This window comes from Cervus elaphus, chromosome 17 (genome assembly GCF_910594005.1).
Source record: "Cervus elaphus chromosome 17, mCerEla1.1, whole genome shotgun sequence".
Lineage (NCBI taxonomy): Eukaryota > Metazoa > Chordata > Mammalia > Artiodactyla > Cervidae > Cervus > Cervus elaphus.
Window position 1 is genome coordinate 60,409,834 of NC_057831.1, and position 288,358 is coordinate 60,698,191.

The 288,358-nt window shown below is 40.2% G+C and overlaps 2 protein-coding genes across 2 annotated transcripts; one reads left to right on the plus strand and one right to left on the minus strand.

The window, feature by feature from the left end:
- Nucleotides 1–77,837: 77,837 nt before the first annotated feature.
- GRXCR1 (glutaredoxin and cysteine rich domain containing 1) lies at nucleotides 77,838–195,536 on the plus strand. The gene is made up of 4 exons (XM_043871257.1): nucleotides 77,838–78,239; nucleotides 137,217–137,459; nucleotides 180,846–180,911; nucleotides 195,252–195,536. Exons 1-4 carry the CDS (start codon nucleotides 77,838–77,840, stop codon nucleotides 195,429–195,431), a joined length of 891 nt encoding a protein of 296 aa, XP_043727192.1. The 3' UTR covers nucleotides 195,432–195,536.
- Nucleotides 195,537–236,292: 40,756 nt separating this feature from the next.
- On the minus strand, nucleotides 236,293–237,990 carry LOC122673375 (zinc finger protein 329; the record flags this gene model as incomplete). The annotated part of the gene is made up of 1 exon (XM_043871102.1): nucleotides 236,293–237,990. A coding segment is annotated over one exon (900 nt), but the record flags the coding sequence as incomplete, so codon positions are not given.
- Between the last annotated feature and the right edge of the window lie 50,368 nt (nucleotides 237,991–288,358).

Genomic DNA, 288,358 nt, shown 5'->3' on the forward strand with positions numbered 1-288,358 from the left:
ACCAAGAATAAATCAGGGTTAAAAAAACACATGTTATGCTCGATTTGGTTGCAGTCTAGTTGTTCAAAGGATATTTTGAGACTTGAAAAGAGTAACTCATGGGTTTTGTGAAATGTGAAGCCCCTCTGAGAAACTAAGACTGACCTTTTTTGTTCACAACTCATTTTGTCATTGCGCACACAGATATAGATGCTGAATGTGAACATTTCCCCATTTAATGGCTTATACTTTTTGTAAGGTTATCCTTTAACTCTCTTATTTTCTATATCATTTTGAAACCATCGATTTCCATTTCAAGTTCTGGAGATCAATAATTGTGTACTCCAGGACCTGCAAATGGAAGACGTTTGGGGACATGATCGTCTTGCTTGTTCTTCTCTTCTTCATCCTAATCCTTTTAGACATCTGTGGTCCAGCTGTGACAGGAGGCAAAGTTGTGTGCTGTGACCTGATAAACACTTTCATTCCCATCGTTTGAGAGCTGCTATGATTGGGCACATTATTGGACAAGCCAGCTCTGGTGGGTACCCTCTACACAATGATGCTATACAAGGATGATGGTTGTAATGTAGCTCTGAGATAGCTTCCTCTCCACACTCTCCTTAAAGTTCAGTTCCTCCATTTCATTAACACAGGCGGAGGAAGAGGGAAAAGAGATCTTTATCTCTAACCTTCACTGTTCACTGGTGATGCCCTTCTTTTGCTGTTCTTTGACTAACGGTAACTTACAATCAATGCCCTCTCCGTGGTGAATGATCAAATACTGACTCCTCCTCCTAGGACACACATATAGGTTTGGGGGGAGGCTTTAGGGATGATACTGAACGTTTCTCTGCGGGTGAGGGCTAGTCTGGCCCTTCTCCTTCTTCTCCCCCTTGACTGTGGTCAAAATAAGCCTTCTTTTTGCCTCTTGTTGATGGAATTCTGTCACAGCTGAACTGAGCTCTTGAGTGGGGTCCTGCCAAGATAGGTCAAGTCCAGCTGCCTTCTCTGTTGGTCATGGGCTGTGGGAAACTCTGGTGTTGTTGCTAGAGCTGTGATGAATAACTCTGTCCGTGTCTTCAGGGACCTTATAAGAATTTCTTTTGGACATAATGGTGCAGTATTTCTGGGCCATATGGGATACATATTTATTGTGACTAGTGCCAAATTGCTCTTTAGGAAGTTTGCACTGGTCTATATTTTCACCAGCAATGGACAAAGTTTCATTTCTACCAACATCTCTGTCAGTAGTTAGCATTATCCAGATTTCCAATTTTTGCCAGCCTACAAGAACTTAATTTGTATTTCTGTAGTTGCCATTTGTTTTGATTTGTCATCTATTTGTCAGCATCTTGAGTTTATTCTGTATATTGGATATTCATATTTTCAATTCATTTTTCTATTTGGGTTGTTATCTTTCACTATAGAATTTTAAGTGTTCTTGTATATTCTAAACATTAGTCCCTAGTTGGTTTTATACTTTGAAAACATCTTCTTCCATTCTGTCAGCTGTATGTTAACTTTATCCATAATGTCTTTTATTGACCAGAAATTCTTCATTTTGATGTAGACAACTTAATCACTTCTCTCCTTGTTTGTGCTTTCAAAGTTTTGTTTAAACAAAAAAGTTTTGTTCAAATCTGTAGCTGTCCTGCATTTTATTCTACCAACTTTCTAGTTTTATCCTTCACCTTTAGATATTCACTGCTTCATAGTTTACTTTGGCATGTAAGATTAAATAGGGACTCACTTTTCCCAAACCTTTTTACTAAATAATTCATTGTTTCTCCATGAATTTGTGATGCTATCCTTATCGTATATAAAAATGTCCCATATAAATGGTATATCCTTGAGCTTTCTATTGTGTTTCATTGGTCGATATAATTGTTCTTGTGATAGTATCTTATTTTTTTTATATTACAATTTTAAAGTGTGTATTCATATCTGGTGGCTTGCCACTTAAAAAAAATCTTTTAAAACTTTGGCTTCCTATTAAATAATAGAATACATTTATTTAGCTGTTTAAAAATCCAACTGGAAGTAGGATGGGTATTACATTGAATTTATAAAATTAGGAAGAGTGAATATCTTTGTAATGTTAAGTCATCTTGTCGAAGAGAATAGAATGTCTATTTAATTTTATAAATCATCTAGTATGACCTTTACTAGAGTTTTTATGTTTTCTCCATGGAGTGTGTTCTTGGTTAATTTCTGGATATTTTATAGCTTTTCCCCCCTTTTCTTTCTTTTTTGTTTTTTGCTACTGTTGTATTTTCTCATTGGTTATTGATGGGGTAAGTTAGTGCTATTGATTTTCTAAGTTGTCATTCCCAGCTCAATTTCTTTTCTAGTCTTAGTCTTGGTTTGCTAAGATTTTTGAAAAAATGAACAGGTCTGGAACTTGATTAAAGTCTTTTTTCATCCTTTAAATAATATGATTTTTGCATCTACTAATGAGATAAATGGCATTGATGAATTTCATCAAACATAACTACAATAAATTTGCACTTCTAAGATTAACTTCATTTGAATATGATGTGGTAGAAATTGCCTATTGAAGTCATCTGGTTCTGAACTTCTGTTTGTTGGGAGTTTTAAAATTACTGATTCCATTTCAGTACAGGTAATTGATTTGTTCATATTTTCTATTTCTTCCTGATTCAGTTTTGGGAGACTGTGCCTTTCTGAGAATTTGTCCATTTCTTCTAGGTTGTCCATTTTATGGTGTATACTTGCTTGTAGTAGTTTCTTATGATCCTTTGTATTTCTGTAGTGTCAGCTGTAACTGTCCCTTTTCCATTTCTGATTTTATTGATTTGAGTCCTCTCCCTTTTTTTTCTTGATGAGCCTGGCTAAAAGTTTATCAACTTTATTTATCTTTTCAAAGAACTAGATTTTAGTTTTATTGATATTTTCTATTGTTTTTAAATCTCTATTTCATATTTCTGCTCTGATCTTTATGGTTTATTTCTTCTACCAACTTTTGGTTTTGTATTGCCTATATGGTGAGTTTAAGGACAATGAAGGGTATGGTCTCCAGGTACAAAACACTTGCTTGTATCACTCCCATTTGCTATCACTTCACCAAGCAACTCAGAGTTTCACCTTTAAGTTAACAGAGAGACATTATGCCAAATGAGATAAGTACAATGGTGTTATCAGGAGATGGTGGGAGGGATAGGACAGATGTTGTTTCAGAGTACAAACTTGTGAGTAGTAAGTCCTGGAGCTCTAACGCACAGTATAGCGAATCTAACAATGATGTTGTGCTGTAATCATCAAAATTACTAATAGACTAAGTCTTAATTATTCCAACCACTGAAAAGAAATGATAATCATGTCATGTGATAGAAGTGCTAATTACCACTATAGTGTCAATCATATTCCAGTATATAAATGTATCAAATTGTTGTACTTGTATAAATGTACACCTTACATTTATACAATGTTATCTGTCAAATATATTTCAATTAAAATATTAGATCTAAAAAATAAATATGATAAAAATATTAAAAATAGCAAAGCTTTAGCAGAACATTGTACCTTTTTAGGTTGGAAGCTAGCAATTTAGGGCTTGAGGGAAGAAGGGTTAGGAGGGGTAGGTTTCCAGTTTGTCCGGGCAGCTCACATATTTTCATCTACACTTCATTCAGCAGAGATTTTGCAATGCTCTCACCAGGGCAACTTGAAGTCATGTGGCTGATTTCTACAGTAGAAGGCCGGACTATAATCTCGCAGACTAATGTGGCAAGATGCAGGAGCCAGCCTGGAAGGTTTTCTTCTCTTATGACTGGTGCTGGCTGTCGCTGGCCCCAGGCTGCAGTCATCTTCTACCTCTCACACCCAATCCAGTTAGAAAAAGCGCTTGCTCCCCAGGGTTTCATGGGCATATGCACTTTGTATGTGCATTGGTTACTATAACTCACGCTCCCCTCTTGCTTCTATATCGGTCTCAGATCGAGCAGAGGAGCCCAGCAACCCAGGCTGTTTTGCCCTGTGTTCTGCAACTAGGACACCATGATTGTCCTCTCATTTCCTAATGTGCGGATTTGACTTAGTAGTCCTGACATGCCCTGGGAGCATTTAGACTCAGAGAAGAACTTTCCATCTTTGGCACATTCTCAATGCTGTGACAAAGGACACAGTCACAGCTGATTGCTCTGCTGGGCTTTGGCTGGGGCACTTGTTATTAACTAGGCTCAAATGAAATTTTAAAAGAAAAGGATATTTTTCACATTGGCATTTAAGAAATTGTGCTGCAGGAAGCGGTGTATACTTGTCCCTTCTCTTGACGGAGAACAAAAGGTACTTTGGATTGTTCCTAGCTCCCTCAATGCGCTTCAGCAAAAGAAAGGCTGAAATTTCAAATTTATGGCCAGTCCTAGAGAAGAGCTTACTAAGTTCTTCCCTCAGCTCAAGTGTAGCCCCTAAACTACCATTAATTATATTAGTTATATAGGTAGACTCTAAAGCGATCAGTTACTAAGTTAAATTAAGACATTCTTCTGGATTACTTTTATTCTGTTGTACTTGATTTAGACCTGATGGGTTTGTATAAAATACTGGCCATCAATAGCCACTCGCAGTTATCCAATGACACCAATGCGTTATTTCATAGAGGGTATCAGACCTTGCATTGAGGTATGTGTGGAAGTGTATAAACAAGCGTAAAACAAATGGTTGCATTTCCCACTGGCCTAGTTAATCTCTCTCAAGTACAGATATGAGTTTTGCCTCTAATAGAATCACTATAATTTTTGATGTCAAGGACTGCATTTCTTATTTTTGGTGTTTTTGGTTCTCTTTGTCACTGAAAGGGGAATGTGTCTATTGACAACAGTTGAGATTAGGCTTAGCAAACTCTCAGCTATGGATGGGCATCATTTCTGCCTACAGTTGTTACATGTGAAATTCAGTCACTTAAATGACTTATTCTCTCCAGTGGACACCCTCAGCAGATGACAAAAAGAACAACTAACTGGGTCTTCATCAAAGATGACATTAAAATCTTCTCTTAACCTAACTTAATAGCACAACAAATGTTATCTGAGCACCTACTATGTGTCAGGCAGTCTTCTAGACCCGAGGATGATACAAATGGAAGCAAGTTAAATTCTTCTTGCATTATTAACAAGGAGACAAAAATGAACAAAGCGTGCGGTAGCAGTGAGTTCTATAAACATATTAACAGGGTGAGATGACAGTGACTGGGGACCCACTTCAGCCTGGGGTGGTGAAGTAAAGCATGTGCAAAGTGGCGTCTGAGCGGACCCCAGAGTGATACGCAAAGATTTGGAGACAGAGCATCCCAGGTGGAAGGAGGAGCACGTACAGAAGCTCAGAGGGTTGCATTTTTACGATGAGAACCAGGATCAGTGTGGACTGAACTGAGTGATGGACGGGGAGAGCAGGATGGGATAAGATTGAAGAGGTGGATGGAAACCGTTTCATTCAGGGCTCTGGGGCCCTGACCAAGAGTTTAGACGCTATTCTAAGGATAACGGGGAGCACTTCCAACCCTTTAGCAGTCCTGCCATCTGCCTTTAAAATGTATTCAGAGTATGATGGCTGCTCACCCTTATACCAACACTTCTTCTTTTAATCAGAAAGTGTCAGGATCAAATGCAGCTAAAACCAAACAAACAGTTCGGTTGTGTACAGAATGGATTGTGGAGAGGTGAGTATAGAACAGAGCTATCAGTTAAGAGATTATTCTGTGGTCCAGATGGGAGGTAATAGGGACTTGGATAAAGGTGGCAGTGATGGAGGTGGTAAAAAAATGGCCATATCGAGGGTATATTTTGAAGGTGCAGTTTGACAGGGCTGTTGTTGGATTGGATACAGGACATGAGTGAAAGAAAGGAATAAAATATAACTCCTAGGTTTTGGAAAGAGCAGTTAGGTGAATGGTGGAACAGTTTACTGAGGTGGGAAGACTGGAGGAAGAACATGTTTGGGGTGGAGAGAGAGAGTTTTGTTCCGAGATACAAATCAAACATTCTGATGATGTTGTCAAGAAAGCACTTGGATATACAAGTCTGGACTCCACTGAGTTGAAAGCATATGCAGCCATCTGAATAAAAGATGTAATCCAGGTAGAGACTGTAGACAGGCTGGAGAGGATAGCCTGGCAACCAAGCCCTTGCTCGGGAACTCCAACATTTAAAACTTGAGCAGAAGAGGAGGGTCTTACAGAAGAAACTAAGAAGGAGCATCCAGTAGGTAAAGAAAATCAGAAGAATGTTATGACCCAGACCCTCAGAAAAGAAGGCATCTTAACAATAAGAGAATAGTCAACTATGCCAAAACCTTCTGAGAATTCAAACAAGTGATGACCCAGAAATGACCACTGAGTTTGGTAACAGGGAGAATATCCTTGACCTTGATAAGAGTAAATGGAGCAGAGAATGCAATGCAAGAAAGAGGTGTTAGCAACTGTAGAGAAGTCTCATGAGGAGTTTGCTGCAAGTGGAACATGTATTTAGGGGAGGGTTGTGTGTGTGTGTGTGTTTTCCTTTTAAAGGAAGGGAATAGCAGAGCATGTTTGAGGATGACCTGGCACAAAGAGATCATGGTTGTAGGACCGGGGTCTTTGAGAAGGCAATCCGGAAAGGGATTCAGAACAGCTGGCCTTGCTTCTGGCAGGAAGAGTTTGTTCACTATAACAAAAAGAAGGTAGAGTAGGTAGAGATGCAGGTAGCAGAGAGATTTTTTCGGGAACGAATGGAATTTCCTTCTGAATGAAGTCAAGGAAAGAGAGAGGATTATCAGACAGTGTTGAGTGTGCATTTAAGATCGGTAGTATTGGACTCTTCAGCGGATTCATCCAGCAAGCCCAGAACAAGTACTACACGCAGAGCAAATGGGAACTTGCCTTGGGGCCCACTCTTTAGAAGGCCCTGTTCTGGCTTTTCCTGGCTGTGATCCTTCACGAACCAAGGAGTCTGTAAGCTTGAGGGTACATGGCCACCAAGAGCCTGCACCTTCCCCTCTCGCTGTAGATTATGTCCTATATATTTGGGATCTTGGGACCTAAAGGACTCTGATCCCATTCCCAGAGACCCAAACGGGACTCTTCTCTGCCTTCTCCTTCCTTAGGGTGGGTTGTGCTACAATTGTGCCTACCCTCCTAGGCTCCTGCTTGCAGAGCTGTGATGGAACCTGGATGCATAGACTGGGGTGTCTGTGTGTGCGTGGAAGGCTCATCACAGTGTCAGAGCGGCTGTGAGTGAGATGAGAAGGGCCTGGGATGTAGACCAGGGACTCTCCACGTGCCGTCACGCTTCTATCTCTGTGGGACTCGGTGTCTGAGAATTCTAAATTTGCAATTCCAGGTAATTATGAGTATATTTGTCAAAGTAGGGGGAAAGGACATAATTGTATTTAACAGCTTTAATTGACCTTGAATAAATATTTAGGCACACGGTACGCGTCTATCCTGCCTCAGTCTCTCCTGTGGCCAGCGCTCCTGAACGTGGAGCCTGAGGAGGGACTCTGTTGGCCAGTAGAACTGTGTGCAATCGTGGACAAGTTTCTATTCTGTCCGAATCAGGAGTCTCAGGAGTCCCAGGCTGTGTGTGGCTCCTGAGGACTGGAAATGCGGTGAGTGAGACTGAGAAAATGAACTCTGCGTTCCATCTGATGTTAATTAATTTACATTTAAATAGTCACATGGGCCTTGGTGGCTGCCCTTTGGATGGCTTGTTTCGGCTCCATGCAGCTTTCTGGAGTGGGAGACCAGTTGGGTTCAGTTCTCTCTGAAGAGTGATTCTATTTCTCTCTACCTGGTCCCCCAAGACTGGTCAGGTTTGAAGGATCTACTGGCCCCTGCCACAGGGACAGCACTTTCTTTTAGTCCATCTTGCAATCCTTTCTTAGACCAGATAACCTCATTTGATGCCCCCAGAGGTTGGGTGATTTCAGGTCCTATTCTATTTCACATATTTTTATTGCATCAGTTGCACACTACTCCCCCTAGAACCTTCCCTTTTGACGTTCAAGTGTTTTTTTTTTTTCATCTTAACAAATTAAACTCTTGAAAATTAGTGGCTTTGACTTTCAAAACTATTGCTTCTGATGAGGACTTCAAGAACTTATTTTTTGAGTTTCAAAAATAAACCCCAAAACTCAACCCCCAAACACGATTTATTTCTCTTTGCTTCCCTGTTATAACAGCTCTCACTGTCCTCAAGGTGGTAAGAATTTATCTCACCATCTCCACAAAGATTCACAATGTACTTTCTGAAAGGTATAAAAGTTAATGTTACAAGATAAATTATTTTAAAGGGAAGGACTAGAGCCGTCGTCGAGCTCTTTTCCAGGCCACCGCGTGCTGGGCGGTGCTTGGCCGCTCAGCTGTGGCCTCATCAGCTCTTTGTGACCTCATCGACTGCAGCCCTCCCAGGCTGCTCTGTCCATGGGGGTGCTCCAGGCAGGAATGATGGAGTGGGTCATCATGCCCTCCTCCAGGGATCTTCCCAATCTAGGAGTCGAGCACCTCTCCCACATTGCAGGCACATTCTTTACTGTCTGAGCCGCCAGGGAAGCCCAGGAAGCCTGGAGTGGGCAGCCTGTCTTTCCTCCAGGGAAATCTTTCCGACCCAGGAATCACACTGGGGTTTGCTGTACTGCGGGCGGATTCTTTACCAGCAGAGCTTCCCGGGAAGCTCCGAGGCCATCATGCTGCTCCTTTAAAGGTGCCCATTGCTGCGGTAGGAGAGGGAAGCCAAGGATACTCCAGCTAGAGATGGAAAGATGTGGGTGAGGTCACATGAGCCTCCAGGGTCAGAAGTCACTTTGGAAACGTGCTATGTCCCTGAGATGGCGCTTTGGAGCCCGCTGAAAATAGCATCATCTAAACAAAAGTATTATAGTGGCGTCGGGCTTTAACAGGGTCATATTCATGTTTCATAAAGATTACCCCGTGTGAAAAGAAGATTGAGGTGGTGGTGGGGGGCAGAGTGAAGGATATGACAGACTGCTTAGGAGATCACGAGGAAGAAAGCCAGAGAGGCTCCTGCATTGCACCGAGGCGCTGGCAGTAGAGATGGAAAGAACTGGACACATTCATGACATATTTAAGGGCAAAGCTTTAAAAATGAACCTTATTGACATTTTGAGCTAATGGAGATTTTGCCCTCCAAGGGATATTTGGCAAGGGATACCTGCTTTATCTGTAGATGTTCCTGGTTTTCATAGTGGGGATGGGGAGGAGGTAGAGAATACGGAGCACTGCGGGCAGATAAAGAGGCCTGGGATCCTGCTAAATATCCTACAGTGAACAAGGAGCCCCAACAAAGGATCCCATGGCTCAAAATGTCGATCATACGTTCAAGTGGTAGAGCTTAGAACGTAAGGGAATTCTCTCTGTAACTCAAGTTAAACCACTTACTCCAGACTCTAAGATTCTAATGGACACAGAAAAACGAATTAAACCAATTAACCTCCTGGAAGATCATTTAGACCAGCCACCTCTTGGCCCTCACCATAAAGTCGTAGGCCCTTCTTGATTTGAATGAAGATGACCTCTCAGAATGAAATACTCCGTGGTTCCCCGTGTTAGGGAACCGTTGACCGAAACCACCCACCCTGGCCAGACGCATGGATAGCCGTTTGCCTGAGCTGTCTCCCAACAGCAGAGCCTGATAAAAAAACCACAGTGCTGCCCCCCAAACAAGCAGGAGAGTCTCGGGGGCCAGAAGCTGGAGGGAAGAGACACAGGTCCTGCTAAGCTCCCAGAGACCCTTATGCTGAAATCATTTTGCCTGAGAAGTGTGCACGCCACCAGAAAGAACCCTGAGAATGACTGGCCAGAGACACACTAAAACCAACCCCATCACCATAAAACCCAAGTCTGTGAAACACGTGGAGAGCAGTTCTTCTGGGTTCCTTTACCCTGCCGCTCTCCACCCGGGCGCCCCTTCCCAAAAAATTCAGCATGTGTGTCTCCTTGGACGATTCATTTCTGAGAGTCAGGCTAGAACCCACTCGGGCCCTGAATGGGGTCCTTCTTGCTGCAGCACCTAAACGTGACTCTGCTGAAGCAGTGACTGTTTTGTCTCATCTTTTATTTTCTGTTTATTTATTAAATTTACTTGTGTATCTTTAAGGAAATCTCATAGACGAATAGGGGAACTGGTCTTGGCTCAGACAGGACAGGCTGACCTTGGAACGGAAAGAGCTACTGGGTTCTTGAACTGGCTTCTTGCCTCAAGTATCCTTTTTTGGACCAAGAGAAAATGTGTTTCCTGCTCCGGGCTCTAGGCTCCTGCTTGCCAGACCAGCTGTGAACACTTGTTGCGGCCACACAGAAGCTGGTCACAGCATGCCTGTGACTGGTTGGAGATTGCTTAGGAGAAACTGCCAGTGGCTTGCTTGACCTCACTCTCTCTGTTTTGATGATTCTGTCCTAATAATCCAACAACATCAATATTTGACCATGGTACCAGTCAAGGCCTCATCTATCTTGTCTTCTGGTTTTCTTCTTTATTAAATTGAAGTATTGTTGTTACAATATTGTGTTAGTTTCAAAGGTCCAGCAAAGTGATCCAGCTTTATATATATATAAATAAGATTACTTTTCATTATAGGTTATTATAAGTTACTGAATATTGTCCCTTGGGTGATACAGTAAATCCTCACTGCTTATCTGTTTTCTTCTTAAGATTTGAATGAATGACCTCTTTGTGTGTGTGTGGTGTGTGTGTATATAAATATATATGGTTGTGATCATGGTTTCACTGTGCCTCTTTGACACCCAAGACCTGTTATCACAAACTATAACCTTTGGCCATGTTTTGGAAGATGAATGAAAAGAAGTAGTTCAGAGTGAAAAAACGTTGTTCAAAGTTTTATCTGCACAGGTAAATTTATAGTGGTTCCTTTTTGCCCTACAATGTTCCTCATATAAGTTGGTTCCTTTTTAGTTTTCAGAGTGATGGCACAAATAAATTATAATTTCTATCTCAGCTGCCCTTTTGGCAAGAGTAAAGTTTCTTGTGTAAAGGTGAATAAAGAGGGAGGCAGGCACCCAGAGAGTAGAGAATGGGAGGTGTATTGTGCAATTTATCTATACACACTGGACACTACCCTCTTCATGTTAACAACAACAACAAAGGAAAAAAAGTGTTTCCAAGTGAACATGAAAAAACAACAGTTGTGCGTCTCAGATGTTAAAGTATGCAGTTGTCTGTTGTTTAGTTGCTAAATCACGTCAGCCTCTTTTGCAACCCCATGGAGTGTAGCCCATCAGACTCCTTTGTCCATGGGGTTTCCCAGGTAAGTATACTGGAGTGAGTTGCCATTCCTTCTTCAGGGGATCTTACCCGACCCAGGGATCAAAACCACGTCTCTTGCATGTCTTGCATCTCCTGCATTGGCGGGCGGATTCTTTACCACTGAGCCACCTGGGAAATGCCTACTTTTCACAAATACCTTTTCTGATCTAATGTCCTAAAGGAACCGTACTTTTGAGACACCTTAGGCTCTGTTCATACGTAAATGTAGCTGTGGGTTCCCAGAGATGAGACCTTTCCTTTGTTTTGCGCTCCCTGAAAGAAATTCCAGTTACAGGTTGGAGAAGGGACAGGCCAAATGGAGACGTATTTGAAGGCTATGGGGCAGGTGGAACTGGGAATTTCTCGTCTTGTTAGGTGAAAGCGTCTACATATTAATATGCTTTATGTTTATACATATATGTGTGTATGTGTCTATATGCATACACACAAGACTCTGCAGTTCCGTTCTAGATTTGTTGTTTAGTATTTAGGGACGTTGGTCTGATGGCAGCGCCGCTTGTCCCCCGCGTGGCCGTTTCTGGGTACTGCAGCTACAAGCCGGCAAACCGCACTCAGCTTCTCAGCCCAGCAGAGAGCATGTCTCATCTGGGGACTGAAACCCGGTGACACGTGAAAGGAGGTGTATGATATTTATAAAACTGAATGTTTAGAAAGCTCAGCGATGCCACATCAAATGTTTGGAGATACCCAAGGGGCAATGAGTGAAGCATGGTGCCAAATCCAATGCCGACCTTGCTTTCCTTGGGAACCGGAGCGTCACACCATGCTAAGCATTTTGCTATCTATGAAACCCACATTTGAATCAATCACGGGGAGCAGAGCCGGTTGGGCCATGTGGCTCTGTAAAGCCCAGCCGGGTGACGGACGATAATATTTTTTTGGAATGACTTAGGGAAACCCAGGGGACTGTTGACTAGCAGGGGATCCTGACATTATTAGATTCCTTCTGGAACGTCAGAGCTGCCAGTGAATTTTAGTATTCCCCAAGGTTCATTCGGATCTTGGAGAAAGCACCGAATAAGCTTCTGGACTGTCAAATTTGCAGTGAGTTCAACTGATATTTCCTTTTAAAACTTTAAAGGATCATAAATTATAACTGGCTTTTTGGGCTCAGTGCAGTCATAGCCCTCAGCTGTGGTGAATGTGTTCAGTAAATCTGTGTTTTGATGGACTAGACTTTTGTAACCAGCCCCCGCCTCCCCAGTTTTGGAAGGAATAAAAGGAAGCCTTATAGATGTAGTAAGATAAAGAATATGCTTTATAAAATCAAAATATGATTTATAAAAAAGTAAAACATTCCAATAGTTTGGGCTCAAGCTGGGACTTCTGTTTGAAAATGTTTTAAATTTCATAGTACTTTGATAGTGTTTTTGTAGAGTTTCACATGATGCTTAACATATACTAACATTCCATTTGATCTCCGCTTGCTCAGTGATAACATTTGATTGAAGTCCTGGAATTCTTGTCTCAACAGGTTTATTAACCTCAGAGTTTCAGGTCCTCTTATATGTTTCTGTAATTGTTGCTACTACCACTTTAGCTGTATTCCATCTTTGGTCACATTAAAAAAACGATCATGTGGTCAGAAAAGAATGTTAACGTTGGTTCTAAACAAACTATTTAAATTCTCAGTGGAGTAGTGGAAGGAACACTGGATAAGTTTGTAACATTCAGGGTTAAAGTGTGGATTCTCCTGCCACAAGCTAGAGGACCTCTGACAAAATTTTTCAGACCTCTTTGGTTCTCAGTTCCAACATCAGTGCGTTGGGGATAAACACACTAACTTTCTAGTGTGCTGTTGACTCAGTCCAGAAATTATTCAGTAGCAGTTCTGTGCTAGGCATTATTCTAAATGTTGGGATACATTGTTGAATGAGAGGTCCAGAAGCCCTATCCTCCTGAAGCTTGCCTTCTAGCTGGGGAAGACAAACAGTATAGAATTAAACGGTTCTGGTAGCCCTAAGTGTTATGTAGGATATCCATCAGGGCAGCGTGAGAAGAATGCCTTGGCTGATAGGGACAGCCCAGCCTCACACAAGGAGACTGGGGAAGCTTCTCTGAGGACTCGGCATTGGAGGTGACCTGATCGCAAAACAGCGCTGCTCTTGTGAGCGGTCAGGGGACGTGCATTCTGTGGACAGGGCGTGGAAATGCAAAGGCCTTAAAGTCGGTTAGAACAGGGAACTTTTTTGGTTTTGGCTGTTCTGTGTAGCATGTGGGACCCTAGTTCAGGGATCAGACCCGTAGTTCCTCCAGTGGAAGTGCAGTGGACCGCCAGGGAAGTCCAGAGTGTAGTAAGAGCAGACAGAAGACAGGTCTAGAGGAAGGCAGAGTTTGGATTACGATGTCGTTCATTTCAACCACAGTAAGGATTTGCATATTCTCCAAGGACGATGGAAATCATTGGAAACTTTTAAGAAATGTAATGACATGGTTTGATTTGTATTTCAAAAAGTTGAGTGCTGTGTAGAAAATGGACTGTGGGATAGATGCTATCTGTCTTTCAGGAAGAATAGTTAGAAAGCTATTCCTCTATTCTGGGTACCAGATGATGTTGCTGGAACTAGTGAAGTAATAATGGAAATGGTGATAAAAAGATGTGAATCCATCTTCACTGGATGAATACATCCAGGATGTATTTTAGAGGTAGATATGACAAAACTTGCCAATGGATTAAATTTGAGGGGTTTAATAAAGAGAGAAGTCTGGGATAAATCCTAAATTTTTGTTTGATGGGTGACTCATGATTCATAAATTGGGCAGCAGCCTCTTGCTTAGTCATATCTGACTCTTTGCAGGCTCCCCTGTCCATGGAATCCTCCAGGCAAGAATACTGGAGTTGGGTTGCCATTTCCTGCTCCAAGGGATCTTCCCAACCCAGGGGTTGAACCCAGGTATCCTGCATTGCAGGCAGATTCTTTATCATCTGAGCCACAAGGGAAGCCCCCTTTGATGGGTAGAACAATCAAACGGTGGGAGTCAAATTTGTGAGGAAACTGATTTGGGTAAGAAAATTGAGAGTTCCAGTTTTCATATGTTAATTTTAAGTTGTATTTTAGGATTCAAGTAGAGATATCACATAGGTATCTAAGAATAAGAAGTAGAATATGCAAGCTGGAGCTCTGGGCAGAGCTTTGGGCTGGAGAGGTATAAATTCGGGAACGAATAGTTTTGCTGATTTTAAAGCCACAGGCCCTGAAGAGATGGCTCAGAGAAAAAGAATGAGCAGAGATCAGGGGACCTGGGGCACGTCACATTCGAAAGAATCAGCTGAGGAGTTTGGAAAGCAGTAGCTTGCTGGTGGGTAAAAACAAGAAAATGTTCTGTGTCTGGGAAGGGGTTATTTGTGTCTGTTGCTGCTGAGAAGCATGAGTAAATGAGGATAGAGACATGGCCTTAAGGTTTGTTCACAGTGACTCAAAACAAGCGCACTTGCCCTGGAGAGACGGGGACAGGCGCCGGACTGGAGTGGATGGTTATGAGAATTGTAATCCCCCCGAGTCCAGTGTCTGGTACATAATGTGCTTGGCATGTGGTAGATATTACTGAGAGATTATAATTTGGGGGCAGGTTTTGTGGTTTGCTATAGCAGCCATTTCTCCTTGCCTCCCCCCCAACCCCCTGCTTCCTTTTTCAGGCAGACACCCCCCACAAAATTTGCTTACGTTTTCCACTCTCCCCTATGCCTCGGGACAAGCCATCTCTCATCTGCGTCATTCTTGGTGGTCTTGTTCCTCTCCTCAGGGACCATCAGTTCCGGCCAGGGGGATCTGAGACTGGTCTGGTGAAGTGAAACGGTTAGTTGCTCAGCCATGTCTGAGTCTTTGTGACCCGGTGGACTGCAGACCATCAGGCCCCTCTGTCCATGGAATTCAGGCAAAAATACTAAGGTGGGTAGCCATTCCCTTCTGCAGGGAGTCTCCAAACCCTCTCCAGCATTGCAGGCAGGTTCTCTCCCATCTGATCATCTTTTCCTTTGCCGATAGAAGGATGCTCATGGTCGGAAATGCCCCTCTCCTTCACTGAGTTACGTCTGTTGGGGAATCTGGGATTGCTGCAGTCATCTGCACACAGCAACTGCGGAAGACAGACGGTCAGTGTCGGCGTGGAAGTGTGAAAAGCCGTCTTTGTAGAAGTAGCTCTCAGTCTCACGGGAGTGCTAGGACAATCTTTAAATCAGTACTTTTCAGGATATGAATCCCACAAAGCTCTGTATGATGCTGGTTTTAGTTATAAATTTCCTAGTGCTAGATGTTGCTCTAAGTTTTCCTTACTATCTTAAAGATGAGTAAATTGAGATCAGGTGATGTTAAGTGGTTGTCCTGGAGGACAGAACATAGAGTGGGGATTCAAGCCGAGGTTCTCTCCCTGCCATGTGCCCGGTATCTCTGTAGCTCATAAGTAAGTAGCGCATCACTAGATGAAGAAGTATCTATTTGATATCTATATTTTAAATGATGGGTGGCTTTCCTGGTGGCTCAGATGGTAAAGAAACTGCCTGCAATGCAGGAGACCCAGGTTCGATCCCTGGGTTGGGAAGATCCCCTGGAGAAGGCTACCCACTCCAATATTCTTGCCTGGAGACTTCCAGGACAGAGAGTCCATAGAGTCACAAAGAGTGGGACATGACTGTGTGGCTAACACTTTCACTTTCATTTCAATAGAGGCAACTGGTTTGAGACTGTTTCTTCTTTTATTAACTCCTGGGCCCTGACCTGCAGAGGAGATGTGTCCCAGCAACCCTTGGTTGGCACATGCATTGGGTGACAGTGTTCTTGTCTGGAGGGACCAGAATCCAAGTTTCCAAAGAGTAACTTGGCACACATTAACTGCCAGGTTGTTTAATTGCTAATTTTAAAACAGATAAAAATGTGAAAACTACTAATAATTTAGGGCTTACTATATGATCTACCTTCTAGGCAGTGCTTTAAGTATTGTACACTGTGTCATTACATCTTCACTGAATCTTGAGCTCTAAGAAAATTTTATTTTCTGCATTTTTATGATTGAGATAAGGTCATGAAGAGTTTTAATGTGTATTGTTCCAAACTACTGAACTTTAGTCCAGGTTTGTCTCATTTCAAAGACCATGCTCTTAACTATCCAATGAATACATTAAATTTTAACTAAAATTAAAATTTAGCATAAATCTGGAGACCCCGTAGGACATTGAGGTAGCATTTGTCTCTCAAAGGGCTTGTGCACAGAAAACGTCTGAGAGCAAGTAGAATCAGATCAACAATAGTTTTTCTCGGTATTGGGGATAAGAGTTAATTTTTAATTCTCTCTGATAGATCACTGTTGCTAAAAGAAAAACTTATAAGTGATTTTTTTTTTTTAAAATCAGGATTTTTAGTTTATAGATCTGGCAACCAGATGTTAGACAGAGATGGATTTACCAAGATAACGTGGCACTATTTTGCCTCCAAACACCTGGCCAGCTGGGCAGCTGTCCCTTTCTTTTCGTCTTTCATTCTGACTTCCCCTGAAGTTACGAGGGAGGAGACGTTCACCTCCACTCCTCTCTTTGAGCATTAAACTCTTTCAGGCTTCTTTCTATAAATCACTAATGTCTTCTTTCCATCTCTCTGGGTATGACTGAGTAATCAGATTTTTCATACTCTAAAGACAAACAGAAACCAATGACCCAACTATTTATTTTGTGTTGGGTCAATTGGTACATTAAATAAGGGAAAACAGGACTTTCTTTCTTTCTTTTTTTAACCACCTGAAGATAAAAGAGCCTTGCTTGTTGAGTTGTCGGGGTTCCTTCTCTGTTAACTACCTAATGCTGTGTATTCAACCGCAGAGCAGTGGGTGATTACCCAGTGAGCAGCCCCAATCGCCTCTTAGATTTCTACTTCATCAATGTTTGTATAGCAAACAGAACCTTGATAAGACCCAGGTTGACTGCAAAATGAATTTCCTGTATATGTTGCCGACAAATCTTTTTCCTGACAGCCTAGTTATGTTTTGCAGGTTTACATGCTTTTTAGAATCTGCATTCTGCCACCTTCATATAAAACTTTTAACAATGTTTAAGGCATGCTGTTGATAGTAATGTTGTAAAATACAGGTGGCCAGGTTGGAACTGAAATAACTATGCCAAAAATTGAGGAGAAGATTTTATAACTTGGTATTTCAGCCAGGAATTGACAAGCCTTCTTGTGATAAGAACTGAAACACTGTCAAATTCAAGTGATTGTGTTATAAGAAGATATTAAAATTTCATGATATGTCCTGAAATTTGAGGGTCATATTATGACCCTCAAATAAAGTGAATATACCTCACTTTATAAATGTCAATGACACTGTCCTTACATTTATAAAATAAATAACCATGCCCTTCACTGCTGTCTATCCTTTAAATTTACTGTTTTGTTAAGTCCTTAAGTACATAAATCTTTTAGAGTTAAATTCAAGATGCACTAGCACATTGCATATTTTCCTTCATCAACCAGTTTTGCTCAATGTTCTGCTTTCCCCTCCTCTTTCAGTCTGTAGTATAAGCCACAGTGACTTTCTGAACCATGTGAGGAAAAGTACTATCTTTTCTCTTTTGCTTCCAGATTTTATGCCTAAACCATTCTCGAGGTGAAATGGTTACCAGAGAAATCTAAAAATTAGTTCTGTCTAAAGTGCTACCTCACTCAAAGGTGATGATCTGGTTCTTCATCCCTTCAGAGAAGAAGGGAAATCCCTGCCTATTAGCCTGCAGACAGTAGTGTGATGGTGTGTGTAAGGGAAAGTCTCAGAGTTCAACTCAAATATTTATGTAAATTCACTTCGCAACTTGAAGGTAGAGAAATGAGCTGTGATCCTGGGCACTGGTTGTAAGTATCAGAAATATTGCTGAACCTGTAGAAGGAAAAATGGATAGGCATATATCTGTGTTACACCAGCAACAAAATTTTCAGTACTTAAAATTTTAGGTACATTATCTTTCATAAATTTTTATGCATATCTATGTATTTAATTCAGAAATTTACTCTCTAAAATTTTTGTTTTCTTTTCCCTGCATGTAATACTACTTTATACATATCTGTATGTCTATATCAGTCTATATATCTATTTTTCAGTCATCTGTGTGAATCATGCATGTCACTTCAGTCGTGTCCGACTGTTTGCGACCTTATGGACTGTAGCCTGCCAGGCTCCTCTGTCCCTGGGATTCTCCAGGCAAGAATCCTGGAGTAGGTTTCCAGACCCTCCTTCAAGGATCTTCCTGACCCAGGGATTGAGCCCATGTCTCTTAAGTCTGCTGCATTAGCAGGGAGGTTCTTTACCACTAGCACCATCTGAAGCACTAGGTAAATACTGGTTATATTAGTACTTACTTGCTAGTGATGGGGTTCAGAACACACTACCCCACAATATGGCATGCTGACTATTTTGACCTGAAAGAATATGAGAAAACTGCAGGTCCCGGAAGAACTCTCTGACCTCCTCCTTCTCCCCCGAGCAGACTGTAAAGCCTTCTTGGGAGAGGTGCTCCCCTTATACTGGAGGAAATGAATACCCATATCCCGGAGAAGATTGACACTGATAGGGATGTGAACACACAGCCTTCTAAGTTCCCCATTTACTACTTTGGCTCATCCCCCTTTGTCCTATATATTTTCCCCATGACTTTCTTCATCAGACCTAATATAAAAATTCCTAGGTTTAACAATTTCTTTGGGTCTTCATTTCCTTATGAAGGCTCCATGTCAAGTAAAATTTATATTAAATAAACCTGTATGCTTTTCTCCTATTAATCTATCTTTTGCCCAGCCACTTGTAGATCCCCAGATGGAGAACCTAAGAGGCTAGTGGGAAAGGACTCTTTCCTTCCTGGTCATAGTAAAGGTAACATAGTTTCTTGTTTCTTGCACATTTGTGCTTCTTCTTTTGCAACTATCCTATTCATGGACTTACTTTCAGAAAATTCAGCCCAAAGATTCTCTACAATGTTCCTTTAAGATAGTATTGCAGTATTTTCTCTTTAGGAAGGAAGGGACAGAGACTGGGTATTGACTGAATCAGACTTAGTATTTGAATGAAACTCTTAAATCTAGAGAGTGCATTTAAGAAATACAATACTGGGACAGAATACCTTTGACTTCTGCAATCGATCTGTAGACCAGAGCAGGTATTGCCTTTGTAATTTAAAAAGAAAGACAATGGAAAAAGCCAAGTTTTGGTGTAAAAAGGAACACAACAAACACATTTCTTTATGGAGCTCAAAAGACTATGCAACCATATATTTAAAGTACAGAATCAATCTTGAGTTTGACATTTTGTGATGAGAACACTGAAATGTTGCAGCTAGTTTGGGGAGAAATGGGCTTAGTATATAATTAATGGAGACAAGCCATTACAGAGAACAAAAAAAAAATAAAATTAAATCAGATAAGTGCACATGTCAACTGCTGGAGGGGGGGAAGGTGGAATAAAGTATGAATCATTGTATTTTGAATTAAAATAGCATGTTTTGATAATTGTACTGTGGAGCTTTATATTCATTTTCCTGCCATGCTTAACATCCTCACTAAGTGAAAAAATACTAGCTGTGACATTGAAGCAATCAGTAGAATTAGCGTGAACCTACAGCCAGAACATTAAAGTAGGGAAAAAAAAGCGCACAGATTTGTAGGTCTGCAGAACGTTCATGAAAGTTTACAGGCTCACCAGATTCTGGTTCTAACTGGGTGTATGCACAAGTATATTGGACTCACAGCGGAGGAAAGCCAGGGAATGGGAAAGGGTAGCTAATCCAGGTGATGAACGACACTTAAGGCAAGAGCCAGCGCAGGTCCCTTTGCGTACAGCTCTTCATTTCCTCACCACAACCCGCAAGGGAGGGGTCAAGAACCTCACAACTGCCTTCAGCTATGAGACATTCTGAGTCTCTTCTCTTTCCAAAGCTCGTGTCCTTAGTGACCTGGAGATGCTGCCACAGCATCTCTTCCCTGGCCCCATTGTCTTTTGCTATTGTTTCCTCTGTCCCAACAAGCGATTCCGTCGTGCATAATATATCAACGAGCTACCAGATTCTTCACATGTGCCTTGCCCTGTACCGGACGACCTCAATGCAAGGAATTCGATGCCCGTTTCTCCCAATCATGGAATTTACAGCTGATCAGAGGAAACTGGGAATTATTAATCATCATCAAACAGCGTTAATTAAGACCCTCGAAAGTGCACTCACTGTCATTCTTGCATCTGTGCTTTATTTTGGTGTTATCACCTCCGTTGTGCAGGTAAAGAAACAGGCTCAGATACATTTGACAGTCGGTTATACTTCAGGGCTTACTTGGTAGCTCAGACAGTAAAGCGTCTGCCTGCAATGCGGGAGACCCGGGTTCGATCCCTGGGTCAGGAAGATTCCCCTGGAGAAGGAAATAGCAACCCACTCCAGTATTCATGCCTGGAAAATCCCATGGACCGAGGAGCCTGGGGGCTACAGTCCACGGGGTCGCAAAGAGTCGGACACGACTGAGCGACTTCACTCACTTATATTTCAGGTGGCTGTGAAGTGTCTGATCTGGGATTCCAGCCTCGGCCTGCTGGATGTTCCATTGTCTCTTCCTGACGTCACCCTGCCTCACTGCTGTGCCCCTCGATTCTTCAGTGAATTTCTCATCAGGAGCCTACGGCCCTGTGCCACCATCTTTTGCATTTCTTTTTGCCGATACCGTGTTGTTACTTTCCCTCTAAGTCCGTTCTCTTGTCAGCATCTCCCACAGATAGGATCATTTTTGCACAAAGTAATGTGTTCGAAGTAATGTGCTAATACTGTCTCTAATAGCCTCACCCCCACAAGAAACACACCTGCACATGCACACACACGTACACTTTAGCCTTAGGGACACGTGTTAAGTGAACTAATATTCCACACGATGGGCTTCCCTTGTGGCTCGCTGGTAAAGAATCCACCTGCAATATGGGAGACCTGGGTTCGGTCCCTGGGTTGGGAAGATCCCCTGGAGAAGGGAAAGGCTACCCACTCCAGTATTGCGGCCTGGAGAGTTCCATGGACTGCAGAGTCCATGGTGTCGCAAAGAGTTGGACATGACTGAGTGACTTCCACGTTCACATTAGGTTCAACATGATAATTAAACAGTTTCTGGAAAAGTCAGATTCTAGTAACTTTGCTTTTCAAGGCCGGCATAACGCAGATTCAAAGCAAGTTTCAACAGCAACAACATTGGCCATATTGTCTTTAAATCAGGATGCCTCATCATCTTTGGTGATGTGACTCGACTTAGACACATCTTCCCGAATCATTTCAACCACTCCTACAGAGGTGTCATAACCACATGTGAGCTCTCGCAAAGTGATGAGCCTCCCTCTGCGGTAAACTATATGCTCTGACTTGTAGGGTAATTGTCTCAGGAATACATGGGCTGTAGGAAGCAGCTCTCTCTTCATATACTGGGAGTTCTTTGAAGAACATTCAAAGATTTCAACATATAGTATCTTAAATAGGTAAGGCAAGTCCCTGAAGGGGCCCTATCTTGGAGTGTGGTTAACGAATACCCTGTCCAGCGGTCAGTATGGTTCCCCTGCTGCATGACATATGGCGAGTTTTCAATCCCTCTGTTAGTCCAAATTTGCTTCTTTTTAGAGTTGGGATAATAGCTATTGGGTGTCCCTGGCGGCTCAGCTGTTAAAGAATCTACATGCAATGTGGGAGCCCTGGGTTCGATCTCTGGGTTGGGAAGATCCCCCGGAGAAGGGAACAGTTACCCACTCCAGTATTCTGTCCTGGAGAATTTCATGGACTTATAGTCCACGGGGTTGCAAAGAGTCGGACACAACTGAATGACTTTCACTAATATCTACGGTGGCTTTAAAAGTGGCCCCAAATTCTATGACATACTTCCCACCAATAGGTTGAGGCTGTGTCCCCTCTCTGTGAAACGGAGGGGCTTGAGACTGCTTGACTGGTAGTATAAGTTGAGATGACACCCTATGTCTTCCAAGGCTAGGTCATAAAGGTCTTGCCATTTCGCTCGTGAAGCATCTGCTCTTGGAACCTGGTACTTCCACGTACATACTACAGTCTTATCTCATGACTCAGCACTGCAGGTGAGAGTCTCAAACGAGCACAGCCTTCCAGCCGTCTCCACTGAAGTTCTAGACACGAAAGCAAGGTTATCTTGGCTCCTCCAGATCAGCCCATTTGCCAGCCAAATAGCACTAAATGACCATCCTTGACGTGACGTAGAAATTTCACATCACATCTAATATGGTCACAAGCACACATGAAGTGCTTTGAGGCATAGGAGAGAAGTGTAAGATACACTGTTTCCTTGACAGTTTTGGGAGTGGCAGTCAGGAAGAATACATATGCAAAGATAATGTGCATACAGTCAGAGTAACAACTGCTATACTTGCTCTAAGAGTTCAAAGAAAGTGGTTCTTGAGATCAGAGGCCCCCACCTTCAGGGAGAAGAAGGAACATTTGTTCCAGAGACTGTGCCAGATAACTGATGTGATTTTAATTCATATTTCATAGACGAAACGACAAGAGAGGTAATGCATGTGTGTTGATCACCTCCTCTTCACCCTGCTGGTGATGGGGGCATTCCTGCCCTGGGGTTATGGGGAAGAGGGTGGCTGAACACAAGGCCCTGGACAGTGACAGAGGGGATCGCAGCAGTTTCATAGCCACGTGCGCTCCCGCGAGGGGAGGAGGACCCTGCATGCTGCTGCTCAGGGCCATACAGGTCTGTTCTCAAGAACAGAATGGACACCCAGGCACTGTGAGGCAGGCTTTACACTAACAGAATCAAGAGGGTGGCGTGACCCCTGGTTCCCAGGAGAGGGTGTGACTTGGTTTGAATATTTGTGAGGCCTTTCAGGGAACTGAAACTCAAATCTCAGAGATGGGTATTCTGTGCCTGGGCCCTCTCATGAAGAGCTTTGTCTGGGTTGGTGACCGTAGTCACGGGAACAGACTGGGATGGGGACTTGCTGTTAGGCCATCAGAAGCCCTCCCGGTTTTATACATAAGAAAGGAGCGTATGATAGTGAGCCTTCATTTTTGGCCTTAAACTCTTACATCATAATATGCTCAGGATGCCAGAGCCTGTGAACCATGGAGCTTGATTTTGAGCCTGGGTGTGTCAAGCTCAGCGACCTTCATGGGCTCCGAGTCTGTGCACTGGATTCAGGGGACAGAGAGGACAAGTTTGTGAGCATCCCTGGGCACGTGCTACCTCCTTCTTGTCATCCTCCTCTGTTTCGCTGAATTTACTCTCAAGGCACCGACACTCTAAGAATGCTCACGAGAGGTGGTATGTAACAGCAATGTCATAAAAATCCCTTGGATATGTGTGTATCCCATAATTCTACAGATTACATTAACCTTAGAATTTTTACATAGAAATACTAAAAAGCATTCATTCAGACTCAGGTCTCACACACCATGTAGCAGGAAAAATATCCTCAGACTGCTCCATTCAGCCTGGAGTTTATGTGACCTTTTCACATGTGCTCTGAACTCTGTCTTTCCAGACAGAGAATAGTATCAGAATATCCCACTGAGAGGAAGGGGGAAGGGAAGAATGCATTCTTGGAAATGGGAGCATTACCTGATCACTGCTGAAACACCTGTTCACAATAAACATGCTGCTGCTGCTAAGTCGCTTCAGTCGTGTCCGACTCTGTGCAGCCCCATAGACGGCAGCCCACCAGGCTCCCCCGTCCCTGGGATTCTCCAGGCAAGAACACTGGAGTGGGCTGCCATTTCCTTCTCCAATGCATGAAAGCGAAAGTGAAAGTGAAGCCGCTCAGTCGTGTCCGACTCTTCGAGACCCCACGGACTGCAGCCCACCAGGCTCCTCCGTCCAGGGGATTTTTCAGGCAAGGGCACTGGAGTGGGCTGCCATTGCCTCCTCCGCAATAAACATGCAGTGTCTTAGAAACACAATTGCCATTACTCTTACCACCAGGGGCTTCCCCGGTGGGGCTGTGGTCAAGAATCCACCAGCCAATGCAGGAGACGTGGGTTCCATCTCTGGGTGGGGAGATCCCCTGGAGGAGGGCATGGCGCCCGCTCCATTATTCTTGCCTGGAGAATCCCATGAATGGAGGAACCTGGCAGGTTACTACCCATAGGGTAACAAGGAGTCAGACACGACTGAGCGCGCACGCACGCGCGCACACACACACACAAACACACACACACTTTGCCACCGTGGATCTTACTTCTCCCTTGCTTCCCAATGACCTGTTGTACACTTTTCAACTTTATTTTACAGAGACATCATCCTACCCTATGTTTGGGGTCAGGCAGTGGTGGGGGCAGCTGGTGAGAGGAAGAATTAGGCAGAAACCAGGAGCAGGCAGCAGAGGGAGCTGGGTTGCAAGAAGTCAGGTGAAAACTGGAGAATGGTCAAATAACACGAAGGCCATAGAGCCCAAATGTTTAAACCAGCAACAGAGTGTCCTGAAAACAAAGAGCCCGGACCCGTCCGGGTGACACTTGGGAAGCAGGTAGAGGTTGTGATACCCTCACTCTTCCAACCTTTTCTCCTGCCCTCTCTGAATGCTCTTTTATTTTGGGCACCAATGTCCCTTCCAGGCCTGCAGTGTTCACGCTGCCTCACTGAGGCTGGTACTGTTCTGATCCCTTCCACTATAGAGCTTTCCTGCTCAGGGCTCTGAACCTTGAGGGGTTTGTTCTAGGTGATCTGGTGGCCAATGTATGCTGGAGGAGCAGTAGAAACAGGAATTTCAGGCAGAGAAGAAAAGAGACAGTTTAGGGGAATAATTTGCTCTTTCTTGACTCCAGAATTTTATCTCCCAAGAGGTCTTTCTAAAGTGTTCAGCATTCACAGGAGGGGTTTTCCTTAAAATCATAGAATGTTGTACGGCTAAGGAAGGATCAGTTCGGCCATTGTTTCCTGGTCTCCCGATGGCTCCCAGGACAGGTCTTTCGGTGGGGGCTTATATAATGCTTATTAATAAACAACGTTAACAGAGAAATAACAATCTCTGTCCTATATTGACATCTGTGGTCACTCTTTGTGACATGCAGAAAGTGCAGTGGGTGAAATCCATAACTGAAATATGAAGGCGACCTTACACAGATGTCTTGGGACTGGATTGTTAGAAGACAGTGGCCCTTCAATTGGTCTGTTTGATGCTAATGTAGAGCAGCCTCTGTCCGTGAATGGGAGAAGTAAATCGAGGACTTCAGGGATTTTCAGGCTGCTGAAAAAGCCCTCTGCCATCTGCTCCTTAAAATACCTCCCTTGCTTTCTGTTGCCTGAAATTCTGCAAATGGTTCTCCAGATTTTCCCTTCTGTTTCCTTTCCCATGAAAATTAAAATGACAAAATAAATTCACCTGGGGACATACTAGAAATGTCCCCATGCTTGGATCTGACCCCTAGAGTACCTGCTTTTATTAGTCTGGATTAGGGCCCAGATATTGAAATTGTTTTCAGAAGTCCCTGGGTAATTTTAATGTGCAGCCAGTGTCCGTAAACACGCATTGTCTACTTCACGATGCTTAGAGGCTAGGCTCCTTAGGATTAATGACGAACAGTGAAGACGAGACAGGCGGTAGCCTCCCCCATCACCACATTTAAGGAGCCAGCCTCAAGTAGGTCGGGGCTGGGGAATGGCATGCACACTAATTTGTAGGCGGCAAGAGGAGTTTTAAGAGGTTGCTGCTGCATTTGCTTCTGCCCTGCCAACCTATTGGGGAGCTGCATGATCTGTCTTTTGATTTGAAGTTCCAGATTAATGGGCCTGAAAATTGAATCAGCTCAGTGACTCCTCAGAGTTCATGCTGAAATGAAAACAAGTCAGAAGAGGAACTTCCTGTGGCTAAGTGCTACAGAATCTTTTCAGCTTAGCATTTTCAAGGTTGAGATGAATCTGAAATGGTAATACAACATGGGCAAAGCAAAGTTGGGGTTAGAGCGAAATGTTCTAGAATGTTCAAAATGTCATAAGCTGAACAACCAACACATCGATATGTTTTCCTCCTGGCTATAAATCGTTTGCTTGTCTTTGCCTGGATGCTCCTCAGGTTTTCAAAGCAACAAGACTAATCCAAGAAAAAAAGTAAATTAAAAGGGGCACATGTGGGAGGGAAGCTCAAGAGGGAGGGGATATAGGTATATTTATAGCTGATTCACACTGCTGGCAGAAACTAACAAGACACTGTAAAGCAATTATCTGTGAATTAAAAATAAAGCCTTATGATAAACCATAATGGAAAAGAATATTAGAAAAGAATGTGGATATACGTAAAATCGAATCACTTTGCTGTAAAATAGGAATTCAGTTCAGTTCAGTTGCTCAGTCGTGTCTACCTCTTTGCGACCCCATGAATCGCAGCACACCAGGCCTCCCTGTCCATCACCAACTCCTGGAGTTTACTGAAACCCATGCCCATCGAGTCGGTGATGCCATCCAGACATCTCATCCTCGGTCGTCCCCTTCTCCTCCTGCCCCCAATCCCTCCCAGCATCAGGGTCTTTTCCAGCGAGTCAGCTGTTCGCATCAGGTGGCCAAAGTATTGGAGTGTCAGCTTCAGTATCAGTCCTTCCAATGAACACCCAGGACTGATTTCCTTTAGGATGGACTGGTTGGATCTCCTTGCAGTTCAAGGGACTCTCAAGAGTCTTCTCCAACACCACAGTTCAAAATCATCAATTCTTCAGCGCTCAGCTTTCTTCACAGTCCAACTCTCACATCCATACATGACCACTGGAAAAACCATAGCCTTGACTAGACAGACCTTTGTTGGCAAAGTAATGTCTCTGCTTTTCAATATGCTATCTAGGTTGGTCATAACTTTCCTTCCAAGGAGTAAGCATCTTTTAATTTCATGGCTGCAGTCACCATCTGCAGTGATTTTGGAGCCCAGAAAAATAAAGTCTGACACTGTTTCCACTGTTTCCCCATCTATGTGCCATGAAGTGATGGGACCAGATGCCATGATCTTAGTTTTCTGAATGTTAAGCTTTAAGCCAACTTTTTCACTCTCCTCTTTCACTTTTATCAAGAGGCTTTTTAGTTCCTCTTCACTTTCTGCCATAAGGGTGGTGTCATCTGCATATCTGAGGTTATTGATATTTCTCCCAGCAATCTTGATTCCAGCTTGTGCTTCCTCCAGCCCAGCATTTCTCATGATGTACTCTGCATATAAGTTAAATAAGCAGGGTGACAATATACAGCCTTGACGTACTCCTTAATTAACAACAGTGTAATCAGCTGTGTGGTGTTTAGTTGCTCAGTCGTGTACGACTCTTTGCGGCTTCTCTGTCCATGCGGATTCTCCAGGCAAGAATAATGGAGTGGGTTGCCATGCCCTTCTCCAGGGGATCTTCCCAGCCCAGGGATCGAGCCCAGATCTCCCACATTGCAGGTGGATTTTTTTTTTTACCATCTGAGCCACCAGGGAAGCCCATTGTAAACAGCTATACGTCAATAAAAATAAATAAAAAGTTAAAAGCTCATAAAGGGAAGCATAAAGGTGGTCTTATAAGAAGTTAACTTATTCTTTTATAGTGCTTAAGAATCCTAGAAATATTTTCCCTCTTATCAAGAGAAGTGGAGGCTTCTGATTACGTTGGTTCCTGGCTTTGGGGAAGGGCCTCTGCAGAGGTGGGTTTTCTGTGAAGCCCCAGGGCCCCTCACGTGCACTAGCCCATCTCAGGCCCCGCAGAGAGGGACCCTAGCAGTGGCATCTAGTGGTCACAGTTTTGTAAAATTTGAAAAAAAAATACAGTATTTTAACAGCAATCAGCTAAGACTCCTTTCTCCACTCTAAATTTTCCTCTGGCACACTTTCTGTCATGGTGTGTAGCCTTGGAGAGACTCCATGCGTTTAGGGGATCTAGCTCAGGGATTCCTGAAATAAGTTACATAGTTTGTAGTCCCTTTGTTGTTCAGTTGCTAAGTCATCATATGACTCAGCATGATATGAACTTAGCAACAGTTCATGCGACCCCATGAACTGCAGCACACCAGGCTTCCCTGTCCGTCACCATCTCCCGGAGCTTGCTCAAACTCATGTCCATCGAGTCAGTGATGCCATCCAACCATCTCATCCTCTGTCACCACCCCCTTCTCCTCCTGCCCTCAATCTTTCCCAGCATCAGAGTCTTGTCCAATGAGTCAGCTCTTTCCATCAGCTGGCCAAAGAATTGGAGCTTCAGCTTCAGCACCAGTCCTTCCAGTGAATATTCAGGACTGATTCCCTTTAGGATTTACTGGTTTGATGTCACGTTCTGCTAGGAATTCTAGTGTTCATGCAGTTTACAGAGAAACTCACCTGTTCCCATTCAAAGTATGTGACTAGTAGTTCTCAATGAAACAATTTTTTTTCCCTTCAAATGTTATACATTTAAAAATAATTCTAGGTCTTTACACAGATAGGTACTTGAACGAGGTAGATAATATGTTATTGTAGTAAAGGTTCTGGTTTCTGGGAAAGCTGAAACTGAGTTAGAACGGTTTGAATAAGGCTTATTGCTGAATGTGCTTCATGAGTGTGCAGTGAGATGGAGGACTTAATAGGCAGGTTACAGACTTGAATTTTTTTCCAGACAGAAATTTAAAAAATTTATTTTAAACCTTTATGTAGTGGTGGTGAGGAGAAACTTTTTCCTAAGAAGTTATAACAGACAGAATCACATACAGGCATCGCTTGGACACACTGCAGGTTCAGTGCCAGACTACTATCATAGAGTGAATATTGTCTTAAAGTCAGTCACGTGAGTTTTTTTTTTGGTTTCCCAGTGCATGTCAGACTTATGTTTATAGCCTACTAAGTGTGCAGTAGCATTATGTCTAAAGACAATGAAGATACCTTAATTCAAAAAAATTACTTTATTGCTAACAGATGCTAACCATCATCTGACAATGCAGGGCTGCCACACACCTTCAGTTTGTAAAAAATGAAGTATCTGCAAAGCGTGATGAAAGGAGGTAGGCATTAATACTCTCTAAAATATGTGTCAAACTCTTTTCTATTTACCTAACTTTTATCTTTCCATTTTTCTGCTATCATTTTTAATTTGTAGATGTTATAGGGTTATAGAGTTTTGAGACAATGTCTTAGAAGTACATATTTTAAGTTTAATAAACTGAATTACTCATCCCCATAAGCAGATCTACATCTGGTTTTGTTTTTAGAACCTCAGCTCATTTTGCTGACACCTAACTCACTAAAATTTTGTAAGGGTAGGAGAAAAATTTTCAAAAGATAAAGTAGCAAGGAGATCATATTTGTGCTTATCAGAGGTTAGGCAGGAAGGTGAGGGTGAGGGGGCATTGGATGAAGGCGGTCAAAAGGCACAAACTTCTAATTTTAAGATAAGTAAGTACTAGGGATGTAATACATAGCATGATAAATTTAATTAACTTTGCCATATGTTATATATGAAAGTTTTTAAGAGTAAATCCTGAGTTCTCATCACAAGGAAAAATTTATTTTTTTTCTTTTATTTTGTATCTATATGAGATGTTCATTAAACTTACTGTGGAAGTCATTTCATGATGTATGTAAGTCAAATCATTATTTTGTATACCTTAAACTTACGTATTGATATATGTCAATTACATCTCAGTGAAACTGGAAGGAAAAAAGATAAAGGAGTACATTAAGGGGTGTTTGGAATTTTGACTTCATTCTACCTACTTTAATGGGAATGGGAGCAATTTACACTGTGTGAATTTACCCCAGTAATGCTTTATTATCCACTAGACATCCGTGTCCCAGGCAACCTCCTGGCTAATCTGCCTGTTGGTCCAGCTCAAGACAAAAGTTACTGATTTCATTTTTCATTGTGTAGATCTCTTCTTCTAAATTATGTTTCGCTTGGTTCTTATTTTAATCTCTGTTTACATTTTGCTGTTTTATTGTGTGTACTCTACCATAAGTCATATTAAATCTTTTGTGGAAAGTGATAAGGCATAAACTAAACAATATTTGCTGTTTCAATCTATCTTGCCTGTCATCTTTATTTTTGTCTCTTCCATCTACATCAAAGTGATCAGAATTTTGAGGAGATGGTGGCCTGACACATCCATTTGCAACTCTAATCCAACTATCAACTCTGTCTCTGTAGAGAAACAGGTGCTCAGACTTAGTGTGTGTGAACACTTTGACCTTTCTAGGGGCTGGATTTTTAGGATGATTCTCAGTTCTGGGCCTGGCAGTTGACCAGGAGGAGAATCTGAATTTTTTTTTTTTTTTTAGAACCTGAATTCTTTTGTTCCTGAAGAAGGATTGTACCTCTGAGTTCTGTGGATCCCCCAGAGGAAGAGTGTTATCCTTCCATTTATTGTCATTCTAGGAAGACCTGCTGACTGTCAAGGCCTTGTGAACCTCTTGATGTCCTGATTTGGAGATCAGCAGTCACACTTCTTCTCGTGTTTGTGGAAGGAACTAAAGGGTTTCCCACTTTATACCCCTGTCTGTGAAGAGCAATACTACCTACCACTTGTGGATTTCCATCACTCACAGGTGCTCTGTTAGCTTGGTATGTAAATAAACTCATGCGGATGCTAAAGAAATTGTAGTCTGAGGAGATCCAGCAGCAGTGTCTTTGAGATAAAACAAGAGGACAGAGAGGCAGGGTGAGTGAGAAAAAGAGAGAGAATGGATAAAAGGATAGGAAATCTTCTAGCATAGTAATAAAACTGTTAGAGGAGACAGGTGACTATTAGAATAACCACAACAAAATGTTTGAAAAGAAAGCTTAAGGGGATTCTATTATAGCTTCACAAAGACTTTCTGAAGTTTAAAAATCTGATAATTTTAAAATTTAAAATCTGAGTGGATGAATTGTGAAGAGATGGGCTTCCCTCGTGGCTCAGATGGTAAAAAAATCTACCTGCAATGTGAGAGACCCAGGTTTGATCCCTGGGTAGGGAAGATCCCCTGGAGAAGGGAATGGCTACCCACTCCAGTGTTCTTGCCTGGAAAATTCCATGGCCAGAGGAGCCTAGTGGGCTACAGTCCATGGGGTCACAAAGAGTCAGACATGACTGAGTGACTTTCACTTTAGTCACCGTAGAGATCGTCCTGGAGGGTCAAGTAGAAAAACATTGTAAAACAGCAAAAATACAAAGAGGATAAAATCATGAGGAAGAAGCTATGAGATTTTGAGGCATCATCAGGAGTTCTGAAGCATAAAAGCTAGAGATTCTTAAAAAAAGGAAAGAGGGATAGATAGAAGGAAACACAGCAATTGAAATAACTTGGAAAAACAGCCCTGGGTTGAAGAAAGACCTGTGTATTCAGATTGGAAGTGCCCAGGCGGGATCGGTTTCCAGAACTGGGAGCTGGAGATGAGAGAGAGAGAGAGAGAGAGAGAGAGAGAGAGAGAGTGCAAACAGGCTTTTGGATACTGACCTGGCTTTTCACTCTGCTCCCAGTGGTATCCCTTTGGGAAGTACATAAAGCTTTTCCCTTGTCATGTGATGGAGGAAACTTGATAATCTCTGATAACACCACATGGTCACACTTTATCACACTTTAAACTTCTCATGTGACGTATCAGCTCTTGTTCCACTGGCTTCCACATCAACCAGTATCATCTAGTGAGTGAAGAAATTATTGTGTGCAAGCACCACTGCCGTGTAGGACAGTAGCTCCTGTTATGTGGGCTCTTTTGTGCTGCTCTGCATGCTGCTGGGTTTGGGTGTACAAAATTGGCCTGAGAACTAGGTTTGGGTTGGGAAATGAGCAGAGTGAATTTCTCTGCAGTTAGGGAGAATTTGGCAAGTCAGAAACAGTCTAGAAACGAGGGGTGAGATTGCATGTGGCTGGGATTTGATATGGTGTAAAGTATCCAACAAAAACTCCCACAAGGAACTAATCCAAAGAAAATAGTAAAGAGTCCAGTGTCTGTTGCCTAATGCTCAGTTTGAAATTGTAGTTCTGTGCCCTAAGTTCTTCATGGCTCTGCCCTATCCCTCATATTCATTTAAATCTGCTGTAATTATGAGTACCACTCTAAGTATTAGAAGCAGAAAGAGGTTTCCTGCCCCCAAAATAGGTGCTTTGAAAATAATTGGAGAAGCTAAAGGAAGCGAGCTAGGTTGGGTTTTCAGAAATGTTTTTAGAAGACTGCATCACCGTCCATCCAGGCAAGCTGCTGTTTCTGAGCCCACTGGAAGCAAGAAGCGTCATCTCTTCCCCTCAGTCCATGGAGCCAGAGGGTGGGCACGGGTACGCCGGCCTTATATTTCCACGGCTTTCCTGACAGCAGCCGCAGCTGAGAGGCTCAGGAATGTGGTCCTTGCTGTATTTACGCCTTTGGATGCTTCGGAAAAGGGCTTTGACTTACACAACCTAATTTGCTTCCAGGCTATACCACCTGGCAGATGCTTGGTGCAGACGCAAGCCAGAAAAGGAAGCACAGAGCTGAGTTTCGAGGGCCAGTGATGTGGGGACAGAGAGATTGTCGGTACCGTTAGATAGCATGGAGGGAGACAATTCACAAACAAGAAATCAGGGAGAAGCACGATTTGAGGAAGAGAACAATCAGGACACCTCAGTCTTTAATTGAGCGCGTTAGTAATTCAGTGTACCTACTGACGAGAGTTGGCACTAACAGAGAAAGGAAACTTCCTTGCTCCCCTCCTTGTCAATACTCGTGAAACAAGCTTGAATAGTCCCACTTGCTGCCCATGACAGAGCTGTTATGTTTAAAACTTGATGACCAAAACCAGTGGACTGCACCCGGAGCTAGAGGTCATGTATTTTATTTTATTTTGTATTTATAAAATTGATCAGGAGACAGTGAAAATATATGTATGTGTATAGTTAGAAAGCAGCAAACAAGAACCAAAAGACGCTAGGTAAGGGAGGTGAGCATAAACTGGAGGGTCTACAACTGAACTATTGGTTGAATTGATTTGACTTTAGGACTTCTATTTGACTATTACATTATATTATTGTTCCATATTGTTGAGGTAAGTGTGCTAAATGAAAAGCACTTACATTTGCTTTCTTCATGTTTGTTTTCATAAGATGAAAACAATTTTCTTAGGACCATCAACAATATAGAATGATATAACTTTCCTAATGTAGCATATGTCTGCGAGGGGTTGAATGATGTCTCCCCCAAAATCATATGTCCTATCCCCAGTAGCTGAGAATGTGACCTTACTTGAAAATAGGGTCATTGCAAATGTAACTAGTTAAGCTGAAGTCCTTAGGTGGGCCCTAATCTAACGTGGCTGGTGTCCTCATAAAAGGGTAAATATGGGTACAGATACACACACAGGAAGAATACCATGTGACAGTGAAGGCAGAGATTGGGTGGCGCGTACACAAGCCAAGGGATGCCAATTATCACAGCATACCCCCGGAAGCCAGAGGACAGGCTTGGAGCAGATGCTCCTCGATAGCCCCGAGAGAGAATCAACTCTGTAACACCCTGATCTCAGACTTCTAGCTTCCAGAACTATGAGACAAAAAGCCTTTGTTATTTGTGCCACGCAGTTTGTAGAACTTTGATATGGCAGCCTTAGCAAACAAATACAAATGATAAGAATTTTAAAAAACACATAAAGAATATTGAGTTGATAAAGTGAAATTTAGAAAAATGAACATGATGGCATTATGTAAACTGTTGTGTACGCTTAGGGGTTAATCAGTACCTTTCCAGATGGTGGAAACTTTGACCATGAATTTCAACGTGACTGAACCAGCTGTAAGCAAATTCTATGCTGTTATAAATCACTTAATTAAAAAAAGATATTTAGTCTCTTAGGAGTGATATAAAATTTTTTGATTAGGAATGGAACATTTGGAAGCAATCTTTATGAAAAGAACATGAGGCAGTAAAGGAAGATGAATCAGAAATAGAAGGTTAGTGTCATTTCAAAAACTGTATGTGGGCATATTACTTCATCTCTGACCTAAAATGTCCCCTGTAGTATCATAATAAAAAAAGATAGTCAACTTTAGAAGAGTGTTAAAAATAGAAATTACCTGGACTTTTGACATTTAGATTTTTATCTGACATAGGACCTGCTTCCAAGTTGATATAAGAAATAGGCTTGTTAATAGATTGACTGGTGCATAAAATTCAGTGGTTTTTGCCCTAGAGAAGGTACAAAGAAGCCACATCTTTAATTCCTCCTCCAGGGGAACAAATGTTCAGTCTTCTTTCTTTCCATCTGTAACCAAGTCTTACACCCAGAGCCTACAGTATTTTGCAGCAAGTTTGAGATGTTTGATTCTAAATATAGGGGAAAGCATTTTTATTAATTTGTAAAACTTTAACAGTTATACTGAAATGTTTTTTTGTTTTCTTAATCTTGTCTTTCTGGAATCTCTGTATTTCTTTTTTAAAAATATTTTAATTTTATTGGAGCATATTTGATTTACAGTGTTGTGATGGTTTCAAGAGTATAGCAAAATGACTCAGTTATTCTTTTTTAGATTCTTTTCCCATATAGGTTATCACAGAATTTTGGGTAGGATTCCCTGTGCTGTACAGTAGATCTCCATAGGTCTTCTGTCTTATATAAAGTAATGTGTGGGTTTCATCCCAAACTCCTGACGTATCCCTCTCTGCATTTTCCCCTTTGGTAACAAGAACTTCATTTTTGATATCTGTGAGTCTGCTTCCATTAGTAAATAAGTTCATTTGTATCTTTTTTTTTTGACAATTAGATTCCACATATGAGTAGCATCACATGATATTTTTCTTTCTGTTTTATTTCACTTGTTACAATAATCTCTACATGCATCCATGTTGCTGCAGATGACATTCCTTCATTCTTTTCTATGACTAAGCAATATTCTGTTCTGTATATGTACCACAGCTTGTCTATTCATCTGTTGATGGACATTTAGATCGCTTCTATCAGAAAAAAAATTATTAAATTTTTATGGAAACACAAAAGACCCCGAGTAGCCAAATCAATCTTGACAAAGAAGGATGTAGCTTGAGGAATCACACTGTCTGACCTCAGACTACATTACAAAGCTACAGAAGTCAAAACAATATGGCACTGGGAAAAAACCAGACACAATCAGTGGAACAAAGTAGAAAGACCAGAAATAAACCCACGCACTTATGGGCAATTAATCTCTGACAAGGAGGCAAGAATATACAAAGGGGAAAAGACAATCTCTTTAATAAGTGGTACTGGGAAAACTGAACAGTCACATGTGAAAAATGAAATTAGAACACTCTCTAACACTATATACAAAAATAAGCTCAAAAGGGATTTAAGACCTAAATGTAAGACCAGGTACAAAAAACTCCTAGAGGAAAACATAGAACATTCTTTGACATAAATCACAGCAACATATTTTTGGATCTTTCTCTTAGAACATTGGAAAAACAAACAAACAAACAAACAAACAAAAACAAATGGTACCCTAATTAGACTTAAAAGCTTTTGCATAGCAAAGAAAATCACAAACAAAGTGAAAAGGCCGCCTATGGACTGGGAGGAAATATCAATATTTGCAATTGATGCTACAGATAAGGTATTAACTTTCAAAATATGCAAACAGCTCATATAACTTAATATTAAATGTTGGATTCTGGGAAAGATTGAAGGCAGGAGGAGAAGGGGATCACAGAATGCTAGATAGCTGGATGGCATCTCTGACTCAATGGACATGAGTTTGAGCAAGCTCTGGGAGATGGTGAAGGACAGGGAAGCCTGGCATGCTGCAGTCCATGGTGTTGCCAAGAGTCAGACGCGACTGAGAGACTGAACTACAAAACAAACAAACAAACAAACAACCTGATTAAAAAGTTGACAGAAAACCTAAATAGACATTTGTCCAAGGCAGGTGGCAGTTTTAGTAAGCAAGGGAGCTTTTACATGTGAAATTTTTATTGGCAGCCCCATGATCTCCACATCCACCCACCAGAATCTTAAAATTTTATGTAGAGGTTTTAACTGGTTCAGTTACATATACCATCTAGATGGTCTCAACAAAATACTACTATCTCAGATCTACATTTGAAATGACTCCAGCAGGGGAGACAGTGATGAGCCTCTGGTTGCCTAAGTTCAGCTTATCAGTCAACTGATAGTCATGTCCTCTTGATGACCTTCTCCAACAAGTTGATGAGTAGAAAATCACAACACATAAATGTGTGCAGTTTATAATATTATGGGCTTCCCCTGGTGGCTCAGATGGTAAAGAATCTTCCTGTAATGTGGGAGACCTGGGTTTGATTCCTGGGTTGGGAATATCCCTGGGAGAGGGAATTGGCCACCCACTTCAGTTTTCTTAATAATATTAAAAAATATTAAATTAATAATAATAAAAATCAGTTTTTAATTAGGTTTATATATGTGTTTACTAAAAAATGAGGTGTCAGCATAATCATTTTGAAATTTTTTCTAAGTTATTGATGTCCCAGTAGTTTATTCATTTTCTACTGCTGAATAGTTTTTCATTGTCTGAATAGAAGAATCAATTTTTATATCCATGTACTCAGTGATGGACATTTGGATTATTTCCAGTTTTTAGCTGTTACAAATAAAGCTGCTGTAAACATCCATCTGCACTTTTTTTTTTTTTTATGTACACATATTTGTATTTCTTTTGGGTGAATACCTAGGATTGGAATGACTGGGTTATCTAGCTGTTGTTATTCAGTCATTCAACTCAGTCATGTCTGACTCTTTGTGGCCCCATGGACTGCAGCACACCAGGCTTCCCTGTCCTTCACTGTCTCCTGGAGCTTGCTCAAACTCATGTTCATTGAGTTGGTGATGCCATCCAACCATCTCATCCTCTGTCATCCTCTTCTCCTGCCTTCCATCTTTCCCAGCATCAGGGTCTTTTCCAATGAGTAGATGTATGTTTAGCTTAAGAAACTATTAGATGGTTTTTCAAAGTAGCATCAGTTTATATTCCTATCAGCAACATGCATTCTCATATGTTCCAGTTATCCATACCCCCTAATACTTGTTATGACTTGATATGACCAGTCTTTTAAATGTAGACATTCTAATGGGTGTGTAGTAGTATCATGGTATGGCTTTTATTTGCGTTTCCCTAATGATGGATAATGTTGAGCATTGTTCATGTGCTTATCTGCTATCAGTAAATCTTGGGCAAAATGTTCAAATCATGTACTCTTTTTAATTGTTTTTTTTTTCCTTCTTATTATGGTCTGATATTTCTCTTTGTATTTGGATAAGTGTCCATTATCAGATATGAGATTTTCAAATATTTTCTCTCAGTTTATGGTTTGGTCTTTTTTGTTTTGCCATTTTTTTTTAATGGTGCCTTTTGGAGAATGGGGTCTTCCCCAATAGCTCAGTTGGTAAAGAATATGCCTGCAATGCAGGAGACCCTGGTTTGATTCCTGGGTTGGGAAGATCTGCTGAAGAAGGGATAGCCTACCCACTCCAGTATTATTGAGTTTCCCTTGTGGCTCAGCTGGTAAAGAATCTGCCTGCAATGTGAGAGACCTGGGTTTGATCCTGGGTTGGAAAGATTCCCTGGAGAAGGGACCAGCTACCCACTCCAGTATTCTGGCCTGGAGATTTCCATGTTCCATGGGGTCGCAAAGAGTCGGACACGATTGAATGACTTTCACTTCACTTCACTTCACTTTGGAGAACAGTGGCTCAGATAGTAAAGAATTCCCCTGTAATGCAGGAGACCCAGGTTCAACCCCTGGGTCAGGAAGATCCCTTGGAGAAGGGAACGACAACCCACTACAGTATTTTGCCTGGAGAATTGCATGGACAGAGGCTCCTGGTGGGCTATAGTCCACGGTGTCGCAAAAAGTCAGACATGACTGAATGACTAACACTTTTAAGAACAGAAATTCTTCATTTTGATGAAGTCCAGCTTATTAATATTTTATTTTATATATTGTGCTTTTGATACCTTATCTAAGAAATCTTGGCCTAAATAAAACACAGAAAATTTTCCTTACACTTTGCTTTTGAGGTTTTATAGCCTTATATTTTATATTTATATCTGTAATCCATTTCTGAGTTAATATTTGTATATGGCATAAAATTTGATTGAAGTTTATATATATACATATTAACATATGTATATGTATAGATATCTATGTTAAAAAGACTTTCCACGGAATTGTCTTTGAAGTTTTGTGGAAAATCAATTAACTATATGTGAATTGGTATATTTCTGTACTATCTGTTCTATTCCATAGATCAATCTGTCTATCTTGGAGCCAATACTTTTATGCTAAATTTTTAAGTAAGGTAGAAGAAATTTGTTCTTCTTTTCAAAGTTATTTGGCTACCTTAAATCCTGTGCATTTCCAAGTAAATTTTAGAATTACTTGTCAACTTCTACAAAGAAACTTCTGAGATTTTAATTGCAATCTAATTAGAATCTGTACATTCATTTTAGAAGATTGCCACCTTAGCTAAATTAAGTCTTGTGATCCATAAACATGACATATTTCTCCATCTAGTTAGATCTTGAATATCTCTTCTCAATATTTTATAGTTTTCAGTGTCCATATTTAACATATTTATTCCTGTGTGTTCAGTCACTCAGTTGTGTCCAACTCTTTGTGGCCCCGTGGACTGTAGCATTCCAGTCTCCTCTGTTCATGGAATTTTCCAGGCAAGAATACTGCAGGGTTGCCACTTTCTATTCCAGGGGATCTTCCTGACCCGGGGATCGAACCCGCATCTCCTGCATCTCCTAGATTGGCAGGCGACTCTCTGCCGCTAGTGCCGTCTGGGAGCCCCTCATCCAGAGTTCATGTGTTTATTGTAAAAATGTGTTTTATTGCAATTTCCAGTGGTTTTTAGTAGAAATACAATCAATAATTTTTGAACATTGATCTTTTATCCTGAAACCTTGAAAACTCATTTATTAGTTTTAGTAGCTACATAAATTTTCTGCATAGATAATCAGGGTATCTGTGAATGGCTAGTAATGTGTATGGGTAGTGGGATTATGGAGGAAATTTTCAATGACCGTTATATTTCTGACTTGATATCACTATCATTAATATGTATTAGAAATGTAAAATAATATTATGTTTCACAAGGACAAAAGTGATTAAATTTAATGCTAGATATTTTTAATTCTAAGGTCCCTTGAGAATTCCAATGGAAATGTTTATCTGTTCTTAGCAGGGCAATCAGGAATGAAAATATATATTTGGAAGTCATCACTATAGATGATGATCTGCTTTGTAGGGATATATAAAATAAAAATAAAATGCAGGATAAAATCAAGGATAGAACTGTTGGGGGGCATCATGTTTAGTTTAAGATGGAGAGACTTAGATATTTTCATGTGCTGAGACAAGAGAGAGGAAATTAGTTTAGAGGGACACTTTAATTTCCTTTTCCTTTGTGCTTTGTTCAGAATCACTAATATCTATTTAAATTCAAGAGAAAGTATATTGATCCCCACGTGGGGGTCATATCTCTGCCTCTGGGTTCTCTCTGGATTCAAGGTTCTTAAAAATAAGTTTGTTTCTCAGCCTTATGTTGCATTTTTGAAATTGTGAATCTGAGACAGATTCTGTGTGATTTTGAGTTCACAAATATGTCATAATTTTTTAAAAGGCTTTTAATAGAATAACTTCTTTTATAGTTATAGATATAATGCATATGAGTTAGAAAAAGTTAGAACACAAAATGAGCAAAATAAAAACAAACATTACATCCTCACTCCCTTAGGTATCAGCACCATGATTGCCTTAGGAAACATTAATTTTGTACATCCTGTTTTGTAAGCTGCTTTTCTTAGTCAATGATCCTTATCTTTCCTATCCAGTAAATTTTTATCTCATCTAATACCGAGATCATTTTCAAATTTTCAAAATTGGCTGCAAAATGTCCTTTAAGGTTGATTTGTCTACGTTAAGACCACACATTACTTTTGGTTATTGTGTCTCTTCAGTTCAGTTCAGTCACTCAGTTGTGTCCAACTGTTTGTGACCCTATGGTCTGGAGCATGCCAGGCTTCCCTGTCATCACCAACTCCTGGAGCTTGCTCAAACTCATGTCCATCAAGTTGGTGATGCCATCCAACCATCTCATCCTCTGTCATCCCCTTCTCCTCCTGCCCTCAATCCCTCCCAGCATCAAGGTCTTTTCCAATAAGCCAACTCTTCACATCAGGTGGCCAAAGTATTGGAGTTTCAGTTTCAGCATCAGGCCTTCCAATGAATATTCAGGACTGATTTCCAAGCCTAAGATTGTGTCTCTTAGGTTATTTTAATTTGGCCCAGTTGCTTTTTCTCATGATCCTGACTCATCAAAGAGACTGCCATATATCAAACCCTTAAATATTTCATTTCTACAAAGCAGACAGCCTACTTACATAGTGTTGTTCGTTGAAAAACTCTATCATAACAAAAATCAGTAATCTACTCATCACTTTACTAGTGTGTTGGTCCTTTAATGGACTGGAACCTGGTGGTTCAGAGTCGACGATGAGAACGTGAAAGAAGGAAAGAGGCTAATATTCCCTGGGTTACGCAGCTGGCTTTCACGCTCCAGGGAATCAGCCAGAAATATATATATATATATTATATATATATATATATATATATATATATATAGAGAGAGAGAGAGAGAGAGAGAGAGAAAGAAATAGAGAGAGAGAGAAAGAAATAGAGAGAGAGAGAGAGAGAAAGAAAGAAAGACAGAAAGAAAGAAAAAGAAAGACACAGGGCCCAAGCTCTGATGGAGCAAAGGTGTTTTAATCAACATGGTGTGGGCATATATACTGTCTTACAAGGTAGTTATTCTCAGCAAAGATAAAGATTAAAATTCCAGACTTACAAAACATAAGGTGATTCCTAGTAAAGAGAGAGAGTTGTAAACAATCACTTTTTACCGTAAGGTTCATAAGAAGGAAGAGGGTACTTATCACCGTACTGAAAAACTAACAAAGGAAATGCCTGGACTCCTCAGCCCCAGGAAAGGCGTGCCTCTCCTCTTAATTCCTGAATATTCAGGAATTAATAGGGACCAGAGGATTCCTGACGGATCCAAAACAGCACACAGGAAGCCTCCTGTTAAATGCTTCCTGACGCTAGTGCACCAGGAAGTACTTTGTCAAATCAGCCGTATTTTTATAAGATGCGGACAACAAGAGCAAGAAGTATGATGGAATAATTAGGACTGTTTCTGCGGATCACTGGGCTTGGAACAGCAAGACTTAGATTCCTCTTCCATCTCTCTCCATAATTCCAGCACATGCCTCCAACCTAGGCTTTTATAGCTCTGATGCCATAGTTTTTGATTCTTGTAATACCAACTCTTTCTCTTCTTCCTGACATAAAGATGGTAGCGACTTCCTCTGTCTGATGGTCTTTAAACATGTTCACAAATTATCTGACATTCTTCTCACTAAGAGGTGAGGGCTATATCTTTTGCTTTTATATCTAGACTAAACTTACTGACTAATCAAGCACAGAATATGGCAGATGGGACACTAAGTGATGTTTGAGGGTCGGTCATAAGGGGATATGTCTTCTAACCTTCCTCTTGGACTACTTGCCTTTGAAGCCTGGGCCACTTCAGGGAAGAAGTCTGACACTGTCAGGCTGTAAGGAAAGCCAGGCCATGTGTCTGAGTGCTCTGGCCAGCAGCCCTCACTAAGGTCCCAGTCAACAGCCAGCATCAACTATAACAGGTGAGCAAGTAAGATTTCACGGTGACCCCAACCTCCATCATCATCTGAATTGAGCCACCCCAGATCCCAGAACTGTGAAAGATGAGGATAAGAAATGATTGTTTTGAGCCCCTGAGGCTTGAGATACTCTGATATGCAAAAATCAAGAAACAGAACACTCAGCTACTCATTTCTGAGTTACCTCATCACCCCCAGTTTTCTTTCTGACCCCATCTACATCTGTGTAACCAATCCCCTCAATTAAACTTCTTCTCTGAAGAACCTAGAATTGTGTCTGTTTTCCTGACAAGAACCTTACTGATAACCCTTCCAGGCAGAGCCTACATAAAACAGCCAGAACAGATTGCAAAAAAAAATCAAGATCACATGTTGATCTTTTTTTTAGTTATATGCTTATGTTTGTTGCCAAGTGGTTTGTAAAACCAGTGTCCTAAAATTTTCCTGTTCTTTCAGAAACTATAAGTATAACCTTTTGAGCATATGTAGGGAACTATGCTGCATTTGAATAATTACAAGATAAGAATTTCAGAATTTGTTGAAGTTCTTAAAAAAATAAATGTGATTCCGTAGTAATATCTTTTTTTCCTTCACTACAGCAATCTGACATTTTTTTTTTTTCTGCCTGCCAACAAAAAGAGCTTTAAAAACAAACCAGGATCATCTTCGCTATACTTCCTCACATTACAGAGATGATTAATTTCCTAAGGAAAAGCCATTAAAATAAAAATAAAATTCTATGTGTGCTTTTAAAGCTCTCTGTTTTTGTGGGCAGGCAAGAAGAAGGCACCGGTCTCCTGCACCTTCTGTGTTGGCAGGTAGATCCTTTCCCTCTGTACTACCTGGGAATGCCTTGCTGCTCTCCAGAGCTGCCAGATGTTGTAGGGTGCTTAAGACTAGGAACTTAGGTTTATGGAAGCAGTGATTCCAAAACTGCACGGGAGTCTTCCTCTCAGGGTGTCAGGCTCTGCTGGATACTACAGGCAGTGAATCCAGAGTGAACCAGAGATAGTGACATTTTACAGCCTTGGAGCACGTGGGTCCTGAGCAGGTTAGAGTCCCGGAAGCTAGGCTGCTCAGTGCCTGCCTCATAGAGAAGGGAAATTCTCAGAGCAGGCTTAGGCACGTTTTCAAAGCCGCTTTTTTAGGGACATCAAGTCTGCTCTCACAGTCAGCGCTCAACACTAGGTCAGTGGCCGTGTTTCCTTTTGCCGCCAATTTCTCTGTCTCCTCTGAGCTCATTCTGCATGCCGCACGTGGCCTTGGCCAGCCTCGGCTTTCTCTAGCTCAGCTTTGGGAACTGAAGTCTAACTCATTTCTGGATTCAGTAGAGACTAAAGTAGGAGACTACAGTCTGTCAAGCAATAGAAGACAAGGCAAATTTTGCTGCCAAAAGCCACAACGTCGGGGCTAGCCCCACTCGGCAGGGAGCTGCTTGCAGCCTTGCCTTAGTATCTGCATTGTCGGTCCCTCCACACAGCTGGATTCCTACTGTCTCTGTTTCATTTTATCAGTTCTGCTGGATTGGCCCTTAGTTCTGAACCCTTACGTATTCTGATGGGTCTCTGACAACCTGCCCAGTTCTCACCTGGCTTTCTTTGCTGGCTCCCTCTTGACCATCCGTGGCCGAAAACTGTCTTGTATGTACTGGGTCTCATGATGGTGTTTGTTCCCAGAGGGCGGTGACTCACAAGCCTGGCCCAGCCCCGTTACTCCCCTCCCCTGGACACTGTGTTGAGAGTGACCCTCCCTGGACTCTGCTGCTGCCCCGCCCGCCTTCCCCGACACACACCACTGAACGGGTGTGAGTGCTGGGTGTAGTTGCTGGGTCGTATCTGACTCAGCCAATCCATGGACTGTAGCCCACCAGGCTTCTCTGTTCATGGGATTTTCCAAGCAAGAATACTGGGGTGGGTAGCCATTTTCTTCTCCAGGGGATGCCCCTGACCCGGGGGTCACACCCATATCTTTTGTGTCTCTTGCATCTCCGGCGCTGGCAGGCAGGTTCTTCACCACCACGCTACCTGGGAAGCCCATCAAATCCAGGCACTCATCCGAATGGAAGGGGAGTTTGCCACACTTCCCTGGATACTGATTTCTCCTCCTGGTCTGTCTTCTCCAACCCTGATGCTGTCCTTTCCGAGTGTCCTCTCTTCTCACTCCCACCCCTACCCTCAGTGGGCCCCTTGTTTGAGCCTGCCTCTTTTATAAGACTGTTCTTTGATCTTAACCTTTTCCCTGGCTTCTGTCCGGCTTCACTTCCATTCTTGTTGTTCCAAACAAAGGCACATAAAAAAGTTTGGCATCGAAATATGAGAGGGGAGAAAGATAAATGCTGAGGTAAGTTTGTCAAACCAGAGGTCATAGAGCCCAACAGGTGTGGAATAGAAGGGGAAATAATGGAGAAGCAGGTGATTAGCATTCACCAAGAGAAACTCATAGGAAAGAATATCCAAAACAATACTTATAGCCTCAAGTTGCTGTATATTTAACGATGTACACAGCATGGCAATAAAGAGAGTGAACTTAAAACTCGACCTGAGAGTGTGCATACGATCTCTTAGCCATTATTGAGACTTGGTAGCATGGAACAGTGGCCATGGAGCAATGTCCCCAGGGGAAGCCAGTCTTCATTGTGTGATGTCCCTATCTATCCAAGTGATCTCCCTGTTCTCTTCTTTAAAAACTGGTGAAATTGATGAAACTAAGCTTTATCTCTAAGTTTCTTTTTTAGTTCTGACATTCTATGAGCATGGACCACTGCCCATTCTCAAAATTGAGTCTGCATATTATGGGTTCAGCCAAATGCTCTTTTCAGGTTTTTTAGAGTTCCACATGTCCCAGGAACAGAAGTAAAATTATAGTTATTGGGAGATGATGGCATATGAAACCATCTACGTCAGTTGTAAAACATGTCAACTTTGTGCAGTATTTAATCTCTGATTTCATAAAAATCATAGCATTTTGACATCCAGGTCATGAAATATCTATCACTGGTCCAGTTTGTACTACCCTCTAGGGACCTTTTCTCCCCTACTTGATACTTCTAAAAGGTTCTTAAAAGTTATTTGAAACATTTCTACTGTGCAAAGGCTGTGAAGAGTACAGGTCATATACTGAAGAAACTTTAAGGAAAAGAAGCCTTTTGGTTTTCTGGGTGTAGATTCAGGAATCCCATTTCAGCCAGAAGTGTCAAAGAAAGGAGCATCAGTGAGGCGGTCTTTCAGTTCTGAGACCATGATGTCTATGATCTGGAATGCAAGGTTCAACCAGATATGCATTTGAATCCAAGCTCGGCCTTAATGACCAGGGCATTCAGGCTCTCTGAACCTCAGGTTTCTCAGTAAGATGGGGACAATATGGCATATTTCATAGTCGTATTTTTCAGGAATGAAAGAGGTAACCTATGGCACATTTTTTGGCACACAGGAAGCACTTAGTAAATGTTGCTTTATCATTGTTATTTATTATTTATGAAGCCTCCAAAATGGGGTCTGTTGTTGTTTAGTCATCAAGTTGTGTCTAACTCTTTGTGACCCCGTGGACTGCAGTGTGCTAGGCTTCCCTGTCCCTCCTCATCTCCTGAGTTTGCCCAAGTTCATGTCCATTGACTCAGTGATGCCATCCAACATCTCACCCTCTGTCTCCCTCTTCTGCTGCCCTCAGTCTTTCCCAGCATCAGGATCTTTTTCAGTGAGTCAGCTCTTTGCATCAGGTGGCCAAAGTGTTGGAGCTTTAGCTTCAGCATCAGTCCTTCCAAAGAGTATTCAGGGTTGATTTCCTTTACGATTGACAGGTTTGATCTCCTTGCTTTCCGAGGGACTCCCAAGAGTCTTTTCCAACACCACAGTTCAAAACCGCCAATTCTTCAGTGCTCTGCGTTCTTTATAGTCCAGCTCTCACATCCCTACATGACCACTGGAAAGACCATAGCCTTGACTAGACGGACCTTTGTCAGCAGAGTGACGACTTTGCTTTTTAACACACTGTCTATCCAGTAGGAATGGGTCTATCCAGTAGGAAACACACCAATAGAAGCTAAAACGAGTTTCTCACTTCAAATTGCACTTTCTAAATTTCTGAGTTCTTACCTTCAGTGAGATTTTACAATTTAAAAGGACAAAATTTGGTTTTTGAGAAATTAAGAAAAATGTAGCTCACACATGAAAAAGCAAGAATATTTTGGCATTAAACACAGTAAATGATTTAAACCAATTAAATAGACTATGAAAATAGAATAGTCTTTTATATCTCCCACGTATGAAAAGCAACTTCTCAGTTGTAAGTTCTAGTTATAATATTATTTGCAACATAGTAAAAGAATTTGCAGGAACGTTTCTATTTAAGGAACTAATTCTATTTTTTGAACAGTTACCACCAGGGAGCTTTTTGTTTGTCCTCTCCCTTTGTTTTATTTGTAAACTAAGTAACAGTCAGAAGAAATGGTGAAAGCATGTTTTCGGATAAATAGTGCTTTTGGATACCCATGCTAAGAACTGTATACACGTATATGTGTGTATGTGTGTGTGTGTATGTGTGTGTGTGTATATATGTGTGTGTGTGTGTGTATATATGTGTGTGTATGTATGTATATGTATATGGGTGTATGTGTGTATATATATGTGTATGTATGTATGTATATGTATATGTGTGTATGTGTGTGTATGTGTATATATGTGTGTATGTATGTATATGTATATGTGTGTATGTGTGTATATATGTATGTATATGTGCGTATGTATGTATGTGTGTGTGTGTATGTATGTATGTATATGTGTGTATGTGTGTGTATGTATGTGTGTATGGGTGTATATGTGTGTGTGTGTATCCTTTTTATAGAAAAGTGAGGACAACCAAGGTAGCATCTGTGGATTGTTAAGAACTCTTGAAAAGGAAATATTTGGATAGATTTTCTAATCTAAAGCCTAGTTTGGGAAAAATAATAAAAAAATGTTATTTTTTATAATAGTAAACATAAAATAATAATAATAATAATAAAATAATAAAAAATAAAAATTAGACTTTAGAATTATATGATACTTTATAGGTCTTCAATAAACTTGTATTTATAGGTTTTCTAAAAACTATGCTTTTGAATGAAAGGATTGCTATCCAGTTTTCTTTCCCCAGAGGATGAAATTAACTAAAGAAGTAATTCTTTTTTCTTTAAACGTGCAAGCAGTTATTTCTATTTGACTTTGTTGTGTAAAGGCTTTTCTTCAGCATTCTTGAGAACTGTAACAAGAATAAATGTTAGTAACGTTTTGCTGATGCTCCCTCTGAAGCTCTACGCTGAAGACTAAGCGTCTCTTCTGCCTACTTCCTCATTCCTCTGCACTTCATGTGTCTCTTCTGAGGTGCTTGTCAGATGGTACTGGAAATGCTTTAAGGGCAGGAGTTAAGAAGTTTTGAATCCCTGCCGTTTGACAGGACATGTGCTCGATCACATGGATGGAATGAACAGTTGAAAAATGAACAGAACGAGCATCTTGGGGAAGAAGCAGGGGTGGTATGCAAGTTTACAGACAAAATGCTGTTAATATCCTTGAGATCATGATTCCTGTTTAGAGGGGACTAGCTGGGAAGGGAGTTATCTGATAACTCTAGAGTATCAAGAAGGCCTGGGATAGGATTCAGCGCCTACTTCATTTATTTTCCAAATCCTCCTATAATAATGTGGTTTGGGAGAAAGAATATACATTAGTTCAGTGGTTCTTAGGAAGGAAAGTACTTCCCCCAGCAGGGGGGGGCATTCTGGAAATTGTGGAAGGGCATGTTTGGGTTGTTAAATACTTGGGAGGAGTCTTCATTGTCATTTAATAAAGTTGGGTCCAAGGATTCTAATTGTCTTGCCCTACACAAAAAATGTATACGTATCCTCTGCACATCTCAAACAATCTTAACCTGGAAATGAGCTCCAGCTGACGTGTGAACACACGTGCTTTTTATGTGGTTTTAATGTGCAGTTTATTTACTAGGAAGTACAACTGATGTGTAAATTGAGAAGAGTATGATATTTTGCTTTGTTTGAAAACTTCTCAAAAGTGATTCACCATTTCAAAAAATTATGAAGCTGTGTTGGTTGTGTGTTTGAGTGGTTGACGGGACCCCCTTCCACTTTCCGTGTGTGTCTTATTATACCAGTGACAGATGCTTCTGTGTTGTGTGGTGGGCACCAGACCACTTCAACACATCTCCTATAAGTCAGGTCTCAGCACTTACACAATGAGGTATGTGTGGTTTCTTACCAGTTAACATTTTTTAATTTCTTCTTCATGCGAGTGTTGAGTGTTAAATTGAGCTTTTGTGTGAAGGTTGGTTACATAGTTCCAAAAGCCACTTTCTGAATCTCTTAGCCAGAAGTGTTTTCAGTCTGCTTCAGATTTTAGAAAACCAACGAAGTACATACACCTGATAGCATGGAACACTCTTGGAGGAATATGGGAGGGCCCCCGTAACCAAACACATGGATCTTGTTGTTGCAAATATTCATAATAGGTGGGATAAATAGAATAAATTACTCTCATCAGTTCAGGTCAGGAGATGCAGCCATGTGAAGTTAGGTGCCAAAATTTGGTAAAAGTTTTTAGATTTCAGAGTTTATGGGTTTTAGAATTATGGAGAGGAAAACTGTGGAATGAATGCATTATTTATAAGTAGATGGATTATAGTGCTATGTATTTTATTCCAGGATAGTAAAAGGAGTATTAAAATGCTTGGTACAAAAAGAGATATGGGGTGTGATGCAGTTAAGGGTCACTGATGGAGTTGAAGAAACTCAGACTTCTGAATAATGATATGCAGTGAATCATTGACTGAGTTATAGCCTAGACTTGATTCTGAAGTAGTTCCCAGAGCCTAGAGTTCATTCATAAAATATTGAAATGTACAAGCCAGGTTATTTATCTTTATTTTCTTTCACAGCAGGAGATTGCACACAGGGCCACTGGTGCTTTGTTGATACAGAATGTTATTTACTCCTTTGAAAAGTGAAACATAAAGCAGCAATCAAAAAAGCCAGATGCTCTCTCCAGATTGTTAAAGAAGAAATTTTGTCCTTTTCCATTTCCCATAAACGTGCAGCTGTGCCTTCTAAAATTGGAACTGATTCATGTGCTCAGGTGCCAGGGCATAAAAGTCAAGAGCGGAGAAAGCTGAAACAAGATATTTCAGAATAGAAATAGGAAATGAGACTAGGGAAAGAGGTAACTGAAAAGAAAGTAAATGAAAAAGTAGAAAGGAAAGAAAAAATAGTGTGTGGAAACACTTTGATGGGGTAAAATGCACATGGAGTTTTATTAAAGAGTCAGTTTATTGGATAAGAAATAATCATTCATCCACCCAATTCTTTTAGTTAAGTTGGGGCCTTGCGTTTATCCATTCAAATTCTCTGGCTTGTATTTTTACTTTTTAAAAATACAGGATCCAAAGACAATGAGTAGAGAGGCTTAGAAGAAACCCAACCTTGCCAATTCTGAATGCAGTTTTCTTTTCACATTAGAACTTGAGCTTAAGTGAATACTCCTGAGAATCAGGAGAAAGGACAGACCTGAGATATATTTTGAAGGGGGCACAAGCAGTGCTTATGGCTCTGGTGACAGGGTGGAGAGAGACAAAGGAAGGGAAAAGGGTTGAGGAGAGCAGAAATCCACTAAACAGAGGAGCGCTATTGCCAGAAGTGGAGATGATTAGAAAGAGGAAGATGAGGAATAACCAAGTTCTAGTTGAGATATTTTACACTCAAGTAATAACCACATCTTGTTGAAAATGCCCAGTTGGCTTGTGAAAATAAAGGATAAGTCATCAAGTGACTTTATACCATTAGTACATTTTCATTCAAAGGCTCCATTTTCCTTAAGCCTGTTTGGATGCAGATCAGCTCCAGAGAGTTAAAGATTTTTGCATTTGGAATTTTGGATTCCAGGGGAGTGAGCACCTGGGAGTTTTTGCCTGGACAGTGCTTTGTAGTAATAAGAAAGAACCATTTTGGTGAAATTCCCCTGGTAACTTAAGGTTGTTGGTTTTAAGCAACATGTGTGCGTGTGTGCAGTCATGTCTGACTCTGTGACCCTGTGGACTGTAGCCCTCCAATTCCTCTGTGCATGGAGATTTCTGGGCAAGAATACTGGAGTGAGTTGCCATTTCATCCTCTCGGGGATTTTCCTGACTCAGGGATCAAACCCACGTCTCCTGCATTGGCAGGGGGATCCTTTGGCACTGTACCACCAGCCACACAAAGCTGTTTAAACCGGGCTCAGTAAACAGCTGGCTTAACTCGAGGCATGCATGGCAGGGCAGGCGTCGGGAGGAGGAGAGAGCTGGAAACCCCCAGGAATGCAGGGGGCCGCCTTCTCACCTTCTCTGCTGGGAGCTCTGCAACTGCAGTGTTCTGATTCCAAGTAGTGTGATTGGGCGAGGGACAGGGCTGTCTCAGCCCACTTGGGAGAGCTGCTGGAACAGACTGTGTAGGGGTGCGGCCAAGGCAGACCATTTGAAAATATCCCTTCTAAATGCCACTGGCCATGCCTTCCACTGAATATGTGGAGGGTGGTGGGTTCCGGGCAGGTTGGCAGAAACACACCAAGAAAACAAATTTGTGAAAGCATACTGCTTTGTTAGAATATGAAAATGTGTTAAGAAAAGACTAGGTATGGACTTAGTTGGTTAACTTTATTATAATTTCATCAGATAATTGAAATAAGTATCTCATTTCTTAATTTTAAAATTCACTGAAAAACATTTTGGAACACCTTCTAAGAGCCTTCCAGTCATTGTTTTAGATGATAGAGATAGAATTTATCAAAATTGTTTAAGTCTTTGTTTTAGAGCAGCTTACATGGAAAGGAGAGACCGTGAGAGAAAAACCATCATAAAACATGAAGACTAATAAAGCAGGCTAAGAAAACCAGTAACAGATTTTATCTAAGTTGTCAGGGAAGGCAGGGTGACTATATAATTTACTGTCTCTTTGAGTACCTAGAAAGCACTATTTAGTAATCCTGGGATAACAGACATCAGCTGGGACTGTCCTAGGCAACCTGGTCACCCTGCTGAGAGTGTGACATTTGAACAGACACCAAGAGAGATAGTGGAGCGGGTGATTATTTCAGGGGAAGTGGTTCAGGAGTAGGGAATGCGTGATTATCCCAAAGAGTTGGGTCATTGGGAACTTATAACTTCAGAATTTTTTTTTTTTAATTTTTATTTTTTTAATTAATTTATTTATTTTTTCAGTGGGTTTTGTCATACATTGACATGAATCAGCAATAGATTTACACGTATTCCCCATCCCGATCCCCCCTCCCCCCTCCCTCTCCACCCGATTCCTCTGGGTCTTCCCAGTGCACCAGGTTCGAGCACTTGTCTCATGCATCCCACCTGGGCTGGTGACCTGTTTCACCATAGATAATATACATGCTGTTCTTTCGCAACATCCCACCCTCACCTTCTCCCACAGAGTTCAAAAGTCTGTTCTGTACTTCTGTGTCTCTTTTTCTGTTTTGCATATAGGGTTGTCGTTACCATCTTTCTAAATTCCATATATATGTGTTAGTATGCTGTAATGTTCTTTATCTTTCTGGCTTACTTCACTCTGTATAATGGGCTCCAGTTTCATCCATCTCATTAGAACTGGTTCAAATGAATTCTTTTTAATGGCTGAGTAATATTCCATGGTGTATATGTACCACAGCTTCCTTATCCATTCATCTGCTGATGGGCATCTAGGTTGCTTCCATGTCCTGGCTATTATAAACAGTGCTGCGATGAACATTGGGGTGCACGTGTCTCTTTCAGATCTGGTTTCCTCAGTGTGTATGCCCAGGAGTGGTATTGCTGGGTCCTATGGCAGTTCTACTTCCAGTTTTTAAAGAAATCTCCACACTGTTCTCCATAGCGGCTGTACTAGTTTGCATTCCCACCAACAGTGTAAGAGGGTTCCTTTTTCTCCACACCCTCTCCAGCATTTATTGCTTGTAGACTTTTGGATAGCAGCCATCCTGACTGGCGTGTAATGGTACCTCATTGTGGTTTTGATTTGCATTTCTCTGATAATGAGTGATGTTGAGCATCTTTTCATGTGTTTGTTAACCATCTGTATGTCTTCTTTGGAGAAATGTCTGTTTAGTTCTTTGGCCCATTTTTTGATTGGGTCATTTATTTTTCTGGAATTGAGCTTCAAGAGTTGCTTGTATATTTTTGAGATTAATCCTTTGTCTGTTTCTTCATTTGCTATTAATTTCTCCCAATCTGAGGGCTGTCTTTTCACCTTACTTATAGTTTCCTTTGTAGTGCAAAAGCTTTTAAGTTTCATTAGGTCCCATTTGTTTAGTTTTGCTTTTATTTCCAATATTCTGGGAGGTGGGTCATAGAGGATCTTGCTGTGATTTATGTCGGAGAGTGTTTTGCCTATGTTCTCCTCTAGGAGTTTTATAGTTTCTGGTCTTACACTTAGATCTTTAATCCATTTTGAGCTTATTTTTGTGTATGGTGTTAGAAAGTGTTCTAGTTTCATTCTTTTACAAGTGGTTGACCAGCTTTCCCAGCACCACTTGTTAAAGAGGTTGTCTTTTTTCCATTGTGTATCCTTGCCTCTTTTGTCAAAGATAAGGTGTCCATAAGTTCGTGGATTTATCTCTGGGCTTTCTATTCTGTTCCATTGATCTATATTTCTGTCTTTGTGCCAGTACCATACTGTCTTGATGACTGTGGCTTTGTAGTATAGTCTGAAGTCAGGAAGGTTGATTCCTCCAGTTCCATTCTTCTTTCTCAAGATTACTTTGGCTATTTGAGGTTTTTTGTATTTCCATACAAATTGTGAAATTATTTGTTCTAGTTCTGTGAAAAATACCGTTGGTAGCTTGATAGGGATTGCATTGAATCTATAGATTGCTTTGGGTAGAATAGCCATTTTGACAATATTGATTCTTCCAATCCATGAGCATGGTATGTTTCTCCATCTGTTTGTGTCCTCTTTGATTTCTTTCATCAGTGTTTTATAGTTTTCTATGTATAGGTCTTTTGTTTCTTTAGGTAGATATATTCCTAAGTATTTTATTCTTTTTGTTGCAATGGTGAATGGTATTGTTTCCTTAATTTCTCTTTCTGTTTTTTCATTGTTAGTATATAGGAATGCAAGGGATTTTTGTGTGTTAATTTTATATCCTGCAACTTTACTATATTCATTGATAAGCTCTAGTAATTTTCTGGAAGAGTCTTTAGGGTTTTCTATGTAGAGGATCATGTCATCTGCAAACAGTGAGAGTTTCACTTCTTCTTTTCCTATCTGGATTCCTTTTACTTCTTTTTCTGCTCTGATTGCTGTGGCTAAAACTTCCAACACTATGTTGAATAGTAGTGGTGAGAGTGGGCACCCTTGTCTTGTTCCTGATTTCAGGGGAAATGCTTTCAATTTTTCACCATTGAGGGTGATACTTGCTGTGGGTTTGTCATATATAGCTTTTATTATGTTGAGGTATGTTCCTTCTATTCCTGCTTTCTGGAGAGTTTTAATCATGAATGGGTGTTGAATTTTGTCAAAGGCTTTCTCTGCATCTATTGAGATAATCATATGGTTTTTATCTTTCAATTTGTTAATGTGGGGTATTACATTGATTGATTTGCGGATATTGAAGAATCCTTGCATTCCTGGGATAAAGCCCACTTGGTCGTGGTGTATGATTTTTTTAATATGTTGTTGGATTCTGTTTGCTAGAATTTTGTTAAGGAGTTTTGCATCTATGTTCATCAGTGATATTGGCCTGTAGTTTTCTTTTTTTGTGGCATCTTTGTCTGGTTTTGGAATTAGGGTGATGGTGGCCTCATAGAATGAGTTTGGAAGTTTACCTTCCTCTGCAATTTTCTGGAAGAGTTTGAGTAAGATAGGTGTTAGCTCTTCTCTAAATAACTTCAGAATTTTTAAGATCAAGGGAAGAGTGGTGTTGCCCAACCCTGAGGATAAGCTGTGTGAGGACGGGCTGACCTGCCACTTTGGAGCCTGACCCGTGATACAGGCGACCATCAGTGTTGAAGCAGAAGCATTTTGAGATGGCAGAATCTCAAAATATCAAGATCTCAAAATCTTTCCACCCTGTGGTGCAGAAAGATGGTGTTCTAGAGAGGTTGCTTTGTAAAAGGCTGGGCTCGGTTTGTGGCTCTATGTCGAGAAGTCCTTTCTGTCTGGAGGCTTGGCTCAATCAAAGCCTGACGACTGCTGCAGGATAAATGGCCCCCTCTGTTTTCTGGGAGTGCCCTTTGCCTCACACATGAGCCCCGACTCCCCGGTGTCCTGGAAGAGCTCTGGCCACTCACCCCTCTGGTGTGGCCTCTCATGGTTCAGATCCCTGAGAACCCTGCAGCTATCTTCTTCTTGCACCTGTTCTCCATGTACCCTGTCCCGCTCAGGAAGGTCATATTCTGTCAAAAAACTGCACTCTGGGGTTAGTAAGCTAGGCAACCTAGCAGCTTGGGGAGGTTGGACCCCTTGTGGTGTCTTAGCTCCTCTTCATCATAAAGTAACTATGGTAACGGAGATATTGTGCTGGGTAACAAGAGCAACAGCACCCTGAGATTAATAGCTATGACTCATTGAGGCCAGGTACTTAAAAATATTGGTTAAAAACTCCAGTCTTCACTTACCCGTGAGACAGGTATAATACCAAGTTCATCCATATGAATTTATTTATATTCTATCATTTTGACCTACAGAAATGACAGTTTCATTTGATTAGACCTAAGGTTTTACATGCAAAGAAAGGGAAGCTCAGGGAAGTTGCAAAGTTTTTACCAGATTTTACACGCCCTGACTCAGAGCTGGCATTGTAATGCGAGGCAGCTGGCTCCTGGGTCACTGGTCCTGCTGCTGTGACTTCCTGGCTGCTGGAACTTACAGAAGCTAGACTGCCTGGGTGTTTCTTTGGGGAGATTTCAGGCTGGAACTTATAGCTGTAGAGAGATTTGCAGAGCCTCCAAAATCCCCTAGTCCTGTGGAACTCTGACCTCGTGCTGGAGCGTTTGGACCTGAGGGTGAGACTATAGTACTCTAGCTCCTAGACTCTAAGAAGACCCCGTAAGGCTAGAAATTGCAAAGGCAAGTGGGCCAAAGAGCTGACTCAGAGAGAGTAGATGAGGGGACGTGAGAGGTCAATTGCTATGCCCCCGTGAGAATCAGGAGGGTGCCTGAAGCCACAGGGTGGAAGCCAGGGCCCAGTGTGGGGGGCCATTTCCCAATGTGGGGCTCCTCAAATACCTAAGGCAGAAGCCGGTTTCCCCGGGTGGGGCTCCTCAAAGACCGAGTCCCCTAAGAGCTGCCCGGAGGCAAATAGGGTGGCAAGGTGCATTCCTGCAGCTGAGCGGAAAGCAGCAGGGGGAACGAGACCAGGCCCCGAAGCCTCGGAAAGCTGCAGGGGGAACGGGACCAGGCCCCGAGGCCTCAGAAAGCTTCAGGGGGAACGAGACCAGGCACCCCAGCCTCCGTCTGTCTCTGTCCTGCTGCGGCTGCAACTCTGCTTTCGTGCTTTCCTCTCGATAACTGTGGCTCCTCTTTCTCCATCTTCACAGACAGATTTCTCAGGGTCCTCATGCATATGCTGAACAGTGATGACCCCAAGGATGCCCCTAAATCCCAGTGGCCACAAACACCAGTGAAAAGTGTTGCCATTTAGTTAAAAGTTCTCCAGCGAGAGTCGCCTACTGATCTGGCTTGGGTCAGAGGTCCCCCGAAGCCTGGAGTAGGTTCCACACACAGTCTCTGAGGAGGGCGCACTGTACCATCGGCAAATTTTCAGGCTTGTTATAGTTGGCATTAAGCCACATTGAGAAGCCAACAGGAAGTTTGCTTTTTTCTTTTTTTCTCTTCTGATGTATTTTCTCACTGGACTCTTCACCTCTTACCCCAGTATTGCAGCCTGCCTTCCCTTGATCCAGTCTCCCATGCCATTGGAGGCTGTGATAGCCCGTTTCCATGCTCCTCTGAAGTTCCTTTGAAAAATAAGTCCAACAAATGGGGGTATTGGTTCTAAAATAAGATGTGTTCTGACCTTAGGTAATGTGAGAAAGATTGGTTATAATCTGTAAAAAAAAATTTAAAGATTATGGACATATAAAGAATAATCACTTAAGATTTTTAGAAAAATAAGCATTTGGAGAGATATCAACAAGCCAGCCAGTCCTTTTAGTCTAGGACTGTCCTTCATTTCCCTGGGAGTAGGGAATGACAACCCACTCCAGTATTCTTGCCTGGAAAATTCCATGGACTGAGGAGCCTGGTGAGCTACAGCCCATGAGGTCACACAAATTCGAACACAGCTGAGCGGCTGAGCACACAGCAAGCATCTTGCTTCTACACCTATTTTAGCACTCGAAGTCCCTGGTCCCCAGAAATCCCTCTTCCTCTCAGGCACACTGGGACTATTTGTCACTTAAAAGTCCAATGGATGCCTTGGTTACCTCTGTAGAGCAGTAGTTACCAAGGGTAAAGAAGCATTATTTTCCTTCTCTTCCTTATAAAGTGATGGGGTTAATCCACACTGTTTATCCCTGTAAATTAATACTATTAATAGCTTAAAAATTATACATTTCTTTGAATTGAGGTTCAGTCAGCATCCAAGTTTGGCAGGTGTGGATTTACCCCATCATGTATGGGTGTAAGAAATATTCTATACAGATATAATATTCTGCTTTCTTTGTTCTAGACTGGCATGTCTCAAATTTGGATGTGCATAGGAATCCCCTAGGGATCTTGTTAAATGGCAGATTCTGAGTCGGTAGCCCTGGGCAGGGTCTGAGGCTCAGCATTTCTAACAAGCTCTCAAGCCAAGTGATACTACTAATGCTCTGTCAACCACACATTGACTAGAAGGGTTCTAAATCATAAAATCTATTGCTCAGAACTCCCACTCTTGGATAGACAAAACTTCAATTAGAATATTATTTTGGGGGTATGCCCCTCGAGAATTACATAAGAATTGTGAGGGCTTATTTGGTGATTGGAAAATGAAGAGATGGACTTTGCTTACTATTTCCCAAAGCAGTGAGAACAAAAGAGAAACCAATGTCTTTATAAATTTTCCTGCAACACACATACAGGCATCCCATTTTAAATCCGTGTACTTGTTTTAATTTTTAAAGCTCAAATTTGTTCTGCAATCCATATAGAACTTCTCGTGCTTCTGGTAATAGATGTCTGACTTTGCAAATAATTACTGATGGAATATCTGGCCACTTTGGCTGCCAACATCATCACCTGATTGAAAACTAAAATTTTCTCTCACCAAGAAGTTCTTTGAGTGGTCATTTTGCAAAATCAGCTTCTTCTGGTCCCATTTCTTTGACCAGAAGTGTAAGACATGGCATGTGAGAATGGTTGGAAACTAAAGGACTCAATGAACGCAAAATCTTATTCTCATAGCTTTATGATAAGTTGAGTGCCACCTGACAGCCTAGTAGAAAATGCTTCTTAAGATGTCCTTGGTCATCTTTTAGATGAGAGATCTTTACTTGATGATCTTTGTCTATTTCTGATAGGAATAAGAAACCCGAGGAAGGAATAAACATAGAGTGCTAGTCCATTTTCTGGAGTGTGTGTTTGCTGCTGGCTGAGCCTGGGCAGCCTTCGATCAGATGCCTCTAAGAAGAAGTTAGCTGAGCTTTAGGGGCAACGAATGTCTCCCAGGCTGCAGAATGTCATTAAGGCTTGATTGCAGTCTCCTGACATGATGAAACTGAATTGAAGAGCAGGAACTGCCTGCGTGGCAGCTCTGCGGACAGTTGGAAAGCTCAGAGAAGGCACAGGCATTAAAGAAGAAAGAACGCTGACAGAAGCTGGGCAGGCAGACAGGGCTATTTAATGCAGAGGGGTGGGTGTTAATTAATTTATCTGGGGTGAAGAGATCTGATTTCTAAGCCAGACTACAAGCTGTTGCCAGTCTCGTTGGGGACAATGTCCTGACAGCTATTGGAGTATCATCCGTTGTCTGGATGGCTGATCTCAGACCACATCCATCTTGCTGGGTCCAGACTCATCACGCTGCATCAGATGGACACCAGCAGCTCATCTTTCTTACCCCTCAATGTTACTCTTATTGTACATGCCTATCTAGCTGCCTGTCTCTGCTTCACATGTCTTCCAGAGCTCCCCTGAAGCCCCAAAATGATCTGTGGCAAGTGGACAGAAGGAAACCGGGAGTGAGTGGAAAGTTACCATTCCTTCTAGAATGGCATAATTTTAAGTGGATAAAGTTTTGGCTTCCTATACTTTTAAGATGGGCCAAACGTTATCCGGAAAATAAAAGTTAGTCATTATAATGCACTAAAGGAGATGTCAGGCTCGTGGTGTCCCAATCTCCTGTCTGGTCTCTGCTTTCTCATCACCAAAAACTATTTTCTCACAATTCCATTGTTTCACATAACAAAGGGCCTGTCTCATGATGTCCTCCCACATGCAGTTCTATGGAGGCGTTTATTATAGTGATTAAATTTTCAAGGCCAAAAATGGAATAATGTATTATGAAGTGCAAATAGAAATGAGTGCAAGTTTGCGGGTAATTTTAAAAAGTATTTTGACATAGTGGAAAAAGCACTGGATTTGGGTCAGGAGATCTGGTTCAAGCAAGTCACTTAAAATACAAGGAGCCCCTCTATGTTTGTCAAAACTCCTCAATCTGTAGCCTTGAAAGGATGCAATATACTGCATGCAAATTAAGCCTGTCTAAATACATCTTGAAAAATCTGAGGAATAACTCTGCTTTATTTATTATGAAGATAACACATTCTCTTATAAAAATGCAGAAAAGCAGACACAGACATAAATACTAATCATAATATTTCAACCATGAGATGATCACATATCTATTTTCTATTTTATCTATTTTCTATCACATATCTATTTTGGTGACTGTGGGGTAGATTAATGCTATCCTGTGTTCTGGGTGCTCTTATCACCACCGATCCATGCAAAGCCTTTCCTCTCCACCCATCCCATACTCCCAGTACCGTTTCCCTCCTCTGTCTTAAATGTACCTATGGAATATACTTTGATTTATATCACCTTTGTAAAATATGTATGGTTATTTGTGCATGCATTTGTTTTTCTTCTATTGACATATGTTATTGTCTGTAGAACTCATTCTATTTCTGAATTATTTTATTCAATATAAACACTGTGTATTGTTTTACACAAATCACAATTGTGTGTAAATTTAGTGCATTGATCCAAATTTCTACATAGCACTTAAAGAGCTATTATTTCCAGTGTCCCAATGCAATCCACACAGTATTGAAATAAACCTCCTTGTACATGACCCCTTATGGACCTGTGAGGTCATGTCTCTAGGTTATACCTGTGAGTGGGTTTGTGGGGTTTTTGGGTCAAGAGATCCTGAATGTTTGCATCAGTGTATACACCAATCAGTTATTTTAGGAGGCTCTCAGTTTTCCACACATCTTCAAACATTTATGTATTTAATTTACTTTCTGTCTATATTTTTTAAAAATAGAAAGTATGTCTTATAATTTACTTCCAAAAGTGTTCTACAGTGGATATTTTTTTTTTTAGATTTAGCACAATATTCTAATGTTATATTCAAAGTTAGGTCTTAATTATTGGACTGTCATCATTTGTTTAACTGATGCCCTGTTTTGTAATATTCAAGAAAATATTCTTCCAAGATAGGACATAAACAAGTCTACAGTTAAGCCAATATAATTATCAATATAATTAATTGAATCTTGGATATTTGGACCTAAGAAATAGATTCTGACTCATGTCCAAGTACCCGTGATTCAACTATTAAATTTGAAAATCATATTGCCTTAACTATAGACTTGTTTATGTCCTATCTTCTTGCCTGGAGAATTCCATGGAGAGAGGAGCCTGGTGGATTACAGTCCATGGGGTCACAGAGAGTCAGACATGACTGAGCAACTTTCACTTTCACAGGGATCTACATCTTAGCAATCGTGGAGTGTTGATAAGTGAAATATTTTGGTTACAGGAAACTAATGAAATTTCGGCTGCATTAAAAGAAGTAATTCAGTAAGTTGAAAGGATAAACTAAAAAGAAACAAAGACATGGGTTCCAGAGCAATTCTGTCACGCTGCCGAGCCTGCGTGTAGCCGATGGAAATAAACAACGCGATCAGGTGTATCACATCCTTTATGTAGCGGGATACAGAAGGTTAAGTGCCTAAACTCACCGGGTGGAATCATCTTAGGGTAGAATATAATTAAAATAATAAACTCCCCAGTTTTAGCAAATACGTACTTTTCATATGCTAAACTTCCTTGCAAGTTTCCTTATCAAATTAAGTAAAATTAAGCCAATGTTTATCTTACATTCTTCAGTGATTTAATATTTCAAGTGTTTGATGATGTACTGATTACTCCTTCACACGCACCTGCTCCCACGCCATCCTTGATCCAAAGAGATACTCATTGTATTGAATGTTAGGGTGATACTCTGATACTTTCAGATCATCAGTGATTTGCTATAAATTACTTTTGGAGAATTAAATATTGACATGTTGAGCAAGATATCTGATATTAAGAAGAACTTATTTCAGCAAACAAAAATTAAGTAGATCCATCGGCTTTGATTAAGAAGTCTTTGAAAGAGAGTCATTAGCCTTTTAGATTGTATGCATGCTATGTACAACATGATGTATGTAAAAGGAATTTTAGAAAGCTTAGTGTAAGAAAAAGAAAGATGAGTGCTGGTTGTTATTCTTTTCTGAAGTGTAACATTCTGCATCTGTCTGAAATTTCGCTAGACTTTTCTTAAGGGAGTGAGGAAAACTTAGGAAAAACATGAAATAACCTTATATAAACATGTTCTCTTTCGGTGATAAGATGTTATTCACCATGCACTGTGCTTTGTATCAGAGCAGCATAATTTAGGTTACTCATTTATCAAGGACAACTATGTCCTTAATAGGAGAGCTCACAGAAAACTTTATGCTAGGAAACACCTCACTTTTTTCTTGTCTACTTCCTTGGAACAAAGGGAATTATTTTCTGTGAAGAACACCATTTTTAGAATATTACAGTTTTAAAACTATTAATTGCAGGTACCTTGGGAAATTTTAGAGGTTAAAATATTCCTATTCAAGCACCCTGTGTTGGTATTTGAACTGGATGACAGCTTTAAGAGGAAGATGTAAAGCAAGTCACTTTCTGTATGAGCAAGGATTAGCTTTGTTTGTGTTTGCACGGGCAGGACGGAGGCCAATGCTGGGTACATGAAATATGCTAAAAATATTTGCTGAATAAATTAATGAGTTGAGAAATTAAGTAATTGGATTTGTAAAGGAAAAAGTGAAAATATAAAGGTGAGGATTCACTTTCTGAAAGGTTACCGGCATTCGATTTCAAGTGTTTCATTTGCATAGGACACAGTTGTGGGATCAACAATGAACTGAGAATAGTTTTATCTCTTTGTGTCTTACTTCACTTTCTTCAGTCTGGAAAGTGGATATATTCATATTTAACTCCTATCTTTATTTTTCCTATGCTCCTCTTTTCTAAATTGTTTTGAATTTATTTTATGTTGCTATAGTGTATGCATTTCTATAGCCTTCTTCTAGTCTCTGTAAGGATTGTGTAAACATAAATTGAAGTAATGATAGCTGTTTTGCTTAAAGTCAAATTAGAGCACCTCTAGGGCTTCAGAATTCCTTAATAAACAATCACGTGTAAACATATATGAAGGATTATTATTAACACACACCCTGCTTATTACTGTTCTAAGTAAAATATAATACTATTTTCCCCCATCATCAGTCACCATTAATGGGCTGCTCTAGCTCCAGAATCTATTGGCCCATGTCAGAGTTAGTGCCTGACTTACTATTTGGTCTCATCCATAAAATGGATAGTTCGTAATCCCCTATGCTCAGGAAGGGGCTCAGTGGTAAAGAATCCACCTGCAGTGCCGGAGATGCCGGTTCAATCCCTGGGTCGGGAAGATCCCCTGGAGAAGGAAATGGCACCCCACTCCAGTATGCTTGCCTGGGAAGTCCTGTGGACAGAGGAGCCTGGAGGGCTACAGATATGGGGGTCGCACGGGTCGGACACGACTTAGCGACTAAACCACTACCACATTCTCAGGAATGTTACGAGATTAAGTAAGATCAAAGGAGGTGTTCTCTGTCTGTTTAATGCAGCTCATTCCTCCCCATCCTCACTGCTGCCAGGTTGCATTTGTGCTGTGAGAGGTGGTCAATATGGGCAGGAGAAATCTTGGTGGCTTCAGAGATGCTCCATTCTGAAACATCTGAAAGACCCGAGCCTGTCCATAGAAAGGAGCCAGAGTCTGGCTTTGACCACACAGGATGAGAGTCAAACGGAGCTGGGTCCTTGGAGGAGAGCAGACAGAAGAGGAGGAAGGGGGAGGAGATGGGGGCTGGAGGAAGAAGCCTTGGATGTCCCTCTGAGGCTGACATTTTTGGATAGAAAGGTGACTCTATGGAGACTGGAAATAAGTGAATGAACCATTCTCGGGAGCCCAGTGTGTTCCTGACAGGCTTCTAGTAAAAATACATGTTTCCAGGTAATGAAGTTCTTTGCTGCCTGTTCCTCTGGATGTTAAATAAAAGTGATATGTATATGAATATTGTGACATATGCTCATATTTCATTGACTCTAAGATGCTATTAATATTAGATGTAAGGTGCATCTTTATTTTATAAACCACTAGGAAAGTAAAAAAAAAATACCTGCTTTTTAATTTAATCAAGGCACAATATTTTGTCACTTGAAGATTTTAGTTTAAACATATGGAAAAAGCTTTTAAAGGTATATTTACACATAGATTACTCATATGTATTACTTTTGAACATACATATAAAAGCAAATAAATTGATTAGGATGTTTCTAAATGTGTTCATATGCACAGTTTAAAACCTTTCCACTCAGAGTAATTGATGTGTGCTTTCTAACACAGGGCTATCAGTCCTCCCTGCAATCAGAAGTACCGATGGTGCAATGTTTCTTCAAAGCACGCTACGCCGTTGTCTCAGTTTCCTCCAAGCCAGTGACAACAGTCTGCAAGGTTAATGTGCAGGCAGTGACAGCTTTGTCATGACTGTCACAGGTGATCTGATGGTCAGATGCCCAATAATTTCAGAGATGTTAACGCAGTGAAAAATGCAGGTCTCAGAATGGATGACATACTCAAATATCCTGGGACCCTCAGATCCCTCTGTAAGTCCTTAGACAGCATTCCAGGCTGGGTCTTGCACATTTAATGTATTGGCGAATATGTGTTGCAGCTTCCACAGTGGGAGGGAACACGTGATTTCTCAGTGACAGTGACTCCAGCCTTCAATAGTGGGATGGATGGATGGACCTCAAGGTTCCCAACTTGAAAACCTCCAGAACTGAAGAAAAGGGGGTTCAGTGAGTCTCACTTGAAAAATGACACAACTGTTTGTGAGCGTAGCCCCGTGTGGCCCGTATTCTCCCTTGGGCTTCTGCCGATCATCACCCATCACCCTCGAAGCTGCCTGAATGTGCCTGACAGATGCCAGCTGCTGCCCCTGCCCCTGTGAGTCTGCAGAGTCTGTGCCCAAGAGGACTCTTTTCTAAAGCTCCCAGTGATTCTTCTCTCCAGGATGTCAGAGATGTGGGAGTTTTTATGTGTAGTGGGGACGAAGGATGGTCTTCTTAACTCTTCATCTCATTTTATTCCCTGGGTCCCAAAGGAGCAAAGCTCATTCCTAGCGTCCCTTGACCCTTCCAGGAGACTTCTGGCTTCTGGTTGTCATCCTTGCAATATTAGGACTTCAAAGCATTCCAAGTTTCTGAGAGCTAAACAGATACCAAGATAACATCTCCATTATTCCCTCGCATCCATCACCTATACTCTCTCATGCCTTCCATGCCACGGCAAAATATATCAAACACTTATCATTCTCTTACACTTCTTTTAGCTACAAATCAAGAGTGATCCTGTGCATTGCAACTGGTGCAAAATGAAGAGGCAAGAAGGTGTGATGATCCATATTCTATCACTAGTTTTAGCCTCATATGAATGATGCTTTACTGTTTGCCCACATATTTCCTTCTTTGTATGGATTTAATCTTACTCTTTGTTTCTCTCAAGAAGATGATAAACTTTTTGAAAATAAGGATTATCTCATGTATCTTTTGTGAACATCTTCTAGTGATGGGCAGTCAATGTAAATGATTATTTTTATTTAGTTTCATTTCTAACATGGCATATATTCATAGTGGGAAAAGATTCTATTTGCAAACCAAGCAGATGAAAGCCAAGTTCGTTAGATTATCTTAAAGTTTCAAGCTTATGTATGAAAAAGCTCAAATGCTTTGGAAACTGCATTAACTCATTTTGTAAAAGATGCTGCAAATACACATCTGCAAAGTCCACCTCTTTAATGTGTATTTGGTACTTTGGGAGAGTTGAATGAACCCTGTGCTTTGTGGGATGGTGAGATTTTTCAACCAAAAGCTCACATTTCATACTCCATCATGCCTTCTCTTCGGGGAAACTCCCTTGGCCTTTCTTGGGCACCACTTTTGTGCTCTTAAAAACCTTTCTAGTTTACTTTTGGACTCAAATTACAATCTTACCGGAAACACAAAAACATTTCCAGATCTCTACATGAACACAGAGTATTTTTTTCTGTCTTGCTGGCTGCCTGCTTTTCCTTTCCTTGCCAGCTTTAACCTTCATCTCAGACAGTCGAATCAACAGGGCCCTGTTACCTTGGCAACGATGATAGGATAATAGAATTAGAATGTCCCAATGCTTCATGCTAGCATCATGCTCTTGGAAGCAAAAGAAAACACAATTATGAAATATAACTTGTGGTACTTTCAAGTGGCAGTATCCATTCATTTTAACTGCATGCCATTTATTAATGAAAGATAATCTATGTTGAACTTTCAGTGATTTAAAAACAGTTCAAGCACAAGAATAAGACAGGAAGTCTGTCTCAGGATAAGGTTTTCATATATTTATATGTATATATATACATAGAGTCAGCTTTGCATGTTTCTTTTGACATTCTACTTTTTCATCAGTTTAAAGATAATGACCAAGAAAAATTTATCAACAGGGTAGCCTTTGAGAGAGTTGCCATTTTATCTGAAATAGATTTGAAAATTCTTGAGGCTCTTTCTGCTTTCTAAAAGCACATTGTCACTATAGAAAAGTAAACTGACACTCTAGGGGTTTACACTTCCAAGCTACCACATTCAGCACTGATATTCTGTTGAAATACGCTGCTGATTTGGAAAGGGGGCTTTTGCTGATGTTCCTAATACTTTGGCTCCTCCTCTCTTGTTTCTATCCTGATTCCGGAAAATCTTAAGTATAAACCTGGTCTTTATGGTATCAAGAATACCTTGAGTATTTTTGGGTCTGATTCAGTACTTTTTTCAATTGACATATAGTTGATTTACAATGTTGTGTTACTTTCAGGTGTAGAGCAAAGTGATTCGGAACAATACATATATACATGCTATTTTCCAGATTCTTTTTTATTAGTGGTTGTTATGAGATATTGAATATAGTTCCTTATGCTGTGGAGTCGACCCTTATTTATCTATTTATATGTAGTAGTGTGTATCTGTTAATTCCAAACTTCCCAAGCTCCCATTTTACCCCATCTCTCCTGCTTCCCTCTCTGGTAACCAAAACTTTGTTTTCTACATCTGTGATACTGTTTCTGTTCTATAAATAAGTTCATTTGTATTATTTTTTAAGATTCTATATATTTACCCCATCTCTCCTGCTTTCCTCTTTGGTAACCAAGATTGTTCTCTACATCTGTGATACTGTTTCTGTTCTATAAATAATTTCATTTGTATTATTTTTCAAGATTCTCTATATAAGTGATATCATATGATATTTATCTTTCTCTCTCTGATTTACTTCACTTATTATGATGATCTCTAGGTCCAGCGCTGCACGTGGCATGATTTCATTCTTTTTTTGTAGCTGAGTAATATTCCCTTGTGAGTGTATATATATATCTCCACCAAAATTTCTTTACCCATTCATCTGTTCATAAGCATTTAGACTGTTTCCAGGTCTTGGTTATTGTACATAGTTCTGCTGTGAACATTGAGGTACATGTATCTTTTGAATTAGAGTTTTTGTGTTTTCCAGGTGTATCCCAGGAGTTAGATATAGCTGGGTAATATGGTAACTCTATCTTCAGTGTGTGAGGAATGCTTGTACTGTTTTCCACAGGGTTGCACCAATTTAAATAACCGCCAACAGCCTAGGAGGAGGGTTCCCTTCCCTCTACAACCTCTCCCGCATTCATTATTTGCAGAGTTTGGATGATGGCATTCTCACCAGTGAGGTGACACCTCATTGTAGTTTTCATTTGCATTTCTCTAATAATTAATGCGGAATTCCCAGATGGCACTGGTGGTAAAGAAGCTTCCAGCCAATGCAGGAGGTATAAGAGATGCAGGTTGGATCTCTGGATTGGGAAGATCCCCTGGAGGAGGGCATGGCAACCCACTCCAGTATTCTTGCCTAGAGAGTCCCGTGGACAGGGAAGCCTGGTGGGCTACGGTCCATCAGTTCCCAAAGAGTTCAACGTGACTGAAGCAACTTAGCATGCACATAATAATTAGTGATGTTGAGCATATTTCCAAGTGCCTGTTGGCCATCTGTGTGTCCTTTAGAGAAAGTCTATTTTGATCTTCTGTGCATTTTTTGACTGTATTGTTTGATAATTTGATATTGAGCTGTGTGAACTCTTTGTATATTTTGGTGATTAATCCCTTGTCAATGGTATTGTTTGCAAATATTTTCTCCCATTCTGTAGATTGTCTTTTCTTTTTGTTTATGGTTTTCTTTGCAGTGCAAAAGCTTTTAAGGTTAATTAGGTCCCATTTGTTTATTTTTGTTTTTATTCAATATTTTCATTACTCTAGGTGATACATCAAAAAAATATCATTGTAATTTGTGTGAAAGAGTGTTCTGCCTATGTTTTCCTCTAGGAGATTTATAGTATCTGGTTGTACATGTAGATCGTTAATCCATTTTGAGTTTATTTTTGTATATGATGTTAGAGAATGTTTTACTTTATTTTTTTACATGTTACTGTCCAGTTTTCTCAGCAACACTTGTGAAAGGCCTTTTTCTTCATTGTATATTCTTGCCTTCTTTGTCATAGACGAATTGGCCATGAGTTTATTTCTGGACCTATTACCCTATTCCTTTGCCCTGTATGTCTGTCTCTATGCCAGTATGTTTTGATGACTGTAGCTTTGCAGTATTGTCTGAGGTCAGGGAGCATGAGTCCTTCAGTTCCGTTCTTCTTTCTCAAGATTGTTGGGGCTATTGAGGGTCCTTTAGGTTTCCATACAAAATTTGGAGTTATCTGTTCTCGTTCTGTTAAAAACGCTGTAGTAATTTGATCGGGATCGCACTGAATCTGCGCACTGCCTTAGGTAGTGTGGTCGTTTTGACAATACTGAATCTTGCAATTCAAGAGCACAGTGTATCTTTCCATTTGCAAGTCTCATCTTCAATTTCTTCTATCAGAATCTTACAGTTTTTGCACATCTTACAGAGTGCAGGCTTTTTGCCCTCTTGGGTAGGCTTATTCCCAGGTATTTTATTATTTTAGACATGATGGTAAGTGGTATTTTTTTCCCCCTTAATTTCTCTCTCTGATATTTCATTGTTAGGGCATGGAATGCAACAGATTTCTGTTTGTTAATTTTGTACCCTGCAACTTTACCTAATTCATTGATAAGCTCTAACCATTCTCTGGTAATATCTTTAAAATTTTCTATGTGTAGTATCATGGCATTTGCTAACCATGACAGTTTTACTTCTTTCCAAATTTGTATTTCTTTTTCTTATTTGATGTGGCTAGGACTTCCAAAACTATGTTGAATAAAAGTGATGAGAGTGGGCATCCTTGTCTTGTTTCTGATCTTAGAAGGAATGCTTTCAGCTTTCCACAATTGCTTATGGAGTTAGTTATTGGTTTGTTATATAAGGCCTTTATTATGTTGAGATATGTTCTCTCTGTGCCTATTTTCTGGACAGTGTTGATCATAAATGGATGTTAATTTTACCAAAAACTTTTTTCTGCATCCCATATGATTTTTATTTTTCAACTTGTTAATATGTGTATTTTCAACTTGTAATATGTTAATATGTGTATCACATTGATTGATTTGTAGATCTTAAAAAATCCTTGCATCCCTGGAATAAATCCCACTTGATTATGGTGTATGATTCTTTTAATGTATTGTTGAAGTTAGTTTGATAGTGTTTTGTTGAGTTTTGCATCCATGTTCACAGTGGTATTGACCTATAATTTTTGTGGGTGTGTGGTATCTTTGTCTGGTTTTGGTATCAGGGTGATTGTAGTCTCATAGAATGAGTTTGAAAATGTCCCTTCCTCTGCATTTTTTTTGGAATGGTTTCAGAAAGATAAGCATTAACTCTTCTCTAAATTTTGGATAGCATTCACCCATGAAGCCATCTGATCCTGGAACTTTGCTTGTTGGGAGTTTTCAAATTATTGATTCAAATTCAGTCCTGATCTGTTCATATTTTCTATTTCTTCCTGGTTCAGTCTTGGGCGATTATAGCCTTCTAAGAATTTGTCCAATTTTCTAGGTTGTCCATTTCATTGGCATATGGTTGCTCATCGTAGTCTCTTATGGCCCTTTGTATTTCTGTGGCATTGGTTGTTACTTCCCCCTTTTCATTCTGATTTTATATATTTGTGTCTGTTCCCCTCCAGTCTGCAGTTTCTGCTGAAAAATCAGCAGATGGCTCTATGGGAGTTCCTTTGTATGTTATTTGCTGCTTTTCTTTAGATGCTTTTAATATTCTCTCTGATTCTTTAATTTTTGTCATTTTGATTACAGGATGTCTTGGTGTGTTCCTTTTTGGGTTAATGTCTTGGTGTGTTCCCACAATTCTGTATGGGACTTGGCATGTCCTGGACTTGGGTGACTGTTTCCTTTCTCAGGTTAGGGATGTTTTCAGCTATTATCTCTTTAAATATTTTCTCAGACCTCTGTTCTCTCTCTTCTCCTTCTTGGATTCTGGGATACCTATAATGCAAATATTAGTGCCCCTGATGTTGTCCCAGAGGTCTCTTAAACTGCCCTTTTTCTTTTTTTCTGTTTGATGGCAGTGATTTCCACTCCTATGTCTTGTAGTTCATTGATCCATTCTTATTTAGTCTACTATTGATTTCATCTAGTGTATTTTTCATTTTAGTTATTGTATTATTCATCTCTATTTGGTTGTTCCTTTTATTTTCTATTTTTTTAAAAAACTTCTGACTTCTCATTCTGTGCATATATTTTCTTTGAAAATTCTATCATCTTTATAATAATTGCTCTTAATGGTTTCTTGTGTAGATTGCCTATCTTCACTTCTCTCAGTTCTTCTCCTGGGGTTTTTATCTTGTTCCTTCATCTGAAATACATTCCTCTGCTACCTCTTTTTGGCTAAGTTGCTCTCTGTATTTTTATGTATGTGGCAGGTTAGTTACATTTCTTGGCCTTGAAGAAGTGAGCCTCTGTAAGAGATGTCCTGTGCTTCCTAGAAGTGCACTCCCCTACGGTCCCCCAAGGTATATGCTCTAGTGGTTCCCCCAGATGGGTTTTTTGGGGTCCCTCTGTTGTGGCAGGCTGACTATGTGGGCAGCCTGGTAGGCTTGGTTAGTCCCTGGTCTGGTTGGTTGCCAGACTCTGTGTTATGAGGCTATTGTTTGCTGGTATTTGGTGGGGCCTAGTGCGAAGAGTTGACTCATTGGAAAAGACCCTGATGCTGGGAGGGACTGGGGGCAGGAGGAAAAGGGGACGACAGAGGATGAGATGGCTGGATGGCATCACCGACTCGATGGGCATGAGTTTGAGTAAACTCCGGGAGCTGGTGATGGACATGGAGGCCTGGCATGCTGCCATTCATGGGGTCGCAAAGAGTCGGACACGACTGAGCGACTGAACTGAACTGAACTGAACTGAGTAACAAGGTGGTGGGTTGCAGCGCCCTAGTGGGCCCCGGGGCTAGTGATGTCTCACTGTGGGTGGAGTCAAGATCCCAAATGTTCTAGGGATATTGTCACTGGCACGTGAAGCCAGATCCTGGGGTTAGTGGCGGTCGCAGCTGGTTCCTGAAGTCTGATCGCGGGTCCCTGGGATCTCAGAGCTCATTTCAGATCATTAATGGAAGGGAGTTCCTGACACAGGAATGGGGCCCAGGGTGTCCTGAGGGTGATTTTGGCCTGTTAGTAGGTGGGAGGGGCCCAGCTGGTCCCAGGATAGGGTCTGGCTTGCTGTTGGTCGGCTCAGTCCCCAGGCTGCAGGACTGTAGTCTTCCTCCTTCTGGTGTCTGCCCCCTGGTGGGTGAAGCTCCTCTGGAACCTAGCGCAGTCTTACTGCTGGGAAGGGCCATGTCTGCCCAGGGGTGGGTGGTAATGGGTCTTGGCCCTCTGATGGGTAGGGGCATGTCCAGAGGTGGCTCTGGGCTCAGGAAGTTTTTAAAGCAGCTTGTATACTGGTGGTTGGAATTGTATCCCCCCATGTTAGTTTTTTGGCCTGAGGCATCCCAGCACTGGCATCTATCAGTTGTTGGATGAGGCCAAGTCTAGACCAAGATGGCGGCCCCCAGCAGCATTGTTCATGGAAGTATTTGAATGTTCCCCAATATTTCTCCCACCAGTGTCTCTATCCCCAGGGTGAGCCTCATCCTCATCCTACCCTGCCTCCAGGAGACTCTCCAAAACCAGGAAGGAGGTCTGGCCCAGCGTCATACCAAACTGCTCCTTTTGCCCTGGAGGGCTTCCCTGATGGCTCAGCTGGTAAAGAATCTGCCTACAATGTGGGAGACCTGGGTTCAATCCCTGGATTGGGAAGAGCCCCTGGAGGGAACAGCTACCCACTCCAGTATTCTGGCCTGGAGAATTCTATGGACTATAGTTGATGGGGTCACAAAGAGTCAGACATACTGAGGTGACTTTCACTTTCATGGTACACATGAGATTTTGTGTGTGCCCTTTAAGAGTGAAGTGTCTATTTCTTCCAGTTCCCTGGGGCTCCTGCAGTTAGGCCCTGCTGGCCTTTAAAGCCAAATGTTCTGGGCACTAATCTTCCTGGTGCCAGACCCCCCAGATGGGGAGACTTTCGTGGGGCTCAGAACTCTCATACCTGTGGCAGAACCTCTGCAATATAATTATTCTCCAGTTTTTGTGTTGCCCACCCATGGAGTATGAGATCTGATTATTTCATGTCATCCTTCCTACATTTTGTTGTGTTGCTTCTTTGTGTCTTCAGTTGTTTGAAGAACTTTTCTGAGAGGTTCCTGTCTTTTTCACTGATGGTGGTTCTGCAGGTCATTGTGGTTTGCGTGTGCTCAGGAGAGCAGGTGAGCTTAGGATCTTTCTACTCTGCCATCTTGGCCACTGTCCCCAGTTCAGTCTTTTTGATGGTTTATTCATTAATATTTATTCATACTCATTCATCCAATCTGACCTTTCTTCCATCCTGGGGCCTTTGTATTTACTTTTGTTATCATTCTATGCAGAATATTGAGAAGTAAGCATCCCATGTGTAGGATAAATGTATTTTTAATTTCACTCATTGATTTCCTCTTCATTGGGAATTAAGAGATAACAGATTCATATGCCAATCAGTTCAGTTCAGTTCAGTTGTTCAGTCATGCCCGACTCTTTGCTACCCCATGAATCACAGCATGAATATCCTCAGGTAATAATGGAGTAGTTAAAAAATCTTTTTACCATAAGATATTTATAAATATTCTATATACTGACAATCTGAATAAAGAAGAACATAAAAGTGACCTTTCTTCCAATCTTTTGAAAGATCTTTTCTTTTAAGTATCTTAGCTATACAATACACAGGAAATTCCTTATTTAAGAGAAAATAACAAAATCCTTGTTTTATGTTTGAATAAAACTTGAGCTTATAGCTACTTGGTGCTAAGTAGACTGGATGTTTGAATCTCTTGGTTTTTATAAGTTGAGGGTAGCCAAGTCAAGGTTTCAACACCTAAATAAGTAAACTTGATTCATTGTTCTTTGATTTTTCTGGGACTGGATTCTACAAGCAGAGTATACTATTTACTCTCTAGCATTCAACAACTTTTAATATAGAGTAGATGATGCCTTTAATGACACCACGAGCATTAAATGACTCAGGTATTTTGCCTGGAAAGTTGTTGCTGTTCAGTCGTTCAGTTGTGTCTGACTCTTTGCGACCCCTTGGAATGCAGCACGCCAGGCTTCCCAGTCCTTCACTGTCTCTTGGAATTTGCTCAAACTCATGTCCATTGAGTCAGTGATGCCATCCAACCATCTCATCCTTCTTCTTCTTTCAATATTTCCCAGAATCAGGGAGAGATTTCCAATGACTCAGCTGTTCACATTAAGTGGCCAAAGTATTGGAGCTTCAACTTTAGCATCAGTCCTTCCAATGAATATTCAGGGTTGTTTTCCTTTAGGATTGATTGGTTTGATCTTGCAGTCTGAGGGACTCTCAAGAATCTTCTCCAGCACAACAGTTTGAAAGCATCAGTTCTTCAGCATGAAGTCTCTTTATGGTGCAACTTTCACATCCATACATGACTATAGAAAAAACCATAACTTTGACTTTTGCCTGGAAAGTAAATAGATATTAATTCCCACCTTGTATGTAGCCTGGGAGCAGGAAAGAAAGAGGTAAAAGTACTCATGTTAGCTGTTATTTATGTGTCTCCTAAATGGGAGGTCAGTTTGTTCTGACATTAGAACTTAATTTAGTTAGTCTTAATTCAGCAAACATTTATTTATTTGCTTCATTTATTTATTGCTATGTATAAGTGAAACATCCTACAAAATACAGTGGGGAAATTAAAGATGAGAATTGAACTATAAAAGTCTATTTTGGAAAGCTGTTTCTCTGGGAACTCTTTATTGGTCCTCCTTCATTGGTGGTAATGCTAATTTTAAAGATTTTAGGTAATTAGATACTAGAAGTGCTGGGTGCATGTTGAGTCTACAGCTGAGCAGCCCTGAGACTCTGAGCCAACCATGCCTCTCTGGATCCATGGTGACAGGTATAAGCCAGCACTGAAAACCCCTGCTCCCAGTTACAGCACTTAATATATAGTCAACAGTCCAGAGTTGTATAGAGTGAATGAGATTCTGCAAACTGTAGCCCTTCTCCCAGGATCTAAGTGACGACAGACTGGTTCAGCCTTGAAAACCTAGAGTCAGACTAGAAAAAAATTACTTTGATTCCTTTTCAGTTAATTATGTTCACTGACTCCACGTTCTTCTCACTATCCTCCAAACAGTATAGTCAGCCCTCTGTATCCATAAGGTTCCACACTCATGGTTTGGTTTCAAACAACTGCAGGTGGAAATATCTGAAAAAATTCCAGAAAGTTCCAAAGAACAAACTTAAATTTGACATACACTAGCAACTATTTACATAGTTTAAATATTTAAAAAGCATTTACATTGTATTAAGTATTATAAGTAATCTAGAGATGATTTGAAGAATTGATATAAGGGAGGATGTGTGCAGATTATATGTAAATACTGTGCTATTTTAACAAGGGGCTTGAGCATTCATAAATTTTAGTATCTGTGGGGGTCCTGGAACCAATTCCTCAAGATGCCTAGGGATGACTGTATGTGTGTTTAGCTATTTTAAGTAAATGGTAAGAATTTATAGCTATCATCTGTTGAACAGCATTCTGAGCACTTTGTATATACATCATTCTAGTCAGTCTTGCCAAACATTCTGAGCAATAAAATCTACTATTTGACAAATGAAGAAACTGAGGTTCAAGGTCATTTTAGGGGATGGTATAGCCAAGATTTCAACCCAGCACTGTGTATACCCGCAGCCCCCATTCTTCACCACTAATCTATAAACTAAGAAATCATCGCTCTTTCTTGTTATGTATTAGTAGTTTTGTTTTCAACAAATATTTTCTTTAATGCACTCAGTTTCTTTTTTGATTTAGAAGTTCTCTGCACTTCAAATGAATATTGAACTGTGAATTTTGATTTGCAAATTCATGTTGGTTGAGAAAATCTCAGTATTCTGTAAGCTGAAAATTTCAGGGGTAGCTTGTTCTCCCTGTTTTACTGAGGTTGTGCATGTGTGTATGCTAAGTCACTCAGTCATGTCCAACTCTGTGGAACCCTAGGCACTGCAGCCTGCCAGGCCCTCTGTCCATGGGATTCTCCAGGCAAGAACACTGAAGAGGGTTGCCATTCCCTGCTCCAGTGGATCTTCCTGATCTAGGGATCAAACCTGAGTGTCTTATGTCTCCTCCATTGGCAGGTGGATTCTTTACCACTAGTGCCCTTACTGATGGTTAGTAAATCTTTTGCCCCTCTAATTGCCAATGTAGTTAGAAAATAAAAATTGATACGTCCTTTCCATCCAAGCAGAAGTTCTGAGAACAGCACTTTGGGAGTAAGTCATGATTTATTGTTTCCCTAGGGACATGTGCTGCTGGAGAGAAGACCATCACTTTGCCAATGACCGGCAATATTTCTGCAAGACCAAAAAATAAAATAGTGAGTATGATAGCTATAAGATGGCAGCAAACGGAGACATTTTGCACATATTTTCTGTGATCCAAGGGATTAAAAAATTATCCTCCAAATGCTAGGAATATTTCTAAATTATTTTCACCATTCAGTAATAATCACACAGAATGGTATATGGGGCAATATTTGGAGACAAGATGAGTAATACTTCTTTGCAACTAAGGAAGTAATTAGATATTATGATTAAAAAACTAATGCTAGCATATCCAGGCCTAGGTCTAGCTGCTCAAGTACTGTTTCTACTAGGAATTGAACAAGGGGTACTTTTCTCTTTGAATACATCATTAATGTTAATTTCCAAAGTAGTTCTACCTTGGTTAATACAATATTTGATCTGGAATTTTTAACTTTATATTTTAAATAAATAAATACCCAGTGGTGTCAAACTTGTAATATTTCTGTATTGGTAATGTGGTTTTTCATGGGAATGGGATGTTTGTTCATGTTTTGAGGGGTTGCATAAATCAAGGCTTAGCTTAGGAAGGAAAGGTCTTGTTAGTTGTGTGCCCTCTTTTGAGAAGAGCTTTGTAGATGGGAGTTATTCTTTGGGCATTTGGCCTTTTTTTAGTTCTTTGAACAAACTTATGGTTTTCTGCCTCAGGGCCTTTTCAACTACCATTTCAGCTGAGGAAGTAGCTTCAGCTACTGTTGCCCACTTCAAGTCTTTCATGATCAATCTCTTAATTTTGGTAGGCCCTAGTTTAATGCCTCCTATTAGGAGAGGCTAACCATGATTCTTCTAAAGTAGGCTCCCTTCTTTTATATTTTCTAATTGTATCCACCTTTCCCCTTTGGTAAAATGCTTGTTACAATTTTTATTACTACCTCTAATTGTTTATTGAGTGTTATCTGTTTACCTCTAAAGGCAAGGAGCATGCTTGTATAGATCCAGCAATTCTTTGATATTTAGTAGGTGCTCAATAAATATTGTTAAATGAATAAATGATTGTAAGAGTACATCTGAAGGAAACTCCTGCTCAAGGGTGGGGGCCAAACTGAAAAGCAAAGATAATGTTGTTGTTTAGTCACTAAGCTGTGTCCAGCTCTTTGTGATTTCATAGACTGTAGCCTGCCAGGCTCCTCTGTCCATGGGATTTTCCAGGCAAGAATACTGGAGAGGGCTGCCATTTCATTCTTCAAAGGGTCCTCCCAACCCAGGGATCAGACTTGCATCTCCTGCTTGGCAGGTGGATTCTTCACCACTGAGACACTGGGGAAGCCCTGATTATAATGCAGGGAATAATAAACTGATAGTGGGAAAAGGTGGCAAGTGGGATAGTTAGAAAGTGCTATATTCATATTGAGCAGCTGGGAACAAATTCTAAACACAATGAGAGTGGAAACTGTTGAGAATAGCATTGGTGTGTTTTATTGGTGATGACTAGAAATTAGGTTATTTTTAAAAAGAAGGGTTCTGTACATCTTAAAATATGCTGTGTTGAGCTATAGCTAATTTTTCTAAGTATTATGTAACCAATGGAAGGTATGGGTCTCAAGCTTATATATCTTTATATTTATTATTGTCTCCTGGTACCCTTGGGGGGTATGCAGTAGATGCTTCTGGGATACTTATTGCCTGAATGAAAAAAAGAATTACAAAGATTATCCATTGAAAAGAACAGGTTGATTTTTATTTTAGCTTAAGACGGGTGTGTGAGTTATAATGACCTAGGACATATTACACATTAGGACACACATATTCTTATACCAGCAGATACTTCCATTTACTTGTAGTCCAATGCAGTGGTCATAGCTGTGAATTTCCTTGTGACTCAGACAAGCTCATATATGGCATGACTGCTGATGTCATCCAGCTAGCAGATGGGGAAGAAAGAGAAATAGAATGACATACAGTGTCTTGTCAACTGCCTGGGTCCACAGATACCTGTCACTTTTGCACACATCCCCTCGGCAAAAGCTAGGCATTTGTTCTCTCTCCCTTAAATGCAAGAGGCTGGACAATGTAGTTGTATGTATCAGAGCATCTTAGCTTCATACACACTGTAATAAATTTCACAAAATTATTAACATCTCTAGCAACAGTAGTTGTGACTTTTATTTTTAACTCTGTACTGTTAATTACTCTCTGAATTTTCTGAAATAAGCACAAATTAAGTTTATAATCAGGCAAAAGCTTATAAACATTAAAAAAAAAAAAGGGTCCGTGAGAGCTAGCTGAGTATCCTCCCTCTGGAGGTTCAGATGGGTTGGGGCGCTCACTATGGTGTGAGTTTCAGTATGTCTTTGTATCTTAGGAACTTCTTCAGGTGCTTGCCAAAGTGACAGAAAATCCACCGAGCATAGTGTAAGGAGGCCCCTTCTCTATGCATGGGTGGTTTGGATATGACATTTATCAGTGCTGATCCCCTGGATTGCCTTGGCTGATCTGGCTGACTTGGAGGATTTTCCATTCTTTCCTTGCAGTTCCATATTTCCTTTCCAAAACTTTTCCTTCTGACAAAGAGAGGAGTGTTTTCTGCTCCCAGAAGTGGGAAAGCACAAAAGAAAAGTTATTTATTTTTATAGTCTGTTGAAAAGCTGCTGCTGCTGCTAAGTCGCTTCAGTCGTGTCCAACTCTGTGTGACCCCACAGATGGCAGCCCATCAGGCTCCGCCGTCCCTGGGATTTCTCCAGGCAAGAACACTGGAGTGGATTGCCATTTCCTTCTCCAATGCATGAAAGTGAAAAGTGAAGTCGCTCAGTCGTGTCTGACTCTTTGTGACCCCACGGACTGCAGCCTACCAGCAAAACTACTTGTGCACAGAGATGAAGGTGTAGATTGAACATTCATTGTATAAATGTGGGTGAAGTCTAACTGATGATTTAATAAGAATTGATATTGATGGCCCTATGCAAGCATGTAGCATGTTCACTGCCCTTTTTTAAGAGTGTGAAAGACAGAAGGAATAGGCACTGTGAGAAGCCTATGACACCTCCCAGCCTACACATTTGATTCCATATTTTCTCTCTGGTTTCCACTCTGAATTTCAGAGGTATTTCTGCAGCTAAGATCCTTCTCAACACTCACCCCTGGTTTCAAAGTTCGAGCCTTTCATTTCTTTGCCTCGTACTTACCTTCTGTTTCATTGCTTGCTACTTTCTTGCACTTGTCTTGCTGAAGAGTCCACCGTGGCTATTTAATATTTAAAGGCTGGGATCACTTTGCAGGTTTTAGTTTAAAGGTAACCATAGCACGCACACACACACAGACACATTCATTATTCATAGCAGAGATGCACTGTAAGTTCTTGGGACACTTCTTTCCCTGCGATGTTAGTTTCATGCAAATGCTGCCGTCACTAGAATTAGGCTCAGATATTGCTATGTGGCAGGTTGACTAATGCAGGAGCGAGGGACCCAGAACTATGTGAGCTGTTTGTTATGTGGGCGGATGGGACCATGCTGAAGCGGGAGATGAAGCCAGAAACTGACAGGCCCCGGAAAGTCCGATTTCGGATCGCGTCGTCTCACAGCGGGCGAGTTCTGAGGGAGGTGTATGAAGATGGACGGCCAGCAGGCTCTCTGGATTCTGAGTGTGCCAGTGTCTGTGGCATAGATGGGCTCCGTGAGTCTGATGGACAGCAGAACGGCCACATAGGACCGGAGGGTGACGAGCAGGAGAATGACCAGGATAACTTGCTGGTGTTGGCAAGGGCGGCCAGCGAGAAGGGGTTTGGGACAAGAAGAGTCAACATTTTAAGCAAGAATGGCACAGTCAGAGGTGTTAAATATAAAGTCAGTGCTGGGCAAGCTCTGTTCAACAATCTGACCAAAGTATTACAGGTGAGTCACTGAACTCTGCCCTTCCTTCCTGGCCTTTGTTACTAACTCACCGTCTGAACACCTCTGTTCTCCAGTTTAAAGCAAGCCTCTCTTACTCATGACTCTTACACTATGAGTCACTTCTGCCTCTAGGATATTGTCTCAACAGCCATCGATGAAAAACATGGTCAAATGCTTAGCAAACTAGATTGATTTCTCAAGGCCAAATTCCTAACATTTAAGTAGTCTTCTAGTACATAATGACTAAAACAGAATATGTGTTTCTTAGCCAAGGAAGGGAAGAAGACAGATTATAGTGTTCAAAGCATTTGAGCAAAGCTTAGGAATTAATTCCTGGTTAATCATCCTTAATACACCCGTTTGCCGTGTGTCATCACTTGTATAGACATTTAAACTAGAAAAGATTGAGTGCTACATTGAGTGGAGTTGGGTTTAGTTGGAATGCTATGAAGATAAAAGGCTAATTTGACTCCCTCCCTTTCCTGGTGAGTTGCAGATTTCATCTAAGGTACTTTATTCCATTAATTTGCCTTAAGAACTCCAGAGCAGTACTTGAAAAAGTTATTCTTCTGTAAGTGTACAGTTTGGATCCAGATTTTATAGTAAGAAGTTAGTCTTTAAAATATGATAGATTATGCACCGTAATGCAGGAATGCATTATTCATCCTGGGGCCGTTGGCAATGATCTTATGTTAATACAAGTTTTTGAAATTGCCTGGGAGCATTGGTGAAATGATTTTCTGTTAAAAACAGGAATCTTTATTTCATGAATGGAATTCCTAATCACTACCATTAAAGTAGCAAGCCAAAACTTTTTCATTGTAATACCTTTTTATATTATTTGAAATATTTAAATAAAGTGATCTCTCGTGATGAATATTCCAGTGCCTTGACATTAAATAAGAACATGGGAGTGGTGGGGAATTTAGCCAAAGACTTTTATTTTTCATTTAAAGGAAGTATTGGGAAAGGTCACATTATGAGGATTTAGAAAAGAAACTAAAGGGTAAAAGCTTTTCAGATCAAAGGTTTTTTCATTTATAGAATTTACGTATGACAGATTTCACAGATTAGGGGTGGGGGTTGAGAACCAAACATCAGAAACTGGTGAGCATGTTTTACTAGGTTGAAAATAACCCCGTGTGGCGTTCTCTCCATTAGGCTGGTTCATCTTAGCGCCCCGTATGTTTCGCTCAGAGCAGAAATTGTTATTGCTAAAGTGTGGAACAAGACACCATGACAATTACGTTTATAACTGTTTGCATTCTTGTGATTAATTTAGCTTGTCATGACTTCACCTGCTTTATAATTTGGAGGGTTATTTACAAAACTGCTGTACTAATTTTGGTCCTTGGATTAGAATTTGTTGTTCAAATCTCCCAAGAAACCTATCCTTTATGAGTAAATACCTTAAACCTTCAAAGCCTACAAGAGGAAAGCTTTTCCTCTTGGTGGCTTTATCCTAATGATGCTATAAACTCAAATACACAATAGAGGCAATTCCAAGATAAAAATTTTAGTCCTAGATTAGGTTACAATATTTGTTTAGATTTTTATGCATAATTCCATCACCCTCTTTTGTTTTTTTATATTTTAATTTTTTTAAATTATGAAAACATGGTAACGCATTTACAGGAGATGTAGAAAATACAAAACAAGGTTATATGTAGTTCCACTACATATTACAATTATTTTTTAAGTAGACAAATTAAGATTTTTACTTGGAGTTTCAATATCAAACTCTCAAAAATTAATAGAATGGATACACAGAGAAGAGAAGGATATAGTAGACCTGAAAAGCACTATGAACCAATTCAACATAATTAAGATTTATACAGTTTTCACACAACAGTAGGATACAAATTCTATTAAAGTTCCCATGGACTGTAAACTTGAAGACATTGGAACATATCCAGGGGCATAAAACAAGGTGCAAAAATTTCTAGAGATATTGAAATCATACAGTCTGTTCCCTTATCATTGTGGAATTATGTAGAGATCAATATAAAAAATATTTGAAGATAACCGACATATTTTCAAGTGCAGTGTGACCTTTACCAAGAGAGATCTTTGACTTAGTCATGAAAAGCCTCAAAAAAGTTAGACTGAAAAAAGTATAGAGGGTAATTGCAGAGAAGAAAGCATCTAAATGAAAAATTAGCATCAAAATGAGAAATTAATATTAAAGATACTTTATAAACAAAATCCCATGTACTTGGAAATTAAATGACCACTTTCAAATGATGTTTTATCCAAGAAGCCATAACAAGGAAAATTAGAAAATATTGGTAATAGAGTAAAAAATGAGAAGAGAATTTACCAGAATTTGTTGCATGCAGCCGAAGTTGCTCAACGCAGTTAACTACAATGTGGAGTCTTGAGTGAGGTATGGAAACAAATAATGGACACTAACATAAAATTGTGTTCATCATTTTTTTAGATAAAAATCCAACAAAACTGTCATTTTCTAATAATGTAACCTCATTCTATTCACTCCATGCTTTAAGAAGACAATAATGGTTATTAACAGAGGTCTCTCAAAGTTTGATATTTAATCAGTTTTTTTTCTTTCCGAGCTGGTCATTCTTTTTTTTTTTAAAAAATAATTGTAAAGAAATCAGTGCATTATATTCACAAGTTGTGGCCATTATCACTAGTTTCATCCTCATAATGATCACCGCCACTATCACTGTGGGGATATTCGCCCACGTCTCCAGGACAGAATGTTAAAGGAGCTCCCACCTTATATCAGAGCTGCTGGCTGCAGGATTTCAAGGCCTCCGTCCCCATCACGTCTGTGTGAACAGCGCAGACATCCACACAGTGTTATGCTGAGAGCTGACTTGGATCCTGCCGCCTGCTAAGAGACGTGTGCATCGATAAAGGATGACAAATGTCTCCGGCATATGTTTTAGGATGACTTAGTCGGTCCTGTCCACAGGCATCCCACGTGCAGTATCAGAGAAGCCCCAGAAGGTAAAAGCAGAAGTTACCATTCAATTACACTCATAGGTCGGTATAGCGGCCAGAAGTGCCTCTTCCCGGGATCTCTGTATATTTTCCAAATCCCTCCAGAAGTAAGCAGCAAGGTTAACCAGATGGAACAGTAATGTAGCAGTTTCTCTCAGGGAGGAAAACCTAGGAGTCAGGAGTCCTATCTTGGATATTGGTTAAGTTTCCAATGCACAGCCAATTTTGAAGAAAGGAACTGTGCTGGAAGAAACGACCAGGTCGTTCTTCCTACTCTTCATTTAAGATAATAAGTTATAAAATCTTAAAGCACTCAACCTGAAACTTGAGAGGAAACCCTAACTATAAATAACATCTTTGAAAAAGCAAATCACTTTGCTTTCTATTAGTTTTCCATTATGTTATCACTGTCTCATAAAACACTGGTAAGTGACTTGCAAAATTTTCAACTGCAGAGGATAGCCTTGAAATTGTTTTTGCTCCAAACATTTATACTTCTGAGCAGCACTTATTAATTAATAGGAAGTTGTCTATAAAAAGGATATTAGAACAAATTTTTATTTCATTTGTCAAATAATTGCCCTATAGAATTCTGGGTTATTGAAGGTGTGCAGAATGAATCAAGGTTTTTAAGGGTGGTGATGGACCCAGAGAGAAAAGGTCACCTGGATTATCCATTGGCCCTTGTAGATTGTGGTTTGTTGGTGAGTCACTCAAGGGCCTGGTGCTGGTCTAAATTATGACTTTTCAGATGCCTGACTTTTTCATATCTCCCAGAGATCACAGGATGTAATGCCTAAGAGAGGCCGATTTGGAAATCTGAAAGCCTAGAATATAGTCATGGCCTGGAGACAGGCACGCATCAGAAGCTGTTTATGTTGTTCTTACATATGGGAACCTGGAGAAGGGAATGGCAACCCACTCCAGTATTCTTGTCTGGAGAATTCCACGGAGAGGAGCCTGGTGGGCTACAGTCCACGGGATCGCAAAGAGTCAGACACGACTGAGCTACTTTCACTTCACTTTGCATGCAGTAAAGTTCAAGAATTATGAACCAAAATGTAAAAGGAAATTTTAATGAAAAATATTTCTTAGTGTTCTGTATGACTTCAATGTTTAATGAGGAAATAAGAAGATATGTATTGATTTATGGTTTTTTACTCTGATCAGGTTAGATCATCAGGAGGGTCTTTACTGAGTCAGAGATAAATAAAGGTATACTTATAGACATGTTTCCTATTGGTATCCTAATTTATCCATCTCTAGTTGGTTTAGAAACAGGTCTAGAAATCTCAGCAGTATAGGTGTTCTTTTTAGTTCTCTTTAAGAAATTCTGCTGTAAGGATATTTCTATCTAGATAATACTTTTCCTCATTATTTGAAAATTTTAGAAAATTTATTTTTTGTTTAAAAAATTATTCATTGTTATCTCATGCGAGACAAATTACACAACTGTATTGCTCAAGCTCTCCACCCAGTTTGCATAATTAAATATGAGATACACTTTTCTCTCAGCAGCAACATCATTTCCAAAGGCTCTTACAGTGGTCAATGATGCAGATAATTAAGGTCATTAATGTTTTCTAATTTATTCTTATAAAATGACATTTCAGACGGTAATCTTTTCTTGATCTTATCTTCAGACTTTGTAAGCATACTCTGTTAGAATTGCCTAAACAATTTCCATAATTTTAGTTCCCTCTCTTTCTACAAATTTCACATTTCTGTATTAGAGAAAAATAGATGCAAAAAAATAAAGTAATTACAGCACACACTATAATTTGGTGGCTCTTTTCAAAGAACTCAAATTAGACATATAACCTCCGTCTGTGTATGTATATGCATATCTCTAGCTTGTGAGCTTGTATGTATGAGCATTCTAATATTTCAAGACAAATAAAATAAAAATAATAATTCACTAGCAGAACAATTATGCAAAGGATTTTACAAACATTATTTTGCTTAATTATACTCAAAATTTTGTGAAATAAGGAGGATATTTTTATTATGATGGTGTCTGTTTTTTAAATAGCTGGAGAAATAGCAGAGAAATCAGTTATTTGACCCAAAACTAGAATACTGCCTTTCACTGTTTTGGATTTGTTCATTTTTAAAAGTATAACACTCTATATAAACATTCCTCACTTTGCCTTTTGAAATGTTGTAATAACAAATATGAAGATATACAAGAATATCATGTTATGATATCATCTGGTCTTTTGAAATTTCAACAATTGGTTAGAAGATTTTTAAATTTATCATCCATTGAACTTTCAATCTTCACCTAGGGGAGGTTTTTCTGCAGCTAAATAGCTTCTATTCAGTTTTAAATTGTAACTCTATATCATCATTTGATTGAATTGTCATGAGATTGGAGAAGTTGGGACCGCAGGGGAATGGCTTGGTTCACTCAAGGAAACAGCTGCTCAGCTTTGCTCACTGACCTTAGCATACAGCTATTTATCTGTATTGGCAGAAGTTTCTGGACATACTTCTTATCCATCTCTGGTTCACTGAATCTAGGTTTGATAATAAAATAATACTCCAGAAAAAAGGAAGGAACACTCTTGATGACTGTTAAGTCCCAATGGCTTATTTGGACCATTCTGGAAAAACAATGATAATGGTAAAGGTTGATTAAGTACTTCCTGAATGCCAGACACTGTTCTCATTATTTATGTGCATTGGCATATTTGTTCTTCATAGCAACTCTATAAGGTAGTATCATTATTAATCAACTAAGTACAGTTTGAGCTTCATTTCTGTATATGAAACATTAAATTGTGGGATTTAAAATCATATTTATCTGGGGAAATTCTTATGCAATAGTTTATCAAAACAAGCATCTACTAATGTAAATATTGCCTTCTTAGCTATCAGTAGGCAAGAAATTCTAGGATTTTTGATACAATTTCAAGTGGTGCAGGAAGCTACATTAAGAAATTAGGTGACATCATCAAAGAAGCAGGAAAAAAAGCACCAAAATATAAGTTGGTATTGTTGTCGTTTAGTCACTAAGTCATGTCTGATTCTTTTGCGACCCCATGGACTCTAGCCTGCTGGATTCCCTTGTCCATGGGATTTCCGAGGCAAGAATACTGGAGTGGGTTGCCATTTCCTTCTCCATGGGATCTTCCCAATCCAAGGATCAAATCAGTGTCTCCAGTGGATTCTTTACTGTTGAGTCACCAGCTACTGATATATTATTGTCTACAATTAAAGAATTGTAAACTGTAGAGTATGTGACCACTTTCCACGTGCCATCCCTTTGGTACTCTTTATAACACTATTTATACCGTGATACTAATTAGGACCTCAATAAATATTCTTTCTTTGAGTTAATGAATTTAGTGACATACTCTTAGTGGTTATTTCCTTCTCTTTGTGTTTGGAGATTTCTTATATTGGATAGGAAGAGAGTTTGCATGGTGAAGCATTAGCAGCTTGCTCCCATCGATTCTCTAATTGATGTGAGTTATCATCTTTAATATTCATTCAATCCTTTATTTAATAGCTGTTGACTGCATATCTAATATGGAGCAGGGACTCTGCTAGATGAGACGAGGAATAAAACCTAATTTCTGCCTCCATGGACGATTGAACAGTGTATTATGAATGGTTGTGTAAAGTGATTCCTGGAAGAATTCAGATACAACACTGACACTGTTTCCCATCTACAGAGGATTCACCCCCTCTCTTTGCTTATTGGCCTATCATAGCCATGCCCCCATTCTTCATTGGCCAATGCTTATATTTTTCTTAGCTTTAGTCTTTTTTCTCGTTAGACTGTCATTACATTACATTCTTTTCTTCAGTTACTCTTGCTTTCTTTTTAATTTCATTCTGATCTAGATATAAAAACAGAAGGGTAATCTATATAATTAAGGATACTTATTTTGACCTTATAAGTCCCCAACAGTCAGGAACAGTTACTCTGACCTTTAGCACTCACTTATCCAAGTCCTGTGTCTTATTAAAATCTTGTCTCCTTAGTGCAATAAATATCTAAATTGGAACGGTTCATTTTCCTATTTATCAGAATCCTTGTACCATCATGAATTTAAATTTGTAGGAGCTTGGTTTTAATTCTTTGAAGATTAATTGTTTGACGATCCCATGAAGCTATTTCAATTCTGACTTTAGAACAACACCCTGGGCAAACCAGCAGGTTCCACAAGGTGACTGGAGATGCTTTGATGAACTCTTACTGGCAGCCCATGGTTACCACATAATCAGAGAATTAACACCTGGTGTTTCAAAACTTTACAAAAGCAGTATAACAGTAGGATTAGACAAACATCCTCTGAGTGGCATATTCATGCTTACAGAGTTTCTGATATTTTCTCATCAAACCAGTGCTTTGGATTGTATAAAAGCAATATGAACATTTAATAGTCTATAAATTGACATACTATACGATTATATGAATCCCTCAAAAAATCATTATTGCTTGGAATGAATTTTCAAAATGATACACAGAGTAAAATATACAAATTTTTTTTGGTTAAGGACATTTTATTTACATACACAAATCCATTCAACTAAGAATTTGGATCCCTTTGCTTAGTTTTATTTTTCTAATAATTCATTATCTCACCTAACTGCTGACAATTTATTTATGTCTTAGAACCTTTCATTAGAAAGAAAGAAGTAGATGTATTAGGTTGACCTAAAATTTCATTAAATTTTTTTCCCATAAGATGCTATGGAAAAACCCAAATGAACTTTTCGGCCAACCCAATATTTATATTTTGTTCATGTAATCTCCCCCACAGTTAATAGACCAAATTAGAGAAGAATTCCTTATTTTACTGATCTATAAACAACAAAATTAGGCCATGAAAGAGTTAAGTTCCCCCATTATGTATCTTTTATGTAAGTAATGCTATAGAATTAAACATCTTTATTATATGAAAACTCTGAAAGCTTGGCTAGTCCACAGTTGGAAAGAGTAGTGAAAACCAAAGTATTGATTTGCAAGAGATAGTCTGTGTTAGAAGAGGAGGCGCTGGGGAATTATGCTCTAACAGGTCAGCAGAAAGAGAATGAGGAGGTTAGAGTCCCAGACCAGTGGAGACTGAATGAAGGTCATCTTAGGAAGGGAAGAGAGGTGATGGGCTTTGGCCTTAGAGGAGGTCGGTGGGTCTAGAGGTTGGGGTTCTGGGCTTCATGGATTGGAACTGGGTCAGCATGGAGAAGCTGTGGACAACCCTGCCTGCGGGGGCTCTAGAAGCCTCCAGGGCTGGCAGAGCAGCTCTCCTTGACTGCTCGCTGGCCTTGCTGCAGAGCCGGCTTCACATGCCACCTCTCGGCTGTTTCCTGAGCACCTCCCGTGGACAGCTGCCGGCATACGGCTTGCAGAGCGTCTAATGGAAGTGACGCCCTCTCACGGCCTGAGATTCTGCGGAACTCCTTCCTAACTGTCCCAAGTAAACACTCCTCTTTTCAATGACACAGGACTCACGATTCCCCCCTGAAATGAAAGCAAGGCCTTTGGCATCCAGATTAATCATGCTGGGTACGTGAAAAATGAAGCCTGCAGTATGAATATTCAGGACTTTCCTGGGCAGTGACTCAGGATAATGACTCACTTCATGTATTAGTTTCTTACTGCTGTTGAAACAACATGCCACAGACTTAGTGGCTTAAAATAAGACAAATTTATTACTTTACAGTTCTGTAGGTCAGAGTCTGAAATGTCTAAGGGGATAAAGTGAAGGTTTTAACCGGACCATGATCTTTCTGTTCCTACCTTTTACGGCTTCTGGAGGCTGCGCGTTCCTTGGCCACGGTCTTGCATCACTGTGACCTCAGCTTCCACTGTTAATCTCTTCTTCTAGTTCTTCTGCCTCCTTTTTTCTTTTATAAAGATGTTTATGATTACACTGAGCCTTCCTGTATAATCCAGGCCAATCCTTCTACCTTAAGATCCTTAACACAATCACTTCTGCAAAATCTCTTTTGCCATTTAAGGTAACGTATTCACAGGTTGTGGTGATTAGGGCATGGCCCCTTAGGAGTGGCTGTTAGTCTATATACCACAGCTGGTAGGTGTAGTAAGCTTATTTTATCTATGAGAAAACTGAGGTTTTGTGGTCGATTAAATTATTGGCTGTTTTTTCTCCCTTTTCCCTGTGATACACTGACATAGTTTTGCCACGGCCACCTGAAGACAGGACTGCACTTCTGCGGCCTTTGACTGTAGTCTTGGACACTTATTGGACAGTGGAACGGTAATAGATGCAGCACATGCAGAGGCTTGAAGTGTGTTTTGTTTGCACATTTGGGTTTGCCGTCTTCTATGCCTTCATTTTATGTCTGGGCTCTTAAAAGCAGCTCTATCAATTATTCCCGAGTAAGAAAACAACCAAGTGTTTCTAAGAAACAAAGCCCCAATTTCCTTTCTGAGAGAAAGAAGAAACAAACATCCTATGGACAGATCAACTATGGACACTCTGCGAGTGTCTTAAATGATTTTTGTGCTCTCTTTCCCTCCATTAATGGGTGAGAGTATTATTCTCTGGAGGGAGATGGCCTGGTTTCTGATGCAGAGTCTGAAACTCCGAGGTGAGTATCCTAGGGAAATTTACTTAACTTTTGTAAACTCCAGTTTCCTCCTCGGTTAAATGGGGATAATGGTAGCAACTATTTCACATGAAATAAATGAACTACTGAGTGTTAGCATTTTACACAAGGCCTGGCACATTGTACGGCTTCCCTGGTGGCTCAGACGGTAAAGTGTCTGCCTGCCATGCGGGAGACCTGGGTTCAATCCCTGGGTCGGGAAGATCCCATGGAGAAGGAAATGGCAATCCACTCCAGTACTCTTGCCTGGAAAATTCCATGGACTGAAGAGCCTGGTAGGCTACAGTGCATGGGGTCGCAAAGAGTCAGACACGACTGAGCGACTTCGCTTTCACTTTGGCACATTGTGCATGGTGAATAAAACTGTTATTTCTATTATTCATCCCTCAAACGAACTGAATCAGTCATTGCTAACTAAGTACCCTGCTAGGCAGTGAGGGCACAATACTGAATAAAGCATGATTTCTATCCTCAGAGGAGCTAAATTCCTTCTCATGAGGAAGATAAACTCATAGTTCCTGTCAAACATGGTGAGTACTGTGGCGTTTACACACAGACAGAGGCCGGAATTCTGACCCAGCTCTGTAAGTCTTCAGAGATGCTCTTCTCCTCATATGACATCTTTTGAAATTAGGGCTTGCGTGGGACTTCCTGAAAAGACGTCATGGTACAACAAGCTTTACTGGCTGCACTCACTTCTCCGTGGGAAAAAACTCAGCTGCTGGCCCTGGACTTGGCTTAGCCTCTGCTACACAAACCTGTTTTCCCGAGGCCGGTTCCTCTGTTCCAGGTCCTGTCCTGGCCCTGCGTGGGCCCGTGTCTTCCTTTCTCTAGTTTTAACCTCCTGTGGCTGCTAGGCCACGTTTGTCAGTTTGGCTCCGAACCTGTGAGCTCAGCCAGCCCCCGAGGAGCCTTGTGTCCGAGCATTCCTCCACGGCGCCTGTCATCCTGCAAGCCTGGCTTGCTCCTTCTGGGTAGAGATAACTCCCGTCTCTTCTTTAGTAATAGCCTGGATTGACTTGTTATACCTTTCAACCCTAAGCCAAGGGATTACTTGTATTTATATGGGATTTACTTTGCTATAAGCTACAGAGTCGACTGCTGGAGATGGCTTAAAGTACAGACGTTCATTTTTACCCGTTCAGGAGATGTTCAGAGAAGGCTGTTGCTGAGGGTGTTTGGTGGCTGGATAAGGGGGTGAATGACCCAGTTCCTGCTTTCTGCTCTATCATCCTTGGCTTGTCTGTGAAATGCCTCGTGGATCCAAGATGACCGCCAGACCAGAGTCAAAAACAGGAAGGGATCTCCTTTGTAGGTTTGCCTCTTCTATCGGAAAAGAAAACAGAACCCTAGAAATTTCTCAGAAGCGTTCTCTTACAGTTAATGTCCGGAATAGAGTTTTATGGCTACTGCTTGCTATAATCGGAGAAGGCAATGGCACCCCACTCCAGTGTTCTTGCCTGGAGAATCCCAGGGATGGGGGAGCCTGGTGGGCTGCAGTCCATGGGGTCGCGGGGAGTTGGACATGACTGAGTGACTTCACTTTCCACTTTCATGCATTGGAGAAGGAAATGGCAACCCACTGCATTGTTCTTGCCTGGAGAATCCCAGGGGTGGGGGAGCCTGGTAAGCTGCCGTCTATGGGGTTGCACAGAGTCGGACACGACTGAAGCGACTTAGCAGCAGCCCCTTGCTATAATAGAAGCCTGGGAATATGAGTTATGGCTTTGCCCCTGTGGCAGAGGACAGCATGGAGCCTGGGGTTCGAAACCGCTGTTGGGTAAGCAAGCAACTGTGCCTGCCACACCAGTACCTAAGACCTCTGACTGTTGTGCAGTCTCTCAGCGGTGTTGGACTCTTTATGACCCCATGAACGCAGCATGGCAGGCCCCTCTGTCCCTCGCCATCTCCTGGAGTTTGCCCAAGCTCATATCCATTGAATCAGTGATGCCATCCAGCCATCCGGTTCCATCCAGAACTGTGATATGACTTAATTTTTACTTTATACAACTTGACTCACATCGGACCATACAGAAGCATTTTAATAGTGATCTTATAGTATAATCTGTGTACATTATTTTTACCTGTCCTTGTTTTTTCCTGTCTTTTCAAGTTCATTTCTTAATGTTTTTTCATTATCTATTCCTTTTGATTTCTGGCTGCCATACCTGTTTTCTCAGGCCTAGACCTTTTTCTTGTTGCTTTTTACCTTTAAAAAAAATGTCTTGAACCTTTTTACCAGATGGCTTTCTTTATTCTATTACTAGAACTTCAGAAACCTCAAATGACATGTTGTTGTTGGTCCAGGCGTGTCCAGCTCTTTGTGACCCCACGGACTGCAGCACGCGAGGCCTCCCTTTCCCTCACCACTCCCAAAGATTGCCCAAGTTTATGTCCATTGTGTCAGTGATGCCATCAAACATCAAATGACATGAGGGGATGGTAAACAACGTATTATTAACTCATAGCCATAAACATCTAAGTATATTACTTACCTATTGTATCTAGAGTAGGGCCTGATGGTGTAATTTTAAAAAGGTGCAGGCCAGCCACACTTGCCCTAAGCTGAGCCACCTGAAACAGAAATGAATTTCTCCTAAACAGTGCATATGGCTTTATTTTTTCCCTCCTGCTTGCCTTCATTAAATCAGAAACAAAATAAAATACATAACACAGTGACTACAGAGTCACAGGGAAGCTTCCCACAGCGTCCTCCTCCACGCCTGCCTTGGAAGCATCCCCTCAGGGCTCCATAGGCAGGGAGGGGGACTCACCTCCTATTCGAGGAGAACAGTGAGAGAACAGCTCTCCGCATGCAGAGCAGGGCAGCCCTCTCTCAGCAAGCCTCTTAGCTTGCTGCTGCTGCTTTCCAGATTCCACTAGTCATAAACAAGCTTTGAAAAAATTATTTAAGCAAATTCTATTGGTATTAATAATGACAGCAATCCTGTTTTGAATGCCTGCACACACAGAAATTAACTTAGGTACCTTTCTTATGGGCTTCCCAGGTGGAGCAGTGAGAAGGAATCTGCCTGTGAATGCAGGAGACTCAAGAGACATGGGTTCAATCCCTGGGTGGGGAAGATCCCCTGGAGAAGGAAATGACAACCCACTCCAGTATTCTTGCCTGGAGAATTCCATGGACAGAGGAGCCTAGCAGGCTACAGTCCATGGGGTTGCAAAGTCCATGGGGAAATGACTGAGCACACACACACACACACACACACACACGCACACACACGCACGCACACACACACACACACACACACACATCTTTCTTATAATACTGTTTCTTCAATCCATGTAGCACATTTGGAAGTCAGATATTAATTTATTTTACATGATATAAGCTGACAACATCCCAATTTGATGAAAGAGCAATGAAAAAACATTTGTCCCCAAATATTTTGACCTTTGATTTGATCTGCCATCTGAAATTTTTCCATTATTTTTCTTACTCCAGAGATCTCCTTTGTCTTAAGTCAAAGTTCCCTTGAAGGAGAACCTGCGATTGGATTCTTGAGACAAGTGATTTATTGAGGGAACACTCTTGGAAGAAAAGGGATGGAGGGAACAGTTTAGGGTGGCAAGAAAGCTAAGCAAAGAAGTAATCTTGTCTAGAGACCAGCTGCAGCCTGAATGCTTGGAATACAGATTATACCATGATTTGTCCCTGTCTTCAGGAAGGGGCTGGCGTTTGTCATGCCTGTGTTGTTTGTCATTGGCTGTTGGGTGTCTATGTGTGTATATAAATGTCCATAGTAAAAAGGCATCATCCATTCTGCTGAAACATTGATCCAGAGAAAGGGGAAGCTGTGAGCTTTTAGCAGGCAATAGTCACAGTGGCTGGGGCTGGTGGTGGTGGGTGACCCAGCATTTTGGGGGAAACCTGGAGCATCCACTACCGTCCACTTCTTGCAGTGTTCAGACTTACTGGCTTCTCCCATGGAGTTTATTCCATCCAGGCACAGCCATCCCCAGTTAGTGGGGGAGCTACTAAATGATAAGCCCCACACTGTAGCTGGTCTTAGGGTGTTTTACCCCTCTCTCACTTTCCACCACAGACCTCGTCCTCTTAACTAGCACAACCATAGCTTGCACAGTTGAGTGTATTCTCAGTCCTGGGGGATTCTGAGCCTCTGGTGATTTGTACCCTCATCAGGCGGTGATTGCTGTACCTGCCCATTTACATTTAAAACCAAGTGAGTGCCGAGAGTGGCCCCTGAGCGCCGCACTGGTTTTTATCTGTCCCTAATATATAGCCGCAGTTTATCCCTTTGACAGTCAGGGTCAATTACCCCCTCCAGTGTGACAGCTCCTTTTTATGACAGCTGGATTCCTGTAATAATGAGCCCAAGGTAACCACAGGTCGGCTGTAGCTTTAAGTTTAATGGGCCCTGTCCTACGCTGTTTAGTGGAAGTATCCCTTTTGGGACCAAGGGACTAATGATAGCTAAAGTCGTAGGAATGGAAAGCAGAAGTCAGTCACTGTAAGTGATGGTGAATGGGGTCATTCTCCTATCTCCCCGCTGGTTCCTGGACCCGTGAATCCCAGATATCGGCAATATAGCATCTTATGATGACCACTGGCTGGAGGTGTGATTGGCGTTCTGAGGACTGGCAGCCTTTCCCACCAGGTGCCATCACCGAGCTGATGCGTCATCTCTGCTTTCACGCTGCTATTCTCCAGCTCTATCCAGCTCTGGACGCCAGCCCCTTCCTGAAGACGGGGACACATCCGCGGTATAATTTGTATTCCAAGCATTCAAGCTGAAGCTGGTCTCTAGAAATGATTACTTCTTTGCTTAGCTTTCTTGCCACCCTACCCTGTATGGTAGGGCTAATGTTCCTTCCTATTCAAGTAGCTTATTTGAGCCTTCTGAACCTGCTTGAGCCTGATCTTATTTCATTTTCTGATGAATCACTTCCATTTTCTGATGAATTGTTGCTAGACCTACTTGATCTTAAATGACTCTGTGGTTGTGACAGTATACATCTAGTATGAAAGTGAAAGTGAAGTTGCTCAGTCGTGTCCAACTCTTTGCGACCCCGTGGACAGTAGCCTGCATCAGACTTCTCCATCCATGGGATTTTCCAGGCAAGTGTACTGGAGTGGGTTGCCATTTCCTTCTCCAGGGAATCTTCCTGTCCCAGGGATCGAACCCAGGTCTCCCGCATTGTAGGCAGACACTTTACCCTCTGAGCCAGCAGGGAAGCCCTATAAAGTAGTTACATCCAGACTAATTATATTAGTCTGGAAGGGTAAATGCTCAGTTTCTACCAGGGGCCTGGCCAAGCCAGAAGCTGCTTTTCAAATACTGTGTAGTTTCTTCTGCAGACAGTATGGTTTTGATCCAGAACCTAGAGGTTGCTGCTATGTCTTTCCTGGCCAGAGATTTGACAGAGTGTCCTTGTCCACTTCAGACACCTCTAGTAACGTGGGATCTGCTGGGCACTTCAGGGCTACTTGTTCTTTGGCCTGTAGCTGTTGCAAAGCCCTTCTTTTTGAGCCTTACTGTAAGACTGGCAACCTTCTGCGCCCCTTACAAATGGATGTGTGTCTTCTAACCCCATCCAGCACTGCACTTTTTATTTAGAGATAGAGGGTGCGGGGATTTCGCTGGCAGTCCAGTGGCTAAGACTGAGCTTCTAGTGCAGGGGGAGCATGGTGGATCCCTGGTTGGAGAACTAAGACCCTACATGCCATGTGGTGTGACCAAAAAAAAAAGGTGCAAAATACAACAACTCATCCTTTCCATTTGAGGGGAAGTTCCAGCATGCCCCAGACCACCAGACTCCTAAATAATTCATCAGGAGTTGCAAATTCTTGGATCTTTATTGGGATTTTCTCCCACATTCTGGAGCATATGTGTCTTATAGTCAGGCAGTTAGTATTTTTTGCTCATCATGTCTTAGATGAGCTGTTAATACCGGTGGGCCAGTATGTGGTTCTGGGTAATGTCCATAACTGCCCTCTCACCCAAGTCTCCTAGACAAAGGGAGTGATTGTCTGTCTAGAGGGAGAGGAAGCTGAGAACAGAACAACCACCACTCATGACAACAGAGACAGAATACCAGAATGGTGAAGGGAAGGGAGAGTCCAGGATAGACCCCACAACATCCACTACAGCCTGGAAACATGCAGTGGTACCTGGAGATAGTGGAGGAATGATGCTGAGTGAGGAAGGGATCAAAATTCAGGACACTGGGATCTCTCACTAGAGCACCGCTTTGGAAAGCAGTTCCACAGTGATGGAAAGGAAGCTGGTTGTGAGGACTCTGAGTAGCCTGAGACCTTTCCTGTGGGGAGTGGCCGTGGTGTGCTGGGAAGAATGTGGTTCCGTATTCATAAGATCTGCAAGTTGGTTGTCAAAACCTTTGCAGTTAGAAACTGGCCATGGTGGGAGTGTTCCTAGCACAGAGATCAGCAAATACTACAAATTAGTGCCTTTTTCTCTCCCCTGGAAGTAGTTTACCAGCAGATCATGGCTACTAAAAGCTTTTTTAAAAAAATCACAAAATAGGAGAAGGTGAACAGCAAAAGAGCCCCAAAATCCAAACTCTAGCTAACTAGTCATTTTTCCTGGAACCAGAGCTAGAGCATTTTCCTTTTTCTAAAATGCAATCAGAAAGTGCCATCTGGTTAGCCATTTTTTAAGGTCATTAGTGTTATTTTCTCATTAAAAAGCCCATTTACTTCTGGGGATTGCTTAGTAGTCTTATGTTGCCATAGACATGAAGAAACTCTTCCTATTTTGTTTTCCAGCCCCCAGGCTTGCCTTTGGCTGATCATTTCCTCATGGAACTAAAAATCTAATCATGTTACTCCCTTGCTAAAAGTAAGCAAATTGTTTTCTGCAGCATTTAGGTATAAAACTTCTCAGTCTGGGATATGAGCCTGAGTTCTTCTCAAAATCAGAGTGTAAAATAAGGGTCTGTGTGTGGGTAGTTTTTTGGGGACTAATCTCAGGGCAGAAGGGAGAGATTGGGGAATGTCGGGGAGGGAAGGAGATAAAGCCAATATGGAGATGCCTTAATCACTGTCATGGAAGACTAGGGTTCGTTCCATCCTATCTCCCACGGGGGCCTTCTTGGGATTGTCTATAACACCTTTCAGAGTCCACAGCAGCCATGAGGGGAAGCATTTATGAACTTTTCCCCTTTGGTGAGGGTTGCCCCAAGAGGTTTAAATGTCCCCCGCCCCGTCCACGCACACACTTCTGTGCTGTAACACCTGGGAGCTGGGTGGTCTTCTGCAGTGCCTCTCGTTGAGGAGTTGGAGAAAACCTATAGGGCAGGAAGCCAAAGATGTGTGACACACACGTGCAGTGAGTTTCTGTCAGTACAGAATGACGTGGACCCATACGGAACTGTTTCCTGAAGCCACGACTGTGGGGTGGAACGCAAAGGTCTGCCGACACATGTGATGTGCAAAGCTCTCCGCGATTTTCCTTTTTCTCTTCCTGTCTCATCCCCGGACAGGGTCTCCTTACAGCCCGGGCACAGCAACACAGGTACCCTAATCAGACCTTTCCGTTTAATGTAACCTGATTTTTTTTTTTCTTGGTGTATACTCATTTCTTTTCTTGAAATGCTGCCACTTTTTTCTCCTAGTTAACACAATCTTTTCAGCTAACACCAGATGTGACTTTTTCCTGGAAGCTTCCATGGTTCCCTCTCAGTTCAGTTCAGTTCAGTTGCTCAGTCATGTCCTACTCTTTGCGACCCCCTGAACCACAGCACGCCAGGCCTCCCTGTCCATCACCAACTACCGGAGTTTACTCAAACTCATGTCCATCGAGTTGGTGATGCCATCCAGACATCTCATCCTCTGTCGTCCCCTCCTCTCCTGCCCCCAATCCCTCCCAGCATCAGGGTCTTTTCCAATGAGTCAGCTCTTCGCATCAGGTGGCCAAAGTATTGGAGTTTCAACTTCAGCATCAGTCCTTCCAAGGAACACCCAGGACTGATCTCCTTTAGGATGGACTGGTTGGATCTCCTTGCAGTCCAAGGGACTCTCAAGAGTCTTCTCCAACACCACAGTTCAAAAGCATCAGTTCTTGGGCGCTCAGCTTTCTTCACAGTCCAACTCTCACATCCATACATGACCCCTGGAAAAACCATAGCCTTGACTAGATGGACCTTTGTTGGCAAAGTAATGTCTCTGCTTTTTAATATGCTATCTAAGTTGGTCATAACTTTCCTTCCAAGGAATAAGCATCTTTTAATTTCATGGCTGCAATCACCATCTGCAGTGATTTTGGAGCCCAGAAAAATAAAGTCTGATACTGTTTCCACTGTTTCCCCATCTATTTGCCATGAAGTGATGGGACCAGATGCCATGATCTTAGTTTTCTGAATGTTGAGTTTTAAGCCAACTTTTTCACTCTCCTCTTTTACTCTCATCAAGAGGCTTTTTAGTTCCTTTTCACTTTCTTCCATAAGGGTGATGTCATCTGCATATCTGAGGTTATTGATATTTCTCCCGGCAATCTTGATTCCAGCTTGTGCTTCTTCCAGCCCAGCATTTCTCATGATGTACTCTGCATATAAGTTAAATAAGCAGGGTGACAATATACAGCCTTGACGTACTCCTTTTCCTATTTGGAACCAGTCTGTTGTTCCATTTCTAACTGTTGCTTCCTGACCTGCATACAGTTTTCTCAGGAGGCAGATCAGGTGGTCCGGTATTCCCATCTCTTTCAGAATTTTCCACAATTTGCTGTGATCCACACAGTCAAAAGCTTTCCATAGTCATTAAAGCAGAAATAGATGTTTTTCTGGAACTCTCTTGCTTTTTCGATGATGCAGCAGATGTTGGCAATTGGATCTCTGGTTCCTCTGTCTTTTCTAAAACCAGCTTGAACATCTGGAAGTTCATGGTTCACTTATTGCTGAAGCCTGGCTTGGAGAATTTGGAGCATTACTTTACTAACATCTGAGATGAGTGCAATTGTGTGGTAGTTTGAGCATTCTTTGGGATTGCCTTTCTTTGGGATTGGAATGAAAACTGACCTTTCTAGTCCTGTGGCCACTGCTGAGTTTTCCAAATTTGCTGACATATTGCGTGCAGCACTTTCACAACATCATCTTTTATGATTTGAAATAGCTCAACTGGAATTCCATCACCTCCACCATCTTTGTTCATAGTGATGCTTTCTAAGGCCCACTTGACTTCACATTCCAGGATGTCTGGCTCTAGGTGAGTGATCACACCATCATGATTATCTGGGTCATGAATATCTTTTTTGTACAGTTCTTCTGTGTATTTTTATCACCTCCTCTTAATATCTTCTTCTTCTGTTAGGTCCATACCATTTCTGTCCTTTAGGTAGCCCATCTTTGCATGACATGTTCGCTTGGTATCTCTAATTTGCTTCTGTACCTCTTGAAGTATACTTATTATAGCTCTTATTACAACACTAACTCTAACACCCAGATTTGTTTACTACCCAGGCTTCCACATAGGTTTATAAGGGACTGTATTTTAAATTTCCATATCCTGAGTACCCAATATAGTACTTGACTATATAATAAATGTTCTTTAGGTACTTGAGGACTAAAAGAATGAGTGCATTTTGATTTTGTGATGCCTTGCTTTTACCTAAACAGAAAATCTAATCTAAGTCCATTCCAAATAAGTTAAAACATTGATATATTTTGAAAGCAGTGAGGTAAGTATCCAAATAGGTCTCTGATATACATAGATATGTATGTTATATTTATATACACATATATATATAATATATATACACACACACATATATATATGTATACATATGTATAGGCAGCTGAAGATGGAGAAGCTCTATACAGTCAGCAAAAACAAGACCTGAAGCTGATTTTGTATCAGATCATGAGCTCCTTCTTAAAAAATTCAAACTCAAACTGAAAAAAGTTGGGAAAATCTCTAGACCATTCATGTGTGACCTAGATCAAATCCCTTATGATTATTCAGCAGAAGTGACAAATGGTTTCAAGGGATTGGATCTGGGAGACAGTCTGCCTGAAAAACTATGGGTGGAGGTTTGTAACATTGTACAGGGGGTGGAGACAAAACCATCCCAAAGAAAAAGAAATGCAAGAAGGCAAAACTGCTGTCTGAGGAGACCTTCCAAATAACAGAGAAGAGAAGCGAAAGGCAAAGAGGACAGGGAAAGATATACCCAAGTGAATGTAGAGTTACAGAGAACAGCAAGGAGAGATAATAAAGCCTTCTTTCGTGAACAATGCAACAAAACAGAGGAAAACAACAGAATGGGAAATAAAATTGTAGATACCAAGGGAACATTTCATGCAAAGGTAGGTACAATAAAGGATGGAAACGGTAAGGGTCTAACAGAAGCAGAAGAGATTAAGAAGAGGTGGCAAGAATCACAGAAGAACTATATGAAAAGGTGTTAATGACCCAGATAACCACGATGGTGTGGTCACTCACTTATAGTCAGACATCCTGGAGTGTGAATTCAAGTGGGCTTTAGGAAGCAATACTTAGAACAAAGCTAGTGGAAGTGATGGGATTCCAGCTGAGCTATTTCAAATCCTAAAAGATGATGCTGTGAAAGTGCTGCACTCAATATGTCAGCAAATTTAGGAAACTCAGCAGTGGCTACAGGACCAGTAAAGGTCAGTTTTTCATTCCAGTCTCAGAAAAGGGCAATGCCAAAGGATGTTTAAACTACCACATAATTGGACTCATTTCTCATGCTAGCAAGGTAATGGTCAAATCCTTACAGCCAGGCTTCAATAGTACTTGAACCTAGGACTTACAGATGTTCAAGCTGGATTTAGAAAAGGCAGTGGAACCAGAGATCAATTTGCCAACATCCGTTGGATCATAGAGAGAGCAATGGATTGCAGAAAAACATCTGTTTCTTCCACACTGACTATACAAAAGCCTTTGCCTGTGTAGAATTCTTAAAGAGCTGGGAATACCAAACCACCTCACCTGCCTCCTGTGAAACCTGTGTGTAGGTCAAAAAGCAACATTTAGAACCGGGTATGGAACAATAGACTGGTTCAAAATTGGGAAAGGAGTACATCAAGGCTGTACATTGTCACCCTGTTTATTTAAGGCAGTGTACTTCATGTGAATACAAAAAAGATCTTCATGACCCAGATAATCACGATTGTGTGATCACTCACCTAGAGCCAGATATCCTGGAATGCAAAGTCAAGTGGGCCTCAGGAAGCATCACTACGAACAAAGCTAGTGGAAGTGATGGAATTCCAGCTGAGCTATTTCAAATCCTAAAATGATGCTGTGAAAGTGCTACACTCAATATGTCAGCAAATTTAGGAAACTCAGCAGTGGCCACAGGACTAGAAAAGGTCAGTTTTCATTCCAATCCCAAAGAAAGGCAATGCCAAAGAATGCACAAACTACCACACAATTGCACTAATTTCACATGCTAGCAAAGTAATGCTCAAAATTCTCCAAGCCAGGCTTCAGCAGGATGTGAACTGTGAACTTCCAGATGTTCAAGATGGATTTAGAAAAGGCAGAGGAACCAGAGATCAAGTTGCCAACATCTGTTGGATCATTGAAAAAGTGAGAAAGTTCCAGAAAAACATCCACTTCTGCTTTGTTGACTACACTAAAGCCTTTGACTGTGTGGATCACAACAAACTCTGGAAAATTCTTCAAGAGATGGGAATACCAGACCACCTGACCCGCCTCCTGAGAAATCTGTATGCAGGTCAAGAGGAAACAGTTAGAACTGGTCATGGAACAAGAGACTGGTTCCAAATCGGGAAAGGAGTACGTCAAGGTTGTATATTGTCACCCTGCTTATTTAACTTATATGCAGAGTACATCATGAGAAACGCTGGGCTGGATGAAGCACCAACTGGAATCAAGATTGCTGGGACAAATATTAATAACCTCAGACATGCAGATAACATCACCCTTATGGCAGAAAGCAGACAAGAATTAAAGAGCCTCTTGATAATAGTGAAGGAGGAGAGTGAAAATGTTCCTTAAAACTCAACATTCAGAAAACTAAGATCATGGCATCTGTTCTCATCACTTCATGGGAAATAGATAGGGAAACAGTGGAAACAGTGGCTGGCTTTATTTTTTTGGGCTCCAAAATCACTTCAGATGGATTGCAACCATGAAATTAACAGACCCTTGCTTCTTGGAGGGAAAGCTTTAATAAACCTAGATTGCATATTAAAAAACATAGCCCACTTTGCTGACAAAGGTCCATATAGTCAAAGCTATGGTTTTCCCTGTAGTCACGTACAGATGTGAGAGCTGGACCATAAAGAAGGTTGTGTGTTAGTTGTTCAGTCATGTCCAACTCATTGAGACCCCATGGAGTGTATGTAGCCTGCCAGGCTTCTCTGTCCACGGAATTCTCCAGGCAAGAATACTGGAGTGGGTTGCCATGAGCACTACTTTTGAACTGTAGTGCTGGAGAAGACTCTTGAGAGTCCCTGGGACATCAAGGAGAGCAAACCAGTCCATCCTAAAGGAAATCAACCCTGAATATTCATTGAAAGAACTGATGCTGGAGCTGAAGCTCCTATGCTTTGGCCACCTGATGCAAAGAGCTGACTCACTGGAAAAGACCCTGATGCTGGAAAAGATGAATATAAAAGGAGAGGGGAGCAACAGAGGATGATATGGTTGGATGGCATCACTGACTCAATGGACATGAGTTTTAGCAAACTCAGAGAAATAGTGAAGGACAGGGAAGCCTGGTGTGCTGCAGTTCTTGGGGTCACAAAGAGTTGGACACAACTTAGGGATTGAACAATACAACACAATGCTGCTTGGAACATTGAGTTGGGGCACATCTAAACCTAAAGTTCCAATGCCATTTGATTGGACATCTCTTAGAAAAACTTATTTTGAACAGATAAATCAAATTCCTGCCAACAGGTAACTCTACTCCCAATCCTATGCCTGTATAATACCACTAATCAAGTATAGTAGGAGTAGTGAAAGTCACTCAGTCGTGCCCAACTCTTGCGACCCCATGGACTGTAGCCCACCAGGTTCCTCTGTCCATGGGATTCTCCAGGCAAGAATACTGGAGTGGGTTGCCATTTCCTTCTCCAGGGGATCTTCCCGACCCAGGAATCGAACCCATGTCTCCTGCATTGCAGGTAGATTCTTTACCGACTGAGCTAGGAGGGAAGCCAGTACAAGTATAAGCCTAGAACAAAAATATTTCCTCATGTTCAGAGTTCAAGGGAGTTAACCTTGCTCACATCATTTCAGAAGAGTAATGTTACTTAAGCACGTACTTTTGTAAAAAATAAAGGTACAAACCAAGAGATGAGAACATTTGGAATTTAAGAAATACTGGATCCCACTCAGAAGAGCAGTAAAGGAAGATTCCAGGATGAAAGTCTTCAGCAGATCCAGAGAGCAATTGGTTCAGATTGGATCAACAGAATAAATGGTAGTCGAGAAAAGTCCTCCTGCTTAAAGAGGGCTACCTGGGCTACCAAAAGCCAGAGGAAAGAAAGTAAGCTATGAATGCCAGGAAAAACTACAGAAGCTAAAACCTAGTCATGATCTGAATATGTAGCAAATAAAATTTGTCATATTTAAGATGATCATTCTTCAGCCTTTTTTGGTCTTTTGTGCCACTGACATTTTGAAAAATATATGCCAGTTGTTTAATAGAATCTCTCTTAATTTGGGTTTCTTTGATGTTTCCTCAAGTTACACATTTTTGGCTGGGATATTATTTAAGTGATAAAATATCACTATGGGGGTATCATATCTGAAGGTACATGTTACTCATTTTCCCCTGAGAGTGATATTAATCTTGATCACTTTATTATGGTGCCTTCTAATTTCTCAACTGCTTAGTCATTTTCCCCGCTTTGCTTGCTAAATAATTTGTTGGGAGGTACTTGAGGCCATGTGGTTCTCTTGTTCTTCACCAAACTTCTACACCCAAGATTAAGCACCCAATGATGATATTTGCTTGCATTAATTTTCAGAATTATGTTTGCAAAATGATATTTTTTTCCTACAGTGATTGGCCAGTATTTTCCTGTAAGGAAGACTCTTTGTTTCTCCTTTGTTATGGATTCTTTTATTTATCTATTTCTATCAGTATGTAGACTCATGGATTCTTATCATTGAGTTATAATCTACCAATGTTTTTATTTTGATACTTTAAGTATTCCAGTTTTGGTTAGTGGGAGCCCCTTAAAAGTGATGCTGGTGTTTTTTTGACATGCCTCCATCAATTGTTTGAGCATTTCCTTACTTGTGGCACAAGATGTTCTAGGCTGACGTTTCCTGCACATCTCAAGAGTCGGTCATTTCTCCAAAGAGCTCTGGTACCTTCTGGTGCAGAATGGTATTTGGAAACCAAAATCTGGGTGGTGGATTTGCTCATTGCTGCTGGTTTCATTATCTTTTTTTTTTTTTTTGGTGGACAAAGCTAATGATGATGGTAGAAGGAGGGGGCATTATTGTAATTTGCATTGATTTGAAGCTCCTGCTCTTCTCTCATTCCTAGTCATGCTGAATGAATGGGGCATGTGTAGTATTATTTTGTTCCTTGTTGGCATTAGTTTTGTGGGAAGGATGTGTAGAGTGATTTGGATTCAGGAAACCATCCTTATCTGAGCAATGACAAGAACTTTTGAGATCTGAGGTCTTCTGCTGTTTCTCATATCCAGGGCACTCTCAGTCTCCAGGGCATTTAAAATTTAATTAAAGATTTTCAATGAACGGATGTGTGTGCTGATGAAAACTGTGAGGATAGGAGCTTCTGCTCCATCTCCTGACTGTCTCTCACTTTAATGGTGTGTTGCTGTTTTAGGGTCAAAGAAGGCAGCTTGGGAGGAAACCAGGTCAATAATTACTCCCTTCAAATGAACACTGATAGGAGGGTGGCTTTTGTAATGTGCTTTTACGCATTGCTTTCACAGGCTGTTGATACATTTGCCATTTTTTCTTATGTATCATATATAGATCACATATAATATATAGCCATATTATATATATCTTAGATGCATATATGAATAGTCAAAAGTGTAATCCATGGCATTTATAGAAGCCTAATCTGATTTTATTGATGGAAGCAGAAATACCTAGAGAAGAAAAAAAAGTGTTCCATTTCCTCAAGTATTGATAGCACAATGAAAGCTTAGGGTTTCATTCTAACGAGCTTGTGGCTTTCATTAATCTCACGCTCACTGCTGATGAATGAAAATTGTTTTGTCGTCCCAGGCAGACTGCTCCTGCAGAGTAATTAATCGCAAATGAAGGGTTGGAACAACTACCAATGAAAATGTTGTATGTCTGCAGCTCAGCTGGGACTCACCAGCCAGGACTTCACGGTCAGCGACTCATGACTTTATGATTCCTTTCACTCACATGGGGAATGAAAAATCGGGCCACTGACACTCACTTCAATTAAATAGTCTCTAAAACAGGTGGCCAGTCAGGATGAAGGAGGTACAGAGGGCTTCTTAGATAAGAGCTTCCTAGAGTGAATGAATTTCATGGTGAAAGAGGTTGTGCTAGGCATATAAGCTACCTTAGTATTTCTGGGCAGAAAAGGATCAACTGGGATTATGAAGCATACACCATAGTCTCTAACAGGGAGCAAGGTAAGAATTAGACATAGTGATGTGAAGAAAGGAAACCCACGAACTGTTCACATTAACCTTTAGTTTTGCAATATTGTGAGATCTAATGTGGAACCTAACTGGTGAATAGGCATTTTAAGATTCCAGTCCAGCCAATGCACACTTGTATCTGAAGGTACAGTGGTTTGGAATCAGTTTCACCTGCATAAGGAGGAGGACATGGCAACCCACTCCAGTATTCTTGCTTAGAGAATCCCATGGACAGAGGAACCTGGTGAGCTACAGTCGTCGGGGTCACACAGGGTCCAACATGACTGAGCGACTAAGATACTTCATATGCATAATGTGAAAGTGTTAGTTGCTGATGGACTCTTTGCGACCCGTGGACTGTAGCTTGCCAGACTCCTCTGTCCATGGAATTCTCTAGACAAGAATACTGGAGTGGGTAGCCATTCTTTTCTCCAGGGGGATCTTACCAACCTAGGGATCGAATCCAGATCTCCTGCATTGCAGGCAGATTCTATACCATCTGAGCCACCGGGGAAGCCCTTATATGCATAAAATATTTCTCAAAACCCCTCTGGTGGTGTCTCCCTTGCCGCACCAGCCTCCTTTTCATGAAGGGCTGAACCTAGAGTCACAGTCGTGTATTCCTTCATTGTTTTTTTTTTTCCGGCTGTGCTGGCCTTTGCTGCGGTAAGGGAGCTTCTCTCCCTAGCTGTGGCATGCAGGCTTAGTTGTCTGGTGGCCTGTGGGATCTTATTCCCTGACCAGGGATCAGTCCTGCGTCCCCTGTGTTGGAAGGTGGATTCTTAACCTCTGATCACCGGGGAAGTCCCTGCAATCATGTATTTCTTGAGCAACTCTAGTTTGAGTGAAGTTTTCTCTTTTTCCCTGAGGCACTAAAATCCCCAGGTCAAAGGACTCCTTGCTTCTCAACATGCCATCTAAGAACCAGCAGCCTCAACATCACCTGGAAGTTTGTTGGAAACAGAGGATTTGGGGCCTCAGCCAGACCTACTAAATCACAATGGCATTTTAACAAGAGCCCTGGCGATGCCTTTGCAAATTGCCGTTTGAAAAGCGAGGCTGGTGAGGACCAGACCTGGCCAGTGACTCTGTGGTATCCCTCCATCCTCCCCTCCACATTCCTATCGTATTCTGCCTCCCACGGTTGTGGAGGCTCCTGACAACCCTGCCTCTGCCCCTGAAAGTACCCGTGGGTTCTGCACCGATGTGCTCTGTCATTTGAAGAAGCGGGTGACAACCAAAAGGATGCTTGTTCCCATCTCAGCTACCTGTCAGTGATTTTGTAACAAGTTCCTGTGCTTGACCGCCTCTCTTCTGACACCTGGGTTCTTTTCCAAGAGGTGTCTTGGTTTACTCACATGAATAAAGTACTAGAAGACTCTCCCCTTTGGTCTATGTGCTAAATCTGAGGGTGAATCTAAGGCTCAATATAGGAGCTCTGCTGGCTGTCATTTTGATAATAGCTATCATAATGATTTAATAATGTTTTGGGTTAAAGACAGCCTGTATTAGCTTCAATTATTTTAAAATCAGAAGATTTTACATCAATATGTACCAGGGGCATGTCTTGACAAATCTGGGTTCGCATTTCCTCTTGCAATATCATCTAGAGCTGTGTAGCGGTTGGCCTGTCAGACAGAATTGCGTCTTCCATCATGCCTGTCTTTCATGCTCTTTTGTTATCTCCATAACTCCAAGTCCAGGGGTCCTTGGTGTTTATCCTCACACCCACTCTCTTGTTTTCTCATGCTTGGCCCAAGTCCCTCTTGTTTATGTTGCCTGCTTATCTTCCACGGGCGTGTGGATTTGTGGTCCCGATTCAGCTTCTTAGTCTTCTGTATTAAACATGGTGTTTTTAAAGTGTGCCATTGGCTTTTGCTTTTCCATTTAATAAATGGAATTTTCACCCCTTTTTAGGGATAAATCTGGATTCCAAACATAGAACATGAGTCTGTGATACCAACATAGAACGTTTTGGACCTCCTAGCCATCAGTGCCTTCAGCATTGAAAGCTCAATAGAATATGAAAATAACACATTTGGACGACAGAGAAACTGACTAAATCATGTTTTCTTGGTTGTTCTCACTGGATCCTTGAGAATATGCTTCACCAGCAGGCACAAGGCCATTTCCAAGAACATGTCACATCAGTTCAGTCGCTCAGTCATGTCCGACTCTTTGCGACCCCATGGACTGCAGAACACCAGGCCTCCCTGTCCGTCACCAGCTCCCAGAGCTTGCTCAAACCCATGTCCATCGAGCTGGCGATGCCATCCGGCCATCGCACCCTCTGCCGCCCCCTCTCCTCCCACCCCCGACCCCTCCCGCCCCCTCTCCTCCCGCCCCCGGCCCCTCCCAGCATCAGGGGCTTTCCCAAGGTCTTTCCATGTCACATACTGGGTCACACACACACACACACAAATCCCAGAACTCATTGTTTATTTTCTATCTGGAGCTTAAAATTTTAATTTCTAGAGATGAAAATTTCTGTATGTGTTCCTTTCCATTTGTATTACTGATTTGGAAATCTATCAGCCGATTTCTGTATCTGTCAAGGAGCCTAACCCATCCTACTATGTGATATGCCATGAAAGACACAGAATATGCAGAATCATGTGTTCCTTCATCCTCTGTGCTCTTTGGAAGGCACTGCAGCCTTTGTGGCAGGAGGGAATGGGCCCTGGAGCTCAGAGAGGCAAGGAGCAAGTCTGGCTCAGGCCTGGAGAGTCGGCGGGCAGTTTGCATTGCTGACCACCCACTAGCAGAGCTCTTCTGTAGCTTGCTTCTTCTGCTTCACTGCAGAGGGAGTTTATCATAGGACAATGGACACAGCGGCAAACGCTTCTAGAAGCAGCTGCTTCTCAGGAAGTCAGCAGTGTTGCAAAGGTGAAGGCGGGGTTGGGGCAGAAGCACTGAGCATCTCAACGGAAGAGAACTCTTGAACATGTCTAATCATACACTCGCCCATTCAGCCAAGAGGTTTTTTTTTTTTTTCTTTTACAGCTTATGATGAATTAGTGTGAGAACCTAATTTGCTACCCTTGCCATCTGTACTTAATGCATCCATCAGGAACAATGACTTTCAAAGTCAATTATGAAATATATGTTGGGACAAGGTGTCACATAGAAATAGCAAAGAGCAGTGTATCATGTTGAGAGGTGCTAAAGCCTAGAGCATGTGCCAACATGGTCCGTACAGGGCATCCATGAACAGGGCACAGAGGTTCTGCTTCACATCACAGCTCCATAAAGTGCAGAGGATGGCGTCCCCTCTGTCAAACTGAATAAATCCTGCAGGATTTAAGTTTCCCTTTCTCCCCTCCCTCCTCCTTCCTTCTCTGCTTTCCTTTTCCCCTCTCCTTTATTTCTTAGAAGATGTCTTTAAAATTTTTTTCAGATAAGCAAACACTTTTCACTCCTCTCACTTCTCATACTGACCTGTTCCACTAATCCTGATGAAATTTACACTTAATAGTATGAAGAACTGAAGAGTTCTCTCTGAAATTCTTAACGCTTTTTCTCTGTTTTTTCTTCTTCTGTCTTCCTTAGTAAGCAGAGGCCAGTAAATTATTCCTAGCTCACTTCACTGTGGGGTTATCATTCACTATGGGGTTGCAATAATTTCCTTTTAAATCTCTATCCCAGAAATGAATGCTTTCAATGCAAAGCTCATTTGTACCAACATCCCTACTTTTACTCATTTCTAGATTGTTTTTCTAAAGATCTTCTAAATTTGGAAATTCAGTACCATATCCTGCTTCTGGGTACTGAAGAGCCACACAGGAAACACTTTGACAGAGGGCTGTAGGTGACTTTCTCCTGAGCATCTGGGGTGGGGCATTGGTATACAGAGAAACCTGCTGCTGCACACTCAGCCATCAACAAACCGCTCACTAGATAGTCTGAACTTGATGAGATTCAGCAGTACATTGATTTAACTTTTTTATATCACTGTCTGAAACATGTTTCATCCAATCTTTTTTTATTTCATCAACATCGCAGACAAATATGATAATGATTCCAAGTTTGTCTACACTTAAAGCTCTCCTTCTCTTATTCAACCCTTAGATTTTCTCTCTCCCACTGCTGACGTGACTTAGGGCTGGGAAGACCTGGAGAGATGAGAGGTGTGGTCAGATCCTAGAACATACCACCTGCCTGCCTTTCCTTCACTCACTTCCTATTCTAGGGCCCCATGCCTGTGGTGCAGGAAGGAGAAAAGTGATCGAAGGTGACAAGTGTTTCTTTTTTATCTCTTGACTAACACTAGTTGGCTTCCCCAGGTGCCCCTCTGTTGCCAGGTACCCGTAACATTCTGGGGGCCTGTGTCATGAGTATGGATAGAAGCCACGACATCCTATGTCTAAATACTAAGAAGTTGTATATAAAGCAAATGACGTATTGAATAAATGTATTCCATGAACTTATTTTGATAGACATTTTCATATTGACCTTCAAGGCCAGTTGGACTGTGGAGTCCGTGAACTCCTTGTAATGTTGTATGTTAGTATGATGGCATAGAATGAACTGTCCTTGTCTGCTCCACCCATGGCCCAAGGCTGCCATCTTTATCTTTCCTGGGTTTCACACTGATACTGGCCTGGTGTCCCTGTGTATAGTCACTGCAGCCAACAAGTTCCAGCTCTGTTTTACCTCCTGCCACCTGCTGCCAACAGCCACCCCATGGCTACTTTTTGGGCATAGAAGTGTGGTTTTCAGGGGAATGGACCCAGGGAAGAAGTCTGTGTAAATTCTGAAAGCAGGCTTAGGACCATTTGGAGAGAGAATTCTGGGGTACTCAGAACATGACCTAGAAGAGGGTGCAGGCTTCAGACTGGCAAGTCCCTTTGTCCCTCATCTTGTAGGGATGGGCACGGCTGTGGGAAGTCAAGAATGTTGTCCTTAGAGAGGAGGCTAACCACTGCCTCTGTAATGAACCTCGGCTCTTTTATCCTCTACTTATATAAGGTGGGGGGAGGGGTGGAAGTGGGATGGGGAGGTAGTTGGAGGATGGCAGAACTTGTTTGTTTCTTAGTAAGCCCAGGAGGGACTGACTGTTGGGCCCTCTTATTAGGTAATTTACGCTCTATATTCTCAGCTTACAATCTGTGACCCATTCCAGGGCCAATAAGAAAATCTCTCAATATCCTAATATGCAGGCAGACAAAATACCTCTCCTATTAGAGTAGGTAGCTTTGCCAGTAAAAAAGAAAGAGGACTATTCAGCCAAATATTTATCTTGATCTTTGCTTTCTGTGTATAGAAATTTTCTTTTACTTCACAGTTATACAAATAGCATACGTGTAATTTGGCTTAAAAATGTGTCTGGGCAACATGCAAATTACCAGTTTAATCCCTTTTCTTTCTAGCTTGGCCCCATGTTTCTACGCCTCCATCTGTCACCAGGCTAGGCAATGCACATACATAGCATTCCCACAAACACCAATTCTTAAAAATCTCCAAAGATGCTCCAGTATTTTTTCTTCTGAAACACAGATAATAGATATTGCTCACTCACCAAGCATCATTCCATGTGCAAGAGGGAAGGTGATGTACAGCCTCCGATACGCTACCTTCACTGCATCTTCTCACTCAGGAGAACATTTCAGAAAGCTAGAATGTGAGCGTGAAGTTATTATGGGGATAACCTTGAACTCTATTCTATATTAAAAGGTAAATCACTGATAAATAATGCAGCTATAATCAGTAATAAACTGTCTGCCACCAATTGCATGACTGATTGTGATACTAAAGTTGACAAGCAATTCCCCGGATGATCTAAAATGCAGCAAGCAATAGAGAGCAACAGAGAGAGAGGATCTGATTCCTGAGAGGGACCCTAATTTATGGAGGGCTCTAGATACATGGATCAGATCCTATAACTTACTTGTAAATTTGTCAAGCACTCAGTTACTGACATACTTCATCACAGTTGTCATTTAGAAATATTTATGTGAAATATTTAGAAATATTTATGTGAAACAAGATAAGAACTGTATATTAAAACATGTGTGTATATGTGTGCACACACATGTAACATACCAGGAATAATAATTGATGGATTGATGATTTTACCTAAATTATGATATTTAATCCTTAAAACAACTCTGTTGATGAGATAAAAGTAAATTCCATTTTATGTATAAGGAAACAGATGTTCAGAGAACTTACATAATCTGCCCAAATTCATACATGTAAGAATCAATGAACTGGTATAGGCACTGTGGAGTATGTTTTCCCCAAGAATTTAAAAATAGAACTACCATATGATACAGAAATTCCACTTCTAAGAACATATCTAAAGGAAACAAAATCAGTGTCTTAAGGAGATATGTGTACTCCTGTATTCATTGCAGCATTATTTTCAATAGCCAGGGTATGTGAACAAGCTAAGTGTCCATCAGTGGATGAACAGACAAAGCAAAAACTTAAATCTTCTCATTTAAAAAAAAGGTAAATATGTGAGATGATAGAATGTCTTAATTAACACGATGAGGGGGATTCTTTCACAATGAATACTGTAGATCAAATCATCGTGTTGTACACTTTAAATATCTTAACAGTTTTTCGGTCAATTATACCTCAATAAAGCTGGAATAAAAAGACAATTAAAACAACAAAAGTGGTAACAGGAACAGAAGAAATGATGACCCTGTGTTGCAATTCAGGCCCTTCTGACTCTAAAACCAATTTCCCTAATCACTATTTTCTGCTGCCCCCCTTTTCTCTATTTCTTTCCTTTACTTAGCAAAAATAAGTGAAGCACCCGTATGTGCAAGGTATGTTTCTAGGAGTTGGGTATACCCCAGGGACAATCCAAAATTCCTGCCTTTTGAGAACTTAAATCTATTTGGAAAACATGTAATAATCAAGCAAATATATAACTAAATTAATACAAAGGCACCTTCAGGCGGTGATAAATCCCATGAACAAAACCTCCCTAGAACGAGGAGGCTGGGAATGACAGTCGTGGTAGACAGCAGGAGCAGGAGCAGGGTGCTTTTTCAGGTGTGGAGGTCAGGGAAGTCTGACAACTGACATGCTGTCACAGGACATTGACTGCTTTACGGAAGGATCTAGTTTCCACTGTGGCCCTATAAACAATCTACATTTTTTAGAAGAAACCCTTAGGTGCTTTTTGCCATTTGTTTGTAGGGCTTCCCAGGTGGCATAGTGGTAAAGAATCTCTTTTCTAAACAGGAGATCCAGGTTCAATCCCTGGGTCAGGGAGATGCCCTGGAGAAGGAGATGGCAATCCATTCCAGTGTTCATGCCTGGAAAACCCCGTAGACAGAGGAGCTTGGCAGGCTGCCGTCCACGGGGTCACAGAGAGCTGGACGTGACTTGGTGCCGGAGCCCAGCAGTGTCAGCAGTGTGTCTGCCTTTGCTGTGAGCCTTCCCAGCGAAAAAGAAGTTTGTGAGCTCTTTCTAGAAGCACAGAAAGATGTCTGAGGATATTTAAAAACATTTTGAGTTGTCTATGGCAAGAAGGTACAGATCCTGTGTTTAGATTGAATGCCCCTTTAACGCGGGCAAATATTACAGGTTTTGAAAGGAGGAAGAAAATTAGACAAAAGAGAGAGGGTCTGTGAGGAATTTGGGAGGGCTTTAGGGAGGGCAGATTGCTCATGGAAGCAGAATGTGAAAACTGTAGGTCCATAAATAAAGCCCCACCTTCGTTTTACTCAAAGAATGCAGAAAACCTTGGAATAATTGAGTCCTAGAAGCAAATAGTCACTTAACAAAGTGCATCAGCACCCTCACTAGAGGTTCATTTTAAGAATACATCTCAGCAAACCAATTAACCATATTTTGCTAATTTCATTCTATTTTTTTTTCAGCAATTTGCTTATCATTGTAATTTATTTCAGCAATTTCCTTAATAACCTTCTTAGAATGGCACTCTCAGATATAAATGTCTTCAAAAAATACGCTGAATCCGTACATGATAAAAATTTACAGTCAATTTCCTTCTTCAGAGTATAAATGAACCGGAGTCATTTGGCTTGTGCCCTTCCACCATCTTTGCGGGGTGTAACGAGGTGGCGTAGAAGGCAGCTTGGAGAGAAGAGAAAGCTCTTGCTTTGACAGAGGCAAAAAGTGGAGGAGGAGGGGTTGTACTGAGAGGCAGCTGGTTCGTTTGATCCCTCAGACATTTTCACCCCCTCCAAAGATCAGACGCTGAAGCTGAGGTAGACACTTCTGACAGTAAATGAGCTAGAACTGCAATATAGAATACCTCTGGGTGGGAGAAGTTCAGCTCACTCTGACTCATTAGTTGCTTCACTAAATACTGCCAGGGATGAACTGCTTTCACCTAACATTTCAAATCTCCTTGAAAGGAATGTTTCAAATGAGTTCTAGCCTTCTCTCGTGCCACCTGAAGATACATTTTTAAATATTTATTTACTTACTTTGAAATATAGTTGATTTGTAATGTGTTAACTTCTGCTGTGCAACAAAGATAGATGTGTGTATATACATTCTTTTTTCATGTTCTTTTTCATTATGGCTTATTACACGACATTTGAACATAGCTCCCTGTGCTATACAGTAGGATCTTATTGCTCATCCATTCTGTATATAATAGTTGGCATCCGATGTCCTCAACCTTCCAGTCCATCCTTTCCCCAGCCTGCCCCTGTGGCAACAATAAGTTTGTCCTCTGAGAGTCTGTTCCTCTTTCATAGATGGGCTCATTTGTGTCATATTTTAGATTCCACATAATACACGATATCGTATGGTATTTGTCTTTTTCTAACTTAGTATGTACTAAGTACTTAGTATGTACTTAGTACTTCACTTAGTATGATAATCTCCAGTTGCATCCATATTGCTGCAAATGGCATTATTTCATTCTTTTTAATGGCTGAGTAGTATTCCACTGTGCATATATATCACATCTTCTAGAAGATACATTCGTGATGTTTTTTAAGTTCTTCTAGCTGCCCTACTCTTCCCTAAGGGAAGAGTAATTCAGCATGGCACTACTCTATTCTAGGTTTTCACAAGTTTTAAAAAGACTTCTAGTAGAGAGTTAAACTTATTTTGATGTTTCCCTCATTCTGAGTTTCTTTGAGTTCAACTTTGGATATACTCCAAGTTTTACTATAATTTCCATTTTAGAAGAAAGGAAATGGAAGTGTAAAGAGGTCAAGTACTCATCTGAGACCACTGTTTTTGTCCATTTGGGCTGCTAAAACAATATCGTAGAGCAAATGGCTTAAACAACAGCATTTATTTCTCACAGTTCTGGAAACTGCAAAGTTCAAGATCAACGTGCAGGCAGATTTGGTGTCTGGTGAGAGCCCACTTACTGGTTCATCGGCAGTTCTGGTATTCTCACATGGAGCAACAGAGAAGTGAGGTTCTATGGGGGTCCCTTTTATAAGGGCATTGATATCATTCATTAGAACTGCACCTTCATGACCGAATTATCTTCCCAAAGTCCCACCTCCTAGTACCATCACACAGGGAAGTTAGGATTTTAACGTGAATTTTGAGGAGATACAAATATTTAGTCCATTACATTCTACCTTGACCCCTCTCCCAAATCATGTCCTTCTCACAAGCAAAATACATTCATTTCATCCCAACAGTTCCCAAAGTCTTAACTCATTCTAGCATCAACTTTATAAAGTCCAAAGTTTTATCTAAATATCATCTCAAGAAGTTAAGGGTGAATCTTGAGGTATGAGTCATCTCGAGACAAAATTTCTCCATACTTTCCATCTAGTAAAACCAAACAAGTTATGTGTTTCCAAAATACAATGATAGCACAGGCATAGGATAGACTCTCTTTTTCTAAAATGGATAAACATGGAAGAAGGCAGGGGTGACTATGATATAGATTCCGAGTAAGTCCCAAACCTACCAAGGCAAGCTACCAAGACATCCCACCCTCGCCTTCTCCCACAGAGTCCAAAAGTCTGTTCTGTACATCTGTGTCTCTTTTTCTGTTTTGCATATAGGGTTATCATTACCATCTTTCTAAATTCCACATATATGCGTTAGTATACTGTATTGGTCTTTATCTTTCTGGCTTACTTCACTCTGTATAATGGGCTCCAGTTTCATCCATCTCATTAGAACTGATTCAAATGAATTCTTTTTAATGGCTGAGTAATATTCCATGGTGTATATGTACCAGAGCTTCCTTATCCATTCGTCTGCTGATGGGCATCTAGGTTGCTTCCATGTCCTAATTATAAACAGGAAAACACATTTTCTTATCCACCTATTCCATCAGCCTGCCAGCTAAAATTTACTGAGTACCTGCTCTGAGACAGAGCCTTTTAGAAGTGAGAGATACAACTGTTATCCAGAGGGCATTCTAGTTCATTCCTTTAACTCTCCAGTCCTTTTTGGGATGCCAATACCAAAGAGCTGGTGACATGTCCTTCCTGATTTGATATCACCCACAGCAGCTTCAAATGTGGTTAAAGGCATCTCAAAATTCATAAAGGCAAATTTAAATATGACAAAGTCTCTCTCTGGATGGTACAGCATCACCAGCAGGTGAGCATCCTCAGGATGCAAGGATTGTGTCACACAATTAAGGACCAACCCAAGTGACTCTAGAATAAATCTAAGATTTTTTTTTTTTTTTTCTGTGGGAGTTCAGGGCACTGTGCTATGTGCGTCAGGGACTTAAAGAAATGTGAAGCATCCCTGTCTGTCCTCATAGTTGTTTGCAGCTTATTTGTAGCAGTTCCTTCCTTTGGTCCTGAAATTACAACCAAGACCAAAGCTAAATGTGAAAGGAGTTATGTGCTCCTGAGTGTTAGGGAGCTGGCAGTGCTGGGAATGCCTACCTCTCAGAAGGTTCGCCGGGAAAACCTCTTCCTCCCTCAACTGCTATCCTACCTCTTGAGGTGGAGAGAGAAAAAAGGAGACCCGTGTTTGCTCTTTACTAAGCTAAGGAAGGTCGGTAGGGCCAGTGATGAGAGAATCACCTATGATTCTAGGGAGCCTCAAAGAAGGATAAATGACCACTTTACTCAATTGCTGGACATGTGCTTCCTGAGAGAGTTTTATAACTTTCTAAAGTGCATAGGAAAACTGAGGAAAGAGAATTAGGGAGAAACGGCATGATGAGGAATTACTGGGCAGAGAGGAAGCCGGGACACGTCCCATGTCTTGCTCTCAGTTTAAGCAGGTCTGGAGGTGTGACCATCCCCATACACTTGGTCGATGATAGTGGAGGCTGCCGTCTTTCTGGAACCAGAGCTTTATGAACAAGGGGCACATGAATCAGAGGGATGTTGCCTGAAACCCTGAGCTGGGCATCAGCTAGAAGGATGGTCACATCTCGCGAGGGACTGCCAAAGCTAAGAGGTGTCGCATTGCCTGTTGAGTCAGCACCACGCCCATCTGGCCTTGGTCATGAAGCTAGAGGAACCGCCGTGACCCATCATGGGGGGTCAGCATGCTGACACAGTGAGGCAAGAGGGCTGCCCTCCTCTCATCTACAGGGATGAGGAGTCAGTGCTCTGCAGAGGGAAGAAAGGAAGCAAAAAGCGGACCACATGGTGTCTCTACCTCCTTCTTCCAAGTGAGCCAAAAGCAAGGAGAGATATAGCCAAACGGAGTCACGGTGATGGGGAGCTCTGCTTCAGGTTTAACATTGAAGCTTAAAAATTAATTTTTAATTATTATTATTTTAAATATTCAAGTGAGGCTGTTCAGAATTGGAAAGGAGCAGATCAGTTATGGAATCCTTAAGGAGGCCTCTTCGCTTAGTAGTATTTGATAAAGCGCAGTTCTGAGCGTTTACTGGAAAGCTAAAACAGTTTTACGCTGCTTTATACATGTCATACATGTATGTTATATATGCATGATGTGACATCATAGATACATAAAATTACCCACACCATTTATTATATCCTAAGTGATATTTTAGTGATAAACAAGCAATGAAGAAGGGCGGACAAGATACACTGGACAGTTTTATCATGAAACAAATGGTAATTCAATTTAACACCCTGCCTCTGCACCACACACACCCACACACGTACAAGTACCCCAGAGTCTGTTTTTTATGTCTAAACACATGAATTAGCACTTCTTTTCATAAAGTTCATATAATTTCTTGAGTATGTTAATCTCCTGGAGTGAGGATTTTGAGGTTGCCTGAAGCAGAACAAATTCTTTCTCCATCTTAGCAAACAGACACTACACATATTCCTAGTCACTTGCTCTATCACTCAGTAGAGTGTTTATTTGACTTCTTTTTGTTTTATACAAAATATTTTCACTTACCTGTTTGTATTAGACCTGATGTGTGAGCAAACTTTGCAGGAATAAGACTCACATATGTAACAGCTAAAACTAGCATCTCATACAGATCCTCCTGCCTTCAATCTTTCCCAGCATCAGAGTCTTTTCCAGTGAGTTGGTTCTTCGCATCAGGTGGCCAAAGTATGGGAGTTGGGGAAGGTTGAGGGCAGGCGGAGAAGGGGATGATAGAGGATGAGATGGCTGGATGGCATCACTGACTCAATTGACATGAGTTTGAACAAGCTCCAGGAGATGAAGGACAGGGAGGCCTGGTGTGCTGCCGTCCATGGGGTCACAAGGAGCTGGACAGGACTGAGCGACTGAACAGCAACAATGTACAGATCCATGTACAGAGACTTGCATGAGAGGAGATGAGGAAACCAGATCTGAAAGAGACACGTGCATCCCAGTGTTCATTGCAGCACTGTTTATAATAGCCAGGACATGGAAGCAACCTAGGTGTCCATCAGCAGACGAATAGGTAAGAAAGCTGTGGTACATATACACCATGGAATATTACTCAGCCATTAAAAAGAATTCATTTGAATCAGTTCTAATGAGGCCTATTATACAGAGCAAAGTAAGTCAGAAAGAAAACCACTGATACAGTATATTAACCCATATATATGGAATTTAGAAAGATGGTAATGATGACCCTGTATGTGAGACAGCAAAAGAAACAGATGTAAATAACAGACTGTTGGACTCTGTGGGAGAAGGCAAGGGTGGAATGATTTGAAAGAACAACATTGAAACGTGTGTATTATCATATGTGAAATAGATCGCCGGTCCAGGTTCGATCCATGAGGCAGGGTGCTCAGGGCTGGTGCACTGGGATGACCCTGAGGGATGGGATGGGGAGGGAGGTGGGAGGGGGGGTCAGGGTGGGGAACACATGTACACCCATGGCTGATTCATGTCAATGTATGGCAAAAACCAACACAATTTTGTAAAGTAATTAGCCTCCAATGAAAATAAAAAAAAAACTTATCCAAAAAAAAAAGAGTAGATGAGGTCCCATGAATGAGCTCAGTGAAAGCTCAGGAGCATGGACAAAGATTATTCTTATGGTCAATGATGCTTTTCTTTGAATCTTTCAAAGATTCTATTCTTTGCGATAGAACACATGTTGTTGAGAATGTTTCCTATGGGGGATTGGGATTCTGATTGGAGATTGCAGAGCAGATTCCATACTCTTAGCTTTTGATGAGGGGTGAAAACTTCTTAAACAAGTTCCTTGAAGAAGCAGATTATTTTTAAATGCCTGAAACCCTGAGTGCTCAGCAACATGTCAAGGCAACAAGTATTTATTATGCTCCATACGTTAAACATGGCCATCCAGTGATAGGTCACCATCAAATGAACGGCGTTCTCTGCTGTCAAAGAAAAAAGACACACATATGCCTTCAGAGACGTGCAAACAATGGCAAAGTTAGCATTTTCTCCATAATGGAGGTAGATAGATTTCCAGTGCCAAGAGGTGGTCAGCGAAAACAAAACTTAATAAACACTGGCTGTTCCATGGGACACATTTGGAGAAGTAAACTGGACGTTGTGCAGTTAGTGACAAAGTCAGCATCACAGAGAGAAGGCCCCAGAGGAAGAAGGAAGAAAGCAGGGCTTGAGGACAGGAGAGGTCCAGGAAGGCTTTGTGCACAGGGTGACTCAAGCTAGACTTTGAAAGATGCGCAGAATGTGGAGGGGCGGAAAAGGAAGGAGGCTCTTAGATAGTCACAAGATTGTCAGACAGGCACAGGCTTAAGCAAGTCTCAGAAGTGAAACTGATCTCCAGATGAAGAGAGAAGAGCTTTATGAGTGCAGAGGGTCATGCTGAAGGTGTCCGAGATGTGGGCTGGACATGCAATGAAGGATAAGTAGGCTGTGTGATAGAGGGCCATGAATGCTAGGTGGGAGCATCTGGCAGGATTAAGAACCTTTCCAAATGTGACCTATTACAGAATGTCTTCCATGAACTTTCCCCTGTGGTTTATATCATTCTATTCAAGTCTCTCAGAGGGCAGCTTGTTTACACCATTGTGTAAAATAAGATCTCTGTGCTTCATACATTGGGCAAGCCTTGTATCAATCACTGTTTAGGATCAGTCACTCTTTTTTTTTCTTCTTTCTTTTTTATTTTTTAAATTATGAAAATATGATACACTTACAGGAGACTTCAGAAATACAGAACACAGTTACATATAGTTCCATTATATATTGCAATTAAAGTAGATAAATTAAGATTTTTAGTTGGGGTGTCAATATCGAACTCTCAAAAATTAATAAAATGACTGGACTGAGAAGTGGGGGGACATGGTAGACCTGAAAAGCACTATGAACCAATTCAATGTGTTAACAATGAAGAGTTATACAATTTTCACACAACAGCAGGATACAAAATCTATTCAAGTTACCACACACTGTAAACCAGAAGATGCTAGAATGTATCCAGGGACATAAAAGAAGGTGCAAAAATTTCATGATCGAAAGATATTGAAATCGTACACAGTCAAGAATAAACCACTCTTAATAGCCTCGTTTGGAGAAAGTAAAGGTCTACTTTATCATCCTGCTGATGGCAGAACATTTTGCCACCCTGATCTCCTAAACAGTGACTTTTAAAAATTCAGCTGGTGAGTAGGTGCATCGTGGTTTTCAGAGAACGTGTTAATAGAATCTACTTTTGCACATTTTATGACACGGCCATACTCATCAAAATATATTTTCTGATGAAATATTGTCACAGAGAAAACAAAATTGTATTTAAAATTATTTAAATTAAATTCCTTCTTCCTGAGTGATCTGAATGCACTGTATTATTTGGAAGTCCGGCATTCCTTCCTGTGTTAATAAATGCTTTGTGAAAAATTGTACAATGGTCATAGAAAGTGGGGTAATATATTTTTTCACTCTAAGAGTTCCCCATCTTTTATGCTAAATTAACTGTGGTTTTCAAGGGGAGAACACAATATTGCATGAAAGAACTCCCATTCTACATTTTTCTCCCATGAGCTAAAAATTGTCATTTTATAAAATTCAGTTTGGAAAATGTTCCATCAGATATTTACCCACTCTTCTCCTGGGATTTGTAGTCCTGGCCTATGTTAATTTGGGTGAGGGCAATGAACAGGATGAGGAGTATCCTTCTTTGGAGAGATTGTGCATTTTTGTCAAATGATAAAAATATTAGAAAATAGGACTGTCACTTTATTTTTGATATCATTTCAATAAAAAATTACAGTAGGCAAGAATCTGTCGATATTTAAGACCACAAACCAAGGTGAAAATTGGCTTTTAATGAGGGAACAGCATCCAGCTCTCTAATTTGCATGAATAATTATCTGAGTTACAGCAATTAGTAATATTTTCACATTAATTAATTACTCATGTTAGATTTTTTCATGTTTATCAGCCTCTGTTTTTTAATAAATGAATGTTTTATTTGGAATAATTTCTGATTTATAAAAACATTGTGAGGATAAAGTAAAGAGTTCCCAAATGTCCCACACCCAATTTCCCCTATTACTAACATCTTAAAACTAGTATGGTATATTTGATGTAAGTAATAAACCAATATTGATGCATTATTAGTTTTTATTGATATATACCTGATTTATAATATTGTATTAATTTCAGGTATACAGCATAGCGATTCAGTATTGTTACAGATTATACTCCATTGAAAGTTATTGCAAGATAATATTGAGAGTTCTAATTCTCTGTGCTATACAACATGTCCTGTGGCTTTTCTATTTTATACATATAATGTGTATCTCTTAATCCCACACCCCTAATTTGTCCTTCTCACCTCTCCTCTCCTCTTTGGTAACCACATGTTTGCTTTTTATATCTGTGAGTCTGTTTCTGTTTTGTTTTTCACTCAGTTGTATTATTTTTTAGATTTCGTGTATCAGTGATATAATCTTTGTATTTCTCTGTATGGTGTTTCGTTAAGTAAAATATTCTCTAGGTCAGTCCCTGCTGCTGCGAATGCAGGCTTTCATGTTTTATGGCTGAGTAATATCCCACTGTATAATACACACCACGTCTTTGTCCATTCATCTGCTGATGGGTGGTGGGGCTGTTTCCACATCTCGGCTGTTGTAAACAGCGCAGCTGTGGACGCTGGGGTGCATGTAACTTTCTGAATTGGTGTTTTTATTTTTTCTGGATACGTACTCAGGAGTGGAATTAATGGGCTGTATAATATCAATAGTTCTATTTTTAATTTTTTTGAGGAATCTCCGTATTGTTTTCTGCAGTGGCTATACCAATTTACATTTCCACTAACAGTGTAAGGGTTTCTTTTTTCCCCACATGGCTGACAACATTTGTTATTTGTAGACTTTTTGATGATTAAAGTCCATAGTTTATTTAGATTTCCTCAGTGTTTACCTAATGTCCTTTTTCTGTCCTAGGAACACAGGTTAAATAGCATATTGCACTTAGTTTCTCAGACTTCCCTTGGTTAAGGCCTTGATTGTTTGGGGAAGTATTGCTCAGGAATGTTGAAGAATATCTCCCAACTGTAATTCATCTGATGTTTTTCTCATGATTAGACTGGAGTTCTGTGTTTTGGGGGGAAAAAATCACAGAGGTAAAGCGACATTTTCATCACATCATCTTCAATGTACATGCTGTCAACTTGACCTTCCACAGGTGAAGCTGAACTTGATCACCCGGCGGAGATAGCACTTGTCAGATCACTTTCTTCCATCTTCCACACTGTGCTCTTTGGGAGAAGGTCACTGTGTAACCCACATTCAAGGACTGAGGAATTGGCTTGGAGTGCATTTTCACAGGGGTTTCTTTCCCCTTCCTCCTGGCAGAGCCTGGGGCATCTTTCTTGGCTCTTTACTGTGAGAATCTGTGGGAATTCCTGCAAATAAAACTCATAAAACTTTCAGGGGCCACTAACAGAGCAGCCCCTCGGTTTTTCACAGTGTCATGCTAGTCCACATTCAACCTCTAGCCGTTCATCAGAATTGTCATTTAAGCGTCCAACTGCAGCTCCAGGAAAGCGGAGTTCAGCTGGGTCCCTCTGAGTGCATCTCTCTCTCCAGGTGTCAAGGTGGCAGTTTGCCTCGCAACCTCACTTCTGTGATGGACCCAGAAAAGTCATTGATTTTAGTTTTGCACAACTTTTTCTTGTTATAAGTAACAGCTTCCAGACTCTACATGTTGATGTTGAAACCAGAAATTCAAACTATTAATTTTTAAGTGTTATCAATCTCATTGGTTATTTTGGATTAAAATAAATTGCTAATTCCTATGATCATATTGCAGCTAAAATATGGTCCAAAAATTGGGTCAAGGAATGGTAATCACTGGTAATCTATAAGCCTTTTCTAGTTTTATTATTTTGATTTTATGATTATATTAACTTTCATACATTAATAAAACACATTTTCTTTAATTTAAAAATTTATAACATTTTAGACAATTGACTTTTTATAAAAAATTATCCTTATTCTTGTTCTCTAGTTTTTTTTTTTCTTTTACTCTCTAGTTTTTAATAACAATTAGTCCTCTGAGCACACAAGGCTATTTCAGTAATATAGAGACGTTTAAAATAACTTTTATAATTTATTATTTTTATTTTTTTTATTTTTTTTATTTTTAATTTATTATTTTTAATGGAGTAGAACATTAAATAATATTGCATATGAAATATTTCCTAACTTTCAAGTGTTACTTTTATCCTTCATTAAGCCTCTTGATTAAGGTTTATAACTTAAATATTGAAGTGATTATGAAATTGATGAAGCCTGGTTTGCTCTATTGTTTGGTACTATTGTAATCCTTATACATACAGAAATGTCAGTGAATTAGCTTGGACAAGTTATTTAAACTACCTAAGCTTCAATTTTTCCCTTTAGAAAAGCAGATTAAATAATTATAATATTATTATTATTATTATATATATACCTCATTGCAGAGTTATAAGGACTAAAATCAGTTACTGTAAATTAAATCTTTAGCTAAGAGATTGATGTATAGTAAGCACCAGATAAATGTTAACAATTATTATTATCTGGATTATAAGGTGGTTTCATTACCATTACTTGTGATTTCAGAAACACACATAAACCTTCTAGAGGTAGAAGGTACCTGAAAATCTATCTAGTTTAGGGATCATAAATAGTCTGTGGGCTGGATTTGACTTTCAGAGGCTTGGTTAACACAATGTTTTAAAATTAATTTAGATACTCTTTGAGAGAGCATAAAAATCCAGTTTTTCATAATCCCTGCTACCCCCTGTTGTCTTATATCATCATTTTGGTTCTCACATTTGCTTTACCTGCATAGCTACTGAAAAACCTTTGAGAATTTAGCCCTTGATCTAGTCTATCCCTCTCATTTAATAGTGAAGCACATGAGTTCCAGAGGGATATAAAAAGGCCTCCAAATTGTGACCAAACTAGAAATAAGATCCAGGACTTCTGATTTCTAAGCCATTCATTACAGCATGCTGCGTGCTTTAGTTAGAATGCCTAGATCAAGTCCCTCTTGAGCGACAATAGATTGAAGGGCCTAAAATTGAGCTATCATCTTATAATACATGTTCGTGGGGAGAATGTGTAAATTCTTGAGGACAAAGTTATCCTCACAACTGAGAAGCAACATAAAAAACAAAACAAAACGGACCTAAGGTATGTGGCAATATCCCTCTTCCCTTTTAAAAGTGATGTAGATGAGTCAGGTTAGGAAACTATCAGAATTTTTTCCCCTGTTAACTTGGCGTAGCTCCTAAACTAAAACAGTAGCCTGAGCACATCATTTCAGCTTCTGCTTTTCAGTTCACAGCTTGCTTTTGTGCTCTCTGTAAAAAGAGGGAGTCAAGCTAAAATTATTTGTGTGGGCCTGGGGCATTTTAATAGAAAACTCTTCTGGTTGTGGGCATGGTAACAACAATGAATCATTTCTACAAAATATAAGAGAAAGAAAGATGACATCATTCATTTTGAACACTCTGGATCTGGTAAGCTGGATGCAATGCGCAGCACACACAAACGGAAAAGTTGTTGAGGTGGACGTTTATTTAAAACGAGATGAGTGCTTTGGCAAGGAATTGGATTTTGCGTAAGATTTCACTGTCACACTTATTTCACAAAATTGATAAAGGACAGCATAGGTACCTGAACCTGACTTCCTGTCAACTCAGTGGGAGGTTTTAATTAGGAACTCTTCTTTCAATAAGAAGGAGAAAATGAGAATAAGGTGACAAGTCTTACTGGTTGACAGTCATAAGGATTAGGCAAATTTCCTATAGAATATTTGCTTACCCTCCGTGGGGACAAATAGAATATGCTGTTTAAAAAGATGGCAAGAACATCGAGAGACTTCTGGTTTCAGGGATTTGCAGTCTGTAGTTTGGATAAGAATCGTCTGGGGTACTTACTGCACCAGAATCTGTGGGCAGGGGTGATGGTGCTAGGACTGCATCCCAGGAGATCTGATACAAGTGGTCTAGGGACCGTACTTTGAGGGGTGATGGTAATGCATCTTGTCTCCTGTAAGAATTTTAAGAGTTCATCTTGCTCTCTCCTTCTTTCTTTCCCTCCCTCCCTTCCTTTCTCCCTCCCCGTTCCCTCCTTTTCTCTCTCTCCGTTTTCAGTTCAGTTCAGTTCAGTCACTCAGTCGTGTCCGACTCTTTGCAACCCCATGAATCGCAGCACGCCAGGCCTCCCTGTCCATCACCAACTCCCGGAATTCACTCAAACTCACGTCCATCGAGTCGGTGATGCCATCCAGCCATCTCATCCTCTGTCGTCCCCTTTTCTCCTGCCCCTACTCCCTCCCAACATCAGGGTCTTTTCCAATGAGTCAACTCTCCATTTTACTCTTTCTGTATTCTCAATTCTATTTTAATAGCAGACAATGAAGATCTGAACTTTGCTTCCAAGTTACTCACAATCTACTTGTTAGACATAATGCCACTAATAATTGGCACAAGGAAGCAGAGACTGAAGCATAAGGGGCAAATAGAAATGCTTGCATTTGCATTTGAATGCAAGAAGAAACCACAGAGCCCATGATGAAAGGGCTGAGATGTGACCAATTAATGGAAGCGCTGCATTATCGATTTGGGAGGTAGACTTGCCTGGGGTCAGTTCTAGTTTTCCACATCACATCTGTATAATCCAGGGCAAAGTCATTTTGTATCTTTGAGTCTCAATTTCCTCATCTTTTTAAAAAGAGAAGCTGTAAAAGTGGGCACAGAGGGAAGGAAAAAGGCCTGAAACATGTAGAGAGAATTGATACTTGATTTACGGACAGTGGGGGTGGTGGGGGAAAGTGCTGGAGGAATCAGGACCATTCCAGGTTTTCAGCAGTGGGTTAACTAGGTTTAGTGGCAATGATGTTAGTTTCAGGCATTCTCAATGCAAGGTATAAAGGGTGTGTCCCTCTGGGTGGAGATGTTACACTGATAATTGGACATCTCGTCTGGAGTGCTGGAGTGCAGTCTGAGCTGAAGATACGCCCTTGGGAGTTCACAGCCTTCAGTTAGTTATTGCAATTTTGATGAGCTCATCCAGAGAGAGGGAGGTGGTCCAAGCTGAGAGTCCATGGCAAAGAGAATTCTTAGGGGAAGAGTGACTCTAGTGGAACATGGATAGCCAGACACGTAAGAGGAAATCTAGGAAAGACGGATGTTATGGATGCCAATGGAAAAAATTTTTATGAGTTTGTGCTTTGAACAAGTGTGCAATCTCCCTGTGACTTATTTACTTTGTCAATGAAAATGAGATAGCAATATGTATTGCATTTTGTGTTGTGAGGATTATAGTGATAATAAATCTATTCATCTGATATGCCTGTAGCATAAAAATCATCAGTGAATATTTTTTCTGCTGCAAATGTTGATTGAATTATAAATAAAATGGCTGATAGTAAAATCTTCCACCTAATGAGACATTATTTCCTTCAATAATTTAGCCAGATCTCTTTCCTAATGACTGAATTTCCAAAATCTAATAATTAGCTCCAGTAAGGAGTTCTGATATCAAAGCAAACAGTGTCTGGTGAAGAATATTTTTATTTTCTTCTTTCTGATAATACTATGATTAATCTTGTTTAAAAACACCTGCATTTATTTCTTATTTGAATATGCAATCAATATCAAGTGCTTATCTTCCTTTAGAAAATTACATTGGTCATCCCAGGCAGTACAGAATACATTTAAAAAAAATTATGACTTTCAGGTTTTGAGTATTATTCTTCACATCAGCTCCTGTAGGCTTCTTGTGCCTCACAATTTTTTCCTATTATTAAAGCAACATAATTTGGGGAAAATGAGATGAAAAGGCAACATTTTCTTGCTTTTGAAATCTTACGGTTATTTGCTTTGAAATTGAACTGAAAGACTTAGTTAGGTTCCTTTTTGGAACACATAAACAAATTCAACCTCTGGCTTTTTGCAGAAATTTAAAACATTTTTATTTGTGCTTTTCTTTTCATGTAACACAAAGCCCCTCCCTTGATTCGTCATGCTTAGCATCTGATTTTCAGAGCAATTTCTAAGGCTTGTTTGACAATTTGAGCAAAGCATGTTGCAAGGCAAGAGGTAGGAAAGAGTAGAAAAGAGAAATGAGATGCACTGAATTGACAAAGATCGAGCAAGTCTTTCTTTAATGCACTTGCTTGTTTTTAAACTCTTTCCATCTTTTCAGTAGCAACTTGGAGAAAAGTCCTGCTCACAAATGATTATATCGAGGTCTTAAAAGAACAATGTGTTTCACACCTGTCTTACTAGAAATACCCTTATTTTGTGTTGTAGCAAGCCAGTAGGTACAATGAGGAAGATTCAGTCTACTAGAGGTTTGAGTGTATTCTTGACACTGTCATACACTTGTTCAAGCTGGGTTAGATGATCTCCAAGTTTCCTGTCTGCTTTAAGATTGTGTAACCTGAAGTTTCTTTTACCCCTAAACCTATGATCTGTGACCTTAAAGTCAATTTCTCTCTATTTGCATGCCTATATATATATCTATCATAAACTCAACAGTAGTCTCCCTGACCCCAAAGCTGTTCTTATCCTAATTCCTGAATGCTCGGTTGCTCAGTCGTGTCCAACTCTCTGAGACCCCATGGACTGTAGCCCACCAGGCTCCTCTGTCCATGGGATTTCACAGGCAAGAATACTGGAGTGGGTTGCCATTTCCTTCTCTAGGGAATCTTCCTGACCCAGGGATCGAACCTGCAGCTCCTGTGCCTCCTGCACTTGCAGAAGTAGTAAAGAATTCTTTACCACTGAGCCACCTGGGAAGCCCCATCCTAATTCCTAGAGTTTGTGAACATTTGTCTTACAGCAGAAGGGACTTTGCATTTGTAGTTAGCTAGGGATCTTGAGATGGAAATATTATTCTGGATTTTTGGATGGGACCAATGTAATCACAAGGGTCCTTGTAAGAAAGAGGCATGAAGGTTGGAATCAGAGAAGAGGTATGACCATGGAAACAGAGGTTGTTACAGTATACAGTTGGCCCTTGAACAAGAATGGAGGTTAGGGACACTGACCTTCCAGAGAGTCAAAAATCCTGTATAATTCAGTCAACCTTCACCGTCTTGGGTTCCTTCATGCTAGCAGCTTGGCATTTGAGGATTCAACCAACCTTGGATCAGATCATGTAATACAGTAGTATTTATTATTGAAAAAAATTTGTGTATAAATGGACTTGCACAGTTCAAAGCTGTGTTGTTCAAGGGTCAGCTGTACTTTGATGATGGTAGAAGGGATGGAGACCCAAGGAGTGCAGGTGACCTCTAGAATCTGGGGAAAATGAGGCAATAAATTCCCCCCTGGAGCCTCTAAAGGGGAGGTGGTCCTGCCAAGACTTTGATTTCTGCCCAGTGGAACTTATTTGAGACTTCTGACCTCCAGGATTGGAGATAATTAATTTAGAGATAATACATTTCTGTTGTTTTAGGCCACTACATTTGTGGTAATTTGATACAACAGCCCTAAAACATTATGAAACTTTAAGATTCATTTCAGTTCAGTCGCTCAGTCATGTCCAACACAACTGAGTGACTGAACTGAACTGCCCGACCCTTTGCGACCCCATGGACTGCAGCACACCAGGCCTCCCTGTCCATCACCAACTCCTGGAGCTTGCTCAAACTCATGTCCATCAAGTCGGTGATGCCATCCAACCATCTCATCCTCTGTTGTCCCTTTCTCCTCCTGCCTTCAATCTTTCCCAGCATTAGGGTCTTTTCCAATGAGTCAGTTCTTTGCATCAGGTGGCCAAAACATTGGAGCTTCAGCTTCAGCTTCAACATCAGTCTTTCCAGTGAGTATTCAGGACTGATTTTCTTTATGATTGGTGACTTATGAAACTTTAGGATTAATAAATCCTATATCTGTCCCTCTAACTTCTTTTTACTCAATGGGATGGGGTAGAAATGGAGTCAAAGTCAGGATGTGACCTATAGGGTCATATAAAGATTTGAGTTCTGTGGTTTACTCAGATCAAATACTGGCTCCATCTCTGGCTACTTGTCTGACTTTAGGCTTGTCACCTACTTCCCTCATCTGCAAAGCTAAGATAATGATAGCACCAACTTTCCCTATAGAATTAAAGGACGCAGTGCTCATAAGATACACGTACCAGCTTCCTGTGCCAACTTCCGAGCTTCCCGTCAATGCTCTCCAGCAGTTCCTCCCCTAAATACAGTGTTTAGAATCCGGAGAAGTGCATATTTAGGTGAGGTTGGGACCATGAGATTCATGAGTCAGAGTGATGTTAAACCTGGAAGCCTAAAGAAGAGGCAGGGATGAGGGATTTGCCCGAGGCTGGTTCCAGTTCTCTCAACCTCTGAGTTTTCACTGGCTTTGAAATAGACTCTCAGTTGATTCTGGGAATTCTACAAAGATGGAGGTCACCTCTTCATAACAATGGAATTTATGAAAGCATCAAGCTGAGATGAGATGCAAGTATTTCAATCTCCAGAGCAGACTCTTATCATATCCCAACCCACTAAAGAGGACTGACTACATTTAGCTGATTATTCAGGCAGTTTCTTTGATGTAGAAAATCCAGAAAGATTTTAGTCTTTTATTGTTTGATTTTGTATTCATAATGTGTATGTCTTTGGGAGAATGTAATAAAAAGGGCAACTTTCCCTTTAAGAAAGCACCAGAGTTTTTATAAGCTAAAAAGATGAAAGGCACTATGAAAATGGTCAAGGCAGGACCAAGCACTTGTTATTCTGATGCTATTGTTAAACATGTTAGTCCAGCTTCTTCTGGTTTTGCCACTTGAATCTTTCATAGGATGAGAGGGGCAATGTGGTTTTTCAGTATCCCCATCTGTAAGATGTTTCTGATTCATTTGCTGCCTGGTTTTTCACTATGGTAAGCATATCATTTTGGGATGGGATGCTCCTGAAATGATGATTTTTGGTGTTCACCTCAATATTGTATTACCTGAAGAAATGAGCAGAATTGCAAATGCCAATAAATCATGTTTGTGACAATTTCTATAAAAACCAAAGTATTCAGGTCAGAAGAGAGATGCTTTTGTTTGGTAGAAAGGTGGCTTCCATGAGATCCTAGATCCTCTCCTCCAAGCTGTGTGACTTTGGGGGATAATGATGGCTCGTGTGTCTGTAAAGTTTTACAGTTTACAGTGTCTTCAGGCTTCCCTGATAGTTCAGTTGGTAAAGAATCCTCCTGCAATGCGGGAGACCTGGGTTCGATCCTTGGGTTGGGAAGATACCATGGAGAAGGGAAAGGCTACCCACTCCAGTATTCTGGCCTGGAGAATTCCATGGATACAGTCCATGGGGTTGCAAAGAGTCAGACACGACTGAGCTACTTTCACTTTTGCTTTCTTTCAGGTGTCTTTTACCTATGACCCTACAACTCCCCCATGGGCTAGATTATAGCTGTACCTATATGACAGAAGAGAAAAAGTAATCTTGGGAAAGTAAACTGATTTCCCCAAGTTCATGCAGGTACTAAGTGCCAAAGCAATGGCTCCAGATTGATTTTCTTTCCCCTGCAACATGTTGCTTCCTAAAAAAAAAGTTTGATTCAAATAATTAAAGTGTCAGTCTCAATTTCTTCCCATGTAAAGTGTGCATATGGACTAGATGCTGGTGCTAAGCTACTTTCAGTCGTGTCTGACTCTTTGGAACCGCGTGGATTGTAGCCCACCAGGCTCCTCTGTCCATGGAATTCTCTAGGCAAGAATACTGGAGTGGGTTGCTATTTACTTCTGCAAAAGTGAAAGTCACTCAGTCGTGTCCGACTCTTTGCAACCCCATGGACTATACACTCCATGGAATTCTCCAGGCCAGAATGCTGGAGTGGGTAGCCTTTCCCTTCTCTAGGGGATCTTCCCAATCCAGGGATCGAACCCAGGCCTCCCGCATTGCAGGCGGATTCTTTACCAGCTGAGGCATCAGGGAAGCCATGGACTTAATGTGGCATCAAAACTCAGACCTAAAGGGGCGATGCAGGCAGTGTTCATGAGAGATATTGTCTAGATGTAAAGGAAATGGTATTAAATGTGACAAGAGCCATGTGTCATCTAAAGTGAGGAGTTGCTGTCAAGTGTTTTTGCAGAAGAAGGCAGCAAAACCAGTGTTGCCAAGTTTTCTGCTGTTTCAAGAGAAGACAAAAATCTAAATTTTCAAGTGAAATCTCCCTGTGTTAGATTTGTTCTAAATTGAAGAATTATGACCCCCTCTCCAAGGTCAAAGGGTGGGAGGGGGCACCTTCATTTCCATTAACTCTGATGTGCTGGAAAATCAGTATTGTTTCAGTTTAACTTTTTGGAAAAATTTATTTCTTTGGTCTGGAGGATTCATTAGGTTCATTGACTTTTCAATTAATGTCTAGGCCAACTCAGTAATTGATTTGGACAAATAGATAACTTCTAAAGCATGAAGGGAAATGAAATATAATGAATGAAATAAAATAAAATCCATTTATTTCTGTGATCTTGGAGCGTTGTGCAAACAGAATGCACTGTACCGGAATCTTTGTGTGAAGAGTTTATGCTCATGTGTTTCTTTAATGCCACCAAGAGGGCAGCTGAACTTAGAAAAGGAGGGATTTTTATGACATCTTATATGTATTCTCTATTGTTTTCCACTCTCAGAATTGATGGCATATCCAAGCAAATTTAAGTAGTAATTTAACTCATTAAAGACATTTATTTTTTGGTCATCATGTAATTATGAAGTTACACTTTGCCATTCAAACTTAGGAGGTTGATGACTGGTGTGAATTTGGACTTGTTGATGATAATGATAGTGGTGATTGTACTACTGCCGTTGTGTGTCCAAAACGTTTTGTAATAATGATATTAATAATGAAATAATATTTGTTGAATGTTTGCTATGTGTCAGGATTCATGTTAAGGATTTCCCTATTCATTTTTAACTGGTATGAGATTATTCTGTTACTAAGAGATAGATTCAAACCAAGTATTAATTCAGTGTATGCAGAGGAGGTCAGGAGGTGTTTCCTGAGCATCCATGTACCAGGTCAATATTCTGGGTTCTTGGTACAAAATGAATTTCTGCTTTATTTGTGTGTGTGTGTGTGTGTGTTCAGTCACTGAGTCATATCCAATTCTTTGTGACCCCATGGACTATAGCATGCCAGACTCCTCTGTCCATGGGGTTCTCTAAGCAAGAATACTGAAGCGGGTTACCATTTCCTTCTGCAGAGGATCTTCCCAGATCAGGGCTCAAACCCATGTCTCCTGCTTTGGCAGGCAGATTCTTTACCACTGATCTACCAGGGAAGCCCTTGCTTTATTTAGGTTATGTTTTATTTGTTGAGATAATAAGCCAATAAACCTACACAATAATGTCCAGCAGCACTAAGCATTCTAAAAGAAAGAATTGCATTAGGGCACGGAGGGGCTATTTTTACAGGGGATGATGAGGGAGGTATGTCTGAGAAGGTGATATGTGACCAGAGACACTGGGATGAAGAGGAGGGAGGAGCAATGGGAGTTTCTAGGATAGCCGCTTTGACAGTCCTTCCGTGGTACTAGTCACTGCTCAGGTCTGGAATGGTGCGACCGTGGGTGGGCTGCATTTAAGAGGGTCGTGGAGTATCTCCCTAAGGCTGTAAGCAAGGATTGAGGAGGAAACTCAGCTTAAAGTTCTGGTTCTGCTCCATGTTCCTCTGAGGCATGCAGACACCTTAAGTTTACCTTCAAGTTTCAGTTTCTTTGCCTATAAAATTTGGATAATAATCCTTATCTCTTATGATAAGTGAACATTGCACATGTAAACTTCCCCTTTGCAGCCCTAGAACTGCCCTAGAACAGCCCTAGACCTGTGTGTGTGTGTGTGTGTGTGTGTGTGTGTGTGTAAATATATTATATTTATAGGAGTAAATATACACATAGGAGTCATGTAGCAAATAGTAGTTATTATAATTATTTTATAACCTGTGTCTTACAAAGGAACATGAGAAGGTACTCATGGTGTTTGTGGTCAAAGTGTGGGAGGGGGTGTAGCCTCAAAAATCACCATTTACCCTCAGAACTGAATAGGGAGTGTGGTCAGAGTGGAGTCCGATTTAGGAACTAAGATAAGAGAGTAGGATGGTGTGGATAAAGTGGGTTTTCACATCACAGTAGTTAAATGAAATAATTCAAACAGCACTTTGAAACGAGGCAGGCAGGAACCTATTTATTTATTTAAGTTTAATATTGGGAAGCATCTCAGAATATGCATACAGCCACAGGGGTTTACAGAGTGGCATGAGGAGGGAGAGAGAGAGGGAGAATTCCTGCCCTTTACTAAGTAAGGCCCACATCCCTGCTTCCAAAGGCAAGTGTCTTGTATTTAAAATTGCTTCCTGGAGCCAGCGGGTTGGCCCGATGCCTAATAATCAGGGAATCTGGGTCCAGTCCCAGCTGGCCTTCTGACAGGCTGCATGGCTCTGAGCTAATCACTTCACTTCTTCGTCTTCAGAGGGAGGAGAAAAGATATCTGCGTCTTGCCCATGTCAAAGGAACCTTTTTAGACTGAAATGAAAAAAGGTAAAAATGCCCCTCCTGGGATGGTGCTATTAAATATGGGAGCATAATTTGGTAGAGAGACCAACCTCTTTAAGTCATCAGTGTTATCTACGGGCCTTGAGTTAGCTCCGCGGTGGTCTGTTTTGGCAATAACTTCATCCGGGGGCAGGGATAACAAAGCAACAGCGCTGCTCAGGGGTCTGCTTGGCGGGCTGGAAACACATGGACTCTGAAGTGGATGCATCAGGGCTCCGATTTTCTAATTTTGCTGTAATTTTAACTTCATCATCCTGCTGAGGACACTTGTTCTCTCTGAGCCTAGGCTTCTAGATCTATAAATAAATATACTCACATCATATAAATTATTGGGAAGATTAAGTAAATGTAACGTTATTAGCATTATGTCTGCCATAGCAGGAGACGTGGGTTAGATCCCTGAGTTGGGAAGGTCTCCTGGAGGAGGGCATGGCAACCCCCCCAGTGTTCTTGCCTGGAGAATCCCCATGGACATGGGGCCTGGAGGGTTACGGTCCATGGGATCGCGAAGAGTGGGACAAAACTGAGCGCGCACGCATGCACGCACTGCCTCAGCATTTTAAAACGTCACTCTTTATTATGTCTTTTAGTTTTGTTTATGAATTGAATTCCTGGAATTGTCGAGGCATCTCAGTTTCAGGGGATCTTGTCAAACCAGGGTCACCTGGGCAGGCAAGGGTCGAGTGGATATAACCCACCAGATCCGCCCCAGCCCGCGGAGGTGGGTCTGCACCAAGCCGACCCTCCATCAGGGGGCATCGGGACTGATTCTTGGCCTGAGGCAGTGGCAGTTACAGCAGACGTGGGGCTCCAGGAGTGTTCCTAGACGCCTAGACGACTGCAGTACTTACTGTCTGACAGCAGGGACGGCCACGTGCAGCGTGAAGATGTATTTGGCTATATAGAAACCCTTCAGTCTCGTTCACAGCGAGTTCCCGCCCTTGACAACACATCTACCTTTGCTGTGGGTTGTTGTGAGGCTTTGGGCACCCTGAAGATTCATCTTTTTTTAATCAATGGAAAGGAGGCAATAGCTTGCCTTTATTATCACCTAGATTGACTCCCTCAGAACAAGCAGGCTGCAGATCCCAGTGGCTTCTTAGCGCTTTCTCAGACGCCTCCATCCTTCATTAGCTATTCCCATGGTAACACTGAGGAAGGGAGAAGAGGGACAGCTAACCACGGAGAGGCTATTTTTAGATTTCTGGCCAGATGCTTTGACAAATCTGTTGAGGGAAAGAAAATGAAGCAAGTGTAGAAGAGGATTATTTTCCCCCAAGACAATATCGTTTAAAATTCATATGATAAAACTGGAAACAACTTTGATAAATAATTCAACCCACTTATATTTATAGAAAGATCTACTTTCACATCATATAAAAAACTGTTCAATAAGATCATTCTTATTTACTTAATTACTTACACCAGGTAACTTTATTTCCTACCTTGAATTTATCCCAGATTCAGTCTGAGTTCCCAGACCAAGGGAGTTGGGGATGAGCATGGAAATGATGGGTCAAGGTGTGGGTTACACAGCCCTGAGAGCATCGTTCCTTTAGACTATACTGTATTCCTTTAGACTGTTCCTTTAGACTATAACACTGTTGCTCAGCCTCCCAGGTAGCTCAGCAGTAAAGAATCTGCCAGCCAGTGCGGGAAACATGAGTTTGATCCCTGGGTCGGAAAGATCCCCTGGAGAAGGAAATGGCAACCCACCCCAGTGTTCTTGTCTGGGAAATCCCATGGAGGAGCCTGGTGGGCCACAGTCCACGGGGTTCCAAAGAGACAGACAAGACTTAGCAACTAAACAACTAAAACAGAAATGGCACTGGCTAGGTTTGTGCAAATGTCTGCACTGGATCTGGTTCACTTATTTTTAAAATATGCAAACCCCTCCCATACTCCTTAAAAACCTTCAGGAATTTCCCATTGCTCTTGGAGAAAGGCCATAGATCTTTAAAGTGGCTGTAAAATACACATGCCATTGATCCTATATACATGTCCAGAGTCATTCGGTATTATTATAATTCTCCTTCTTTGTGTTTCACCTAAGACTTTCTTTCAGAATCTCAAACATGCCATCTTCGTCCATGTCAACCTCTTTACATTAGTCTATGATATTTTCCCCCCATGCTCACTACCTAGTTAATTTCTGTAACTTCTTATTCTTTTAATCGGAGCTCAAATACCAGAAATTGCTTTCTTAACCTCTAAACAAAAAAGACCCTTCTGCCATAGCCTCTTCTAACAACCTGTGCATTTCCTTTGCAACACTTACCAGTTTATAATTCTATATTTATTTATGTTAGGTTTTTTAAAAAATTACTTTAACCTATGAACTCCATGCTGTTAGTAAATTGTATTGTTTGCTCACCATTATATATCTAGTGCCTAGCATATATTTGGCAACTTATTCTAATGACTGTGTAAATGACTAGCAGTTATTTTAAAAAGACATAAGCCTAGGTTTTCTGTCAAGTCAAACTGTCTATGTGACTTATCAGGGCACCTCAAAATACAACGTGCACCCAGATTTCCCAGAAAACTTGCTAAAGAGCAGATTCGGATTCAGTCGGTCTGGCTGTAGCTCGTGATTCCGCATCTCCAGCTGGTGTCTAACTAGCCCTGGACCTCGGTTGCACGGAAATTGCCACGTGCTGTGTGCTCAGTAGCTTGAGTCGTGTCTGGCTCTTTGTGACCTGATGGACTGAAGCCTCCAAGCTCCTCTGTCCATGGGATTCTCCTGGCAGGAATACTGGAGTGGGTTGCCCTTCCCTTCTCCAGGGGGTCTTCCCAAGTCAGGGATCAAACCCACGTCTCCTGTGTCTTCTGCATTGCGGCGGATTCTTTACTGCTGAACCACTGGGGAAGCCAGAAATTGCCATAGGAATTTTCAAAAAAAACTTCAACTTTGAAGTCCCACCCTGTGATTCTGATTTAACTGGTATGTGCTTGGCCTGGGCTTTAGGGATTTTTAAAAGCTCCTTAGTTTATTCTAATATCAAATACTATTGTAGAATCATTGATTTCAGGCAACAAAGCTAATCCTCAACAATAGCTATATAGGAATATTTTTGTTACCCTTTGCATTAGACAGCATTTAACATGGCCACCCAATAAGGATTCACACTGTTACTGTTTTTTAAATGTATATTTCTTAGAGACACATAGGAAAGTGGTACCAAGCATTTGTTTCCTAGCAGAGAGAATCCTATGTGAGTCAGTTGTTGTGGTAGCAGAAAGGTCCAATCTTAAACTTTCCCACTTCTTCACATAGGGGAACTGTATTTCTTATTAAATATTTAAAACAATATGTATACTATTGAAAAAAGTGGAGCATTTCGGTAGAAACAAATGCAGTTATGTCTTTGCAACCAGAGGAACAATGCATAATTATCCAGATAATATCATTAGGAAGAAGAGAACCTTAGTGCTCTTCCAAAAGCTGCAACATTTATAGTGAGTTCAGTGATTCCCAGCATGTCCATAAATGTATGAGGGGAAACCAGAGGCTCTTGGGCATTTGGCTACCCTCTTTGAAGATCAATGCTTCTTAATCTAAAGCATAGTAATAGTCCTCTTTTTTAATTATATTATTAATTTCACTAATATTTTCCACTGATTTATTTTTGCTTGTGGTTTTATTCTTAAAAGTTCCACAGTGTGGAGTGTAATATTTTTGCAGTTATAACTTTACACAGTACTTTATTTTAAGCCCTGCAGCAGTTGTTTTCTTATTCTCTCTTACTTAATCTACTCATCAAATCTGTTTGGTATCCACAGCTATTATCACATTCTACAGATGAGGAAACTGAGCTAAATGGCTCAGTAACTTCTCAGAGACACAGATGGCCAGAGACATTGTCCAGGAATATATGATGTAACTCCCTGGGACTCTCTCCTTTCCAGTGTTAATACATTTCCAGTCTATAGGCCAAATTCAGCCTTCAGTGATATTGGTCCAAGGGTCTTAATATATTTTTTAACGAGGTGCCGCTATTTAGAAAGCAGAAAATTTCTTATGAAAATCCAGATTTCAAGTTTATATTTACGATAATCTTATCTGACAACACCAAGTGACATGACCGAAATCCTGAAATGTGCCTGGAGCGGAGTTCTGTTTTTCCCTTTCAAATGACACGCTTCCTGCCCCTCACTAGTACCTCTCTTACTCCCCGCCTGCTCCAGTGTTCACGACGCAGGCTTTGCCCTTCCAGAGCTCTGGTTTTCAAATCAGCCTCTAAGTTCTGTTGAGGGAAGAAATGATTCTTATGTCTTTAGTACATTTTACCACCAGGAAAAACAAAATATCCTCTTTCTCAGTGATGAGTAGACCATTGCATTGCCATCCTCATCACTTCATACCTTTTCAGGACTACCTGTGTGTCTGCATCTGGCTGAGTGGTTCAGTTTCTTTGAATACAAAATGGTGGAGCTTAGTATCCTACTTTCTGGTTCTACTATTTAGCTGTTTGGAGTGGTTTCCAATCAAAGTTTTGATTTCACAGGAGTTTACAAGTTGTGTGGTTGTCTTTCAATAACTGTAGCCCTGTGGAGACTCACGTATCCCTTGGACTCATGGTATGTAGTTGGGTTCTGTTCAGCCTCCTTCAAGTAAGCCTATGATAAGGAGGAAGAGGATGATGTTGTCCTGGTGTTGTCAGCACCACCTAGCTGATATGGCGCTCGCAGGGTCAGCAGGGTTTCCCAGGAATGCAGTCACCGATTTCTAACGCAGCAGGAAACGCCGACAAAGATGGATTCTCTTCTTAGGAGTCTTCACCTTGGCTTTGAGAGTTGCTTGCCTCTGTTGCAGTGTACCATCTCCTTTATTCCTTTCCATGTCTGGCTTTTACCTTCTGCCCACCTTCTTCTTGGTTTCTATACACTCTCTCTGAGCCGCTCAACCTTTTGTTCCTAGTGGTGGAGACCTCTCACTGTACATGGAAGCCTGTCGCTCAGCAGAACTCAGGCACGCACACTTAAACCTCAGAACAACCCTACGATATAGGTCTTGTTACTCTCAGGAAATTGTGGCTCAAAAAACCTTAAAATTTGGTAAGTTGATAAGGAGAAGAATTTTCAAAAGGTTAAATTTTAATGTTGACTATTTTGTCCCATGTTTTAATTTGGGTACAAGAGGCTACTATCATAATTGAATGATGTCTATAAAAGATGAGAAAAGTAATTTTACCATTCCTTATTTCATCACATGGCGTGCCATGTGAGACATCATCAATTTTAAGGTGCACCATTATCTGATATGCTACTGAGAAGAGAAAAAAATATGGTCAATTAAATTATGTCATCTAAATTATGTTGATTGCCATTTTTATTGCAACTATAGATGTTCTAAAATATAAAGACATGTCTTAGAATTGTCCAGTATGGTGCTTATTCAACTTGTATTGTACACATTTAACATGTAAGTCATTGGCTGAAATGTTAATTGTCTGAAAACAATGAGAAGAAAGCAAATGCAAAATATTTATACTATAATGTTTTCCTTCAGCAACCATCAACTGAACTGGAATTTGACCGGGTAGTGATTTATACCACTTGCCTTCGGGTGGTACGGACAACCTTTGAAAGGTGTGAACTGGTTAGAAAGATCTTCCAGAACCATCGAGTCAAATTTGAAGAGAAAAACATAGCTCTGAATGGTGACTATGGAAAAGAGTTAGATGAACGATGCCGGCGGGTTTCTGAAGCTCCTTCCCTCCCTGTCGTGTTCATTGACGGCCATTATCTCGGGGTAAGTATCTGCTAAGGAAAATCTTTTTTATTGAACCCAACCAGTGTTGATAGAAATCTGTAAACCTATGACAAAGCAAGTTGCATCACAGCTACCAGCACACTTACTGATTTTCAGAGTTCAGTCCAGCGGTTTTGAGACACTTATTTCTATCCCAAATGATGTATCACTACAGTGTTCATCCCTATAGATTCATAGTGAGACAAAATTAGCATGAAATTGTCTTTTTGAATAGAAATACATTTTAAAAATGGTTAGTTGACTTGAGTTTTGAATTGAGAAGCTTGACATATGGGATAAAAACTTTTTTTAAATGCAGGCAAGAAAAATGGAATATATGAGATATGCATTTGTGAATTCTCCTATACTACATTATCAAACACTCAATTTCCTACTTAATGAAACTGAGATGACAGTCATGAAATGAAATCAATACGAAATAGGGCCTGTAGCCAGAATTTTATCTGCTTGTTGTTTAAAATGATTCTTGATTTGAGTAATGCAGGAGTGTGAGACACAAATGGAGGCTTACAGTGAGCAGAGTGGAGAATTCCCAGAGCATCAAAAAAAACCCTGACTCCTTCATTGCTCTCTGAATAACACCATTAGCATAATAACCCCCATCCATCTATGAATGTGTGTCATCGGTAAGAAGCCCAAGAAGGGGGCTCTGGAGGGAACACTTTGGAAGAGGAAGAGCAAAGAGCTGAGGGATGCCAGTGGCTGGGGAGGTAAGACTGACAAGGTCACTGGTCAGAGAAGAGAAAAGTGAATTGCAATAATTAATTTACATGGCATTCTGTATTTTTCTTGATATTTCTGGTGCCTTGAGTGCAGTGAGAAATCAGTACGTATTAATTTCTCAAATCTGGTCTTAACCTTCAGGTTTCAGGGAAAGTTAGAAAAAGCGGGAGCTTTTTCTTAGCAGGAAATGCTCCTGTTTGTTCCAGGGAGCTTGTATCTTGTATCCTGTCTAGAGACATGGCTGTTAGAGGCAGTCTGCCATCTTATGGAAAGATTAATGCAGAAAAGCCATGATTCACTAGCTATGACATCATGCAGTCTTACTTTCAACCAGAGCTGGACACAGATTGATTCTGAATGAGAAGAATTTTGATTGAAGTATTGAGTCTGAGGTCCCAGAAACCCACGGCAATGGAACAGATAATAATGGCAGATAAATACATCGATTTTACAAAGCACTATAGCATACTCTCAGCTTACATGTGTTACTCCTCTAACCATCAGTCTAACTTTAGAAATGAACTCTCTGGAACACTGGTTAAAAGGCAAGATAGCCTTGGAGTCAGGCAGCATCGTTTCAAATTCATGCTCTGACACTTCTAATGCTGGGAAATGTGTAAATCACTCTGTACCTGGCTTCCTCCTTTGTATGAGAATACTAGAACTTTTCTTAGGCTAGCTGTGAGGGTTTTACTATATATGTGTGTATTGTATTATTTTATTATTATGCGTGTGTGTGTGTGTGTGTGTGTGCTCACTTAATCATGTCCAACTCTGAGGCCCCGTGGACTGTAGCGTGCCAGGTTCCTCTGTCCATGGAATTTTCCACACAAGAATACTGAAGTGGGTTGCTGTTTCCTACTCCAGAGGATCTTCCTGACCCTGAAATCGAAACACATCTCTTGCATCCTCTGCATTGGCAAGAAGGTTTTTTTTTTTTTAATATCACTAGTGCCACCTGGGAAGCCCCATTATTATATAATTATATGTATCAGTTACATAATGATATAAAATATTAATCAGTTGGTATGGTTGGAACAAAGTATGTTTTCAATAAATAGTAGCAATTTTCATCCCTGTTTTGAAAAAGAGAACATTCTTTTGCGCCAAGGCACACAGCTGGGTAATCGGCAGGGCTCCGTGTTAGGTCAGGCCGAGTCCCCAGGCCCTTGTTCCCTGGCGCGTCACCTCAAGGAAGGTAATTGTCACTAGTTTCTTTGCTGCTCTGTTCTTGGCACCTAGGACAGGGTTTGTCACAAAGCTCTCAAACACATACATTAAATGGCTGTGGGAATGACGCTATACTGTCCCTTCACGTTCTTCCCTTCTCTAAGACATCCTTCCACAGGGGACACAATCTGAAGAACATACCCACACTGGGGAGAAAATCACTGGTACAAGTGTTCTGCCCGCAGTCCGAGTCCCCAGTCGGGAAAGAAGACTCCTCCAAACAGTGCAACTCACAATAGGGGAATTTATTACTGACTCGAGCCAGGGCCTCCCGCCCTCACCAGGTGTGTGAGGACGAAAGGCCCGGAGCCCCAGTTCTCTCCGGTATTTATTAGGTCAAAATAAGCAGCAGGTAGTTGGCGCAAGCGGATTGGTTACACAGTGGGTAGTTGGCGTAAGCGGATTGGTTACACAGTTGCAAGGTAATTTTTGTTGGCCCACCGTGGGGCTTTCAGCTTTCCCCTGATAGGTTCCCTTTTCTCTGGCTAGGCATATGTTGATTGGCTGGCTCCAGGAGGCCTGATAATTATGTTACCCCGGGAAACCAGGCCTACTCCTAATCTAGGCTGCCTGCCATGGCCTTAGCCGTGACAGCCTCACACAAGGTTGTGCGAATTTGCTTTTAAAGCTGGGGAGAAGTTCTGACCATGTGAGGTCTTTCTCACTGTGGTGCTCTAAGTTCTGTGAAGCTGCTCCCCGATCTCAGTGGGCGATCACTAAGATCACTCGGGGCAGGAAGCTTGGCCCACCCGCTGCTCTGACTTCAGCCACGCTCATCTTCTTCCTGCTTCTCTGTTTCACCCGCCCAAGCGCCTCTCCTGCGGTCTGTCCTTCAGTTTCAGGGATAGAGGGAGAGCGGGATCGACAACGGAGGTGGAATGCAGAGTTCTTTCTCAGTGACTGTCCCTGTGATCATTTTATTCACACAAAGTAACCCAGACGTGGAAGAATCACACACGTGCTACCCTGTTGCTTCTGAAATTTGAAGCTTCAAGTCTGAAGAGAGGTCAGACAGAGATTCCCCACCCCCCTTTCTTTTTCTGATAAAAGAGGAATTACTTCTAGATTTATAAGTCAAAACGGAGATAAACCAGTCCAACACAGCTTACATAACAAATTCCCCTCCTCCTGCAATAGCCACTTTATTTAGATTCCATGCACAATTGCAAATAGAGGACATTATTGGGCTTGTAGAAGCTTTCCCCTGCAGTATTTGTGCATCTGAAATGGAAGGATGCCCTCTGCTGGGTTTTGGCACGTGGTGAAGCATAATTCTGGAAGAGGAAGAGAAACTGATGTTGGTAGTTTCCTTAACACCTGTGATGTTTTCAACAGTTGTATAGAACCATTTGCTTTAGTTAAAATTTAAGTAAATGAGAAAAATCAAGATGTGTGAATCAGCTGCACAAAATACAACTGTCTTTAAGGATGGAGAGAGAGAGAGAAACAGCCGGAGCCAGAGAATGAAGTAGACGCAAACAGGAATACAGAGACAAAAGTGCGGGAGACCATGAGATGGAAGGAGAGAGGAAAAGGACAATTCACAGCGCCCCTGTTTTACTGCCACAGGCTCAGGGTGGGCGGTGCCAAAGGGACTCAGCTGTTTTCATTGAAGGGAAGCTATCAGGGCTCCATCCGAGGGCAAGAATGGAAGAGTTGACAGGAACGCTCTTTTTGATTGATGACTCTCTTCCCCAGCCGAACTAAAACCTGAAGATGGAAATAATGGAACAGCCAAGGGAAAGAAATTACTTTAGGAAGCAGATCTACTCGGCCCTGCAATGCTCAGTGGTAGAGGGGGAACTGGTGGAGGTAGAAGCACATTCAGCTTGGAACTTCCCTGGGGTTGCTTTTGTTGTTGTTCCGTCATTCCGTCGTGTCCAACTCGTTGCGACCCCATGGGCTGTAGCACGTCAGGCTTCCCTGTCCATCACCATCTCCCGGAGCTTGCACAAACTCATGTCCACTGAGTCGGTGATACCATCCAGCCATCTCATCCTCTGTCATCCCCTTCTCCTTCTGCCCTCAATCTTTCCCAGCATCAGGGTCTTTTCCAATGAATCAGTTCTTCGCATCAGGTGACCACAGTATTGGAGCTTCAGCTTCAGCATCAGTCCTTCCAATGAACATTCAGGATTAATTTCCTTTAGGATTGACTGGTTTGATTTCCTTGCAGTCCAAAGGACTCTCAAGAGACTTTTCCAACACCACAGTTCAAAAGCACCAATTCTTCAGTGCTCTGCCTTCTTTATGGTCCAACTCTCATATTCATACATGACTACTGGAAAAACCATAGCTTTAACCATAAGGACCTTTGCTGGCAAAGTCCTTGGAGTAAGTGTCCTGTTGTTTTTGACATCAGAAAATCTTGATGTGAAAAGATTATGTCCCAATAGTTTGGACATAAATAATCTTATAAATTCCAGTTGGAAATGAGCTAGAAATTATGTCTTGATTATGGACCAACCATAAACCTGTACAGTAAGAGTCCACAAAATCCACATTGGAACATAGCTATGAACCATGTAGAATGAATCCAACAGGGGACTCCTCTCTAACAGAGAGAGGAATGGAAAGGCTGTTGGTCTAGAGGGGTCTCTTAAATTAGCTGATATTGAGTTGTGGCTGCTTGAAAATTCTGTATCTATCTAAAGTTCTAGTTTATTCAATTTAGGAATGAAGAAATTATTACTGAGCATTGCTAGCAGACACACCAGAAATATAGACTCTAGGCTTGTTTAGAGGCTACTTCCAACAATTCTCTGCAGAAATAGGCCACCGAGGGAGCCGTTGCCTCAATCTGGAAGTGGCCAGCTCTCGTAACTTGTTGTCTTTGCCTTGGTCCTCACAAGAAAAATGGATGATTTGTTCTCCACCCTTCTTTCTACAAAATTCTCTTCCTAAGTAAAGTCTTGAGTGAGGGTATCTGTTTGTGATCAATAAATAAGTCACACGTGAAAGCAGTGAGAAAAAATGGGGAATGTGCTCTGTAGGTTTCTAGCCTCTATACCCTGATATTCTCTCTGTAGCAGAGGAAGACATTCTATAAAGTGATGGGGTAGGTTACTGAGTGAGAGGAACCATAGTATCCGCTGGATATGCTGCTTTTATTTAGTTTTATTTTAACCAGCTTTATTGGGGTACGATTTACATTTAATAAACTGTACACATTTAAATTGTACAGTTTAACAAATGTGTACACCCATGTATCTACCAACACATCCAAAATATACAGCATTTCCATAAGCCCCCAAATATTCTTCATGTCATTTAGTAGTTGATCCCTTCCTCCAAGCCCAATCCCCTGCTAAACATGGGTCTCTCTGTTAATATAGTTTTCTATTCTTCTAATGTCTATGTGTAGTTTCATTATCAGGGTAGTGATGCCCTCATTCAAGGGAGTTTGAAAGTACTGTAGCCCCTGGAATTTTAATGTCTGGTTCTCTTTAATCCTTGATATACAGCACCATATCCATTTGACATCACTTTTCTTTTATGTGAAAGACTTCTTATACGCTATTATTGTAGTGTGGGTCTGCTGTGGATGAAGCCTTTCAGGATTTAAAGTATGACATTCTTTCAGCTTGTCTGAAAAGTTTTTATTTCATTTTTATCTTTAAGGAGTATTTTTGCTGGATATAGAATTCTAGGTTGGATTTTTTCCCAGTAGTTTGGAGGTGTTGGTCCTCTATCTTCTCACAATACTTCTGATAAAACATATGCCGTCACCCTGATCTTCATTTCTTTGTTTGTAACACGTCTTCTTCATCACCCCCAACCCCACCTGCTTTTGAGCTTCTGTTTATCACCAGATTTGAGAACCTCAATTATGGCATGTCTTGGTGTAACTTTCTTCATTTTTCTTTTGCTTATGGTTCAAGGAGATTCTTGAATCAGTTGGTTTATTAGTTTTTATCAAATGTGAAAAGCTTTCAACTATTATTTTTTTCAAACGTTATTTTTATTTTCCCTTCTTTCTCTTTTTTCCAGAGGCTTTAATTACATCCCCATCAGGCTGCTTGAAGTACTTCCATAGCCTACTTCATTTTATTTTGGGTAGTTTCTATTGCGATGTCTCCTGGATTCCTAGTCTTTTCTTATGTAATATCTAATCTTCTATTACTCCCATCTGTATATATTTTTTTTAATCTCAGATACTGTAACTTATATCTTTAGACATTTCATTTCTTTAAAAAATGTACTTTTCATGTCTCTACTTAACATATTCAATATCTTTTTTAGCTTTTTGATCATATAATAGCTTTTAATCTAATAGCATTATCTATGTCAGTTCTGGGTTGGTTTTGAAATTCTGAGTACTGTTTTACACCTCTTTGCCTTCCTGGTAATTTTTGCTTGAATTCCACATACCTGGTTGGATGAAAGCATTTTTATTGGGATATTTTTGTATTCCTATATATCCTTGCACTTTTTGCTGAAAGGCAGTCAAGTTACTTGGAAATAGTTTGCTATTTTAGGTTTGTTATTAAGATTTTCTAGTCAGGATCAGAATAGTGTCTCAGTCCAGTTCAGTCACTCAGTTGTGTCCGACTCTTTGTGACTACTTAGTGAGTAGGAAGTTAGTATCTGCCACACTGAGCAAAGCTCTTTTTGAGTAGTTGATTAGAATAATCTTCTTCAAGTTGCATGTTTTTTTTTTTTTTTTAAAGTTGCATGTTTTATACTAATTGTTTGCTTGAATCAGACAACTCCCTAGTATCCATTCTGTTAAGGAGGGTTGCAGAGATGGTGGGCTAATGGGAGGGAATCTTTGGTAAATTTGGTGTTTCTTTATGGGAATGTATTATATGCAATAATAACTATTTTCATAAACCATCAATGTAAAATAAGTGTTTTGTCAGGTTTTGAAACTCTTTTGTTTTAAACCTCTTTAAAATATTTACCATATATCTGTGAGAAGTGGTTTATAAATGTTGGAGTTATATGCTTTGAAAAGCTGTTGAAAGTTATAGTCCATCTCACTGTACATAAGACACAATCTTCTTTAAATAGCAAGGCTTTCTGAGAATTTATCCCTAGATAATTAACTTTTCATTAAAAGGAGTACTTTCAATATGGTGCCTGCTGAAGTATACCTCCACTTCTTAGTTACCTTGAGTATTTTATCAAGTAAACAACCCACTTCATTACAAGTAATTACCATCATATCTGATTTAGATTCTTTAGCATTTAATTGTGGAATAGATGAATTTTAGATCTTTATTTTTTCCTTTTTCTTTGGAAATCATCTTTTTGGTCATTTCCTTGATTATTAACATTTCCACCAGAGATCTGGATGAAAGAAGAATCCCCTGAGCTTTCAGATTTACTAATTTTTCATGGATCTTATTTGGTAATAGGTACAGCAAATATTCAACCTTTAAGCATCCTTGTGCAGAGTGACGGAGTATTTGTTCCTGGCCTGTTCACTCTACTTCAGAAAGTACAGGATGGGGAAGTTTGAAGTTTAAGCTTTAAGTCAAGCTCTTGGAGTATAAGTGAAGCAATAATCTGTCACATGATTGCTTCCTTGTCCTTTTTTTCCTGAATAACTGATGATTTTTTTTTAACTTTTTATTTTTGTATTGAGATATAACTGATTAATAACTTTGTGATAGTTTAGGGTTAACAGCGAAGGGGTCCAGCCATACGTATACATGTATCCATTCCCCCTCAAACTTCCCTTCCATTCAAGCCGCCACATAACATTGAGCAGAGCTCCACATACTCTACACTAGGTCCGTGTTAGTTATCTGTTTTGAATATAGCAGTGTATACAGGCCTATCCCAAAGAGCAATAAAAACAGCAATAGTAAAAACTAACTTGAATGATACACTCTGCTAAGCTTTCTTTGACCTATTAAAATAAAAATGTAAATAGTACCCCTCTCATTTCTACCACCCCAAATTTTGTTAGACAAATTAAGAAACTTAGAGAAGATAAGAAACTCTTTAAACACCTTCAGATCACAAGCCAGGATTCAAACTTAGGAGTGTTGGACTCTAGAGCTCAGACTCTCCCACTCTTCAGCAGCATATTTACATCCTGAATTATTTCATCACTTGAAAACACTCCACATTCAAAGTCTTGAGCTTAGAAATGCCCTGCTCTGACCGCACTTTCTGTCCTTCAGCCACTCTCCAGTTTTGAACTGGCTCTGCCACTGGTATTGTGTATCCTTCTCCCTTTCTGCTGCAGGCACACTTTTGGTTTCGCTTGTTTCCCTATATTTCTGTATTCATGAATATGATAGTATCTAGTCTGCATCACTCACTGGATCAGCTCTCCTGACTTTTTCCACATTTGTCAGTTCCCAGTCTGGCACAGCTTCCTGTGTTTTTCTTCTGTTATTCCAGCACATCAAGTACGTTATTGGAGAAAAATCTCAAAATTTTAGCAAAGAAGTCTACAACAAAGTTGTATCATCAGTGTTATCTAGGCCCACTATTGCATACTCCTGAGAATATCTTGTTAGTTTTCTGTTGTGATCCACATAATCAACTTCTTTGAATGTTTTCTAATTTCCCCCAAATAGAAATCTCATTGACATCTCTTGATTCCTATTTTCCATATCTGTCATTATCTTTCACTTTTTCTAGTCTTCAAGTCTCTGTACAGTCACAATCTTATAGGGTATGTTAATTTTTTTACAGATATTTTACTTTGACATTAAAAAACACAGAAAACTGCTTCATTATTAGCTTTTTATTCCAATTCTTTGGTTTTGATAAATGACCCCACAATTCTTCCAGTCACTCAGACTCCAAATCTCAGTTTTCTTTGATACCACATCTTTCTCTTCCTCATATCTAATCACTCGTCAAGATTTACATTGTATTCCATGGGATCTCAATTTTCACATTTCGGGAGCCCCTCCTAGAAAGGAGTAGGAAAGCAGTGGAAGCAGACATCTGAACGCAAGAGTAAGCTATTTGTCTTACCGGAATGGATGTTAGTCTAGTTATTTAATCTCTCTAAGGTGAAGATAATAAAATACTAATAACTGGGTATTTTGAAAATTATGAAGCAGAAAAACTCACAGTGCCTGGAACATGGCACAGACTAAGTAATTCTTTGCTAATATTATTACCAATAGCTTTAGAGAAAACTTTACATTTATGGGCTGTAGGTGGAAAGACAGAGAGAATAAAGAGAATTAATATAGGATTGGATCAAGTCGTGAGAGGAGAAAAGGAGCAGAGTATTATTCCGAGCTCACGTTCACGTGTTAATTTCCAAGTAGTGTGATCTATGAGGGCAAGATGCTGCACAGTGTCAGAACTTCTGGGTAGTGGTAGTGTTTTAAATATAAAAACTAGCATCAAGGTCATGTTTCAGATACTAGTTTCATTTGAGCTGATATGTGGGCTACTAGCAATATTCCATCGCCATTCATGATACCTTTCCATGAATATTAAGCATAGTTATTTAAATAGTGTTATTTTTTCAATTTTAATACTAAGCTATTAAAAATGGAGGAGAAGGGGATGACAGAGGATGAGATGGCTGGATGGCATCACTGACTCAATGGACATGGGTCTGGGTGGACTCTGGGAGTTGGTGATGGACAGGGAGGCCTGGCGTGCTGCGGTTCATGGGGTCACAAAGAGTCAGGCACAACTGAGTGACTGAGCTGAACTGAACTGAATTTAAAAAGCTAGTTAAAACATATTAATGAGTTTATAACATATGAGATTTAAAAATTATTAACAATTTATCTATTTCCTCTGAAAATGAAAGAGGTTTATGTATAAGACACTATACCATCATAATTTTTTCCTTACAATATGAAACTTTGATTTTCCTCCCTCTCTTTTCAACAGTAAACCTAATTTTACCTTTATTCAACTCAGAATGAATTTCATTATATTAAAATATGAACAGGTGACATCTGATTTGCTCTTATTTCTAGAACAAAGCTATTAAATCTAGAATGTGTGCCCAACTAAGAAATAAGAGTGGGTGAAGGAATTAATGATTTACATTCTTCTCTTAGCACCTCCCCTCTCTCATATTCTCTCAGATTAAGACCACTGGGAGACTGGTGGGACAACTATTAAGATGAGGTTGCAGAAGATCTACTTAATTACTAGATTTCATAAAGACAAATGTGGTAGATAAATACATGTGTAAGTTTTATACAGAAGATTAGAATCTTGGATTTGGAAGGAATCTTAAATGTCATCTTGTCTAATGTCCCTCTTAGTGCATAATTCTTTCTACCATAACCCTGGGCAGAGATGAACAATCTTTGAACACACCCAGTGACAAAATCTCATACTGTTCAAGCCAACCTATTTTACTGCAGTGCTCCTGTAAATATTAGACATTTCTTTCTCATGTTGATAACAAGCCTGTATCTAACTTCCTTCACCCATTAGTCTTAGTTCTACCTAGAATAATTAGAATTAAAATTGTTCCCTCAGCCTCTTAACTAAAGCTTCATATGCAAAAATGTTGGCAAGTTTTCTCCTTGGTTTATTTCATACTTACTCTTATCTCATGACTTTCTGAGCTTCAAAATCGTAATTATTCTCCTTAAGACGTATTCTAGTCTTTAAGTGCAACACCCAAAGCTAGAACCAATCTTCTAGATGATTATCTCCTCAGTAGGATTGCTATCCCTCTAATAGTGGTGCCTAGATTTCCTTTAAGCATCTATATCATACAAGTGATCGTACTGAGTCTGAGGTCACTTAAAAGACTCATGTAATTTTTAAGTGTACTTTTTCTCAAGTGAACTCCTAATACCCTTGGATTTTGTTGCATTTTACTGGGTCTCAAGACCTCTTTTCCATGGATGTGCATTGCTAGACAGTAATTAATATTACAGGAAATAATATTTTTTATGAAATATACCTATGATTTTTGATAACTGTCACTCTCTTTCTGTAAGCAGTTCATTCTGGTGCTCGTATCATTCCTCAGATCAGGAAGCAAAGAAGTTATCAAATGTTTCAAGCTTTCATCCCCAGAGAAATATGCCCACTGGGACTGGAATAAACTGTAGTCAAAGTTTGGGTGCTATGATGAAAATAGTTGTAACAGTTAGCTTTTGCTGTGTAACAAATCACCTGAAAACATAGTGGCTTTAAAGAATCATCTTGTAGACTGCGCTTTTGGCTGGATTTGGCTGTCTTTTGCGGTCTACTGGTCGGTTGGCCAGAGGTGGGTGGTCTAGGATGACATCAGTTACACATGTGGAAATTGGCGTCTCAGGTTTCCTCTTTCCTAGCAGACTAGCTGGGGAATGGTAAATGGCAGCAATGGGATTTCTAGCAGAGAAAAGAAAGCCAGCCCTAAAGCTGAAGCCCACTTCAAGCCTTGGATGGAGTCTAGTTTGTTTTTGTCCTGTTGACTAGAGCAGGTGACATTGTCGGGCTCAGGTTTAAGATGCAGAGAGCAGATTCCACCTGTTGATGGGAGGGCTGCCTACATCACATTGTAAAGGGTGTGCATTGAATGAGATATAAACAAACTGGGGACAGTGACCCTTGCAATCCACCAGGGTGAAGAACTTCAACATTATCTAACCCTGACTTTCTGCCTGAGTCGTGAGTGCTCAGTGATATTTTCATGTTGGAGGATTGCATACTGTAGATTGACTAGAGCTAGTTAATTATACTTTAGCACTCCACAGCCCACAAAATATTTGTAGAGCGGTTTGGCATTCAAGCACATCTGTGTGGAAGGAAACCAATGTACCAAATATGGCTCAAGTTTCCAGAGTCACCTGCTATCCTCTCGTTCCTTTAGTCATCCTGTACCTTCCAGTAACATCTTGTGATGTCCTTGATCTATTGACCAAATCTTTGCCTTTCGCCTCACAGATTTTTCTGTCACTTAACCTCACAAGAGAAATGCAGAAGTATTATTATTATAATTTCTTCATTTCATATTTTGGATGCTAAACTTAATTCAATGACATGAAAAGTCATATAGTAGTTAGTACCTTGAAATCTGTTTATGCACAATTCAACTTTACTCCAACACTTAGAGTTGATTAAAGAGAGGGGAACTTTGAGGCATGCTGGTACTAAGTATTCCTAAACTATAAATGGAAGGAACAGCTTCACCCATACAGTCTTTCCTTAATAGGTATCCTGGCTTTGCTACTGAACCAAATTTAGGTCTACTCGCCTGCGTGCGGTAAAGCCAATATATTGACACCAGGTTGTGGTGAAGGAAAGTGCAACATTTATTGCAAGGCCAAGCAAAGAGTATGGGTGGCTAATTCTTAGAAGAAGTGAACTTACCAATGGTTTTCAGGGAAGGGTTTTTAAAGACAAAGTAAGGGAGAAGGTCATAGGATGCCTGATTAGCTTATGGACGTCCTTCTATTGGTTGATGGTGAGGTAACCAGCAGTATTTCGAGAGTCAGCATCACCAGTCTTCTGGTTCCAACTGGTCTGAGGTCTACAGGCTTGTGGTCAACGGTCAGTTGACTTTGTCTTACCTGGTGTGGATTTCAGTATCTGCAAAACAGTTCAAGGATATGGCTCAGAATGTTGTCTGCAGTCTTTGAGAAGGAACTAAAGATCCTTGACATTCTGTTATGGATAAACTACTATTATTTTGTCTTGGTTGACTATTTGCCTTTGTGCTTCATTTTCTTACTTCTCTGATTAAATTTGCCCTTTGGAAATCGAACAAGGCTTGATTGAAGTTTTTCTATAAACAAGAGGCAGGCAGAGGATGGCCTGGGGAAGGTGTCTGTCCTGTGAAAGTCCCATAGCATCCTCCTCAGTTCAGCTTTATCATTTTGCACATTTTGCAAATTAAAAATCCATTGTCACATTTTCCTAAGACTTTGCCACTTTAGTTTTTCCTTCTGTAATTTTTTGTGTGGCAGGATACTTATAAAATATCTGGTAGTTTCACTATTTATTTGTATATGTCAAATCCTGAGTCTTAAATTTTGTCCTTTGGACGATGGTTCCATAAAAGTACAAAATAGTGTTTATTTTCAACTTGGGCATAAGTTAAAAGAAGACATAGAACATGTTACCTAATAAGGGACTCCAGGACCCAGTTTATCTACATCTCAATTTAGAAATAAATTGCTAACTATTCTTAATCTGATTGAAAAGAAAATGTAGTTGTCATGACCAGTGTTTCCTTATTTGGATTTAAAAAGACATAAGGCTTCCCTAGTGGCTCAGCTGGTAAAGAATTCTCCTGCAATGTGGGAGACCAGGGTCAGGAAGATCCCCTGGAGAAAGGAGCGGCTACCCACTCCAGTGTTCCGGCTTGGAGAATTCCATGGACTGTATAGTCCATGGGGTTGCAAAGAGTTGGACACGACTGAGTGGCTTTCACTTTCAATATATGCATTTAAGATTTTTTTTTTAATTCTAGAAATGTATGAAAATAAATTAATGTACCATTCTATGAGTAGGTGAAAGTTAATAGAAAATTTAATGTCTCTTTTTAATAAACCTTGAAATCAGTACCTCAGTAAAGAAAACTTTGGTTGATAATGAACTCTGTATCTGCTCTTGTGCATATAGAGATTTGGTATGTTTTCAACCACCAGAGGGCTCTCACAATATAAGAAAATATATTAAATGTGTAAGAAAATAAATGAAAATAGAAGTCATTTTTTATATCCATTTTTAGTGTTCAATTAAAAGTTAAACATCTTAAATATATGGATTGCATGTAATATTTCAAATTCAAATTTCATTTCTAGACATGAAATAGGAGGAACTGTTTAAACATGATAGTTCAAAAACTTAATGAACTAAATCCTGAATCAAACATTAATACCATTCATTTGTGTTTTCACTAGAAAAAGTTAGTGGAAAGTGCATGTATATTTTGTCTGAGAGATTCTAGCCCTTAAGACTTACTTTTCTAAAAACATCTCGTTTGTTACTTTGGCTTCATATGTGATTACAACCGAGTGAACATCTCACACAGGATTTGGCAAGGTAAATATTTCTTGTGCCAGCGGCATGCCTCCTTATGCTCAGGTAGGATTGTGATACGTTGTGCTATGGTTTTGTTTAGTTTTCATCAGTCCTTGGACTCCCGATTTGGTTGCACTTAGCCCAAGATGCCTTTCTTTCTAAAATAAAAGATTAAGCTAATGACATGACCATCTGGTTGATCCTGATGGTGTTTATTCCCTGGATCAGATTCAAAGGATGAATAGAATGAATAAAATGAAGCAAACCACTTGTTCAGCGACAAGCCCTGAAATGCGAAAGTCAGGGGCTCATTACTGGCCTCCTTTCTGGGCTGTAATCGAGGCCAGTCTTGCAGGAAACCAACAAGTTTCCCAGTTCTCGTCCATTTGTTGTGAACTTCAACCTGCCTCTTAGACTCTTGGGACCTGTCTCAGGGACTGTGGAGACGGAATCAGAATTAGTGATTATCAGGACTTCCCCAGTGGTCCAGGGTTTCAGACTCTGAGCTTCCGATGCAGGCGGTGCGAGCTCCGTCTCTGGTCGGAGAACTAAGATCCCACATGTTGAGTGGTATGGCCAACAAAATAAGAATTAGTGGTTATCAAATTGTTCTCTGTGGCTCCCTAGAAGTTCCTTTGACTTCCTTAGTGGGCATCTGATGGGTAGTATAAACGGGAGGGATTTCAATCTCTCTTTGGAATGCCAAACCAAACCCTTACATCCATACCTGTTATTGCATTCTACTTATGGTCTCCCTTGAAAGATTTGAATAAACAAAAAGTTCAGCTGAAGGACTTGGGAAAACTAAGAAAGAAAGGTGTAAAGTTTTTTAGCAGTTTTATCATACTTGGATTTCTTGGGAAATATCCCTAAATTACAGGGTGGGAGTGGTGGATGACAATCAGATGGGACGGGCTTGGATGCTTCTCTTTGCACCGTCTCTAGGCTATGGTGAAAGCCATTGCCCTGACAAGGCTGGGAGGAACAAGGGGACGCATCATTAAGCAAATTCTGAGTGTCCTCTGTGTACAAGCCCTGTTTACTATTAGGATTCAGAGATGTTTCAGACATAGCCCCTGCCTTCTAGAATCAAACTTTGAGTGTGTGTTGTGGGGGAGGGTGGTACACATGATATCACTCTAAGCTAGTTGTACTCATCTGACATGCACAACTGCACTCATCTCCCACGCTAGCAAAGTAATGCTCAAAATTCTCCAAGCCAGGCTTCAACAGTTTGTGAACTGTAAACTCCCAGATGTCCAAGCTGGATTTAGAAAAGGCAGAGGAACCAGGGATCAGATTGTCAATATCCGCTGGATCATAGAAAAAGCAAGAGAGTTCCAGTAAAACATCTACTTCTGTTTTACTGACTACTCTAAAGCCTTTAACTGTGTGGATCACAACAGACTGTGGAAAATTCTGAAACAGAGGAGAATACCAGACCACCTTACGCACCTCCTGAGAAGTCTGTATGCAGGTCGAGAAGCAACAGTTAGAACTGGACATGGAACAACAGACTGGTTCCAAATAGGAAAAAAAGTATGTCAAGGCTGTATATTGTCACCCTGCTTATTTAACTTATATGCAGAGTACATCATGCAAAATTCCGGGCTGGGTGAAGCACAAGCTGGAATTAAGATTGTTGGGAGAAATATCAATAACCTCAGATACGCAGATGACACCGCCCTTATGGCAGAAAGTGAAGAAGAACTAAAGAGCCTTTTGATGAAAGTTAAAGAGGAGAGTGAAAAAGCTGACTTAAAGCTCAACATTCAGAACACTAAGATAATGGCATCTGGTCCCATCACTTCATGGCAAATAGATGGGGAAACAATGGAAACAGTGACAGACTTTATTTTCTTGGGCTCCAAAATCACAGCAGATGGTGACTGCAGCCATGAAATTAAGATGCTTGCTCCTTGGAAGAAAAGCTATGATCAACCTAGGCAACATATTAAAAAGCAGAGACATTACTTTGCCGACAAAGGTCCTTCTAGTCCAAGCTATGGCTTTTCGAGAGTTATGTATGGATGTGAGAGTTGGACTATAAAGAAAGCTGAAGAAAGAAAGAAAAGAAAGTAAAGTCGCTCAGTAGTGTCCAACTCTTTGCCACCCCATGAACTGTAGCCTATCAGGCTCCTCCATCCATGGAAATCTCCAGGCAAGAGTACTGGAGTGGGTTGCCATTTCCTTCTCTAGAGCTTCCCGACCCAGGGATCAAACCCAGGTCTCCTGCATTGTGGGCAGACGCTCTACCATCTGAGCTACCAGGGAAGTCTGAAGAAAGTTGGGTGCTCAAGAATTGATGCTTTTGAACTGTGGTGTTGGAGAAGACTCTTGAGAGTCCCTTGGACTGCAAGGAGATCCAACCAGTCCATCCTAAAGGAGATCAGTCCTGGGTGTTCATTGGAAGGAGTGATGTTGAAGCTGAAACTCCAATACTTTGGCCACCTGATGTGAAGAACTGACTCATTTGAAAAGACCCTGATGCTGGAAAAGATTGAAGGCAGAAGGAGAAGGGGATGACAGAGAATGGGATGGTTGGATGGCATCACCGACTCGAGGGACATGAGTTTGAGCAAGGTCTGGAGTTGGTGATGGACAGGAAGGCCTGGCCTGCTGCAGTCCCTGAGGTTGCAAAGAGTCAGACACGACTGAGCAACTGAACTGAATTGAAAGCTAGTTGTGCTAAGTGCCAAGTTAATGGTGAAACACCGTTTATTTAGAAGGAGAAGAAGAAAGACACATATCCATCAGGGCAATGAAGGAAGTTTCTAATAAGGAGGCAGCATTTGTGCTGTGCTTGTGAATTGGGTAGGATTTCAATAAGGAGCAGTAGCAGAACACCCAGAATTTCATGCCACACATGTTCCTCGCAGAAGAGGTTTCTAGAGAGAAATCTAGTGCTATGCCTAACCTGTGAACATCTCGATTTCTTCTAATGAGATGTGATTCAGTTGAGTTCTGAGAAAGATGTAGGTGATGAAATCCAGGGCAAGAAGAACTCTAGGGACTCATGGGGATTTCCTTGAAGAAATAACAGATCAACTTAGATCTCTGTAAGTGGTTAGCTTTCTCTCATATATATATAGATATAGCTTGACTCCACACTGATTGCATTGAGTCTCCTTATGATCTTTCTTTGAGGTTTCCAGACAGAAACCCTCGAAGGCTCTGGGGCCCAGCGAGGGCAGGGGATTTCCTCCTGTTCTCCTCATTGGGTTCCCCAGACGTCACACGTTGTTCAGAGTGTGCTGAGCTCTGGAGCTTGAAATGACCTTCGAGCCTCAGGTTTCAGCTTTCCCTTGAGTGAGTCAGGAGAGTCAAGAGTGGCTATGCGCAGGTAGCCCAGGGTGTGAGAAGGTGGTCTGAGGGGCCAGGGTGGAGGAGAGTGCCGTGTTGGCATGGGGACTCTGCTTGAGAATCCTGGATCCACGCTGTTATATTTTGTCCCTGGGGAAGAAAGGGTAAGAGCTACATTCTCAGATTTTCACAAATAAAAATGAGAAATAAATCAATTCCATTCTGTCACTGACCCAGAGCGCTGACGCAGAATGACAGCAGGTCTCAGTCCTTTCTTAGGCAGAGGATGCAATAAAAACAACAATATCGCTTTTTCTTGAAGACTGTTAAGTCCTATCTACTCTTTCACTTCAGTTGGTGTGGAACTGACATTAAAGGGAGGTTATTCACAATAAATATTCTCTCATCACTTTTCCCCCTAGGTTCAAACACATATATTTAAAATGCATTGCAATTCATAGTATAATAACTTATTAGAGTATTAGGAATGAAAATATAATTGAGGGTTTGTTATTTTTTTTTTAATTTTGTAGAAAGACACTTGATCCATTTTTCCTGAATTTCCCAACATTGATTAGTTAAATACTTTTGAAGTGACCAATTAACAAATGAGTAAGAACCTGTTATGTGTTTTGCCAGGGATTTTGGAAGATTTAGTAGTAAAATAAGCTGTGATAGTTGCACACCAGAAACTTGTAAGACTGTGAAAACACGTGTATATACATGGAGTACACATAGTTTTCTTTTTTTCAGATTATAAGTGCTATAGGATATCTGAGGAAAAAAAGACTAATGAAAGATGAACTTATTTGGAAAGTCTTCTTGAGTTCATAGGATTCTGTTCTTTCCTAATCCATTTGTCTCTATATCTAGCTCAGATTTCTGATGGAGTGACCTTGAGGATAGAGGGTCTATGTCACCATCTTATTCAGAAATCCATATGGTTATTTCCAAAAAAATTCTGGAATACAACCATAGGCTTGGCATTAAAATGAAGCTGATCAAATGTCCTCTTCAGAGAGCTGAATAAGTAATTTGACTGATAATTAATAGGAGAAAGGGGAATGCTGTAAGTCAAAGCTGGGATAATCATTTTATTGAAATGTCAATTTCTCTGCACACCACAAAGTCACTCTTTCAAATTAATTACAACACAGATGACTAAGTGAAGGAGATTTCGTGCTTTATGTGTTACAATGTAAGATGTATTATGCTGCAGTTATTTTTCCTACCTTTGAAAATTGCCAACACTTTATTGCCCAGATTCGTAACTTTCATTGTTTTCTCTGGTCACAATTTCTCTGCTTAGAATTCCATTATTAGTTTTGAAAAGGGTTGAAAATTAGATTTGTTTACATTGTACTCGATTTATTCATAGTGGATCATGCTGTTTCTTCAGTGACTCAAAGCCCCTTTTTATTTTATACTGGGACTCAGAAGCTTCCAAGGTTTAGTAACTTGAGTCAGGCAAATGGCATGCTGAGGAAAATGACTTTGCGTTTATAGCAGGAGCCCCCGACCCCCAGGCCATGGACTGGCCCCATCTCCTATCAGGTCAGAGGCAGCATGATGAAGGTACTGCACTTGAATCATCCTGAAACCTCCCCCTCCCTCTGTGGGAAAATTGTCTTCCATGAACCTGGTCCCTGTTGCCAAAAACCTTGGGGACTGATGGTTTATAGTATCATTGTTGTTCAGTAGCTCAGGCCGACTTTTTGCGAACCCGTGGACTGATACTGATACTATAGCATCAGTACATTCAGAATATTAAAGTGAGGTGATTGTGGGTGGAGGAGGTAAACATTCACATGTTTTACTATGATTACTAAAATATAAAATATAATTAAAATGGTTTTCTTAAAAACATTTTAAAATATTTTTATAAAGATGTTGAAATGTGAGTGGTTCTTTTGGTTTATCTATTTTTAAAGTTTCTTACATTTCTTTATTGCACTCCCAATTTGGGGAGAAGAATAATAAAAGTGTAGTTTTTCTGAGTTCTTTTTTCCCCTGCCTTTCCTTTTTTCAGCAAATATCACACATATTAAAATGCATTTCGGCTTTGAAAATGGCAAAGTTTCCTTTGATCAATGATGGGACTTCCTCCCTTCTTTCTCCCTCTGTTTTTTCCTTCCCTCCTTTCTTCTCATCTTCCTTCCTTTCCTTCCTTCCAACTGAAGAGTGTTTTATCTGTCACAGGTAAAACATACATGAAATTAAAGGAAGAGCTGGAAATACGCTCCCGACCAAATGGGAGCAGGCCACTTCTGTAACATCTCAGAAACATGCCCTTCATCTTTTTGTTATCTGTCTCCTTCTGGCTTTTTCTAGGCTCCAGGTTACTAATTCCTTGATGCATCTCTGCTTGAGCTGAAAAAGTGGGAAAATACAGTGAGGGTACAGAATTTTGCCTTATCCTATTGTGTCAGCGTCTGAACCATAAGTTTTACTTGTCAATGATTTATTTTCAACTAAGAAACATTGTGTATGTGTTTGTTATGTGTGTTAATTGCTCAGTCATGTCCAACTCTTTGTGCCCATGGACTGTAGCCCATCAGGCTCCTTTGTCAGTGGGATGCTCCTCCTCCAGGGGATCTTCCCAACCCAGGGATTGAACCCATGTCTCCTGCGTTTGCAGGTGAGTTCTTTACCATTGGGCCACCAGGAAAGCCACACATCATAATGAAACATTTATCTAAACTCACAGAATATACACCGCCACAAGTAAACCCTCATGGACCCTGTGGACTTTGGGTGATAATGATGCATCAAAATAAGTTCCTCAGTTGTAACAAATGTACCATACTGGGGGGGGATGTTGATAACAAGATGGCTATGCGTGTGAATGTGTAGGGAATATGTGGGAAATCTCTGTGCTTTCCTCTCAATTCTGCTGTGAACCTAAAAGTATGCTAGAAAAATTGTCTTTAGTAAAAGAAAAATATAAGATTATTGCCTTAATGCAATCATGTTCTTTGTTTCATATTGTCCTCCAGTTTATATATACATGCATATATGTCCTTTTATGGAGTCATTCACATTAAATGGACCATTTTTACAGTGTTTGTTAAGCATATTTTATCAAGAACATTTTTCACTTCCCCTAGTACTTGTAATGAAACCTGAGAATGATTTTATTATGTCATATTGGTGACACATTTGAATTTGTTAAAACATTTCCCTCTTGTTGGAAATTGAAGTTTTTAGTTTTGAGGTTTGCTTTATAAACAATGTGAATATAGACTTTTGTTCCTGTTGAATTATATTTTTAAGACAACATTCCAGAGATGGGAGAATTGAGTTATTTTTGTAGCTTGGTATATTCAACAATAAATTTGAGTTTTTCTTCTTTGGACAATTTGAAATGTGCTTTTAATTATAAAGAGTTTTAAAATGTCTATTTAAACAAGTATTTTGTTAGCATATGTAGAAATTATTTGTTTAAAAATATTTCTGGTGGCAATAATCTTTTTTGTTTGGTAGGGTAAGAAGTAGTATATTCTATTTTTCCCATTCTTTTTGACTTTGCTGGAAATATATATTTGCACAGTTTTGTACCAGCCACTAGGAGGCACTAGTTTACCACATCCTCATTGCAGACAGTGTACATATCATCCTATGGACACAGCTGAATTGAGTGGCTTTGAGGTAAGCCACATACAGTGCACATCTTACTAAAATGCAAGCACATTTACTACTTTAAATAGAACATGAAGTATATGCATGTCACGCTTTAGATCGATAAAATGAATTGGTGAATTAGGAAATATTTTAGATTTTTGGCAGTTCTCTTCTCAGGCGATGTGCAGAGTGAACAGTTTATCTGAGAAATTGAGGGTCAGTCAGCTCAGGATAAGCTCTCCTTTAGCCTGAGAGCTTAGAAGTTGTGTAAAGCAAAACTATGATCTACTTGTCCAGGGCAGATGTCAGACAATACCAGGCTTTACCTGCTACTGTTTAATCTTAACAGAGAACTCCTCCCATATAAACATCCTGAAGCTTTCAGGGTTCTTCACCATGCTACTCTATCATAGGCAGCATGTAATCAATAAATGGATGCTATTTTTGCAGACTAGTGATATTACTTTAGAACACTGTAGAAAAAATTATGTATTTTTTAAAATATGTTTTTGAAGTTGAGATTTAGGGTCAAAATGATTTCATTAGAAGCAAAATTATTATGGAAGTGAAGTAGAAATTTAACTTGATTTATAAATCCTGCTTTATATGCAATGTCACAGAGCTCTATCTCTAACATAAATAGAATTATAGTCATCTGTCCTTATGACTTGTGGTTTGCTCTGCTGTGGCTAATACTGTCTGATTAAAAATACACATTATGGCAGGGTAGAAATATCTTTGGTTACGAAATGACAGGGAACAAAGCGGAGACGTAAATTTACTACATTCAGTGCTATTTTTTAATCCTGATAAATCATCTTTAACTTTGACCTAAAGTTACTCAGAGAATAAATTGTCTTAGTTTTTTCCAACTTGTGCCTTTTGATGGGGGGCCCTTTGGTTTGCACAGTGAAGAAGTCTTGACTAATAATCTATGTATTTAGAGGCTGTATCTTTATAACCCCAGTAAAATAACAGATTTGCCTATGACTAAGCTTTTTTTCCCTTAAAAATTGTCAAGTATTCTCTTTGTTGTGAATTTAGACAGCAAAACCATAAATTCTATACTTTTACTAGATTTACTATGGAGAGCTGTCATCTTTAATTATTAGTGGTTTGAGGATGATTCTGTAATGTAGCCTCAAAATAGCAAATATGAAAGATGGTGAAATAACGTACTGACTGTATAAAAAGTAAACTCCAGTAACTATTGCAAATTTTATAAATTAATATTTTATACTAATAAGACAAACATATGAATAAAACTGACTGCTTTATACTATGCATGTATATTCCTCTCTTGATCTTTCCTCACAACGGGATGGGCATCCCTGGTTACTGTCTCTTAGACCCCAAGTAGTCTCGATTCTACTTCCTGCATATTATTTATCTCTCCTCCTTTTCCTAACACAGTTCCCACTACGTTAGTTCAGTCTCTTATCATACTTGGTCTGTAGCCATTTTGCCAATTTGTTGAGCAAATGAATGACATATAGAGTTCTCTGTATGTCTCTGGATAGGTTAGTGGATATATATAGCCTGGCAAGCTGCAGACTGTGTGGTCTTTTTTAATTAAAAAATGGAATTATATTTGCATATAACATTGTGTAAATTTAAGATGTGCCTGTTATCCTGATACTTTTATGGTAATGGTTATTATTGATTACAGAGTACATCTGGAAATTGCAATTTTAATAAACAGAAACATTGTGTTCTATTTATACAGGCCATTTCCTGGCAAATGTTCAAACTCCTACTAAAATTTGTGGCAGAAGAGAATCAAACGTGTAGCTGAAGATGTCTTAAAAAAAAAAAGTCTTATTTTTCTGTATTTTCTGATGCTTTGACACCTGGGGCCTTGCTGACCCTGGAAGGAGTGCCCTTCTTGAGAGAGTTAATTCCTGGAGAGAGCCACTCATATGCAAACCAGTGACCCTGAGGCCGTGCCCTCAGCCGTCTTCTCTCTCACACCCAGGGCCTCTATCCCCTAGACAGAGGCCACTAGACAGCCCTTTCCCCTGAGTCCACCTCAGCCATTCAAACCAGCCAGTTCTGAACCTGCTCCCGCTGCTTTGCCTTTCCTGTGGAAACCGCAAGAAAGCCTTTGCCCGTGTTCTTTGGTCGAAACCTGTATTTGGTGTTTGGTCCATGCGTGATCTGATGCTCCTTCCTCGTGAGAACTCTGAGTATAATTGCCGTAAGAGCTCCCCTGGGGGCTCGGATGGCAAAGAATCTGCCAGCAGTGCAGAAGACCCGGGTTTGATCCCTGGGTCGGGAAGATCCCCTGGAGAAGGGAATGGCAACCCACTCCAGTGTTCTTGCCTGGAGACTCCCATGGACAGAGGAGCCCGTGGGGTCAGAGAGTCAGACACAACTGACTGTGTGCTGCTGCTGCTGCTAAGTCGCTTCAGCCGTGTCCGACTCTGTGCGACCCCAGAGACGGCAGCCCGCCAGGCTCCCCCGTCCCTGGGATTCTCCAGGCAGGAACACTGTAGTGGGTTGCCATTTCCTTCTCCAAAGCATACATGCATGCTGTCGCATGTTAATTGTCTACTACTTGGCCTCACCATATGTGAATATAAAACTTATAAAATATAAATATAATACAAAATAAGAGAAAGTTTATTACTTTTTAAAAATCTTACATTTATCGAGCCCTTTGTGATAGGCAGTGTGAATGCTTCACATGCAAGATCTCACTAAATCCTCCAAGCTTTATGAGGTAGATGCTATTATTTCCCTTTTAAAAATAAAAGGACTGGATGTGAGAGATTAGGAAACCTACCCAAAGATCCAAGCAGAAGTGGTGAGGCGAAATATCAGTTCAGTTCAGTTCAGTCGCTCAGTTGTGTCCGACTCTGCAAACCCATGGATTGCAGCACATGCGGCTTCCCTGTCCATCACCAACTCCCGGAGCTTGCTCAAACTCACGCTCATCGACTTGTGATGCCAACCAACCATCTCATCCTCTGTCATCCCCTTTCTCCTCCTGCTTTCAATCTTTCCCAGCATCAGGGTCTTTTCAAATAAGTCAGTTCTTCGCATCAGGTGGCCATAGTATTGGAGCTTCAACTTTAGCATCAGTCCTTCCAATGAATATTCAGGACTGATTTTCTTTAGGATTTTCTAGTTAGATTTCCTTGCAGTCCAAGACACTCTCAAGAGTCTTCTCCAATACTACAGTTCAACAGCATCAATTCTTCGGTGCTCAGCTTTTTTATGGTCCAGCTCTCAGATACATACATGACTACTGGAAAAACCATAGCTTTCACTAGATGGACCTTTGTTGGCAAAGTAATGTCTCTGCTTTTTAATATGCTGTCTAGGTTGGTCATAGCTTTTCTTCCAAGGAGCAAACATCTTTTAATTTCATGGCTGCAATCACCATCTGCAGTGTTTTTGGAGCCCAAGAAAATAAAGTCTGTCACTATTTCCATTGTTTCCCCATCTATTTGCCATGAACTGATGGAATCAGAAGGCATGATCTTAGTTTCTGAATGTTGAGTTTTAAGCCAGGCTTTTCACTCTCCTCTTTCACTTTCATCGAGAGGCTCTTCAGTTCTTCTTCACTTTCTGCCATAAGAATGGTGTCATCTGCATATCTGAGGTTATTTATATTTCTCCCAGCAATGTTTATTCCAGCTGGTGCTTCATCCAGCCTGGCATTTTGCATGATGTACTCTGCATAAAAGTAAAACAAGTGGGTGACAAATTCAGCCTTGAAGTATTCTTTTTTCCAATTTGAAACCAGTCTGTTGTTCCATGTCCAGTTCTAATTGTTGCTTCTTGACTTGCATACAGATTTCTCAGGAGGCAGATAAGGTGGTCCAGTATACCCATCTCTTTGAGAATTTTCCACAGTTTGTTGTGATCCACACAGTCAAAGGCTTTGGTGTGGTCAATAAGGCAGAAGTAGGTGTTTTTCTGGAACTCTCTTGCTTTTTTCTATGATCCAACGGATGTGGGCAATCTGATCTCTGGTTCCTCTGCCTTTTCTAAATCCAGTTGAACATCTGGAAGTTCTTGGTTCATGGAGCATTTCGAGCATTACTTTGCTAGCCTGTGAGATGAGTGCAATTGTGTGATAGTTTGAACATTCTTTGGCATTGCCTTTCTTTAGGAGTGAAATGAAAACTGACCTTTTCCAGTCCAGTGGCCACTGCTGAGTTTCCCAGATTTGCTGGCATCTTTATTGCAGCACTTTCACAGCACCACCTTTTAGATTTGAAATAGCTCAACTGGAATTCCATCACTTCCACTAGCTTTGTTCATAGTGATGCTTCCTAAGGCCCACTTGACTTCACATTCCAGGATGTCTGACTCTAGGTGAGTGATTATACCATCTTGATTATCTGGGTCATTAAAATATTTTTGTATAGTTTTCTGTGTATTCTTGCCACCTCTTCTTAATATCTTCTGCTTCAGTTAGGTCCACATATATTCTGTCCTTTACTCTGCCCATCTTTGCATGAAATGTTCCCTTGGTATCTCTAATTTTCTTGCAGAGATCTCTAGTCTTTCCCATTCTATTGTTTTCCTCTGTTTCTTTGCATCGATCACTGAGGAAGGCTTTCTTATCTCTCCTTGTTATTCTTGGGAACTCTGCATTCAAATGGGTATATCTTTTCTTCTCTCCTTTGCTTTTAGCTTCTCTTCTTTTCTCAGCTATCTGTAAGTCCTCCTTAAACAACCATTTTGCCTTTTTGTATTTCTTTTTCTTGGAGACAGTTTTGATCACTGCCTCCCGTATAGTGTCATGAACCTCTGTCCATAGTTCATCAGGCACTCTGTCTATCAGATATAATCCTTTGAATCTATTTCTCACTTCCACTGTATAATCATAAGGGATTCCATTCAGGTCATACTTGAATGGTCTAGTGGTTTTCCCTACTTACTTCAATTTAAGTCTGAATTTTGCAACAAGAAGTTCATGATCTGAGCCACAGGCAGCTCCTGGTCTTGTTTTTGCTGACTCTATAGAGCCATTCTTTGCATCTTTGGGTGCAGAGAATGTAGTCAATCTGATTTCAGTATTGACCATCTGGTGATGTCCATGTGTAGAGTCATCTCTTGTGTTGGTGGAAGAGGGTGTTTGCTATGACCAGTGTATCCTCTTGACAAGACTCTTTCCTTTTTCCAAAAGGAAATCTTTTGTTCTAAACATTACATGTGCTTCCTGACTTTTTCATAAGGCAGAAAAGAAATAATTACCTCTGAAAACATAAATTTAAACTGAAGAAAAACATTTTTCACCTTTATTTTTCTTACCTGTAGTCATGGGTTCAATTTTGTATGTTGCAAATAAATTTTACAAACTGGTTTTAAAAATGCTTTAAAAATGCTTAGCAAATTAGTAGATTTTGGGCACATGTATCTTTTTAAATTCCTTTGCACAACAAAGGAAACTGTAAACAAAGCAAAACTGTAAACAAAACAAGACTAGAATGGGAGAAAATATTTGAAAATGAAACAATCAACAAGGGATTAATCTCCAAAATATATAAACAACTCATGCAGCACAATTAAAAAAAAAAAAAACAACCCAGTCAAAAAATGAGCAGATCTAAATAGACATTTTTCCAAAGAAGACATGTGTTCAGTTGTTCAGTTATGTCCGACTCTTTGTGACTCTTTGTGACTCTTTGTGAGCCCTCCAGGCTCCTCTGTCAATGAAATATTCCAGGCAATAATACTGAGTGGGTAGCCATTTCCTCCTCCAGGGATCTTCCCAACCCATAGATTGAACTGGGGTCTCCTGTGTCTCCTGCATTGACAGGCAGATTCTTTACCATTGAGACGGGAAGGCCCCCAAAGAAGACATATAGATGGTTAAAAAACACATGAAAAGATGCTCAACATCACTAAATTATTAGAGAAATACAACTCAAAACCACAAAGATACATCACCTCACATAGGTCAGAATAGCCATCATCAAAAAAAATCTACAAACAATAAACAGAGAGGATGTGGAGCAAAGGGAATCCTTCTACACTGTTGGTGGAATGTAAATTGATGCAGCCTGTACTGTGTGGACGTTCCTTAAACAACCAAAAATAGAGCTACCCTATGATCCTGCAATACCATTTCTGGGCATATATCTGGAGAAAACCATATTCCAAACGATACATACACCCCAGTGTTCATTGCAGCAGTATTTACAATCGCCAAGACCTGAAAGCAGCGTAAATGTCCTCTCCTCTTTCTTTGAAAGGGCGGATTCTTTGTTTCCTACAGAGCAGTGAAGCCATTCTCCTCTGCTCTCCTGAGCTTCGACTCCTATCCCAGCCCCAGGCCCACTTTTTTCCCTCAAGACACCCCTAAATTGGGAATTCTCCCCAAGACAGCTTTCACCCTTTAAAGGTATCTTGCTTGGAGCAATTGCTAGAAAATTTAAAAAGTTTGTATAAAATCATCATACACTGAATTAAGAGAATAGCATCAATTCACTAACTCCCAAGCAGCAGACAAACTCTTACACCATCTAAAGTATGTGGTTGGCCCATTAGTTGGTAAGCATCAGTCAGTAAACAACAAGCCCACTAAATTCCTAAGATGGCTAGATATCAGATGGTGCTGGAGATGAACTTCTATTTAATGCACATTTTTTAACCTGTTGTGATGTATCAGCCTATGCTGATGGGGTTATTACCAAAACATGTTGGGGGAAGGGTGAGGACTATATTATCAATTCATACTTTTTCCAGCCATATACTAGGGACTATGTGTATAGCTATAAGCATTTCTTTCCTTCCACAATTTAATTCCTGCATCTTTCTCAGAGATTACTGGATACCTTTATATTACCTTCAAAGTGACCTTCTTGGGTCATCCGTCAACTGTGTTTGCAATGAGACTCTACTTTGCTTTCTTTGCTTGCCCCAAATAAAGTCATCTTGCTTCTTGCTTAGTTTCTGGGTTCACCTTGAGCAAGGGCTAAGGAGCATCAGGATTCAGTGGAGGGTGGTTTGACATGAAGCTTGACGCTAGACTTTGCAAAGGGGCCAGCTTATTCCCTTCACTGAGTTTTTGACTCTTGAAAAGGATCCGATTTAAAACACTGATGTCAGGAATCAGTGACAGTTATTTATTTTGCACTGTGAGGAGAGATATCTGGATTTATGTGGAGCTTTTCTGGAGAAGAAATCTATTTATTTTTACTCTTCAAAATGTAGACTCTTAGCAGTATATGCATCTTGCTGAAAACTTCTGAATGGTCTGCTTGTAATTGTTTGGGCTTGTGTTGAATATCCTTCTTATATTTTAGGTGATTTTGTGCCTCACTGCCAGCCTACGGGAACCAATGCTATGCTTTTTCCTGTTTCCTGTCCTCTGTAATCCTTCTTGTAAATACCCAGAGCAAAGAGATGATAGTTTATTTTGGTCTCACAGGAAATAAAGGTACTGATACTTATGGTCTGATGTAAATGAGAGCTGTATTGAATGCCAGTTTAGTCTCTGAGATATTTTCTTTAATTCAGTTTAATTTTAAAATTTAATCTAATTTACTTAAAAACTTAATTTAAAAATATACTTTTATCCTGCAATAACCTCTGAGACATTGGTCGGGTGCGTTTTATTATTTGTAGCTCGTGCTTTAGCTTTAATTATACGTCCTCTTTTCTGTGGACCAATGTGTGTTTATTATGTTGAACCATAATAAGTGGCACTAACGGCAATGCCGTGGTGTTCAACCTTATGTTGCTCAAGAACAAAGAATCGCTGCAGGAAGGGAGACTGACCAGACTGCAAATGACAGGCTTTAAGGAGCCAGGCTGCAGCGTTTCCTCTTGCCGTACCGAGTCCTCCTACCCTGGTATCTGTGGGAGACCGTACACGTGGGGCACGAGATGCCAGGGGTAGGGGAAGGGCCCCAGGACTGCTCATCCTGCTTTCCATTCCTTGGTTCTGATGTGAAGGATTTTCATCTACTGGGGAGACCAAAGCTTTGAAAAGGAAGCCCACAGCATGGTCTTTCGTTCAGAAGTATTTAGGAGACACTGATGCGTCTGGCTCCATGCCAGGCTGAATTACATAGCTGTTGTCCTGTCTCATGGAGCTTACATTCTACTGGGGGAGAGGGACAGGCAAATATTAGGAACAGATGCTAAATTACAGACAGACAATTGGTATGAAGTTGACAGGGTCTAAGATTGAGAGTAATTAGAATAAGGGTTTATTTAGTTTGGGTGATCAGAGGAGGTCTGTTTTAGGATCTGAGACTGGAAGCTAAGACTTGGAACAGTACAATGAGGCCACCATAAAAGCCACCCTGGAGCTGTGAATTCTGATTGTAGAGCTTTTCTGCATTCAAGCTGATGCTCTGAGGCAGGAAAGAGCTGGCATGTTTTGGGTGCTATAGGAAAATTGAAGGAAAAACCAATGGGACGGTCACGAGCTTGACACAGAAGTGAGGCTGTGAAAGTGGTTCAGAGAATTAGAAGGAGACACGCTTCACAGGGTCCTCTAGATCATGGTGAGAGGCTTCGGCATAAATGGAAGACAAAGGTGGTCACTGCTTTTAATCAGGGAATGGCAGATGAGGTGACCATTCTGACTTTGTAAGAGGTTACTCTGATCTCTGCATGGAGTAGAGGTTGATGGCGAGCAAGAATAAAACCTCAGAAATAGTGGACCTTTGAAACAGAATGTTAGCAGTAGACGTGACGAGAAACGGATGGTTTCAAAATAAACATTGCAGGTGAATAAATAGGACTTCCTGATTGCTTGGATGTGGGGTGATGAGTAAGGAGTCAAGAGCAGCTGCTAGAATGTTGATGTGAGTACCTGTCTGCTTGGTGATGTCATTTATAGTTTAGTAACTAAGTAATTGGCCTTAAAAGCCTGGATAGTTTCCGTATGAGGATTTATGCTTTGGGTCTTAGAAGCAGCCTCATTTATACATCCTAATAAAATTCCTTGACATTATTTTCACACCTCATAATGTCTTAACTGGTTAATTTTATATTTTCAAATATTTTTTGTTTTATTTTTAAAATGTTTCTGGGCTTTCTTTATCTTACTTTTCTTAGTCTACTGTGACTTTGGTTATAATATTTTATTTCACTAGTATATTTTTCCTAGTTTTTATTCGCTTAGTTTCATCCAGTTTTCAATGAGTACATTAAACTTCTTTTTATTCTTGGAATCTACTTTTAAATTTTACCTTTTACTGTTTTAGCTATGCTTTCATTTCTCTTAATTTATTTTATCTTATTATTTAGTATATTATCTTTTATCTGTGACAGTACTTTGCCTTATTAAATGGGTGGAAGATAAATGATCATTTCATGGATTATCCCACCTTTTAAACAAGAGACTATATGTTTGCTCTCTAGAGTCCCTGAAACAGTCCCTAGAGCCTAGGTCCTTTAACAAATGACCTCTATTTCAACCTATTTGCTTTTTGCTTCACAGGAAGGAAAATAGAGATGCACAGGCCAGAACTTTACAGCATAAGTCTGCCTGCACTGAGGGCGTAAATGAAATGCTGAAACACTCCGTGAGGCTTCAGAAATGACAAGGTCTAAGATCTATGTTCTTTACTATCTACTATCAGTTAACATTAGACAAAATTTATCACATATTGCTTTTATAGTGTTTAGTGCAATAATAATAATAATAGCAAGTATATTAATATTAACAGATACTATTATTAACCACTTTCTATTAAACAGTAACAATGTGCGTTAGTATCATGCTTTATCCTCATAGTATCCCTTAAAGATAGCTATTATTTTTAAAACATATATATGTATATATTTATAAGTGAAAAAAGTGAAGTTTGGTGAAGAAAAGCATAGACTTTGGAGCCAGGTGGACTTAGATTAGAGCTTCCCAGATGGTAAAGATTCTGCCAGCAATGCAAGAGACCCAGGTTCGATCCCTGGGTTGGGAAGATACCCTGAAGAAGGGATTGGCTACCCGCTCCAGTATTCTTGCCTGGAGAATCCCATGGACAGAGGAGCCTGGCGGGCTACAGTCCAGGGGCTGCAAAGAGTCAGACAGGACTGAGCCACTAACACACAGAGATTTAGGTTGCAATCTTGACCGTGCCAACTGTTAGTTGTAGGGTAACCTTGGACAGGTACTCATAATACTTTCACAATTCCTTTGAGTTTTAGGTTCTCTGTTTTTACAACTAGGGTTTTAAAAGACAGCTTGCAGGGAAGCAGTGCAGATTAAAAGAGTGACGCTTGCAGAGCACACGCTCACTAAGCTTCTGCCTAGAGAAGAGGCTTCTAGGCTCCGCTGCGGTGTCACTGCGCTAACTCCTTCCTCCCACATCCCTTGAGAACTGCCCTCCTGGCATAGTCCTACCCACGGAAACAGCCAGGAGATGAATCACAGAAGCCTTGTACTCTGAGAAAATTGTAAGCACGGTCTCTTTGGAGGTCACAGAGGCCAGAACAAAAGGAGATGATAAAGGACTACCAAGCTTTGTTCTCAGTCTTGATGTAGAGACCTGAGTTGATTCATCCTTCTTGAACCTGCCTGCAAAATCAGGGCCTTGATCTGCTTTTCTGGAACAGGAGATAGTCCCGGCAAGAAAAGTCTCTGGTGAAATGGAGGAAAAGAGCCTAAAAATAGCTACAAGAATTCTCTCTGGATAAGGTTATTATTGTCACTCTATTTTACTTTTTTCCCCTAAATCTTGTAGCTAAAAGCAACAACAAAAAAATAACTTAAGTTTTGGGCAGTACCCAAGAATTTGTGGTGATTTCTAAGTCACTCTCTCTGATGTCTTCCTCATCCTATCTCTTTGTCTCTATCTCTAGCTTACCTCAACATAAATCTCTCTCTCTCTCTTTCTATACATATATATGCATATCATGCATACATATCTATATGTCTATATCAGTCTATATATCTATTTTTCAATCATCTATGTGAATCATGCATGTGTGTGCATGCTAAGTCACTCAGTCGTGTTTGACTCTTTGCAACCTCATGGACTATGAGGTCCATGGAGCCTGCCAGGCTCCTTTGTCCATTGGATTCTCCAGGCAAGAATACTGGAGTGGGTTGCCGTGCCCTCCTCCAGGGGATCTTCTTGATCCAGTGATTGAACCCGTGTCTCTTACATCTCCTGAATTGGCAGGCAGGTTCTTTACCACTAGCGCCACTTGGGAAGCCCAAATCATGCACAGGTTATTCTTTTAAACAAGGTAGACGATGTGTAGTTGTCTCTCAAAGAAGTCTGAGTTGGAGGTAGTGCAGGGGTACAGACTGTCTCTTCTCCATTAGCGATTCTTCTAACTTACTGCACCTCCCTTCAGGGTGAGCCTCACTCCATGATTCCTGGCTTATTTAAAAGAGAAAGTATAAGACAATCTGCCTAATTTAAGAGCGTGGCTTGGGAGCTGTTGCATTACTTATGCTCACATCTCACTGGCAAGGACTTAGTCCTACGGCTGCACCTAATCACATAGAGGCTGAGAAAAATAGGCTCTCGCTGTATGCTCTGCCCAAAGAGGTCTCAGAGGATTTTCTAACTACAAAGGAGACTGGAGTTTGGATAATAACAGTGGAGCAGAGGTAATTAGTATTCTCCCCATACTATTATGGAAGGAAGATAGTCCCACTGTGAGAAGGTCACTGCAGTTGATTTCAGAAAAGAAAGCAACTGACAATGTCTTTCCAAACACATTTCTGAAATTAAGCTAAATGAAACATCCATGACTTATACAGGTTTGTTGAAAACAAGAAGAAACAAATATTTTAATTTGCAAGGCTCTGTGTGTGCCTGTTTAGTTACTCAGTTGGGTCTGACTTGACCCCATGAGCTGTAGTCGCCAGGCTCCTCTGTCCGTGGGATTTCCCAGGCAAGAAGGGTGGAGTGGGTTGCCATTCCCTTCTCCTGGGGATCTTCCTGCCCAGGGATCGAAACTGGGTCTCCTGAATTGCAGGTGGATTCTTTACTGCCTGAGCGACCAGGGAAGCCATGCTAAACACGTAAGAAGCATTATCTCATTTATTTCTTACAACCCTGCGTGATAGAGATATTTTTCTCTTCCTTTTCTAGCTGAGAAGGCTGAGGTTTGGAGGGATTAACGGCCCAGACTCACACAGCAAATAAGTAGCCGAGACAGGATTTAATGTGCGGCTGAGCCCACCAGTTTAACCCCAGTGCTACAACCTTCTCAGCAGATCTTGTTACTGGTATGATTTCTTTCCCCTTAGGATTAAAGGAGGATTACCATCATCGTTATTCTCTTGTTCTGAAGACACTTAATAAATGGAGTCCCAGTAGAATGTAAGGAATCGTCTGATTTGTGGCTGACTGGGGTCGTTACTTTCTGTTTTCCTTTCCAGATTCTGTCTCTCCTTCTCTGGTCTGCTGTGGGCAAACTTAACAAACTGCACCACTCAGATGCCTTTAGGGTCTGACTTCAAGTGCTTTGCCCTCTGACATCAGTCAGGAGACTAGAGCAGGAAATCTGCGGGAGGCAGGAAACAGCGGTATTTATTTTCTCTGCTCCCTTCCTTCTGAGGTGCCCCTTAGGCAGACCTTGAATTCCTCTTGGTCCCTTTCCCATGATTACATCTTTTGTTGGGCTCTGTATACCTTAAACTCAAACATAGTAACAGCTTCCTCTTTCTGCCAGCACTTGGGTGCTTCATCAGGCCTGTTGCTTTACTTAATGCTGTTCATACTTCTGTAAGTGGGGCCCTCATTAAATCCTCTTCAGCTAAATTATTTGTACATCCCAATTTCCTTCTGTGATCCTGAAAGATGCATTGGGTTTATTCTCATAAATTAAACAAACAAAAATATTAGATAAGCCATGACCCTTTTCCATGGTAGAACTTTATAAAAAAAATAGTATAGCTGCTTTATTTCATGAGCATGAACTTCACTACAGAGATGTCTTTCTAGGTAGCAGCTAGGTAGGAGTGGTGCTTTGATCTTTTGATAATTTTACTGCATTGCTGTTGTCTTGTCCAATTCTCTGCAACCCCATGGACTGTAGCACGCCAGGCTCCTCTGTCCTCCACTATCTCCTGGAGTTTGCTCATATTTACCAAGATAATAATGTACAAAATAAAGTGATTTTCATTGACTGCTGCAGTGATGATTCTTTAGTTAACCCATCTGTGTTTAAACATCCTTGGATCCCATCTGGGTTAAACCCCATTCAAGTAGGAGCTCCCTCCTATTGATGAAATTTTAACTGACATTTTGATCAACTAATTATATTTCTCAATTACCCTCACCATATGAGTCTTTCTAAAATATTTTTCCTGCTGAGTAATTAAATATCCATGTGTCCCAGAAAAATAGTCAACTCAATTTTCATCAACAAAGTTTTTCACTAACTGTCCCTTTTTGACTCTTCAGAGTCCTAGTTGAAAGCTTGCTAAATATCCCATAATAAAGAATACTTTAGCCATTCTACAACTTAGCTAAGAACTTTTATTGTCTGGAAAGTCCTCAAGTATCTCAGCTTTTCAATAGTTTACACAACTGAGTTTTTCATCCCACTGTTTTATATGAGCCCACCCCCCCCCCCCGCCGTTTATTACATTCCTTTATGGTGACATTACCCCAAAACAATTGTGAGACTTGTTGACTTGCATGTACCTTTTATTATTTATTGACTGTGGATGGGAAATGTTTGTGAACCAGATTTTGAGAGCTTGAAATAGATTCTAGCTTATAACTGTTCTTGGGGAGTTCAATAATGATAATAATAATAATAATAAACAAGTAAATGACTACTGATTGAATTCCTATCATGCATTATACAAAATTATAGACTCATATCTTTTCATGCCATCTTTCTGACAACACTGTACATATTATTATACACAATTTACAAATAAGGAAACTGAGTCTTAAAGAGTTTTTGTCCAAGTTAAATTAACTTGTAAGTGGAGATCCTAGGATTTAATCTGGAGTCTTATTAAAAAATCCCTTGGTTGTAGAAATAGACAAGTTGGACTACCTCAAACTAGAAAGCTTTTGCACAGCAAGGGGAACCATCTGCAGAATGGGAGGAGATATTTGCAAATCATACATCTAATAAGGCGTTAGTATCCAAAATATAAAGTCAATAGTGAAAGGGCAAATAATCCAATTAAAAAAGGGGCAGAGGATCTGAATGAACATTTTTCCAAAAAAGACTTACAAATGGCCAACAAGTGCATAAAAAGGTACTCAATGTCAGTAATCCTAAAGAAAATGCAAGTCAAAACCCTGAGACATCGCTTCACACCTGTTAGAATGACTGTCATCAAAAAGACAAGAAATAACAAGTGCTGGCAAGGATGTGAAGAAAAGGCAACCCTTGTACGCTATGGGGGGAAATACGAATCGGTGCAGCCACTATGCAAAATAGTATGGGTGTCCCTTAAAAACCTAAACACAGAACTACCATACAATCCAGCAATTCCACTGCTGGGTGTTTATCTGAAGAAAACAAAAACACTAACCCCAAATATATGTGCACTCTCAGTGCTCATCTCTGCATTATTTACAATAGCCAAGATACAGAACAGCCTCACTGTTCATCAATTGATAAGTGGTTAAAGAAAATATGATACATATATGTTTTTCAACCATAAAAATGAAGGAAATCTTGCCATTTGCGATCTCATGGATGGTCTTTTATGGCATTATGCTAAGTGAAACAAGTCAGAGAAAGCAAGCTACAATATGATCTTACTTATCTGTGGAGTCTAACCCCCACAAGACAAAAAGAAAAAAGAATCTGCCAAAGTCATAGATACAGAGAACAGATTGATGTTTGCCAAAGGTATAGTGGGCAGAAATAAAATGGGTGAAGGGGGGTCAAAAGGTACAAATTTCCAGTTATAGAACAAATAAGTTATATGATATTATGTACAGAATGGTAACTGTTGTTAATAGTACTATACTGCATATTTGAAAATTGCTAAGAGAGCAGATCTGAAAAGTTCTCATCACAAGAAAAAATACTGTAGCGATGTGTGGTGATGGACGTTAACCGGACTTCTTGTAGCGATCATTTCATGGTGTATATAAACACCAACTCATCATGTTATACACCTGAAAACAGTAAGATGCTATATGTCAATCGTATCTCAGTTTAAAAAAAAACCTTTCTGAACTTAATCACTGTATTCTAAAATTCAATTTATGAGGAGAAAATTTTGTGACGCAGTAGGTGACAATCTAAATCTATTAAATAATGCAATCTTCTGGCTTATTCTGCTCAACCCTCAATACTATCTTCTTTTAGCCTGGTAACTTGGTATCACTTTTATATGATTTGATACTAATATTAAAGCAAAAGGAGAGGTGGCCTTCTGCCATAGGAAAGAAAATAATACACATTGTTATGAACGTTTATTTTGATGATATGGATTTATTATAAAAAATAATCAAGATTAACCTCCATAGGAAGTTGTTCTTTAGAACCACACTGAAAAAACTAATTACATAAAACTAAAATCAGTCTTTGGCAGGTGTTTTCTAACACCAAAAGTCTGTATTATATAATTGCACAAAACAAGTCAGCTAGTTTAATTTTACACTTACTTCTTCCTGCCAGGGACAGAGGAAAACTGTGCTTTTTAGAATGAAATTATCCACAGGAGCTTTTACTGGTTTTTTTAGACACTGGTGGGATACTGCTCCGGCTGCTTTGAACATGTTCCAAGCCTAAGTGTTTCGTGTAGAATACCAGGGCCTCGGTGGAGTTTGTTCATGTGCTGGAGAAGATCCAAAGCTAATTCCTGAAGTCAGGCCTGCCTTTGTCAGCTGGGCTCAGGTGGCCTATCTCCAGGGCGGATGTAACCTTCCCTTCTGGGGCGCATGGCAACCATGACAATACACATTTGTTGAACACATCCTTTGGCAGGCACCCTGCTGCGTGGTAGCTGAGTTGCTTAAACACCAGCTCTGCCATCTGCTCTCCTGATTACACAGCGGAAAGGTCCTTTAGCAGCCAGGACTTGACAGTCCTAGCCTCCTGGGCTTCATCAGAAGTCAGCTGCCAGGGGCTTGTTCTTTGCTCCCTAGCATGTGCCCAGATGAGAGAAGTGAAAACTAGAGGAAATCATTTGCATTGTCTTCATCCCTCTGTCTCCTCTAGGTATCTGTCTTTCTGTTTAGGTCCCTTTCGCAAGTTTACCTCCACCAGGGTACGTACTGACTCATGACCTTGTTTATTTTCCTTTTTAAGTGGCAATTATTATAAGAAACATTTGGAGTTTATTACTGCATTTACTACAAAAAGATAGAAGGCATAAATCTGGCAAATATTTATTGAGTGTGTATAGCGCACCCCGCAAAGAGCTGATCCTTGAAGAAGTTGTAGCCCTTGTCATCACCACTAGGATTGCTGTGCGGTGGGACAAGAGCAGAGATTTGTGTCTTAGAAAATCAAAGACATTTCATTGAGAAGGTAACATTTCCACTGGGTTTGGGAAGATGTATAGAAATTTTCCGGAAGACGATGGTGAGGATAGGAGAAACTTTGTGCAAAAGGATGAAGCATGTGCAAAGGCATATTATCTTATTTTATGCAAGGATGTGGTGTGTCCAGGAAAATGGGAAAAATTCAGAGTATCAGCATATGGTATTACAACACAGGGCTGGAAAGGTTGGTCCAAAAGGATAGTGAAGGCCTTTATAGATTGTGCTAAGGATGTTGGGTTTCATCCCAGTCACTCAAAGACATAATAAAATATGGAGAGAAAAATAAGTGCAGGGAGGCATCTGAGAGGGAAAAGGAACCTGCTTTAAGCAGGCGAGATGAAATCGTATATTTTTTGGTTCAAGAGCCATTTCTGCATTGACATTCACTGGAGACCATGGGCTTCTCTGGTGGCTGAGCAGTGAAGCATCCACCTGCCAACACTTGCAAATGCAGGAGACCTGAGTTTGATCCCTGGGTCCGGAAGGTCCCTGGAGAAGGAAATGGCAATCCACTCCAGTATTCCTGCCTGGGAACTCCCATAAACAGAGGAGCCAGGCGGGCTACAGTCCATGGGGTCACAAAAAGTCAGACACAGCTTAGGGGCTAAACAATAACAAAAACAAATATTAATGTTTTATAGTTAATAAAAAGGCAAGGGTTACTTATTGTATCAGCCACTTCTAAAATCTTATGTAAGGCATTGCATTGTGTAAACTGTTGTGCTAAGAGAACTTCGTTTCAGTGGAGGAGCTGGTGCAGAATCAAACTTCAGTCTCAATCATAGCTATCATTTTGGTTTTACATATGCCACATCATCATATGTAAACTATCAAAGTAAGCATTATTATCGCAGTTTTTGAAATGAAGAAACTAAAGTATGAAGGGCATAAGGGAGTACCCCAGGTCTTGTATTTCACTAACAGAAAGGCCTGGCATACTGCCCTCATCCTCATATTTTAGTTTCTTCATTTCAAAAATCATGAAAAGATGCTCAACATCACTCATTATCAGAGAAATGCAAATCAAAACCACAGTGAGGTACCATTACACGCCAGTCAGGATGGCTGCTATCCAAAAGTCTACAAGCAATAAATGCTGGAGAGGGTGTGGAGAAAAGGGAACCCTCTTACACTGTTGGTGGGAATGCAAACTAGTACAGCCACTATGGAAAACAGTGTGGAGATTCCTTAAAAAACTGGAAATAGAACTGCCATATGACCCAGCAATCCCACTTCTGGGCATACACACTGAGGAAACCAGATCTGAAAGAGACACGTGCACCCCAATGTTCATCGCAGCACTGTTTATAATAGCCAGGACATGGAAGCAACCTAGATGCCCATCAGCAGAGGAATGGATAAGGAAGCTGTGGTACATATACACCATGGAATATTACTCAGCCGTTAAAAAGAATTCATTTGAACCAGTCCTAATGAGATGGATGAAACTGGAGCCCCTTATACAGAGTGAAGTAAGCCAGAAAGATAAAGAACATTACAGCATACTAACACATATATATGGAATTTAGAAAGATGGTAACGATAACCGTATATGCAAAACAGAAAAAGAGACACAGATGTACAGAACAGACTTTTGGACTCTGTGGGAGAAGGCAAGGGTGGGATGTTCTGAGAGAACAGCATGTATACTATCTATGGTGAAACAGATCACCAGCCCAGGTGGGATGCATGAGACAAGCGCTCGGGCCTGGTGCACTGGGAAGACCCAGAGGAATCGGGTGGAGAGGGAGGTGGGAGCAGGGGTCGGGATGGGGAATACATGTAACTCCATGGCTGATTCATGTCAATGTATGACAAAACCCACTGCAAAAAAAAAAAATAAATAAATAAAATAAAGTAAAACCAGAAAAAAAAAATCATGACAATAATACTTACTTCACACTGATAATTAAAAGAGCCAGTGTCTGTAAACCACTTAACACATCGCTATTATCATTATTTTCAGGAAGATATTAATTTTCAGAAAAAAAACTGTGATTCTACATTAATTGAAAAATATACTAGAAATATTTCCACAGGTATATTGGCAGTCTTGGCAAACTGTGCCAATCAATAGAATCATTAATTAATTTCGACTTGCGTGGAATTGTATGTGGAATTATATTTTAAAAGCAACAAACTCACATGTGACATTCCTAGCCAAATACCAGCCAGCAAAAAAGACTGTTTTCCCAAAATGGGGATGCTTAAGGAAATACACTCCCTTTTATGGACACAAGGGCTTCATTATTGGTCAAGTAATAGTTGGAAAGCTCTCGATGGAAAACAGTATGGAATAAGACCTCTGGAATATGTAAATGCAGTGCAGACAGAGTTACCTTGGTAAATATCAGTTTGGGAGTCGCCCTGGTAAATGTCCCAAGTCTCGGGATGGGAGGACTCTAGTTTTTCTCTGCATTGGCAGGCATTGGCAGGCAGAATTTTTACTGGTGAGTCACCACGAAAGCCCATAGTCTTTGCCAATGAGGCTGAGATGCCCATCTTGTTGCTGCTGCCGAAGAGCAGAGAGCGCACCGTTTGATGCCCTTGTCCTCCCTGTAGGAACTTGCACTTAGATTCAGCAAGGACAGGGTCAGGTGGAGGTGCAGCCGTGGAACCCTGTGGGCAAGCAGGCGATTTTGGTTGCTGTGACAGCTCGGTACATAGCTCAGGGCCCAGCGGGCTGCTCCCAAGGAGACCGGGGCGGTCCGGCCGCGTGGAGCTGCGGCAGAGGCCACAGCGAGCAGCTGCGGTGACGGGGGCGGAAATTCTTAGCTCCTAGGTCTCTACTGGGGAGCAGAGCTTCTCCTCCCTCAAGAACTTGGCCCAGCATCTGTGCTACAGCCATGCAGATGTCTCCAGCAGCATAGACTCTCACGCCTTTCGTCACATGGCTTCTGTGAGCACAGCCTGAGAGTCTCATGAAACATGGAGTCTGCTCCTGAAGTCCTGATGGTGCTGGAACGATTCAGCTGAAGAGAGTAAATTTCATGCATCTGGGGGTAGTGAGATAGTCCTTTTCTGACCTGTGCATGGTATTCTAAACAGCAGACTAAGGCACCTTCCTAAGATAAGGAAAGATCTGGGAAGCAGATGCATGATGGCTGCGTGGGTACATTCATATTTTTTGTAGTCACTGGGGTACATTTTCTTTCATTGAAGAAAAATGAGTCAGATATTCTCTTTACTGCTTAGTTCATGTACCAAATTTCCTGAGGCTTTTCCCATTTTAGTTTATGCAGAGAACCCATGCCCCCTGTAACTCCTAAAAGAATTAGAATGTAGCAAAAGTAAAATATACCAGTTATTACCACATTTTAGGCTTTTAATGTTTTGTTTTGATGTCTCCTTGGTTTGTTCTCACTCTAAGTAAGTCATATCTGTATTCCTGGCAAAACCACTGACAGACAAAGGAAGATAATGTGTTTTCTGTAGCCCTGTGTGTTCATTCACTGTGCTTTGTTGGACATTCCTGACTGTGGGTAAGATGATATGTGTGCTAGGTCACTTCAGTCTCGTCTGACTCTCTGCCCACCAGTGCTCCACCCGGCTCCTCTGTTTATGGGATTCTCCAGGCAAAAATACTGGAGTGGGTTACCATGCCCTCCTCCAAGGGATCTTGCCAATCCAGGGATCAAACCCACATCTCTTATGTCTCCTGAGTTGGCAGGCAGGTTCTTTACCACTAGGACCAATATAAAATAAACTCAAGTAAACGAAACACAAAACTAAAGACTCCCATACATCCCTGGTGGAGTTTCCTGCCTGTCTTAAAAGCCTCACCTAATCTTCAAAGTCCAGATCAAATGCCAACAACCTCAGAAAGTCTTTTCTGCTCCCCATAAGCAGATCTTCTTTTCTCCCTGCTGGGATCTCCTGGTTCATCCATTTCCTGTCTCACTCATTGAGCAGTCATCTCCCATTCTTCTTGAGGGTTACTTGGTTGTGTGTTTACATAAAAATGTATTGTAACCTCCTAACACAAGGGCCTTTTTAATTTTTTAAATGAGTCTTTGTGTCTTCGGCACAAACAGGAATCCAGGAAGTATTTTTTTATTTGATGATATTTCTGTCTGTCTTGATGAATCAAAAATGGCACGCATGAATGCTCAGTCACTCGTGTCCAACTCTTTGTGACCTCATGAACTGTAGCCCCATCTGGTTCCTCTGTGCATGGGATTTTCTGGGCAAGAATACTGGAGTGGGTTGCCATTTCCTACCCCAAATCAAAAATGGATTCAACACTTAGTCTTTGCCGGGGATATGATGTGCAAAACACAGAAGTGGTCTTGTCTTTGATGGGAAATAATAATGTCTTCCTTCTTTCCTGTCTATGGCTGGATGTGGGGAAATAGAGTGGGTAAAGGTAGGTAGAGGCTGGAAGGGAAAGGAAAATGAGTAGTCCCAAGAGACACGATGGGTTTGTGGGAAAGTACATACATGGCCTCTGTTGTCCTTTTCACGTAAAATTTTAAAGTTGAAAACATCAGCTCTGGAGCAAATCCCCTGCTCGTGTTCTAGTTCCAACTCTGCTTTTTCTCTGGGAGACCTGGGAATTGTTATTAAATCTCACTGAGGCACATTTTCTTTTTTTTGTTTCCATTTCTTTTTATTAGTTGGAGGCTAATTACTTTACAATATTGTAGTGGTTTTTGCCATACATTGACATGAATCAGCCATGGATTTACATGTTCCCCATCCCGATCCCCCCTCCCGCCTCCCTCCCCGTCCCATCCCTCTGGGTCTTCCCAGTGCACCAGCCCGGAGCACTTGTCTCATGCATCCAACCTGGGCTGGTGATCTGTTTCACCCTTGATGGTATACTTGTTTCAATGCTATTCTCTCTGAACATCCCACCCTCGCCTTCTCCCACAGAGTCCAAAAGTCTGTTCTGTACATCTGTGTCTCTTTTTCTGTTTTGCATATAGGGTTATCGTTACCATCTTTCTAAATTCCATATATATGTGTTAGTATACTGTATTGGTCTTTATCTTTCTGGCTTATTTCACTCTGTATAATGGGCTCCAGTTTCATCCCCCTCATTAGAACTGATTCAAATGAATTCTTTTTAACGGCTGAGTAATATTCCATGGTGTATATGTACCACAGCTTCCTTATCCATTCCTCTGCTGATGGGCATCTAGGTTGCTTCCATGTCCTGGCTATTATAAACAGTGCTGCGATGAACATTGGGGTGAACATGTCCCTTTCAGATCTGGTTTCCTTGGTGTGTATGCCCAGAAGTGGGATTGCTGGGTCATATGGCAGTTCTATTTCCAGTTTTTTAAGGAATCTCCACACTGTTCTCCATAGCGGCTGTACTAGTTTTCATTCCCACCAACAGTGTAAGAGGGTTCCCTTTTCTCCACACCCTCTCCAGCATTTATTGCTTATAGACTTTTGGATAGCAGCCATCATTTTCTACCATTAAGAGAATCCACCACATCAAATTAGATGATGTTGGGTGTCTACGCACAATATGTACTTTTGTGGATGCTCAGTAATTTCATTATTACTATCAGTCGCTCTGGTGTTTACATGTATGACTCCGGGGGGGGCGGTCCAGGAGTAGGGCAGAGGTGGCCCAGGCTGGGGATTTGCTCAGAGGCTTCCTTTCCCAGGCGGCTGCCTTCAGCTTCCTGAACAACTCTGAAGGGTGTGCTGGAATCTTCCATATCTGGACTTCATCTGAGAGCTGTGGATTCCCATCACTCAACTTCTGCTGACAATCTTCCTTTTGCCCACCATTAGCCTTACTAGCTGGGAGAATATATGAAAGGAAAGAGACATTCTACTCCTTTGGTTTCCTGGATCTAGGTTTTGTCATTATTATTTAGTTGCTAAGTCAAGTCTGACTCTTTTGCAACCCCGTAGACTGTAGCCCGCCAGGCTCCTCTGTCCTTGGAATTTCCCAGCAAAAATAATGGAGTGAGTTACCATACCTTTCTCCAGGGGATCTTCCTGATCCAGGGATTGAACCTGCGTCCCCTGAATTGGCAGGCAGATTCTTTACCACTGAGCCTCCAGGGAAGACTGGTTTTAGGTTTATTTAGATCTGAAGTGAAAAACCCTGTCCAGTATTTTCTGGGTAAAACTTTCCCGTCTAGAACTTTTTTTTCTCAAATACTAACAAAATGGATTTTCTTTCTCCCCTACCCTCTCTTGTTAATAGGGTGCTGAGAAAATTTTGTCAATGAACGAATCAGGAGAACTGCAAGACCTCTTAACCAAAATTGAGGTAATTGTGCTTTTAGCAACTTATTTTTAGTAATCAAAATGTTCAACACATTCTGATTGTAATTGAGTTTCCCTAATTGAATTTTTCCCTGCGTGTTCTTACAAATATGAAACAGGACACGTGTGGCAGTTTTAATCTGCTCCCACCTGCCGTGAGGTTTGCTCCAGCAAGAGTGCGTAGTGTTAGCGTCTAACAACCTCATGGTATTAGGGGAAAATGCCAGTCAGCTTTATTAGAACCTAATTCTCTGTTATAGAGATGGTGATGAGGTGTTTCAAGTCAGGCCATTGTCTGGAAGCACAAATAACGTTTTTATGTAAATTATTTTCCTTTTTCCCAAAGACCAGCTCATCGTTTCTAAAGATAACAGAAAAAGTTATTTCTCCAAAAGTGCACTTTCTAATTCTGTTCCTGTGCTTGTAATTACAACATCTCAGAAATATTTATTTGGATATATAATGTGTCAAATCAGTATGTACCCAGAAAGTCTTCAATCTCTCTCAATTTTATCAGCCTGTTTCTCTGTATATGCAGAATTAAATTACATATATTTTGTAGGCTAACTGGGTCATCTTGGGAGTGGAAGAGGTGCATTAGTCATTTTCTGGGCCAGTGAGCATGACTCAGACCCTCCCAGCTGAACCGTGCAGTGTGGTGACGTGGTGGAATGTGCCGTGGCCCGCTCTTTCTGGGCCGGCCTGCCTTGCTAACCTCTTTTCTGATTTTCTTCCATTCCTTCCACTTCATGGTTTCTTACTACCTTTCCTTCTGTCTGCCTAGCCTGCTGTTGTTCCACTGCCTCACTCTCCTCCACCATCATCAAGGCCCCTCTGCAGCATCACATCTTTCCTGCATCGTTCCAGATTTCTCCCACCTTCGCATTCCCGGATCCCTCTTTCTCTCAGGTGTTTGTCACAGTCATTTAATTTTTCTTACTACTCTTCTTTGAGCATCTGAGTCGTGTCCCAAATGAATTAGATGCTCCTCGGTGTTAGGAATCATGTTTTACTCATACTGTAGTCTTGCCCAGAAGGGCAAACGCAATGATGGTGTGTACTTCATAACCTAAAGCTCCTCTCAGCTCTAAAGTCTGTGCAGATGGGTTTGTTTTTTCCCTTTTGCCCCTATACTCTACTCCAGTCCCATCAATTTGAGGAAACCATCAATTTGGGTTAACATGTACCTTTTAATTTAGGTGATTTAACTCAATGTGTATTATTATTTTTTTCTGCACACTTTTATTTATACAAATGATGTTATGTAACACACCTAATTGTGTTTCAAATTCCTTTCTATAGGCACTATGCTTTTAAGAACCATCTATATTGCCTTTCATGAAATTTTCATCCCTTTTTTAAAAATTGCTTCATACTTCTCCATGACAGTACAATTGAATCCAGCTTTCTTTGATGATGGAGATGTTTTTACTCTATCCTATCCAACATAGTAGTCACTGGATGCATGTAGCTATTGAGCACTTAAAGAATAGTTAGTGTGACGGAAGAACTGAATTTTTATTTTATTTAACTCTGCGTGATTCAAATTCAAATCAAATAAAGAATTTTAAATAAGTAATATGATGAACCATATCTGACTGATGGCTTATATTTTGGACAGGGCAGCTGTACGTAGCCCATATACTATTCTTTATCTGCTCATCCACTGCTATCCTCTAACTTCTCCTTCAGATAAACTACTGCAAGGAGTAACCTTGGCCACATTTGTTTGTGAACTTCTCTGAGAGTAGAAATCACTGGATAATAGCTTATGCATGTCCCCAGTTTTTCAGGTAGTGCCAGATGGCGCTTCATTATGTTTGTACCATCCAATACTCCCTCCTACAGTGAAAGAAGTTTCCTATGTTTCCACATGCCCCACAATGTTTTACGTTGTTCCATAATTTTTGCCAAGGTAGTAGGGATAAAGATATATAGCCTTATCATTTTAATTAATGTTTTTCTGATAACCATTGAGTTTGGGCATTTCCTTGTATGCTTGTTAAATTTTTAAATTTCTTCTTCTGTATGTTGTATATTACCGTGAAGTGTCTGCCTGCAATGCGGGAGACCCGGGTTTGATCCCTGGATCAGGAAGATTCCCTGGAGAAGGAAATGGCAACCCACTCCAGTATTCTTGCCTGGAAAATCCCATGGACAGAGGAGTCTGGTGGGCTACAGTTCAAGGGGTCGCAAAGAGTCAGACATGACTGAGCGACTTCACTTTCTTTCTTTCTTTTCTTTATGTTGTACATTCTTATTCTTTCCCATTAAAAACCTTGGAAGTTTTGCTATTGTTGTTGGCTTTCAGAAGATCCTTCAATAGTCTAGATGTTAACTTTTTGTTGGTTTTAGTTATTGTCAATATTTCCTTTCCTATTTTTAGATTCTTTCTTGGTGTCCTTCATCCAATAGAAACCTTCTGATATAATCTAACCCACCATTTTCCCTTATTTTTGTGCTTTTTAACATTTATTTATGAAGTATCATTCTGTCTTAAGGTCAGAAGATATCAGCCTACATTTTTTTCTATTCACTTTATACTTGTTAACATCTGGTTCTTTCATTAATGGAGAATCCATTTCCATTTTCTTATACATAGTGAGATTTCCAGCATCCTCTATTAAATAATCTATTATTTCTTTATTGCTTTGTTCTGCCAGTTTTCAGTTCAGTTCAGTCACTCAGTCATGTCTGACTCTTTGTGACCCCATGGACTGCAGCATGCCAGGCCTCCCTGTCCATCACTAACTCTAGGAGTTTACTCAAATTCCTGTCTATTGAGTTGGTGACACCATCCAACCATCTCATCTGCTCTGTCATCCCCTTATCCTCCCGCCTTCAATCTTTCCCAGAATCAGGGTCTTTTCAAATGAGTTAGTTCTTCGCATCAGGTGGCCAAAGTATTGGAGTTTCAGCTTTAGCATCAGTCCTTCCAGTGAATATTCAGGACTGATTTCCTTTAGGATGGACTGGTTGTATCTCCTTGCTGTCCAAGGGACTCTCAAGAGTCTTTTCCAACACCACAGTTCAAAAGCATCAATTCTTCAGTGCTCAGCTTTCTTTATAGTCCAACTCTCTCATACATACATGTGAGAAAATGGATGGAATTTTCTATTTTCTACTGGAAAAACCATAACTTTGACTAGAAGGGCCTTTGTTGGCAAAGTAATGTCTCTGCTTTTTAATATGCTGTCTAGGTTGATCATAACTTTTCTTCCAAGGAACAAGCGTCTTTTAATTTCATGGCTGCCGTCATCATCTGCAGTGATTTTGGAGCCCAAGAAAATAAAGTCTGTCACTCTTTCCACTGTTTCCCCATCTATTTGCCATGAAGTGATGGGACCAGATGCCATGATCTTAGTTTTCTGAATGTTGAGCTTTAAACCAACTTTTTCACTCTCCTCTTTCACTTTCATCAAGAGGTTCTTTAGCTCTTCTTCACTTTCTGCCATAAGGGTGGTGTCATCTGCGTATGTGGGGTTATTGATATTTCTCCCAGCAGTCTTGATTCCAGCTTGTACTTCATCCAGTCCAGTACTTCTCATGACGTACTCTGTATATAAGTTAAATAAGCAGGGTGACAATATACAGCCTTGACATACTCCTTTCCCTATTTGGAATCAGTCTGTTCCACGTCTAGTTCTAACTGTTGCTTCTTGACCTGCATACAGGTTTCTCAGGAGGCAGGTCAGGTGGTCTGGTATTCCCATCTCTTGAAGAATTTTCCACAGTATGTTGTGATCCACACAGTCAAAGGCTTTGGCATTGTCGATAAAGCAGGAGTAGATGTTTTTCTGGAACTTTCTTGCTTTTTAAATAATCCAACCGATGTCTGCTGCCAGTTTTACATTATAGTAAGTCCCCATATATATATTCAGGTCTTTGAGCTTTCTCATAATTTCCCTTGATCTGTTTGTTCCTGTTTTACCAATATTGTACTATACTATTTTTATTCCTTTTAGAGTCCTATAGAGTGAATGTCCCTCATTACTCTTCTTTTTAAAGATTGATGATTTATCTTAGCTACTCATGGGTTTTTTTTCCTTTGAGTCTATAATTCCTTTATTTGGCAACTTGATTAATACTATCATGCTATATATTAACATAACCTCTCTCTCTCAGCTCAAAGAATCCTGGAAAGAGGATTTTATTCTCTTCATTAAGTCTGTCTCAATTCTACAGATGCCATAAATAATCCAGAAACATTCTTAATGTTGAAATACAATGGTATGGTACTGGCTTCTACCACTCATAGGAGTTGTAAGAGCTGTAACTCTGTTGGGCTGCTTTGCCCGTATAACAAAACTGGTAGAGAATTTTCAGCCACCCAGAAAGCCCTAAACTGCCTGTGAAGGGGCTAAGGTTTAAGCAAATTTACCCAGGGAAAGAGACTAGCCTTGGAGAAGCAGTTGGAAGAACCAGGAAAAGTGGATAAAAGACAAGATTCATATCCAAGCACATCCAATTCTTCTGATTAGCTTTCGGCAATGAAACAGGACAAATATTCCTGAGGTAGGAAACATTGGAGTTCTTTCTAAGTGGCCAGCACTGTTCCTGTTCCTGGTATTACATGTATTAAGTTATCAAACCTCAAAATAACACTGTACGGTGGGTTCTGTGACCGTCTTTTGTTTTTCAGACAAGGCCACGGAGGCCCAGATGATTAGGTTAGTTGCTCCAGACCCTGTAAATAGTGTTTGGCTCAAGATTCTAAACCCGACTCCTTGACCTTGACCATGAATCTGTGCTGCCTTCACTGTCAAATTAGTTGGCAAGTTGGTGTCTGGGAACTCTGATCACATGTGACAGGACCTAAGACCCAGGTGAGAAGATTACTGGGAGATAGGCAGAGTATTAGGTCCAGGGAACAGATTCATCACACTTGGCTCTTATGCTAGTATGGCATTGTACAGGAGATGGGCAAATAGGCAATACATTTGGAGAGAAACCAGAGAGCTCATACCAAGTTCTAATTTTCTGTTCCTAGGGTGCTGCATAGCAGACCGTGACTCCCCTGGTCTTTGTAATTCAGGCCCCAGTTTCTAACAGTTACCCCAGTAACAGAGAGGCAAGTGGCTTAGCAGCTGCAGCTGGGTCCTCAAAAATGGTGTCAGCAAATCATCTCAAGTTTTCTGGCCTAAAAATTCTAGCATACATCCCGCCCAAGTGAAACTTGCCCTGGGAACCTGAGGGGGCATGATTCGCTGATGAAGACTTGTCAGTGGCTTCAAACATGGGTAGCAGAAGCAAGTGAAATATGGCAGTAGCTGGTATGAGACTTGGGTTCAATAAAGCTAGCTGAAAGAAGATTAAATGAATTATTTTCTGTAAGAGAATGCTTGGGTGAAAAGGATGAATTAAAACACCATTTGGGGGGTAAAATTTATTTGTGTATTTACTTACATTAATAAACAAGCTAAAGATCAAAAGAAAAGAGTGTCTAAGTATTCCCCCTCAAACAATAACTGAGATGGATAGCTGATCCTGCTGGTACCCACACGGAGGAAGTCAGGTCAGCCCTGAGATGTATTAGCAAGCACCTTGTTATGGCAGACACTGAATTAACGATCTCAGATGGTAGAGAAGCTCTACTGTGCTTTTCTGCCTTGTTGTTTTTCTAAAGATTCGAGCAAACATTTTGGTGTCATTGCTATGAGGCTGCCAATATAGTGTTCATTTTCAGTACTTTTTTTTCCTTGTAAAGCCTGATTTGTCGTTCAGGAAGAACAGAAGTGAGATTCTCAACTACACACCAGGGATGCTGGAAATGGCACAGGCTGTCTGTGCGAGGTGCTGGAGCTATCAGAGGCTGGCCCGACCCTCCCTGGAGAGGCAACACTCTGGGTGATGTTCCCTCTCCGTGGAGTGGGTGGCCACAGCATGTTCAGAGACTACAGCAGCCGAGTACCACCTACTTACCTAGGCAGTCAGGCCATGGGCTCTGGCTGCCTCTTTCTGAAATTGGAACATCTTTTTAAATAAGGTTGTGGCCATACATCCCATTGGATCAAGAATCAGATTCACAAATCTGGCTTATACATTTAGGAATACAATAACAAATTTCCACTGTGTCAGCATTTCATAACTGTAAATCAAGGATCAGGAACGATTCTGCTTATTAATGGCTTGATCAGACAGAGACTAGCCTCCTAGGCACTTAACAAGCATTTGCTGAATTAAATAGTTGTTCAGTTCAATTCAGTTCAGTTGCTTAGTTGTGTCTGACTCTTTGTGACCCCATGAACAGCAGCATGCCAGGCCTCCCTGCCCATCACCAACTCCCGGAGTCCACCCAAACCCATGTCCATTGAGTTGGTGATGCCATCCAACCATCTCATCCTCTATCGCCCCCTTCTCCTCCCGCCCCCAATCCCTCCCAGCATCAGGGTCTTTTCCAATGAGTCAGTTCTTCACATCAGGTGGCCAAAGTATTGGAGTTTCAGCTTCAGCATCAGTCCTTCCAATGAACACCCAGGACTGATTTCCTTTAGGATGGACTGGTTGGATCTCCTTGCAGTCCAAGGGACTCTCAAGAGTCTTCTCCAACACCACAGTTCAAAAGCATCCATTTCTCGGTGCTCAGCTTTCTTCACAGTCCAACTCTCACATCCATACACGACCACTGGAAAAACCATAGCTTTGACCAGACGGACTTTTGTTGACAAAGTAATGTCTCTGCTTTTTAATATGCTGTCTAGGTTGGTCATAACTTTCCTTCCAAGGAGTAAGCATCTTTTTTTTTCATGGCTGCAATGACCATCTGCAGTGATTTGGGAGCCCCCCAAAATAAATAAAGTCAGTCACTGTTTCCACTGTTTCCGCATCTATTTCCCATGAAGTGATGGGACCGGATGCCATGATCTTAGTTTTCTGAATGTTGAGCTTAGAGTCAACTTTAAATGGTTGAATATAGTTTAAAACAAAATATATAGACAAAGGTGGATCATCCAGAGATGACTATGTGCTAAGTGTTCACTTTTGTGACAATCTGTTATGTGGAGTGAGTCTGCTTCATAGATAACCTGGATGAGGGAGTTTATGGTTACAGAGAGTCAGATAAGTTGCTTCTTCCTTGGTAGAATACTTAAGAGAGTTCCCAGTACTCCTAAAATAAGATTAGATGATCTGAGGTTAAAAAGAAGAAGTGCATTCATTCATTGATCTTGAAGAAAACACTGAATACTCTTGATCTTAACATCCAGTTTCTGCATTAGAGAACTGCAGAAAGCTCTTCGTATTTATGAAATTTGAGTTTGTGCCACAAAATAAACCCATTTCACAATCATTCATGAACTCCACCCTTATCCTCTGGTCCTTTGTTAGAGGCTAGGGAATTCTTGGGGACTTCAATTTAGGTGACTGTGGTATGGAGTGGATATATTCAAAGACCACACATAAATTTCCTAAAATAAAATTAATATATAAATACTAAAAGCTACATCATCATTTTTACATGGAATCACAAACAGGCCAAAAGAAAGAAGGAATAAAGAAAGAAAGAGGGAAGGAAAGAAAGAAAGAAAGAGAAGTCGCTCAGTCATGTCCAACTCCTTGTGACCTCATGGACCATCATCTACCAGGTTCCTCCGTCCATGGGGTTTTCCAGGCAAGAGTACTGGAGTGGGTTGCCATTTCCTTCTCCAGGAGATCTTCCCAACCCAGTCTCCCACATTGTAGGCAGACGCTTTACCTTCTGGGCCACCAGGGAACCAAGGCCATCCTCAAATAATGCAGAATCTCTACAGCGCTATGATGAGATCTGCCTTCTACTTGATTGTTGAGAAGATTTAGCGTGAATTCATGTCAAGTGAATAGAACATTGCCTGGTATGTAATAGCCACTTAGTAAGATTAGTCATCACTAGTCAATATTTCACTAATAAATCCTCATTTGTAGCTGAGAGCTACTTATTAAAAGAACAGGGAAATTTCTTGCTCACTGCTGTATCTCCCATGCTATACACAGTGCCTAGCAATGTGAACTTATTTGTGGAATGAGCCCACTGGGTTTTTATTTTTTTTAAGTCCCTCTCCATGAATAGATGAACAGATAGAGATAAAGAGGGAGGATGATTTCTTACCCCTTTTTTCTTAAAGTCCACCTCTAAAGAGTCGGATGTGACGGAGCAGGAGCACTACTACCGCCCCTACAGAACAGGCCTCCATCCAAACCTCCGTGAAGAGGACAGCGTTCTGTGGACTCAGCACTCCTCCTGGGCGCTGTCAGCAACCGGGTCTGCCTGGTTTCTAGCTTTGCTGGGTGTCAGGACACTGAAGAGCTACTCTAGATTTCTTAGCTGTTTGAAGATCAAAGCGTCTGTAGCCAACCTCTTCACTGAAAGTGGAAGTCTGTTTTCAAGTTCCTCTGTGATCTGAACATTCATTTTACTCATTAAAAATCTTTGTTTCATCATTTGTAAAATGAGGTAGTCTCTATTACATCAGATGCTGGATCTAGACTCTTGCTGGGCTGCAGCCTTCAGGCCTGCAGTTACTGTATTTGCTAAACAAAGAGCCCACAGTCAGTGACAGATACATCAGCAGTTTAATAGATGGGAGATTTTACACATCTCTCTTACAAGAAAGAAAGCTGAAAACTGAAGAATTGATGCTTTTGAGCTGTGTTGTTGGAGAAGACTTGAGAGTCCCTTGGACTGCAAGGAGATCAAGCCAGTCAATCCGAAAGGAAATCAACCCTGAGTATTCATTAGAAGGACTGATGAAGCTCCAATACTTTGGCCACCTGATGCAAAGAGCTGACTCATTAGAAAAGACCCTGATGCTGGGGAAGGTTGAAGGCAGGAGGAGAAGGGGATGATAGAGGACGAGATGGTTGAATGGCATCACCAACTCAATGGACATGAGTTTGAGCAAACTCTGGGAGATGGTGAAGGACAGGGAAGCCTGGCGTGCTGCAGACCATGGGGCGGCAGAGTCAGACGTGGCTGAGGGACTGAACACCATCACGTCTGAAGCAGGAGGTCCTGGAGCAGCATCCCGCCGCTGGGAGGCAGATCGCAGGCTGGACACGGCAGCAGAGTTCTTCACTCCCAGGAAGAACAGGGAGACTACCAGTTACAGGGAGAAACATTGTAGATCGGCTCATGGGTTACTAGGGAAATCGGCAGAGGAGGATGTCCTCTTTTAGCCCCTTAGGCTATGTACCCTCCTGGGGCAGAGTTCTTCCCTTCTTTAAACTATCCAAGGGGAGCCATTCTCATCTAAAGATTAGAACAGTCACTAACTCGGGTGAGGGACAGGTATGTAGGTATTTACTAATCAGGCTCTACAGTTAAGAAGGAAGGTCAGGGGCTTCCTTGGCGGCCCCAGTGGTTAATTAAGAATGCACCTGCCACTGCAGGAGACACTGATTCAACTCCTGGTCCAGGAGGATCCCACATCCCTTGAGGCAACTAAGGCGGTGAGCCACACCTACCCAGGCCAGGCGCAGCAGCCGCTGAGGCCAGCGTGCCTGGAGCCCGCACTTCGGAACAAGGGAAGCCGCTGCAGTGAGAAGCCCACGCGTGGCAGTGAGTAGCCCCCGCTTGCTGCAGCTAGAGAAAGCCTGCACACAGCAACGAAGACCCAGTGCAGTCAAAAATAAAAAATAAAATAAAAAAATAAACAAAGTTTTTAAAACTGAAGGAAGCTCAGTCATGCAAGTAGAGTGTAGGTGAAGCCGGGACTAATTGAGCGGCAGAGGTAGAGAGCAAGAGAACTGGCCATGCTGAGAGGCCTGGCCATACAATCGTACATGCTGGGTAAGCCATTCTTTTTTCTCCCCAAAGGGCTGATTTTTCTTGAGAGTGGAAATGGCCTCAGAATCTTTCCAATGCTGTGCTCCAAGACATCAGAATTCACATGTGAATCAAAATTTTACTCTCCTTTTCTGTGGCAAGGCTTTAGACCAGAAGACTGATTATAGAAGAAGTGTTTAAATAAAATGACTATATTAGTGGTAGTGTGGTCATGTGACCACAAGCAACTTAGCTTAAAGCAGCAGTTAATAAAAATCTCCTCAGATTAGGATTTATTAATAAAATAATGGCTAGTAACTGCTAGCCTTACTGAGTAGCTACTATGTGCCAGGCAGTATTCCATTCACTTTTTTTTCCATTTGTTTTTATTAGTTGGAGGCTAATTACTTTACAATATTGTAGTGGTTTTTGTCATACATTGACATGAATCAGCCATGGATTTACATGTATTCCCCATCCCGATCATTCCATTCACTTTACATGAATTTACTCATTAAATTGTCTCAACAACCCTTTAAGCAAAAGACAGATCTTACCATAGCATTGCATAATTCTGACAAAGTTGTTTTAGGATGACCTCGGTCTATCAGTGATTCCCTTTAAAATGGACACTGTGGCTTTTAGTGTTTATATATCAACTTCATTTTAGGAAATTTATGTGTTCTGAATTGCAGTGAAGTGAGGATGCTCAGTCATGTCCCACTCTGCGACCCCATGGACTGTAGCCTACCACGCTCCTCCATCCATGGGATTTTCCAGGCAAGAGTATTGGAGTGGGCTGCCATTTCCTTCTCCAGGGGATCTTCCTGACCCAGGGATTGAACCCAGGTCTCCCGCATTGCGGGTAGACGCTTTACCATCTGAGCCACCGGGGAAGTTCCTCTGAATTGCAGAGAAGTTGTTAAATAGCAGACTCATCATGTATTTAACATTTGATATTTTGGCCCTTTGAGAGTAATCTTTGTAAGTCACGTTCAAGCCCATGATATAAGATAATGTTACCAAACCAAATTTGGGTCCCCTGGCCCAAACAGTAAACCCAATCCACTCCTCCCAGGTTGTGGTGAAGGAAAGTACAGCATTTATTGTGAGGCATCCAGTGTGGGGCCAAGAAAGAGGTATGGACAGCTCACGTTTGAATTCCTCAGTGACTTTTAAGGGAGGATTTTTAAAGATAAAGGGAGGGACAGGGTCATAGGATGTTTGATCAGCTCATGGACATCCACCTGATTGGTTGGTGGTGAGGGGACAGGGTGAGTTAACATCCTCAACCTTCTGATTCCAACCTCCCTGGTGTCTACATACTAGTGATCAGCATGCAGTTCACCTCTTCCACTTGAGGCTTCCCTGGTGGTTCAGATGGTGAAGAGTCCACCTGTAATGCACGAGACCGGGATTTGATCCCTGGATCAGGAAGATCACTTGGAGAAGGGAATGGCTACCCACTCCAGTATTCTTGCCTGGAGAATTCTAAGGGCAGAGGAGCCTGGTGGGCTCCAGTCTATGGGGTTGCAAAGAGTCTGACACGACTGAGAAACGAACTCTTGATGTGGCAAGGTGGGGGTGGGAATCTTAGTATCTGCAAAACAATTCAGGGATACGGCTCAGAATATTATCTTCTGCCCTTGAGGAGTAACGAAAGGAGTTGACTTTATTTCACGGTTAAACTATTATTATTTTGTCTTGCCTGACTGTTTTCATTTGTTTCTGCTTTTTTTTTCACTTTTCTGATTAAATTTTCTCTTTGAAACTCAGGGACGGCTAGGAGTCTAAAGCTTTTCTATAAACAAGAGGCGGGGGGTGAGGTAGGAAGGTATTTGTCCCCAGGAAAGCCTTATAGGGTTCTGCTTGGTTTCAATAATTTTTAATTTGGTTGTGTGTTTATTATTACTATTATTTCTCTGTGTTAAGAGCCTGGTTTTTGGAGTAAGTGACACAGATGGTGAATGAGCCTAAGAAACTCCCTAGCATTCGCATTCATTCTAGCTTTGTTGTTCTTTGCTTGCCAGCACAAATATATTTTATGGGAAAAATCTTATGCTATTGAAGAATTTTAAAATATTGAAATGTTTATACTTGTTGTTAAGATTTATACTGTTTATTAAATAGCTACTACTCTAAGACTCCCAAGACTTCCCCTTCCATAAAAGCAACTACCCTATAAGGGTTGCCAGATAAAAATAGGATGTCTGCTTACATTTAAACCTCAATTAAACTTATGAAAAATTTTTTCAGTTTAAGTATGTCCCATGTAATCTTTGGCATATCTACACAAAAATTTATCTATGGTCTATCTGACATTCAACCTAACTGGGCATCACATATTTTTAGTTGCAAAATTTGATGATCCCAACTCTACTTGAAATCCAACCCTATTTACAATCCAGCACTAATGGGTGACATCCTAGAATCAGGGTTTTGTAAGTCCTTTCTGACTAGTTGGTGTTATTTCTGTGTAAGTCATTAAATATTTTTAACATAATCTCTGACCTGGTTCTAACACATGTCAAGGGCCTATCTACCTTATCATAGTCTTTCTAAAATTTGATAAGAAGAGCATTACTAATTCTCTTATATTTTGTTTTTAGACTACACTCTTTCTTCACTGCCTTTGTTTTTATTCAAAGTTTTTTTCTAAAGAAATTTTTATATCATGCAAAATTATAAGTCCGATGCACCATTTTTTGGTCAACTCTTGCACAATGAAACGACAAAAACCCAGCTACAGAGAAACTAAATTGCTACATACAATCTAACTTTTTGGAAGAGCTTTGAATCTCTACAAACTTGACAACATTTCTTGTTTGTGTCCTTCTGACTAGAAATCACTACTTTCCATCAAAGTAATTCCATTACTAAAATAAGATATGACATGAATTTTGCTATCTTGATCTAATAACAAAGTCAAATCGTAACTGTAAACGAATCTTACTGAATACAGAATATGCAGCTCTGAAAAGTGGTCTGGAAATATATAAATTTTAAAGCAATCAGATCCTTAATGTTTCTTTCCCAAAGCACATCCCACAGGGTACTGATTATGAGAAAATTGTAGTTGCTTTCTAGGAAAGAATTTCTGGCTGGCAACGTGGTGGGTTAAACCTAGTTAATTGGTTTCCTTTTCCGTTGGATTTCTTGGAGACGTTATTAAGTACAATTGTGAATTTCCAGAGAAAATCTGTATGTATAACTAAGTATATAAGATATGTTTGCCTGTGTGTGCATGTGTGTGTATCTACATTTCCCAAGTGTATTTTGGCAATTATTCTTGTCACAAAAGCCGGCTTTCAAACATTGCTGAGAGTTCTTATTTTGCAAGTCAGAAGCTTGTGTTAACGCCCATTCTCTTTGTATTCATTCTGTAAATGGCTCCTAAGCTCCCACCAGCAGACGGTTGCCACTTGTGGACTCTCAGCAGAGGTTATATGTTCAAAAAAGAGAATGGGAATGTGTATGGAAAATTTTCAAAATATCCTTAACGTGTTGGCTCAATAGTAAAGAATTCACTTGCAAATGCAGGAGACCCAGGTTGGATCCCTGGGTCAGGAAGCTCCCCTGCAGAAGGAACTGGCAACCCTTTCCAGTATTCCTGCCTGGGAAACCCCACGAACAGAGGAACCTGGGGGCTACAGCTCATGGGGTCGCAAAAGAGCTGGACGTGACGACCAAACAACAGCGACAACAGCGTGCTTCCTAGTTAATTTCATTTTGCTGTAGCGGGTACTTTATTTTCACTTGAGGTAGAAAGGCTGACAGTTATGGTGGGTAGTTTTGTGGACTTAGATAAATCTCAAGATTTCTATGTCTGTTTCTTTAAATGTAAAAAGAAGGTAATGATGGTAGAGGAGGGCATAGCAATCCACTGCAGGATTCTTGGATGGAGAATCCCCATGGACAGAGGAGCCTGAGGGCTACAGACCATGGGGTCGCAAAGAGTCGGACACGGCTGAGTGACTCAGCAAAGCGCAGCGCAGTGATGTTTGAATTAGCTGCTTTACGTAAGAAGGTAACCTTACGTGTGAAGGATGCGCGGAGAGAAGATTCTATGTAATGGTGCATTTGGAAGTGCTTTTTAAAAAACAGAGCATTATTTATACGTTCAATATGATGATGAATCTTCAGCTGACAGAGGCTCCTCCAATCCAGCTTTTATTTTTTCTAATTTTCCAGACTTACTATTAGTGCTGCTATTCTATAAAGATACAAAACTAGGAAGTGATACTAAAAGGAACGTTACAGTGTCTTCCTTTAAGGCAAATTAACATCTTCTGAATTTCTTTGATTTGTCAATATGTGTTTTCGTACGATGGATTTCTGGAAGTTTTCAAATGATGTGCCCTTTAACATGTGCCAGCCTTTACGCACCAGGCTTGTGGTGCCGATGCCATCAATGAGACCATGAAGGGAATGTTCGAGAGCACTCCTGCGCGTCTCTGGTGTGTTACAGGGGTGGATGATTGCAAGTCCTCCGCCGTCGTTTGCTGACATTGTTCTGTAACTGCCCACAGTGCGGGAAGGCAGGGGGGCTGATGGCGTTGTTGTGCTAACGCAGATCCTGTCCTTGTCCTCCCGCCCCCCGCCCAGAGAGTGCAGCATCCGCACGAGTGCCCCTCCTGCGGAGGCTTTGGCTTCCTCCCGTGCTGTGTCTGCCACGGAAGCAAGATGTCGGTGTTCCGAAACTGCTTCACAGACTCCTTCAAGGCCCTGAAGTGCACGGCTTGCAATGAGAACGGTCTTCAGCGCTGCCAGAGCTGCCTGGGTTAGAGTCCACACCCACGGAGCACCGGGTTTCATTGACTGAAAGCAATGACTTGGTTTATACTTTTTTTTTAATGGCCATGTTCTGGATTAATCAATAAACTTTGTCTATTATAATTGCCTTTGTTTGGAATTTTTGTCATGACTTTCATTGATGTGTTAAATAAATATTTATTCAACAGCTACTGTGTGCCAAGCCCCGTGCTAGACTCTGGTTTCTAACTGGAGTTAATGGAGGACCTGATAAAGTTCCAAGATATTCAAAGTCTGATTCCCTAACTGTGTTTGATTTTCTAAAGAAAATATAAAATATATCCAATGGTGTCTATCACAATGCCACCCTGTTGTCTAGGATCAGTTCATTCAGCTCTCCAGATGCATACCTTTTATTAATATGTGAGCCTCAGCTGCAGTGGAGAAGACAGCCCTGGTTCGTAGAGACGAATATCTTACTTATGCTTAAGCAGTAAATTATTTTTAAAGCTGTAAAAATAGTCTTGGGGCTGATGATAATCAATGATAAATCATTAATGTTATTGAATGTATTTCTTGGTGATGATGCAAAAGCTGCCAGAAGACTTCTCTGAATTTATATTTTTAAAGCTGTTTTATACTATTGTCACTTTCTTGAGATGGACACAAAATATTACATAGTTTGAACACATAGTAGAAAATATTAGCCAAGTAGACAAAAGTAAATTTTACTATAATTATCAGCTAATACCTATTTGTACACATGTCTGTGCTCTGATGGATTCCTTTATGAATGATTTTAATAAATCACCTTCACAATATCTGTGACAAGATAATCAAAATATTTTACATCTTGGTTTTGCGAAAATATATAAATATTTACCAAGTACTTTCTAATCAGCCAGGTGTGGAACGCAAGGCAAGACTTTTGCTTTCATGGAGGTTACATTCTAAGAAAGAGGGAAGTGTTAAACAGATAACTATATGCAGGACGAACCTTACAAATACTACAAAAAAGTGCAGGGTGCTCTGGGAATGTGTAGCAGCAAGGCAAACCTGGATGAGTTAGGAAATAGTCAGAGCAGACTTTGTTGAGAGACTGATATTTAAACAGAGACATCATGGATAGTTGGAAGCCAATTAGTCAAAGAATAAAAGACAGACTATTTTAGGTAGAGAAATAGCATATTTGGGAACTCTTAGATCAGAGAAAAGTTTTTGTTTGAGGAGCTGTAAGACATCCAGTGTGGATAGTTATAACCTGGTAATAATGGAGCAGTTTTCGGCTGACTAAGCCTCCTGCTATACACACATTTACTCTGAACAAAATAAGAAAAAACAACTGCTGAAGATATTGGAAAGCAACTAAAACTAGGAAAGAATCAGGATTTCAGCCACTGGAAGAAAGGAAAGAAAATGAACCCCCCATTTATCCAGCTTGCCCTCTGAGAACGCTTCCCAGTCTGCACAGAATATAGATCATAAGGAAAGTGCAAAGTTACTGATTTGAAAAGATAAAACTGGAATTTGAGGCTGCAGGGTACCTGGAATTGAGTGGAGAATTTTAAGAAATGAGAGAACCCACAAGATGGGAGTACGTAAGTCTGCTCATAAATTCCACAGGTCCTTGGCTGACTCCTAACGTATGTACACAGAGGAAGGAAGTGTCCATGAGGTGAAAGAATTGAGCAGAGATTTCAGCAGCTGCCTGTGCTGCAAAGTAAGAATTAGTTGAAGTGGTAAACAATAAATGTTTCCTGAATTCTCAGAAGCGCCCTATCTTACGGCCGAGAAGTAAGGGCTGTGTTGTAGAGCTACGGGAAGAGACACAACAGACTTGCCCTCGACAGACCTAAAGCCAAATTTCCAGGGTGTTGTGATATTTCTCAGTATGTGATCACCTGCAAGAACAAAACTCAGCCCTCAAGGAAGAGAAGGGAGTTTGTTGAATATGAAACTCTACGGTTAGCAGCCACTTAATGGTAGAGTATTAAATGCTTTGCCCCTAAGATCAGGAAGAGTGCATGAATGTTCACTTTTCACACTTCTGTTCAACCTTGTGATGGAGGTGCTAGATAGTGAAATAAGGCAAGAAAAAAGAAGTCATAAAAATTGGGGAAAAAATAAATCTCATTGTCTGTAAACAAAGTGATTGTGATATAGAAAATCAAAAGGATTCTATAAACTAGTAAATTCTAGAAGAAAACTTGCAAAATAATTAGATTTGGTCTTTATAAAGAAATTAGAAATATATACAGCAACAAACAATTAGAGTGTAAAACTAAAACAATACAATTTATAATAGTATCAGAAAACATCAAGTATGTGGAATACATTTTACAAAAGATGTGTAAAACTTCTATATGTAAAATTATGACATAGATTTTACTGAAAATTATAGAACCCAAATATATGGAAAAATATATCATGACTTCATGGATCAGAAGTCAGCATTTTAAAGATGTCTATAGTTCCAAAATAATCTCAATTAAAACCCTATGAAATTCTTTGTATAATCCAACCAATAATTCTAAATGTATATTATAATGCAAGCAATCTAGAACAATCAAGAAAATTTTGAACAGGGGAAAATAAGTATAGACAAATAGATTAATGAGGTAGACTAGAAAATACAGAAATAAGCACACATATTAACATCAAATTGATTTCCATTGACTTTTGCCAGTTCAAAACAATAGGAAATGGAGAGCCTTTTAAACAAACAGTGCTGGATCTAGTAGATTCCTATATGGAAAAATTGATCTTGAAAACTCCTGCTACCATTGCTACTACCACTAACGCTACCACACCTAGGGGTTAGAGACCAGGGTGCTGCTTAACATCCCACAAAGTGTAGGACCGCACCTCCCCTCGAAAAAAGATTGTCTAGTCCAGCCAGTAGTGCTGAAATTGAGAAACTCTATTGAAATGTTAAAGCCAAATCAAGAGAATATCTTCATAATCTTGTGGTAGGAAAAGATGCTTTCAACTAGTCATAAGATGTCTAAGTATAAAAAAATGATAAATGGCACTTAATTAAATTTAAAATCTCTTCATTGAAAGACAGTGTTTTAAAAAATGAAGAGGGAAGCCTCAACCACGAGAAAATGATCACAGCACAAATATCTGCCATAGGCCTTATATCTACGTATAAAAATGAAAGTGTCAGTTGCTCAGTTGCGTCTGACTCTTTGTGACCCCATGGACTATAGCCCACCAGGCTCCTCTGTCCATGGGATTCTCCAGGCAAGAATACTGGAGTGGGCTACCATTTCCTTCTCTAGGGGATCTTTCCCAACCCAGGGGTCGAACCTGGGTCTCCTGTACTGCAGGCAGATTCTCTACCATCTGAGCCAGCAGGGAAGCCCCCATATCATATATATACATATACACATATGTGTATATATATATGTATGTATTTCTGAAAAATAAACAATAAAGACAATCTAATAGAGAGATGGATAGTAGACACATCACAAAAAAAGACACATGGGTGGCCAAAATAAAGAGAAAACATATATCCTTAGTAATCAGGGGAAGGCAAGTTAAACCACAATGGGATACTACCATATAATATTTAGAGTGGATAAAATAAAAAAAAAAAAACTGAAAACTTAAAATTTGGTGTATATATGGCATAATTTAAATTCTCATACATTGCTAATGAGAATGTTAAATGGTACAAGCACTTAGGGAAGCCATTTGATTGTTTCTAATAAAGGTAAACACCTGGGCTTCCCAGGTGCTAGTGGTAAAGCATCCACCTGCCAATGCAGGAGACATGAGTTTCATCCCTGGGTTGGGAAGATCCCTTGGAGAAGGAAATGACAACCCACTACTCAGTATCCTTGGCTGGGAAATCCATGGACAGAGGAGCCTGGCGGGCTACAGTCCTTGGGGTCAGAAAGAGTCAAACACGACAGAGCGACTAAACAACAATAAAGGTAAACGTATTCTAACTGTATGCCCAGCAACTTGATTCCTAGTTGTTCATGCAACAGAAATAAAAACATATGTTCATATTGTATAAAAGTTTCATGGAGGCTGTATTCATGAGAACCGGAAAGCAGGAAGATTTCAAATGCCCACTGACAGGAGAATTGATAAGCAAATTGTAGTGTATTAATACAGGTAGACACTGCCTAGTGAATGAATGAATCTCAAAATCATTTTATGAATAAACTTGGCCAGATACAAAGGAAATGGACTATGTGGTTCCACTTATACGAAGCTAAAGGATAGGAAAAATTAATGTATAGAATGGCTTCTTCACAGGTGGGCGGCAACAGGAGACTAAATATGACCAGAATGAAGACGATGGTACAAGTTGTGGCTACTTGAGAGTAGATTTCCCCTCTGACAGGAAATAGGAAAAGAGCTTCTTGCATCAATGGACAGTTTCTTATCACGGACTGAACACAGCCGTGAGGGCCGACCCAGACACTCCTGCCTGCTTAGCCCCTGGCTGAAGTGAAGGTGTCTGTCAGGCAGCTGGCTCTGACTCTCTGTGACCCCACGGACTAGAGCTTGCCAGGCTCCTCTGTCCACAGAATTTTCCAGGCAAGAATACTGCAGCGGGGAGCCATCCCCTTCTCCAGGGGATCTTTCTGACCCAGGAATCAAACCCAGGACTTTTGTATGTTTCTGCAAGTCCAACTGTGGTCGAAATATTGTCTCGTTTGGGGTTTCAATCAGGCTGGAGAAACACAACTGTACAAGGGGTGCTAATTTTCAAGCCCCATCTTGGACTATGAGTTCAGAAAGATAAAAATCCATTGATCTTCAATTGTGTTCATGAGGAATTAGGGTTCTATCTTTATTCTATTTTTCATGCACTGGCATGGAATTAAAATGTTATGTTTTCTGCTAGTTATTTGTGAGGCTCTCAAGAAGAGCACTACGAAAGAGTAATAAAATTTAAAAGAAAATCTCAGGCATCTCGTAGATTGCAGAAGTTAATGAGCGTTAAAGGCTCAGAAAATAAGCTCATAATAGCCTTATTTAAACATAAATTTGTGTTAACTTTTAGAGAGAATTTGGTTTAGACACCGCACATCTATCTGTTTCAGTTTTATAATGTAAATGTGAGGTAATTAAACCTGATATATTTATTCAGCATTGCTGTCATGTGGGATTAATTAGAATATATGGGACAGTACTTTAAAAACACTAAGTACTGTACAGAGGCATAGAATAAATTCCTAATTACCATGAAAATTATGTACCTTCAGTATGTCCTTTTACTAACCAGATAAGGAAATGAACATTTATTGGACACTTCTGTCTGCTTGATTTATTCTTCACAACTGTAACAAACTGTGACTCAGAATATTAATTCTTTTCTCTGGAGTCTTGCAATTTACCCAACTTGGTTGTACCCTAATTGTCCATGTGAGCTGCCTTTACTTTTGGGATAAAATGGGAATTCAGTCAAGTAAACAACAAAGTTGCCCTAAAATAAACACCTACAAAAATGGTAGTGTTGAAATGAAGACAAAGGTCTGTCCTGTGCCTCTGTGCTCTTATAATTTCCTCTCTGCAACTATTCATTTATTTCAAAAGCCAGGAAATGCTGGGGGTTGGCGAAGGACACAGAGTAATGCAATCGGGCTGTGAATAAATATTTTATTTTTATTTTTTTTTTGAATAAATATTTTAAAAAGATTAAGAAGGGGAAATCAAAAGATGACACATACCTAATAATAGAAATATATGGTAATTTCTAAAATCTTTTTGTCATCCCAGGGTCTTTATAAAAGATAAATCACTGGTATCAATTACAGTTTTGTCCGGAGTTTCATGCACAAACCTTAGACATAGCAGAGAAGCTAGTTTGTAGCTCCTCAAAGCAGAGTGAAAAATTTAGACTTTTTTGCAGGAAATATGACTATAACTTTCTTTTAGATTTGTGCATTGTTTCACCTGATATTTTGTAGTTTCCTCACCTATAATAATTTGACAGTAATTTTTTGTTTGTACATGGCTTCATGAAGTAATCTCCAAGGTATTAAACTTAGTTTCCATAGAATAAATATATTCCTCTTTGTGTTCAGATTTAACCAGTATATGTAGCATTCTGTTATAATAAACTATTATACTTAGTCCCTTAGTCATGTCCGACTTTTTGTGACCCTATGGACTGTAGCCCACTATGGATAGAATTCTCTATCCATGGGATTCTCCAGGCAAGAATAGTGGAGTGGGTTGCCATTCCCTTCTCCAGGGGATCTTCCTGACCCAGGGATGGAACCTGGGTCTCCGGCATTGCAGGTAGATTATTTACTGTCTGAGTCATCAGGGGAGCCCTAATGTTATTTACTTATATAATTATACACATAATTATAAACCAAACTGTAAGGCAACAGACTTGGGAAGAAGCAAAGGATGCTTAGGAGATAGATTTGTTTGCTGCTAGCAGAAATATGCGGCAGAGCAGAGTGTTTCTCCTGGTTGCAAGCATTCAGCAGGCTGGAAGCATCAGAAGGAATGTATCACAGAGGGAGTAGGGAGCCTCTGCCAACCTCGAAAGTCTGCAAAGCAGAAGTCGGTTAAGAAAACGTTAGCTAACTGATCTGACGGTAACAGTAACCAAGGGCATTTAATAACATGCCAAAGTCATTCTTCCTTACCTTCCTCAGTGCCCTTCAGGCTCATCAGCAGCTGTTATCGCTTAGGTACCTGCCTTCCTAAGTGCAGGCTGTGTTTGACGTGTAGTGTTTGACTGAAGACTCAGTTACTTTGGGAAGAAGCCTGGTTCTTGGCAAGGGTGAGACACTTCCACATCTGCTTCTCTTAGAGACAGTTTCTCTCCTTGTCTGGCTTATTTCACTTAGCACCATGTCTACTGCGGTCTCATTTATATGTGGAATCTAAAAAGGTGAATACACAGAGTGTAGAGGTTTGGTTACTAGGGGAGGGGCAGGGAGGTGGGACAAATGGAGAGATGTTAGCCAATGGTACAAAGTGGTAGTTATTGAATCAGAAAGTTTTATAAATCTAGTGTATAGCAGGATGACCACAGTTAGTAGTCTTGTATTGAATACTGGAGACTTGCTAATTGAGTGGATTTCTGGTGCTCTCACCACATGAGTGCAGATATACACATACACACACACACAAAAGGTAATGGTTAAGTGATATCTTAACTTGTCTGTAGCAATCATTTCACTATGTGCGTGCATGCTAAGTCACTTCAGTCGTGTCCGACTCTTTGTGACCCCATGCACTGTAGCCCACAAGGCTCCTCTGTCCATGGGATTCTCTGGGCAAGAACACTGGAGTGGGTTGCCGTGCCTTCCTCTGGGGGATATTCATGACCCAGGGATCGAACCAGCCTCTAAGTCTCTTGCATTGGCAAGCAGGTTCTTTACCACTAACCACTTGTGAAGCGCCATTTCACTGTGCATATGCATATAAATCATCATATTGTACATCTCAAATATATACAACTTATATTAAAGTAAAAAATTAAAAAATAGTCTCAGTGAACATACTGAAGCTTTTTTGCTTTATTGGAAGCTATTTCATGAATTCTTATCAGTAAGCACTCCTCTTCAGAGAATCACTGGAAATTCTTTGATGGGAGAATACATTTTTTTCAACTATTGAGGAGTATCCGTGTTTCAAAGTATAATTCTGCTAAGAAAAGAAAGAATGAAAACTTTTCATTCTGGCCCTATTCTGAACTTTTTGAACTTTTCCATTAAAACTAGTACAGAACACGATGGAAAGCTCAAAATCCATGATTCAGTAGCAAGGTGACTTTAAAAAGAATACAGCTTTTAGAGAAGAATATAAGATATCTTGAAATCTTTGCTTATGTGTAGCAAAACCTAGTCTTAATACCAATCAATATCTAGAAAAATCCATAGTGATTCTCAACACAGCACACGCCTCATTTAGCATTCTGCGCTCTTAAGTATTTACTTTTTTCCTTTCTATTTTCTGTGATCTTAAACCTTTTCTTTCCAGCCACTTGTTAGAAGAATATTAATATCAATGTTATCTGAGCATCTAGAGATAAGATCAGCTAAAAAAAAAAAAACAACAACAAAAATACAGATCAGCTAGAAAGCAAAATATTTGTATCATCTAGAAAGTGGTGCTAGACATATAGTGACTATTTTATACAATAAAAGGAAAATGTTACGACTAATGGAAAATAGAGATCTGTTAAACTTTTTAAAAATAAACTGCTGATTGCTTTGGTCCCTGTTTTGAACGTTGTATATTTTTGTGTGTTGCTTTGCACTTCATGGACGAAGATGTGGAGCCTGAGAAGCCCTTCGGAGAAGCACAGGTACCGAATCTAAGGTGCTGTTTCTTGGAAGACCAGATGCCACTCGTCGCTGTGAAGTTTACATATTTGCTTTACCTTTAGAAGTCTGTTTTGAGTGATTTCCTGTCTGTTGTAGATTCTGCCTGGAAACAAGAATTGCCAATATATTTTTGGTCACATTTTTGTTTCCTGGCTAGGAAATATTGTAGTATGTATTCATAGGAAAGAGAAATCTCTCTGTATTTCAGAACATTCTTCCCTAAGGTAAAGTTGTCTGTACACTATTTTTTCAGAGTTGGTATAAATGCTTTACTGTTACATATATGTGAATAATTATAATAGTGTGTTACCCCCACCAAATGTGTCTTCTTCCCATTTTCTTCTCCTGTTATGCTTGCAGAAATGGAAATTGGGGAAGATCTTTGAGCCTTTTCATAAAGAAGAAGTCTCTGAATAACATATTTAAATTTGTTAACAATGTTATTGTGATAAATAATTGTCTAAAATCTCTGAGTTTCTAGAATCAAAACTAAACATGGGACTCTCAGTTAAGAAATGTACCAGGCATTGTGAGGGCTACAAAATGAATATAATGTTACTTTGTCCCTAGCATGATGTGGTGGACAAGACAGGTTACAGTTAAACAGAACACAAACTCTGTTCAATGTAGGTTGTTGGCTCTCAGATGTCTGGTAAAGATACTAAATAGTATGAGATGCTCCAAAGGACATAATATCTGAACATGGGGGTGTTCTTGGGGGGCTTAGCTTAAAGCAGTGCCTTTAATAATATCTAGAATTTCTACACGTAAAGATGGCTCGAAAATCATGCCCAGCTCTGAACTCAGGCAGGTGGGAAATGAAGTACTTAGCAGCAATGCTTGGCAGTTGGCAAACACCCGTCACAGGTTCTACATGATCCTAAAGAAGACGATGATCCCAGTACGTCACTGTGGTTAGGAGCACAGGCTCTGGACTCAGACGACTTGGTTTTGAATCCCAGTTCTGCCATTTACCAACTGTATGACTTTAGGCAAGTTTCTTATACTTTCTGTGCCTAAATTTTCTTATTTATGAAATGGGGATAACACTAATACCTAACCCATAGAGTTATGAAGAGTATTAAATTAAATCACATAAAGTACTTGTGTATTTTAGTACCTGCCCCACTGGATTAGAGACTGGGAATTCTGTAAAATCTTTGACATGTTTGAAAGGGCTTTGTATTCATCCTGCAAGCAATGGATGCCTTTTCAGTCAAGTTATCTATGCCAAGAAAGATTGGTTTGGTAAAAGACAATAATTGGATATTAAAAGGAGTAAGGAAATCAGGAAGTAAAAACTTAAGCATTTAGAGTCTAATATACACTCTTCCCCAATGACAGTGTACGGGACTGGTTTTTGCATAATCAGAATAGATGAATCTGGGAACCAAGAGGGATGAATCTTCTCAATTGTACTGTTATATTTTGGCTCCAAATATTTTTGTTTCTTGTCCCCATGAGGTCAGGCTATCGATATCTCAGTATTCAAAGAAGGAGTGCTTTCATTGGGAGCCAAAACAACAGTTTGTGGAAATGAAAGTCTACGATAAGGTCATTTTTGGCTTTGGATGACATCAGATCTACAGAAAAAAGGTTCCCGTTTGATTGGCCTTGTTTGTCAATGGAAAGTAGTATCGGTGCTATGCAGTGTGTGTAGGCAGGAGGTTGTCTGGAACCGGCAGTTTCTCAGAGGCCTCCTAGTTCTGCCACAGTCAGCGATAAAGGTTAAAGGAAGGTGACGGTCTCACAATAAAAGCAGAGCGATCATAAGGTGAGATAACCTGGAAATACAGGTTTAGATCACTCTACTAGGAAAAGAACCCAGCGCACGAGGTGTTGACTGAGGGAGACTTAACACGAAATAAAATGAGGAAGGAATCTGTCAATACAAACCGTGTTTTATGACCAGTGGTAGAAACAGGGATGAGAGTGGTGATCCACACGTTATCACTTCCCCATTATCTTTACATTTTTCTTTACAAGTGTCAGATAACCTCTGTATTCTCCCCACGTCTTATATTCCCCTACTATTTTCCAGAGTATGGAGTTAGTAACTACCTTTATAACTGAGTCCATATTTAAATTTAGCTTCTTATGAAAACCATGTCAGATTTCGTCTCTATCTTTGGGTCAGCGTCATTCCTTCTCCAGTTCAGTCAGATATCTAGGGGTAACCTGGGTTAGAATTAAAAATTTATAGGTTCTTGGTGGAAATACTTTCCAGCATATCCTGTAGCTGATGAGAAAAGTTTTGTTTTAGCATTAAGCTAGTTTATCACTGTGCTTTGGAGAAAAGTGCCTGGGGATGAGAGTGTGAATTTAAAAAAAAGTTTGGATTTGATTCCTCTACTGTGGCCTGAGTGGGAATCTGGATTAGTAAGTGCATCCCAGTAAGAAATGACAAATACCAGTGGTCAAAATGTGTAGGATGTATCTTCCTTCACCAGTGACCTGTGATTATGAAAATCATGCCATTAGTAGAATAATCAAATAAGCAAAACGAATTAAAGATCTAAATGGTCAGCTAATGCTCAGGGAAGCAGGATCTCCCCATCCAGAATTTTGGAAAATCTGAGGTTACGTGAGAGACATCTGCTCCTTACTAACTCCCCGATAGTTAGGAGGAGGTTGACCTACGTAATTGGAAAAATCAAAGTAATGTTACAGTAGGTTTATGCCAGCACATTTTTTTTTCAAATATCTTAGTAGTAGGAGTGATTTTTGATATATATATATATAATAACTTACTTCTGAATATTACACTTATACATGGTTATTGTAGCTTTTTGTAAAACAATGGACAATAAAGGAAAAAGAAACTACCATAAATACACACTTTGATGTTTCCTTCAGAACTTTTCACTTCTATCTACATGAATTGTGTAAATTCCGATCGTCCTCATTTCCCAGCACTAATGAAGTATAAGGAGCCAGAGATCAAGTTGCCAACATCCGCTGGATCATCGAAAAAGCAAGAGAGTTCCAGAAAAACACCCATTTCTGCTTATTGACTACACCAAAGCCTTTGACTGTGTGGATCACAATAAACTGTGGAAAATTCTGAATAAGATGGGAATACCAGACCACTTGATTTGCCTCCTGAGAAACCTGTATGCAGGTCGGGACGCAACAGTTAGAACTGGACATGGAACAACAGACCGGTTCCAAATAGGAAAAGGAGTACATCAAGGCTGTATATTGTCACCCTGCTTATTTAACTTATGTGCAGAGTACATCATGAGAAATGCTGGGCTGGAAGAAGCACAAATTCGAATCAATATTGCCAGGAGAAATATCAATAACCTCAGATATGCAGATGACACCACCCTTATGGCAGAAAGTGAAGAACTAAAGAGTCTCTTGATAAAAGTGAAAGAGGAGAGTGAAAAAGTTGGCTTAAAGCTCAACATTTAGAAAACTAAGATCATGGCATCTGGTCCCATCATTTCATGGCAAATACATGGGGAAACAGTGGAAACAGTGGCAGACTTTATTTTTGGGGGCTCCAAAAGCACTGCAGATGGTGATTGCAGCCATGAAATTAAAAGACGCTTACTCCTTGGAAGGAAAGTGATGACCAACCTAGACAGCATATTAAAAAAGCAGAGACATTACTTTGCCAACAAAGGTCCATCTAGTCAAAGCTATGGTTTTTCCAGTGGTCATGTATGGATGTGAGAGTTGGACTATTAAGAAAGCTGAGTGCCCGATAATTGATGCTTTTAAACTGTGGTGTTGGAGAAGACTCTTGAGAGTCCCTTGGACTGCAAGGAGATCCAACTAGTCCATCCTGAAGGAAATCAGTCTGAATATTCATGGAAGGACTGATGTTGAGGCTGAAACTCCAATATTTTGTCCACCTGATGCAAAGAGCTGGCTCATTTGAAAAGACCCTAATGTTGGGAAAGATTGAGGGCAGGAGGAGAAGGGGACGACAGAGGATGAGATGGCTGGATGGCATCACCAACTGGATGGACATGGGTTTGGGTGGACTCCGGGAGTTGATGATGGACAGGGAGGCCTGGAGTGCTGCAGTCCATGTCACAAAGAGTAGGATCGACTGAGCTACTGAACTGAACTGAACTGAATGAAGTATAACTGGCAAATTAAAAATGTGCATAATTTCACTGTACAATGTGATATTTTGAAATATGTACGCGTTTTGAAATTTTTACCACAGTCAAACTAATTAACTGGTTTTAATCACCTTGTAGTTATCTTTGTGTGTATGTACAGTAAAAGCATTTAAGATTCAGTCTCTTAGCAACATTAACATATATAATATAAGATCTTTGCGGCCCCATGGACTGTAGCCCGCAGTTTCCTCTGTCCACGGGAGTTTTCAGGCAAGTGTACTGGAGTGGGTTGTCATTTCTCTCCACCAGGGGATCCTCCTGACCCAGGGATCAAACCCACATCTCCTGCTTCTCCTGTGTTTCAGGTGGACGCTTTATCTGATGAGCCATTGGGAAGCCCATTGAAACCAATGGTAAAATCATTTAAGATCCAGTGTTTTAGCAAATATGAAACACATATAGTGTTGTTAACTATGGTGACTATCATGAGATCTTCAGAAATTTTTCATTCTACATTACTGAAACTTTGTGTCCTCTGACCAACATCTTCTAGCCCTCAGCTCCTGGTCACCACCATTTTACTCTCTGCTTTTATGTACATCATGAATATAATTATAAATGTAAACTTTCTAGATCCTAAATATAAATGAAACCACTAAGTATTTGTCTCTCTGTTCTGGACATTTCGCGGAGCAGAATAGTCTCTGAGTCCATTCATGTTGTTGCAAATGACAAGGTTTCTGTTTTTCTAAGGCCAAATAATAATATTCCATGGTATACAAGTACCAGATTTTCTTTTTCCATTCATCCATCAATGGATGCTTAGGTTGTTCCCACATATTGGCTGCTACAAATAATGCAGCAATGAATGAAAGAACAGAGGCATCTCTGTGAGGCATTGACTTCATTTCCTCTGGATATGTACCCAGAAGCAGTATTGCTGAATCACATGGTAGTTCTACTTTTATTTTAGGAATCTTAGCACCGTTTTCAATAGCCACCACGCCAGTTTACATTCCAACTAATAATACACAATCATTTCCTTTCCTCCACACCTTTGCAAAACTTACCTCTGGTCTTTTTGATAATAACCATTCTAACAGATATGAGATGACAGAATCTCATCTTTATTTTTACTTTCCTAATGATTTGTGATGTCAAGCACCTTCTTCTGTGCCCATTGGCCATTTTATGTCTTCTCTAAATTAATGTTTATTCCATCTTTTTCTCATTTTTAAATCATGTTATTTGTTTTCTTGCTATTGACTTAAGTTCCTTATATATTTTGGATATTAAGCCCTTATCACATGTGTGGTTTGCAAATCTTTTCTCATATTGTGTAGGTTATCCTTTCACTCTATTGATTATTTCCTTCACTGTGCAGAAGCTTTCTGGTTTGATGCTGTCCTATTTGTCTAATTTTGCTCTTGCTGTTTGTACTTTTGGGCTCAGATGTTTAAAATCATTGCCAACCAATGTAAAGAAGCATTTTCTCTAATCCTTATAATAGTCTTACATTTTCAGGTTTTATTTTTCAAACTTTAATCCATTTCGAGTTGATTTTTGTATACGAGTGAGACAAGGGTCTACTTTTATTCTTCCACATGTGTATATCCAATTTTCTCAGCATTATTGATTAAAGAGACTTTCTCCTCCCCGTTGTGTGTTCTTGGCATCTTTGTTGAAGATTCAATTGACCAAAATATGTGGATTTTTTCTGGGCTTTCTACTGTGTTCCATTGGTCTGTGTGTGTGTGTGTTTTCATGCCTGTTTCATGCTATTTTGATTACTGTAGTTTTGTCGTATACTTTGAAATCAGGTAGTATAATGTCTCCTGCTTTTTTCTTCTTTCTTAAGATTTCTTTGACTATGCAGAGTTTTTTGGTTCCAAATGAATTTTAGAACTGGTATTTTTTTTTCCTATTTCAGCAAAACAATGCTATTGGAATTTTTATGAGAATTGCACTGTCTGGGTCAATGGGTAGGCGGGTCTGGTGTCTGGGTTCTTAGGGGTGGGTCTACAAACTGTTTTTATGGGGGCAACTCTGAAGCTTGGGTCGCCTGGACCCAACTTGGTGCTGGAACAAGCCTGGTGCCTGAGTCCGCAGGGATGAGCGTGGTCCTGAGTCTGAGGCTGGCCTCGCACTGAGTATCTAGTTGTATTTATTAAAGAAAAGTAACATAGGGCTTAGATATTGCTTGGTAGACTGTACTGGTATTAATGTTTCATCTGACAACTTTAAAAGAGGTTTTAAATTGAATTATTCAGTGATGTTTATGGGCTAAAATAACAATCCAGTGAACGAATATGAACAAAAATTCATGGCAAGTATGCTTTCCCCCAGACAATTTCCCTGACTGCATTTGCACGGTATTGCTCAAAAAAAAAAAAAAAAAAAAAAAAAATTCTATCAATTCGTCCTTGCCCAGGCAGTCTTAACACAAAGGTTACTAGTATTTCTAGATTTTTTAAAATATGGGTGGCACTATAGATTATGAGCTCAAATATAGAATGGAAGATTTGACATTCTGAGATCTGAACAAACTCATGTGATTCAATGTTTCGGACAAGGAACTTGACTGTAAATTTTTAGAAAAATGTCTCCTGAGATCTAATGTAGACAGGGGCTCTCTTTTGAAATTTTAGATGCCTCTTATATACAGCTTGTGGGGGAAGATGCTCTAACTCTTCTCTAAAGGAAATTTTATTCAACTTTCTCTGAGCAGATGACAGCCTCCTGCCATCATCATCCATTGTGCTTTTTTTCTGCTTTTTCCTCTTCTTTGAAGATTAGTTCAGCATGTGGGAATAGAAACTTCTTATTTTCTTTCATGTTTTCTTCCTCCTCATATTGCTGTCTTAAAAAAAGCCAAGTGATAAACTAGAATATTTTCTAAAACTATGATGCTGAACAATATTCAGAAAATATGCAAAACATTTCCCTAGTAGTTTGAAATATAGTCTCTAAGAAGTCAAAATTTGGATTTTGACTAGGTGAACATGCTTTGGAATTTGAGGTATATCTGCCTAAGATATAGGAAAAATTGGTTAAAAATAGAAACATATAATTAGGTTTGTACTTTTTTTTTCTCTACATAGTAAACAGTAAAGTTAATCAACATACGAAAATTAAATGTAATTGAAATAAAATGGTCAGTTTTTGTTTTTCAGTCTTTCAGACATCTTCAAACTCTTGCCAACACTGCAGACCTGGGTTAAAAGTAGTGACATTTTTCATGGTCTGAAAGGTTGTACATGGTGGTGAAATGTGCACTACTAATTTTCACTGCTTGATATACAACATCCTGGAAGCCTGTTTTTGCTTTAATAGACATTGTTCTATAGAAAGAAAATGAGTTAAGGAAATTGCTGCCATTTGAAAAACAAATTTTTGCTTGAAACTCTAACTAGGGATATAACAATATAACACAACCCGCTGCTGGGTATCAGATTCTGATGAAAGACTTTCAGAAAACCTTTGATAATTACGAATCTATCCTTACCAACATCCATTAATTAAATATAAGCTTCATCTCATAACTTTCACAAATTCTAGCCCAGAGAATAATCAGCTAACTGTGGACATGTTTATTTTAATGTGTGAAATTCATAGTGGAATTCAGTGTCTCTGGTTTCAAAGACCACGTAAATTCGAGCTGGACGGGCCAATGGTGTGTGGATGAAAGACTTATCGCCTTTGGCCTGCTCCTTTGGAGCGCTGTCCTAATCGTGCACATGTTTTCCCAAACCATTCATCTTGTATTGAATTTCCTGCAAACATACAGATACTTCTGTCCCGTTGCACAGCCCACCTAATGCTTTATTCATTGGATTTGATTTATTTATACTGTGCTTATTTCTCCCAGTGCTCCGATGTGAACTTAATACAAATTCAATATCCAAGGCAAATCCAACAGTCCAAACTAGTTTTGATAAAAACAAATACTTACCAGGAAAGTATGGGAGGATGAGTCATGTGTTATATGCTAAAGGCCTTATCAGTAGGCAGAAATAAGGATTCCAAAGGAGTTCTGAATGCATTTCAAAAAAAAAGATACTTTAACCCTGAAAACTTTTAGGGGACACACTCGGATTGACAGTCACATCCAAAGTGGTATATTAACGGGAAAGGAAGAAGTTTTGAAGGCAACTTTTTGATGATGACTCAACTGTCAGTCTTTAAGACTAACTTATGATTGTTGTGAATTTTCATTCCCACAGGCTTTCAGATATATTCAGGGCAAATTATATTTTTGAAAGTAATGACATTATATTATTCTAAAAAGAAATATAAGCAATGTTTTGTGGGACTTCTGAGTTTGAAAACTTTGTTCACCATGAATGAAAGTGATTAGATTCTAGATCATATAAGCAGAAGTATTATTTAAGATAAACTGAAGATCTTGAATTTAGTTTTACAGTGGCTAGACCAAGGACTCGGGAGGATGGTACATATTAGAGCTTATGAAGAACAAAGCTGAGAGCAGATTCCAATTATCTTTTTATAAGATGTGGTGCAGTGGAGAACACAGACCTTTTGTGTATTCTAGGTATAAAATATTTAATATATAAATTAAAGAGGTACACAATTATTGGAAGAGTTGGAATCAAGGGAGCCACAATTTAAGATCTCAGTCTGAAACCTCAAGTAGATGGTTAAGTTCTCATCTGAAGCCTTCTGGAATTCTTAAACATCTCCAGGAAGCTCTCAACAACCTGCTCAGATTTCAGTGGTAAGGCTGGTGGTTCTTGGGTTCCCTAGGAAGACTCTGGGTCTCATGTTTGTCCACACATCTGGCAGAAACTGCCTCTGGAAAAATAATCACTTCATACAAATCTCATGCAAATGCTTCTCATTGGCAAGTCCTAACTCAGAACCAGGCCAAGGAGAGGATGGTGAGAATTATAGAATATAGTCCTTACCTTTACAGTGCTTACCTATAGTCCTAGGATTGACTTTGGAAGGGAAAATAGGTCATGATAAACTGACAGTGAACTCTCCAGCCTAGTTGTTAATGGCAACTTCAGGGAAATATGGGAAATTATGTTTCAGATATAAAAACCCGAAATATATTGACAAAGTAGACATTGGAGAAAGAAAATGGAACATTCAACATGCAAAGTATCTTCTATTTGTATAGGCAAAATATAGAATTACTTTTCAGTTTATGGTAAATTACTTTAAAATTTACTTTACTTTAGTAAAGTACTTTAGAATGTTAGTTAAAGAACATGACCTAGAAGGACAGTTTGCTTTACAATGGTTTAGCTACAGGTTTCTATTGTGGGCATATAGGAAGTAACTGTCCAGCTCATAAACCAATAATCTCTCCTTTGCTAAGGGAACCTATGGAAACCCGAGTCCCCAAAACCACATAATGAAATCCTTGTTGACAGGTCGCTTGGATCATGGGAAGGCATTTGGCTCAACAAGTTTGTAAGATTCTTCCTCCAGGGAATTTTCGGTGAGTGTGGGCTTCTCTTGAACACAGCAGAGCTAACCCTGGGGACTCTGGACTAGCCAAAGTCTGCCTGCCATGTGGCCTGGGAAGCTGATCTGCTGTTGTTCAGTCGCTAAGTCATGCCTGACTCTTTAAGACCCCGTGGGCTGCAGCACACCAGCTTTCCCAGTCTTTCACTGTCTTCTGGAGTTTGCTCAGATTCATGTCCGTTCAGCCGGTGATGCCATCCAACCATCTCATCTTCTGCTGCCTCCTTCTCCTCTTGCCTTCAATCCTTCCCGGCATGAGGGTTTTTTCCAGTGAGTCAGCTCTTCCCATCAGGTGGTGAAAGCATCAGTTTCAGCTTCAGCAGCAGTCCTTCCCATGATTATTCGAGGTTCTGTGGGGACAGACAAACGGAAAGCAAGCCCAGAGAGGAGCAAGTAAGGGGTGTGGGGAGAGCTCTCCTGCTGCTTGGCCACCTCACTCTTATGACTGCGAACCAATGCACTCCAGCTTTCCAGGTCCTTGTTGCCGTCTCTCTGCAGACCTGGACTTGCCACCCCTGGATTCTTCAAAATATCCGCGTCCATCTAGCACACTCTACCTCCTCCATCAGCCTAAGCTATATTTTTGTGTTTCTTCATGTGTCTCAAGTTGCCGTCTGTTAATTGAAATCATAAACCACTAACCAAGGATGTTCATTACATTTAAACTACTATTCGATTTAGGAATATGTCAGTTTCATTCAAGAGGGTCTCTAAAGAACAAAATAATGCCATTATTGCCTTCATAGTCCCTTTTTGATTCATTAAGTCGTTTCCACGTGCTTATTTTTCCTGCTGTCCTGTGATTCTGGAACTTTCACCTGACTACTCCTCTCCTTTCTCCCATCTTTCTAATCCATAAGAAGATGAAAAGAGAAATAAAACGTGAAACTCAAACCACGTGGTTATAGATTTGCTATAAGTGCCAGTAAATGAGAGACAATTAAATTTAATTACAAAAATGAGACTTCTAGAGGCTTCAAGGTAGCATGTTCCTAAGCCTGGTGGGACAAAGAAAGTACAGCTTTATCTCTTAGCAATATAATCAAAGCTACACTCCAGAGAGAATGCACTGGATTTCACATCAAATGACAGATTGCTAACTTCACTTCAGCAAGATAATTGGCCACACTGGTAAGAGTATTACTGCTAATATAAAATATTGTAATAGGTAATACGAAATCTAAACCAGGAGTGGCAGGTTTAGAAACGAGCTAAAAATCTGACGGAGAAATATTCATTGCAATTGACTGTCATGTAAGGCAAGAGAGATAAGTGAAAGACACAGAGAGAGGAGCATTTCTTGTTGGCATAAGCCTTTAGTGAAAAAAATTAAGAAATGTATATTATTGCCAGTATCTACTTCATCATTTTCATAAGAAAAAAACAATGACAATTACTTCATGTATTATTTCTAAACATTGCTTTTGTATTATTGCATTTAAGCTAATTTTATTCACTTAGGCCAAGACACAATATGTGACCACAGAAACATTCAACAGGAAACATTTATGCCCTAAATAATTCAGGCAGCAGAATTTAGATTACTTAGTTTCCTTTAAATAATTTAGGGGTAGCTCTTAAAGACACTGAATAATCCACCCATGAACTGAGGAGCAAACTTATGGTGCATAATTTTTGATATTTAAATCATAGATGTCTTTTCTCTTTTATTCCAGTATAATCAGTCTGAAAAGAATTCTTTTAAAAGGAATGGGTTATGAGTAGACTCAAAATATCAGCTCTTAACAGCTTACGACACTTTGGAATGTTTTGCAAGGAGCTGGAAGATTACAGCCTAATCTAAGGCCCAGCTAGTATAAAGCCTTGCAATGCTTCCCTGTATGATGCACTTTACACAAATCATTTTCCCTTTTCTCTGTATTTCACATTCTATGTTCCTATATCTCCATTGCAGGCAGATGGTAAAGGATGTAGGAGACCCGGATTCCATTCCTGTGTCAGGAAAACCCCCTGAAGAAGGGAATGGCAACCCACTCCAGTTTTCTTGCCTGGAGAATCCCATGGACGGAGGAGCCTGGCAGGCTACAGGACGTGGGGTAGCAAAGAGTCAGACACGGCTGAGAGACTGACACTTTCACAGTCCCCTTGAGTGTTTGGGATATTGCTTCTAGAGGATATTAGTCCTTTAGCAATTAAAAATGCTTTCAATTTTAGAATAGAATAAGGTGTGTTCAGGTACACTAGAGTCAAAGGTTTTGGTATAGAACATTTCAAAAACTTTATAGGAGATATGGATGATGAAGTCACAGAATTCCTTTCCTTGACCAATGGCCAATCAAGCCATTTGCGCCCATCATTATGTGAATTGAATTGTTTAGTGTTAAAACACAACAACATTGTTTCAACAATGCATAATTAAAATTAAGCTAAGCTATTAGGATAAGGCAAACTTTCAATACATTTACATAAAGAAGTGGTTGGGTTTAGAAATTTTGTTTCTATAATAGAATTTTATTAAATACATAACCTTAAAATAAAGAGAGATAATTAAATACTTATAAGCTTATTACATTTGCTAGCTCATTAAATTTAAGTAAATAAACAGGTAATTTACCCTTTCAGGATTGTTTATTTAAATGCTTCCAAAGAGAACAGTTGCAACTTGTTTTTTAAATTTTTTGCTTTTATTGATGTTTTACAAGTTTTTCCTTTGTTGCTTTTTTTATATTGGCAATATTTTAGTTTATTTTAAAGTCAACTGTACTGAGATATAATTATGTATGAGGAAATTCATATTTAGACTTTTATCAACAGTATACACCTGCCTAACTACCGTCCCAATGCACATGGCGCATTTCCATCCTCCAGGAAGTCCTGTGGTGCCCGTTTGCTGTCAGTCCCTCCTGTACCCCACCCTCCAGAATCAGACAGACCTGATTTCTGTTAATATATGCAGTTTTGCATGTTTTAGAATTTCTTATACACAAAATCATACTGTAATTATCCTTTTGTGTCTACCTTAGTTCCCTTAGCATAAGGCCTATGAGATTCATCACTGTTACTGCATGCATCAGTATTTCTTTGCATTTACTTAACTATCGGTATAATTATGTCATATACATGCACTATAACTTGTTTATGCTTTTGATGGACTTTCAGGTTATCTCCAGCTTTTGGCTTTCGTAATATTACGTTAAGTTAAATTATTTATTAAAATAAATAAATTCTGAAATAATTTCAAACAGATAAAATTTATAAGAATATACAAAGAATTTAGTTTTCCTCTAGTCATTTAAGGATTAGTTGATTGTATAATATTACATTATGCCCAAATAATTTGGTGTATAATTCCTATGAACAAGGACATTCTCCTACACAATCACAATGCAATTATCAAAATTAACATTGATATATTATCATCATTGATTCTATAGATCTTCTTTAAAGTTCACCAGTTTTCCCGAGTTTAAACGAGTTTAAACATTACAATTTCTTTAATGCCTTTCAACCGGGAACAGTTATTCAGTCTGTGCTTGCCTTTCCTGATCTGAATAATTTTTGAAGATGAGAATCAGTTACCTTGTAAAATGTTCTTCAGCTGGGATTTTGCCTGATGTTTTTCCATGATTAGATTCAGGTTATGCATTTTTTTGGCAATAGTATCAGAGAAACAATGCTGTCTTCTTTTCATTGTTTCTAGTTAGGTGGTACAAAATTTTAATTTATCTAGTTATGTGTGATGTTAACTTGACCATTTGATTAAAGTGACATCTGCTATGTTTCTCCATGTAAAATTCCTCAAGTCTCCTTTTGTGGTTGATAAGTATTTTGTAGAGAGTTACTGTGAGACTATATACGTTCCCACTGTACATCAAAGTTTATTCATTTTAGCAACCACTGGTATATCTTGGGTAAATTGACATTACTATACCATATTGTGATTTTTCTAATTCTATAATTTACTTTATATTTATTTGTTGAATTATGCCAAGAGAAAATACTTTCTCTTATCAGCACTCATTTATTCATTTATGTTAGTATGGATTCACAGATTCATATTTTTGTAAATGGCTTTTAATTTGCTAATGACTATTTGCTAAATGAAAAGTAAAAGTAAGTGTAATTTGCTAAGTTGTGTCCAACTCTTTGTAACCCCATGGACTATAGCCCACCAGGCTATTGGACTGGGTAGCCATTCCCTTCTGCAAGGGATCTTCCCAACCTAGGATCAAACGTGGGTCTTCTGGATTGCAGGTAGACTCTTTGCCATCTGATCTACCAGGAAAATAGTCATTATTTGTTATTCAAATTGTTCTAAATATGGCCAGAGAGTCTCAGTGGGCAGACTCTCCCACTTTAATTTTTTTTCCTTTTTTAAAATAATTTTTAATTGGAAGATAATTTCTTTACAATGTTCTGTTAGTTTCCTCTGTACAGAAAGTGAATCAGCAGTAAGTACACTGCTGTCCTTTCCTTCTCGAGTCTCTGTCCCGCCCCCGCCCAGCCCACACCTCTAGGTTGTCGCAGAGCACTAGGCTGGGTTCCCAGTTATAGAGCAGCTCCCCACTAGCTGTCTACTGTACAGACAGTAGTGTACATGTGTCCCTGCTACCCTCTCAGTGTACCTCCTTCCCCCACCATGCCCGTAAGTCTATGTCTGCATCTCTGTTCCTGCTCTCGAAACAGGTTCATCAATACAATTTTTCTGGATTCCATGTATATGCATTGTTATACAATATTTGTTTTTCTCTTTCTGACTTACTTCATTCTGCATAACAGGCTCTGAGTTCATCCACCTCACTGACGCACATTTGTTCCTTTTAATGGCTGAGTAATATCCCATTGTGTATACATACACACACACACACACACACACACACACACACACATATATACCACAACTTATTTTATCTGTTCATCTGTCGATGGACATCTAGATGGCTTGCGTGTCTTAGTCCAACCATGCTGCAAGGTTACCTTTTTCCACATCCTCTCCAGCATTTACTGTTTGTAGATTTTTTGATGATGGCCATTCTGACAGGTATGAAGAGATACCTCATTATAGTTTTGATTTGCATTTCTCTAATAATGAGTAATGTTGAGCACCTTTTCGTGTGTTTATTAGCCATCTGTATGTCTTCTTTGGAGAAATGTCTATTTAGGTCTTCTGCCCATTTTTTAATTGGGTTGTTTGTTTTTCTGATTTGAGCTACATGAGCTGCTTGTATATTTGGGGATTTGTCAGTTGCTTCATTTGCAATTATTTCCTCCCAATCTCAGGGTTGTCTTTTCTTCTTGTTTATGGTTTCCTTTGCTGTGCAAAAGCTTTTAAGTTTAATTAGGTCCCATTTGTTTATTTTTGTTTTTATTTACATTAAGCTAGGAGGTGAGTAGAGAAAATTATGCTGTGATTTGTGTCAAACAATGTTCTGTGTTTTCCTCTAAGGGCTTTACAGCTTCTAGTCTGATCTTTAACTCATTTTGAATTTATATTTTTGTGTATGGTGTTAGGAAGTATTCTAATTTCATTCTTTGACATGTAGCTGTCCGATTCTCCCAGCACCTCTTGTTGAAGAGACACTCTTTTTCCTGTTGTATATTCTTGCCTCCTTTGTGGAAGATAAGGTGTTCACAGGTGCCCGGGTTTATCTCCAGGTTTCCTAGCTTATTCCCTTGGTCTACATTCCTGTGTTTGTGTCAGTAGCACGCTGTCTTGATGACTGCAGCTATGTGGATGGTCTGAAGTCAGGAAGGTTGATTCCTCCAGCTCTATTTTTTTTTCTCAAGACTGCTTTGGCTATTTGGGGTATTTTGTATTTCCATACAAATCACGAAATTTTTTGCTCTAGTTCTTTGAAAAATGCCATCGGTAATTTGATAGGGATTGCACTGAATCTACAGATTGCTCTGAGTAGTATAGTCATTTTCACAATATTGATTCTTCTAACTCAAGAACATGATATACCTATCATCTGTTTGGCTTGTTTTTTATTTCTTTTATGAGTATCTTATAGTTTTCTGTATACTAATCTTTTGTCTCCTTAGGTAGGCTTATTTAGATAATCTTTTTAAGCTAAAATTTTTGTTCTTTAATGTCTTCATTATTTTTTGAGCACTTTCTTCATTCTAATACGAGATTTTCCAGGCTAATTTTTTCAATTTTCTTAGCTTGAGCTTTAAAATTGACCATTTCATCAAAGAACTCTAGTTTCTTCTAATGGAAATATGTATTTAGAATCCAGTATCTGAACACTATACCTGGTGTTTATCTCTATTGGGGAGTCACTGCTCCAGGCCGTCTCAGTGGACAGAGGAGATATTCATCTTTCTAGTCATATTGATACCTTCAATTCCAATTCAGCAACAATTACATAATCTTCAATGTATTCCTTAGTGAATTCATCCTTCCAGTATGTTTCCAACCTCCCATGATGCTGCCCCACCTCCTTACTACTTCTGAAGATGTTGCCCCAACTTTCTTCTCTGATGTCAGCCCGCCATGCACCTGCCGATGAGCAGACACACTCGTCATCGCTCCAATGGCCTCACTGTTCCCAACCTACACTGACACCTTCCTTGCTTGCCCCCTCCTAATGACTAAATTATTCAGCGAGAAAGAAAGGAAGGAAAGAAGGTAAATAGGTGGCAGTTATATTTAAATGGCTTGTAATCTCATACATTTTTGGAATTATGTACCCAAATGGCTACTTCAGGGTAACAAGCCTCATATAGAGAGCAAACTGTGCCCTTTTTATTTTCATGTAAGGAGCATGCTGATTAACATATTATTAATTTGTAATGATTGAATTTAACAACTATAGTATTAGAGGTTCAGAACTAAATGAAACATTGGAATTCATCGTCCATGCCAGGTAGGATGGGAGGACAAATGTAGAATGAAGTGAAGTGAAAGTCATTCAGTCGTGTCTGACTCTTTGTGGCCCCATGGACTAAACGGTCCATGGAATTCTCCAGGCCAGAATACTGGAGTGGGTAGACTTTCCCTTCTCCAAGGGATCTTCCCAACCCAGGAATCCAACCAGGGTCTCCTGCTTTGCAGGTGGATTCTTTACCAACTGAGCTATCAGAGAAGAAATGTAGAATAACTTTCCTAAAGTCATAATTAGGAAGCAGCACTTCCCAGGTGGTGCTAGTGGTAAAGAATCTGCCCGCCAATTCAAGAGACAGGAGAGATATAGGCTTGATCCCTGGGTCAGGAAGATTTCCTAGAGAAGGAGATGGCAAACCACTCCAACATTCTTGCCTGAAAACATCTCATGGACAGAGGAGACTGGTGGGCTACAGTCCATGGGGTGTAAGGAGTTGGACATGACTGAACTTGCATGCAAACTCAGAATATTTCAGTTTAGTTAACAAAAATTCACTTACACAGAGTCAAGGTTTTCGTAGTGGTAGAAGTAGGGTTCAAATACAGATTGTATGATTCTTGGGCTTCCCGGGTGGCTCAGTGGTGAAGAATCTTGCTGTCAATGCAGGAGCTGCAGGAGATGTGTATATGATTTCTCGGTTGGGAAGATCCCCTAGAGGAGGAAATGGCAACCCACTCCAGTTTTCTTGCCAGGGTAATCCCGTGGACAGAAGAGCCTGGTGAGCTACAGTCCATGGGGTCGCAAAGGGCTGGACACCATTAAAGCAACTGAACACACACATGTGTATGCTTCTAAATCTTTTTCCGCTGGGCTGGAAAACCTCTCTTTATATTGGGCAGAGGGCCACACAATCTGTTACTATTAATAAAATTGGCTTAATAAAAATATAGTAATTTCTTGTTCATATTCAGGTGTAATTTAGAGGTATTATGGGTTCAGTTCCAGACTACTACAATAAAGCAAAAATTGCAAGCAAAAATTGCAATAAAGCAACTCACCTGGATTTCTGGTTTTCTGGGCACATGAAAGTTATGTTCACACTATACTGTAGTCTGTTAATTGTACAATAGCACTATGTCTAAAAAAACAATTTGCATATTTTAATAAAAATATTTTACTGCTGAAAAGATGCTAACAGTCTTCTTAGTCTTTATCTTTCACTGGTTGTCTCATTGTTTTTTTAAATTTATTTTATTGAAGTATAATTGCTTTACAATGTGTTAATTTCTACTGTACAGAAAAAGGGTTCAGTTACATACACACACATTTTGGTTTTCTTTTTCATTATGGTTTTTTCATTTTGTTTCTTTTCATTATGGTTTTCTTTACAGGAAATTGAGGATAGTTCCCCATACTGCACAGTAGGACCTTGTTGCTTATTCATTCTAGTTGGCATCTGAAAATTCTAATCTCCCACCCCATCCCTTTCTTCCCCTCCCACTTGGCAACCACAAATAGGTTCTCTGTGTCTATGAGTCTGTCAGTTTCATAAATAAGTGAATCTGTGTCATGTTTTGATTTGACATATAAGTTATACTGTATGATATTTGTCTTTCTCTTCCAGACTTATTTCACTTTGTATGATCATCTCTAGATCCACCCATATTGCTGCAAATGACATTATTTCATTCTTTTTTATGGCTGAGTACTATTCTATTGTATATTATGTGTACATAATATGTATGTACACATACATGTGTATACATATACATATGTATATATATATGTACATATTACACATCTACTTTACCCATTCATCTGTTGGTCAACATTTAGGCTGTTTGCATGTCTTGGCCTTTGTAACAAGTGCTGCTATGAACAGGGGTGTGTGTATCTTTTTTTGAAGGATAGTTCTGTCCAAATATATGCCCAGAAGTGGGTTTACTGGATCATGTATTGTTGCCTCACTGTTGTCAGGGTGGTGGTTGCTGAAGGTTAGGAGTGATGGGGCAATTTCTGAAAATAAGACAACAGTGAAGTTTGCTGCATTGATTGATTCTTCCTTTCAAGAGCAATTTCTCGGTAGCAGTATTGTTTAATAGCATAACATACAGTAAAACTTCTTTCAAAATTGGAGTGAATACTCACAAACTCTGATGCTGCTTTGGTGGTGGTTTTGTGGCTAAGTCATGTCTGACTCTTGCATCCCCAAGGGCTGTAGCCTGCCAGGCTCCTCTGTCCATGGGATTTCCCAGGCAAGAATACTGGAGTGGGTTGCCATTTCCTTTTTCAGGGTATCTTCCCAACCCAGGGAGCTTTAGCAACTAAGTTTATATAATATTTCTAATCTCTTGTCATTTCAACAATGTTCACAACATATTTACCAGGAGAGATCCCATCTCAAGAAACCACTTTCTGTGCTCATTCATAAGAAGCAATTCTTCATCCCCTAAAATTTTATCATTAGATTACAGCAATTCAGTAATATCTTCAGGCTCTACATTGAATTCTAGTCTCTCTCTCTCTCTCTCTTTTTTTTTTTTACTGTTTCCATCACATCTGCAGTGGCAGTAACCTCCACTGAAGAATGAGTCCCTCCAAGTCATCTACAAGGATTTGACTCAACTTCTTCTAAGCTCCTGTTAATGTTGATATTTTGACCTCTTCTCATGAATCATGAATGTTCCTAATTGTATCTTGAATGGTGAGCCCTTTTCAGAAAATTTTCAATTTGCTTGCCCAGATTCATCAGAGAAATCACTATCTGTGGCAGCAGCAGCCTTACAAAATGTATTTCTCAAGTAATAAAACTTGAAAGCTGAAATTACGCTTTGAGCCACGAGCTGTAGAATGGATGTTGTGTTAGCAGTAGTCATGTCCATCTCCATTAGAGCTCTTGGGTGATGAAGTGCATTGTCGGTGAGCAGTAATTTTTTGAAAGAAATATCTTTTCTTTTTCAGCAGTAGCTCTCAACAGTGGGCTTGAATTTGCAGAAAATCATGTTGTGAACAGATGTGCTATCATACAGACTTTGTGGCTTTATTGGTAGAGTACAGGTAGCACAGATTTAACATAAATTTTAAGGACCCTTATATTTTCAGAAAGGTAAATGAACATTGGTTTCATCTTAAAGTCACCAGCTGCATTATCTCCTAACAGAGAGTTAAACTATCCTTTGAAGCTTTGAAGCTGGGCTTTGATTTCTCCTCTCTAGCTATGAAAGTCCGAGATGATATCTCCTTCCAATGTAAAGCTGTTTCACCTACATTGAAAATTTGGTATTTAATGTGGTCACCTTCATTTATTATCTTAGCATGATCTTCTGGATAACTTGCAATGGCTTCTACATCAGTACTTGCTGCTTCACCTTGTATTTTATGTTATGAAGATGGCTTTTTCCCCATAAACCTCATGAATCCACCTTTGCTAGTTTTAAGCTTTTTTTTTTTTCTCCTGCAGCATCCTCATCTCTCTCAGCCTTCATAGAATTGAAGAATTATTTTGGATTAGGCTTTGGCTTAAGGGGATGTTGTGATTGTTTTGATTTTCTATCCAGATGATTACAGCTTTCTCCATATCAGCAATAAGCCTATTTTCCTTTCTTATTAGTCATGTGTTCACTGGAGTAGCACTTTAAATTTCATTCAAGAACATTTCTTTTGCATCCACAACCTGAATGTTTGGTACAAGAGGCTTAATTTTTGGCCAGTCTTGACTTTCTGCATGCCTCCCTCACTGAGTTTCATCATTCTAGCTTGTGACTTAAAGTGAGAGATCTGTGACTATTCCTTTCACTTGGACACTTAGAGGTCAGTATAGGGTTACTAACTGACTTGCTTTCAATATCTTTGTGTCTCAGAAACTGGGGAGACTGAAGGGGAGGGAGAAAGAAGGGGATTGGAGCAATCGGAAGACACCCATTTGCTGAGTTGTTTGCTGTCCTATATTGATGTGGTTCATGGCATCTCAAAACAAACTGCAAGCGTAACATCAAAGGTCACTGATCACAGATTATCATAACAAATATAATAATGAAAAAGTTTGAAATATTGCAAATTACTAAACTGTAACACAGAGACATGAACTGAGAGGATGCTGTTGGAAAAAACAGCAGCAATAGACTTGCTGTCTGTGGAAGAAAGAGATGGAATGTTTTGCTTGAGAAGTCCTAGCAAAAGCTCCATCATGTTTCACTGTTTTTCAATATGTCATATGTTCATCCCTTGACCACTGTGGCTAATTAGAGCTGTCTGCTGAAGTCAAACCTCCCGAGTCCTCAGACAAGCTAGCAAAGTATGGAGAACATAGCTTTCTACAGGAACTTTGGAGTATCATTTTAGAAGAAGAAAACTAAAGGGATGGTAGGAGACAAAAGCAAAGGATTTTACGAAATGTAATAATAAAGAATTGTTATCCGGTAAAACTCTGACTCTATTGTAGCCAGCTGCTATATACACTGGCCCAAAGGGCCAAAGCACCTCACACAGGAGCATTTCCAATGTACCTGAAGTTTTATGGTCACATCATGGCCAAGAACATGGGCGTCCTGTGGTTTAAAAAGGGGCCAGAGCACTAGGCTACATGTTCATCGGCACCTCTAAAGCCTCAGCATTGTGCCAGTGAAGGGGCTGATGATTTCAATCACTTTTCCCCAAGCTTTCTTCATTCCCATAACTTACACTTAGCTCACGTCTTTCCTTTCATATCTGCCATCACTTAATTCCAGATTCTTACCATCTTTCTAATCTTTCCTTTCCTAAGCAGAGAATGATATCTCAAAAATGAAAAAAAAGTCGTCCTAAATTTCTTATTTTCTTCCAATATGCTCATTGAGAAAGACAAATTCATACATTAAAATTCACATGTCACATTTCTCCTCTTAGGACTTTAGTAGGTGCATGGTTTTTTGCCTAGGGAAAATCAGGTATAAGGGCTTCCCAGGTGGCACAAGTGGTAAGGAACCTGCATGTCAATGTAGGAGACATAAGAGAGGTGAGTTCAGTCCCTGGGTCAGAAGATGCCCTGGAGGAGGGAATGGCAACCCACTCCAGTATTCTTGCCTGGAGACTCTTATGGACAGAGGTGCTTGGCGGGCTACAGTCCATCAGTTCACAAGGAGTCAGACAGCTAAAATGATTTAGGATGAACGCATGTGATCAGATATATTTATCTTCTCATTAAGTAGAAATTTGACATATTCTCCCAAAGCAGGTTTTGTCCTGTGAACTCTTGAATAGTTTTCAGACTGGGTTATTTTGTTTTAATGAAAATTATGAAAAAAAGCTTTTAAGTGTAAATTTATGTGATTTTTAAAAAATTCCATAGTTAACATCAGAAAAAAAATTAGATCAAGAATAAGCTAAGGAAGACTAAACAAAATTATCTGTTAATTCACCTCATGCCAGTTGCCGGACCCAGTACTACCAGCATATTGCTGTTGATTCAATAACTTCTTTCCTGGGTGTAACTCAGTTTGGGGACTTATCGCTTTCAGCTAAACATTTCTTTAAAGTGGTTTTATCTCTAGTGGTTAAAATTTTGCTGAACTTGACCATGCATGAAGATCAGACATTGGCTTACTCTGGGGTCCCAGAGGTGTAGTGGGTTTTTAAGAAGTTGAGAGTCCCCCATGAGCCATCACAGCTCGCCTCTCTCCCAGCGCGTTGCTGTCAGAATCCTAGCCAGATTTTCTCCTACCTATTTTGCACACGTGACCCGCTAGTCTCGGAGCTCCTGACCACAGGCTCTTGAGTATCTTTTGGTCATAGAACAGCAGATCAATAAGTTATTCTGAGTTAAAAAGGATATATAATTGTGTATTTATATCTACCTGATTTTCTCCAAGTTTATATCATGATCTTAGAGTATAAGAAGAGATTATAATGTCTACAACATCCTTTAGCACTTGACCCATAATTTGTTTACATTCAGTGCCAAAACACTCAGGGTGAATCCCTCTAAATTGCTGTTAATTTATATATGTAATATATGTATATTATATATACCAGTAAACACCAGGATTCATAATCGTGTGCTGGGCTAGTTACTTAAAAAATAGAAACTGCTGTTTTAGGGAGAATTGCTTAAGCCCCACGTTCTGAAATGGCTGACCTAAAGAATGGGAGAATGCATTGAAAAAGCATTTCATTTCTCCCTCAGAGGACCTACTACCTAGGGTCAGACTATCTGGTACTTCACATTCTGAAGTAGAGCAATGTGAGAGTTCTTTTTCAAAAACTAAGAAACAAATGAGAGAAAACAAACTTTACAGAGCCTTCAGTCAGTAAAAAGCTATAATGGCATAAGCTATAAATAAGCTGTAAATGGCAACAGTTCTTTTGAATGATGGCCACATTAGTAAACTAAATTGAATATGTGTTGAGTCATTACATAGGAAACCTTTTACAAGCCTTAGAAAAGCATTGGAAATAATTATTGTTGAGAAATATATCATGATATGCACTTCACAAATACCACCTTTAATTAGCTGCTCTTATGTTTGAAGAGCAATTGACTTTACCTGTGACTACAAATCCAAGATCTAAATGTCTAGGTGTCTGTCTACGCCCTAGAACATAATTTGCATTATGACTAAACGGGGCCACCTATTGGCACTAGATTATATCCTGGTTTATTGTGTTTGCTCATCAGCATCTAACATATTATTTGGCACAAAGAAGATTCTTAATAAATGTTTGCTGAGTTGGATCAGTAATCACCCCACATTGAAGTTTTTACTGTAGTACATTGTGATAGTTTATTTTTTTAATAAATGAAATGATGATTTTATTTATATATTGCACCATGTAAAAAAGTGTTTTGCTTTGTTTTTACAATGTCTCATTTGATGATTCTTTTTGCTTGTACCATTAGTATTCATTATTTTATGTAAAAAATTTTTATTGAAGTATAGTTGATTTATAATGTGTTAATTTCTGCTGCACAGCCAAGTGATTCAGTTATACATACATATATTCTTTCTTATATTCTTCTTTTCCATTATGATTTATTACAGGATATTGAATATAGTGCCTTATGCTATACAGTAGGACTTAAAAAAAAATTGATTCATTGAGGGTGGATCCCTGTCTTTTCAATACAGAATTCCCACAGTTAAGTGTTGGGCTTAGCTTCTAACAAGAGTTCAATAAATATTTGTTCCACAGACAAATGGAAGTTAAATTAATTATGATACCCTTGAAAAGGACCAGGTGAGAAATGCTCCAAATGTGAGAGTTGAAGTCTTTGAAACCAGAAGTCTATGGCAGATTTTCCCAAAGACAGACTACAGATTATGGAGACTTGAATTTATATATATTTGACTTCCTATCAGCATGTCTTATGAGCTCTACTCATAAACTCATAAACTTGTTATGCCTGACACTTTATTTATTTATTTATTTATTAGTTGGAGGCTAATTACTTCACAACATTTCAGTGGGTTTTGTCATACATTGATATGAATCAGCCATAGAGTTACACGCATTCCCCATCCCGATCCCCCCTCCCACCTCCCTCTCCACCCGATTCCTCTGGGTCTTCCCAGTGCACCAGGCCCGAGCACTTGTCTCATGCATCCAACCTGGGCTGGTGATCTGTTTCACCATAGATAGTATACATGCTGTTCTTTTGAAATATCCCACCCTCACTTTCTCCCACAGAGTTCAAAAGTCTGTTCTGTATTTCTGTGTCTCTTTTTCTGTTTTGCATATAGGGTTATCGTTACCATCTTTCTAAATTCCATATATATGTGTTAGTATGCTGTAATGTTCTTTATCTTTCTGGCTTACTTCACTCTGTATAAGGGGCTCCAGTTTCATCCATCTCATTAGGACTGGTTCAAATGAATTCTTTTTAACAGCTGAGTAATATTCCATGGTGTATATGTACCACAGCTTCCTTATCCATTCATCTACTGATGGGCATCTAGGTTGCTTCCATGTCCTGGCTATTATAAACAGTGCTGCGATGAACATTGGGGTGCACGTGTCTCTTTCAGATCTGGTTTCCTCAGTGTGTATGCCCAGAAGTGGTATTGCTGGGTCATATGGCAGTTCTATTTCCAGTTTTTTAAGGAATCTCCACACTGTTTTCCATAGCGGCTGTACTAGTTTGCATTCCCACCAACAGTGTTAGAGGGTTCCCTTTTCTCCACACCCTCTCCAGCATTTATTGCTTGTAGACTTTTGGATAGCAGCCATCCTGACTGGTGTGTAATGGTACCTCATTGTGGTTTTGATTTGCATTTCTCTGATAATGAGTGATGTTGAGCATTTTTTCATGTGTTTGTTAGCCATCTGTATGTCTTCTTTGGAGAAATGTCTGTTTAGTTCTTTGGCCCATTTTTTGATTGGGTCATTTATTTTTCTGGAATTGAGCTGCAGGAGTTGCTTGTATATTTTTGAGGTTAATCCTTTGTTTCTTCATTTGCTATTATTTTCTCCCAATCTGACGGCTGTCTTTTCACCTTACTTATAGTTTCCTTTGTAGTGCAAAAGCTTTTAAGTTTCATTAGGTCCCATTTGTTTAGTTTTGCTTTTATTTCCAATATTCTGGGAGGTGGGTCATAGAGGATCTTGCTGTGATTTATGTCGGAGAGTGTTTTGCCTATGTTCTCCTCTAGGAGTTTTATAGTTTCTGGTCTTACACTTAGATCTTTAATCCATTTTGAGTTTATTTTTGTGTATGGTGTTAGAAAGTGTTCTAGTTTCATTCTTTTACAAGTGGTTGACCAGTTTTCCCAGCACCACTTGTTAAAGAGGTTGTCTTTTTTCCATTGTATATCCTTGCCTCCTTTGTCAAAGATAAGGTGTCCATAGGTTCGTGGATTTATCTCTGGGCTTTCTATTCTGTTCCATTGATCTATATTTCTGTCTTTGTGCCAGTACCATACTGTCTTGATGACTGTGGCTTTGTAGTAGAGTCTAAAGTCATATGCCTGACACTTTAAAATCAGAAATGCTTAATTCTTCACCAGCAACAATAAGTCATTCACTTCCACTGATGATTGCACCAGAACATTTTCTACTTGGAGAATATTTTCTACAAGCTAACTCCCTCACCCTTCCAGTAATATCTTCCAATGCAATAGAAATTATTTGAGAGATTTCAGTACCAAGATAATATCTGTGTTACTATTTACATTCTGATTGTTTTCTCTTATGAGATCTAGCTGTCCTTTTGAGATTTTGCTTATTTTTCGTCACCAATATCTCTTGAGCCTATAAAATGTCCTTCATTGTTTCCTGAGTGTGAATAAATAGCCACAGCTTCTAATCCTTTGCCTGTAAACCATCTGTTCAGGTCTTTGACAGTGTGGAGATGAGGCAACACGGCTTTGCTTGTCAGCATATTTCTCCTGATCTGAAACCACAAATGTTTTCTTCTGAAGATTCCCAACGTCTCAAAGGGAGGCCTGTGATGTTCCACAGCCTTTGATGACACACGCTCATGGCACCGATGTGGGAGTGACAGGGTTTAGTTTATGCATTACATGGTGTTGAGTTTTTCCATGTACGGAGTTATATGTAGGGAGACAGGAGATAACTGAAGTAAAAGTATTTAAATTGATGAAATGCTTTCAAATATATCAATATTATGTAATGATAGGAATATACAATTACAAATTTTCTAAAGTAAATCCTCTAAGAAAAAGAAGGGGAGGGGTATATTTTCCCTTACTGTCAGCAGGGAAATTTTTAGTGTTTATTTGTCCTTGTGATATCAGAACATTGATCACTTTCTGATTTATACTGTCCTCATTTTCAACATGCGTTGTAGGTACAGCCGGTGCTCTTCCATAACCCCTCAGGCCCAGGATGGCTCCTACCCACAGTGTTGCTAACTGAACACCTCTGACTCTTCACCTGAGTGCTTTCAGCTCCAGAGCAAGGTGAGAACTAGAGAATTAATGCCCCCAGAGCAGCCTGCAACCAATGATGGATGGGAAGTTGAGGAACGGATACTCCAGTCTCTGCCCGTTGGCACAAAAACCTCTGAAGTTCTTGTCTCTCTGCTTGCCAGTGGAATACGGAGTTCTCAAAAGGTGAATTTCTTGATAATGCACATTTTTGGCTCCCTTCACTTCTCTGTTTTGCTCCCCAGACCTCAGGGATGTTTCCTGGGATTACCTCCTGAGAGAAATGCTTATGTTTAAATCCTTGCCTCATCATCCTGATGGAAGTCAGAGTCCATTCATAATGCAGTGAGCTGAGAGCAGAGATTCTAATCATTCTATCATTCATCTCACAGCATAGTCCCACAGACGTGCACAGACCTGGCGTTCAATACTGGAGGAATGACTTTCTGAGTTTGCTTTAGTAATGCATTTTGCTATGAACACAGATTGGTTTGTAATATTAAACAGTTCCCAAGAATCTTCAAGGCATGCTACTAAGAATTAGGTAATAATTATCATGTATTGAATATCTGTAGTGGTTGGTAGATTCTGAGGTAGACATTTAGGAAGTATATCTCATTTTATCTTCATAAATTAAGAACTAGTTAAAATGGACACGGTTTCCGTGGTTAGATTGCCAGGTGTCAGGGTCCACTGCAATTCTGGAAAAGAACTTTCCTGTCTACGCCTCTTTCATCTCCTATAAAATGGGATGAAATTACCTATCTTTTCAGTAGTTACCCTAAAGCTGAGCTTCTCTGCCGAGTTTATGATTAATCTCTCTATCCCAGATTTTATTCCTTTTCTTGCCCTGCACCTGTTCCTTCAAGATTGAGGAAAATCAAAGAAAATAGGTCATTATAAGTGAGCAGGACTCTATAGGGCCGCCCCAGGAGAGACCCCTCAATAGCCTCTGTCTGCCTTTTCTTTGTAGAAAAATTTTATTCTTCTAGGCTTTCCCTAAGTCCCAAAGAGCAAATTTAATCAGAGGAATGAGAAAAATGAAGAATCGAAGGAAAACAATCAAGCAAGACAAAACAATAATCATTTAGCTATTAAGCAAAGCCAGGACATTGAGTTCCTCCTCAAGGTCTATAGATAACATTCTGAGTCATATCCTTGAGCTATGTTTCAGATACTGAAATCCAGCTATTGAAATTTAACTGCATGCTGACCACAGGCATATACATAGACCTCAGACAACTGGGAACCAGACGGTTGAAGATGTTGACTCCTAATGACCTCATTACCCAGCAAACAGAAGAGTGTCCACAAGATGATCAGGTACTCTGTGACCCTTTCTCTCACCCCTTCTTAAAAAACCCTTCCCTGAAATCCACTGGGGGAGTTGGGATCTTCTGAGCATCTCCTGCCTGCATTCCTTGCTTGGCACCCTGCTGTGAATGCTGTACTTTTTCATCATTTCCTGGTATCAGTAGATTGACTTTTTATTTGAAGCCTCACTGCATGAGGGTGAGTAGAACGGGTTTGGTTAGATAACAGAATGAATGAATTTGATATTATCAATACAAAGTTATGGTAAATAAAATGATTTTTTATTTTTGCATTATTGATAATTTTTTTTCTGAAAAGATTCCTGTCATCTCTCTTATTTCTTCATCAAGTATCTATGGACTATATAATATACTCCAGATATCATGGTGAGTATTGGGAATTGACAGGGCCTACCTGGGTGCTCATTGTTAAAATGGCTCATTATGTTGACCTTGCAAACAAAGGATAAAGTCACAGTGACCCTTGAGATTGACCAAATTGCCCGATAGACATTCTGTTTTCCTGCTGGTGCCTAACTTCTCAAGGCTATGAGACCACTGGATTCCAAATCTCTGGCTGTGTGAGCGTAGGACTCAGCTACAGGCTAAAAATCAACCATCATCCTTTCAGAGAAGTTTTCATTGGCAGGGAGGGTATAAGAAAGACCGCGTCAGAAAGGGAGGACACTGGTTCTCCTTAACGCCCAGCCATCCTCTCATTTCCCCTTAATAAATTTCCCTTTTCTTTGCCTACCTGCCTGGCTCACTCTCTTTTCTCCACACTCGCCTCACAGGAATATAGCCGGGAACAAGGGAAACACAGCTCTTGTTTTCATGCAACAGATTTTACAGTTTTGTAAGGGTGACAACCAACCATTTGTACAACTAAAGATAGTGTCATAAACTGTGAAAATGAATGATTATATCAACATTTACCGGGGAGGCATAAGATTGTTTGAGAGGTCTGGAAAGCTTGCCTCAGGAAGTGACTTGAAGAATAAGTAGAAATTAAGCAGTGAAAGAATTGGGGGCTGGCTGGGGTGGGGGTAAGCATTCTAGGGAGAGGAAGCAGCTGATGGGGATTCTCCAAAGTAGCAAAAATCTTTGTGCATTTAAGAAACTGAAAGAAGGTCAGGGGAGCTGGATCATAGTATTTTAAAATTCTCAACATCCTAGAAAAACCTTGCTTTCACTTTTTCAGTAACTTGGTTTCCTTGTACCAGCTTGTAAATTTTTTCAATATCAGAGTGCTCTTACTCACCTTGAGGTATCCAAGACTTAAAAAAACAAAACTAAAGCTTAATAAAATAAAGTTAGTTCTTACTGACTCAGAAGTAATTTTTCAAAAGTTCTTGGATTTAAATATTCTTTTGTCAGCTCAACTTTAATTTCAGAGGTTTTAGGAAAAGAATAATCATATGCTAATTCTGATCTCAAAATGTCACTGAGAATTATTAACCAGAAAAGAAAGGAATATTGTATTTAAATATTTTCTACCAGAATAAAAATTTTTTAAAAGGTCCTATTATTTTGGATTTTGAGCATTATCTGAGCATGCCTCTGTTCATATTATTTAATGTTTCTACATATTTAAATAAAAGTCCCAGGGAATTCTGGTGTTAACAACTTTATGTACGATAAAATTCACACTATTTTCATTTGTGTGAAACAAAATATTCACTAATTTATGATGTAAATGTTTATAAAATAACAAGATTAGCATAATAACAATAGTTTGACGTGTGAATTAAAGACATTACCTGCCACGTGTGCATGCTAAGTCGCTTCAGTCCTGTCGATTCTTTGCGGCCTCGTGGACTCTAGGCCGCCAGGCTCCTCTGTCCCTGGGATTCTCCAGGCAAGGATCCTGGTGTGGGTTGCCATGCACTCCTCCAGGAGGTGTTCCTGACCCAGGGATGGAATCTGTGTCTCTTATGTCTCCTGCATTAGCAGGTGAGTTCTTTACATGGGGTACCTGCCATATCAGCCATCAAGTCATCGCATTACAGCTGTCCCCACAGGGCAAGCCCTGAGCAGACTCAGAATGAGTGAGCATAGGATGCTGGCCCCGGATAGGTGGGTGTGTATCAAAGGAATGATTTCAGTGAGCCCAGAATCTTGCATCTTCCTTTATATAAAGAACTAAGTTCCGTGAGATATCTGGCTTTCTTTAATTAGCAGTTTTCTTTTGATATTCTGTACCTGGTCTTTATTGAAAAAACTCCTATAAACCCTGCCTTTCCCACATCCTCCTTGGAACAGTCCCTCAAGGTTTTCCCAGATGCTGTGTTGCAGGCTTAAACCCTCATTTTTGTCACCAAATAAAACATAATTCTTAAATTTCAGATTTTGCTTTTTTTTCCCCTCAGTAAACAGATGTTACCCATGAATAGGAAGGATGAGTTTAAAGTCTTCTTGTTTTTAATTTATAATTTCATGCTAACATTTTTATCAGTTAAATGAGATAATCCATATATTAGCACATAGTAGCATTAATTTTTTCTGTTGCTGCTATTTAGCTGTGCATTTTCGCTATGTTCCTCTCCAAATACTTTCCTATTTACCTACAAGAACCTTAACAGCTTCTGAAAAGCAAAGAAGTTTTTTTTTTTTGATTGATAGTAAATCACAAAGTAAGGTTGACCCTAAAATATAATGGACACGAAATCTTCCTCCATAAGCAAAGCTCAGCATCAATAGTGACAAAATAGAGATCATTGGACCCCTTGTATCTGAGTAATTCAAGTCCAAAATTACTCTAGATATTTCTTTCTCTTCCTTGCTGTTATTTCTAAAAAAATATCAGCCAATTCTATCATTATGAACACTTTAATGACAGAACAAAAGTTGCAACTTTTGTTGCAACGTTGTGGAATCTAGAGTCGCAAAACACACCTCAGAGGCCATGAAGACAGTGGAGGACAGTTTATTTAGCCAGGGGGTCCAAGGGCAACCAGTTCCCAACAAGGACCCTGGTGTTTCTGAGAGGCCACTGGTTACATGTTAGCGACCTCTTTGTTGTATAAGATTGAGTTTTACAACAAGTAGGTGCTAGGAGAACAAACAATTAATGTTAAAGCGGGGAGGGGGCGCCGTAATGATTATACGTCAAGGGGGGGTGTCTCCATGGTTAATCTAACGGAGGCAGCCTGACCTCAGCTACAGTCTCCCTTCGTCATCTGTAGGGAGGGAAGTCTCCAGGAGCCCTGGTTTGCACTAGCAACGGTTTCCTCACTCTTGGGCAGGTTTCAGCCCCAGTTCACATTCAGTCTTCAAGATGAGGTCTCTCCTGCTTTCCTCACACAGGCCCCAACAGCAACATATCCATCTTGGAGCCGGAAGTGCTTCTTACCTCCAGACCAATAGCGAGAAGCGCTTTTCCACGGTTATTCACTGTACCTCTCCTTTGGGGCAATCTGGGATCTCGGCTTCTAAAACGGCATGCTTCTCTCACTGGGGTGGGTGGGGAGGTAGTCTCTGAATGACTTTAGTCCAGTGCTCTAAGTTAGCATCTCGTAGACATTCTGGTTGAATCCACAGTTCAGGAAGACTGTTAGTGATCACACAGAAAGAACAAGCTCGGGAAAGCTTATTCGGTAGATATGTAAAAAACCAAAGTAACAGTTTACTCCTTCGTGGAGGGTGGGTGGAGAGTTAAGGGCTATGTTATTTAGTCATTTACTAAGTTGTGTCTTAACTATTTTATAATCCCATGGACTGTAGTCTGCCAGGCTACTCTGTCCATGGGATTTTCCAGGCAAGAATACTGCAGTGGGTTGCCATTTCCTTCTGCAGGGGATCTTCCTGACCCAGGGACTGAACGTGCATCTCCTGCACTGGCAGACAGAGTCTTTACCAATGGGCCACCAGGGAAGCCCCAAGAGCTATACTTGTAGCATAACAATGCTTAAGAGGCAGTGTCTGCAGACAAGCTATTGCTAACAGTGAAGTCATGGAGAGGAGGGCTGGAGTGGGAGGCTAGCGCCAATTAAGGATCTTTGTTTATAAATTAACACAAAAGCACACATTTGTTGGTCTTTTTAAATCAGCTAAGTTTTGAGCTTCCTTTCCCCGAGGGACAGGAAAACCAACTCCACCATCGCTGTGTCCCTCTTTCTCCAGGGAAGTGCAATGTACTGTGAACTTCATCTAGTGGCCAGATCCTGAGGGCACCTGCTTGTTATCTGTAAGCTGTGATGCAATCACGGCTGAGGCATTCAGGGATCCCACTGGTTCCTCTGCTTCTAGGTCATACCTAAAGCATGAGACGTTTTGTGGAGGTGGGGGACCACATGGCTGAAATCTCTAAACCTGCTGTGCGGCAATTTCATTTTGCAATCTGGTGTCCTCTTGCAGTCTGGCACCCTTCAAGGGCTAGCTAGCATCCTCTTGAAATTGGTCTGCAGCAGTGCTTCAGACAGGCTTCATACAGCTCCTAATGAAAACCACAGACAGCTGCCTTCATGACTGGGGTTCAGAAAGGTCTTCTTCAGTCTGTGAAAGATCTTCCTTTTCTTTATGTGTTCTTCAGATAGACTTCAGCTGTAAAATTTACTCTCTCTCTTTAGGAGACACACAGTGGGTTTGCTTTTTGGAAACAACAGCGAGTAAGGATATTCTTTCAAGTAACTTTTGCTTTCAGTGCTGCTACAATATATCCATGAAGCACAGATAGATAGTACACATTAATATTGTTTAAATGAATGAAAAGGTAGCAGACAAGAACAAAAGAATGCTTCCAAATTCTACCTGAAACCTGGTAACAGAAGAAGCAGCAGTTAAGTGAATGCTTTGATAATTGTTTTGATCATATTTAATGATAGAAGATAGTTAAAATACATAGAGGAATTAAAACAGTATTATATTTTACATATCTCTGTGTATCTACTTATCTATTACCTATCTACCTATCTAGGCCTTATTACCTATCTATCTATCTACCTATCTTACCTGTCTAGGCTTTAAAGGTCTCTGAGGAAGTTTTTAAGTGGAATTAGCTTTTTGAGACCAAATTTTATTTATTTATTTATTTTTTCTTTTATCATTATGATTCGGCACGGCTGCACAAAACAAATCCCAGATCCCAAATGAACAGTGAGGGGTGACAACATAAACATGACAACTCAGTGTCTTCTGTCTGCTTGGCTCAACAACTAAAGCAATGCCTCGCATTTCTCAGCAGCAGCCCCTTCCCTCTTGGAGGAATCTACTCAGTCTCCTCTTAGAAGAAACATCATTGTTCGTTCACAAGCAACTTCCTCACCCAGCTGCCCCTGCTGAAATTAGTCGATGGCACCTCGCAAGACAGTAACATGGGAATTCATTCAAACAGCGATCTGCTTTAACTCTGTGGTCATTGCAGGGTACAGTAGCGTGTAGGCTTTTGCTGATACAGATAAGCATGTAAGGGCTCCAGCCAAAAGTCTCCCTCACTGGACTCTAGTAGGAGTCTGCTTACTGACTGTGAGGCAAACACTCCCTGTCAAGGACTCCTCACCCCGATTAGAGAGGAGCCTTGCGGTTCCAGGATTCCAACGTTCGGGCAGGTGGCTCCTCCAGGGGAGCGCGGGCTTTACTCCAGTGTGTGCACTGTCACATGTGTGCACTGTCATGCGTGTGGTACACATGTGGTACAGGTGGAGTCATCCATGACGCCTTCACCACGTCTATTACCACCCTGTATTCTCTTCAGGAGTTCCCGAACCTAAAGACTGAAGAGTGTGGCTCAGGAACGTCTCACATCTGTCGATTCCCTGCAGGGCTCAGAGAAGTGCTTTCCCCTGACAGGGAGGAGCCAGTGTCTGAGAGCCAGTTGGGAGAGAGCATGGCCCATGTTCACTAAATGCCCACGGGCTGCTCGCCGGGGTGTGAGCTCTGGTGTCGGACGAGGGCGGAGCCCCTCCGGAACGTCTTCCCACATTGGGGACAGTGGCCGGGGCCCTCCCTGCTGTGGAGTCTCTGGTGCACCGCCAGGTGAGAGTTCTGCCTGAAGGACTTGCCGCACTCTGGGCACTGGTATGGCGTCTCCCTGGTGTGGATCCTCCTGTGCTTGGTCAGACAGGAGCTGTCCCTGAAAGCCCGGCCGCACTGATTACACTCGTAGGGCTTCTCGCCAGTGTGAGTCCTCTGATGCCGGATGAGGCCAGCGATGTTCCTGAACAGCTTCTGGCACTGGTCGCAGCCGTAGGGCTTCTCGCCAGTGTGAATCCTCTGGTGCCAGATGAGGTACGCGCTCTCGATGAAAGTCTTCTCGCACTCTTTGCACTCGAAGGGCTTCTCCCCGGAGTGGATCTTTTGATGCACGATGAGGTGGGAATTGCGGTTGAAGGACTTCCCGCACTCTGTGCACTCAAAGGGCTTCTCTCCAGTGTGAGTCCTCTCGTGCTGGGTGAGGTACGAGCCATCTCGGAAGGCCTTTCCACATTTGCTACATTCATAGGGCTTCTCACCAGTGTGGATCCTGAGGTGCACGGTGAGGTGGGAGATGTCCGTAAAAGGCTTCCCACACTCGTTACATCGGTATGGCTTCTCCCCCGTGTGAGTCCTCTGATGGAGGATCAGGGACGAATTTCGGTTGAAGGTTTTCCCACATTCTGGACACTCATAAGGTTTCTCCCCAGTGTGAATTCTCTGGTGTTGTGTCAGAGCTGACCCGTCACTGAAGGCTTTCCCACATTTACTGCACTTGTAGGGCTTCTCTCCTGTATGGATTCTTTGGTGCACAATTAGGTTGTAGTTCGAGACCAAATTTTAGCTGTAGCTCCTATCACCTGAACAATGAATTTAAGATCCCCAGAATAGTGACCTCAATTATTTCTCCAAAGAAGTATATCCCTTATGCCGACGAGATAGTGAACATAAGTACTTCAGTCTTCTTTTCCCCCCTATTTTGATTTATCTGGCCCTTGAAGTTTCCCGAAAGAGCTTTCTGATGCTCCAGAAGATTGCCAGAACCCTTGTCTTTCAAAGCCCCAAAGTTGTGCCGAGCAGTACTCCTTGTGCCTGGACACTTACAAAGACTTTCATAAAACAGTTATTCCAGCCACCCTCTGACCTTTCTCTTTCACAAATACTGACATTTTACTGCCATCTCCATCTTCCTACATCCCACTTTTATAAGAACACACTATAATTTGGGTAAGAGCCTTATGTCTCAATTCACATACAGTCAAAGTCGATCTCTCCATTTCAATAGCTCTCCTAAAATAGTAGTTATTGCAGGCAGAATAATGATTCCTGAAATGTCCATGTCCTGATCTCTGGAATCTGCAAATATGTTGCCTTACACAGTGAAGTGAAATTAAACTTGCTGATCAGATGACCTTAAAATAGAGATATTATCCTGAATGATCCATTGTATCTAAATACAATCATGAAGATACTTATAACTGGAAGAAGGATTCAGAAGAAGAGTATCAGAGAGCCGTGTACTTCCATGAGCATGGCTGGAGCTGCAATGCTGTTGAGTTTGAAGATGGAAGAAAGGAGCCAGAACCAAGGAACGTGGTTGAAAAAGACAAAGAAACAGATCCATTCTAAGAGCCTCCAGAAAGAAATGCAGCCTTACCAGCACCTTGATTTTGGCCCAGAGAGACCCATGGCTGATTTCTAAATGAAGGAATTAAATGATTATTCATTATGAAATGATTATTATAGTAAGTTTAGTGAACATTTACCATCTCATATAAATAAAACATTAGAGATATAGAAGAAAAATATTTTTGCCTTATAATGAGAACTCTTAGGATTTACTGTCTTAACAATTTTAACATATAACATGTGACAGTGTTAATCATATTTATCAAGTTGTATATTATATCCCTAGAATTTATTCATCTTATAACTGGAAGTTTGAGCCTTTTGACTGCCTTCATCCAGTTCCCCCTCCCGTACCCCCCCACCTGGAATAACCACAGATCTGATCTCTTTTTCTCTGAGTTTGTTTTTGAAGTATAATTGACTCGTTGTTGATTCCTGGTATACAACATAGTGATTCAACATTTCTTTACGCTCCAAAATGATCACCGTGGTAAGTTTAACTCTCATTTCCCCGGTGGTTTTGAGAAAGTTTTCTCATATTTCTCAGCTTCCCTTTCTGTTAGATGCGTGTGTGGCTGTCTTCTGGTCAGTGAGGTGTGAGCCGGCGTGGTGAACACCTGTGCATCCAGGCCCTTTGAAATCCCCTGTTGGGTCCTCCATGTACTGTTCTTTCTCTGTCCACCAGTTTAAAACAGAGGAATCCAGGGGCTTGGATAGAAAGACCCTGGGCCTCTGATGTATGCATCTGTCATCCTAAACTGGACTGTAATTTGAGACATAGAGAAGCAGTGTAACCTAATAATAGCTGAGTCACTGTAAATTTTGGTGTTGTGCGTTACAAATAAACAGCCCACCCTAACTAGTAGACATCCTCCTTTTGTCTCTGAAGATAAGCTACCTGATGGATCAGATTCATTTTTGCTCTGCTGCTGCTGCTGCTGCTAAGTCGCTTCAGTCGTGTCTGACTCTGTGCGACCCCATAGACGGCAGCCCATCAGGCTCCCCCGTCCCTGGGATTCTCCAGGCAAGAACACTGGAGTGGGTTGCCATTCCTTCTCCAATGCATGAAAGTGAAAAGTGAAAGTGAAGTCGCTCAGTCGTGTCCGACTCTGAGCGAGCCCATGGACTGCAGCCTACCAGGCTCCTCCGTCCATGGGATTTTCCAGGCAAGAGGACTGGAGTGGGGTGTCATTGCCTTCTCCATTTTTGCTCTATGATACTATAAATTTTAGGCTTTGGAATACCTCATGGGTATACTCCGTTGGGGACTGAAGAAATGGCATTGAATCTGGGACCAGGATAGAATATGAGGAGGCCTGGATGTATAAGTCTCTGTCTTTATTTTGCATATTGAACTCCTAGGTGATGCATGTATATGCTGATTTTTATGGTAGATTGAAAAGATTATCAGTTGCTAAAAATAGTGGACTAGAAGTCCTTCCATCTGTGACCATGTGACTGTTCTGCAGAGTCAAGTTGGGAGGTTCGGGGAGGGTGGAAGTGAGGCAAGGAGCTTTTAGGAAAGGTGGAGAGCAGTTTGAAAGATTCAGTGTTGAGAAGAAGACTGTTCATTGTTTTTCAATTAAAGATGACCAAAGTGCACCAAGGCTCCGGGATGCTCAAGTCCATCCTGGGGCATTCTATCAATGTAAAAGTAAAGATGGAGGTCAATGGCAGGAAACAAGGCCACTGAACTTGAGTGGAGATATCTAGCGGGCAAATAATAGAAATGTCAGTGAGATTACCAGGTAATGGGTTAGAGGTGAAAATTGTGAACCTGGAGTTGAACATATCTAAGCAGATGGAAACTGGTCATATTTTATAGATTAGACTGAAGAAGCATATAACATTCACCCAAGAAAACAACAAAAAGTGGAATGGTATAGAGGAAGGGGAACTGGTTCATCTCCTTATTCAACAGTGGGGTGACCCTAGACAAGACACATCTCATCTGAGTCTCTGATTTCTTGTTCTCAGAGATGGGGATTTTATTGCCCGACTTGCTACAGAGACCTATTGGGGGCAATCAAATTAAATATGTATGGGGACACATTTGGTAACATGTAAAATTCATTTCAAAGTAATTATTGTGCCTATAACTCTTATGACTCCAGATTAGCTAAGTAAACCAAGGCATGACTTGGCAGTCAGTGGGAAAGAATCCAGGGTAGAGTACATAAAATAGACTTTGAATTGTACACATGTGTTGTAAGGAATAATTATATTATTTTTAAAAGGGTTTTTGGATCATCTCTCTGGTGCCGACTTGGAATAACACTATGGTGAGACATGTGAAGGTGGAATAGATTTACCGCATGCACAAGTTCTAGAAAAGGGAGGCATCCCATGTAGGGAACCTTGGGAAGAGCTCCGAGAGAGAGAGAGCTCAGCTAAACAGTTGGGGTGCTGAGGGGGTTGCTGTAGGCAAGTGCCTTCACTAGAAGTCACAGTAGAGTAGGCCAGAAAAACAGGTAAGGGGGTGTTTGAACGGCAGGAGGTCACATTTGGGGAGGGCAAGAAAGAGAACTTGGGGCAAAGCCCAGCATTATCGCACTGGTGTATCTCGCTCCCCAGACAGGATGCTGACAGTCAGTTTGTGGGATGTTGACACATCAAGAAAACAGGGCATTTAAAAAGTTTATGGTACAATGTGCCTGTTCCATTGGATTGCCAGCCTTATCAAAGTTCCTACATCTCAGGGCTTCCCTGGCAGCTCAGTGGCTAAGACTGCTCCCAGCCCCCAGTGCAGGGGTCCAGGTTCCAGAAATGGCATTCCACATGCTGCAGCTAAGACCTGGTCCAATCAAGTAAGTAAATATTCATAAAACGAGAAGCTCCTGTGTCTCATTTCTCAGTAGTGAGTTAAAATACACAGTGAAAAAGCAAAGCAGGTGAGGAGACGTTTTTCATTCCAACTAGGATTTTGCCGTAATGGAAGTTGGCCGTCAGACTGACAGTGGAGGGAGGCTGCTTTCTTTTTCCATGTGTCTTATTAGCTGCTTACCAGAAACTATCGCTTACCCAACCACTGGTCTCATATGACTCAGAGAATAATTCAGGTTAAAAAAATAAGTATAACCTTATAATGAAAAGCTTTGACTCTGTGACCAGACTGAGTGGGTTCAAATCCTAGCTCCTCCATTTACTTGGTGTGAATTATAAGTGAAGTTATTTGATTGCTGTCAGTTTATTCATGAATAAAATGTGCATTATTTCACATTTCAATTCACAGGACTATTGTAAGGATGAAAAGAGTTAATATATGTCAAGTACTTGGAAGAGTAGTGGCCTGTACAAGGTAGTTAATGAATATGAGCTATCATACTTTTATAGTTATTGTTATTACCAAGGGAAGAATTCTAACGTGGGTCCAAAGACCTGATTCTTGCTTATATTTGTCAGGTGAAAGTGACAGAAACAAAATCAGGCTAAATTAAACAAACTGCAGAAGGAATTTACTGTCTTATATAACTTACAAATGTCAAGAGTAAGTGATTTTGTGCAGTTAGATGCTGCATTTGACACTTCTCTGCTGGCTCAGATGGTAAAGAATCTGCCTGCAATGCAGGAGATGGTTTTGATCCCTGGGTCAGGAAGATTGCCTGGAAAAAGGAATGGCTACTCACTCCAGTATTCTTACCTGGAAAGTTCCGTGGTCAAGTTCTACCATGGGGTTGCAAAAGAGTCAGACACCACTGAGTGACTAACGCTTCTGCTTTCAGATGCTATAATACATTCAGGAATTTAAATGATGGCCTCAGATATCTCCTTTTCTCTCCTTTTCTTGCATTGTTCCCCTTTAATTGGGATTAGTTGTTAGGCAGACATTTTCTCTATGACATGCGGTGACCTTCGGTAGATCTATGTTTCCAGCTAAGCAACCAGGAGAAAATGAAATCACCTTCTGCTTGATGAATCTAGCAGGAGTTAAAAAACACACTATGAATCTGTGAGTGGTTTAGTCACTTTAATACCACCTGATCTGAGAGAGGGAGCCTGGTGGTTCCCCCACACAAAATCAGGGTATTATTTTAAGATAACTGATGCTGAGCAGACAAAAATACAGGAGACGGCTTGCTGTAGACCCAGCTCTGAAATTTACTAGCAATACGACCTTGAACAAGTGACCCAAGCTTTCTGTTTTAGTTCTTCAACTATATAATGGGGTTAATGCCAGCTCTATCTAATTCACTATGTCAATAAGAGGGTTAAACAAAAGAATGTGAGAGCCCTTTGCAAACAGCCCTACCTGAGCATAAAGAAGCAATATTATCTTTATTATCTTCTGCTTGACTTTCCTGGGGTTTAAAGCATCTGTTACCTCCACTATCTTGTTTATTTAAATTGATGTGCTGGAAAAAAAATTCCTTCTTGAATCCATTCAGAAAAATATTGAAACAAATAAAAGGCTGCCTGGACCTCTGTAGATTCTATTAATCACATCAGCCCAACTCAGCACGCTGTCATTTATCATTACTCTTTGTTGATTACACGTCAGCCAGTCTTCAGTCCACTTCAAGGGAGCCCTACCAATCCTAATTCATTCTAATTAGTGAGACTGCATCTCTGTGACAGAACAGGAGACATTTTGCTCAGGAACGTTTTTCCCACAGTGTAATAACTGCGTTCCTTCGTTTTGTCTACTCTGCTAATTGCGCTTAAAACGGAACTTCAGTTTACGTGTTGCAATGTGCTTTATCCCTCAGAGTACACTCTCAGGTAAAGTAAAACTGATCTAATCTTTTTTTTTTTTTCTTTAAAAAGTATTTCATTTCTTTTTTTTTTTGTTAGAAATGGAAATGATGAGTGTCTGTAGTTCTCAGGACTGCCCTCTTTGACACAGAAAGGATGTATTAATAGTACAATATAAGGACCGGTAGCCTCTTTGGACCATCTCATCTCACTGTAAGCGTGACTGTAGATGAATAGTGCTTTTCATGAAAAAAAAAAAAAAAAAGATTCTGCAAACTGAAATTGATCCAGTCACTGAATCGTCATCTGAGAATCCGTGGGGTAGGTTTATAGCACCCTTTATACAGATGAGGAGAATGAGGTCTGAGAACACGTGCGTTTAGCGCCACACAGTTTGGAAGTGGCAGCAGCAGGACTCAGACACGTCTGTGAACGGCAGAGGCCCGCAGCCGCACCCCGCTTTCCCAGCGAGAAGGGCTGGGGGTGAGTTCTGCTGGCGCCGGGCGGGCGGCCACCGCTAGCGGGCATGTCTCCTCACAGCAGGCGGTTGTGCCCAACAGCCGGCATACACGGAGGTTTCAGCGGCGAGGGCAGAAAAGGGGGTTTGTCCTGCTCCGGGAGCTTTGGATCAAGTCGCGGTGAGGCAGGTAGGTCGCTCTGACTCTTGCCAAGCCTGGAATGGGTGGTTCTTAATTCTAAACATGTTTTCAGCACTTTTAAGGAGGTATGTTTGACATCGTCATCTACGATATTTAAATCATACTACTTGAGAACTCTTGTCATATTTAGGCACATAGGAAACCATCACCAAAATCAAGATGATGAAAATACTCCTCACCGCCTTCCCTTGTCCTTCTGTCCCTTGAGAATCCCTTCTACTCTCCCCTCCCACATCACGCCCCCTACCTCCAGGCAAACAAGGATCCACTTTCTGTTTCTGTAGATTAGTTTTCAATCTTCAGAATTTTAGTAAATGAAGTAATGTGTACTTATTTTTCCTTCTGGTTTCTTTCACTGGGCACAATAATTTCGAGGTACATCTGGGTTGTGGCATGTATCTATACTTCATTTCCTTATATTGATGAGTAGCATTTGGCTGAGTGAATATATCACAGTATCCATTTACCTTTCTGTTTAATTTTATTAAATATAGTTGATTTACAGTGTTATGTTAATTTCAGCCGTACAGCAGAGTGATTCAGTTATACATATATATATATATTCTTTTTCATGGAAATCCCTGGTGGGCTACATATAGTCCATGGGGTTGCAAACAGTCAGACAGGACTGAGAGACTAACACACATATTCTTTTTTGTGCTCTTTTCTATTATGATTTATCACAGGATAATGAATATAATTGTACAGTAGGATCTTTATGATTTCATTTTTGGGGGCTTACTTTGGGTTTTGTTTGCTTTCTTTTTCTGGTTGCTTCAGGAAGATGCTGAGGTCATTGATATGAGACTTTCTTCTTCTACAAGTGTTTAGTGCTAAAAATATCCAAGTCCTACTTTAATTGGATTCCACAAATTTTGATATATTGTGTGTTCATTTTCATCCACTTCAAGATACTTTTTTTTTTTTGTTTCAAGATACTTTTAAACTACCTTTTTATTTATTTTTGACTCATGGGCTATTCAGAAGTGTGTCACGTAGTTTCAAAGTATTTGGTGATTATCCAGAGATCTTCATGGTTTTCAAATTTAATATTTAATTTTTATCAGACAACATATTTTTTATGACTTGAGTGATTCATGAATTTATGGTTTCTTGCTTTACAGTCCAGAAAGTGGTTCATTTTGACAAAATTTCAAAGTTTATTTAAAAAGAATGTTCATTGTGCTATTGGGTGGAATGTTCTATAAATGTCAACTGGATTAAATGTATTGATAATATGGTTCCTTTTTCTCATTCATTCCTGAATTTTGCATATTTTTATCATTTATTGAATGAGTGCTCAAATTTCCAGCTATTATTGTGGAGCTGTTTCTTCCCTTTGCACAAAGTTCTATTCATTTTTGCTTCAGCTGAAGCACTATTATTAGATATAAAACCTTGTAGTACTGTTATGTCCATTTAATGAATTGATCACATTTTGTTATGAAATGACACCCTTTAGCCCTAGTAATATTTTTTGCTTTGAAGTCTTCTTGTCTTATAATAACATGGCAATTCCAAATTTTTGTTTTGATCGCTGTCGGTATGTTATAGATTTTTTGCATCCTTTTACTTTTCATTTATATTTACCTTACTATTATTTTCAATTACTCATTTTCTTTTTATATGAGTATTAAATATTCTCTATTCTATTTGTTTCTTATCTATTTATTCACTTTTCCTACTTATTTATTCTTTTAAAGCATAATGTGAGAAAATTGCTCTATATTTTGACTCATTAATTTGTTCTTTACTGTATTCAAACTAAAGTTTATCTGCATCCTTAATGAAATGTTTTAGCAATTGGATCTTCCTTTTCAATTCCTTCCTTATAAGTATTCATTCTTGTTACTTGTAGATAAGTTCGCTCCTGTCTTTCCCTGAAGATATTAGATGATTTATTTGAAAGTTCTTTTCATAATATTCTAGAATCTGTTTCTTATTGGTACATTATATTGTTGATTTTTTTTTAGTTATGACCCATGGTGTTATATTTTCTCAGGTATTTTGAGATTCTCAATTGTTTGCAATTTTTTCTTTTCTTTTTTTAAGAAAAATTTCCCTGTTTTAGTGCAGGATCAGCTCTAGATTAATGGAAGTAATTTATGTTTAGAGGTGTCCCTCTAGTTGACTTCCTTTTTCTAGAACTGCATCTCCATTTCTAGTCTGGAGAGGAATTATGTTCTCCAGAATGCCTTTCAGTCCAAAACGTGATGGGAGCTTAATGAAGCAGAGTTGCCCCCAAATTAGTCTTGTGCTGTTTAGCTCCCCAAGCATTTTTAAGTATAAAAGATTTGAAGTTGCTTAGGTTCTGGTTGTTTGGAAAGCTGAAATATTATTTTGTCATCTTCCAGTATCAGTGAATTTTGAAAGGGCATGAAGAGTCCTGGTCTCTGTCCGCATAGAGGAAAAGATTAGTGGCCTGTTCCGTTCATCCACAGCACTTCGAGAGACTGAACTGTGTCCCTGAAACTCAAGGGCTATGAAAACTTATGTTTGATCCATTTCTTTGATTGTCTAAGGCTAGTTCTGAAGAAAGATAGCCATTTCACAGCAGTCTGGACCCACGGAGTCATTTAAGCTGAACCAGGTATAAGCATGTTTTGTGGATAAGCTATGACCGTGTGCAGAGAGAGCTGGTTTTCAACCATCTAACATCCTGCCCAAGACACATATCTATAGGGCCATGATATCTTGGTTCCCCTAAACCATTGAGAATCACAGATCTCCATCCAGAAAGTGCAACACCCATGTCAAGAACCTGCAACAAGACATTTCAGCAACTCAAAGTGATATGAGAAAGATTTCTCCAGAAAATCCCCAGAATCTCCAGAAAATTAAAAGGGGGTCAGTTTTGAACATGAAACACTCAGAGAAACAAGGTTATCTTGATATTATCACCTTAAAATCTGACTATGTTTTTATTCTCCTTGGCCAGACCCTAGAGGAATCAGAAATCTCAGCGAGCGGGTCGAGAGTGGAGGGTTTGATGGCAGGGGCGGGAATCAGAAGTCTGTCACTGAGTCCTTTATCTCTTCAGGCGCCAACATCAGGGAAGACTGAGCTTGGGGGGAGAGGAAGCTTGAACTTTATAGCCTGGAATTTTGATTACTACCTGCAAGTGAAAATATAACTTATTAAAAAGTCCATTTTGGTGACTAAATATGGCTAGAGGAACTTTCATTACCTGAGAGCGATAAAAAATATCATGCATATATTTTCATTATCATGAGCAAACACCAAGAGTGGAATTGTGGTACCTTAAGGGAAATATATATTTAACATTTTAAGAAACTGCTAGGCCATTTCCCAAAGCTGTTATAACCATGTTACATTTCCTCCAATGATGTGTGAAAGTCTCCATTGTTCTAGAATCCCTCTGATACTTGGTATGGTCAGTTTTTTAAATGTTAGGCATTTGAATATGTGTATAGTGGCGTCTCTTTGTGGCTTTAGTTTGAGCATCCCTAACAAAAATGATGTTGAGCATCATTTCATGTGCTTATTTGCCATTCATATATTGTCCTTGGTGAAGTGTCTATTTAAATCTTTCCCTGATTTTTAACTTGATTGCTTTATTATAGAGTTTTGATATTTAAAAATATATGTGTTTGTTATATCAGCCCATAATATATATGAATTGCAAATATTTTCTTTTCAACAAGAGTAGAATTTCAAATTCATTCTTTCTGAATTGTGTTTAATTTTGTAGGTAAGAAATCTTTACCTAACCCAAAGATGCAGAAGATATGTTCACACAAGGTTTTATACATGAATGTTCACAGTAGTTTTGTTTATAGTAGAGAAAAACTAAAAACAACACAAATGTCCATCAACATGTGACTGAATAATCAACTGTGTTTTAGCCATACAATGAAATACTACTCATGCATAAAAAAGAATGAATTACTGAAACATGTTACAACATGGATGAATCTCAAAACAATTATGCTGAGTGAAAGACATAAAATTTTAAAAGAATACAGGCTGTATGATTCCATTTATATAATACTCAAGAAAATTTAAACTAATTCATGGTCAGAAGCAGATCAGTAGTTGCTCATAGACAAAAGTTAAGGGCAGAAAGGGAGAGTAGGAGGGAATAAAATGGAGCATGAAGAAAGTTTTGGTTGTGATATGCTAGCTTGCTTATGACAGCGGGTTTTATAGTACATACTTATACTTTCCATATAACAACTAATCAAACTGTTCACTTTAAATATATTCAGTTTACTGTATGTCAGTTATTCCTCAATAAAACTGTTAAAACAAATGCTCGATATCTGACTGTGATTTCCTCCAGAACTCAGAAAAAGAATCTGCCAAGTCTAAATGGATGATTAGGGATAAAGAATATCATTTTTTGAATGGATTTGAAGTATTTTGCTTATTTACTATATTGGTTACATAATTTGAAACCTGAAAAATCTACGTTAGACTCGGTGGAAAAGCTAACAAAAATCATGGTTTACACACACTCTTTTGGCATTTGCTTCTGATGCACCCAACCAGGAACTCTGAGCCACTTGGATGACATGGTCAGACACTGCTGTGATGGGAAGGAATCATGTCAAATTAAAGCATAACTGCAAACCGCATAGCTGTAATTAAAACAAATACTTCTATGATATGGTGTGGCAGTTTGGTCACAAATCTGAAGCAGTTATGCAGAATTTTGTAAATGGAGTGGAAAAAGGGCTGAGATATCTAATACAGAGGAGAAAGTGGGGTAATTTGGCAAGAACCTCTTGGATGGTAATTTAAGTCCACCTCCTTCCCAAATAACTGTGCAAATTGATATCATGAGTGATAGTTCAGACGAAAAGAGGTTTTAATTTACTAATCTGATGAAAGCTGGACAAAACTTACTAATGGCCATTGAGACTGATTAACATTGAAGGGATGTGACATTACCCTGTAGCCAGTCACTCAGTGGTGTCCGATTCTTTGCGACCCCATGGACTGCAGCATGCCAGGCCTCCCTGTCCTTTACTGTCTCCTAGAGCTCATTCAAACTCTTGTCCATCGAGTCACTGATGCTATTCAACCATCCCATCCTCTGTAGTCCCCTTCCCCTCCTGCCCTCAATCTTTCCAAGCATTAGGGTCTTTTCTAATGAGTCAGTTCTTCACATCAGGTGGCCAAAGTATTGCAGCTTCAGCTTCATCATCAGTCCTTCCAATGATTATTCAGGGTTGATTTCTTTTAGGATTGACTGGTTTGATCTCCTTGCATCCAAGGGGCTATCATGAATCTTCTCCAATACCACAATTCAAAAGCATCAGTTCTTCGATGCTAAGCCTTCTTATGGTCCAACTCTAACATCCGTACATGACTACTGGAAAAATCTTAGGTTTGACTAGATGGACCTTTGTTGTCAAAGTAACATCTCTGCTTTTTAGTATGCTGTCTAGGTTTGTTATAGCTTTTCTTCCAAGGAACAAGCCCGTCTTTTAACTTCATGGCTGTAGTCACCACCTGCAGTGATTTTAGAGCCCAAGAAAATAAAGTCTGTCACTGTTTCCATTGTTTCCCCATCTATTTGCCATGAAGTGATGGGACTGGATGCCATGATCTTAGTTTTTTGAATGTTGAGTTTTAAGCCAACTTTCTCACTCCTCCTTCACCTTCATCAAGAGCCTCTTTAGTTCCTCTTTGTTTTCTGCCATAAGTGTGGTGTCATCTGCATATCTGAGGTTATTGATATTTCTCCTGGCAATCTTGATTCCAGCTTGTGCTTCATCCGGTCCACCATTTCACACGATGTACTCTGCCTAGAAGTTGATTAAAAAGGTTGGCAATATACAGTCTTGACGTGCTCCTTTCCTAGTTTGGAACCAGTCTGTTGTTTGATCAGAGAAGGCAATGGCACCCCACTCCAGTACTCTTGCCTGGAAAATCTCATGGACGAAGGAGCCTGGTGGGCTGCCGTCTATGGGATCGCACAGAGTCGGACACGACTGAAGTGACTTAGCAGCAGCAGCTGTTGTTCGATATCTGGATCTAACTATTGCTTTTTGACCTGCATACAGGTTTCTCAGGAGGCAGGTAAGGTGGTCTGGTATTCCCATCTCCTTAAGAATTTTCCACAGTTTGTTGTGATCTACACAGTCAAAGGCTTTAGAGTAGTCAGTGAAGCAGATGTGGATTTTTTTGTGATTCTCTTGGTATTTCTATGATCCAGCAGATGTTGGCAATATGATTTCTGGTTCCTCTGCCTTTTTAAATCCAGCTTGAAAATCTGGAAATTCTCAGTTAATGTACTTTTGAAGCCTCACTTGCAGAATTTTGAGCATTACTTTGCTAGTGTGTGAGATGAGTGCAATTGTGCAGCAGTTTGAACATTCTTTGGCATTGCCCTCCTTTGGGATTGGAATGAAAACTGACCTTTTCCAGTCCTGTGGCCACAGACTGGCTATGGCCCTGGTTAGTTTCACATTGAACTAGTACAAACTCTATACCATTACTTGTTTGCTTGGCAAGAAGCTAGTATTACACTCTTGAGGTTCCCCATTCTGGAATTATTAGTAACTCAAGAGCCGAATATAATCCAGAAGGAAGTTTCGCGATCTTTCTTTCCTCCCCCGCCGTCTGTCACCACCATTAGTGTCCTTGATTATAGATGCCCCAGACAAGCTAATTGGACGTTCCCAGTATGTCCGCTATTGGGGCTTCATGATGTAACAAAGTCTCCTTCCTGGATTCCATGTCCAAAGAGGGAGATGTCACAAGTTATAGTGTTCCCTCTGGGTTTTCTGGCCATGGCCCTGACACCTGCACCTCTCTAGTCTGCCCTGGCGGGAACACTCCTTTTCTTCAGCCCTCATTTCTTATAGGCCCTGGCCTTGGAGTAGATTCAGGTATTCACCTGGTGAAATCAGCAGATATTGAGAACTTCCCAATCCCAAAATGTAGGAAGTGGGTCAGTTTTACACCAGAGACTTAGGTAATCTGTTTTCAATTTCCTGAAATCTTTTGGTTTATTCTCTCTTCTTTAGCATGCCACCAACTTTTTTTTTAAAAGCCACAAAGTTGAATAGCCTACTAGGAAAAGCCTATATTATAAAAATCTCAAGTCCTGTTACCCTTCCTGGAAGTGAGACCACAGAATACTTTCCCTAATTCTGCCTCCTCAGCTCCTTTTTGTCCAACATGCCCTTTCTTGCCTTAGCATTAAAAATATATAATTTTTAAAGTGCTTGATTTCACAGCCAATTAAAGAATATAGTACAAAAGTTAAAATGTCGATTGAAAGACACATGCCTACATTTAAGTGGTAGAATAATGGGACTATACATTACATCTCTGCAATAAAAATATGAGATGTGTGGCCATTGTACCAGCAGAAATTCTGACCCTTCCTTCTGTGAGCTGACTTGTAACCTTTTAGCTTAGGGTCAGTGCAAGCAGCTCAAAAAGTATCCTGCCTTTGCTTCATTGAGGTTTAAGGACTTCCACGAATAGTGTATTTCTGTCACAACTGAAAAAATTCAGTGAAATGAATACATGTCTTTTAAATATTGACTTTTACTCCTGAGGAGTAAATGTACCTTCTCTACACAGCTGAAAATTCACTATTTGCCTTTTGTTTGTAGGCTTTGGTATCTCTATTGACATAACACATCTTATTCTAATGGAATCACGGGCGTATCACATATGACAGCCTGGTTACTTGCTCCGGTTAAATGGCCTTCCTTGCCAGTGGCCCATCCTATGGGTCTTCAGAAGCAGAAACCATCATGATGCTTCAAAGCTAGGCTTGAAAATTTTCTGTGCTTAAAGTTTCTTCTCCCCACATCTGGCCATGCGCTCCCTCCTGTGTGATGCAGTCTTGGCAGGGAGAAGAGAGCAGGGGTTCAGAGGCTTTCCCATGGATTGAAGGAGAGAAAACTAAATTAGGAAGAGTCCCATAGTCCTTTAGAATGGTTGTTTAAGGTAAAATTATCTGGGCAGAGATACATAGTTATTATTCCTGGAAGAAACTCAAATCAGACTGAAAGGCAACTTTGCATATTGCTTTGTATTAATATTTTCCTCCTGTTCTTCAAGTAGGCATGTTTAGAAAAACATAATCCAAACTCAAACAATGGAAAGTGAATGGAGATAATGGAATGTATGACACTTATTGATTCTTCCAGGTGGTGCTAGTTGGTAAAAAATCTGCCTGCCAATGCAGGAGACGTAGGAGACATGGGTTTGATCCCTGGGTCTGGAAGATCCCTTGCAGGAAGGCATGGCAACCCACTCCAGTATTCTTGCCTGGAAAATCCCATGGACAGGGTAGCCTGATGGGCAACAGTCCATGGGGGTCACACTGAGTCAGACAAGGCTGAGCACACACTCACAATGCTAATAATTGGGTTTAACACAAAGGAAAAATTTAAAAGAAAGTGGAGGAAACTAAGGTATGCTGAGTGCCCATAATTTGGTGGAACCTAATGTATTTTTTATTATAAATAAATAAAACATTTTTTAATTTAATGTGCAAAATATTTAATGTATCTTATATAATGTATTTTAGCTTCCCTCGTCGCTCAGTCGGTAAAGAATCTGTCCGCAGTGCAGGAGACTTGGATTCGACTCCTGGTTTGGGAAGATCCCCTGGAGAAGGAAATGGCAACCCACTCCAGTATTCTTGCCTGCAGAATCCCATGAACAGAGGAGTCTGGCAGGCTAAGTCTATGGGGTCGCAAGAGTTGGACACAACTCAGCACCTAAACTACCACTGATGTATTTTTAGTGTCTTTATTAAAACTGTTTTGTCCTAACAGACTCATGCGGAAAAGACAGAATTAAAGATATTTTGTGTGTGTGGAAACGATGACCCAGGGAAGTAAGGAGCGTTCCCAGGTCGGAAGTGAGACTCTGGGATTTAGCCCTGGACAATGCAGATGCCATACTCTTGCCCTGTTGTTACAGAACATACGAGGAATGAGATTAAAAAGAAGTTGCAAAATTCAGAGTAGAGGAAGAAAAGAATAAGAAAGTCAGTGAATCTTCAGGCAGCAAAGAACATTTTTAATGCCATTCCACTTTAGGCATGAAGAGACATTGAAAAGTGTTTTCTAACACTAGTTGCTGTTTCTAATAAAAAAAGTGCCATAAATTCGTAGAAGGATTCCTTCAGGGAGGTTTCCGTATCCTATAATGTGTTTTTATCACAAACTTTTTGAAATTAAAAAAAATGGAAAAACATTACATTTTGTATAGAATGTGAAAATCTATGTCACGGGTGAAATGCAATATAAATATTAAAAGCTTTTTAGACAGCACAGTGCATTCTGCCTCTAAAACTGGAATTGTCTATTGACCGTCATTTGTTTTCACTTGAGCATCACGTTATAAGCCATGTTTAGGTTCTAACGTTTGGAAAGGCAGGGAACTTGGGAGATTTTATACTCCTAAAGCATACTGTCTTTATGCTGAATTCTTATTGAGCATTTAGCTTGAGCAAAAGGAAATAACAAAGAGAATTTTTTCTTTAATTCCTATGTACTATGTTTCATTTTGAAGTTTCCAGTAATAATTTACATCTCAAGACTCATATTTTTAAATGTTTTCTGCTAAAAATCACTTCATGCCTAATGTGAGTTTGGATTCATATTTTCCTATGGAATTTGGCAACCTGCTGACTACTAACAAAGTTCAAAGCTAGTTAAAAATAGCTTTTTTTTTTTTTTTTTTGCTTCTACAGTTTCATGAAAACTTTATTTGAAGGACTGCTCCATTAGCGATAGTATGATTTTTGGAACATATGTCATATGTAAAGGATTTGACTAATTAATTCTTGCAAGGTCTTTTTTTTTTTTTGATAAAGTCATGTTTGATAACTAACAAAATGTTAAGAGTGTAGTCTGTTTATTAAACACAAAGTTCTATTGTATAGCACAGATAACTATATTCAAAATCCTGTGATAAACCATAGTGGAAAAGCATATTAAAAAAATGTATTATATACACATATACTTATAACTGAATCACCTTGCTGCACAGCAGAAATTAACACAACACTGTAAATCAACTACATTTCAATTAAAATATTGATAAAAAAAGACTGTAGTCTGTTTCTAAAGATCAACAAAATTAGAATGGTATAGGTCAATATCAAGCCTCTCCTCCCCCCAAAACCAAAATCACATCAAGAACTTACATCTAAAGGTATAACTAATTAAATTCAGGGGGATGGCTGCACAAGAGATGGAAGGCTGACCAAGCCAAATGAATGTGAGACAGCCCAGAAATTAGCCATGAAGGAGGCCTGAACCATCTAAAAAGGGAGCAATGGGTATTATTTGAACCCAAGTTTTTCCCACCCTCCCTACCGACAGTAAGCTGGACCCCGGAGATGTAGAGAAGAAGATAATTACCCTGGTTTCTCTCTATCTCCCATCTCCCAGAGGCCATCCATTGGTGGAGCCCTCTGGGTTTCAGTGTCAGAACAGCTTGTGAAATATATCCTGCAGAGATCAGATCACCTGGGACAGGCGCAAAGGAAAGAGGAGGAGAAGTGGATCTGAGCGCAAACTCATCCAGGATCAGCACAAGAGGACAGGAGCGTAAGCCACTTACTTACTGACGTATATTTGTTAACATGATAGTAGAATGTGCTTGCCTGCGTGCTAAGTTGCTTCAGTAATGTCTGACTTTTTGCGACCCCATGGACTAAAGCCCTCCAGGCTCCTCTGTCCATGGGATTCTCCAGGCAAGAATACTGGAGTGGGTTGACATGCCCTCCTCCAGGGGATCTTCCTGACCCAGGGATGGAACATGCATCTCCTGCGGCTCCTGCATTGCAGGTGGATTCTTTACTGCTGAGCCACGGGGGAAGCCTATGTTAATAGAATCCATATTAGCAAAGCTAATTTTAAAAAAGTTACTGAGGAAAAGGAAATAAATAATAAAATGGCTTGGATAGTAAAAAAAAAAAAAAAAAGTAAAAAAAATGCCATGTATTTTGAATTCTAAGGTAGGTAGAATGGGTTTGGATATATATAATTTGTGACATCTTTTCATTATGGAATTACAAGGGGAGGGATAAAAAAAAGTTGATTAGACATGAAGAACCTGAGTAAGACTTCTCTGACCAGAAGGCTGCAAACATTTTCTGTAAAGGGTGGGATAGTAAATATTTTGGTCTTGGGGGGCCATAGAGTCTTGATGTTAACTGCTCAACCCTGACACCGTAGTGAGAAGTCAGCAATAGGCATGGTATAAATAAGTGAGCATGATTGTGTTCCAACAAAACTTCATTTCAGAAGTAGTGGAGGGCTGGAACTGGCTCACATATTGTAGTTTCCAAATCTTGCTCTAGAAAAATTTCTATCAAAACATAATTTCTTTTAACTTTCACTGTTTAATTTAAGAGACAGACAATTCTTATTTACAGGCTCACACAGTGAGCTTTGGTTTCATATCATCGTGGTTTGAATTCCAGCTCTGCCATTTGGCTCAGTTGGTAAAGAATCCACGTGTAATGCAGGAGACCCCAGTTCAGTTCCTGGGTTGGGAAGATCCACTGGAGAAGGGATAGGCTACCCACTCCAGTATTCTGGCCTGGAGAATTCCATGATCTACAGTCCATGAGGTCCCAAAGAGTTGGACATGACTGAGTGACTTTCACTTTCTGTCATTTGGCAACTGTGGGAATTTTGGCAAATTATTTAATCTCACTGAGAAATGAGAGTCAGGATGACACTGATGGGGTTGTGTGAAAATTATGAGATTATACCTGTAAAGTACTTGAGATGATGCAGGGCACTTAGAAAGAACTATTACATAGTGATACTGATATTTGTTGATCTTATTAATTCTAGCTGTCACTATTTAATAGATATTTCAGATTTATGTGATCTAATATGCATATTTAAACATTTTCACCACCAAAAAATAGGATAATACTTGACATTTATCCTAGCAGTTACTACTCATAAAGCTGTTGTGAATCTTTATTTCAGTGCTCATTATCTGCAGAGAACAGCCAATTGGGCTTCTCGGGTGGCACTACTGGTGAAGAACCCACTTGCCAATGCAGGAGATGTAAGAGAGTGATGCAGGTTTGAACCTTGGGTCAGCAAGATTTCCTGGAGGAAGGCATGGCAACCCACTGCAGTATTCTTGCCTGGAGAATCCCATGGACAAAGGAGCCTGGCAGGCTGCAGTCCACGGGGTTGCAAAGAGTCAGGCACGACTGAAGTGATTTAGCATGCATCACACACAGCTGAATTACAACCCAGAACACTGAAAAGAGAGTTCCAGAAAAACGTCTACTTTTGCTTTATTGACTGTGCCAAAGCCTTTGACTGTGTGCATCACCACAAACTGTAGAAAATTCTTAAAGAGATGGAAATTTCAGACCATCTTACCTGCCTCCTGAGAAATCTATATGCAGGTTAAGAAGCAACAGTTAGAACTGGACATGGAACAACAGACTGGTTCCAAATAGAGAAAGGAGTACGTCAAGGCTGTATATTGTCACCCTGTTTATTTAACTTCTGTTCAGAGCACATCATGCGAAATGCTGGGCTGGATGAAGCACAGCTGGAATCAAGATGGCTGGGAGAAATATCAATAACCTCAGATGTGCAGATGGCACCACCCTTATGGCAGAAAGTGAAGAGGAACTAAAGAGCCTCTTGATGAAAGTGAGAGAGAAGAGTGAAAAGTTGGCTTAAAACTCAACATTCAGAAAACTAAGATCATGGCATCCGGTCCCATCACTTCATGGCAAATATATCAGGAAAGAGTGGAAACAGTGACAGACTTTATTTTGGGGTTCCAAAATCACTGCAGATGGTGATTGCAGCCATGAAATTAAAAGACGCTTGCTCCTTGGAAGAAAAGCTATGACCAATCTAGACAGCATTTTAAAAAGCAGAGACATTACTTTACCAACAAATATCAGTCTAGTCAAAGCTATGGTTTTTTTCAGTAGTCATGTATGGATGTGAGAGTTGGACAGTGAAGAAAGCTGAGCACGGAAGAATTGATGCTTTTGCACTGTGGTGTTGGAGAAGACCTTGAGAGTCCCTTGGACTGCAAGGAGATCCAACCAGTCCATCCTAAAGAAAATCAATCCTGAATATTCATTGGAAGGATTGATGCTGAAGCTGAAACTCCAATAGTTTGACCACCTGATGGGAAGAACTGACTCATTAGAAAAGACCCTGATGCTGGGAAAGATTGAAGGCGGGAGGAGAAGGGGATGACAGAGGATGAGATGGTTGGATGGCATCACCAACGTGATTGACATGAATTTGAGTAAACTCTGGGAGTTGGTGATGGACAGGGACGCCTGATGGACTGCAGTCCATGGGGTCACAAAGAATTGGACACGACTGAGTGACTGAACTGAACTGACACTGGAATATTTATCCAGGCAGTGAAAATGAACAACCCCATGGGCATAAAATACAATGTACGGTTGACTCTTGAACAACACTGCATGGACCCACTTATATACAGAAGTTTTTCAATGATTTCATTGGAAAAAGCTTTTAGAGATTTTAGACAATTTGAAAAAACTTTCACACAAACCTCATAGCCTACAAATATTTTTTTTTTAATTAAGAGAATGTTAGATATATAACGAACGCATAACATACATGTAGATACTAGTCAGCTTTTACACTTACTACCATAAAAATATTCATAAAGCTATTATAAAAAGTTAAAATTTACCCAAACTTTTGCACAAAAATGCTTGCATACTATACATGGCAACATCCATTACACTAGACAATATATATTATATATTAATACATATAGCAATTGTATTGCTGCTTCTTGTTATCAATGTGTGAGTTGTTATATCTGTAAATAAATATGCATTTCTTTTTCACATTATCTTTTCATTTTTGATGTCTGGTGTTAATAATATGTATAACAGCTTTGGCATTTTGCATCATGTAAGACAGCATTGATGTAGGTACTGACAGATAATTCATCTTGTAAACAGGTGATATAAACTTGTGGTATCAATAAATACAGTACAGTAAATATCATGCACTTTTCCCTCCTTATGATTTTCTTAACATTTTTTCTTTTCTCTAGCTTATTTTATTTTAAGAATATAGTATAAAATACATGTAACATACAAAATATGTGTTAATCAACTGTTTAGATAAGTTAATCGACTTTTACATAAGGTTTCCAATCAGCAGTAGGCTATTAGTAGCTACAACTAGGGAGATTCTAAAGTTATACATGGATTTTTGACTGTGTGGGGAACTGACACCCTTAATCCCTGCATTACTCAGGGTCAATTTACTAAATTGCAAGCAATTGGTACATATATTAAGTGTGGCAGGTGCTCAAAACAAAGAATAAGTCAGCTCACAGATGGCAAAAATGCCTGTGTATTAACTATTAACTATGCGAAAAAGTTAAACTGACCCCAGTTGCATTTTTACCTCCCTAGTGATCTCTGGCATGATCAACTTCAGCTGAAAAACTGGGTCAAAGAAATGTACATGTAACCAAGTATTCAATTCAGTACATTTTTTAGAGCTCTGAAAGAGATTAAAAACAGGAGAGACAAGGGCTATTGAAAGATTAAAAATATCTAGCTCAACAACCCCACTTTAGAGGTAAAACTGAGGCCTAGCAAGTGTCCAGTGACGCTAACCCAGGTAGTGAGGAAGCCAGGACTGGGACTGATGCTCTGACAGCCAGATTCCCTGATTCACTTTTCAGTTTGTTTCTCATGCCAATATTGAGTCTCTCTAGGCTCGCCCAATGCTCAACTTTAATTTTCCAGGTACGTTGATTTTATTTTTTTCATATTTCAAATAGAGATTTCACCTAAGTCAACTTAGCCAAACTGGTTGGTCCACACTCATTCCTTGACAGCTTACAGCTACAAAAAGACAACAGTCTCTATGAACGGGCCTGTGTATTCCACAGATGCCTGCGGCCTAAAGCATGACAATGGGCAGGGAGGTCACAGCAGAATCGCCAACCCGCTGACCTTTAACGAGGCGCTTACACCCAAAGATAAACACATCAGCGCATTCTTAAGTGAAACTACACATAATCAAACCCAGAACACGTAAAAGTTTATATACGCTCAATCAGTGGTCCTACACAGACAGCATTTTCTCTTTTCTGTTTGATTGAATAAATTCAGCCAGGACCACCGAGATTTGCTCAACCTCTTTACTGGAAGGAAATATGTTGAAGTGAACTCAGTTGTGCATTTCTGAATAAAACTAGAACAATATAATGATCTCCCACCACATGCATTTGAGGACACAAAATAACAGCTTTTATGGACTTCTTATAATTTTTTAAAAGACAGTTTGTTTCTAGTGCCAAGAAAATAGAGCACCAGCTGCTACTTAGGGTTATTGAAAGAATTCATTGTGAAATAAAACCTTTAATACAGTAGCACATGGTCAAAGCAAAATATACAGTAAATGTTATTATTTTGTTGCCTTTTATGATTTACTCTTTTGAAATTCTCACTCTTTTGAAGTCAGCTGTATCTAGATTCTACAAGTAAGTCTCTTGCATATAAAGCAAAAAATAACTTGTCCCAATTATGACAAAAAATTAAGTCAAGTCAATATTAGGTTTCAGTTCAGTTCAGTTCAGTCGCTCAGTCATGTCTGACTCTTTGCGACCCCATGAACCGCAGCACACCAGGCCTCCCTGTCCATCACCAACTCCTGGAGTTTACTCAAACCCATGTCCATTGAGTCGGTGATGCCATCCAGCCATCTCATCCTCTTTCGTCCCCTTCTCCTCCTGCCCTCAACCTTTCCCAGCATCAGGGTCTTTTCCAATGAGTCAGCTCTTCGCATCAGGTGGCCAAATACTAAAGTTTCAGCTTCAGCATCAGTCCTTCCAATGAACACCCAGGACTGATCTCCTTTTGGATGGACTGGTTGGGTCTCCTTGCAGACCAAGGGACTCTCAAGGGTCTTCTCCAACACCATAGTTCAAAAGCATCAATTCTTCTGTGCTCAGCTTTCCTCACAGTCCACTCTCACATCCATACATGACCACTGGAAAAACCATAGCCTTGACTAGACGGACCATTGTTGGCAAAGTAATGTCTCTGCTTTTTAATATGCTGTCTAGTTTGGTCATAACTTTCCTTCCAAGGAGTAAGCGTCTTTTAATTTCATGGCTGCAAGAACCATCTGCATCTCTAAACCTCTTTTGATAGATTTAGCACAGCCTACTGAAAAACTGTAAAAACAAAGGAAAAAAAAATAAAAACTCTCAGAGAATTTTTAAGAAATTTAAAAATTTTAAGAGAATTTTTAAGAAACTCTTAAAACCAGAAGGAACCCATTGAGCCATACAATCTATCACTCATTTAAGGAAGCATTTCTCTCTAAAATATTGCTTACAACAAGTGTAACTGTTAGGTTTTAAATGAAATCTCATTTGCATTTCTAGGCAAGACTCCTTGGTCCTTATTCTCTGTTTCTCTGGAGCTTACTTTGACTAGGAGCCGTATTTCGACACATTAAATAAAGAATCATCTAATGCAAACTGTGCTGCTGTAATTCCCACTGAAACTCCATTAGGCAAAGGAAAGCTGTCAAGTATAAAATCTGCTGATCCTTAGGGATGAATTGGAGGACATTTTCCCTTTAATGGCTTCATGCTTTGCCAAGCCATAATTCACTTATATTTCTGTCAACAGCTTCATCAGGGTGTGTGTTTGACTTTCCTGAAAATGACATGATGGCAACTTTCTTTACTATGCAAAGTTATCGCCTTGAAACCTACATGTGGGAAAACGAAAGCTTTTAGTCAACTCTGCTGTGAAGGAAGACATTATAGAACTTGGCTCTTATATCGCAATAAACATTTTAGAAACCTTAGGGATATACTAGGCAGCACAAACTGAGTGATTTTAACCACCAGAAATTGTAATAATTTTTCTAAAGTGCTTTTCTTGGATTGCATTATAGCATTAAGGAATTGAATTTAAAAATAAAATTCTAGCAGATTTTCAGAGTTAGCAAAGTAATGAACTTATTGATATAGGAAGAGAATAAAAGGGACTAGATCTGTTCATTCACTTGTCACCTTTTAGAATAACACAGGAAATATTGTAGTTCTATTTTACATGTTGTCTCCCTATAAAATTAAAAGAAATATATCCTCTTTCCTTCTTCTTCCCCAGGGAGTGGATGTATGCATTAACATTGTAATGGAACTTTTATATTTATATACAAAAAAATTACAGAATGAACATATATATTTACATGTATGCATCTGTGTGTGCCAAGTCACTTCAGTTGTGCCCGACTCTGCAACTCTATAGACCGTAGCCCGCCAGGCTCCTCTGTCCATGAGATTCTCCAGGCAAGAATCCTGGAGTGGGTTGCCATGCCCTCCTCCAGGGGACCTTCCTGACTCAAGGATTGAACCCATGTGTCTGATGTCTCCTTCATTGGCAAGTGGGTTCTTTACCACTAGTGATGCCTGGGAAGTCTATTTATATATATATATATATATATGTATGTGTAAATATATATATTTACACTTATATGTATGTATATATGCATATAATCCATATCCCTGGGAATGGATTTAAGTAAATTAGCATTGTAATGGAACTTTGATATTTATATATAAAAAAACTTATAGAATGGACCTTACAGAAGGAACATATATATTTGCATGTATACATATATATATATATATATATATATATATATATATTTACCTGGGCTTCCCAGGTGGCTCAGTGTTATAGAACTGACCTGCCATTGCAGGAGACGCAGGAGATGGGGGGTCAATCCTTGTGTCAGGAAGATCCCCTGGAGGAGGAAATGGCAAGTCACTCCAGTATTCTTGTCTGGAGAATCTCATGGAGAGAGGAGCCTGGCAGGCTGCAATCCATGGAGTTGCAAAGAATCAGACATGACTGAGCACTGATGCATGATATATACACTTATGTGTGTATATATAAATATATACATGTATATACTCCACACATGCACACACACAAATACACATATGTTTGTGTGTTTATCTGGAAGGATAAACCAGCTACCAGAACTGCTGTTGCTGAGTCACATCAAGAAGAGTCTAGGTCTTATGCCAACATTTAGTTGTCTGTATCAGGGCCAGGTGAGAGAAAAACACTGCTCAAGCTGACATTTGGAAATCTGTGCCATGACTCTCTTGCCCAGAGATGAATATCTGGGAGTGAGATAAAAAACACTGTTTTCCCTGCCTCTTATGCTTCCTGCTGCCAGTTTCAGACTCTTCACACTTTTCCTCCTCTGCAAAGTTATTCCCAGAAAGGGATCAATGCTTGCAATAGAGACCTCTGGGTGGTTGAAGCGCTACTTGGACTAAAAGAAAGCAGAGAGGCATGGGGGAGCAGACTTTGGAAGAGAGCATGCTTGCTTGTCAATAATTCACAGGAACAGCTATGACCCTGTGGAGACACAATGGGCTTCCCAGGTGGTCCTAGTGGTAAAGAATCTCCCTGCCAATGTAGGAGACCCAAGAGATTCAGGTTTGATCGCTGAGTCTGGAAGATCCCCTAGAGTAGGACACGTCAACCCGCTCCAGGATTCTTACCTGGAGAATCCCATGGGCAGAGAAGCCTGGTGGGCTACAGTCCATGGGGCCTCATAGAGTTGGACACGACAGAGCATGCGTGCATACCGTGGAGACCCAGTGGAGAAGAGCCACACCTGGGACATCAGAAACTGCTGCCACCAACTTGCACCACAACCAAGAGAGTAGGTGGAAACCCCGACGGGACAGTCTTCTACAGAAAGTGGCTTCCGAGGTCCTCACTAACCTACGAGGTTATACATTTTCACCGGTGGAAAGGGGTGTCCCGCTTTCATGTCACACGGAGTTCTGAAGCCTCAGAGCCTGAATCAGTGTTCAAATGTTACGGAGGAAGCAACACCAGTATTCAAATCTTCCTGAGGAAGGAGTGGAGGACTCTGGACGTGATGGGGCACGTAGCCTAGGGAAGATGCGGTGTCTGCAGGAAGCTAGCTCCTGCTTGATCCCACAAGGAGCTCTGGGGTAAAATGACAGAGTTGATTTGGCTCTGAAGCAAGGGTGGACTTTTCCATCCTAGGGTCATTGGCTGTTGGCTGCTGGGCGGTGCGGGAGGGAGCAGAGAGGAAGGAGGTAAATCTGTCCTGATAGGATGCTTCCACCTGCAGAGAAAAATTCTCTAGAGAAGGGTGCATTTATGAACTCTTAGCAGTCAACATGGAGAAGGCAATGGCACCCCACTCCAGTATGCTTGCCTGGAAAATCCCATGGATGGAGGAGCCTGGTGGGCTGCAGTCCATGGGGTCGCGAAGAGTTGGACACGACTGGGCGACTTCACTTTCACTTTTCACTTTCATGCATTGCAGAAGGAAATGGCAACCCACTCCAGTGTTCTTGCCTGGAGAATCCCAGGGATGGGGGAGCCTGGTGGGCTGCCGTCTATCGGGTCACACAGAGTTGGACACGACTGAAGCGACTTAGCAGCAGCAGCAGCCAGCATACAATAAGAGACTGGAGCAGAGTTCTAAAAGCAGATACTGCAGTTCTCTATTTGTGCATTCTGATATTGCTGGGGGAGTGAAATGTCATTGTGAGTTCTTTTCCATTTTAATTCTTTCTACAAAATAATGAAATGATGTCCTGTGGATCAGGAAATTGTGTAACCATCTTATCTCACACTTCCAAAAGGCCATGGTAATTCTTACTTTAATGCTGGAAGTGTATCTGCTTCTCCTTTTGAGTTTTTCCCCCCCGATTTTCATTTTTTATCCCAATTGTTTTTTTTTTCCCTGTTATGAAATACCCTTCAGGCCATAGAGGAGACATTTAAACTTTCTCCACCACGTTCCTCTCATGCTGAGGCCTGGTGGCCTTATATCAGAATAACTGGTTTTTTCTCATCATCACTGAATTTTAGTGCTCTCCTGTGTCATTATTTGTTTTAGAAAGTGAGGAACAGAAGATTTTCTAAACAAACATAAAGCATGTGGATCCTTATTGATTTGTCTGTGGGTGAATTAAGGGAATCTGACATCATCCCGCTTGAGGTCTAGTATTATTTAAGTATTTGGTGCAGAGGGCTCTGAATAAAGACTGAAATGAAATTCAAGATCATAGTTTCTTCAGAATTTATGGACAAACAAGCAGTATATTTCTTCTTCTTATAGATTGTAAGTCTAGGCTAATGAAAAATCAATGACTGGAACTCACTGTTATTTGCCCAAGAAATGTTTACCTTCTACTGCTTCTTTGCTAAAAGTGCTCTGATTTTGTTTGAGGTAACAATCTAGCAGACCCTAGGTCCTAGGTTCAGTTTGTGTAAGCCTAAAATGGTAGACCTTTCCCCAATTTTCTCATTTTCCTTTGTAGCTGGCAGTGACCATATCACTCTCTTATGAGACTAAGCCCCAAGCATAATTTTCCTGGGGGAAAGGGAAGAGCAGTTTTGAAAAAATATCTGCAGTGACTCCTCCCTCTCTGTTCCTGAGTTACAAATGCCATATCTGAAAATATAGAAGCTACTTGTGATCATGGGGGAAAGGCCTACTGAGTCACAGGGACACTGGTCTGTATAGCTTGGCTAAATAAATAAATAGTAAAAAGTTTGTGATTGGAGAAAAAAATAAAGTCCCAATTATTTAAGTCTACTGTGTATGAAAGTTATTTTTTAAATTGATTTTCATTGGCATACAGTTGCTTTGCAATGTTGTGTTAGTTACTACTGTATATGGAGAAGGAACTGGCAGCCCACTCCAGTGTTCTTGCCTGGAGAATCCCAGGGACGGCGGAGCCTGGTGGGCTGCCGTCTATGGGGTCGCACAGAGTCGGACACGGCTGACGCGACTCAGCAGCAGCAGAGTGAATCAGCTACACGGATACACATATTCCCTCCTCTTTGGATTTGCTTCCCAGAGGGGTCACCACAGAGCGCTGAGTAGCGTTCCCTGTGCTGTCCAGAAGGTTCTCATTAGTTATTTATTATATTTTTCTATTACACACACCTGAACACATTCCTAACAGACATTTAAAAATTTGAGGGCCCTGCATGTTGTTAGCTTTTGGTGGACCATGGTCTAAAATGCACAAAAGAAGGATTAGTTAGTTTATACAGATACCCCATCATTTCAACAAATCTTTATTGATTGCATATCATCATCACATTTGACATTTTTTCTTGCTTCTTGATTCGGTATTTTTATTATCTGTCTACAAAGCTAGAATGTACGTCCCTGAGAGCGTGGGCTTCGTGGGTCTCATTCACTGTTTCACCTCCATTCCCAGAGGAGTGCCTACCAAGGAAGAAGCATTAGCCAGTGACATCTTATTGGCTTAACGAATGCATTCCCAGCCTTTGTTGAAGGAGAAACTAAGACTCCGGGTGTAAGGCAGAAGTATTTGGCCATGGACTTGCAGAGTCAGAAGTTCCGTTTCCGTGGAGCAGATAAAGTGGAGCCTGAGGGGGAAAGTGGGGTGAGGATAGGAAGAGGAATGTGGCAAAAGAACTAGGCCTGGAGACAAAGCTTTGTAGTTAGTGGAATCGGTTAAGTGAGGAGGGGAAGAATTTTCCATTCCCCAAGCAAATGGGAGGGCTTCCCTGGGGGGAGGTCAGTGGTAATGAACCTGCCTGCCAATGCAGGAGAAACAGGTTCAGTCCCTGGGTCGAGAAGATTCCCTGGAGAATGCAATGGCAACCCACTCTGGTATTCTTGCCTGGGAAATCCCATGGACAGAGGAGCCTGGAGGGCTAGAGTCTATGGGGTCACAAAGAGTCAGACATGACTGAGCAACTAAACAACAACCAGATGGGATGGACTTCCAGATGAGCTGTCCTCAGTTCTAGCCACCTCATCTGGCTTTGAAAACCTTGCTCTTGAACAGACAGTGTAATTGTAAAACTTTTAGACATAGAGTCTGTATGTAAAGAGTGAGCTAAACTGTTTTTTCCTTCTGTATGGGAATTTGATTTTCAGCTAACTTCCTAGTTCTTTCTCTGAAAATCTGATAAAGCTGAAAAGTCAACTATGTTACCAGACAGCATTGCTTATGGTATTGTGTTGGTCAAAATGTTTGGTTGGTGTTTTCTATAAGATGTTACTATTTCTGGCCAATCCAATATAAACACATTTTATTGGTAAATTTCATTTGGGATTGAAGAAATTATAAATAGAATAACTGATGGCAATGCCACTATTTAGGGCTTTTCTGAATGTGATTGCTCTTGATGCTGAATATCCCTTGCAGGAATCTTGGAAAATATGTCTGTGGAATTGGTACAAGAGATAAAAGTCTCTCCAATTTGCCCCGCATGAGTATCATCCCTTTGCACTTGGATAAAGCAACAACGCTTATAACTGGAGTTGACATTTAAAGTTTATGGCCTTGGCTTCAGTTGAGGATCTCTGAAAGAAGTCCATATTCTGTAGTGTTGTTTTCCATATCATGTAATGCTAATTTATTTGGTAAATATATCTCTAACCACTCCATATGCATAGCGCAGTTCTAGGTGCAAAATGCCGGCAATAGATAATTCCTATTTCCAACATCTTACAATTAATAGGGGGAAATAGATATGAAACAGATTAAGTAACTCCAAAATTAAACCAATATAAAAACTACTGCACAGACAGTAGATTATACTGGCAATCAGCAGAAGGGTACATAAGTGAAATCTCTAACAAGATTATATAGAAAATTAAAAAAAAAAGATTATATAGAAAATATAATATTGGATTTGGGCCTTCTTTCCTGTCAATAGCAATAAACTGTAAATACATATGCTCGCTTAACTTTTTAATCTTATTGATACAGTTTTCAGCTTGTGGCTCTCATTTTCCAAATACTGCAAATAACTTTTTGGTTTGGTTGAGTAACAAAAATAATATTAGATTTTTAAAGTATATTGTAAAGTGTTTTTTTCCTAGTTCTTAGTCACTGAAAAACACTGCTATTGTTTTTGTTGTATGCATGTACTCCTATTATTATTATTTGATACTGATTTTTTACTCAAAAATATTTGTTAAAAAAGAAACTTTATTATCTATTATTGAGAAAAAAAAACTATAGTTAATAAGCTAGAATATAGTTGTTAAAATATAAAAAAAAACAAGTTTTAAAAAATAACTGTGATACATAAGTAATACTGAGTCTGACAAATTTTACCAATATTTTTCACTTTAAAATTTTTCAGTAAGGGTTCTTTATGTTAGGCTTATAATAAAGGTATATTCAGGTTGATTAGTTTCAGATTAAGATAAGATTTTACAGAAAAAAAATGACATGTTAGTTTTGATGGAATCACAACCCAATGGTACAGATAATTGGAAAGAACTGAAAATATTTAGCTGTCTTCTCTCTTAAAATCTAATGCTGGGAATGCTCTTCCAAAAAAAAAAATGGTATGAATGACTTTCCAAAAAAAATCTGTTGATGAAGTCATCTGAAGTAACTCTTGCCTGTTTATTTTGTGAATAGATCAAGTTTTAGGAAATAAAGAATGTAAAGGCAAATTTTTCCTTATTCATGAATTACTGTCATCTGGTTTGGAAATCTGTCTGAGCCACTGGGGAAGCCAGGCCATTTATAACATTTCTCAAATGCCTCTGCATACTGTTCATAATACATTTAGTGAATTATTCAGATGAGTTCATTAATAAGCCATTTAGACACCAAAGATCCAAGCTGGCTCAATAAAGTGGTGTGCTCCATAGATCAGGTTCTCAATTATTGCATTCACTTTTCTTGCACATGGAATGCTAATGAAAGCCTCTCTTGTGAGAGTAACTGTAAGTTGTTCAAATGGGCAAATATATCTGCACTGCATGTACGTGAGCAAAGCAACTTGTAACTGACAATTTTCTCCAGAAAGACTTAATGTTCTTCTTACAATTCAAACAGATGAATGAAAATGCCTCTTCATAAAAGCCAATGAGCCTCAGTATGAACCGCTTTATACTGACTGTCCTTCTCTTCATAAAGCTGAGAAACAAGCTGGGGATTTAGTGTCCCATTCTTAACATGACTGATGATTTTAGCAGATTGATTCAGTCTGGTCTTTGAAGACAGTTCAAGTTTGAAACCTGGCTCTATTACTCAAATTCTATCTTAGAAGCAGGACAAACTTGAGCAAGTAAACATTTCAGTGCCTAAGTTATCTTATGCAAAAATAGTGGTAATAAAAGTATCTAGCCAAGAGAGTTGTGTGAGGAATAAGTATATTGGTAAACATTAAGTTCTTGGAATAGTATTTGGTATATATTAAGTGTTAAGTGTTTGCAGTTGTTTTTATTTTTTTCTTAAAATGTTATATGCTATGGACTAAATTGTGTCACCACCAAATTCATATTTGAAACAGTAATTTCCACTGTGACTGTATTTGGAGATAGGGCCTTTAGGAAAGTTAAGGTTCAATGAGATTATAAAAGCAGGGTCCTAATCTAATTGGGTTGGTGTCTTTATAAGAAGAGGAAGAGGTGTCAGATCTATTTCTTTCTCTTAATCCTTGCAGGAACAGAGATAAGACTATTTGAGGACACACAGTGAGAAGGAGACTGTCTGCAAGCCTAGAAGAGAGCTTTCAACAGAAACCAAATTTGCCAAAATTTGATCATGGACTTTTATACTCCAGAACGTCGAGAAAATGAATTTCTATTGTGTAAGCCACCCAGTCTGTGTTATCTTGTTACGGTAGCCCTGGAAGACTAATACACTGTATCTACTTTGAAAGTTAATGCTTCCTTGTGTATACAACAGCAATAAAATAAAGTAAATACAGTATTTACTTTCAGAAATGACAATATTAATATATATATTTAAAAAAAAGTACGTGTTGCCTTCTCTGCAGCAGGTTGGCACCAGCCCCGAGCCCTCCCAGGGCTCTGCGGCTATGCAGGACTGCTGTGTGGGGCTCAGTCCTGGACTCTAGTGGACGGGCACCAGCCTTGAGTCTCCCCAGGCTGTTCAAACAGCTGTGAATAAAACCAGCCTTGCCATCTAGCAGGCCGGCAGTCACTGCATGAGGCATGGTCTCAGAGGTTACTGGGCTGGAGCCCAGATTAGCTTCCTAGGGCAGCCAAAGCAGTCAGCCTGGCTACAACAGAAGTGTGCAATCAGCTTCCAAGAGAGGCACCTCCAGAGCAGATAGCTCTTGCAAACGGAGAGAAGTGTGTTGCTGAGCCCCTTAGAACCTCTCCTACATAAGGCCACTGCTCCAAGACCAGGAAACATATATGACCTACCTAACAGATATAAATAAACACAGAGAACTGGGTAAAATGAGGAGATGGAGGAATATGTTCAAAATGAAAGAACTGGTAGCTCAGATGGTAAAGCGTCTGCCTACAATACAATGCAGGAGACCCAGGTTTGAACCCTGGGCTGGGAAGATCCTCTGGAGAAGGAAATGGTAACCCACTCCAGTACTCTTGTCTGGAAAATCCCATGGACGGAGGAGCCTGGTAGGCTACAGTCCACAGTAACACAAAAGTCGGACACAACTGAGCAACTTCACTTTCATGTTCTTTCACTTTCAGAAAAAGAACTAAACAAAATGGAGATAGGCAATCTACCCAATAAAGAGTTCAAGGGAAGGCTCACAAAGATGTTTACTGAACTCAGAGGAAGAGTGAATAAAAACAGTAAGCAGTTTAAGTAAGAGTTATAAACTATAAAGAAGCATTAAATAAAGCTTAATAATATAATAACTGAAACAAAACTATGCTAGAAGGAATCAACAGATTAGATGACACAGAGGAACAGACCAGCCATCTGGAAGATGGAGTAGTAAAAATCTGAACAGAAAAAAAACAATTAAAAATGAAGATAGTTTAAAAGACTCCTTGGGACAATATCAAGTGTACTAACAATTCACACTACAGGGGTCTCAGAAGAAGAAGAGAGAGAAAGGGGTGGAGAACTTATATGAAGAAATAATAGGGGCTTCCCTGATGGTCCTGTGGTTAAGAATCCACCTGCCAATGCAGAGGACACAGATTTGATTCCTGGTCCCGCAGTATCCCACATGCTGTGGACCAACTGATCCTGTGGGCTGCCAAGTACTGAGTCTGCGCACCTAGAGACTATGCTTCACAACAGGAGAAGCACCGCTTTGAGAAGCCCATGCACTGCATCAAGAGGAAGCTCAGTGCAGCCAAAAATTATACAGAAATAAATAAAAACTTTAAAACAGAGAAATAATAACTGAAAAAATTCCCGAACTTGGGGAAGGACACAGACATTAGCTCCAGAAAGCAGAGAGTCCCAAATGCGATAAAACCAAAGAGGTCTACATTAAGACATATTATAATTAAAACACCAAAAATCAAAGATTAAGAGAAAAACTTAGAAGCAGCCAGAGAAAAGGAGCTAGTTATATGCCAGGAAACTCCCAGCTGACTTTTCAGCAGAAATTTTGCAAGCCAGAAGGGAGGGACATGGTGTATTCAAAAAGATGAAAGGAAAAACTTGTGCTAAAATCTCATCACTTTCTAACTATATAGACTATGCTTTTAAGTAAGATTATATCTATTGTATCTGTGTCGTGGAAATATAATCGTGTACTACTGTGATTATAATACAAAAGCATCTATACAGGGATATTTTATATCACAGAAATTGGCAAACTTTATAATTCAGGATTGCTTTATTGTTTTGTTCATTGCTTTGTCTTCAGAAGTGATGGAGAAAATGTTAATAAAGTAAATTTAAAATTGTGTCATTTCTGTTACCTGTTAAATTATGAATGGCATACACATACAAAATTGGGAAAACATCCTTCCATTATTCAAAAATATTGCCTGATTTAGGAAAGATGTCACTCACATTTTTGATGAATGAGTAAAATTCCATTATTCATCTTCATTGTTTATTTTTATCTTACTTCTATAAAAACAAAAAGAGATAACCAACATTTATGTCAAAACTGCACTTGATCATCAGTTGCAACCATAAATTGGCTATAGATATGAGTTTCACAAAAAGCAATAAAATCTATGACTGTCCATTGGTTATAAAGAATTTACAATAAAAAATAATGTATACTTTACTATCATTTGTAAATTGTGTGCTACACATCTTTTATATCAGCAACATTTATATATATATACACAGACAAATGTGTACACATACACATCTCCTTTGCTGAAAGATGACTGTTGAACATTTACCCACACACCATCAGTAAGCATACCTAACCAGTTCAGATAACTGATTTATATATCAGTTATATATACTATTAACAAATGCTATACTATTGTTCAGTTGCTCAGTTATCTCTGACTCTTTGCAACTGCATGAAATGCAGCATTCCAGGCTTTCCTGTATTTTCCTGTCTCCTGGAGTTTGCTGAAACTCATGTCCATGAGCTAGTCATGCCATTCAATCATATCCTCTGTCACCCCCTTCTGCTCTTGCCCTTAATCGTCCCCAGTATCAGGATCTTTTCCAATGAGTCAACTCTCTGCATCAGGTGGTCAAAGAATTGGAGCTTCAGCTTCAGTATCAGGCCTTCCAATGAATATTCAGGGTTGATTTCCTTCAGGATTGACTGGTTTGACCTCCTTGCTGTCCAAGGGACTCTCAAGAGTCTTCTCTAGCTCCACAGTTTGAAAGCATCAATTCTTTGGTGCTCAGCCTTCTTTAACGTCTCAGTTTTTAGTACACCATCCAGGTTTTGCTTGGTTGTTCAGTCGCTCAGTCGTGTCTGACTCTTTGCGACCCCATGGACTGCAGCACATTAGGCTTCCCTGTCCTTTACTATCTCCTGGAGTTTGCTCAAACTCATGTCCATTATGTACATGATGTCATCCAACCATCTCATCCTCTGTTGCCCCATTCTCCTCTGACTATACGGACTTTTGTCGGCAAAGTGATGCTGTCTAGGTTTGTCATAGCTTTTCTTACAAGGAGCAAGTGACTTTTAATTTCATGGCTACATTCACTGTCCACAGTGATTTTGGAGCCCAAGAAAATAAAATCTGTCACTTTCCACTTTTTCCGCATCTGTTTGCCATGAAACAATGGGACCAGATACCATGATCTTATTTTTGAATGTTGAGTTTTAAGCTAGTTTTTTCACTCTCCTCTTTCACCTTCATCAAGAGGCTCTTTAGTTCCTCTTCATTTTCTGTCATTAAAGTGGTATAATCTGCATATCTGAGGTTGTTGATAATTCTCCTAGCAATCTTGATTCAAGTTTGTGCTTCATCCAGCTCAGAATTTCACATGATGTGCTCTGCATAGAAGTTAAATAAACAGGGTGATGATATTCAGCCTTGATGTACTCCTCTTCCAATTTTGAACCAGTTTGTTGTTGCATGTCTGGTTCTAACTGTTGCTTCTTGACCTGCATATAGATTTCTCAGGATGCAGGTAAGGTGGTCTGGTAATTCCATCTCTCTAAGAATGTTCCACAGTTTGTTGTGATCTACATAGTCAAAGGTTTTAGTGTAGTCAATGAAGCAGAAGTAGATGATTTTCTGGAATCCCCTTGCTTTTTCTATGATCCAGAGGATCCTCTGCCTTTTGTAAATCCAGCTTGAACATCTGGCAGTTCTTGGTTCTAGTACTGTTGAAGCCTAGTTCGAAGGATTTTTGAGCACAATCTTGCTAGCAGGTGAAATGTGTGAGGTTGTATGGTAATTTGAACATTCTTTGGCATTGCCTTTCTTGGAATTGGAGTGGAAACTGACCTTTTCCAGTCCTGTGGCCACTGCTGAGTTTTCAAAATCTGCTGGCACATTGAGTGCAGCATTTTAACAGCATCATCTTTTAGGACTTGAAATAGCTCAGCTGGAATTTCATCACCTCCAGTAGCTTTATTTACAGTGATGCTTCTAAGGACCACTTGACTTCATGCTATTATTATGCTATTATATTCACTATTAATATACAATCTTTAATAATGTTTTTTAGAAAAGTAAAATGTTTACCAATTTTAGGCTTTTGATTCTTGCTTCAAAGTTGCACTGACAAGGCCACTCCTTTTCTAGGAAGAGGAAGCAGCAGAGCTTATTCTTGGTGTTCCTGAGTAATATTTCTTTCAACTGTTTGCTGGAGTCCTTCAAATCTTGTTTTTTCATGGTCTACTCTTGATTCTGGTCTCATCTGAATGGATCTCAGTGCTTCTTTTACTTCATTTGGCCCAAAAACAATGACCACAAGTCCATTTCCTTTCACTTTCCTCCCAACCTCAGACAATCATAGAATTAGTACTTCTTGAAGCAGCTGTCAATGACTTAGAATTTCTTAATGATGTGTCATCAATTTTATTCTGGAAATTATGCAATTGCAAGTAAACAGGTTTATTCATAAATCATCAGACCATGACTCATGGAAGAAAGTCTCCATAACTTTTTTCAAGTGAGGATGTAAGCCTTCTAGAAAGACATTAATAATTATGTTTCACTGATTGCATATTTTAGCAAGTTTTTAGTTTTGCCAGGATGCATAAGGAAGTTGGATGCAAGCAGAAATCTGTGACTATTATGAAGTAGGGTTAGTAGTGAATTATTTTAAACAGGATTTGTGGAGAATTACCATAGCAATGAGATGGATTACAAAATTAATGGTAGTTGTACAGCCATAGATTGTTGAATTTTTAATTATATATAAAAAATACTCTGTTGGCATTTTGCTATAAAAAGGATTATTCAATTTAAGCTCAGACTTAATAAAAATGCTCCACTTGTTAAAAAATCAATTGTATACATTAAAAGTCATTTAGTGATTTATAATAGTATTTCATGTAATACTAAAAATGTCTTATTGAATAAAGTGATTAACTTTTAGCTTAGAAAGTGTGAAGTGTGGTTTTCAGGGTTGTAGAGACAGTGAAGAAACGCTCTTGCAAAGGCGGCAGAGCTCACAAGTTAGTAAAGAAAGAAGCCCAAAGCACATGAAAGATGTCCACTGATAAACGCCAAATCTGTGCTAAAGATAATAGCACTCCATCCTGCGTGTGTGCTCGCTCATGTCCGACTCTCTGTGACCCCACGGACTGTAGCCCACAAGGCTCCCCTGTCCATGGACTTTTCCAGGCAGGAATACTGGAGTGGGGAGCCATTCCCTTCTCCAGGGGAGCTTCCTGACCCAGGGATCACATCTGTATCTCTGGAAGGTGGATTCTTGACCACTAGTGCCACGTGGGAGGCCAGATAATAGCACGGCTGGTCAATAACTGTCGATGCATACATAGTGTTACAAGTGTGCCGGGTGATGTTTTTAATGTCTTACGTATAAATTCAAATTTAAATTTCAAAACAAGTGTAGAGTTAGGGGTTATTATTAAATATTGTTAAATATGAAGAAACATAGTCACACATAATATAAATTACTTACTGTATCAGAAAGGTGGCAGAACTAGGACTTGAACCTCGGTGGTCTGACAACAAAATCTGTGCTCTTAATTCTCATTCTGTACTGTCCAGCCAGAAGTCTGATCGTTGCTATAAAAAATCAAGGGGAGCACTGGTCTTGACTGAACAGGTGGGGCCTGCATTGGAACTCGAGGAGAGAGAGAGGAAAATAGATGGAAAAGATTTACTCATTCAAAATATGTTTATTGAGCTTCATTTATGTCCCAAGACCTGGGGTAGGATCTAGATGTAACTCTGAATGAGACCCAATCTCCTTGTGTTTCTGACCACTTAGAACTTACATTCTGCCATTAAAAGGATTTCATGGAGATAGTATGAACAGGTTTTAAGAATAGGATATGCCTTCACCACATCCAAAACAAAATAAAAATGAAGAATAAGGTTATTTAGCTCAAGATTCTTCAGGTCAGGGATTTGGGTTTGACTCCCCTGACCCCTTTTTCTGGTCTGAACCAGGTTTATCTGATATCAACTGGCCTGGACTCACTGATGGATCTCCAAGATTATCTGGCTGTTGGCTGATTTCAGATGACTTCATTTTCACATCTAACCATTGGCTAGCTATGAGCTGGAGTGACAGAGGTCCTATCCTCTAGTAGGCTAGTCTGGACTACATACTCACTTAATGGCATTATAAGAGTAGCAGGGAAGAAAACTCCAATGAACAAGCCATTTTGAAGTATTTGCTGGAGTTACATTTGCTAACTCTGCTTTCTCCAAAACAAAGTCACAGGCAAGCCCAGAGTTAGAGTGGAAGGGTCTCAGAGTTACAGGGCTGGAACATGACCATAAAGGGGAGGTGAAATTATTGCCATTTTGAAATGCATGGCAGGATTGAAAGGAGTTTGCTCTAACAATGCTACATATTACATTGTCTTCTTTTCTGATATGTGCTTAGTTGCTCAGCTGTGTCTGACTCTTTGCAAGCCTTTGGACTTTACAACTCCATGAACTGTAGCTCACGTTCCTCTGTCTATGGGGTTTCTCAGGCAAGAATACTGGAAAGGGTTGCCTTTTCCTTCTCCAGGGGATCTGCCCAACCCAGGGGTCAAACTCTTATCTCCTGTGTGTCCTGCACTGCAGGTGGATTCTTTACCTGCTGAACCATCAAGAAAGTTCCCTTCTTTTGGAGTAAGAAGGCAAAAGCCAAATAGTGGTTTATCATTGTAGATTTATCATTAAAAACTTTAAAATAATTGATTAAATTAGATGTTGCTTTAATAGAGCTCAGAGTATAAATTTAGAAACTTACTAACTTACAAAAATATTAGGTACTTAGTCATTAGTTTTTCACATTGTCAATTTCTGTAGAGGGAGGTGGGAGGGGGGATCGGGATTGGGAATAAAGACCTGCCCTCTGTAGTTGAAATAAAAAAAAAAAAAAAAAGAGGTTGCCAAATTATAACATGACAAATATCCCTGTTCTTCTTTTACTTAGAGGCAGCTCTGCCAAATACAGTCAGAGAGGGCTGAGGACTTAGGTAACTGTGTTACACATCTTCCAGTGCAGTTTTTTGGTAAAAACACTTTTACCTTATAATGTGTGTCATCAAACTCTTGGAACTACAACTCTCAGTTCAGTTCAGTTCAGTTGCTCAGCTGTGTCCGGCTCTTTGCAACCCCATGAACTGCAGCACGCCAGGCCTCCCTGTCCATCACCAACTCCTGGAATCTACCCAAACCCATGTCCATTGAGTTGGTGATGCCATCCAGCCGTCTCATCCTCTGTTGTCCCCTTCTCCTCCTGCCCTCAATCTTTCCCAGCAACAGGGTCTTTTCAAATGAGTCAGCTCTTCGCATGAGGTGGCCAAAGTATTGGAGTTTCAGCTTCAGCATCAGTCCTTCCAATGAACACCCAGGACTGATCTCCTTTAGGATGGACTGGTTGTATCTCCTTGCAGTCCAAGGATCTCTCAAGAGTCTTCTTCAATGCCACAGTTCAAAAGCATCAATTCTTTGGCGCTCAGTTTTCTTCAAAGTCCAACTCTCACATCCATACATGACCACTGGAAAAACCATAGCCTTGACTAGACGGACCTTTGTTGCAAAGTAATGTCTCTGCTTTTTAATATGCTGTCTAGTTTGGTCATAACTTTTCTTCCAAGGAGCAAGCGTTTTTTGATTTCATGGCTGCAATCACCATCTGCAGTGATTTTGGAGCCCCCCAAAATAAAGTCTGACACTGTTTCTCCTGTTTCCCCATCTATTTGCCATGAAGTGATGGGACCAGATGCCATGATCTTAGTTTTCTGAATGTTGAGCTTTAAGCCAACTTTTTCACTCTCCTCTTTCACTTTCATCAAGAGGCTCTTTAGTTCTTCTTCCCTTTCTGCCATAAGGGTGGTGTCATCTGCATATCTGAGGTTATGGATATTTCTCCAAGCAATCTTGATTCCAGCCTGTGCTTCTTCCAGCCCAGCATTTCTCATGATATAAGTTAAATAAGCAGGGTGACAATATACAGCCTTGACGTACTCCTTTTCCTATTTGGAACCAGTCTGTTGTTCCATGTCCAGTTCTAACTGTTGCTTCCTGACCTGCATACAGGTTTCTCAAGAGGCAGAAACATTAGCTCCTCAAATATATGGAAAAATGTTTATCATAAAAGTGAATTAGCAACCTATCCCCACTGTAAAACCAGAACAGTTTTGTTAGATGTGGTCTGATCCATTTTCAATTAAAATAACTTTATCAATATGTGCTTGAGAAAATATTATTTACAATCCCCGAGAAACAGATGTGGGCATAACATAATAAACTATTATAAGCTGTCTAATTAAGATTGAAATGCCTAAATATAATTAATTCACTCATTTTATAATATAATTCAAGATAAATCAGTAGGTTTTTTCTCATTACATGTAATGCTGCCATACACTGTATTCTGGACGTTATGTTATTTATGAAATGTCATTTGATAAAAGGCATTGCATTCATTTCCTGGGACTGTCATACAAGGTACCACAAACTGGGTGGCTTTCACAGGAGAAGTTTAAGTCTCTGGCTCTAGAGGACAGAAGTCTGAAAACAAGGTTTCTGCAGGATTGAAAGCTGTGAGGAAGAATCAACTCCATGCCTCTCTCCTGGCTTCTGGTAGCGTTAGATGTCCACTGGCTTGTAGATGCTTTCTCACGCTTTCTTCATCACATCTTCCTTCTGTATGTTTTGTTGTGTTTACATTTCTCCTTTGGTTAAGGATAAACATCGGATTAGGCCCATCCCAATGGCCTCATCTTAACTTTATCATCTGGCTAAACCCTATTTTCAACTAAGGTCATGTTCATAGTTACTAGGGATTAGAATCTCAACATCTTTTTGCAGAGACAAATTTCAACATGTAACAGGCATGATGCTCCTTTAAAGAATGTCCATGTTCATCTAATTCAGTTGTTTTAGTTTGGAAATAATGCAAAGAGAACTAAGAAATAATATGAAAGTAATTCTATTAACTTCATTAGGTATTAGAACCTAATTTTTCCTATGTATTTTTTTTATAAAAGAGAATGATATATACCACTAAAATTAACATTCTGAAAACTATCATATGTTACTTTTTTCATGGTAATAAGTAGATAAATACTTTGTAATATAAAATAAAATGGGCCAATATTTCATTTGGTATAACAGGTTTTAATAATAATACTGAGTTCAAAAACACTAACTCTGGCAGTAATTAAATGAAAGCTTTACCTGTGGGTTTTAACCAATGTTATCAGGAAAGTCATCAAGAAAGGTAGTCCTTGAAAACATTTGTTACCTCTAAAGAACCAATGTCATAAGCTTTTACTGCTTCATCTGTTTGAAGGTGTTTTTCTGTTTTAACCTAGTAAATGATGAATTCTAGAGATGAGTATTGAGAATACATGAAACAAACCGCGGCAAAAAGCCATCTTTAGTGTTCAATATTTATTTTCAATACTTCCTTTTCTCTATGGGACCCTGTTTCAAAAATCTATGCCTTCTTTGACAATAGATTGAAGTGAAAGAGGCAAGTTTGTCAAACAAAAGGATATCTTTACCCAACTCAACTACCTATACACAGCATTCAGAAAGTTACAACTCAGGGCAAAACACTCCATTACCAACATCATGATCCCACTTTAATATAGAAATGTGTATAAACTAGAGAAAATTAGAAGTCCTCTGTGTTTATGGCATTTTGATTTAACACAGAAAAAGGGGTCTCTAAAATGAATAGCTTGAACTATATATTTGTTCTATATTTTACCCTGCAGGGCAGTTTTCTTACCAAGATTTAGAATGGGTGAGGTTCTTCCTTTTCTTGTAAAATTGTAATGAGGGTGTTGTGAATGCAAGTATGTTCCCAGTCATATCAGTCTTTATGGAAAAGGTTACGAAAGTTGGGGATCTGTAAAATAATTTATTTAAAACTGTCTATGCCTGCATATACTTGGACGGTTATACAAGCCGTAGTTTGGAAATCATCCGTGTAGTGGACCCACCACTTGGATTTCGTGGTTCTGGCGTTGGAGCTCAAGCCTGAAGCCCTGTTTGAAGCAGTCCCTGCTCTCACCCAGCACTCTCCGGGTCCAAGCGCCCTCTCACCAGGCACCCATGCACAGGCTGTGAAGAACCTGCCCCCAGCACAGACTCACTTCTCTTTGCCTCCTGTTGCCACGTCCCCAGTTCACTCTCCTGCCTTCAGGGGTGTGGGGCTGAGCCCAGGTTGGTGTCCTTGTTATTGAATACATATTTCTCCTTTCGCTGTGCCCCCTAACACAGGGCTCTGTCTGTTACCTTCTTCGGAGCTTCATACACATGTGGATGTTAAAATGAGGTCCTCAGGGGACTGCCTGAAAGGTGGCGTGAAGAGGTGAGAAGGGGCAGGCGCTGAGGGTCTGAGCATTTCTGTCTCCCCTTTCCCACCGTTTCTGAGTTTAGAGGAAGTGGACTTAGTATTTTTTCCTTCCCCTGCATGACTTCCTCTCTTCTTTGAGTTTTGGGTAGCAAGACTCATAGGCTAACTTTTACCAAACTAAGCAGAGTCTACAAGAGGTATTAATACTTAACACATATTTGTTAAATGATTGTTTGAATCAGTGAAAAGATGACCTCACCTATATGCTGAAATGATTGGCCGAATCTGATTTTCTAGACCTAATTATAGATATAGTATAATAGCTCTTGACTAGTGCTTCAATTAAAAATCTTATATTTTTAGTCAAAATGGAAGGACTTTTCAGTAATAATGGGTCCTAACAGTGACTTCTGGGCTTCCTAGGTGGCACTTGTGGTAAAGAATATGCCTGCCGATGCAGAAGATGTAAGAGACACAGGTTTGATCCCTGGGTTGGAAAGAGCCCATGGAGGAGGAAATGGCAATCCACTCCAGTCTTCTTGCCTGGAAAATCCCGTGGACAGAGGAGCCTGGTGGGCTACAGTCCCCAGGGTCTCAAAGAGTGGAACACAACTGACCGATTGTGCACACATGCAAACAATAGTGATTTCTATCTTAACCATGATCCATGTCACTATCTTACCTCATCACTAAGAAAGACAGTTTTACTGACTAGCAAGATCATGTAGATGGAAATGCAAAAGAGGCAAGTGCATTAAAATATATTTTCTAAAGTTTCCACTATAATTTATGTATTTAACTTAAAGCATATTGCATTTTCATAGTTCATTGATCAATTAATTCCTTTAATTTCTGCATCATGAAGCAACTGTGCTATACTTAGTCACTCAGTCCTGTCCAACTCTTTGGGACCACATGGACTGTAGCTGACCAGTCTCCTCTGTCCATGGGGATTTTCCAGGCAAGAATACTGGAGTGGGTTTGCATGCCCTTCTCCAGGGGATCTTCCCCACCTAGGGATTGAACCCAGGTCTCTCACGTTGCAGGCAGGTTCTTTATCATCTGACCCACCAGGGAAGCCCAAGATTACTGGAGTGGGTAGCCTATTCCTTCCAGGGCATCTTCCTGACCCAGGAATCGAACCAGGGTCTCCTTCATTGCAGGTGGATTCTTGACCAGTTGAGCCATCTGGGAAGCCCATGAAGCAATTATTTCATGCCTACTACCAGCACCTCAAATGAAACACGGTAAAATTAAAGCTCATGACTCCAGCATTGCCAACTACTCTTTCCCCAGATTCCCCATCTCAGCCAGTGGCAGGGCCGTTTACCCAATAGTTCTGTCCAAACCCACAGAAACTGTCCTTGATTCTTCTTTCCTTCATCTCTCACACCCAACCTATAATTCAGACCCGTCAGTTCGACCTCAAAATTTTAAAATGTACCTTGGATCTCAGTATATCTTTCATCACCTCTTCACTGCTCCCACCTGAATCTAAATCATCATCAACTCTTAACAGCATGATTTTCCTAACCAGACTCCAAAATAGACACTTCACACCTTGTTACTCTTCGTCCATTACCCACTATGATTCATTACATTCTTGACAGTGCTTGTTATTCTCTTAAAACGTACCATGTTATGTAGTTGCTCTGTACCTGTTTGATTATTTTTGCTCCACCAGAATGTCATTTCTGTGAGAGCGGAGGTCTTGCCTGTATTCTTCACTCATGTATCTCTACTGCCTGAATGGGACCTGATGCAAAAGAGAGCCTCCATTCTATTCGTGGGATGACTGAATGATCAAATAAGAGAATTCTCTAACTATGGGGCTGTGCCCCTGCAATTTTTATAATAGGGGAATCATAGTGATCAAATAATTCAGTTTTGATAGGTCCTTCTGGCTTTGAAAGAATTGGAGACATGAGGTAAGTTTGCAGATTATTGTAATATTGCAAGTAAGACTCCTTAATGTGGAAATGGAAAGAGGGACTTATGATATGTTTAAAGGGAAGAAGCGATGTGATTTGAATGGTCAAACATGGTCACATTAGGTAGAGGGGTGAAGTTAGGAAGTCACCTAGGTTTTTAGCTAAGGGGACCTGCTGGTCTGATCACTGAGATGAGACATGGTGTTGTAGTTTAGTTGCTAAGTCATGTCCAGCTCTTTTGCAATCTCATGGACTGAAGCCTGCCAGGTTCCTCTGTCCATGTGATTTCCCAGGCAAGAATGTGAGAGTGAGCTGCCTTTTCCCTCTCCAGGGGTCTTTCTGACCCAGGGATCAGAACCGCGTCTCCTGCACGGCAGGCAGGGTCCTGCGTTGTAGTCCAAGTCTTTACTGCTGAGTTACCAGGGAAGCCTGAGATGGGGCATATGAGAGACAAAATGTGTTGGAGTGAGGGAAACGCAGTTGTAAAGAGCATCTTTCTTTTGTAGGATATTCTGTTACAGATATTTAGAACACAGTTGGAAATAGAGACCAAATATAAGGAGAGAGGTGATGACTGGAAATTCAGCTTTGTGAGACATTTGCTTAAATTTGAGTGCTGAAATTGAGTCAACCAAGGAGGGTAAAGACAGAAAGAAAACTTACTCCAAGGGCAATTTATGGTTCAGCAATGGGACAGAGGTGATGGTCTAGTGAAGGATGTCAATAGTTTCTCTCAACAATATTTCCAGTGATTCTTTTTCATGTGCTCATTACTCCTTTCAAATGAAATCTTTCTGAATGTGCGGTGTTTCCCAACTGGAGTACTGTTTATAGTGTTTCCTCTTCCACAAATGCCTTTTCTCTATTTCCACTCAATTAAATGGCGTTTGTTCTTTAATGCTAGCTGTGTTTCCTTTAGCCTTTGACCTTATCACATTTTTATGAGAGAAAATAGAAGTCATCAACATTATTCTAAGAATATAGCAAGTTTTCAATGACTATTTAATAATGACATCTATCATCAATATGCAGATTGCATTAATATCCCTAATTTTTCACTGGTCCCTGCGTCTGTGCCTTTTGCCTTGTAACTTGGCAGCGCTTCTCCACTCTGATGCTAGTCTCAACTGTGTGAGTTTTTTTGGCCAATGTTAGGCAAAGTAATGGAATGCCTAGTCTTTAAGAGACCTCACATATTTCTGCTTGCTATGGTGCTTCTACCATTCTCCTGAGAAGGATATGCCTGTGCTTGCATGCTAACTGTAGGGAAAGGATGTGGACAAATATTAAATCATTCCGTTAAGCCCTACCTAAAACAACTGAACCTGCAAAAGCATGAGAAACAAACATTCATTGTTGTATGTCATTGTAATGTCATTGTTTGCAATGATTCCATGGTAATGATTTTAGGGGAATAGCTAATTAACACAATTTCAAAGTGGAAATAAATTCTCTTCAATTTAAGAAAAAAATGAGACTTACCGAATGAAAATAAAGAGTCACCTATAGCATTAGATGAATAGACTTTTAAAACAAGCTTGCAAAAATGAACATGTTTGAATGAGTCTGGCCCTCAGAGCCTTCTTATTGCTAGATCATTCAATTATTTTAATACTTTTGCTATAGGTTAAGAATTCTCTTTTCAGATTACTTTCAGAGCCAGTTTATGAATCAGTAAAGAAAATACAGGTTATTTATTTCCTACTCATACTTTATGAATGCAGAAAACACATATTTTTTAAAGCTTATTAACACACTTCTAAACACAACTGGATGTTGACCTAGAAGGCTTTAACTCCCTAAGCTTGATTAAACTTTAGGTAGATGTCTTCCTTGATATAAGCCCCTGACCCCCTCCCTCCTTTTTTTGAATGTTTACTTTAGGAAACTTGCAATTATAGATTCTTCCTTTACCACTTAGCATATACATTTCTTAGCCGTTTGCCAGTTTCATAACTCAGGAATGTCCTTCTCAGAGACCTGAGACATCCTTTTGAAAGTAATTATCAAGAACCATAGCATGCCTATCTTTCAGTCTCTGTGGGAAGGTAGGAACCTAACAAATAAACACCAGTCAGCAAATATAAGTAGCCTGATGCTGCCGGCAGCGTCTACTCTGAAGTCCATTCCTCCGCCACCAGCTCATCCCCCACTGAGAAACCTGCGTCTTGCGCTCCAGTAGCAGCGCACGCATGCGTGTGCTCAGTCGTGTTTGACTTTTCGTGACCTTACGGACAGTAGGCTGCCAGGCTCCTCTGTCCGTGAGATTCGCCCAGTGAGAATCCTGGAATGGGCTGCCATTTCCTCCTCCAGGGGGTCTTCCTGACTGAGGGACTGAACCCACCTCTCCTGCATCTCCTGCATTGGCTGGCGGATTCTTCACCACTAGCGCCAGATGGGATGCCCGTGCTCCAGTAGAGCTCCATCTCTCTTCCCCATTGTAAAAGTCTTGGGTGACATTTCCCTTGCTTGTTTAACTGCCCAATGCAAATAGAAGTGATTTCTTATAAATCCTGATCTGAGAAACTCTTAAAAGTCAATTTCCTTTTGTTCTCATTCCTTTTGAGAGTTTTATGTTTAGTCATTTCTTAACACACTAAATTGACGCTTTACGACTTGAAAGTACATACATCTTCAGGAATTAACTTTCTTCTCCTTTGAATTCATTCCTTTAAATTTTGCTAATATTGAAGTAACATTCTCTCCTCACAGATGCTTAAGATGTTTAAAAGTGAAATGCAGGAATTTTCTTCCTTGTAACTCTGATATGAGGGATATTTTGCATCCCTTTTCAACAAAGTATCACAGTATCCAGTGGTGAAATATTTGGGGTAGACAATTGTTCTCCCTTAATGGGATCTCTTTAAAAGATGCCATAATTAATCATCATCAAAAAGAAAACAGCTGTGATAAAAATTATCTTTGCTAACCAGTGGAATTTCTGAGACTTCTTGGAGAAAATTTTGAGATTCTCAAGGTTCTTTCCACTGATTATGTAAACTCTGAGTAAACTGCAAGGAGATCCAACCAGTCCATCCTAAAGGAGATCAGTCCTGGGTGTTCTTTGGAAGGACTGATGCTGAAGCTGAAACTCCAATACTTTGGCCACCTGATGCGAAGAGCTGACTCACTGGAAAAGACCCTGATGCTGGGAGGGATTGGGGGCAGGAGGAGAAGGGGACGACAGAGGATGAGATGGCTGGATGGCATCACCGACTCGATGGACATGGGTTTGAGTAAACTCTGGGAGCTGGTGATGGACGGGGAGGCCTGGCGTGCTGCGATTCATGGGGTCGCAAAGAGTCGGACACGACTGAGCAACTGAACTGAACTGAACTGAATCATTTTAAGCTGGTTTTTAAATATTTTTAGAACTGTCTATTTAGTTGCCTTTCTTAAGGTCAGGTATTTTATGATGTGGGGAAGAGAAGGGAGATTTTTCTGGGTGTAAATTAATCAAAGTTGAAGAGAAAAATAAAATAGATGTTAAAAATTTGTCTTTACATGATAGATATTAAAGTATGATGATATTAATGCATTTTAAGCTAAATATAGGGGAAAGAAAGCACCCCTTTTACAGAAACATATATAGACAAGGAACAAGGTGGGATGAAGAAAGGAATTTCTCATAACTAATGGTTGTTCAATACTCATTTAACACAGGTATGAGGCTTTCTGCATTGGTCAGTAGACCGCACATTGTATATTGATTTTACTTTTTGAATCATAAATTGGGATACTTTTCCTGGTAATCATGTCTCTGCAGAGGACAGTTCACTAGCTTTTCTGTAGCAGTGCCAGCAGGTGGCAATAGTGTGCTTCTAATAGGCGATGGCCTGATCTGTCAAAGATGGGTTGATGAGTTACGCAGATGCTCTCCTGCCTAGATGTCTAGGGATGAAGAAATGTGAAGCCCAATAAAAATCTGAGATACACAACTCTTTCAGTATAACATACATATTATATTAAACACACATAAAGATAACAGTTTATATTTGTAATTGCATATATAATCATGAGTTATTTCTTTGAAAAGCTGCCTAAAAATAAAAATATGCATTTGAAATGATTCTATATAAGTTTTTAAAAATTTCCAGGCCTTAGTTTCTCTAAATTTCTTTTTAAGTTCTAGGCTAATTCATCTTCCCAGGACCACGGTATTTTATAGGCAGAAAATTAGGAAAACTGGCAGTGTGCTAGAGAGTGTAGCTCCTCAAGCTTTCATGTAACACACATCACTTAAGGATTTCGTAAAATGTGGATCTTGACTCAGCAGGTCTGGTGGGGCCTGAGATTCTATATTCTGAGCATGCTCCCTGGTGCTTCTGGTGCTGCGGGTCCTCACATTACACTCTGAATAGCAAGGCTAATGGGGAATCCGCATGGGACCTCTGTCTAGCCCTGGTAATCTTTAACTAGATATGTGATCTTGGTGAGGTCATTTCATCACTTTGATTCTCTAATGATGAAACAAACAGAAAAATAAAGTAATATCTCTTCTGTTTTCTTGTTTGTTTATAGCAAGTATCTCAGAATCTTGTAAAATCCTGAATCATCTATTAAAGAAAATATTCAATTATTCTTATATTTATTCCATCAGAAAGTTGAATATACCAACTTGGAAATTTTAGACAATGCTTGACACATGAAAATTAAATTAGTGGCTAAATGTGTAAAGTATATTTAATTCAGATTTTTGTTTTCTGGACTGAATATTAATCCAAAGAGATCATTAAAATATAGACTGAGTCCAGTGGAAAATATCTAAAATGAAAGCATTGACAACAAAACTAAAAATTGGATGAAATACTTCACTTAAAAAAAAATTAAGAAACAATACTTCTAAATGCTTAATTACATAATTGTGATCTTAAATGGTACCTAAAGAAGAAATGAGAAAGAATGTTAGTGATTTAATTATGTAATTATGATAATAAATTAATATCCCAGTGGGTATATTGAGATCTTGTTTGACGCCTATGGTGTCAGGGGGAGGGGGTTTGGAGATGGTGGGGACCCACACTGGCCTTGCTCTTTAAATCAAGTCTTCCTGCTAGTTTGATACCTGGTTTCTTGTTTACCTGAGTAAAAGTCCCCTGACACACACTCTGTCCATACGTGTCTCAGCAGCAGGAAATAGACCAAGAGCAGTTTTGTTTGGGCAGTTGTTGGTGGCTCAGATGGTAGAGAGTCTGCCAGCAATATGGGAGACCTGGATTCGATCTATGGGTCAGGAAGATTCCCTGGAGAAGGAAATGGCAATCCACCCCAATATTCTTGCTGGAGAATTCCTTGGACAGAGGAGTCTGACTACATGGCTACAGTCCATGTGGTCCCAAAGGATCAGACATGACTGAGCTACTAACACATGTAATGCCTGAATATTCAGCACCTGAGTAGCTGCAGTAAATGACTTCTCAGGCTGGCAGGGAAAATAAAGAAGGATGCAGCCATAGCCTTGTACCCAGAAGTGTTGTCTTCAATCATTCAGTCTTCAAGTATTGTTTTCTCTTTTCTTAGTGATAACTTCGGAATCTCCAAAGTTGAGTTTGGATAACTTACTCAACTTCTCTAAGCCCCAGTTTCCTCATCTATAAAACGTGAGTATTAGCAGAACCTAACTTTATAGCACTGTAGAGAAAATACAATGAGATTTAATACACAGAAACATAGTTCTGACATAAGACGTCATAAATGCATATTGAGTGCTGTTATTGCATTTGCCAGGATTGTTATTAGCAGTTATTATTGCTGGATTGCGGTTTCTCTGAATTCTTAGATTGTGGTTACTCTGGGCCACATTAATAGCCAGTAGTCAACATTATTGCAGTCTTACTATTTCAGCCTTCTTTTAAAATTCATTATTTTTCTTTTAAGTATCCTTTTAATCTTTGGCAAAAGATTTATGCTCCGTTAACCTAGAGTCATATTAACTGATTAATTGCTCTAACATCAGGTAATTCTATACATATTTTAAATATTTTATATAATTGTCATTACTAATAATTTCCGCAGCTTTTCTTACAAAAGCAGTAACCATTTTTTTTGTTTTGTTTTTTCACATTGACCTTGAAGAACAAAACAAGTTGAATTTTGCTAGCGATGAATTTTCCTAAAGGGAAATTGAAACTTTCAAGTTCAAGTGCAGATAGTGAATTTTATGTGTGCTAGATGCTTTGGTGGAGCTATCTTTTTTAAGACCCATATCAATTCCATAAAGGGAGGTAGGTAGATGTTGCATATGATTTCCACAGATGAGGAATTATATTTAAAATATTAATTCAGTTCTTTTCCCACAGTCACAAAATTTATATGTAGAGGAGAAGAATTTCAAGCCCAGGCCTCATTATGGCACATCAAGGACTCTTTTTCAAAGTCATGAAGAATCGTTGAACTTAGCTATTGGATCTGGGTGTGTACTGCACGAGGATGCTGGGTTCAGCTCTGAGAGTATTCATCAGCTTGATCAAGTCATCACAAGTTGAGAAAATTATAGATATTAGTGCTATCAATGGGAGGAGCAGACTGTTGGTACAGATGGTGAATTGGAGGTGGGGACAGAGTGGTCAGAGAAGAACTCTATTCGCTTTATGGATGAGAAAACTGAGGTCCTGACAGATAGGAAAGACTGGCTGAGGTCACTAAGGCAAGTGATAGACCAACACCTGGACCTACCTCTGGCCCCCTCAAGACCCAGGCTTTCTTACTTGGTGTCTTTTGAAAATTAAAAATTTTAGGTAGTCTTGTAGGTTTCAAAATTCAGTAACTAATTTCTCAGATATATGTAGCACTGTAAACATGTGTATTAAGAAAAGAAAAGGAGGTCTTTTCCCCCCAGAAAAGGCATTAAGAGTAAGTACAATATCTAAGGATACTATACTAAAGTGAATTTTTGGTGGTATATTAGTGCATATATTTATATCGCTATTCCTATCTATCTGGGTCAGTAAAGAACCCTCTTGTCAATGCAGGAGAGGTAAGAGATATGGGTTCAATCCCTGGGCCAGGAAGATCCCCTGGAGGAGGCCATGGTAATCCACTCCAGTATTCTTGCCTGGAGAACTGCATGGACCCTGGAGGGCTACCGTCCTTGGGGTTGCAAAGAGT

Excerpts from the sequence above, each read along its gene's own strand:
- GRXCR1 (XM_043871257.1), top strand. The coding sequence starts at position 77,838 with ATGTGGGCGGATGGGACCATGCTGAAGCGGGAGATGAAGCCAGAAACT. Across the intron at positions 78,240-137,216 it reads ATCTGACCAAAGTATTACAG|CAACCATCAACTGAACTGGA; the intron begins GTGAGTCACTGA and ends GTTTTCCTTCAG. Across the intron at positions 137,460-180,845 it reads TTGACGGCCATTATCTCGGG|GGTGCTGAGAAAATTTTGTC; the intron begins GTAAGTATCTGC and ends TCTTGTTAATAG.